Source organism: Caretta caretta, chromosome 13 (assembly GCF_965140235.1).
Source record: "Caretta caretta isolate rCarCar2 chromosome 13, rCarCar1.hap1, whole genome shotgun sequence".
NCBI lineage: Eukaryota > Metazoa > Chordata > Testudines > Cheloniidae > Caretta > Caretta caretta.
Genome location: NC_134218.1, coordinates 19,785,895 through 20,071,836, shown reverse-complemented (window position 1 = coordinate 20,071,836; position 285,942 = coordinate 19,785,895). Strand labels below are relative to the sequence as shown.

Genomic DNA, 285,942 nt, shown 5'->3' with positions numbered 1-285,942 from the left:
TAAACCCTGGATTTGTGCTGGAAATGGCCCACCTTGATTATCACACACATTGTAAGGAGAGTGATCACTTTAGATAAGCTATTACCAGCAGGAGAGTGGGGTGGGGGGGAGAAAACCTTTTGAAGTGATAAACACCCATTTTTTCATGGTCTGTGTGTATAAAAACATCCTCACTGCATTTTCCACTTTTATGCATCCGATGAAATGAGCTGTAGCTCACGAAAGCTTACGCTCAAATAAATTGGTTAGTCTCTAAGGCGCCACAAGTACTCCTTTTCTTTTTGCGAATACAGACTAACACGGCTGCTACTCTGAAAAGAATCCCAAGTGAGCTTTGAGTCATAGAAAGATCACTTGCGTGTGCCGGGGGTTGCCAAGTAATGGAGTGACTGTTGATTCTCCCTGTGTTTCTGACATCCAGGGTTTCTCCTAATCACAGGTTCGCAAACATTGCAGGGGATGGCTCAGTATAAACATTGGTTTCTATTGACATTTGTTCTAAACCAATGAAAATATTTCTGTTAGACTGGGTTTGAGGCCTGAACTGTTTGGATTCCTTCCTGTCTGTTTTGCCTTTGCCATCAGTCTCTTAGTGTCTTTACTGATGACTCTGCCTTCCTGTTCCCCTGTGGATACCCAGGGGAAGACGTCTTGTGCTCAGATTTCCACCTGGTGCTGAATCATTTGAATTCTGCTGCAGCCTGCTGTGGCCTATTGCCTGAGCAGAGCATGTCAGGTATGCTGTACCTTGCGAAATATGCTGTTAGATTCCCCGTCACGGTTCTTGCCTCAGTGTCCTAGACCATCCACCTCCCAGAAATTGGAGTAAATAAGCTACTGTGATTGTGTAGTTCCTGTCATTAAAAGTGAACAAGTCTATGGTCCCCTTTTCCCAGGACAAGATGGGATTTCATGAGGCTGTAGAGTCTCCTGTTGTTGATCACTCTACTGTTTGTACACCTCGCACTGTTCCACGTATGTTCCCATCTGGGCATTCAGGCCTGGCCAATAGCGACACTCCTTCTGGGTCACTGATTCCAATCCCCTGCTTCCACAGGCAACCCCATCAGAGAATCCTGTTCAGAAATGTATCAAGCAACATTTTAAAACTACTTAGATTAGCAGAAGCCAAGACTTACCTGACAGGGAATTGAACCCTGTATTCCATGTAACAGCTAGGGATACACCCCACCATACTAACAAGCACCTCTAATGTGGAAATTTAGTGTTTGTCACTGGGACTATGCATGAGAATAAAAGGCAAGAAGGACTTGGCTCCAAAAAGCCACTGTTGTTTCATTTTTTAAAAAATCTGCAGTGTGTTTCTCTTCCATTCAGATGAGGAGCTGGGAAATAAACAGCGTACACCCCTTTTGGCCTTTCCTATTTGCTTGATAGTTTACCCCCTTGTAACTGGAACAAGACTGAAAGGCATATTGGAGTTCTCCACAACTTCAGCCTATGTGGCTCCTTATTGCACCAGGGTGGGTGTGCTGCACTGCCTGCATAAGGGTCGACACTGATCTGCACTCTGGGAAGCATGCATTAGTGACAGTGCTGTTTGAGAGCCAGCAAGCGGAGCTCCCAACGCTGATTTCAGGTATGCTAACTCTAGGGACAGCCTCCACACTGCTGCAGAGCTGATGCAAACGGTTTGCTACTAGTCAGCATATGCTGAGGACATAGCATTTTACTTCTTTTCTTTGGCATCTGCCTTTGTACTTATTTTGGTTATTTGCCCTCATTGGGATAAAGTTTAGATTTATTTGTTAAAGAGTCCAGAGGATTTTCTCAGTATTGAGTCCCAAGCACTTAAAAATCATTATCCAGACCTCAAAATATCATGAGATTGCCTTAAAATTCATGAGATTTTTAAAAGTAATATATTTGGGTTTCTTTTTATATGCCTTGCAGTTTCTGAGCCTTTAGTGGGCACTCGCTTCACCTTTTCAAGCTTTTCTCCCCAACCACTAGGGCTATTTTTAAAATGAAAGTTGGATTTCTCATGCAATCCAGTCATTCCAGCAGCTGGGGCTTTAGGAAAAATATTAGCTGTTGTGAGGCTCACGAAAAAAATCAAGGAGAGTTGGCAATGCTGCTTTCTGTGTGACTAAAATGTAATAAAATATGCAGAGCCTGCCTCTCAGTTCTGCTCCTTTATACCACTCTGGGACTTGACCCCTTTACATTCCCAGAGCATCTTAGCGTAACTGAGAATTCAGGCTATATTTGTGATTTAATCCCAAATTAGTGTATTTCAAGCCATTTAAAAGGGGTGCTGACAGGTAGGGTAGGTTTCATTTACTCCCCTCCCCGCTACATTGATGCTGACAATTGTCAGAGACAGGTTGCTAGGCTAAGTGGACCATTGGTCTGGCTCAGTCTGGCAATTCCTCTGTTCCACAAATTGTTAGATCAACACAAATATTTTCAAGTTTTGTTTTGTTTTTTAAATTCAGTTTTAAAAGTTTTATTTTTGGTTTAAAGACTCCTCTGTAAGGCTTGGCATTTTTTTCTCAGTGAATAGTAAATTTGCTAAAAAATGCGTTTTTCAGGGCCCTGAAACTGTTCACAAATTTGAGTTGAATTTGGCAAATAGTTTTGGCTGAAGAAAAATTTCATTTTTTTTTTCAAACTAAACTAAGTAAAAAAAAAACCTCCAAAATTTATTTTGATTCTTTTTTTTTTTTTTCCATTTCAGGTTGTAGATTTTTATCCAGAATTATTTTTGTTGTTTGTTTGGTTGGTTTGTTTTGTTTCAGCAAGGGGAAAAAACAAATTCAGCTTTAATTCAAAACAAATGGAAATTTTGTGTTGGATTTTTCAGTTAGGTCGCCAAACGAAAACCTCAAACCCAAAACCTTATTCTTTGGGCTCTCCTCCTCTGTCATGTCAGGAACCCAACAAGGCATGTGAGAAGGACCAAAACATAGTATTGACTAGTCCATATGAGCTGTCCAAGGTTGGGGAAATGGCCAAAAGTAAACCAAACAGCATCATGGGTGAAAAACAAACAAGGGTCACGATTTCACATGGGATCTGCACGACTGGAGCCTTTGGGTATGCTTAGACCCAGTGACAGTGTGGGAGGTCTGCCCATGTGGGTCCGATTGCAGGATCAGGGCTGTGGTATTTATAATCTCCTTCTGATTTAATATTCAGAGGTGGCACAGATCAGGAAGTTTGGTACAGTTTTCACCTGATGGTGTGCCACTGTCTGACAAGCCACCAAGGCTCCGAACTGCCACTGAAGTCACCTGGCCCTAAATCCTCCTCAGACACCTGTATTGGAAATCACCCCATGATGATTAAGGCAGCCACCTGGTCACAAAATCCATCATTCTGAAATTAAGTTTTCCGGGGTGGAGGGAGGGGAAATGATTGTGGACAATCAAATACAAAAGATTTCATTTCTCAGCCACTTTGGTTTCTTTGGCTCCTGCTCCCTGCCCCACAGCTGTGGGAGCAAACATGTCCTGCATCCCCTTCTTGCCCCCAACAGCCCAGGGTTGTGCCATCGCTTCAAGTTAGGAAAGGGTGACTATATTGCCACTAGCGGTACAATAAGTGGCACAATATCTGGCACAAATATTAGTTTGTTTCTTTTTAGCACCATCAGAAAACTCCACCTCTCTCCCTCGAGGCCTCCAGTGTTCAGTAGAGGATGTCCCAGATGTCCCTGTGAATCAGGGCAGAATTTGGCCTCAGTGGCTTTCCGGCTTTGTTAGCAGGAGAATAGCAGCATAGTAGACGGTCTCGCTGTGATTAGCTGAGCCTAGAGAATCCATTTGTTCCTGTCCGGGCCGTAAAGGATATTCAAACTATCTGGGGGAGGTGTGGTCTGAGCGCAGGCCTAGGACTTAGGAACTCCTCCATTCTGACACTGAGGCCTTGTCTATATTGGTGATTTTAGCTTTGTGGGTAGCTGCACCCATACAGCCTCGGTAGCTTAGTGGGGAGGGACACGGTGCACTAGGCGGAACTGAGGAAGCTGCACCAGTATAAGTTGTAGCTTATGCTAGCACATGCTGTCTTTTGTAAGGGTTTGCCGCAGCGTAGCTACATCAATGTGCTGGTGGCTAAAACCCCAGTGCAGACAAGGTACTATCCCTCTCTGGCTTTGGTTGAGTCACTCAACTTCTCTGCCTCAGTTTCCCTATCCATAAAATGGAGATAATGATTCATCGCCTCTCCGGTTGGATTGGCTATTAATGAGTTGGAAGCGTGCTGGTAAGGATGACAGAAGTGCTGCTGTATGTTGCAGTTATATAACAGACAATATCATTAATTGCTGATGTACTCTCATTTTTTGTTAATACAAAGGAACATCCACAAAGAAAGAAAATCCAATAATTAACCCTCCATACAACCACCCTGTAGCTGAGGTCCTGTTGGGAATCAGTCACTCCATATTATCTGGACCCTGACACAGCTAAGAGTAAAAAAAATCCACCTGGCTGACTTAACTGGTATCTTTGTCCTTATCCTGAGTGTTCCTGCTCTGAAGCCAGCTAGGCCCCCACCCTACAGACATCTCTTTGCTGATATGAATGGTCCCTGTGCTGGTAACAGCACCTTCCCACAATGCACAAAAACACGATAGCCTCGTGTAACTATGGGTGAGGAGGGAGTTGGGTTTAAAAAACATGGGGCACCTTCAGCTGGGGAGACTTGATACTTCCCTCCTCCCTTATCAACTTGACAGCTGCAGGCTGCAGCAGGTTGATAGACTGTTGACCCTGTGGCCTGAGAAGAGGCTTTCCACCTTGTGGTAGTGAGGCATCCATTGTTCATGGTTCCCACTGATGCAAACAGACTCCAACGAGAGACAGCTGAATTGGAATTAATTTGCAAACTAGATACAATTAAGTTAGGCTTGAATAGAGACTGGGAGTGGATGGGTCATTACACAAAGTAAAACTATTTCCCCATGTTTATTCCCCCCCCTCCACCCACCACTGTTCCTCAGACATTCTTTTCAACTGCTGGAAATGGCCCACCTTGATTAACACTACAAAAGGTCCTCTCCCCCGCCCCGCTGGTAATAGCTCACCTTAAGTGACAGGTTTCAGAGTAACAGCTGTGTTAGTCTGTATTCGCAAAAAGAAAAGGAGTACTTGTGGCACCTTAGAGACTAATCAATTTATTTGAGCATAAGCTTTCGTGAGCTACAGCTCACTTCATCGGATGCATACTGTGGAAAGTGTAGAAGATCTTTTTATATACACACAAAGCATGAAAAAATACCTCCTCCCACCCCACTCTCCTGCTGCTAATAGCTTATCTAAAGTGATCACTCTCCTTACAATGTGTATGATAATCAAGTTGGGCCATTTCCAGCACAAATCCAGGTTTTCTCACCCCACCCCACACACACAAACCCACTCTCCTGCTGGTAATAGCTTATCTAAAGTGACCACTCTCCTTACAGTGTGTATGATAATCAAGGTGGGCCATTTCCAGCACAAATCCAGGGTTTAACAAGAACGTCTGGGGGGGGGGGTAGGAAAAAACAAGGGGAAATAGGTTACCTTGCATAATGACTTAGCCATTCCCAGTCTCTATTCAAGCCTAAGTTAATTGTATCAAATTTGCAAATGAATTCCAATTCAACAGTTTCTCGCTGGAGTCTGGATTTGAAGTTTTTTTGTTGTAATATCACAACTTTCATGTCTGTAATCGCGTGACCAGAGAGATTGAAGTGTTCTCCGACTGGTTTATGAATGTTATAATTCTTGACATCTGATTTGTGTCCATTTATTCTTTTACGTAGAGACTGTCCAGTTTGACCAATGTACATGGGAGAGGGGCATTGCTGGCACATGATGGCATATATCACATTGGTGGATGTGCAGGTGAGCGAGCCTCTGATAGTGTGGCTGATGTTATTAGGCCCTGTGATGGTGTCCCCTGAATAGATATGTGGGCACAGTTGGCAACGGGCTTTGTTGCAAGGATAGGTTCCTGAGTTAGTGGTTCTGTTGTGTGGTTGCTGGTGAGTATTTGCTTCAGGTTGGGGGGCTGTCTGTAGGCAAGGACTGGCCTGTCTCCCAAGATATGTGAGAGTGCTGGGTCATCCTTCGGGATAGGTTGTAGATCCTTAATAATGCGTTGGAGGGGACACTTTGCTTCTCTACAAAAGAAAAAGGACACTAAACTTTCTAAACTACTCCATGCCACAAGGGGCCACAGCAATGGTTCCCTCAACCCACCCAGCAATATTGTTAACCTATCCAACTATACTCTCGGCCCAGCAGAAGCAGCTGTCCTATCTCGGGGCCTCTTCGTCTGCCCCTCCACCCCCACAAACATGATACAGTTCTGTGGTGACCTAGAATCCTATTTTCGACGTCTCCGACTCCAGGAATATTTCCAACATACCTCTGAACAACATACTAATCCACAAAGACCTCCCTACCAACACTACAAAAAGAAGGATTCTAGGTGGACTCCTCCTGAAGGTTGAGACAGCAGACTGGACTTCTACATAGAGTGCTTCCACCGACGTGCACGGGCTGAAATTGTGGAAAAGCAGCATCACTTGCCCCATAACCTCAGCCGTGCAGAACACAATGCCATCCACAACCTCAGAAACAACTCTGACATCATAATCAAAAAGGCTGACAAAGGAGGTGCTGTTGTCATCATGAATAGGTCGGAATATGAACAAGAGGCTGCTCGGCAGCTCTCCAACACCACTTTCTACAAGCCATTTCCCTCTGATCCCACTGAGAGTTACCAAAAGAAACTACAGCATTTGCTCAAGAAAGTCCCTGAAAAAGCACAAGATCAAATCCGCACAGACACACCCCTGGAACCCCGACCTGGGATATTCTGTCTACTACCCAAGATCCATAAACCTGGAAATCCTGGGCGCCTCATCATCTCAGGCATTGGCACCCTGACACCAGGATTGTCTGGCTATGTAGACTCCCTCCTCAGGCCCTATGCTACCAGCACTCCCAGCTACCTTCGAGACACCACTGACTTCCTGAGGAAACTACAATCCATCGGTGATCTTCCTGATAACACCATCCTGGCCACTATGGATGTAGAAGCCCTCTACACCAACATTCCACACAAAGATGGACTACAAGCCGTCAAGAACACTATCCCCGATAATGTCACGGCTAACCTGGTGGCTGAACTTTGTGACTTTGTCCTTACCCATAACTATTTTACATTTGGAGACAATGTATACCTTCAGATCAGCGGTACTGCTATGGTTACCCGCATGGCCCCACAGTATGCCAACATTTTTATGGCTGACTTAGAACAACGCTTCCTGAGCTCTCGTCCCCTAACGCCCCTACTCTACTTGCGCTATATTGATGACATCTTCATCATCTGGACCCATGGAAAAGAAGCCCTTGAGGAATTCCACCATGATTTCAACAATTTCCATCCCACCATCAACCTCAGCCTGGTCCAGTCCACACAAGAGATCCACTTCCTGGACACTACAGTGCTAATAAACGATGGTCACATAAACACCACCCTATACCGGAAACCTACTGACTGCTATTCCTACCTACATGCCTCCAGCTTTCACCCTGACCACACCACACTATCCATCGTCTACAGCCAAGCTCTGCGATACAACCGCATTTGCTCCAACCCCTCAGACAGAGACAAACACCTACAAGATCTCTATCAAGCATTCTTACAACTACAATACCCACCTGCAGAAGTGAAGAAACAGATTGATAGAGCCAGAAGAGTACCCAGAAGTCTCCTACTACAGGACAGGCCTAACAAAGAAAATAACAGAACGCCACTAGCCGTCACCTTCAGCCCCCAACTAAAACTCCTCCAATGCATTATTAAGGATCTACAACCTATCCTGAAGGATGACCCAACACTCTCACAGATCTTGGGAGACAGGCCAGTCCTTGCCGACAGACAGCCCCCCAACCTGAAGCAAATACTCACCAACAACCACATACCACACAACAGAACCACTAACCCAGGAACCTATCCTTGCAACAAAGCACGTTGCCAACTGTGCCCACATATCTATTCAGGGGACACCATCACAGGGCCTAATAACATCAGCCACACTATCAGAGGCTCGTTCACCTGCACATCCACCAATATGATATATGCCATCATGTGCCAGCAATGCCCTTCTGCCATGTACATTGGTCAAACTGGACAGTCTCTACATAAAAGAATAAATGGACGCAAATCAGATGTCAAGAATTATAACATTCATAAACCAGTCGGAGAACACTTCAATCTCTCTGGTCACGCGATTACAGACATGAAAGTTGTGATATTACAACAAAAAAACTTCAAATCCAGACTCCAGCGAGAAACTGTTGAATTGGAATTCATTTGCAAATTTGATACAATTAACTTAGGCTTGAATAGAGACTGGGAGTGGCTAAGTCATTATGCAAGGTAACCTATTTCCCCTTGTTTTTTCCTACCCCCCCCCCCCCCCAGACGTTCTTGTTAAACCCTGGATTTGTGCTGGAAATGGCCCACCTTGATTATCATACACACTGTAAGGAGAGTGGTCACTTTAGATAAGCTATTACCAGCAGGAGAGTGGGTTTGTGTGTGTGGGGTGGGGTGAGAAAACCTGGATTTGTGCTGGAAATGGCCCAACTTGATTATCATACATATTGTAAGGAGAGTGATCACTTTAGATAAGCTATTAGCAGCAGGAGAGTGGGGTGGGAGGAGGTATTTTTTCATGCTTTGTGTGTATATAAAAAGATCTTCTACACTTTCCACAGTATGCATCCGATGAAGTGAGCTGTAGCTCACTAAAGCTTATGCTCAAATAAATTGGTTAGTCTTTAAGGTGCCACAAGTACTCCTTCACCTTAAGTGATCACTCTTGTCACAGTATGTATGGTAACACCCATTGTTTCATGTTCTCTATGTATATAAATCTCCCCACTGTATTTTCCACTGAATGCATCCTATGAAGTGAGCTGTAGCTCATAAAAGCTTATGCTCAAATAAATTTGTTAGTCTCTAAGGTGCCACAAGTACTCCTTTAGTTTACTTTTGGCTCTGTCTCTCGTGCTGTAATCTGCAGCAGGACGATAGGAGGCATGTTTTGCCTAAAGGAAGGAGCAGGTGCTTTCTCACACTTATACATAAGACAACTCAAGGAGTATTGTCAGGGCAGAGGGTCTACAGTAAGGAGCCACTCAGGTCTGCTAGCAAAGGACTATCTGCACGGAGGTGCTGGGCTTGGTGCCAGCAGCCATATGATACAGTGGGACACACCACATCTGTTCTCAATAGCTTGCCCTTTATGCCTAGTCTGAATTTTGCTATAACATTGTTTCTTACTATTAATCTCTATTCTGTGTATTTAAGATTTAAAAATGCCAAGGGGGCGGTGGGGAGAGAGATTCACAATAAATTACTTCTTCAAAAACTGTCCCTGGGATGTGCTGGGATTTTACCAAACAATCCAACGAATGGCTAAATACATTCTGTCGAGAACAAATACAAATTGCAAAGCTGGGCGTGGGCAGGGCTGAGAGCAAATGACTCCAGCTCTTCTCAGCTGTTCCTCATCCTTTGACCTCACAGTGCTGGGATATGGTCACATTATGTGGCCTCACATTAACCACAAGCTTCATGACACAAAGAGGATGTCATGCAGCTGGAAAGTCAGTCAGTCAGAGTCCAGTTATCTGGCAGGTCACTCAGCCGCAGGAGTTTCTATATCAGCTGTCTGCATCTCTGCTTGATGCCCATCTCTTTCTGTCATGCTGAGTTAGCAGATAGGAAGTTAGCTGAGAACTGATGACATAAGAGTCAGAGCTTTGCATTTCAAGGGGGAAAATTGCAGAAACAACTGATGATTGTGGCTGAGGATTTTCACTCAGCAAAGTTTAAAGTAACACTGCAAGTGGCATCAACACTTATAAATATTTTAGTAATGGGTGTCACAGGGGATATTGGGCCCTTAAAGAGGTCCAGCCCACCTGTGCCTCATTTACTGCCTCTCAGTGAGGTCTGATAGAGGACAGCTGGTCTCTATTTAAGAGCCAGAGGGGAAACAGAAATAGGGAGACAAAACTGGGGCAGAAGCTGTAGAGAACAGTAGGATCCTGCAGGAGATCTTTGACCCTGGAGGGCCACTTGGAATATGTCTACATTTTGGAGCCTATGGGAGTCAGCCTCCAAGCCCAGATGGATGGACTCAGGTTAGTGGGGCTCATGCTGTGTAGACAGCACTTTGAAGTTTCAGTCTGGGTTGGATCTCAGGCTGTGTCGCCCACCCCCAAGCACTTGGCTTCAGAACCTGAGCTCCGGCCCAAGCCTCTACTTCAAAGCACTGCCCACGCAGCAATTTTTTATAGCGCCCGCGCAAGCCCTGCTAGCCCAACTCTGTTGACCTGGGCTGACAGTCTCCAAAATACTGTGTAGACACACCCTGGGATTGTAGGCTGTGAGCCTGTGGAAGACGCCAGGTAAAAAGACCTGGCAGTGGCTGCTTAGAGCAGAGAGTGGGTTGAGGGGAGAGATTTGAGCAGAGCCCAGGAAGGGCTGAAAAGCTGCTCCACCTGGAGGTGATGTGCAGGGGGGCATGCAGGGTCATGTGCCCCTCAGAGTTGCTGCTTGGCTTGTACTGAGCATGTTTGCGTAGACTGAGCATGCTCAGTAACATCTGCTGAAGCCGCTTCCCTCATTGTGCCCCCATTATCGGCAGATATGGGTTGTCTTTGACTCACTCCGTGACCAGAGGTGGAATTAGCAATCCTTAACCTTGCTCACTTGCAGATACCCCCCGAATCCTAGTCCCTATGAGTCTGTGTTGTCCTCCCACTTACACAGATGTAAATTAGGAGCAACTCTGCTGAAGTCAGTGGCATGGCATGAATGTAAAACTGTGTGGGGAAGGTCAAACCAAAGGCCTGTACCGCCATGCTTTTCCTTAGCGCGACTCTGATCTGTGTGTAATATACCTGATGTTGTTTAGATCAGATGGATTTCCAGCTCCTCAGCATCCCACAGATTTAGTCAGGGCCAAAATAAAATGCTTATTATTTGCTTTCGGTTTTTTGTTAACAGTGAAGTCTCATGTAGCATTTCTTATCCTAGAAGGGAAGGGGGCAGGCAGTTCTCTCACCAAGTATCACCGTTAGCATGAGAATACTTACAAATACCTATTCCCCTAAGCTCTACCAGGCCCTGAAATCTCTCTCTTTGGAAACAGTAAAAATATGCATAAGTACAGATGAATTCCCTCATGATTTACAGAGTCAAAAGCTTTAGCTAAGTTGATGAACACCATATGAAGACCATGGTTTTGTTCCCAGCATTTTTCCTGAAGCTGACGAGATGTGAAGATCATGTCTACCATGCCCCATGCAGACTGAAATCTACCCTGAGACTTGGAGAAAATGGTTTCCACAAGATAGGCATTAATTCTATTCAGTCTGGAAACTATTCAGCTATGGAAATTTTGTTCATCCTTGGATGTCCTGAAAAGTTTATTTCTGTCCTTTCATGATGGGATGATGGCCAGAATGGTAGAAAATGGCAAGAGGTCAGACCCCCTTCCAGTCACCAATGGCACCAAACAAGGTTGTGTGCTGTTTCCTACACTCTTTTCCATCCTTCTTTGAGTTATGCTTGTGGATGCATTTCATGACACTGACAGAGAAGTAGTTATCCAGTTCTGCACTTATGGGAAGTTGCTCACAGGAAAGAGGCAGATTTACTCATTAAGGACCTTTTACTCAGTTGATGACATACAATTTATAACTGATCACTTCCCTTGTGCAGTTATCAGAGTGGTAGCCATGTTAGTCTGTATCAGCAAAAACAACGAAGAGTCCTTGTGGCACCTTAGAGACTAACACATTTATTTGGGCATAAGCTTTCGTGGCTAAAACCCACTTCATCAGATGCATGGAGTGGAACATACAGTAGGGAGATATAAATACACAACATATGAAAAGATGGGAGTTGCCTTACCAAGTCGGGAGGGGGTCAGCGCTAACAATCCAATTCAATTAAGGTGGAAGTGGGCTATTCTCAACAGTTGACAAGAAGGGGTGGAAATCACTTTTGTAGTGCTAATGAGGCCAATGTAAACAAGGTGGCCCATTTCAAACAGTTGACAAGAAGGTGTGAGTATCAGCTGGGGGAAACTAGTTTTTGTAGTGAGTTTTTTGCAGTTAGTCGCTTTGGTTATACAATCAGCCTAAAGAAAACTGAAGCATTGTACTGGGAGATGCATGTGTCTACACAGTGATTAAGATCAATAACACTCCTCTCAGGTCCATAGAGAAGTTTTGCCCTGTAGGGCGTGTGCTGTCACAGAACGCCACAACTGATTATGAAATTATCCTTCTCATGGCCAAAGCCAGCTCTGTATTTGGAATGCTGTTTCAGCACCTATGGAATGACAAGGGCATCAAATTAAGCACTAACCTAAATGTCTATTGGGCAATCATGCTCACAACATTTCTATATGGTTGTGGGACATTGACATCATATCACCATCATATTAGGAAAGAGAAAAGAAGTACTCGTTTTCTTTTTGCAAATACAGACTAACGCGGCTGTTATTCTGAAACCCATCATATTAGGAAATCTGATCAGCTCCATAAGCACTGAAGTCAAAGTTGAAAGCATGTCTGGTTGACCCCAGCAACTGGGAAGTAAGAAGGCACAACAGGGCAAGATGGGGGAAGATTTGTCATGTCGCTGTTAACTGTTTTGAAGCCAGGGGCTTTAATACCTTATGTGAAAAACGTGAACAGCACAAAGGATATAACAGCCTGCAATGGCCAGGGACATTCTTGTATGCCCCACATGTAACTGTGTTTGTGGTTCTCGCATAGTTCTGACCTCACATATACATGTTCACCAAGAGTGTTTGCTGAATCCTCTCTCATCAGCACCCTGAGATTCCATTATCACAGATGAATTAGGACATAAATACCCTGCTTAGTTACTGGTGTGTAGTCCCTTTGACCAATGTGGCTATCCAGTCTGATGACCAGAAAAGTGTGGGGGAGACATACAGTACTGGAACCTGTTACACATAAAAACTCCTTGTGAGACCAATGTTTATATATGACTGGTGACTGGGCAAGAATTACTATTTGCCTGAGTGTTCCCCCATATTAGCTATGGAAATTAAGTGAGATAGGTACATTGATTGCTTTGAGATACCTGGAAGATAGGGCTGTGTAAGTAGAAAGTATTATTGTTGTTTCTAGTTCATGTATTAATTGTCTTTAAGTCAAAGAGCAAAATTATGACTGCTCATTCCGACCCTCTGTGCATCCACTCACATATATAGTACCTGCTCTGCGGAGGAAGAGCCAGGTTTACACTGTTGTAGCATTAGGGTGCAAACTATCAATTTGTGCCAGATTATGCTAGTTAACTCAGACTCTTCTGCCTTTTGAGCCTTTCCTGCTGCTAAGAGATGCCAGCACTGAGCTTTGAATATAGCAGTAGGATTTCAGTGAGAAAACTCTGATTTAATATAAATAGCTCAGCAGTCATAGCAACCACCTGATTAAGTCAAGATGGTAAAGATAGATAGGCAGGATCAAGGTCAGACCAATTAAAATCCACTTGATTTCCAGAGCGTTGCTCCAGCGAGTTGTGTGCTGTAAACAATGGCACCAATGTTTACATTCTCCTGCAAATGGCTGAATATGCAGCACATGCTTTATTTGCTCAGCAGAAAAAAATAAATTTAATCTTTGCAGCCATGGTGCCTGAGTCTAAATGTGTAATTCGGCCCACTTTGCATTGCTTTCCTCTGCATTCAGGATTTTCCTCTTGGCAGAAAGGTAACTCGATGCTATTTTTATACTTAGTTTATGATGATTTTTTTTAACCCATGAAGTTAAATTTACAGGGGTGCCTATTGAAATCTCAAATAGAAGATTACTGACAGCGACATTCCTTCCATTATCAAGTGGCATCTCTTACAGGCATAGATGTCTATACAAGGCCACTGTGTTGTAAGAGCTCTCGAGAGAATATTGTTTTCAGTAGAGATATTAGAGAATAAAGAAAAATAAATCTCAAAATGGCAACCAAATTGGGAGACTCACTATATATGCAAACAGAACTATATTTCTGAAGGGCCTTTAAAAATATCTATGTATAATTTGGAAGTGTAACTGTTTGCATATGCCAAAACCCAGCTGGTCACACAGATTGGGGAATTTTATACCCAGCTGCCCATTAGCACATTCAGATGTCCAATTTTTGCACAAGTTTGCATGCACAAATGTGGTATTTTCCATGTGTGAATGGAGGACCCGGAAAATCTTTTGGAGTTCTTTGCAAAATGTGGCCTCAAAAGTTTGGATGGTTCAGAGAATCACGGAAACTAGAGCTGGAAAAACCCATTACATCGTCCCATGCATCTCCCATTGGCCAATGCAACATATTTCCTACTGTTTTGTCCACTCTGTTTCTAAAAGCCCCATGCAAGTGGCTTTCACTACTTCCGTTGAGAAACTGTCCCACAGTCTAATATATCTCATTCTGTTCTTTGCAGGTTCTCAACTAAATTACACTGTGTCCGAAATGATTTTATAAAGGTTATTGCTGTTCATTGGTTAAATGTCAATAATGCGCTCAGTGCTGTGCAAGATACAAAATCAAAGATCTCAACAAATCCTTGCCATGAGGTGTGGGGAAGGGAGTAGTTAATGAGAACATTTTGGTGAGACTTTTCCCCCCTCCCCCACCAACTACTGCATCCAAGAATTGCTTCAGAGGTTTGAATGTGAGTTTAAAACCCTATCTTTTCCTCATCTGACACTTTCTTCTTTTGATGTTTATGGTTACTATTTATTATTTGTATTATAAACCCCAATCAGGGATCAGGGCCCCACTATGCTAGGCACTATCGATGGGATTTCCAAAAGAGCCTAAGTAATTTAGGAGCACAAGTCTCATTGACTTTCAATGGGACTTGTGCACCTAACTCACTCAGGCACTTTTGAAAATCTCAACCTATACAAACAACTCCTTAAAAAGCTATGGGAAACTTCTATGCGGACACTCTTCAATCAGTGCAAATCTGGCTTATATCGATTTTAGCTAAAGTCTATTCCATACTGAAATAAGCTAAATTGATATAAATCAGGTTTAAACTGAGTTAAGAGTGCCTTCACAAGGGTCTGCACCAGATTAGTTAAATCAGTTTAAAACACACCCCTTTAGTTAAACTGCTGCAACTTTGTTTTTACACAACACCTGAGTCTCAGATGTGAAATACCTGCAACCCCAGATTCAAATCTCAGCAGAGCACTCAACAGTTTCTGCTTCTAAGGTATTACATTATAGGTGGGGCTGGCAGCACTGCTAAGGCTGCTCAACACTTCTCATTAGAAGATCCTTTTTTCAATTGTTTTTAAATTTATGAAACTTTAACCATTTGGGCTGAAATTTTGCATACCAGATGCCTGCCTTAGGCTGAATTTTTCTGGAAATTGTCAGCCAAAACATTTCAGCCATGGAAAAAACACTACATGATCATGTAATTAAAGACTATCAATGCATACGCACAAGGGCGCCAAATTAAGGTTGCACTGGCAATCTTAATATTTGCATTTCTTAACTTTTGAATGTTTGACTTTGCAAACTTAATAAAGTTTTTTAACATAGGTTTTTGTGCATAATATACATGCAGTTTCCTGTGTAGGGGTCTTTTGAATAAGATGTATAGATATTGTAGGTCCCCTGGTAATGGATGCCTTAGTTTGTAAAGAGCTTTAGGATACATAGGAAAGAAAGGTGCTATATACATGTAAATATTATTCCTTGCTATGGTATGTAAGCAAAGAAAGAGGTTAACAGTGTACACATGTATGCTACCACAAATGTTTGGAAAAATAAAGCTTCCTTAAGTTAAACTATTCTCCCTGTCCTAGCTGGGTTTACAATGCATGTATAAACAGGCACAAATATGGTTTAAAAAAGCTTTTGGCATCTCTGTTGTAATTTCCAGCTCAGGGAGTCGTACTTGTGCCAGCTCTGATCAAGCTTGTGCACTAAAAATAGAAGTGTGGCCAAGGCAGGATGGGCTACCAACTGTGATCCCTTCTGAAACCTTAGGTAGATACTCGGCAAAGCTAGCCTCTCCAGCTGCTTGTGCAGCCTCAGCGATGCTGCTGTTTTTAGCACATTAGCTCTATCAGAGTTAGCGCGGATCTGTTTCCTCAAGATGTACCAAGAAAACCTTCCAGCTGAAGTAGATGTACCCACTGAAGGATTTCAATGTGTTAGGCCTGACACATGCTGTGGGTTTACTGTCCATTGTGAGGAAGCTCGCAGTACTGTTGCCATGTTATATCTGGCTTGCAGATAAACAGACTACTTCAGTATCCAGGGCTTTCAATCCAGCATCTTTCACAAGGGCTAAAATCTACAAATGTATTATATTCATTTAAAATTTGTCACGTAAAGAAAGATAGTAAGAAATGAAACTCTTTCCTGTGATTGACTTGGGCCAAAGCAATAGTACTGTTTCTGTGCCTGCGGTGTCTAAAAACTGTAATGCACGAATAAGAATTAGAGGCTTGTGAAAGGATTAATAAAGAGAAAGAAAGGAAAAGGGTCTGAGAACCTGTGTGTACTTACCTGTCACATATGTGGGCAGGTCAGTGTCTGTGTGTTTGGATATGCAGACTTATTAAATTAATAAAGCAGAATCAGAAGAAAATTCCTTGGTGTTTCTTCAATGCCAGTTTAAATGGTGTCCCAATATTGACAAAGAGAAACTCAGTCCTGCCCTCTAAATGGCTCCATTCAGTCTAATACCTGATCCTGTCACATGTGTGGGCAGGTCAATATCTGCTTTCTGAGGGGGGGAACCACATACCTGGGTGTTAGGTTTGTATAATTTTTGGTGGTGCCCAGAACGGGTCCAAGCAGAGCCATCCCATCCATAGGACTGACTGGGGCAACCCCCCCGGGTCCTGTGGTTTGGGGGGCTCCACACTTCAGGGGGATGGAGGTCCAGGGCAGCCTGGGGGGTTAGCAGGGTACCTGGCGCCAGCAGCAGCAAGCAACCCAGCCCCAGCCCAATCCGCCCCACCAGCTCCTGGCGTCTCTCAGGGGAGGGGGGTGGAAGCAGGAAAGAGGCAGGACAGGAGCAGGTGCTTGGGGGAAGGGGTGGAATGGGCCAGAGCAGGGGCGGAAAGAGGCAGGGTGAGGGTTTGGGGGAAGGGTTGGAGTGGGGGCGGGGCAGAGGGGGGCGGGGCAGAGGGGGGCGGGCTGGGGTGCTTGCTGGTGCTAGGCCCCCTGTTAACCCCCCAGGCTGCCGTGGACCCTGCGTCCCCCTGAAGCATAGGGCCCCCCAAAGCGCAGGGCCCGGGGCGGTTGCCCTGGTCCGTCCTATGGACAGGACAACTCTGATTAAATATAAGCCCAAACATTGGTGGAGCCAGGCCCACGTTCCTGAATATTGGTGGAGCATGGGCACCATGGGCCCCTATAACTTGCTGCCTATGAGAGCACCTTTCAAAGCCTCACCATAGAAAACAGAGTGATATGGTGACAAAGGTAGGCTGCCATGTTCCTGACCAGGTGCTGGGCTTCCTGGTGACTGTAAGGAGAGGGTTTGGGGAAAAATTATCCCTCCCCAGAGTTAGGAAAAAAGATAGCAAAAAGGAAGAGGGGACGTCTGAGCTATAATAATATTTGATGTTGCTGGTACAGTATTGGAGAGGGAAGGCCGAGGGTTAGCCATAAAGAGAAAACAGAGCTGAGACTAAAGGGTTCATTTTGAAGGGAGATGCAGAGTTTGATTATAGTTTGGATAACTTTAAGGGTTAGTGTTGTTATGAAGTGCCAGATCTTGAAAAATAGTTAGGCACCCATTCGGATTTTCAGAATTGCCTAGATCAGGGGTTCTCAAACTTAATTGCATCACGACCCCCTTCTGAGAACAGAAATTACTACATGACCCCAGGAGAGTGAAGCCAAAGCCTGAGCCTCCTCTCCCCCATGCCTCACCACCCTGAGGTGTGGGAGCCAAAACTCGAGCCCCACCACCCTGGGTGGAGAGAGGAGGGCCAAAGCTGAAGCTCAACGGCTTCAGCCCCAAACAGGGTGCCTGTAACCTGAGTCCTGCTACCCAGAGCTGGAGCCCTCGGGCTTCAGCCCTGGGCGGTGGGGCTCTGGCTTTGGCTCCAGGCCCCAGCAAGTCTAAGCCAGCTCTCGTGACCCCATTAAAACAGGGTTGTGATCCACTTTGGGGTCCTGACCCACAGTTTGAGAACCACTGGCCTAGATACCTAATACCCATTGATTCCAAATCCTCCTGGGTGCTTATTTTAGGTGCCTAAATATCTTTAAAAATCTGGCCTGAAGAGTCTAGAGTTATGTTTATTTAGCAGTAAAGCATGGCTGGCAGGGAACAAGATGCCAGGCCAATAGAGACCTCACCATTTTCCACTAAGAGACACACAGCAACTCCAGGACTGAAAAAACCCCTGTTCAGGCTGCATCCTCATTATAACTATTAATAGTAAGTGCCTGACAGGGTCCCTGACTTTGATGTTATGGGCTAAAAGGCAAAAACACAGGAGGGGCAACCAGTTCGAGGTTTTCTGGAGCAACTGGAAAAACATCAATACCAGTTGACGATAACTGAGCCAGGCCACTCTATCGACTGAGGGACAAGGAACTTCAATTTTAAACATCGTCTCTGTAACTCAGAGTTAAATGAATGGTCACATGGCAGCAGATGGAGCTTCACCTTCAGCCCAAGTGGTAGATACCTTTGTTTTTAGAGCTGGATCCCATTAAGCAGATAGGAAAGACAAAGGGAGGGGAAAGGAGTTTAATACACAAACAGAGCAAATAATGTGTTGGCAGCAAATGTCACAACGCTCCCCCTCTCTTGTAACTGCAATGGTGCTGGTTCCTTCTGCACAGTGGTTTGGCACCTGCACGCAGGTCTCCCAGGACCGGCTACCCTCCCCGGGCTGCTGTTGGAGGCTGGGCTGCAATGGACCCCTGGTTTTCTCTCTCTTCCCTGCTTTGTGCCAGGGTGCGACGGGTCTGACAGGGTTGGCGATGGTGGCACCGTGGCCCCTGGCTGCAGGCGTCATCTCCTCTCCTTCAACCCAGCAGCAGCCCCCAGCCTCACTCACTGCAGCCCACCTCAGGGCTTCTCCGGACAGCGGGCACCTCCGCAAAGCCTCCAGTAGGGGGGGGGGTTGCAAGGGAGTTGTAGGGGATCTGAGGGGCCCGGGTGTTTGGGGGAGAGAGGAGGAAGCTGCTTGCCAGGGAGATTCGTGCGCGAGCCCCGGGCTGCGGAGGGGAGCGGGGTCTGGGGCAGGGCCAGGCTGCAGAGAGCAGCCAGGGGGCGGCGGATCCCAAGCAGCTGGGAGCACCGAGGGCCGCGAGCTCTGTCCCGCGGAAAGGGCGCGGGCGGCTGTCCGCAAGGCGGGGCCGGCCCGAGCGCTGGGCGGGGCCGGGCTCCAAGCTCCCGGCAGCCCAGCTGTCCCGCCAGAGCGGGCTGGAGGGGAGCCGCGGCTGCAGCATGGAGCGCGGCGCGGGGCACGGGGCGCCCGTCTTCGACCTGCCTAAGGTGAGCGAGCGGGTCAGCACGGCCGGGCCGGGCAGCGAGCTGCGGCTCTGAGCCGGGCGCCGGCTGCCTCCCCCGTGCTGGGTGCTCCTGGGTCCGAGCCGGGGGCTGCGTCCCTTCCGTGGGCGGGCGGCTCCGCGGTGGGGCAGCCCCCCGCACCCCGGCACGTGCCTGCCCCCCGGGGCAGTGGGGGGCCCTGCCTAGAGCCAGATTCGTGGCCACCACGCGAGCCGGGCCAGCCCCGAACCCCTGGGGCTGGTGGGCGGCGCGAGCCCACCTAGGTCTCCCGGGGACACGCGGGGGGACCCAGCTGTTCCTCTCCCGTCAGAGGCGCCTGCACCGCACGGGAAGGGCCATTGCCCGGAGCCGGGCTTGTATTTATCTTGAGTGGCTTTGCCAACCAGAATCTGTCGCCACCCATTTTGCTGGTAAGCGTTTGTGTTCTGCTGCTTCCACTCTCTGTTGCTCATCCTGCTGACTTATTATTTGTACTGCGGTTAGCAGCACCCACATTGGGCTAGGCGCTGTCTATGCACGCGGGAAGATGCTGTCCGGTTCTCGCCCTTAAGGGACTGTAGTAGGAAGCCTGGTCTGACAGCAGAACTGCAATACCTGTTGCTGCTGAGAGAGTCGCTGGCACAGCACTGACATCGTGTAACGGCAAGTGTTTGTAGTTTCCAACTACAGCTGCACCAGCTGTTGCTGCCTTTTGATAGCAGTGAGCAGGGGCGGCAGGTTTGTATAATTTTTGGTGGTGCCCAGAACAGGTCCAAGTCCGGCCCCTTGGCCTTGTAAGCCAATATACTGTATATTTTTAAAAATAATGTAAAAATGTGAGGGCTCTGGGGTGAGGCTGGTGATGAGGGCTTTGGGGTGTGAGAGGGGGCTCAGGGCTCTGGCCAGGGGTGCGGGCTCTGAGGTGGGACAGGGCTCAGGATGAGGAGTTTGGGGTGCAGACAGGCTGCCCCGGGGCAGGGGCTTGCGAGGAGGATTCCCCCAAGCCCTCTCCCTGCAGGCAGCAGCGAGCTCCAGGGGAGGGGCCCCCACTTCCCCCCTGCACCACACTCACCTCGCACCACTGTCACTGCACATGCTCCTAGGGCCCCTCTCAGGTACACGAAGCCCCTTCGCCTCCCCTGTGGTGGGTGCCCAGGGGGCTGCCATCCCATGTGCGCCTCCTCCCCTGCTGCTGCCCCTCACTGTAGCCTCACTGGGGGTGGGACTTCCCCTTGTCCAGCATGGGGCAGCAGCGGTGACTGCGGACCGGAGGCCCCCTGTGCTGGTGAAGGGTCCTGCTGGAAAATGAAAGGGTCTGAGCGGGAAGGGCAGGCTCAGGGTCAGCCTGCCCTGGCAGTAGTGCATGGGGGTCACTAGGACCCTGCGGCGGCTGTTGATGCCAGGAGGCAGCATGGAGCTGCAGGGGAGAGACTCTGCTCCAGGGCCCTGGGGAGGTGCACAGGGGTATTAAGTAGGGACCGGGGGACATTCGGGGGAGGCGCGTGGGGACGTCAAACGGGGCCGGGGGAGAGATCTGGCCCTGAACATTGGTGGAGCTGGGCCCCTGGGCCCTGAATATTGCTGGAGCCCGGGCATCACGGGCCCATACAACTCACCACCCCGAGTGATGATTGTGGGTAGCCAATGTTTAGGAAAATAAGCAACATATAAAAAGATTGTTAATGCAAAAATAATTTAAACTAAGCACCAAGCATTAAATGAGCTAGAGATTGATGGAATCCTTTCACAACAGTCACCAGCAAATATATCCCAGCAGGACTGTCAGTATATAGAGTTGATAACAGTACAAGTAGTGAAGTGAAAAGTATCTAGCAGCACAAGAAAGCCTATAAAGAAAATGGTGTAAGGGATAAGATGTTGAAGTTTAGCTCATGGTCTGTTATATCCATGCATCCTGTCGTCTCCCCACCATCCAAGACTGGAGGGCAAAGGATGTTTTTTCAAAAAGAAAAGGAGTACTTGTGGCACCTTAGAGACTAATCAGTTTATTTGAGCATGAGCTTTCGTGAGCTACAGCTCACTTCATCGGATGCATACCGTGGAAACTGCAGTAGACATTATATACACACAGAGACCATGAAACAATACCCCATCCCACCCCACTGTCCTGCTGGTAATAGCTTATCTAAAGTGATCATCAAGTTGGGCCATTTCCAGCACAAATCCAGGTTTTCTCACCCTCCGCCCCCCCCCCCCCCCCAAACTCACTCTCCTGCTGGTAATAGCCCATCCAAAGTGACCACTCTCTTCACAATGTTTTTTCAGACTCACTCCAGACAACTAAAAATCACAAAATATTGATTGTAAATTTTGCTATTTTAGAACTAATTTCCATATTGAAAAAAGGTCTAACACTGAGATTTAAACTTTCTGTTAATGTGAGCAAGCAGGAAAAGCAGGCAAGAGAGATGACCTTCTAGGAATGACCTGGAAGATTCTTTGTTGACTACCCAAGCTTACGATATACCCATTAAGCCTCCTAGTGAAATCAGTGCTGGAAAAAGGGGTCAAATTTATGGTCATGGAGTGTAAGGGACTGCGGAAGACTCTGTGATGGCCTAGCTAGGGAAGAACGCTTTCTCGTGCAGATGGTTACTATCGGTCAGTGTTGGACATGAGGAACCGGTCGAAACCGGTCCACAACCGGCCCCTTGCCAGTAAAGGAGCACAACCCTGTAGTAATTATACATGAGCTGATAATGTTAAGTGTATATTAATTCCTGCTACCCGCCCCTTCATTGGACTCCGTCCCAGGCATTGCTCTAGACCAGACCTAGACCTAGACCAGAACATGGAGTATGAAGTCCTGTTTATTGGCAGACCAGGGGCACAGCATGGGAAGCAGCAGTGAAAGATTCCTCCAAGCTATCCTGCTATTGTAGCTCAATGCTGACCTGGAATTCCCCCATTAGGATCAGAGGAGAGTTCAGTCTACATGATGCATGTGGTCCTTTGCCTCCTGGTTGCTACTGCCAACAAAGGGGGAAACTAGTGGTAGTATTTTTGGGTGGATACCTGTCTGCTTTGATCTGGATGGAGGCCACAAAATTACTGTTAGATGATCCCTTTCAGTCACTATCAGTATGAGTTCCATCAGAGCCATTGATCTGTAGGTGAAATGCTGTGTATATTCTCAATTCCCTGAGTCATCCAGCCTCCCATCACCTTTATAACCACCATTTAAAACAAAGGATATTTGAGAATGTTCTGCTTGCAGCACATTGAAAGAATAATTTACACTCTGTGTTAGATGAACATAGACCAAAAAGTTTTCTTGGTCTTATTGAATTTAGATAAATACATCCTTTGTGTAATGTGCAGTATGTTTGACATTAAATTGTTCAGAAATAAGCATAGGGTCTAAGCTGGTCTCAGTGTGTCTCATTTAATGAAAAATAAAGGTCACGACACATACCATTTTCCTTAATAGCTTATTATTTAAAACTTAGGCTTTCTGGAGAACCTCTAGTGGCTAAGTAGTCCATTGTTAGAAAAAATCAAACTCGGAGCTTACATTTTTTACATATATATATATATATATATATATATATATAAAGCTTCAGTGACTGTGTGCTGATAATCACATGTTGATAGGATTCTGGCATATGTACTAAGGATGCTCTGGCTTTGGGTTATAGAGTGATTTTTGTTCTCTTAGAACCTTCATTGTTGTAACAGGCTTTCTCTTTCAGATTTTTTTTTATTTTTGGGGGTATGTTTTGTTCAGTTCTTTGCTGGTGACAATTTCTGTCTGCCCAAAGACATCACACAGATCACAGCTGTAAAATGTACTCTGATATTTCACTTAGCCATTTGCAGTACAAATACATCTGAAGCAAGGTCATAGGTTACACTTTATGTACACAAATCATGGTGTTCATTGTGTTTATACTTGGACAGAAAACATAAAGAAGGAGAGAGGGAAGAATAGAAAATAGATGCTTAGTTTCATATCCTTGGTCTCTTGCAGAGAACATCACCAAAGAAGCCACCTCTTGGCTAGCTTCTGATCTCAGTTACTGTGGTACAAAATCTGGCATAAATGATATCAGAATCTGGCTCTCTTTTTGAATCTTTGACTCGCTTCAATCTTTGGTTTACTTTGGTTGCTGCTGGTAGGACAGAATTCAGCTTTCAATAGGCACTTCATCCAAATGGGTGGCAGCTAATTCTCAATCTGTGGTTAGTTATCCTCAACTGAAAGGGGGAAGAAAGAGAGTGGATGTGAGACATCACATTGTTGAGCCATCTTCCTGGTTTTTCTGCAGGGTGAGAGGTTAAGTAAAAGATAAACATCTGCACAGCTCATTAAAATTTCAAACATCTGAAAATGCCTCTATTCTTTCAGTTCCTCAGAAGTCAGAAATCACAGAAATGTAGGACTGGAAGGGAGCTCAAGAGGTCTAGTCCAGTCCCTTACCCTGAGGCAGGACCGAGTATACGCACCCATTGCAGAGGTTTATCAACATGTTCTTAAAAACCACCAGTAATGGCGATTCAACAACCTCCCTTGGAAGCCTATTCCAGTATTTAATTATCCGTATAGTTAGAAAGCTTTTCCTAATATCTACCCTAAATCTCCCTTGGTTCAGGTTAAACTGATTACTTCTTGTCCTACTTTCAGAGGACATGGAGGACAATGGATCACTGATCTCTTTATAACGGCCCTTAACAGGTTTGAAGACTTATCAGGTGTGTCTCCCCCCCCCCCCCCTTCTTCTTTTCTCAAGACTAAACATGCCCAGTTTTTTTAACCTTTCCTCATAAGTCAGGCTTTCTAAATCTTTTGTCATTTTTGTTGCTCTCCTGTCGACGCTCTCCGATTTGTCCATGTCTTTCTTAAAATTGGTGTCCAAAACTGGACACGCTACTCAACTGAGGCCTCACCAGTGCCGAATAGAGCGGGCCAATTATCTCCGATATTTTACATGCGACACTCCTGGTAATACACCCCAGAATTCTATTAGCCGTTTTTGCAACTGCATCACATATCTCCTATTCAATTTGCGATCCATTATAATCTCCAGATCCTTTTCAGCACTTGGTCAGTTGTTATTCTCCATTTGATTTTTTCCTCCCTAAGTGTGGTGCTTTGCGCTTGCCTTTATCGAATTTCATCTTTTTGATTTCAGATCAGTTCTCCAATTTTTCAAGGTCATTTTGAATTCGAAACCTGCCTTCCAGTTTCCTAGCAACCCCTGCCATCTTGGTGTCATCTGCAAATTTTATAAGGCTACTCTTCACTCTGTTATCCAAGTCATTAATAAAAGTGTTGAATAGTACCAGACTTAATACAGACCCCTGCAGGAACTACTTTTTGAGTACTGTTTTTCAATCAGTTGTGCACCCATATTATAGTAATTTCATCTAGACCACATTTCCCTAGTTTGTTGATGAGAGTAACATGTGGAACTATATCAAAAGCCTCACTAAAATCAAGATCTATCACATCTGCTGCTTCCTCCCATCCACTAGGCCTGTAATCCTGTGAAAGAAGGTGTCAAGGTTCCTTCCCCACTCTGAACTCGAGTACAGATGTGGGGACCTGCATGAAAGACCCCCTAAGCTTATTCTTACCAGCTTAGGTTAAACGCTGCCACCACCAAAGTGTTACACAAAGAACAGGGGAAGTGCCCACTTGGAAACATCTCCCCCCCCAAAAAAAAATACCCCCCCAAGCATTACACCCCCTTTCCTGGGGAAGGTTTGATAAAAATCCTCACCAATTTGCATAGGTGAACACAGACCCAAACCCTTGGATCTTAAGAACAATGAGAAGCAATCAGATTCTTAAAAGAAGAATTTTAATTAAAGAAAAAGTAAAAGAAACACCTCTGTAAAATCAGGATGGAAAATACCTTACAGGGTAATCAGATTCAAAACATAGAGAATCCCTCTAGGCAAAACCTTAAGTTACAAAAAGGTACAAAAACAGGAATATACATTCCATTCAGCACAACTTATTTTATCAGCCATTTAAACAAAACAGAATCTAATGCATATCTAGCTAGATTACTTACTGACTTTTTACAGGAGTTCTGACCTGCATTCCTGCTCTGGTCCCGGCAAAAGCATCACACAGACAGAGAGAACCCTTTGTCTGCCCCACCCCACCCCCTCCAGCTTTGAAAGTATCTTGTCTCCTCATTGGTCATTTTGGTCAGGTGCCAGCGAGGTTATCTTAGCTTCTTAATCCTTTACAAGTGAAAGGAGTTTTCCTCTGGCCAGGAGGGATTTAAAGGTGTTTACCCTTCCCTTTATATTTATGACAGAAGGAAATTAGTTTGGTCTGGCATGATTTGTTTTTGATGGTGGTCATTATTTATCATCCCATTATGCTCTAGATGCTTGTAAGGTTCATGTTCTTTCATTCTGAGTTTTTTCTCCTCTGAGCTTGAGCTGACATCAGAAAAATACAGCTACTTAGAAAAGTCTGTACACAGGTATTCTTACGCATGTTTTATTCCAGTAATGTGTGTGCCATCTCCGGTGGGAGATGCCTCTTTACAGTTATGCCATCAAACCCCAGCCATCCTTAGACGTTAGACACCAAATCCTACTTGGAGTTACAATGATGGAACTCCAGAGAATCAGTACATTTCGTCAGTGCCATTAAGAGCAGAAATTGACCCACAGTGATTACTTTAATTTTTTGCCATCTGAAGCATAAATGACTGCTTCTCTCATTTATGCATCTCACTGACTGTTAAAATAGTGGAGTAGCAGGAGCCAGTAAAGACAAGATATGATCCAGGGGAAAAAAATGCTGTGTAATTTGGAATCTGATAGGTAGCCAAGTCATGCTTTGCATAACTTTTCCAGATCCTGAATCCGTTAGTGAACCCAGATTGCCTCTTCTCAGTTGTAGCACCGTTTGGTGCCAAGAACTATCATCTTATTTCATAGAGACATTCACTGATCGCTTGACTGGCTTCATGGGCCACCAAGAACAAGCTAAGCACAGGTCAGGACCAGAAACGTAATGCCCTTTTTCCAGGAATTCAGCCTGTTCACGTAAGACATCATAAGAAGCATAGAAAGCACCTGTGACTCTGACCCCTTCTCTTTCTGGATTCTAAAAGAGTACAGAACATCTGAGACTCCTCTGAGCAGATATGGTCAACCCCTGTTTTGACAAGAAGGATCTGTCACTCGCTCTGAAACATGCAATAGACAATACCGAAGAAACTATCTTTTGACATTGCGACTGTACTAACAACTGCTTGGATGTCTAACCTGTTTTTCCTAAGCAAGCTAATTGAGAAGCTAGAAAAAAGCAGTCTGTAAAACTAGTAGTCTTCTGGATTCCTCTGTCAGGCTACAGTCTAGAATGTGGTATGGATACAGCCCTTGTTGCTTTAGTGGATGACTTTCTCCTGTTACTCAGAGTCCTTGGGAGGGGACAGATACTACCTATAGTAGAAAATTAGAATTTCTGGCCCAGTGTCTTAGTAGAAACATGTCGTCCCTTGCTGTCAACCTTATGAGCAGCATAAGTACTCTGACAAGGACCTCATTTCATGAGTTGTCTCTAATTAGCGTCAAGGTGCCTGCTTTTCATCATAGCTCTTATAACTTCCCTGAGACATAAGGCGTGACTAGTTCCTAATTGACAGCATGCATCTGAACCAGCCGAGCAAGGTGCTTCTGAGAGCAGGAATCTCTGCACTTTCAGTACTTTGTCCATTCAAAAGAACAGCGGTAGCAGACAGAACAGTGGGATGAGAACACAGGCCGGCGTGCGACATGCATATGCTGTCCAACAGACTGTGTAGCATTGCTGTTGAGTTATCAAACCCTAATAAATCCCAGGAACTTCTAATGTCGGGCAGGTGTTACTCCGAACCCTCCAAGGTTCAATGTGTGTGATGGGCCTTTTTTTAATGGTGACAAACGCCCAACATGAAGTAACAGAGGAGAGATGAGAAAGCAATATGTGGCATCTGTCTAATCAACAGCATTTTCTGTAACCTTGCTGTAAAGATCTCACATTTCTAATACCGATGATTTACATTAAAAGCCCCTAACAGGAAGCTTTCTTCTAGAGACTACATCTAGATGCCATTTCCACAACCATTTCACCACTGTCTTAGTATTAGGGAGTTTTGGATGAGCTTCCATTTATAAATAGTAGTATCCAAACAAGATGACTGTTTTCTCCCTGTATGTGTGTGTGATATGCTAAAGAGTGGAATTGCTTTTTGGGAATGGAATTGACAGTTTAATGCTAGATATTGCACATGCTCAGTCACTGCCCAGGAAGCAACAGGCTGCAAGCTGGATGGGTATTTTCTATGACAGATTTTTGTGACTTCCCAGAATTTTCTCATTTGCTGAAAGCCTTTTGACATAGGGACAAAGTACAGTTTACTGGGAAAAAAACAAGAATGGGTGGATGATGCTATCATGCAGTGTCAAAGTTTGATTTCGCTTTTCAGATCACTACCTTGGCTTCAGACAGTGGATATTCACGTGTACAGGTCATCCTTCCTCCTACCACATGCTGAGTTTTGACCTTTCTTAATTTTTTCTACTTGAAGTTTTCAAAGTTATTCAATAACTGAATGAGTCAATGGATACAGCATGCAATGACTGTAGTGTCCAGTTATTGTTCATGTTAATATATGGTGGTTTAGAAAATGCTGATGATGTGCTGATACATACACCTGAGCAAAGTGACTGATGATTAAAGGCCTTTTTAATTATTAAACAGTCATTGACTGGGTTATCCATTAATACCCGCTTCAATTGATCAGCATAATGGGTAGAGTTGTGTGCTCATTAATATAAATTATTTGGATCCTTAGGTTTTGATCAAATCAACCACTGATTGAATTTAGGAAACCCTGAAAGTCAAATTGTTAGGGGAAAGGTTGACAGTGCCTCATTCCCATTTCATTTACACAGTTAGTAAAAATCAGTATTAGAGTAATAGATCTTAAGGCTAGAAGGGACCACTAGATCATTTACTCCAGCCTCCTTCATAGATATCACAGGCCACCAACACCACCCAGCACCTGCACACCAAACCCAACAACCAACGTTAGATCAAAGCATTGTAGCCCGGAAGAGAGACTACTATTATGTGCCACAGGCATGGGTGGCAGGTGAACCCCACTTTGGGGAGGCTAGCCTGCCAGCCCTGCCCCTTCCACCCAAGGCCTTGCACACTGGAGCCCCAAAACCCCCATCCCACCCCATAAAAGGAGAAGCCCTGACTCTGAGGGGGCCCCCATGACTGGAGGAGCCACGGCCGACCTGCCTGACCCAGCCACATTGGGCTAAGCTGCCACCCCCCCCCGCCATCTCCCCTCCAGCCACCGGGCACCCCCTGCCAGAGTCAGGCCTGCCCTAGCTCCAGGCCAAGCTGCTGGTCTCCCTGAGCACTGGGCTGAGCTGCTGGCCCCCAAGTGCCTGCCGGGCTGAGCTGCTCCCACGTGCCCCCCAGAGTTGGGCCAAGGCCAAGTTGCTGGCCCCTTAATGCCAGCTCCTTGGGTCCCTGAAGTGCACCCCAGCCAAGCTGCTGACCCCAGCACCTGGCTGAGCCTCCTCAGTCTGCCAGCTCTTCACATCCCTCCTCGCTCCCCTGTCTGGAGGACGAGGGACATGGTGAGCGGTGGGGACCTGTGTGGGGGTGGGGTGTAGAGTGGAGGAGGCGGTGGGGGTCTTGAGGAAGGGCCGCGGCCACCGCAGCCCAGGTGTCCAGCGGCGGCTCGGCGGCAGCCTTGCCTTCCCTGTTATACCTGCCACCCATGGCCACAGGCAGACAAGAGGAGGGGCTGAGGCCTCTGCAGTGGCAGGGAAATTAAGTGAGATATACCAAGATAATCCTGACAAGTGACCTGCACCCATATGATACAGAGGAAGGCAAAGCCCCGCACCACAGTCAGTGCCTGTTGGACGTGGGGGGGAAACTCCTTCCAGACTACACGTGGTGATCAGTTAAACCCTGAGCGTGTGAGCAAGATCCAAGCAGCTAAGCATCTCTGAGAGAGACTGCTTGGTGCCACCTCAAAGCCCTGGCCCACTCTGTCCAATGTCCCATTCCAGTTGTGGCCATCCTTGACGCTTCTAAGGAAGGAGATTTGAACCCCACCCACTACCCCAGAATACACTTGGAATCCTTTCCTGACCCCTGCAGCTGGCCAGCTGAAACCCTGGAGCATGAGCATTTAGCGATATAAACTGGAAGTGAGCCCCAGGGCTGTTAAGCCCTGCTTCCTACCATCACAAGCAATCCCGTCATACAGTCACACTCATAAATTTGTCCAGCTCTCTCTCAAAACTAATTAAGTTGTTTGCCCCCACCATTCCTATTGGGACATTGTTCCAGAACCTCATCCCTCTGATTAGAAACCATCCTCTACTTTCCAGCCTGACTTTGTTCATGGCCAGTTCTTATCCATTTGTTCTTGTGCCGACGCTATTCTTTAGCTTAAATAGCTCTTCACCCTCCCAGGTATTTACCCCCCTACATATTAACTTCCATGGACCTTTCCCTAACTTTGGTGTAAGTGAAAAGGAAAATCAGGCCTTAAAACAGAATGAGTAAACAGTAAACACTCTATATGTCACCTGGCTCAAAGGCTACTTTTCTGGGTCACCATATCTGATGGCCTTTTTTTAAAAGCCATCTGTGAATTTACTGATTATGTAAGTGAAGGGCAAACGGCCCTGTTGAGAGCCAGGTATGCTGGGTACCTGCACTTTCTGTGCACGCTTACCCCTCTTGACCTTCAGTATTGCCTCAGCTAGTCCAGTCTTGGATCTCTCTTCTCAACAAGGCTTGAATATTGTGACAGTTTGCAAAGTGGATTTTTGACATGGACCAACCAGCTGATCATCAACAAGCTCACTCTCTGTTAGGGCACAAATAGGATTTGAAGCCAGATCTCCAGAAGGGAAGCAAGTGCACATCATGTCCCATCTACCCAGCCATCTTTAAAGATGGCTTGAAGAACATGTTGCTGGTTGCAATACTGATGAAGACCCATGGACTGAGCAATAGGTCATCATTTGTCAAGCAGCCCTGAAAGAGTTAACACTCAAAGGAATTCAAGAGACGGCTTTATCTGATTTGGCCCACTGTGGAGTTAGTTTTATAAACCAACAAGCACAGTCATCCCTTCCATTGTCCTCTGCCAGTGCAGATGTAGCCTGCTTCTAGCCAAGGGAGGCTTAGCCTGTTTGGCAGTACTATGTGAGGGCACCAGCTGGAGGGGATCTTTCAGGGGGAACATTGCGCAACAGGCAAAACCCTGACCGAGAATTAGTTGATCTGCAGCACATTTATAACTTAGTCCAAACTGCAAGGCCTTACTAGTACTAAATCATTTTGTATATACTATAGCTGTTTCCTCTGTCCTGTCATGCAGGGCAATGTATTTGAGAGCATAGCCTCTTCCATCTCTCTCTGTTCTGGCCCCTCTAAGGGTATAATATAAATGTTCCTTAGTTCTCTGCTTGCTTTAGCTTATTTGCACTTCTCTGTGTAGAGATGTGGTTCAGTGAAAGCTGATTTATCTAAGTCCTAAGTTGTTGGAGAACTCATTGATCTAAAATAAGGTCATGTCCCTTGCATACGTTGATGATTTTCCCAAACATACCTAGTCTACTGAGGACCAGTGTGCCAGCCAGAATGACCATGGTTGATCGTGTCACACCAGGCATCGTGTAGCAAAGTTCTCAGATCTGGCTCAATCCTGTGAATCCACCAATCTCTGGAGTGGCCCTGCAGGTGGTGCCAGGTGGGGTCAGTGTGCACCCCTTTGCCCTTCAATGGAAAGTTTGAAGTAGTACCTGATAAGGGCCCCGCTCAGAGTAATGAGCGAGAGCCAACGATGGACCAATGGATGCGGGCCAAGTTCCCCAGCAGTGGTGAAGCTGGATGAGGCATCACTGGATGTTTGGACTGCATAGGGTAGAAGAAGAGCTAGATCTTTGTAACGGTCATCCCCGTCCTCAAGAACCAATAGCACCTGGCAGAAGAGTTTCTGGGAAAGGGAATGGTGTTCCCCAGTCCCAAGGAGGCAGAGTGAAACAAAGAGTCGATCAGCCATGATAAACAACGCAAAAAGTTCTGTGCTTATCCAGTTCCCTACTTGTCCATTTCATTTGGATAGACAAGGCTTTTGTCAGATTTTGCTAGTTCCTTGTAGCCCAGGGAATCTGAGGATGCTGGGCATTTTCCTTGCAAGCTGCACGCTACTTTGCTCAGATGCCCCTCACCCAACTTTATTATCCCTGTTTTATTGCAAGCTATTTGAGGGGGAGAGAACCCTCTCCCGGAGACATGGAGTGGAACCTTGTTACTTTCCTGCTGCAGTTTACCAGTGTCTTGTTTACAATAGCAACAGAGGGTAGAGGCAGGTGGCCCACAATTTAAAGGAAGCTACTTAATGTTGCTGTCACTTGTGGGTCGCTTTTGCAGGAAATGTTTGAGATGAGCTAGGAACTTGTAGATGCACGTTGCTAGGATTTTGTACATGGCACAATGTGGAATAAAGATGCATAGTGAGCCTCAAGCCTGTAATTCCATCAAAGGGTTGTGTGGCCACCAAAACCCCCAAGGAGTGACACCTCTGTGAAGACTCAATAATTGAATGGAATTGGAGCCCAATAATTCAAAACTTGCCAGGTTTTTACATTTCAGCCTTGCAGGGGGTGCCTGGGCTCAGGGCTTCAGCCCTGCAGCTCTGTTCCCGGCTTCTGCCCCGCAGGGGGTGCCAGGGCTCCCCATGGCTCTGTTCCCCATTTCAGCAGGGCAGCGGGCCCTGGGGTTTTTACATTTCTGAGGAGGATGGATCACTGCCCCCCAAAATGGACCCGGCTGAGGGGTCCTGTTCTCTGTACCTACAAGCTCTGTTTTAGACCATGTTCGTGTCATCTAATAAACCTCTGTTTTCCTGGCTGGCTAAGAGTCACGTCTGACTGCGAAGTTGGGGTGCAGGACCCTCTGGCTTCCCCAGGACCCCGCCTGGGCGAACTCGCTGTGGGAAGCGCACGGAGGGGCAGAGGATGCTGAATCCTCGAAGGTCAGACCCAGGAAGGTGGAAGCTGTGTGAGCTTTTTGCCCTGCAGACAGTCTGCTCACAGATAGGAGACTTCACCAGAGTCTTGCCTGGCTTCGTAGGGAGCAGTCCCAAAGCATCGCCCGGGGGACTCCGTGACAGGGGGTACATCAACTCATCTAGATATTTGCTTAGTTTTTCACAGGCTACATAAAAAGCACTGGCAAAGTCAGTACAAAATAAAATTTCATACAGAGAATGACTTGTTTATACCACTCTCTATACACTGTACACTGAAATGTAAGTACAATATTTATATTCCATTTGATTTATTTTGTAATTATGTGGTAAAAATGAGAGTCAGCAATTTTTCAGTATTAGTGTGCTGTGACACTTATATTTTTATATCTGATTTTGTAAGCAAGTAGTTTTTTAAGTGAGGTGAAACTTGAGGGTACACAAGACCAATCCAACTCCTGAAAGGGGTACAGTGGTCTGGAACGGATGAGGGCTACTGGTTTAAGAGATTATGAATATCAAGATGGAGCAGGATAGAAGCAAATGTCGCTCCCCCGCCCCTACTTATTGGGGGACCAAATATGAGTAGGACAACTTCCTGAGCAGTGTAAACATTCCTGGAAACAGAGTTTGCTTGTAAAGGAATGTTAAAAATGTGACCTCCAGGAAGAACAGTGAATCCAATTCTGTCAATTTTCAGACATTCAATAAATAACTTACACTTATCAAGTATCTTTTCTATATTCTGTAGCTTTCTATGTTCTCTCTCTTAGCTCCCATCTTGTGACTCCACCACACTGGTTGTATTTGTAGCGTCTTCTGATCCAGAGATTACTTTCACAGTTATATGAATGTGTCATTGTTCTTTGTCTTTTTTTATTTATTTATTTATTTATTTATTTATTTAATTTACTCATTTTTATTACAGGTAGAACTTCATGTCCACCTGGATGGAGCCATAAAGCCAGAAACAATATTATACTTTGGCAAGTGAGTTGTTTAAAAATAACAATTTGCTTCAGTGTGTTTAGCTGGGTGCTTTGATTTTTAAAGATTTCCTGAACAGAGACGCCTCCATGTAAAAAGGAAAGCTCCTAGAATTTGGCCCTGTCCTTGCTGATTAGGCCCGTGTTAGCTAGAATTATGTTTCTTAGAGACTAACCAATTTATTTGAGCATGAGCTTTCTTGAGCTACAGCTCACTTCATCAGATGAAAGCTCATGCTCAAATAAATTGGTTAGTCTCTAAGGTGCCACAAGTACTCCTTTTCTTTTTGCGAATACAGACTAACACGGCTGTTCCTCTGAAACCTAGAATTATGTTTATACATCCTTTCCATTAGCAAGATTCTAGCTGACAAAGACAAGGATTTTTTGTTTACTAAGCCCTGCCAACAGTCTATCCTATAGATCACTGTATATCCCCACCCCTGATTCTGACATCCCAATTCTCAGACAAAAAGTTCTCTGTCCATGCCCGTCAGGGAAACTCTGCTTGAAATGTGCAAACAACAAATGGCTGTCACTAGCATGTCCTAGTCGCAGTGTAGACCAGTGCTGTGACTGAGTGCACGATGCACAGAGCTGACCACTTTCTAATAGTGTGGTAGGGAACCTGGACTGAATTGGTGTCAGATATGTAACCAAACAGTGACCTAGTGCCCCTCTCCTTATGCTCACAAGCCACAGAGCTATAGACAACAACATGAGCAGGTTAGATGAGGAAACAGATTTTGTGGTCAGGCTTCCAAACAAATTTAGAAAGAATGAGTTATTAGCCCATTTCTAAATATATCCGTTAAACAGCACAGTGTTCTGTCACATTAATAACTGTAAGAGTTCTGCAAAGTGCAAACAACCTTAGTGCACCAGCATTGCCACTGCCAGTTCCGGGTCTGCAGAAAGCAATTGGCTGGGTCAGTTGTACTTGCCACACTATTAATGCTAGTATTTGTGTTTTCAACAGAGGTTTTCTCTCTCAGCACTCAGTGTAAATTTTCTGTTTAATCCTGCCTTGCCATCTCAAAACCAGGCAGATGGTATAATTCAGGCTGTGTGGATAACCAGATATTTGGTTCAGGGGCACGTCTGGAAAAAAAATTGTTTTTTTGGTTGACCTGAAATGAAAATGTGCTGAAATTTTTGCCAACCTGAAATGTTGGAAAAAATGGTTTGTCATGTCAACCATAATATTTGGTTTTGATTTTGAAATTTTTAAACTTCTTAAAATCGAGGGACATTCCAAAATGAAGAAAAGTTGAAACTTTTATTCCCAGCATGCCAAATTCAAACCAAATCTATGGGGTTGGAGTTTTTTTTGGCTTTTTGGAGGAGGGAAAAATTGGTTTTGCAGAAAAACAATTGTCTCATTCTAGTTGTAACACATTGCCAGGGAAAGTCTTCAGTGCTATGGCTTCATTGCTGGCTTAAGCAAGAAGGAGCAGATGTGCTGTCGGGGAGGCAAACTCTGGTTAATTGACGTATACACTTGATGAGTGGCTAGATAAATAATTAACAACTTCAGGACCTGGCTCTATAATTTTAAACAAGATAAACATGAATCTTCTTCCAGGAGTGAACGTTTATTTAAATGTAAAGGACATTGGCAAACAATGCCAGATTTCTTAAGTATGGCAGAAACCCCTCTGATCAAGAACGTCATGATTAGGTTGAATCTAACAACCAGCCTTTGCAGGTTCTTTCCCATGTCCCAACAAATAACACTTCAACATAGTTGAGGAGGCTTTAGCCATGAAAGCAATTTCTGGTAAAAATGGAATAGAAGTGGCATGATCTAAGATGGATGGATTTGAGGATTTGATAAAATATTTTTGTATGGGAAAAAAATTACTTCTCAGTAATTGGTTAAGGTGCCTTCAGAACATACAATAGTTTCTGCGATGCAGCCAAGATAAATATTCAGAAGGTGCATCAAGAAAATCCTTCTCATTAATTGCTGGATGCCCCTTTGGTATGTTGTGTAAGAAATTCCCCTTGATTTCACCCATTTATACATATTGTAGGATCAAAGGAGTGGGTTAAAGATTTCAGTGTATGGATAGGTATCCTGTGCATGTGAGGGATTCATTGACACATCTGACTCTCTGGAGCTCTTCTACTTCCTTATAGCAATGTGGGTGATTGGGATTTATGGTTAGCTGGGGGATTCTCTTGACTCCTGTAGATTGGAGTGTCCATACTTCAACCACCAGAGGGAACTGTGCTGGCAACTTGGCAGGAGCTCAGGGCTGCCCCATGCTTGAATAAAACGGAGGTGACTGGAGCTATTTTCATGTCTACTATGAAGTTGGCACCTCCCAGCAGATAGTGCTCAGTTCAGGGTAGAGCAAAAATGCATGCTGGTTTTTGTGCAGGGACAGCATTTTGTGGGGGCAGTCTAGGAGTCTGCTTTGAAAATCTGGCCCCAAGCATAGAATGCTGCTTGTGATCATGACACGAAAACTGCTTGGTACAGCTCAAACAGCAAATAAATAAAGTTGCTGGGTGGTGATTGACTCAATTTGACTACATCCAAATAATGCAACGTTGTAGTGACACATGAGAGAGACTCTGCATTGGTGCTCTAAGTCTTGTGTTTGCAATCCCTGCGTAGACTCCCTGAAAGCACAGGTTTGAATTCTGTCAGGCTTGACTGCACTCATCCACCTTTTATGGTGCATATGTTGACTTCCACATCGTCTAGTGTGTCTAAGCCTTATACCTTTATATGTGTAGACGATCCCAAATTACCCTGCATCCAGCCCACTGTAATTAAGTGTACCATAGACAGAGAAAGGCCTGCAGGAAGGATTTGAATGAGGATAGGATAAGGGCCTGTTCACAGGCTCAGGAAGGCAGTGTTCAATGTAGGGCATGGCTTGGAGGTGTCAGTCATTTAAACTGGACAAATGATGTGTCATCAGAGTGGAAAGGGCAATGTGGAAAGAGTAATCCTTAACAGTAATGAATGATGTATGCTGAGTGCCAGGGTCTTAATCTGTGGTAACTGCCTTTGCCTTTGAACTCTGAATGTAGTGTAGATTTCCTACACCACAGAGCAATAAAACATGTGTGTACATTGAGCAGATGAGCAATATCAGTCATGCTATTTTCCTGCAGATAGGTTGTGTAGTTGGCTGTTGGAACTGGAGAAGGCCAAGGCCTTGGTATTGAGATCTGGAGCCTTTCCCCTCCAGCTCACAAGCTCAGAGACATCCCACTTTTGGTAGCAATGGAAGGACTTTCCTATCTGGATGCTCTTTGGTGGCTTCTCTGTGAAGGGGCTTGTGGGTGTCAGCTTTGGTTCACAGTGTAAAGATTTCCACGTCAGAGAAACGACATCACAATTGTTCGCAGCCTCAGCAGAAAGGTCAAGGATTCACTGGCTCTTGGAGACTAGTAATAGGCAACCCTGAGAAGGTTCCGTGGCTCAGTTCAGATAAAAGCAATCCAATGTTTGGCAGCTCTTGAGCCTATATAAATGGGGCTGGAAATTTCTTTCTTGAAATAATTTGTCATTTATGCTTCCAGGACTAGGAAGTACCAAGGCATCAGGAAAAGAGAGGTTCTGTTTGGCTCAGTTTCTTTGGATAGTTCTGGGTCTGTTGTTGTTGGTGATAGAGATCAGAGTCCTCTCTTATCTGGGTGGGGCTCCAGAGGCACATATGTGAGGTACCGTTTTTCTGTGCTGTATCTGTTCTGTGGAGAAATAGAAAAGTGAAATGTTTATCGATTTCCAGGAAAAGAGGAATTCCGCTCCCTGGTGACACTGTTGAAGACCTCTTGCAGCATGTCAGTTACACGGAGCCACTCACTCTCACCCAGTTTCTAGAAAAGTTTGCTCTCTACATGCCTGCCATTGCGTAAGTAACTTATTGCCTGGTAACCGCTGCAAGTTTCTTATCGGTCTCAGGCATCTGCAAGCTAGAATTGCCGATTTGGGGCTTGAATGGTCCTGAGAATGCTTGCTTGGGAGACTCTAAGCTACAAAATGTATTCATTTCCCTTTACTATGATAATGATGATTGATAACATCATGGTATTTTATTTGCTTATCTGAAAAAATCACTGGTTCCTGGGAAGTGGGGGAGTAGGCTTTTGCCCAGCTGGTTTAGAGATGATGCAGTCAGTCCTGGCACCATGCAGGGAGAGAAGCGAAATGACTCACTAGATAGGTCACTTCCAAGCCAAAGGACTCTTGCATTCTAATTTCTCTAAGTGTGTGATGAATTTTCATGTGCTGGTGAGACGGGAATGCCTCTTGGGAAGCATTCAGACCCTCAGCAGGTCCACTCTCCCCTATCTTGTTGATCAGCAGCCCATAAGTTGCTGAGAACTCATAAATCAGACTAATCCTGTTCTTTTCCTTACAGGGGGGACCGCGATGCTGTGAGAAGAATAGCCTATGAGTTTGTAGAAATGAAAGCAAAAGAAGGTGTCATCTATGTTGAGGTCAGGTACAGCCCTCACCTCCTAGCCAACTGCAAAGTTCATCCTGTTCCATGGGGCCAAGAAGAGTAAGTGAATCCATAAAGCGTAAGACTGTGCCAACAGAGCACGCTGAGATCTGCGCGAAAGCCACTGACCAGCAAATGGAGAACAGAGTTTTGCTCCCGGCAGACAATAAGGAGGATCTATAACTTGAGAGCCAGATTTTCATGGTTTTATATGCATAATTTTGTGCCTAATTTACATTTGCAATTACAGTAATTGTATAGGTATATAACTAATTGGACACACTTGCTGGTAATTACCCAGTGAGCAAGCACAATTTTGATAATTGTGCATAGAAATTAGTGTGTGCAGTTCTGCTCCTAAACAAAATGTAGAGGTGAATCCATACAGGTGCATTGGAAAGCACAGTTTAGGTTACATTAATATGCCTTAACAAAGATATACACTAGTAGCTGTTTCATCTGTGCTTTGGTAATTGCTCCTTCTCCTGTCTTCCCACTTCCTCAAAGGCTTAATAGCAGAGTGCTGTAGTGACGTCTCGATTATCTTTTTCCAGAACATGCTTCTGCATGCTAACTGTTGAGGGTTACAAGCAAAACTAAACTGCTGTTGTTGAAGTAGATGAACCAAGTAAATTTTGAGATGCCGTGTGTGTGTGTGTGTATATATATATATTTTTTTTTAATTGTTCTTTCACCACTTGGTGATCACTGAGTTCACTGGTTTCAGAGTAACAGCCGTGTTAGTCTGTATTCGCAAAAAGAAAAGGAGTACTTGTGGCACCTTAGAGACTAACCAATTTATTTGAGCATAAGCTTTCGTGAGCTACAGCTCACTTCATCGGCTGCATACTGTGGAAAGTATAGAAGATCTTTTTATACACACAAAGCATGAAAAAGTGGGTATTTACCACTACAAAAGGTTTTCTCTTCCCCCACCCCACTCTCCTGCTGCTAATAGCTTATCTAAAGTGATCACTCTCCTTACAATGTGTATATTAATCAAGGTGGGCCATTTCCAGCACAAATCCAGGGTTTAACAAGAACGTCGGGGGAGGGGGGGTAGGAAAAAACAAGGGGAAATAGGTTACCTTGCATAATGACTTAGCCACTCCCAGTCTCTATTCAAGCCTAAGTTAATTGTATCCAATTTGCAAATGAATTCCAATTCAGCAGTCTCTCCCTGGACTCTGGTTTTGAAGTTTTTCTGTTGTAATATCACAACTTTCATGTCTGTAATCGTGTGACCAGAGAGATTGAAGTGTTCTCCGACTGGTTTATGAATGTTATAATTCTTGACATCTGATTTGTGTCCATTTATTCTTTTACGTAGAGACTGTCCAGTTTGACCAATGTACATGGCAGAGGGGCATTGCTGGCACATGATGGCATATATCACATTGGTGGATGTGCAGGTGAACGAGCCTCTGATAGTGTGGCTGATGTTATTAGGCCCTGTGATGGTGTCCCCTGAATAGATATGCGGGCACAGTTGGCAACGGGCTTTGTTGCAAGGATAGGTTCCTGGGTTAGTGGTTCTGTTGTGTGGTATGTGGTTGCTGGTGAGTATTTGCTTCAGGTTGGGGGGCTGCCTGTAGGCAAGGACTGGCCTGTCTCCCAAGATTTGTGAGAGTGTTGGGTCATGCAAGGTAACATATTTCCCCTTGTTTTTTCCTACCCTCCCCCCCCAGATGTTCTTGTTAAACCCTGGATTTGTGCTGGAAATGGCCCACCTTGATTATCATACACATTGTAAGGAGAGTGATCACTTTAGATAAGCTTTTACCAGCAGGAGAGTAGGGTGGGCGGAGAGAAAACCTTTTGTAGTGGTAAACACCCATTTTTTCATGCTTTGTGTATATAAAAAGATCTTCTGTACTTTCCACAGTATGCATCCGATGAAGTGAGCTGTAGCTCACGAAAGCTTATGCTCAAATAAATGGGTTAGTCTCTAAGGTGCCACAAGTACTCCTTTTCTTACTGAGTTCACTGAAATTTGCAATGAATCTCCCCATCCGTACAAATCAGTGAGGTCCCATTGTTGTTTTCAGCTCAGGCAAGGAGAAGCCTAGCACGGACCTCAGTTAGTTAATGTATAATCCAATCCCTGTTTATATAGGACCAGAGGGGGGCAGCACACCTTTTATTTCTATCTGGAATGCAGTAATAGTCATGTATACGCTTTTCCTTCCCCCGCTCCCCCCCCCCCTCTAAAAATGTTGTTCTTTTGGTAACCGCTCCATCTGCTGCCCTCTCCTGAGGACAGCTTGCCCCAGGGGCATTGTCTTGTCTTTGTGTGGGGAAATAGCTATTAGATTTTTGGCTTAAGCTGCTCCCCCTTAAAGAAGTCACTAGAGTTCAGATACACATCCCCACCCCAACCCCCCATCCAAAATGTAACATTTTCTGCCAGCAAAGTTAGTGGGCTGAGCCTTTGGGAGCAGCCCTTGTAGCTCTCAGTTTGTCTTTCTATGTCATCTGTGCTCTTTAGAACAGCGTGTCACTAAGTAAACCAGCACTGAACTTTGCAAGGAGACTTCTGGGATTTCTCACAAAACATGGTTTGAGGCTTCTGCTGCTTTTTGTGTCACACCACTCACTGCTGCCAGGATAGTGCAAAGCTCTGCATCTTAATCAGACTTTCTGGCCAAAAAAAAGAAAAGGGAAAAAAAGCTCCTTTTCCCCAGCTAGCAAACTGGTTCATTTACTCAAAGAAATACGGTGCTCTGGCGCGGGGTTTTTGAAAGTGCATCTCTCAGACCAACATGTATCCCACGCAACCCTGCCGTGCCACCTCCCTCATCCTCCAAACAGATGTGGGTCACTGAGGACCTCAGTTACAAAGGAGGCTAGTGCTGCATATAGGTGCAAAGGGAGATTCACAGATGCACCTAAGGGAGTCAAAGGCCTAACCTGCTTAGATACTTTTGTAAATGCTACTAAGGACCTAAATACCTTTGTAAATCTGGCCCTGAAACTACAGTTCCTGGCAGACCGTGCTTCCTCTTGCTCTGAGGGGGTGCAGTGTACTCCTTTTTTTATATATAAATGTGGCCCTTAGCTTTCTGGCATTATGCCAGTGTGGTCACATTGGTTGGGCAGTGTTTGGATTCTCCTGTATTTTACAGCATACAGCAATAATACAGCCAGCTCAGTGATGTTACATTAGGGAAGCAGTTTCTCTTCCTCTGGGATTGCTGGGGTGTCGAACCTCACGAGCTTGCTAGCTAACTTCTAAGTTTTCTTCCCACAGGGGCGACCTCACTCCGGATGAAGTGGTTCACCTTGTTAATCAGGGATTACAGGATGGAGAAAGGCATTTCAACATCAAAGCCAGGTCTATTCTATGCTGCATGCGCCATATGCCAAGTAATGTATTACAGCTCACCTGCTGCTCTGCTCCCTCCTTTCCTGACCCTTTGAGGGGTGTGTGAAATGCCTTGAATTGCAATCCTTTGGGGGAAATGTTAGGGAAGCATCAGTTGCTCAGTTCTGGTTTGAATGTTGTCTCAGTGCCGTGGGAAAGTGATGGCTATTTCCCATGTAGGTGCTGGTGGAAGAGAGAGACGGAGGGAGGAGAAGACACTCTTCATACCCACTCAGTGATTTCCAGGTCTTTTCTCTCTGGGGGGGGCTAAATCTGACATCTCCCCAGTCTCAAGATTGAAAGGTACCAGCTCAGTTTTCCCTATTTCTGCAGAAAGCAGTTTCTAACCAGCTTAGAGTTGTGCTCAGGTTAGTCTAAGCTGCTTTATGGGGTAGGGTACATGCTCTGGCATATCAGATGAATAGCAACATCTCTTAGAGGTGCAAAATAGAGGTTAAGTGGAGTGTGTGTCATTCTTTTCCATTTCCTGCAGCTAGCTTTAAAATAAAAACCAAGATCTAGGTAGACTGACACAGGACAGCTCCAGCTGGGGTTCGAGGAGAAGTGGTCTGGTTCAGAGATTGTTCTTTATAACTGGGATTCAGGGCAGACAGGTTTCTTGTGAAGAGACTATTAGTTATGAATTGAAAGACCATGTATAATGTGTCTTCTTCTAATTCTGGTATTAAACAAACCAAACCCTCGAAATACAGTGCTTCAGTCCATACTAGAACCTCATTCAGTATTATTCCCTTCCATGATAAAGATGGGGAAACTTGAACTCCTAGTTGAGAATGAAACTAATTTCTGGACTCCGTTGGAGGGTGGCGTTGGAAATGTTTATCCTCTATTGCTGTTCCCAGCATCCCAAAGCACAGTGTAGAACAAAAATGATCAGCAGTTAAAAGCAGTAACAAAGGTACCTGCCAATAATTCAGGTAAAGCTGCAGAGTAGATGCTCAAATTGGAAACATTCCATGGGCAAGTAGAACAATTATATAATGACTGCACTTCCATTGTCTGGTCATGATGAGGGCTAACTAAATAATCTGTTGTTTCCATACTCTATGCAGGACCAGGTCCAAAAAACAGGTGAAATACACTAAGCCACGTTCACTAAAGGGCAAAATTTTAAATGTATGTAGGTGCCTGAAAATGCAGCCTGGCACCTAGTGGGATTTCGAAAGGTGCCTGAACATTTTTGAAAATCCCACTAGGTGCCTATCTGCATTTTATACTCCTGGGGGCATTCTGCACTAAAAAATTAAATTCTGTGCACAATATTTTAAAATTCTGCAAATTTTATTTATCAAAATAACACTACATAATCACACCAGTTTCAATTATTTTGGTAACTTATTTCAAAATACCTGTCAGCAAGTATGTCTGTAACAATACAGACAAACACAAAAATTCCCCCAGGATTAGAGTGTTAAAGAAAACCCTATGACACCCAGTTCCAGTTTCTCTGCTCCCTTCCCCCCGCCCCCAAAGCCCAATCAAGAGTACCAGACACCTACAATCCCTCCCACCATCCAGAGCCCAGCCATGCCCCCACCCCCCAGCCCGAACCCCCTCCTCCCCCAGCGCAGCTGTGGCCCCCTCTTGATTCCTGTTACTAGAAAAGCCCCTTCTGCTTTCAGCTCTGCACAAAGCATTGCCCTGCGAAGCGAAGCATTCTATGGGTACTGTGATAATGAGAAAGCAGGGGCTTGGAGCTGGGAGTTCTTCCCTTACCATGTAGTCAGGCACATACATTCTAAAGTGCAAAGTCACAACGTAATACAATCTACTGGGGCTGACTCATGGAGTTTTGCTCTTGTCAAGGGCTGTAATGGTAATGATGAAGGGCTCCCCCTTGGAAGGCCTAATAACCAGGGCTAAAACCTGTCATGCCTACCAACTTTACAGGCAGTGAGCTCACTTCTTAGTGGGGCTGTGACTCTGGTCTGTAAATCTGGCTCTAGGGTTTTGTTGCTTTTATAGGGCTTCAAACTCAGGGAAGAATCCCAGAAGGCAAATGAACTAAAGTTTTGTATTCATGTGAACAACCACATCTGTTCAGACAAGAGCTCAGGGATGTTTTTCTTAAATCCTGCTGCTCTTCTTTCCAGGCTGGTCATTGGAGGTGGTGGAGTTGTGTAAGAAATACCGGAACAATACGGTGGTTGCCATAGACCTGGCTGGGGATGAGTTGGTGTCTGAGACCTTCCCAGAGCATAGGAAGGCTTATGAGGTTTGTTCAATGAGCTTCTCGAAAAATCTTGTATCAATTTCTTTCTGGTTAGTGCAGAAACCGCACAGTACAAAGGGGATCTGGCAAGTAGTTCAGATCCAAAGTGGCCTGTAAGACTTATACATGTCTTAAAATTACTAGAAGTGTTTTATTGGCATAGTAGAAATATTACTTTTAATTTGGTTTTTAAATTACTAATAGAGCATATCCATAATTTAAGTATAAAGAGATGTTTTTATTTAAATGTGTCCCAGCTGCGTTCACAGCCTTGGTTCTGCAGCACTGAGCTAGTGCACAGAGCCACAAAGTGAAATGGATGGTAAAATGATCCTGCATTCAGATCTGCCTGGGCGCTCCAGTGAATCTGCATAGGGCTGCCTGCTTATGTTGTTTTACAGGATCAGAACTCCATACCAGACATGAAACTGGCTAGTCCCTCTTCACTGTCTCCAGCTGAGTAAAATGCAAAAACTAAATCAATCAGATAAACAGTGTAAACATATGTTCAAATTTTTTTTCCATTGTAATAAACTAAGATGATGGTATTGGAGAAGATTTCTTTCCTGAAATGTATTCTTTTTAACTAGACAGTGTTACTTTACTGTAGCTTAAAAAGGAAGCCCCATGCAAATATCTCCCATCTGTATATAAGGATTTTAGGACTCTAGGGGTGTTTGTATTTTTAGAAGTTACGTGATTGGCATAGGTCAGTGGGAGCTGAGGGTGCTCAGGAACCCAGCCTGAGAGGACACTGGATTTAAAAATCGTGCTGGGTGTCAGGTGATTGGTTGAGGTAGAATCAGGGATATCTCAGGCGTTTACTGTTGTAGTTAACAGTCCGACTGCCATCTGTGGTTGTCATGGGAATCATTACAAATGTCCTAATGTGCAAGCAAAAACTTGAGGGTGAGGGGAAGAGTATGGAAGAAATATACTTTGTTTTGCATGGCCCTTCTGTACTTTCATTATCGGTGTCTCCTTGCATAAATGCCCAGTGCCATTTTTGAAATCCATGCAGTTTCTCACTTGCTATCATCTTTCCATTAAGCACTTATTGATAAGATATTACTTGCGTAGCAGTTTCTTATCCTTTCTAACATGCTGAAGTTCCTTGTCATGAGCACTAATCAAGCAGCTGTACCTTCATCTTGTGCAACTGTTATACTTGCATTATACAAGACGAATCAATTAGTTGCTTATCACGTTACATCCAGGTAGTTTAAAGGCAAATAAAACAAGATGGAAAGTCAGTTAATATCTAGCTTGCCTATGCGTGAGGTCTCAAAGTCCAAATTTCTCAACCCAAAGGATTTGAATTGTTCTTGTCTGAAAGCCAGCGTCTCATTCAGACTCAGAGAAACACGGAAGGAACAAAAGCTCCAATTTGTCAGGCTTTCTCAGCCGGCATGAAAGTAGAATGCTCTCTTTCTAAATTGCCCTCACACTGGAGCTTCACGCGTCAACAGTAACATGGATAATATGACTTATGAAATGAGAGGCTTATGATGAAGGGATCCGATGTCTGCCTTTGCACTGGCGTTCCCAGTTTTCAGTTGTGTTGCCATTTAAACTCTGGCTGGGAGAAGTCAATGACTCTCACTACAATTGGGGATAGTTGGGAGAGTTCTGTTTGTGACTTGCCTGCAGTAGGTTGTGGGGAGATCATGGGAAGCCATGTAAAGATCTTGAAGCTGTGACTCTAGATAATTAGCTCATGCTAAAGTCCTAGGTAAGTGATGTTATAAACCAAAGAAGCATGCAGAGAGGAATGGATTGTCTCCTTGGTTGGGAAGTTCTGGGTTATTTAGAGTCAGAGGAGGCTGTTTGGAGGGGACGTCTATATAGCAATCAAGGGGTGTGATTGCAGTTCATGTAGACATACCTGAGCTAAGCTTTAATCCAAATCCAGCTATCTCAGATCAAGGAGCAGTGAAGGTGTGAGAGCACGTGCTTCTGTGCAGACCTGTCTGTAACCCTGTGTAATTCTTGGGCAGCTACCCCACACTGAAGCATGCACTGCTGCAGCTTCACTGCTCTGGAACCTGAGCTAGCTAGATTAAATCTACTCCCGTATGTCTGCCCGAGCTCCAGTCGTGCCTGTGATTGTGGTGTAGACATACCCTGAGAATGGAGGTGTGGGAGAGATTTCTGGCTTCCCCAGTGCACACCCCCACACCCACAGAAATTCCTGCCCATCTCGCTGTTTTCTAATCTGTATAGTGCACCAAAGAGGGATACATAAATGAACAATAAAAGCGAGCAGACACATCTGCTCTTTCATTAAGAGCTAGTAAGTGGAACTGATGGAATGGAAGGTGCCATGTGGGGTTGGAGGTAGAATCTTGGAAAGCAGCAGAACCAGTTGTCTCTGCTATTGTCTCTGTGCAGTATGCCACCCCTGACCCCCAGACCGTGCCACTCTTTGATCACAGACGTTAGAGGAGATAAACATAGTTGTTTTCTCTGAAAAATCCTCCTGCAAGCTGCAGATCAAGTTAATTTGCTTCATGCACGTGACCTTGGTAAAGCGAGCTGGCAAAATAATGGGAATTGGGCAGGCAGAGAGACTTGCTCTGGGTGTGAGTGCCCCAAGAGCTGGCCTGTGCATTTAACACACGTTGGAAACGAAATAGTGTTTAAATCAAATCTTTGTTTATCTTTAAGACCTCTGGCTTCAGAGCCACCTGCTGCAGTTCTGACACAGTCAGAGCTCCCATAGACTTCAGCAGGAGTTTTGCCAGAGCTTGGAATCTTCTGTCTTTTAAATTTGGTTTCAGAGGAACAGCCGTGTTAGTCTGTATTCGCAAAAAGAAAAGGAGTACTTGTGGCACCTTAGAGACTAACCAATTTATTTGAGCATGAGCTTTCGTGAGCTACAGCTCACTTCATCAGATGTTTACCGTGGAAACTGCAGCAGACTTTATATACACACAGAGAATATGAAACAATACCTCCTCCCACCCCACTGTCCTGCTGGTAATAGCTTATCTAAAGTGATCAACAGGTGGGCCATTTCCAGCACAAATCCAGGTTTTCTCACCCTCCACCCCCCACACAAATTCACTCTCCTGCTGGTGCTGGCCCATCCAAAGTGACAACTCTTTACATAATCAAGTAGGGCTATTTCCTGCATAGATCAAGGTTTTCTCACATCCCCCCCACCCCCATACACACACAAACTCACTCTCCTGCTGGTAATAGCTCATCTAAACTGACCACTCTCCAAGTTTAAATCCAAGTTAAACCAGAACATCTGGGGGGGGGGGGGAGGGGGGGTAGGAAAAAACAAGAAGAAACAGGCTACCTTGCATAATGACTGGGAGTGGCTAAGTCATTATGCAAGGTAGCCTGTTTCTTCTTGTTTTTTCCTACCCCCCCTCCCCCCCCCCCCCAGATGTTCTGGTTTAACTTGGATTTAAACTTGGAGAGTGGTCAGTTTAGATGAGCTATTACCAGCAGGAGAGTGAGTTTGTGTGTGTATGGGGGTGGGGGGGATGTGAGAAAACCTTGATCTATGCAGGAAATAGCCCTACTTGATTATGTAAAGAGTTGTCACTTTGGATGGGCCAGCACCAGCAGGAGAGTGAATTTGTGTGGGGGGTGGAGGGTGAGAAAACCTGGATTTGTGCTGGAAATGGCCCACCTGTTGATCACTTTAGATAAGCTATTACCAGCAGGACAGTGGGGTGGGAGGAGGTATTGTTTCATATTCTCTGTGTGTATATAAAGTCTGCTGCAGTTTCCACGGTAAACATCTGATGAAGTGAGCTGTAGCTCACGAAAGCTCATGCTCAAATAAATTGGTTAGTCTCTAAGGTGCCACAAGTACTCCTTTTCTTTTTGTCTTTTAAATTGTTGACTCTGGGTTCTGTCAAACTCGTTGCTCGGAGCCCTAACCTGAAGGCCTTGTCATGCTTCATTGAAGTCAATGGCAAAACTCTCATTAACTCTTACTTAATCAGTCTTCGGGATCAGTAGGAGAAGCGTTGCACTCTGATAGTTCAAAGCCCAATCCAAAGCCCTCTGGATCATTCCATAGATATTGGGGGGAGGAGGGAGGGTTGGATTAATCTGTTCATCCTCGGAACTCCCCAAATTAGCAGTTTCTGACACAAATGAAAGGCCAGTGTGAAGGGAAAGACTAGTAAGCTTTAGCCCTGACTGAATGGTCAGCCTTCGGGGTAACTGTCTGAGTCCCTATTCTATGCAGGACATGTGACAAGTGTGTGTTAAAACAAAGCTATCAGTGCAGACACAGGGAGTCTCGATTTAGTTTCAAGTAGACTCATCTAGGGCTTTTCGTATTAACATGCCAAGCGGAGCCGTGTCTTACCCAGTAGTTCAGAGCAGAGCCTGGATATGCAGTGGCTGCAAACCAAGTGGAAAATTCACAAAGCACCTGAAAAATTCAGTAATACAAAACAGGAACCTCCTGAAGGGGGGGTGTGCACGTGCATGCTGCCTCTGGTAAGATCCCTATAACATCTGCTCAGTGCCCATTCACATGCCCAGGACATTGGGGTTTGGGATTTCCCAGATCCATAGAATCCTGTTCTGTCACTGATGAAAGGTGCCAGGCTAAGAGCCCCCCTAGACAGCAGGCCCTGAACAGGTATGGCACAGGTCACAGCAGTGGGAACTCCCCCCCGCCATGTCACCTCAGACAGCGTGCCTCGCGGGGAGGACCATCTCCATGGCTCAGTTAGTCCTTGGCCTGTCTGCTGAGACTGCCAGCAAGAGAGACAGTTGTACGGTAGTTGTTGGGGTGTTTGTGTGATGTGGACATCAGGGACTGGACTGAGACTCACCGAACTCGCTGCATGTGGGCTGTGAATAACTGGCAGCTGGCCTGCTAGCCCAGCCTTAATTCCTACATCATTGCCTTCTCAGAGTCAATGATCTGTTTTAAAAAAAAAAAAAAAAAAAGTTATTTGAGAACATCATTCATAGCTACACATAGCCAGCAGTAGGGAATGAATTTGCTTTCATTCCCTAGTGCTGGCTGGGCTTCCCAGACACTCACCTACCAAGCTCCTTCGCTGTGTGAGATTGGTAATTGATTTTCTTCTTATTTTGATTGTGTTGCTCCACAGTCGTTACCCCTGGGGTTGGAGCTCTCAGCCTAATGGTCTGTTGAAAGCATTCGCTCTGTCTTGAAGGCAGAGAGTAGTCGGTGGTGGGGTTGCTGTCCTGATAGTTTGTTCACATCCCTTCCCCCACCTGCCCCGCCTCTGTGCCTCCCCAAACCCACAGCAGCGTTTTCACTCTTTGCTTCATGTGGGCTTTTCCAGGAAGCTGAAAGATGTGGCATTCATCGCACTGTCCACGCTGGGGAGGTTGGGGCACCGTCTGTCATCAAGGAGGTAAGAAACCCCAGCGCAGGGCAGTGGAATAAGTTACAGCAGAGCTGCAGAATACTCTGTATTGTAATGCAGGGGACAAAGGTAGCTAGGGCCAAATCCTGGCCCATCACTCAATAGCCCCTTGGAACCAAATCCCCCCATTGCTCTAAGGGAGCAGAGCCTGTGCATCATACAAAGAGGGAGCCAGAGATTGAGCCTCATATAGCACTTGGAAGGAGCAGGCTCTCCTAGGAACTGGGCCCCCATGTCCTGCATGCAGGAGTGGATTGGAGTCCTGGTTTGGGGCTTGGAGGGCTCAGGAGCTCCTGTGAGCTTGCCTGATCCTCTGGGGAGCAGGAGTCAGGCCCTTGCACAGAGCTTAGAGAGACTTTACATGTTTTCTATTCTCTACAGGCAATCAATGTTCTGAAGACCGAGCGGATTGGCCACGGCTACCATGTCCTGGAAGATCCAGCCCTTTATAGGGAGCTGTTGGGTAGGAAGATGCATTTTGAGGTAATGACTAATTCTGCAGGGGTGGCAGTTGTGTAACGATCATCTTGTTCCGTCTGAGAGTGAGAGATCAGCTCTTGGGTTGCATGACAAGTCAGCACTTTGAACAATGAACATGGACGTAAATGCCTTTACTATAGGGGTGAAATTGCTGCCACCTGGAGTCCAAGTGCTAACAGCGTTTAGAGTGAAATCCGCTCTCCACGCCACAGTTTGAATTTAGCTGAGGTGCTTCGTGGAAACCAGACATACAAGGCTCCAGCATGTTGCTAACTGGGCTGTTGAGCAGAAATGCGATGTCACCAAGGGGCTACAAGTCTGGATCCTTCTCTATGCTGAGTGCCAGAGGTCACGTCATGCTCAGCCTTGGGGAAAGGGAGCCTGTATTATCTAGTCCATCTTCAGTGGATGCTTGGAACAGCACCAGCTCTCTGAGTAGACCGATGCCTTTACCCCTTCCCAGGCAGAGGATGAGTGGCCATGGTGTTAGGCTCACAGGAGTCACAGGCTGGAGAGTGGTGGCAGGTGAGATGTTGAAGAACCTGGTGGTTCTAAAAGGTCCCAGCTTTGGGAGCATGTCTTCCTCAGATGTGCATAAGAACAAAACCCAGTCTGGACCCTTTGTGTATACTAACTAGTACAGTAGAACCTCAAAGATACAAACAGCAGAGTTACGGGCTCACTGGCCAACCGGACACCCTTTGGAACTGGAAGTAATCAGGCGGCAGCAGAGACACGCATGCACAAAAAGCAAATACTTTACTGACTCACTTTAGCCCTAGGACTCGGGGCTTCAGCCCGGGGGCGGATGGTTAGGGCTGCAGCCGCAGGGTGAGGGGAGGTCAGGGCTCCAGGCAGGGGGTGGGTATCAGGGCTTCTGACTCTTGGGAGCACCAGGGCTCAGGGCTTCAGCCCCATGGCTCCTTTCCTGGCTTCAGCCCCAGCACTCCCCCTGGAGCTAGAGCCCCAGCACCCGCCGCCCTGCTGAAATGGGGAACAGAGCCATGGGGAGCCCTGGCACCCCCTGCGGGGCAGAAGCCGGGAACAGAGCTGCAGGGCTGAAGCCCTGAGCCCAGGCACCCCCTGCAAGGCTGAAACCGGGAGCGGAGCCAGGGAACTGGAGCCCCAGCGTTCTCCCCAAATCTAAAGTTCTGAGCCCTGGTGCTCCCAAGGGTCAGAAGCCCTGACCCTTCAAACCACCCCCCCACACACACACACACAGAGCCTTAAAACCCCCTTCCCTGGGGCTGCAGCTCCAACCCCACCAGTGGTTGAAGTCCCTAAGGTCTTGTTTAGAGTGATGGACATTTCAGAGTTACAGGTAATCTCCATTCCTGAGGTGTCTGTAACTACGAGGGTCTGCTGTAAAAGCGTCCTGAGCAGATGGCTGTGGTTGCTCTCCTAGCCAGGCTTTTCTTTATATATGGCAGTCATAGGTCACTGCTCCCTCTGATGCGGGCTGTTCTAGAAGAATGGCTGGGGTGGGGTGGGAGGGAGAGGTGGGATGGGAATGATGGGGTCTTCTGTGCTCGGGCAGAAACACATAGCCGGAAAATAAGAGCTCAAAAATGTTTATATCCAGCAGGCATGGGGGTAAATGCTTGTTGCGGAGGCTGAGATTTAATGGTCATTATTGTTTTCACAGAGCTGTAACTGTAAATGGTGCTTTTCAGGCCCAGCCCCTTCCTGGAGAGCTTTGGAATCTGTGTGCAGCAGTATTATGGAAGAGACTGACTCTGCCTTTTTTTTCCGTACACATATAGGCCTGTCCTTGGTCCAGTATCCTCACCGGAGCATGTGATCCAGATTTTGGGAAACACCCAGTAATTCAGTAAGACGTTTAAATGTATTATTTTCAAGTAACTAACTCAGACTTCACTTATGTATAGCTGCTTTATTACTTCACGTGAGAAGCAAGTTCTAACCACTTGTCAGAGTATTGTGCATCAGCTAAGGGACCAGTTCAGAGGCACTGTAACAAATATGCTGATAGATTTTTATCCTTAGAGAGAGCTTTCTGCCCGCCTCAGCCCCTTGTCAGCTCAAAGCAGGGGCCTAAGCCCTGGATTGCAGTGCAGAGCTGTCTGGCTCTGGAGTGGGAAGTGGGGTCAGACACTTCGAACATCCGTCCAACAAATGATTTGTTGTTGCATTTAAAAAGTAGGGTGGGAATAGCAATGTGAAGTTTTGCAATGCAAACTACAGCTTTGATAGGAATTTGTTTATTTAGCTGGATACAAATAGCCAAATTGGGTTGCAAGCTGTGGGGTTTTTTTAGTGTATTTTATACTTGGAAAAACACAAACTATGCAAACTCTAATATTTGTCCCATTTTAAATTCTGTTTTCCCAGGTTTATGAATGATAAAGCCAATTACTCCCTGAACTCTGATGACCCGCTCATTTTTCATTCTGCAATTGAGACTGATTACAAAATAGCTAAGCAGTTCCTGGACTTCACTGAAGAGGAGTTGAAGAGAGTGGTAAGTTGTCTTGGGATGTTCTGTGTAAAGCCACGTGTTGGAGCCTAACATGATCCATTTTTTTCTGAGATAAATCTCATTTTTAAACATGAAACCGGAAGAGAGTTCAGCGGAATTAAAACTGTGGGGAGAAAAAGCTGAATTATGTGGGGGCACAACAGCAGTGTGAAGATAAGGTTTTTTCTGAGTCCGCTTCAGCTGGTGGGGGTGAAGGGGCGCTGGCCAGCACTGAGTCATCATGACGCATACAAATGGCCATCTAGAATGAATGCCGAAAACAGAGTATAAGTTCTATGGGTGTTTAGACCAGGATGATCTGCAAAGATGCAGCACACTTGACTAGCTTGCTGCATGGAACTTTACTAAGGATGAGTCAAGATGAAAATTGTTCCCTGAATAGTTCCTCAGACTGGAATTGAGCAACAGAAGGTGGGGATGTTGGTCGCAGGTCGCTCGCTGCCCTTCCCTGTGTATTTGACTGTGATCACATGTGCAAAAATGTGTACATGTGTGTGTGTTCAATGGGAGCCTGCAGTTAGCCCAATGTAACTGCTATACAGCAAACCATTTGGTTACAAAGTGGCCATTTGCTTTTGCCATTACTTATAGGGTCACATGGTGTCTGTCATATTTGCATGCAGATTGGCATGAGCAGTGTCCTGAAAACCTAATAATTCTGTTTTTCATCTGCTTTGTACCTAAGATAAAGGGACAGAAAAATAGTCTGATAGAACAAAAACAATGAGGGGTCCTTGTGGCACCTTAGAGACTAAGGACTCCTTATTGTTTTTACTGATACAGACTAACACGGCTACCACTCTGAAACTAGTCTGATAGAGTGTCACTTGTTTGTGGGTAACCTCTGATGCTTTCCTGTTTCACCGTTAGAGGTGCACTGGGTTGAAAGGAGATATGTACTGTCCAGGCATTCATGCATCCTACCATATGTTGGAGACCAGTTGATTTCCTTTCTGTGTGTTGAAGATGAATTTGCAGAATGCAGCTGTGCAGGAGAAAGCACTGGGCCTGTATCAGGGGACTCATTTAAGGAGCAAGAGTCTGTCTTCCTGGAGAGTAGACTTATGTGTGTGTTCTTCCTTCCAGCTGTAGAAAGCTCTGATCTTTATACCGTTAAATCCATGGGCAGTTTTGCTGCAGGCTCCTGCAGAAGACGAGCTGTTCCTTTCTGTTTAATGAAAGGAAGCTTATAAATTAAGGGGAGAGAGACATTTTTGTAAATTGTTAAGGGAAGCCAGTAGTGAACTTTGTTACAACAGCAGCATATCAGGCAGGGCCTGATCCAAAACTCATTGAAGTCAATGAGAGTCTTTCCCTTGACTTTAATAGGCTTTGGATCAGGCCCCTGAACTGCACATCCTGGAACCCGATAAAGGAATTTAAGACACATTGTTTATCTCCTGCTTTTTTTTAAGCCCATTACAGATCCTGAGTAGGAGCAGGTTCCTCTGAAAACTGAGGCTGCTGAAAAGAGCTCAAGAGTAGCAGTGCTAACAAAAGTGTCATTTGACTTACACCAACTCACTCACTAGCTCACACTCACTGATGCACAAAGATTTGTGCACGTACAACCCCACACTCACTTGTGGGTATTACCCAGCTATCTCAGTCTTTTTTCTTCTTTTCCTCCCAGAACATCAACGCAGCTAAGTCCAGCTTCCTGCCTGAGAAAGAAAAGAACGAGCTTCTCAGTAAGCTGTATGAAGCCTACGGGATGGTCCCAGACAACCCATCCTAATCCTGCTTCTACCAGCCGGCAGGTTGCATTCACCTCTCCCCATGTGTGCTCGACTCCTCTTTGTTTTAGTGGGAGCATTTGGGGAGGAGGTGCCATGGTATTACTTTGCTGACCTTTACAGTCCGAGGCATACACTATAAAGCAGTATTTCCATGGTTCCTACCGTATATACCTACATACAGCACCCACATACTAAATAGATATCTGATTTCCTAGATTTCTGACTCACAAATGTACAGGTGGAATTTTCTGGCATAATTCCATTGTGGCTTATGCCAGTTTTACATCCTGGTGTAAGTGAGAGCAAAATAAGGCCCTCTTTCTTTGTGGTGGTGGTGGTAACATTTTGATGTGACTTTTTGGTGCTCTAGTTCCCTTGCTGATCTACCTTAGTCCCCCTTTGCACTACAGAAGTAATCATGTTGAGCTGCGGCTGTGGTCTAACCATGGTAGAAGACAGTTTTTTCCCCACCTTGCTCATGTGCTTCAAACTGGGTGAAATTGTTTCAGCAAATAATTTATTTGCCAAAAAATGCAGCTTTAGTCACCCCAGAGCCATTCGCGAATTTCTCTTGCATTTGCTGAGTACAAACTGAAAATGTCAGTGACCTAACTCAAAATGTTTTGAATTTGGCCATTTGTCTAGTGTGCAGAGGCCAGGGAGGACCTCCCTTTTACAGGCTTTAGCCCATTGGTTAGGGTACTGTCCTGGGGAGAGCTGCTCAGGCCTACTGATAAGACCTGACTGGACCAGAACCCAAGCTGAGCACAGCTGACCTGAAAGTGTCAAGTCTTTTTCAGAACGGACCTCCTGAACCAATCCCCACCTGCATCATCACCACCACCACCTTGTTCTTAGGGCTCGGCCTGGTAGGAGTTTCCCACTCCCGACTCCTCCTCTCTGGCCACCTCGTGCCCATGCTGGTGCCTGCATGTCCCTCTCTGCCAGCTGCCCCCATCTCGTTGCTCTGAGTGTGCTGCAAAGTGGGAGGTATTGCAACTTGTCAGCATGCTCAACCCAGAGGGTCAGGTTTTTTCAGATCTGACCCTGACACACCTACTCTTCTGGGATATGGGAGACCCCAGTTCAGTTCCGCTCTCTGCCTGATGAGGAAGAAAGAATTGAACATGGGTCTCACACATTGCAGGAGGTGGCCCTACCCACTGGGCTATGGGATATTCTGGTGTGGGGCTTTCTCTGTCTTGCCTGTGAAAGCTGTTCTGTATATAAATAATTAAATAGTTGTTAGAGCTGGTACTTCAACTTGGGTCAACACACTAGGTGAGCGCACTAACAACCAGACTATCAAGTCATTTTCACTTTATTCCTAGTCCAGTGACTCTTCATTGACATTCAAAGTGGCAGTTCATAGTCATTCATAAAGACATTGAACGTAAGTGAGAATGACTCTATATCCGGATGGGTAGGGCACTTCGCTGCAGTGCAGGGAGACCTATTCAAATTCCTTTTCCACATTTGACAGAGGGGGAACTGAACTCAGGTCTCCCACCACTGGGCTAAAGGTAAGGGAGGTGGTCATCCTCCCCTCAATCTCCACCCGGCATTTCATGATTTCTTCTTTGCTTTTGACAGATGCCCCAAATTCAAAAATGTCATGTTGGAATTAAACCTTTTGCTTCAACTCGACTTTTCAACTTTTTGATTCACCAAATTTTTTTTTAAAATACTTGTGTTCAATTCAACCCAAAATGAATTTTTTTTGAATTTTCTCAGAATGGCCAGTGAACTGAAAAAATCCATTATTCACCTAGTTGTAGTGTGCATGTTATAATCCTATGAGAGAACCTGCTTCTGACACTGGTAGATACCTAAATAACTAGTTTATTCTTGTGTGTATGGCTAGAAAAGACAGCGTTAAAACACAGTTTGGCCATAACTGTATGTAAACAAAATTTATTTTGTATTGTAAATGGGGACTAATAACAAGATGGAAAATGCAGCAGTGGTTGCACTTAGGCTTTCTGGTTGCAGAAATACAGGAACTTTTTTTTTTTAATTTAACAATTATTTTGTACTTTTTTTCATTTATTTAAAAAACAAAAACAAAAAAACCTGTGTCACAAAACCTTAAATCCTCAAAATGTCATTGCAGATGAGAGCATATAGCTTGGCTTCAGGACACCTGGGGGTCTGTTTGGGGAGCCCAGAGGCCTCCAGAGGTTTGCTGCATGTACATATAAAGTTAGTGCACATCTTTACAATTTCAGGACAAAATTCTCCTCTCAGATTCTCCCCTCCAGCATTCTGCACTTTGCATGTGAGTCAAACTCCCAGGGGCTGAATTTTGTTCTTACTCTAGTCTATTTTTTTTTTAAAGATTCTTTAAAATGTGGTTAACTTCTATGTTCAGTCTTTCCGACCTAAGGTAACCTTCAGGCACTATTAGTAGAACTAAGAGAATAAACTAATGAGCTAAGGTCCAATATATTGTTAAATGTCCCGGGTGCCACAAGTGTTTCAGAAGGTACTTAGCAGAATTCTTGCTGGAAGTCCTGTCTTTAGTATGTTTGAGAATTTACAAAGAAAATATTAACATAATTCCAATGCCATTTTGGTGCATTATGACACTGTTCTCCTTTTTATGCAAAGAAATGATTACATATTTGGTTGACAGTAGGTTTCAGATACTTTTACCTAAGAGTTTGTAAACAGAGCTGAGGAAACTGGGGGGCAGGGAGTAGGGAGAACTCCAGTAACACAAGTGGCTGCAGAGACCTGGACCCCAAAGTTACCAACACCAAAAAGTTGCCTTTGATAAAGGGCTACATTCACCATTCTCCTAGACATTGGAAGACGGCTGGGATTTCCTGCTCTGATTTCAGACATCAGCAAGCCAGTGATGGGCTTGATTTTTTTTTATAAATGAATACAAAATGCTCTTCTCTTAAATACTTTGTGTGTGTATACACAAATATATAAATGAATTATTTTATTTTTTTAAATCTAATGATAAGTTGTCAGTTTTAAGAATGGTTCTAACATTGTCATCCACAATCTTTTTTTGTTTGGAAATCTTTCTTCAGAAATAGATTGTGAGGAACAGCTGTTTGCATTCTGGAGACTCTAAGTGAAATGTTGTTCTGGTTTAATAAAATAACTTTATATTCAAAAAAATAATTGTATTTCTAATTTCTGCTTAAAGAGCTAAAGGGAAAATGTCAAATTCTGCACCATAATTCTAGCCAAATGTGACCCACATTGTTAGAACCTGGGGGATAATGGGCTCTGCATTTTTTTTATATAAGTATCTAATAGCATGTTGCCAAAATATTAAAGATAAAACATCTACCTTCTGTCCACCATCCCGAGCTGCTATTTTGACAGGACCTACAAAAAAGTAACATGTTGTGAATTCTTCCTTACTGTAGTTCTATGGGTAACTTTTGAAATTTCCTCTCACCTCCATATCCCTAGGGCCTCTACAGTCAATCACAACCACTGGTGGAATCTGAGTGCCACAAGCTGGGCTCTGGTTGCTTGAAGGGAAAAATTGGAGATGGGATGGATGGAAGCAGAGGCCAGGTTGGATCTGTTCTCCCATTTAGCAGGCATGTAAATTGGGAATAGCATCCCTGAAATCACAGGAGTTACACCATTATAGAATGGATGCATCTTGGATCAGAATCAGGCCCTGGGTGTACACATGGCAAATGTTGTTGTTCAGTAACTTTGGGGCCTGACTCCCCCCCCCCCCCATAATGCTACAAATCAGGAGTAACTCTCTCAAAGTCAGTGGAGTTACACTGATGTGGGAGGAGACTCCTGTTTGAAGTGCAAACTCGTCTCTTGTTCAGACATTGGAGGCTCACAACTTCCTCAGAGCTGTCGATATCAGCTGTTCCAATTTCACACATCATTTACCCCATTATGCTCAAAGAAAGAGACCTGTCACTGCCAGACATGACAGTGTTATTACTGGGCATTGGGCTGTGATTTTTCTGCCGTGTAGTCCAAAAACAATGTTTTGATTGGTGTGTTTTCCCTTCTGAGCTGTGCAGAATTAATCAGAGCTGTGAGGCAATGCTGAACTTGGAACTGTTCCCTCTGCAGTCAGTTAGATCCTAGTGTCAGCTCACTTTTGGAGGCCCACTTTTGCAAGGGTCTTCTACCACTATGTGTCCGTGATCAGAGTTTCACTTCCACTTCATTGAAGTCAGTGGGAGCTCTGTGGGCCTAGCATCTCTGAAAGCCAGGAGGTTACTGAATAATATGATGCGCTTGTTCTTTCTTTCAGCACAATTGGTGATGGCAGCTGACATGTCAGGTGACCATATTTCCCAATGCTGAATATGGGACATCTGGTAAAATTACTCGTACTCCAGTGAGTTCAACGGCAATCAATCAGAACTATGCAGTACAAACGTTCAGATTAACATCAAGTTGACTGAGCCCCTGTTAAAAAGAAATACTGCATAGTTGGATTCTTTAACTTCTTATCTTTAAGGCTTTAGGGTTCACACTAGGGATGTAAATACCATTTTAAAAGTTAACCGTTTAAACTATTAAAATTTGTCATTTAAAGGATTAACTGATTAAGCGGTTGGGGCAGACTCCACTGGCGGGGCGGGGGCTGATCCCGCCGGCTTGGCTGTGGCCCCTCCAGCTGGGGATGGATCTGCTCCTGCCGACGCAGGGCTGCTGGGGTTGGCACAGGGTTAATGTTTAAGGTTGGTTAACCAGTAAGACTGTTGCTTTCCGGTTAACTGGTAAGCAATATTTTACATCCCTAATTCACATGAGGAGGGAAGATACATACACCCCTACCCCCCCCACACGCATACAGGGGGAGAGGTCACACACACACCCGTCTGGTGCCTACCCCACCTGCACTCACCAGCCACCGCAGCTTGCAGCCCACAGCCAGTGTCGGCTGGAAATGGGATGGGGCCCTGCTGATCGACAGCTGGCACACAACGGGGGCTGCGCTGACAGACCAGTGGGGGAGCACCTATGGGGGCTGCGCTGACAGACCAGTGTGGGAGCACCTGGCCCTGCGGGCTGCATCATCACCCCGCCATTAGCCTTGCACACCCATCTCCATAGTTGGCCACGGGACGCTCCCACTCACCGCTCGTGGATGGGTGGCTGGCGAGCAAGGATCCGGCCAGCAGCAGGAGTGGACCCACCACTACTGATGGGGGTGGGAGGAGACAGAAAATATGGGACAATTTGCCCATTTTAAAGAAAAAGTTGGGACACTTGCAGGAGGGCTTAAATACGGGACTGTCCCTTTAAAAATGGGACATCTGGTCACCCTACTGACGTGGGTCTTATTCTCATAGGGGAAACCTGATGCCCCCTGTCCTTCCTGTCCAATTGTAGTTTGCAAACAGCTGATTTTGGCTAAAAATAAAACTTGAATGCACACTCCTGTGAGCTGAGAGACCTAAGATTTGACTGACCCTGGCAGAGCTTGAGTTTATAGATGTGTATTATTCTGTCCCCTGCTCTGCCTGGCTGCTCCATTCTTGTGAGCATGTGGGAGGCTAAATGAGAGATGGATTATACTCAGCCGGAGCTTCAGAGAACAGGAGACTTGGAGATTTAAAGCCCAACTCTGCTCTTACTGGAGTCACTGAGAAGGTGGCCAGTTTGCTGCGGACTTCAATGGGAACAAGAGTGGCCTCTTACATGCCATGTCGGAGCAAAGTTGGCAGCATGATCCAGTAGAAGCTGATTGAGCTAAGTTGGTTGTTGGATTGTAAAAACAAAGAAACAACAGGTGCAGCTTCTGCCTAGCTGCCAAATGCTTGTTTTCTAGGTGCTTCAGAGCCATAAATATCTCTCTCCTGGCTCCGCAGTCATCTCATTTCTTTCAGAGTAGCAGCCGTGTTAGTCTGTATCCGTAAAAAAAAAAAAGGAGTACTTGAGCCACAAGTACTCGAGCCACAAGTACTCCTTTTCTCATTTCTTGGGCTCCTTGCTCCAGCACTTGGGAGCATATGAAGCTGGACAGCACTGGTGTCATCTGAAATAGCTCCTTTCCCTCTGTTCCCAACATAGATGTAATCTAGTGTGATGAGCTTGCAATTCCACGTTTCAGGAGATAGAAGTGGGGGGAACAGACAGTTGCAGAAAAACCCCACTCAACTTTATTATCTGAGAATTGTGTGTTCTTTATTACAACAAGCGTATAGTTTATCAAACAATTTTTAACACAAACGTGTCTCTGAAGAGAGAGTGTGTGAAACTTTTCCAGAAATAAATACCTTGGAGCTAGATGGATTCTGGAAGAGATTAGTCTGAATTTTATCAACTGTCACAACACACAAAAAAGCCTCTTCTGCCCTTCTTCTAACAGTATCTGAAAACCCTACAATGCCAAATGGTGTCCATGTGTGGTGCTGCTGAGCCTGCAGCTGGAGTTTGTCCATGCACCTGTGAGCTTTGGTCCTTTTATGATTCCCAAAAAGTAGCAGCACAGGTTAATAGTGTTCAATATTAATGCAGCAGGAACTCCCGTCACCCCTCCCCAGCTGATCCCCATGACTCCAGGTGTCTGTATAGGCAGCGCTAAATATCCATTCACCTCTAAGCTGGATACAGAAGGAAGGTGAAGTAAGGGGAGTACTGAAATCTCTAATCTGTGGGAACATGAAATAAATAAATAGTCTAAATGTACAGAGTAGAAGATGTACCTTATACAGTAAAGGCTGAAGTGTAGATTTTAAATGTCCTGTAGCGGAAAATTGCTACTGAGGCACTTTGAGAGTGGGTCATGAGACTACCACCCGTGCAGTGTTGTTCTAAGCTGTTCTAGATGGGAGTAGAGTTCCATGGATGTACCACTCACTGATGAGCTTCCTACAGAACAGAATGTTCAGGTATCTGAACAGAATGGTCGCAGCAGAGGCATTTAAGGGGAGAATTCATTGTTCTGGTTTGGCTCTCAGTTGTCAGCAGATTTGATGGAATGGTCCCATTTTTAGTGTCTATAGCAGGGCTGTCAAGCAATTAAAAAAAATTAATTGTGATTACTCGCACAGTTAAGAATAGAATACCATTTATTTAAATATTTTAGCTGTTTCCTAAATTGTCAAATATATTGATTTCAGTTACAACACAGAACACAAAGTGTACAGTGCACACTTTATATTTATTTTTATTACAAATATTTGTGCTATAAAAACAAATGAAATAGTATTTTTCACTTCACCTCATATCAGTACTATAATGCAATCTCTTTATCATGAAAGTTGAACTTACAAATGTAGAATTATGTACAAAAAGACTGCATTCAAAAATACAAAAAAAAAATAGGTAAAACTTTAGAGCCTACAAGTTCACTCAGTCCTACTTCTTGTTCAGCCAGTCACTTAGACAAACAAGTTTGTTTACATTTGCAGGAGATAAGGCTGCCCACTTCTTGTTTACAATGTCACCTGAAAGTGAGAACAGGCGTTCGCATGGCACTGTTGTAGTCGGCGTTGCAAGATATTTATGTGCCAGATGCACTAAAGATTCATGTGTCCCTTCACGTTTCAACCACCATTCCAGGGGACATGTGTCCGTGCTGATGAAGGGTTCTGCTTGATAACAATCCAAAGCAGTGCAGACCGACACATGTTCACTTTCATCATCTGAGTCAGATGCCACCAGCAGAAGGTTGATTTTCTTTTTTGGTGCTTCGGGTTCTGTAGTTTCCGCATTGGAGTGTTGCTCTTTTAAGACTTTTGAAAGCATGCTCCACACCTCGGATTTTGAAAGGCACTTCAGATTCTTTAACCTTGGGTCGAGTGCTGTAGCTATCTTTAGAAATCTCACATTGGTGCCTTTCTTTGTGTTTTGTCAAATCTGCAGTGAAAGTGTTCTTAAAATGAACAGCATGTGCTGGGTCATCATCTGAGACTGCTATAACATAAAAATATATGTCAGAATGTGGGTAAAACAGAGCAGAAGACATATTATTCTCCCCCAAGGAGTTCAGTCGCAAATCTAATTAACGTATTATTTTTTTAACAAGCGTCATCAGCATGGAAGCATGTCCTCTGGAATGGTGGCCAAACAATAAAGGGGCATATGAAAGTTTAGCATCTCTGGCACATAAATACCTTGTGCTGCCAACTACAAAAATGCCATGTGAATGCCTGTTCTCACATTCAGGTGATATTATAAATAAGAAGCTGGCAGCATTATCTCCCGTAAATGTAAACATACTTGTTTGTCTTAGTGATTGATTGACCAAGAAGTAGGACTGAGTGGACTTGTGGGCCCTAAAGTTTTACATTGTTTTGTTTTTGAGTGCAGTTACATAACAAAAAAAATCTACATTTGTAAGTTGCACTTTCACAAAAAAGAGATTGCATTACGGTACTTGTATGAGGTGAATTGAAAAATACTATTTCTTTTGTTTATCATTTTTACAGTGCAAATATTTGTAATAAAAATAAGATAAAGTGAGCACTGTACACTTTGTATTCTGTGTTGTAATTGAAATCAATATATTTGAAAATGTAGAAAAACATCCAAAAAATTTAATAAATTTAAATTGGTATTCTGTTGTTTAACAATGCAATTAAAACTGCGATTAATCGTGATTAATTTTTTTATCACGATTAATTTTTTTGAGTTAGTTGCTGCGATTAATCGACAGCCTTATTTGTAATAAACAGAGCAGGGCCTGCTGCCATAATGGACAGATCTGCTCTGAAGGAGCCGCAGAGGGCCAAATTCCCCACTGAAGTAAATGGAGCCCTCCTATGTACTCTAGGACTGGGTTTAGCTCTGCCAAGCTCATTCCAAGGGCCCACAGCAGTAACATTCTCAGGCTGTGGAAATGCAAGGCCTATTTCTTCAGTATGGTACGGCCCCTTTGTGCTGCTCCACTGACAAACAAGCCTTAAACTCAGCAGCCCAGGCCAGTTGACATGGGGAGTGGCCAGTGAAAAGGATTGGCTGGAGAATCTCTCTGCTCTGACTATTTCCAAGTGCTAGAAGAGTCGCTTGGGGCCATAGTGTAAGTTAGGAGAGCTCTAAGGCTGCTGTAAGTGATTCCAGGGGCTGAACAAAGAATTGCAGAGCTACCAAGAGAGGATAAAAGCCAACTTTTCCTTTCTCTTTGGGTCCTGCCCTGAATACAGGCCAGTCATACACCTGAGAAATCAAAATCATTATCATGTGACCTCAGGAGGCTAAGGCGATGGTTGGTGGGGAGGGTTGGGTAGAGAGATGGAGAAGAAACTGAGGATAAAGGTTAAATACTCCATCCTGAGTTTTAATCAGATGGCTCAGCCCCAACAGCCTCAGGGGAAACATTTATAAAACTGGTATGTTTTAGCTGCTGATGTGACTCTGAGTGTTAATGTCATTTTAGTTAGTGCTGGGGATGGCTCAGTGGCTGGATGTTGGATTTGCAGAACTGGAAAAATCTAATGACATAGGTGACAGATGAGCACAAGAGAATGGTGAGAGTGCAAGAAAACAGTGGGCTCTCTTGTGGGCAGTCTCCCAACAGAGAAGCCCAGAACTGAAAGGGCCATGAGACAAAGCAGAGGATAAGTCTACCCTGGAGCTGGAAGATGTAATTTCCAGCTCAGGGAGACATACTTGTGCCAGCTCTGGTCAAGCTTGAGCACTAAAAATAGAAGTGTAGCCAAGGAGGGCTGGCTAGCCAGCCCGAATATGATCCCTTCCCTAACCTTAGGTAGATACTCGGGAAAGCTAGCCTCTCCGGCTGGCTCGTGCAGCCTCCGCGACACTGCTATTTTTAGAACATTAGCTCTGCGTGGATCTGTCTCCTCAAGATGGAAATTAAACCTTCCAGCTGGAGCAGATGTTTCCACTGAAAGATTTCGATGTGCTAGGTCTAACACATGCTGTGGGCTTACTGTCAATTGTGAGGAAGCTCGCAGTACTATTGCCATGCTATATCCGGCTTGCAGTTAAACAGATGACTTCAGTATCCCGGGCTTTCAATCCAGCACCTTTCACCAGGGCTGAAATCTATAAATCTATTGTATTAATTTAAAATTTGACATGTAAAGAAAGACAGTAAGAAGTGAAACTCTTTCCTGTGACTCACTCAGGCCCAAGCAACGTTTCTGTGCCTGTAGTGTCTAAAAAGTGTAACGCATGGATAAGGATTAAAGGCCTGTGAAAAGATTAATAAAGAGAAAGAAAGGAAAAAGGTTTGAGAACCTGTGTGTACTTACCTCTCATATGTATGGGCAGGTCAGTGTCTGTGTGTTTGGATATACAGACTTATTAAATTAATAAAGCAGATTCAGAAGCTAATTCCTTGGTGTTTCTTCAATGCCAGTTTAAATGGTGTCCCATCACTGACAAAGAGAAACTGGGTCCTGCCCTCTAAGTGGCTCCATTCAGTCTCACATTTGATCCTGCCTCTCCCATGCCTCATAGTGTACTTGAGTACTCAGCTATGAGCTATTCTCCCATTAGCAGTTTTAGTATTTTTTTAATTGGCATCACAAACAGGATCAGGAGCCCAAAGTAGGATGTGTAGTGCCCCAAGAGGGGCACTCCACACCTGGTGGCTGCTGTTCTGCTTTCTGAGGGATGAGCTTCATAAGTGATAAGAGCACCTTTCAAAGCCTCACCATAGAAAACAGAGTGATCTGGTGACAAAGGGAGACTGCCATATTCCTGACCAGGTGCTGCGCTTCCTGGTGACTGCAGGGAGAGGGATTGGGGAAAAATTATCCCCGCCCTGAGTTAGGAGAAAAGATAGCAAAAAGGAAGAAGGGACGTCTGAGCTATAATAAAAATATTTGATGTTCCTGGTACAGTATTAGAGAGGGAAAAGGGGAGGGTTAGGAATAAAGAGAAAACAGAGCTGAGACTGGAGGGTTCATTTTGAGGGGAGATGCAGAGTCTGATTTTAATGTGGATTTAAGGGTAGTTATGAAGTTCCAGATCGTTAAAGATAGTTAGGTACCTAAAGATGTATATAGGCACCCATTGGGATTTTCAGAATTTCCTAGATCCCTAATACCCATTGATTCCAAATCCGCCTGGGTGCTTATTTTAGGTGCCTAAATATCTTTAAAAATCTGGCCTGAAGAGTCTAGAGTTATGTTTATTTAGCAGTAAAGCATGGCTGGCAGGGAACAATAAGATGCCAGCCCAAAAGAGACGTCACCATCTTCCACTAAGAGACACACAGCAACTCCAGGACTGAAAAAACCCCTGTTCAGGCTGCATCCTCATTATTATCATTAATAGTAAGTGCTTGACAAGGTCCCTGCCCTTGATGTTATGGGCTAAAAGGCAAACACAAATATGGGGCAACCACTCTTGAGGTTTTTGTAGCAACTGGAAACACATCAATACCAGTTGATGATAACTGAGCCAGGCCACTCTATCGACTGAGGGACAAGGAACTTCAATTTTAAACATCTTCTCTGTAACTCAGAGTTAAATGAATGGTCACATGGCAGCAGATGGAGCTTCACCTTCAGCCCAAGTGGTAGATACCTTTGTTTTTAGAGCTGGATCCCATTAATAATTCCAAGGTGCCTGGCTGCAGTTTTGCTGCTAACCAAAGGCCCAAATCTTTAACACTTGCAGTAAATAGCACTTACATGAGTAATAAAATCCTTACTCTTCCAGGTAGGGACTGCCTCTTACTATATATTTGTATAATAACTAGAATAATAGGGTTCTGATCTTGGTTGGAGCAGATACCTAATAATACATATGGAAGGGAACATATATTTCCATTAAACACTGTAGAAAGCAGGCTGCTAAGCTTGTAGATTTGCCAGCATGATGAGCCCCTACTAAGGCCTGTCCTGCCACCTGATTCACATGGGCAGCCCTCTGCATCTGTAGGAGAACCCCACTGACCCATGGAAATCTGTGCCAGCACAGAGGTCCACCCACATGGATCAGTTTGTAGCATGGGACTGCTGGTCTTGTGCACTAGAGATTTCAGAACATTTGGTGTGTTATTTATTAAGAACATAAAAACGGCCATACTGGGTCAGACCAATGGTCCATCTAACTCAGTATCCTATCTTCCGGCAGCGACCAGTGCCAGATGCTTCCAAGGGAATGGACAGAAAAGGACAATCATCAAGTGATCCATCCCGTCATCCACTCCAGCATCTGACAGTCAGAAACATCCAGAGCATGGCGGTTGCATCACTGACCATCTTGGCTAATAGCCACTGATAGACCTATCCGCCATGAACTTAACTAATTCTTGTTTGAATCCAGTTATACTTCTGGCCTTCACAATAGCCCTGGTAACAAGTTCCACAGGTTGACGGTGCATTGTGTGAAGAAGTACTTTCTTATGTTTGTTTTAAACCTGCTGCCTATTAATTTCATTGGGTGACCCCTGGATAAATAACAGTTCCTTGTTCACTTTCTCCACACTATGCATGATTTTACAGACCTCAATCATATCCCTCCTTAGGCATCTCTTTTCCAAGCTGAGTAGTCCCAGTTTTTTAATCTCTCCTCATATACAAGCTGTTCCATATCCTTTGCCAGTTTTGTTGCCCTTCTCTGTACTGTTTCCATTGCTAATACATATTTTTTAGATGGGATGACCAGCGCTGCATGCAGTATTCAAGGGTTGGGTGTACCACTGATTTCTATAGTGGCATTATATTTACTGTCTTATTGCCTATCCTTTTCCTAATGGTTCCTAACATTCTGATGGAGAACATGCATAAATTATTCATATTTATTACAGTAGAGCCTAGGGCCCAACAAAATTGTGTCCCCCATTGTGCTAGGCACTGTACAGAGCAGTAGCCAGGCCCTGTGCCCAAGAGCTTACACTATAAACTGGTAGGAAAGACAAAGGGAGGGGAAAGGAGTTTAATACACAAACAGAGCAAATAATGTGTTGGCAGCAAATGTCACAACGCTCCCGCTCTCTTGTAACTGCAATAGTGCTGGTTCCTTCTGCACAGTGGTTTGGCACCTGCACACAGGTCTCCCAGGACCGGCTACCCTCCCCGGGCTGCTGTTGGAGGCTGGGCTGCAATGGACCCCTGGTTTTCTCTCTCTTCCCTGCTTTGTGCCAGGGTGCGACGGGTCTGACAGGGTTGGCGATGGTGGCACCGTGGCCCCTGGCTGCAGGCGTCATCTCCTCTCCTTCAACCCAGCAGCAGCCCCCAGCCTCACTCACTGCAGCCCACCTCAGGGCTTCTCCGGACAGCGGGCACCTCCGCAAAGCCTCCAGTAGGGAGCGGGGAGGCGGGCGGGGGAGTTGTAGGGGATCTGAGGGGCCCGGGTGTTTGGGGGAGAGAGGAGGAAGCTGCTTGCAAGGGAGCTGCGTGGGGGAGCCCCGGGCTGCAGAGGGGAGCGGGGTCTGGGGGCCGGCCCAGGCTGCAGCGATTCCCCGCCCAGCGGAGCACGCAGGGGGCGGTGGGCCTCAGGAACGGGCGCGGGCGGCTGTCCGCGAGGCGGGGCCGGGCTCCAAGCGCCCGGCAGCCCCGCTGTCCCGCCAGAGCGGGCTGGAGGGGAGCCGCGGCTGCAGCATGGAGCGCGGCGCGGGGCAGGGGGCGCCCGTCTTCGACCTGCCTAAGGTGAGCGAGCGGGTCAGCACGGCCGGGCCGGGCAGCGAGCTGCGGCTCTGAGCCGGGCGCCGGCTGCCTCCCCCGTGCTGGGTGCTCCTGGGTCCGAGCCGGGGGCTGCGTCCCTTCCGTGGGCGGGCGGCTCCGCGGTGGGGCAGCCCCCCGCACCCCGGCACGTGCCTGCCCCCCCGGAGACAGTGGGGGGCTCTCTCTCTCCCCCTGCCCCTCGCACCTCTGCCTAGAGCCAGATTCGTGGCCGCCGCCGCCACCACCAGGGCCGGCCTTAGGGGAAATGGCACCCTGGGCGAACTTGCATTTTGGTGCCTCTGGCCCCCGTGGGCGTGGCGCCCCCCCCCCCATTGCCCCGCGCCCCCATGGGCTCCCCAGTCTCACCACTCTCCCTTCACCCCTAACCCTGCACTGTGCCTCTAATGCCTGCCCCCCTCCTGCGCACCAGTCCCTGCACCCCAACCCCTGCCCCCTCCTGTGCCCTAACCCCTACACTGTGCCCCCTAATCTCGCCACTCCCTTCCTGTGCCCCCAATCCCTACACCCCCTTTGGCCTAACTCCTGTGCCCCTAACCCCTGCACTGTACCCCCTTCATCCCAACCCCTGTCCTCCCCTTCTGCGCCCCTAGCCCCTGCACTGTGACCCCTTCGCCTCTAACCCCTTCATCCTCCTCCTACACCCACGTGGGGAAACTGACCTGGATGCACAGAGCAGCTGGCATTGTTGCTTGCTCCCCCTGGAACTGCTGCTCCTCTGCCCCGCACACCCCTAAGAGGCTGTGTGGGGGGAGAGCGAGGAATGACATCAGGGCTCCCTGCATCCAGGTCACTTTCCCTACCTGGGCTGCATAAGGAGAAGGCAAGAGAGTAGTAGCTCCTGTTCCTCACCTCACAGCCCAGCCCAGGTGGGGAAAATGACCTAGATGCAGGGAGCGCTGGTTTTGTGTGTGTTGGGGGGACTGTGTGAGGGACACTGTGTGTGAGAGAGAGAGAGAGTGTGTGTGTGTTGGGGCAGAGAGCGTGTGTGAGTGAGTGCATGTGTGTGAAAGATTGTGTGTAAGTGAAAGACAGCGTGCATGTTGGTTCTTGGGGTAGTGTGTGAGAGACAATGTGTGTGGGGAGTGTGAGAGAGAGTGCATGTGTGTGAGAGGGAGTGTGTGTATGTGTATGTTGAGGGGAGTGTGTCACAGAGTGTGTGAGAAACACAAAGTAATGCATAATCCCAACTATACATATAAACTGATGGGGTCTAAATTAGCTCAAGAGGGAGATCTTGGAGTCATTGTGGGTAGTTTTCTGAAAACATCCACCCAATATGCTATGGCAGTCAAAAAAGCAAACAGAATGATGGAAATCATTAAGAAAGGGTATGGGCCTAAGTGAGTATATGAGCAAGCTTCAGATTAGCAGCTGTGTTAGTCTGTATTCGCAAAAAGAAAAGGAGTACTTGTGGCACCTGAGAGATTAACACATTTATTTGAGCATAAGCTTTCGTGAGCTACAGCTCACTTCAGGTGAATCCGATGAAGTGAGCTGTAGCTCACGAAAGCTTATGCTCAAATAAATTTGTTAGTCTCTTTAAGGTGCCACAAGTACTCCTTTTCTTTTTATGAGCAAGCTGTCTCTTTACGACAGCATTCAGGATCAGGAGTCTGAAGGCTTGTTCAGACACTAGCAGCTGCTGGCAATTCTGGACCCAAAGAGGCAGCAGCACAGATTCCCCTCTGACCTGTCATCCTGGCTCAGTGGAGACCAGGTACTTGGGCAGGGGGAGGGGACACCTGACATCAGCTCCCCTCCCACCCCCTGCACAGCAGACAGGGCGCTCGCAGTCCCAAGCAGCGTGGCCAGGGGTGGATCCAGGGGAGGAATGTGAGGAGGGAACAGGAGTACAGATGCTGTCCAATAGACATGTAGCATTGCAGCTGAGTTATCATTCCATAATACATCCCAGGCACTTCTAATGTAGGGCGGGCGTTACTCCGAACCCTCCAAAGTTCAACGTGTGAGACAGGGACCTTTTTTAAATGGTGACAGACACCCAACACGAAGTAACAGAGGAGAGATGAGACAGCAGTATGTGGCTTCTGTCTCAGCAACAGCATTTTCTGTACACTTGCTGTTAAGATCTGACATGTCTAATACTGACGATTTATATTAACATAAACTTCTTCCAGTCTACACATGTGGTGATCAGTTAGACCCTGAGCATGTGAGCAAGAACCAAGCAGTCAAGCACCTCAGAGAGAGAATGCTTGGTGCCACCTCAAAGCCCCAGCCCACTCTGTCCAATGTCCCATTCCAGTTGTGGCCATCTCTGATGCTTCCAAGGAAGAAGATTTAACCCCCCCTCCACCTCAGAATACAATTGGAATCCCTTCCTGACCGCTTCAGGTAGCCAGCTGAAACCCTGAAGCATGACCATTTAGTGACATAAACTGGAGAGAGCTCCAGGGCTGTTGAGCCCTGCCTCCTACCATCACAAGCAACCCCGTCATACAGTCACACTCATAAATTTGTCCAGCTCTCTCTCAAAACTAATTAAGTTGTTTGCCTCCACCACTCCTATTGGGACAATCCACTGTTCCAGAAATGTTCCTGATGGTTAGAAAGGTCATGTCCCCTATATACATTGGGAAAATCATCAAACACACATAGTCTACTGAGGACCACTGTGCCAACCAGAGTGTCATGGTTCATGATGTTGCACCAGGCATCGTGTAGCAAAGTTCCCAGATGTGGCTCAATGCTGTAAATTCACACATTTTTGGGGTGGCCCTGCAGGTGGTGCCAGATGGGGTCAGTGTGTGCACCCCTTTGCCTATCAATGGAGACTTTGAAGTAGTACCTGATAAGGGTCCCTGCTCAGGGTAATGAGTGAGAGCCAACAATGGACCCAGTGGATGAGGGCCAGGTTCCCCAGCAGTGGTGAAGGTGGATGAGGCATCACTGGATGTCTGGACTGCATAGGGTGGAAGAAGAGCTAGATCTTTGTAACAGTCATCCACTTCCTCAAGAACCAACAGCATCTGGCAGAAGAGTTTCTGGGAAAGGGAATGGTATCCCGCAAAATAAAACCCCTGTACATTTCCCCAGTCCCAAGGAGGCAAAGTGAAACAAAGAAGTAACCTGCCATTATAAACAATAAGAAAAGTCCTGCACTTATCCAGTTCCCCACTTGTCCATTTCATTTGGAGAGACAAGGCTCCAGTTAGCTTTGGGTAGTTCTTACAGCCCTGGGAACCTGATGGTGCTGGGCTTTTTTCTTCCAAGTTGCACTCTACTTTGGGTGGAGTTGCTCAGATGCTCCTCGCCCAATTTCTTTAACCCTGTTTTATTGCAAGGTATTTGAGGGGGAGAGAACCCTCTCCCGGAGACATGGAGTGGAACCTTGTTACTTTCCTGCTGCAGTTTACAAGTGTCTTGTTTACAATAGCAACAGAGGGTAGAGGCAGAGAGCCCACAATTTAAAGGAAGTTACTTAATGTTGCTGTCACTTCCATGAAAGTACTGCACTTGTGGGTCGCTTTTGCAGGAAATGTTTGAGATGAGCTAGGAACATGTAGATGCATGTTGCTAGGATTTTGTACATAGCACAATATGGAATAAATATGGATCATGAGCCTCAAGCCTATAATTTCATCAAAGGGTTGTGCGGCCACCAAAACGCTCAAGGAGTGATGCCTCTGTGAAGCCTCAGTCATTGAATGGAATTGGAGCCCAATAATTCAAAACTTGCCAGGTTTTTACATTTTGAGGAGGACGGATCCAGGATCTGTATCACTTTGTGCTCTGCATGATCTACAGCTCCCTCCTGCTGCTGCACTTTCTTCCATTCACATCCTTCACTCCTGTCCCTCTTGCTAGCTTCTTCCAACTTGACTCCCATCCCTCCTTCCCTACTGCCACCTCTCTCCTTCTATTGTTGCCCCTGTCCTCTGCTCCCCATCTTGCCCCCCACAGCTCATTCTATTCTGGTCCTTGTCCTAATTATTAGAACCATATAATTGTGTATGGGTAGAAATCTCATGCCTGTGAATGACCAGGTTTTGACCTTGTCTATCTGGGTTCTTGTATTGCATCCATCTCCCTAGAAACTGAATGCCTCCCTAGAATAAAAAACAATAAAGCCTGCTGGCAGAGGTTGTCTGTATGTGTTATTAAAAGTAAATGAACGAAACATGAGTGCCAGAATACGAGAGACCTATTGCTGGAAAGCTCAGTCGAAAAAAAGAATTTGTACTGTATTTAGACCTGAATGTTGTGAAGCTAGTGGGGTGAGCTGGTGGGGTGAATATTCAACTGTCTGCTGTGACCATTTGTTTGACCATGTGCTTGTTTGTTTGAACAGTGTGACAGTTTGACCCTGTGGGTGTTTGACTGAAAAGTGTGAATTCGGAGTGCTTTGTTCCAGGTGGGCCTTGAGTGGTTGATTGGAGGGAAGGCTTTGAGCCGGGCCACCTGCTTCGAGCCAGCAGCCTTATAAAAAGGCAGCCAGTTGCGAACCAAGTGAGCAGTGAACCGAGGACAGGCAAACAGAGGGAGTTTGCCTGTGGGGAGTTCGCACAGAGTGTTTCTGCCTTTCAGGCTCCTGAGAGAGTACATACAACATATGAGGAACCTCTTCGAAGGAAGACACAGATAGTGAGTGATCAGTTGTTGTGACCTGCTCAGAATGTGCCATGTTTGTCTTTCTCCCAGAGGACAGACGTGACTTCGTCTGTACGAAGTGCAAGCTGGTCTGCATATTGGAAAAGAAGGTTAGAAGACTTGAGAACCAGGTATCAACCCTGCATTGCATCAGAGAAAATGAAGATTTTCTGGCTAAAAGTCAGTGTTTGGTTCTGGAAGCAAAACATGCTGAAGAATCAGCGAGTGCAGTGCAGAGCGAGGAAGAATATTGGCAGCATGTGACCGCCAGAGGAAGAAAGAGGAGAACCTATGTACCTCCAATGCAGCTAGAGGTGTGAAACCGTTTTCAGACTCTCTGTACAGGTACTACTGCGGAGAAGGATTTGGAAGAGCCCTCTGAGGGAAGATATCAGAAGGAGACCCCCATCGGCCAGAAGGCATGGGATGCATTGTCCTAGGGGTGGAGGTTCCATGACCACCACTCCCAAGGGTGATGATGGTCGTGGACTCCTTTCTAAGGGGGACGGAGTCATCCATTTTCTGATCAGACTGGGAGACTCGAGAAGTGTGCTGCTTGCCTGGAGCTAGAATCCAGGATGTGACGGAGTGTTTGCCGAGACTGATCAAGACCTCAGACCACTACCCATAAGAACATAAGAATGGCCATACTGGGTCAGATCAAAGATCCATCCAGCCCAGTATTCTGTCTACTGACGATGGCCAATGCCAGATGCCCCAGAGGGAGTGAACCTAACAGGTAATGATCAAGTGATCTCTCTCCTGCCATCCATCTCCACCATCTGACAAACAGAGGCTAGGGACACCATTCCTTACCCATCCTGGCTAATAGCCATTAATGGACTTAACTTCCATGAATTTATCCAGTTCTCTTTTAAACCCTGTTATGTCCTAGCCTTCACAACCTCCTCAGGTAAGGAGTTCCACAGGTTGACTGTGTGCTGAGTGAAGAAGAACTTCCTTTTATTTGTTTTAAACCTGCTGCCCATTAATTTCATTTGGTGGCCCCTAGTTCTTATATTATGGGAACAAGTAAATAACTTTTCCTTATTCACTTTCTCCACACCACTCATGATTTATATACCTTTATCATATCCCCCTTTAGTCTCCTCTTTTCCAAGCTGAAAAGTCCTAGCCTCTTTAATCTCTCCTCATATGGGACCCGTTCCAAACCCCGAATCATTTTAGTTGCCCTTCCTACTTCTCCACGTGGGCACCAATGATACTGCCAAGAATGACCTTGAGCGGATCACCGCAGACTACGTGGCTCTGGGAAGAAGGATAAAGGACTTTGAGGTGAAAGTCATGTTCTCGTCCATCCTCTCTGTTAAAAGAAAAGGCCCAGGTAGGGACCGTCCAATTGTGGAGGTGAATGCGTGGTTACCCAGGTGGTGTCTGAGAGAGGGCTTTGGATTCTTCGACCATGGGATGCTGTTCCGGGAAGAAGGATTGCTAGGAAGAGATGGGATCCACCTAATGAAGAGAGGGAAAAGCATCTTCGCAGGCAGGCTTGCTAACCTAGTGAGGAGGGCTTTAAATTAGGTTAACCGGGGGATAGTGACCTAAGCCCAGAAGTAAGTGGGGAAGTGGGATACCGGGAGGAAACACAAGGAGGAGGGTACAAGATGGGAAGTCTCCTGATTCATACTGAGAAAGTAGGGCAATTGGCTAGTTATCTTAGGTGCATGTACATGAACGCAAGAAGCCTGGGAAACAAGCAGGAAGAATTGGAAGTCCTGGTACAATCAAGGAACTATGACGTGACTGGAATAACAGAAACTTGGTGGGGCAGTTCACATGACTGGAGCACTGTCATGGATGAGTATAAACTGTTCAGGAAGGACAGGTACGGGAGGAAAGGTGGAGGAGTTGCATTGTATGTAAGAGAGCGGTATGATTGCTCAGAGCTCCAGTTTGAAACTGGAGAAAAGCCTGTTGAGTCTTTGGGTTAAGCTTAGAGGTGAGAGCAACAAGGGTGATGTCGTTGTGGGCGTGTGCTATAGACCACCGGATCAGAAGGATGAGGTAGACAAGGCTTTCTTCGGACAACTAACTGAAGTTTCCAGATCACAGGCCCTGGTTCTAATGGAGGACTTCAATCATCCTGACATCTGCTGGGAGAGCAATACAGCAATGCACAGACAATCCAGGAAGTTTTTGGAGAGTGTTGGGTACAACTGCCTGGTACAAGTGCTGGAGGAACCAACTAGGAGCCGTGCTCCTCTTGACCTGCTACTTACAAACAGGGAAGAATTGGTAGGGGAAGTAGAAGTGGGTGGCAGCCTAGGCAGCAGTGACCATGAGATGGTTGAGTTCAGGATCCTGACAAAAGGAAGAAAGGCGAGTAGCAAAATATGGACCCTCGACTTCAGAAAAGCAGACTTTGACTCCCTTAGGGAACTGATGGGCAGGATCCCCTGGGAAGCTAATATGAGGGGACAAGGAGTCCAGGAGAGCTGGCTGTATTTTAAAAAAGCCTTATTGAGGGCGCAGGAACAAACCATCCCAATGTGCGGAAAGAATAGCAAATATGGCAGGCGACCAGCTTGGCTTAACAGTGAAATCTTTGGTGATCTTAAACTCAAAAAGGAAGCTTACAAGAAGTGGAAATTTGGACAGATGACTAGTGAGGAGTATAAAAATATTGCTAGAGCATGCAGGGGTGTAATCAGGAAGGCCAAGGCACAATTGGAGTTGCAGCTAGCAAGGGATATGAAGGGTAACAAGAAGGGTTTCTACAGGTATGTTAGCAACAAGAAGATCAGGGAAAGTGTGGGACCCTTACTGATTAGGGGAGGCAACATAGTGACAGATGACGTGGAAAAAGCTGAAGTACTCAATGCTTTTTTTGCCTCGGTCTTCACAGACAAGGTCAGCTCCCAGACTGCTGCAGTGGGCAACACAGTATGGGGAGGAGGTGAGCAGCCCTCAGTGGTGAAAGAATAGGTTAAGGACTATTTAGAAAAGCTGGACATGCATAAGTCCATAGGTCCAGATCCAATGCATCCGAGGGTGCTGAGGGAGTTGGCTGATATGATTGCAGAGCCATTGGCCATTATCTTTGAAAATTCATGTCGGGGGAGGTCCCGGATGATTGGAAAAAGGCAAATACAGTGTCCATATTTAAAAAAGGGAAGAAAGAGAACCTGGAGAACTAAAGACCAGTCAGCCTCACTTCAGTCCCTGGCAAAATCCTGGAGCAGGTCCTCAAGGAATCCATTTTGAAGCACTTGGATGAGAGGAAGGTGATCAGGAACAGTCAACATGGATTCACCAAGGGCAAGTCATGCCTGACCAACTTGATTGCCTTCTATGATGAGATAACTGGCTCTGTGGATATGGGGAAAGCGGTGGATGTGATATATCTTGACTTTAGCAAAGGTTTTGATAACGTCTCCCACAGTATTCTTGCCAGTAAGTTAAAAAAGTATGGATTCGATGAATGGACTGTAAGGTGGATAGAAAGCTTGCTAGATTGTTGGGCTCAATGGGTAGTGATCAACGGCTCGATGTCTAGTTGGCAGCTGGTATCAAGTGGAGAGCCCCGGGGGTTGGTCCTGGGGCCGGTTTTGTTCAACTTCCTTATTAATGATCTGGATGATGGGATTAATTGCACCCTCACAAGTTCGCAGATGACACTAAGATGCGGGGAGAGGTAGATACGCTGGAGGGTAGGGTTAAGGTCCAGAGTGACCTAGACAAATTGGAGGTTTGGGCCAAAAGAAATCTGATGAGGTTCAACAAGGACAAGTGCAAATAATCTGCAACATCCACCACGTGTTGAAAAGGTACCAGTCTTTTATCTTCCAAGAGGTCTTGCTCCTAGCAGAAATTATTTATCTCTGAAAGTGTGTGGCAAGCAGAGGTTTAGAATTAAAGGTGATTTGGGCTATTGTCTCAAGTGTAATGGGTCTAAACTAAAGCACCATTTTGAAACATAATCAAAGCAAGGGTAGCTTTTGGTTGAGAAACTGAGGTGCTTATGGAATGGCATTCTCAGCAAGCAGAAATCAGGATTAGTCAGCATTTAAGACAGTGGTTCTCAAGTCAGTGTACACGTACCCCTGGGGGTGCGCAGAGGTCTTCCAGGGGGTACATCAACTCATCTAGATATTTGCCTAGTTTTACAACAGGTTACATAAAAAGCACTAGCGAAGTCAGTACAAACTAAAATTTCATACAATGACTTGTTTATACTGCTCTATATACCGTACACTGAAATGTAAGTACAATATTTATATTCCAATTGATTTATTTTATAATTATATGGTAAAAATGAGAAAGTCAGCAATTTTTCAGTAATAGTCTGCTGTGACACTTTTTTGTATTTTTATATCTGATTTTGTAAGTAAGTAGTTTTTAAGTGAGGAGAAACTTGAGGGTATATAAGACAAATCATACTCCTGAAAGAGTACAGTAATTTGGAAAGGCTGAGAGCCACTAGTTTAAGAGGTTATGAATATCAAGCTGGAGCAAGTTAGAAACAAAGTCTCCCCTCTCCACCCCAACTCATTATGGGACCAAATGTGAGTAGGACAATTTCCTGAGCAGTGTTAAGGTTCCTGTAAATAGTTTGCTTGTGAGGGAATGTTAAAAATGTGACCTCCGGGAAGAACAATGAATCCAATTCTGTCAATTTTCAGACATTTAAAAACAAAACCAACAAACCCCCCCCCCCCCATACACTTATTATGTTTCTTTTCTATATTGAGTAGCTTTCTATGTTCTCTCTTTTAGCTCCCATCTTGTGACTCCACCATACTGGCTATATTTATAGCATATTCTGATCCAGAGATTACTTTCACAGTTTTATGAATGTGTCATTGTTCTTTGTTTTTTTTTATTATTATTATTACAGGTAGAACTTCATGTCCACCTGGATGGAGCCATTAAGCCAGAAACAATCTTATACTTTGGCAAGTAAGATGTTTAAAAATAACAGTTTGCTTCAGTGTGTTTAGCTGGTGCTTTGATTTGTAAAGATTTCCTGGACAGAGGCACCTCTGTTTAAAAAAGAAAATTCCTAGAATTTGGCCCTGTCCTTGCTGATTAGTCCTGTGTTAGTTACAATTATAATACTTTCCATTAGCATGATTTTACCTGACAAAGACAAGGATTTTTTTTTACTGAGCCCTGCCAGCCAAACTGTCCTATAGAGCACTGTATGTCTCCACCCAGTTCTCAAAAGTTCACTGTCCATGTCCGTCCAGGAAACTCTGCTTGAAATGTGCAAACAACAAATGGCTGTCACCAGCATGTCCTAGTCAGAGTGTAAACCAGCACTGTGACTGAGTGCATGATGCACAGAGCTGACCACTTTCTAGTAGTGTAGTAGGGAAACTGGATTGAATTGGTGTCAAATATGTAACCAAACAGTGACCTAGTGCCCATCTCCTTATGCTCATAAGCCACAAACCAAACAGAGCTATAAACAACAACACGAACAGGTTAGATGGGGAAACAGATTTTGTGGTCAGGCTTTCAAACAAATTTAGAAAGAATGAGTTATGAGTCCATTTCTAAATATATACGTAAAACAGCGCAGTGTTCTGTCTCATTAATAGAGTTTTGCAACGTGCAAACAACGCTAGCTCACCAGCATTGCCACCAGCTGTCCCTTTTAGTTGACTGCCAGTCCCTGGTCTGCAGAAAGCAATTGGCTGGGTCAGTTGTACTTGCCACACTACTAATGCTAGTGTTTGTGTTTTCAGCAGGGGTTTTTTCTCTTAGCACTCAGTGTAAATTTTCTGTTTGATCCTGCATTGCCATCTCAAAACCTGATGGTATAATTAGGGCTGTGTAAATAATTGGATATTCAGTTCAGGAGCAGACTTGAAAAAAAAATAGTTTTGGGTTGACCTGAAAAGAAAATGTTTTGAAATTTTTGCCAAACTGAAATGTTGGAAAAAACGGTTTGTGTCATGTCAGCCATAACATTTGGTTTTGATTTTGAAAATTTTAAAATCTGTTTAAAATTGAGGGAAATTCCAAAATGAAGAAAAGTTGAAACTTTTTTCTCCAGAACACCAAATTTGACCTGACTCTGTGGGGTTGTTTTTTGTTTTTGTTTTGGAGTGGAAAAAAAGGGTTCTGTGCAAAAAAAAATTGCCTCACTCTAGATGTAACCCATTGCCAAGAAAAATCTTCAGTGCTATGGCTTCATTGCTGGCTTAAGCAAGAAGGAGCAGATGGGCTCTGTAGGGGAGGCAAACTCTGGTTAATTGACACACACACTTGATGAGTGGCAAGGTAAATAATTAACAACTTGAGGACCTAGCTCTATAATTTTAAACAAGATAAACATAAACTTTCACACCTGGAAGAAGTTTCATTTAAAGATAAAGGACATTGGCAAACAATGCCAGATTTCTAAAGTGTGGTGGAAATCCCTGTTATCAAGAACGTCATGATTAGGTTGAATCTAACAACCAGCCTTTGCAGGTTCTTGCCCATGTCCCAACAAATAACACTTCAACATAGTTGTGGGGGCTTTAGCCATTAAAGCAATTTCCAGTAAAAATGGAACAGATGTGGCATCATCTAAAATGGATGGATTGGAGGATTTGATAAAATATTTTTGTGTGGGGAAAAAAAATTACTTCTCAGGCCAGGACTAAGGTGCCTTCAGAACTTGCAATAGTTTCTGCGATGCAGCCAAGATAAATATTCAGAAGGTGCATCAAGAAAATCCTTCTCATTAATTGCTGGATGCCCCTTTGGTATGTTGTGTAAGAATTCCCCTTGATTTCACCCATCTATACATATTGTAGGATCAAAGGAGTGGGTTAAAGATTTCAGTGTATGGATAGGTATCCTGTGCGTGTGAGGGATTCATTGACACATCTGACTCTCTGGAGCTCTTCTACTTCCTTATGGCAATGTGGGTGATTGGGTTGTATGGTTACCTGGGGGATTCTCTTGACTCTTGTAAATGGGAGTGTCCATACTTCAACCACCAGAGGGAACTGTGCTTGCAACTTGGCAGGAGTCCAGGGTTGCCCCATGCTTGTATAAATGGAGGTGACTGGAGCTATTTTTATATCTACTGTAAAGCTGGAGCCTACAAAAACTACCACTCCCAACATATAGTGCTCAGTTCAGGGTAGAGCAAAAATGCATGCTGGTTTTTGTGCAGGGACAGCATTTTGTGGGGGCAGTCTAGGAGTCTGCTTTGAAAATCTGGCCCCAAGCATAGATACAACCGCATTAACCGCATAATGCCACAAGTACTCCTTTTCTTTTTGCGAATACAGACTAACACGGCTGTTCCTCTGAAACCTGTCAATGTGAAAAGAGTAATCCTTAACAGTAATGAATGATGTATGCTGAGTGCCCGGGTTTTAATCTGTGGTAACTGCCTTTGCCATTGAACTCTGAACATAGCATAGATTTCCTACACCACAGAGCAATAAAACATGTGTGTACATTGAGCAGAGGAGCAATATCAGTCACGCTATTTTCCTGCAGATAGGTTGTGTAGTTGGCTGTTGGAACTGGAGAAGGCCAAGTCCTCGGTAATGAGATCTGGAGTTTTTCCCTTCTAGCTCACAAGCTCGGAGACAGCCCACTTTTGGTAGCAATGGAAGGGCTTTCCTATCTGGATGCTCTTTGGTGGCTTCTCTGAGAAGGGGCTTGGGTGTCAGCTTTGGTTCACAGTGTAAAGATTTCCGCATCTGAGAAACCACATCACAATTGTTGTCTATTGTTGGCAGCCTCAGCAGAAAGGTTAAGGATTGACCAGCTTTTGGAAACTAGCGACTGGCAATCCTGAGAAGGTTCCGTGGCTCAGTTTAGACATGCAATCCGAAGTTTGTTGGCAGCTCTTGACTATGTATAATTGTGGTGGAAAATTACTTTCGTGAAATAATTAGGCATTTATGCTTCCGGGACCAGGAAGTACCGAGGCACCAGGAAAAGAGAGGTTCTGTTTTGGTTCTATTTCTTTGGATAGTTCTGGATCTGTTGTTGCTGCATTGTTGATAGAGATCAGTCTCCTCTCTTATCCGGGTGGGGCTAAGATAGGTTGTGTAGTTGGCTGTTGGAACTGGAGAAGGCCAAGGCCTTGGTATTGAGATCTGGAGCCTTTCCCCTCCAGCTCACAAGCTCAGAGACAGCCCACTTTTGGTAGCAATGGAAGGGCTTTCCTATCTGGATGCTCTTTGGTGGCTTCTCTGTGAAGGGGCTTGTGGGTGTCAGCTTTGGTTCACAGTGTAAAGATTTCCACGTCAGAGAAACGACATCACAATTGTTCGCAGCCTCAGCAGAAAGGTCAAGGTTGACTGGCTCTTGGAGACTAGTAACAGGCAAACCTGAGAAGGTTCCGTGGCTCAGTTCAGATAAAAGCAATCCGATGTTTGGCAGCTCTTGAGCCTATATAAATGGGGCTGGAAATTTCTTTCTTGAAATAATTTGTCATTTATGCTTCCAGGACTAGGAAGTACCAAGGCATCAGGAAAAGAGAGGTTCTGTTTGGCTCAGTTTCTTTGGATAGTTCTGGGTCTGTTGTTGTTGAGGATAGAGATCAGAGTTCTCTCTTATCTGGGTGGGGCTCCAGAGGCACATATGTGAGGTACCTTTTTTCTGTGCTGTATCTGTTCTGTGGAGAAGTAGAAAAGTGAAATGTTTATCGATTTCCAGGAAAAGAGGAATTCCGCTCCCTGGTGACACTGTTGAAGACCTCTTGCAGCATGTCAGTTACACGGAGCCACTCACTCTCACCCAGTTTCTAGAAAAGTTTGCTCTCTACCTGCCTGCCATTGCGTAAGTAACTTATTGCCTGGTAACTGCTGCAAGTTTCTTATCGGTCTCAGGCATCTGCAAGCTAGAATTGCCGATTTGGGGCTTGCTTGAATGGTCCTGAGAATGCTTGCTTGGGAGACTCTAAGCTACAAAATGTATTCATTTCCCTTTACTATGATAATGATGATTGATAACATCATGGTATTTTATTTGCTTATCTGAAAAAAATCACTGGTTCCTGGGAAGTGGGGGAGTAGGCTTTTGCCCAGCTGGTTTAGAGATGATGCAGTCAGTCCTGGCACCATGCAGGGAGAGAAGCTAAATGACTCACTAGATAGGTCGCTTCCAAGCCAAAGGACTCTTGCATTCTAATTTCTCTAAGTGTGTGATGAATTTTCATGTGCTGGTGAGACGGGGATGCCTCTTGGGAAGCATTCAGACCCTCAGCAGGTCCACTCTCCCCTATCTTGTTGATCAGCAGCCCATAAGTTGCTGAGAACTCATAAATCAGACTAATCCTGTTCTTTTCCTTACAGGGGGGACCGCGATGCTGTGAGAAGAATAGCCTATGAGTTTGTAGAAATGAAAGCAAAAGAAGGTGTCATCTATGTTGAGGTCAGGTACAGCCCTCACCTCCTAGCCAACTGCAAAGTTCATCCTGTTCCATGGGGCCAAGAAGAGTAAGTGAATCCATAAAGCGTAAGACTGTGCCAACACAGCACGCTGAGATCTGCGCGAAAGCCACTGACCAGCAAATGGAGAACAGAGTTTTGCTCTCAGGACCGGAGGGAGGCAGCACACCTTTTATTTCTATCTGGAATTCAGTAATAGTCATGTATACGCTTTTCCTTCCCCCCTAAAAATGTTCTTCCTCTGGTAACTGCTCCATCTGCTGCCCTCTTCTGAGGACAATTGCCCCAGGGGCATTGTCTTGCCTGTGGGAAACAGCTGTTAGATTTTTGGCTTAAGCTGCACCCCCTTCAAGAAGTCACCACAGTTCAGATACACATCCCCACCCCAACCACAATGTAACCTTTTCTATCAGCAAAGTTAGTGGGCTGAGCCTTTGGGAGCAGCCCTTGTAGCTCTCAGTCTATCTTTCTATGTCATCTGTGCTCTTTAGAACAGCGTGTCGCTAAGTAAACCAGCACTGAGCTTTGTAAGAAGAGCTCTGGGATTTCTCACAAAACATGGTTTGAGGCTTCTGTGGCTTTTTGTGTCACACTGCTCACTGCTGCCAGGATAGTGCAAAGCTCTGCATGTTAAGACTTTTTGGGCAAAAGAAAAAAAGTTCCTCTTCCCCAGCTGGCAAACTGGTTCATTTATTTAAAGAAATGCGGTGATCGAGCGCGGGGTTTGTGAAAGTGCATCTCTCAGGCCAACTTGCATCCCACGCAGCTCTGCAGTGCTGCCTCCCTCATCCTCCAAACAGATGTGGGTCACTGAGGACCTCAGTTACAAAGGAAGCTAGTGCTGCACAGGCGCAAAGGGAGATCACAGATGCACCTAAGGGAGTCAGAGGCCTAACCTGCTTAGACACTTTTGTAAGTGCTATTAGGTGCCTTTGTAAATCTGGCCCTGAAACTACAGTTCCTGGCAGACCATGCTCCCTCTTGCTCTGAGGGGGCTGGTCCAGTGTTCAACATGAGGGTGGCTGCAGTGTACTCCTTTTTTTTATATAAATGTGGCCCTTAGCTTTCTGGCATTTTGCCAGCGTGGTCACATTGGTTGGGCAGTGTTTGGATTCTCCTGTATTTTACAGCATACAGCAATAATACAGCCAGCTCAGTGATGTTACATTAGGGAAGCAGTTTCTCTTCCTCTGGGATTGCTGGGGTATCGAACCTCACGAGCTTGCTAGCTAACTTCTAAGTTTTCTTCCCACAGGGGCGACCTCACTCCGGATGAAGTGGTTCACCTTGTTAATCAGGGATTACAGGATGGAGAAAGGCATTTCAACATCAAAGCCAGGTCTATTCTATGCTGCATGCGCCATATGCCAAGTAATGTATTACAGTTCACCTGCTGCTCTGCTCCCTCCTTTCCTGACCCTTTGAGGGGTGTGTGAAATGCCTTGAATTGCGATCCTCTGGGGAAATGTTAGGGAAGCATCAGTTGCTCAGTTCTGGTTTGAATGTTGTCTCAGTGCCGTGGGAAGGTGATGACTATTTCCCATGTATGTGCTGGTGGAAGAGAGAGACGGAGGGAAGAGAAGACACTCTTCATACCCACTCAGTGATTTCCAGGTCTTTTCTCTCTGGGGGGCGGGTAAATCTGACATCTCCCCAGTCTCAGGATTGAAGGATGCCAGCTCAGTTTTTCCTATTTCTGCAAAAAGCAGTTTCTGACAAGCTTAGAGTTGTGCCCAGGTTAGTCAAAGGCACTTTGTGGGGTAGGGTACATGCTCTGGCGTATCAGTTGGAAGCAGCAGCTCTTAGAGCAGCAAAGACTGCTTTGTGGCATTTCTGTCTCTTTAGAAATATACACAATCCACGTCAGGTGTTTGAACCCAAGAGAGCAATGTATTCTAGTTCTATGGCCCCACTCCTCCCATCGGGAAGCTTTGAATGTCACTCTTTTGTTAGTGTGTTGTTGAGAGGGCCCCTCAGGAGGGAAGCAGTGTCTACGGTGGGCCCCATGTGCAGGTGGTGGCTGTGTGGACTTGGAAAATGTTCCATGGGGGCCTTTCAGGATCACTGCATGGCTGCCTCTGGCTCTGTTCTCTCCTGGTGTTTAGTACCCCTTAGGACAAGATACAAGGTGAAAAAGGAAGAAACATTGGGCCTGCCTTGTAGAGATGAATTTGTGGATGCGAAATAGAGGTTAAGTGGAGTGGATGTCATTCATTTCCATTTCCTGCAGCTAGCTTTAAAATAAAAACCAAGAGCTGGGTAGAGTGATGCAGGACAGCTCCAGCTGGGTTTAGAGGAGATGTAGCCTGGTTAAGGGATTACTTGTTATAACTGGGATTCAGGGCAGACAGGTTGCTTGTGAAGAGACTATTAGTTATGTATTGAAATACCATGTATAATATGCCTTCTTCTAATTCTGGTATTAAACAAACCAAACCCTTGAAATACACTGCTTCAGTCCATACTGGAACCTCGTTCAGTATTATGCCATTCCATGAGAAAGATGGGGAAACCTGAGCTCCTAGCTGAGAATGAAACAAATTTCTGGACTCCTTTGGGAGGTGGGGTTGGAAATGTTTATCAGATAGTGCTGTTCCCACCATCCCAAAGCACAGTGTAGAACAAAAATGATCAGTACTTAAAAGCAGTAACAAAGATACCTGGCAGTACTTCAGGTAAAGCTGCAGAGTAGATGCTCAAGTTGGAAATATTCCATGGGCAAGGAGAACAATTATATAATGACTGCACTTCCATTGTCTGGTTATGATGAGGGCTAACTAAATAACCTGTTGTTTCCATACTCTATGCAGGACCAGGTCCAAAAAACAGGTGAAATACACTAAGCCACGTTCACTAAAGGCCAAAATTTTAAATGTATGTAGGTGCCTGAAAATGCAGCCTGGTGCCTAGTGGGATTTCGAAAGGTGCCTAAACATTTTTGAAAATCCTACCAGGTGCCTATCTGCATTTTAATGCATCTAAATATCTTTTAAAATCTGGCCTTAAACTCATTGACTTCTATAAATAAAATACTTATCCACAGCTGATACAGTTATCTAAAACAGGGGTTATACATTTATATATAAAAAAAGGAGTACACTGCACCCCCTCAGAGCAAGAGGAAGCACGGTCTGCCAGAAACTGTAGTTTCAGGGCCAGATTTACAAAGGTATTTAGGTCCTTAGTAGCATTTACAAAAGTGTTAGATTAAGCAGGTTAAGGCCTCTGACCTGCTGCATTCTAGAAATAGCACAATCAGGAAGACTAGGAAACAATTTTGCAGTAACTTAACCTTTCATAAACAAAGGCATGTACTGACATTTTGAAATCCTTGCTGAACAGTTGCCTCGGGATACTTAGTAGATGGGTGGTGAAAAGGCATACTAGTAATGTCTGGCAGGTCTATATCTAAAAAGGTGGGAAATGATCCTATATGAAGTGATCCGATGAAGTGAGCTGTAGCTCATGAAAGCTTATGCTCAAATAAATTTGTTAGTCTCTAAGGTGCCACAAGTATTCCTTTTCTTTTTGCAGATCCAAACTAGCGGCAGGTATTTCTGTAGTGAGTGGTCACTTCCATAATTTCCTCTGGCCATCATCATAGACCTCATGCTCAGTGTGGTAGTGTGTAGACTCTTCTCTGAGCAGTTAAAGCGTGGATTGCTGTTATTTGGCAGATGCAGTCGTTCTCTGTTTTTCCCTCCTGTAACTGTGATCAGCCCATCACTTCCAAGCCACGAAGCACATATAGTTACAGAAAAACCTTTCAGGTGCCATTCCAGGCTGTGTTTTTAAAGGGCCAATGAATGTGCGCCCACTAGGTTTGCCAGCTCATCTGTTTGCCCACATGCAAACTCTATAGTGTCTATGCCACAGAGCCCTTGTCCCTGAAAGCCAGGCAGTACTGCAGGTGCATTGTTAGGGGCCTTCAGCAAGTGTGTCCCCTGCTGTCTTAACTCTGAAGGTCCTTCAGAAAGACTAAATGAGATGACAGACACATCTAGAAAAGCCTCATGTTTCCTAGTCAGTTACTGCTTTTACTTCTCTCTTTTTTCATAACTTCTGCCCTCCTGTTGCTGCCACCCTCTGTGTTTCTGAGCTGTGTTGAATTTAATCTTGGAGTCGACCACACCTTTGTGTCTGGCCTCCTCCCTGTTTTAGTTTAATATTTTTAGAAGTTTTCTCTGATTTCTCCCTTCCCCCAAGAAAAATTAAACAAACCCAAAGGGCAGTGAGTAAGGGCTTTAAGGGAAGTGCTGTGCTCCTCATGCTGTTGGCAGCACTCCGAAATTAAATCTGCCAGTGGAGCCTGGAGCACCTGAATTCTTCACCTCTGGACTTTTCATCTTTTCCTTCATTATCTCCTAAGAGAGAGTGGCATTTTCTTCCATCTCCAAAGCAGAACTGCCTGTTTCCATCCATTGGCATCATTGAAACTTGCTTATCTTCACAGCAGGCTGTCCATGGGCTTACACTTTCACTCAGGGAATCTGGATGGTTGTGTAGTCCTCAGAAAGTGGTTTAGATGAATCTTTTTTTAATTGCTTCCTATAAATCTAGACTTGGAGAGGAATATTTACAAAGGGGTAAGCAGGGATCTCATCTGGCACCTCCAGATGCACTGCTGTGGAAGAAAAGGCCTTCCTCACCTCCCTCCACAGTCAAATGTGGCCTTGGGAATAGAATCCTGTCCCTTGATGCTCTTTTTCTTATGCTGCTTCTTTGTATGGAAAATATCATTTTCTCTACACATGTTAAAAGACACAATGCCCCTGCTGCTCTGAGCAATGATTGCCCTGTGCCCAGCTAAATGCTGTTTTGTTTTTTATGTAGGTCTTGGTCTTCCCAGCTGCATGTAGGAGGGATGGTTTAGTTGGGTTGATTTTTTTTTTTTGTTCACGTTGCTGCCAGGTTAATGCCCTCAGTGAGTTGAAAACTAGTGTGCAATGTATGGATCGTTCTTCTAAGGGTTTGCAAATGGTGCCTAGAGCTTGGGATGGGTGCTTGTTTGCGTCATTAGTACAAACCTCAGTACATAAATAACTAGCACACCCAACGGGGGACCAGGAGAGCTGGGTTCTAATCCTGGCTTTTGTCCTGACCTACTCTGTGACCTTGGACAAATCACTTCACTCCTCTATGCCTTGGTCTTCTCCTCGATAAAACAGGGATAATACTTTTACCTTCTTTAGACTTAGCGCTGTCGGATCTATGGATGAAAAGAGTGCAATAGCAGTTAACTCTTAGGATTATTATGTTTCTGCCATTGCACTTAATGCCCAGAGTGTAACTCCAGATGATGGTAGTATGGGTGTAGATCCATCTAGTGCATGACCCTTCCATTTTAAACAGGATCTCTCTGCCCACCCCATCCCCACCCCTTTTGTCTGACCTGTGATAATGAGAAAGCAGGGGTTTGCAGCTGGGAGTTCTTCCCATACTATATAGTCAGGCACATACATTCTAAAGTGCAAAGTCACAACATAATACAACCTACTGGGGCTGACTCATGGAGTTTTGCTCTTGTCAAGGGCTGTAATGATAACGAAGGGCTCCCCCTTGGAAGGCCTAATAACCAGGGCTAAAACCTATCATGTCTACCATCTTTACAGGCAGTGAGCTTGCTTGTTGGTGGGGCTCTTCCTCTCTGGCTCTGGTCTGTAAATCTGGCTCTAGGGTTTTGTTGCTTTTTATAGGGCTTCAAACTTGGGGGAAATCCTGGAAATGAACTTAATTTTTCTATTCATAAAAACATAAGAACGGCCATACTGAGTCAGACCAGTGGTCCATCCAGCCCAAAATCATGTCTTCCAATAGTGTCCAGTGCCCGGTGAACAACCACATCGGTTTGGACAAGAGCTCAGGGGTGACCCTGGTGGAATGTTTTTCCTGAATCCTGCTGCTCTTCGTTCCAGGCTGGTCATTGGAGGTGGTGGAGCTGTGTAAGAAATACCGGAACAATATGGTGGTAGCCATAGACCTGGCTGGGGATGAGTTGTTGGTGGCTGAGACCTTCCCAGAGCATAGGAAGGCTTATGAGGTTTGTTCAATTAGCTTCTCGAAAAATCTTGTGTCAATTTCTTTCTGGCAAGTAGTTCGGACCAAAAGTGGCCCGTAGGACTTAAAAATCATGTCTTAAAATTACTAGAAGTGTTTTATTGGCATAGTAGAAATATTACTTTTAATTTGGTTTTTAAATTAATTATAGAGTATATACATGATTTAAGTATAAAGAGATGTATTTATTTAAATGTGTTCCAGCTGCATTTACAACTTTGGTTCTTCAGCATTGAGCTGGTGCACAGAACCACAAAGTGAAATGGAAGATAAAATGAGCCTGCATTCAGATCCGCCTGGGCGCTCCAGTGAATCTGCATAGGGCTGCCTGCTTACGTTGATTTGCAGGATCAGAACTCCATACCAAATATGAAATTGGCTAGTGCATCTTCACTGCCTCCAGCTGAGTAAAATGCAGAGACTAAATCAATTAGATAAACAGTGTAAAAATATGTTCAAAGTTTTTTCCATTGTAATAAACTAAGATGATGGTATTGGAGGAGATTTCTTTCCTCAAATGTATTCTTTTTAACTAGATGTTGCTGTAGCTTAAAAAGGAAGCCCCATACAAATATCTCCCATCTGTATTTCAGGATTTTAGGACTCTAGGGGTGATTGTATTTTAAGAAGTTACGTGATTGGCATAGGTCAGTGGGAGCTGAGGGTGCTCAGGAACCCAGCCTGAGAGGACACTGGCTTTAAAAATAGTGTGGGTGTCAGGTGATTGGTTGAAGTAGAATCAGGGATATCTCAGGCATTTACTGTTGTAGTTAACAGTCCGACTGCCATCTGTGGTTGTCATGGGAATCATTACAAATGTCCTAATGTGCAAGCAAAAACTTGAGGGTGAGGGGAAGAGTATGGAAGAAATATACTTTGTTTTGCATGGTCTTGAGCACCTGCACTTTCACAATCGGTGTCTCCTTGCATAAATGCCCAGTGCCATTTTTGAAATCCATGCAGTTTCTCACTTGCTATCATCTTTCCATTAAGCACTTATTGATAAGATATTACTTGCGTAGCAGTTTCTTATCCTTTCTAACATGCTGAAGTTCCTTGTCATGAACACTAATCAAGCACTGTACCTTCATCTTGTGCAATTGTTTTACCTGCTTTATACAAGATGAATCAATTAGTTGCTTATCATGCTACATCCACGTAGTTTAAAGGCTGATAAAACAGGACGGAAAGTAACAGTTTATCAATTGATATCTAGCTTGCCTATGCGTGGGGTCTCAAAGTCCAAATGTCTCAACCTGAAGGATTTGACGTGTTCTTGTCTGAAAGCCAGCATCTCATTCAGACTCAGAGAAATACGGAAGGAACAAAAGTTCCAATTTGTCAGGCTTTCTCAGCCGGCATGAAAGTAGAATGCTCCCTGTGATACAGCATGGCCAGACGGCAGCAGGAGAGTGATATAGGAGAGATATGTAAGTCCCAGGATGAGGAGAAGCCTTATTCCCTGTAGAGGGAAGAAAGGTTTCTATAGATTAATTAAAAGCACCTGAAGCCAATTAGAGCACCCGAAGCTAGTCATCTGATTAAAAACTCCCTGCTTCAATCAGCCAGGGGAAGGAGTTGGAGAAGAGTGGTTTGGAGTTGGCGCAGAGAGCAGTTTGAAGGAATTGGAGCAGAGTGCAGTTTGGAGGAGTTGAAATAGAGGAGAGTTTGAAGAAGTGCCGTGGCTGGCTAGAAGACCAAGACCCTAGGTAAAGAGACACCCGCCTTGTGCAGAGAGAGAGGGCAGGAAGCCCCACAAGCTGAAGAGCAGGAGAGGGAAGTAGCCCAGAGGAAGGAAGCACTAGTTCAAGTGGTTTATCACTATCCCTAGGGTCCCTGGGCTGGGACCCAGAGTAGAGGGAGGGCCCCGGGTGGTATTGCGACCATAGCATTAGTAGATTCCGGGAGTGCTGCCACACTACCCTTCTCTGGGTTACTAGTGGGACAGTAGATACCCAAGTTCAGGGGCAGGAAACTGCGCCCTGAAGCCCCCCCAAGAAGAGGAAGCATGGGACCCATCATAATCGTACCGGCAATTTGCCACATGTGTTGTTAAGAGTGGGATCTCCACGATGGGGACTTAAACCAGGGTTAACCAAAACCATTCCGTCCCCAAGATGGACAACATGGTCAAGGCTCTAATACAAGCCACTGCGGCCCAGCAGGAGGCTACCCGAATCCAAGCAACCGCCCAACAGGAGGCGACTTGGGTACAGCAGGAGACTAATTGGCTGTTGATGAATCAGGCTGCCCAGGACCCAGCTCTGCTATAGGACCTGGCAAACCAGATGAAGGCCCTTATGGAGCGGAACCACAATGGCGACGGAACCCGGACTATATGAGCCAGCCACTACCTACAGAAAATGACACAGGAGGATGATGTAGAGGCATACCTCCTGGCATTTGAGAGAACAGCCCTGTGGGAGGCCTGGCCCCGAGATCAGTGGTCTGGTATCCTCGCCCTGTTCCTGTGTGGAGAGGCCCAGAAGGTCTACTACGATATGGCTGCAGAGACTGCGGAGGATTACCCCCAGCTGAAGGCAGAGATCCTGTCCAGATCCGGCGTAACCACGGTGTTGCGAGCCCAGAGGTTTCATGAATGGCAGTATACAGAGGACAAGACACCACGTTCGCAATTGTTTGACCTGATCCACCTGACCCGGAAATGGCTGCGCCCTGAGGCCCTCAGCTCTGAAAAAATGATGGTGCTCCTGGTACTGGACCAGTATATGAGGGGGCTACCACCAGGCCTCCGTGCTTGGGTTGGCCAGAATGACCCCTCTACCTACAGTGAGTTGGTCTCCCTTTTGGAAAGACAGCTGGCAGCCCGTGAACTGTTCCAGACCCCAGGGGGTGAGAGACAGCAAACCAGGAAGACAGCCCCAAACCCAAGGCCCCGGATTGTTGAGAACTACAGAAGAACCATAACTGGGAGGAAAGATACTGAGGAATGGCCCAAGGCCAAGAAGGGACCTGGGGTTTGGGAAGAGAGGGCTGGGGGGGCTGACCAAATAGCCCCAGGCAGAGGGCGGTAACCGAGATAAGGGGTCAGTGTTACGAGTGTATATATAGCAGCCCAATGCCCCAACAGGGAAGAGCCTATGCAGTGCAATCTGGGGGATCTGGGGGAACAATGTGGCCTAATCGGCCTGGTCAGGGTCGCAATGACCTCACATGGGTATACAAGGTCAGTAAAGATGAATGGTATTGCAACCATAGCATTAGTAGATTCCGGGAGTGCTGTCACACTGGTCTGGGGGAAGTTCGTGGGGCAAGACCAACTAACTCGGGCCAAAACCACAGCGGTAACGTGCGTTCATGGCACAATAAATTTCTACCCCCCAGTACAGATTGAGATCCAGGGAAACACTACCAGGGTAACTGCAGGGGTGGTCCCTAGGCTCCCCTACCCGGTCTTAATTGGTAGGGACTTCCCTGGGTTTGAGAACTTACTTCACCCAGTAGAGTCAGGGGAGGGTAGCAACGCCCGGGCTGAGACGGAGGCACCTACAGATAGCCTCACCACAATTTTTGCCGAATTTGCCCCAGAGCTATTTTCATCCCATGGGAAAGCCCGAAAGTCTAGGCAGGAAAAGAGGGCAGATAAAAGGCTAGGGACCAGGATTTTAGCAGAGAACCAGAAAGCCTCCCTTGTTGGTAAGCGAACCTGTTCAGGAGGTCAGGAGACAATTCAGGCCAGTGAGGACTCGGAGGCGGTTCCTAGCCCAACTAGGGCCAACCCAAGGGGCGGAGAAGAAATAGGTCCCATGGAGTTAGGTCAGATCGGTACCGCACATGAGAATTTTGGGCAGGACCAAGCCAATGACCCGCTATAGGTGAATGTGAGAGAGGAGGTAGTGGAAGTAAGTGGCGTACCCGTGAAAGGAAAGACCAAAGGCCCAAGGCCGTATTATGTGATCAAACATGATCTGTTGTACTGAATAGTGCAAATTCGAGGGGAAGAAGTAGAGCAGCTCTTAGTCCCACGGAAACACACAAGGGCAGGACTAGAGTTAGCTCACAGTCATTTACTTGGGGGACACCTAGGAGTAGACAAGACACTTGATAGAGTCCTAAGAAGATTTTATTGGCCAGGAATACGCGTGGAGGTCCAACACTATTGTACCTCCTGCCAGGAATGCCAGTTGAATAGCCCCCGACCTCACTTGCGGGCCCCATTAGTACCTTTGCCTGTTATTGAAGTCCCTTTTGAAAGGATAGCCATGGACCTAGTGGGCCCGCTGGAAAGATCAGCACGGGGCCACCGAAACGTATTAGTCATCCTTGACTATGCCACACGGTATCCAGAAGCCATTCCTTTAAGAAACCCCACATCCAAGGCAATAGCAAAAGAACTACTTCAGATTTTTGCCAGAGTGGACATCCCTAAGGAGATCCTGACTGGCCAAGGAACCCCTTTCATATCGAAATTAATGAAGGACTTATGTACGCTGCTCCACATCCATGCCATACAGACCTCAGTCCACCATCCACAAACAGATGGACTGGTTGAGCGGTTTAACCGCACCCTTAAAGGTATGATCCAGAAGGTGGTAGTACAGGACGGAAAAGACTGGGATACCCTTCTACCATACCTAATTTTTGCAATACGGGAAGTCTCCCAAGTGTCCACCAGTTTCTCTCCCTTTGAGCTACTATATGGACACCACCCATGCGGAATATTAGATATCGCCAAGGAGGACTGGGAAGAACAACCCAACCCAGGAAATGATGTCACTGAGCATGTGACACAGATGAGAGAGCGAATAGCTCGAGCAACCCCTGTAGTACGAGAACATTTGGAAAAAGCACAAGAGACCCAGTGGACATATTACAACCGCTGGGCGAAAGTACGGAAATTTCAGCCGGGAGAACAGGTGATGGTGCTAGTGCTGACAGCCGAAAGCGAACTCCTGGCCAGCTGGCATGGGCCACGTGAGATAGTGGAAGCCATTGGGGAAGTGGACTATAAGGTCAGACAACCAAACACCGAAGACCAGAGCAGATCTACCACGTAAACTTATTGAAGCCCTGGTGTGACCGAGAGAGGTGCCTGGTCATTCGGAGAGCTCCACTTCAGACGGATGACCCACAAGGGCAGGTGAGGATATCCCCCGAGTTAGCCCCAGAACAACGAACAGAGGTCATTGATATGATCCAACGGAACCAAGATGTGTTCTATACACAGCCGGGCCGTACGACACTGGTCCAACATCATATCTTCACCAGGCCCAGAATAAGGGTGACGATAAGACCGTACTGGATACTGGAAGCTAAAAGAGAGGAAATTAGGACAGAAGTGAAGATGATTTTGGAACTTGGGGTTATTGAAGAATCCCACAGCCAATGGTCCAGCCCTATCGTCCTAGTATCCAAGCCTGATGGCACCCTGAGGCTTTGCAACGACTTCCGGAAGTTGAATGAAGTATCCCAATTCGATGCCTGTCAGATACTACGTGTTGACAAGCTAGTTGATCAGTTAGGCAAGGTCCGATACCTAACCACTCTGGACCTGACCAAAGGACATTGGCAAATTCCCCTGGCCAAGAACGCCAAGGAGAAGACTGCTTTCTCTACACCTGATGGCCTGTTCCAATACACTGTCCTCCCTTTCGGACTCCATGGGGCCCCTGCAACATTCCAACGACTTATGGATAAATTGCTGCGACCCCACACCAGGTATGCTGCTGCCTATTTAGACAATATAGTCATCCATAGCCCTGACTGGGAAACACACCCAGGGAAAGTAGAAGTGGTACTAGACGCCCTGCAGAAGGCTGGCCTCACTGCCAACCCTCTCAAGTGAGTGATAGGACTAGCTGAGGCCAGATACCTCGGGTATGTAGTAGGGAGAGGCTTGGTAAAACCCCAATGGAACAAAGTGGAGGAAATACAAGATTGTCCTTGGCCAGTCCGTAAAAAGCAGGTCAGAGCTTTTCTTGGGTTAGTAGGGTACTATCGGAGATTCATCCCTTATTTCTCTACAAGAGCAGGGCCATTGACGGACCTGATAAAGGCTCAGGGCCCCGAGATAGTAAAATGGTCTGTTGCAGCAGAAGGAGCATTCGCAGATTTAAGGACAGCCCTTTGCTGAAATCCAGTACTCATAGCCCCAGACTTCAAGAAAGAATTTGTCCTACAAACAGATGCCTCAGAAGTAGGGGTAGGAGCCGTCCTTTCGCAGATGGTAGGGGAGGAGGAACACCCGATCCTGTACCTCAGCCGGAAGCTCCTCCCCAAGGAACAAAAGTACGCTGTTGTTGAAAAGGAATGTCTGGCGATAAAATGGGCCATGGAAACACTCTTATACTACCTACTGGGGCGGCGATTTACCCTGGTGACAGACCACGCCCCGCTCCAGTGGATGCACAGAAACAAGGAGAAGAATGCAAGAGTGACTAGATGGTTCCTATCTCTGCAACCCTTTCATTTCCGAGGACAGCATAGGGCCGGAAGCCAACACTACAACGCAGATGGCTTGTCACAAAAGCATTGCCTCTTGTCCCAAGTAGCCCAACCCCATGGTGTTGAGCAGGGGGGTAGGATATGCGATACAGCAAGGCCAGAAGGCAGGAGAGTGATATAGGAGAGAGATGTAAGTCTCAGGATGAGGAGAAGCCTTATTCCCTGTAGAGGGAAGAAAGGTTTCTATAGATTAATTAAAAGCACCTGAAGCCAATTACAGCACCTGAAGCTAGTCACCTGATAAAACCCCCCTGCTTCAATCAGCCAGGGGAAGGAGTTGGAGTAGAGTGGTTTGGAGTTGGAGCAGAGAGCAGTTTGGAGAAGTGCCATGGCTGGCTAGAAGACCAAGACCCTAGGTAAAGATACACCCGGCTTGTGCAGAGAGAGAGGGCAGGAAGCCCCACAAGCTGAAGAGCAGGAGAGGGAAGTAGTCCAGAGGAAGGAAGCACTAGTTCAAGTGGTTTACCGCTATCCCTAGAGCCCCTGAGCTGGGACCCAGAGTAGAGGGTGGGCCCGGGTCCCTCCCTCTCCACTACCCTTCTCTGGGTTACTAGTGGGACAGTAGATACCCTAGTTCAGGGGCAGAAAACTGTGCCCTGAACCCCCCCAAGAAGAGGAAGTGTGGGACCCATCATAATCGTGCCGGCAATTTGCCATATCCTTTTCTAAATTGCCCTCACATTGGAGCTTCACGCATCAACAGTAGCATGGATAATATGACTTATGAAATGAGAGGCTTATGATGAAGGGATCCGATGTCTGCCTTTGGACCCATGTTCCCAGTTTTCAGTTGTGTTGCCATTTAAACTCTGGCTGGGAGGAGTCAATGACTGTCACTACAGTTGGGGATAGTAGGGGGAGTTCTGTTTGTGACTTGCCTGCAGTAGGTTGTGGGGAGATCATGGAGGGAAGCCATGTAAAGATCTTGAAGCTGTGACTTTAGATAATTAGCTTGTGCTAAAGTCCTAGGTAAGTGATGTTATAAATCAAAGAAGCATGCAGAGAGGAATGGACAGTCTCCTTGGTTGGGAAGTTCTGGGTTATTTAGAGTCAGAGGAGGCTGTTTGGAGGGGACGTCTTTATAGCAATCAAGGGGTGTGATTGCAGTTCATGTAGACATACCTGAGCTAAGCTTTAATCCAGCTATCTCAGATCGTGGAGCAGTGAAGGTGTGAGAGCACGTGCTTCGGTGTGGACTGTACAGACCTATCTGTAGCCCTGTGTCATTCTTGGGCAGCTACCCCACACTGAAGCGTGCGCTACTGCAGCTTCACTGCTCTGGAACCTGAGCTAGCTAGATTAAATCTACTTCCGTATGTCTGCCCGAGCTCCAGTCGTGCCAGTGATTGCGGTGTAGACGTACTCTAAGAGTGGAGGTGGGAGAGAGATTCCTGGCTTCCCTCCTCCCCAGTGCACAACCCCACAGAAATTCCTGCCCATCTCGCTGTTTTCTAATCCGCGGAGCGCACCAAAGGGGGATAGGTAAATAAACAATAAAAGTGAGCAGACACATTGGTTCTTAATGAAAGAGCAGGTAACTGGAACTGATGGAATGGAAGGAGTTTTGCCTGAGCACAGAATCTTTGTCTTAAATTGTTGCCTCTGAGTTCTCTGAAACACATTGCTCAGAGCCCTGAAGGCCGTGTCATGCTTCATTGAAGTCAATGGCAAAACTCTCGTTCACTCTTACTTAATCAATCATAGGGATCAGTAGGAGAAGCATTTCGCTCTGATAGTTCAGAGGCCAATCCAAAACATGCTGGAGTCATTCCATAGATTTCAGCGGGGGTTGGATTAATCTGTTCATCCTCAGAACTCCCCAAATTAGCATTTTCCCACATGAGTGAAAGGCCAGTGTGAAGGGAAAGACTGGTAAGCTTAGCCCTGACTGAATGGTCAGCCTTCGGGGTAACTGTCTGAGTCCCTGTTCTGTGCAGGACATATGACAAGAGTCTGTTAAAACAAAGCTATCACTGCAGACACAGGGAGTCTCGGTTTAATTTCAAGTGGACGCATCTAGGGCTTTTCTTATTAACATACCAAGTGGAGCCGTGTCTTACCCAGTAATTTAGAGCGGAGCCTGGATATGCAGTGGCTGCAAACCAAGTGGAAAATTCACAAAGCACCTGAAAAATTCAGTAATACCAAACAGCTACAGCAACCTGTGTGTGTGTGTGTGTGACTGATGAAAGGTGCCAAGCTAAGAGCTCCTGAGACAGCAGGCCCTCCTCTCTAGAACAGGTACGGCAGAGGCCACAGCAGTGGGAGCTTCCCCCTTGCCCCATCACCTCAGCCAGCGTGCCTCAAGGGGAGGAGAGGACAGGTCGGCCTCCATGGCTCAGTTAGTCCTTGGTCTGTCTGCTGAGACTGCCAGCAACAGAGACAGTTGTACTGTAGTTGTGGGGGTGTTTGTGTGATGTGGACACCAGGGACTGGACTGAGACTCACCGAACTTGCAGCATGTGGGCTATGAATAACTGCCAGCTGGTGACTGCTTTCATCCCCTAGTGCTGGCTGGGCTTCCCAGACACTCACCTACCCAGCTCCTACGCTGTGTGAGATTGGTAATTGATTTTCTTCTTGTTTTGATTGTGTTGCTCCACAGTTGTTACTCCTGGGGTTGGAGCTCTCAGCCTAATGGTCTGTTGAAAGCATTCGTTCTGTCTTAAAGGCAGAGAGAAGTCAGTGGTGGGGCTGCTGTCCTGATAGTTTGTTCACATCCCTTCTCCCCCCCTACCCCCGGCCTCTGTGCCTCCCCAAACCCACAGCAGTGTTTTCACTCTTTGCTTCATGTGGGCTTTTCCAGGAAGCTGAAAGATGTGGCATTCATCGCACTGTCCACGCTGGGGAGGTTGGGGCACCGTCTGTCATCAAGGAGGTAAGAAACCCCAGCGCAGGGCAGTGGAATAAGTTACAGCAGAGCTGCAAAATACTCTGTATTGTAATGCAGGGGACAAAGGTAGCTAGGGCCAAATCCTGGCCCATCACTCAGTAGCCCCTTGGAGCCAAATCCCCCCATTGCTCTAAGGGAGCAGAGTCTGTGCATCATACAAAGAGGGATCCGGAGATCAAGCCTCATATAGCGCTTGGAAGGAGCAGGCTCTCCTAGGAACTGGGCCCCCATGTCATGCATGCAGGCGTGGATTGGAGTCCTGGTTTGGGGCTTGGAGGGCTCAGGAGCTCCTGTGGGCCTGTCTAATCCTCTGGGGATTAGCAGGAGTCAGGCCCTTGCACAGAGCTAAGAGAGACTTTACATGTTTTCTATTCTCTACAGGCAATCAATGTCCTGAAGACCGAGCGGATTGGCCATGGCTACCATGTCCTGGAAGATCCAGCCCTTTATAGGGAGCTGTTGGGTAGGAAGATGCATTTTGAGGTAATCACTAATTTTGCAGGGGTGGGGATCGTTCTGTCTGAGAGTGAGAGATCAGCCCTCATTTGCATTGTATGGCAAGTCAGCACTTTAGATAATGAACATGGACGTAAATGCCTTTACTATAGGGGTGAAATTGCTGCTACCTGGAGTCCAAGTGCTAACAGCATTTAGAGTGAAATCCGCTCGCCACGCCACAGTTTGAATTTAGCTGAGACTCTTGGTGGAAACCAGACATACAAGGCTCCAGCGTTTAACTGACTAGGCTGGTGAGGGGATACAAGTTTGGATCCCTCTCTGTGCTGAGTGCTAGAGGTCGAGTCATGCTCAGCCTTGGGGAAGGGGAGCCTGTATTATCTAGTCCATCTTCAGCTGGTGCTTGGAACAGCACCAGCTCTCTGAGTAGACCGATGCCTTTACCCCTTCCCAGCCAGAGAGTGGTGGTCATGGTGTTAGGCTCACAGGAGTCACCAGGGCTGGATTAACTCTCCTGTGGGCCTAGGGCTATTAGATTTTGTGGGGTACCTGTATACAAGTATTTTTCCTAATTTGAAACAAAATGATCACAATTATGGCATCGAGGCTATTAACCCTATACTAAACTTGCCTTTTAATTAACATAAAGCCATTCTGTGGTTACATTTCAGTCTTAAAACATGTAGAATATAGTTAAGATAATTCAAAATAGCCTGCTGCTTCTTACCCTAGAACAGCTGTTATATTAGTTTCTGTCTGGGAGGGAGTTTGGGTGCAGGAGGGGGCTCCAGGCCGGGGCAGAGTGTTGGGCACGGGTGAAAGTAACTTAATGGACTTACCGGTACAAAGGGTGGCTGGGGTCCTGGGCAAGGTCGGGCGGGGACGGCTCTGGGCCCCCAGAAGGGACAGGGCCTCGGGCGGAAGAGGGTTGGGGCCAGACTCCCCCAGCCAGCCCTTCAGTGCTGCCTGGTCCGCGCCACCCAGGCTTCAGCGGCAATTTAAAGGGCCCGGGGCTTTGGCTATATTTGTCAAAATAACACTATATAATCATGCCAGTTTCAATTACTTTAGTAATTTATTTCAAAATACCTGTCAGCATGTATGTCTGTAACAATACAGACACACACAAAAATTCCCCGAGGAGTAGAGAATTAAAGAAACCCATATGACAACCCAGTTCCTGTTTCTTTGCCCCTTCACCCCCAGAGCCCAGTCATGGGGCATCCCCCCAGAGTCCAGCTGCAAGGCCCCCCTAGTGGAGTCACCTGCACCCCTCCGTCCCCATGGCCCAGCCCACATCCCCTACTAGGGTGACCAGATGTCCCGATTTTATAGGAACAGTCCTGATTTTTGGGTCTTTTTCTCACATAGGCACCTATTACCCCCCACCTCCTGTCCTGATTTTTTGACACTTGCTATCTGGTCAGCCTATCCCCTACACCTCAGAGCCCAAGGATCCAGAGGGAGAAACCACCTGATGCTGTACACTGCCTCCTTCCTTCCGGTCCTGCTGAGAACTGCAGCTGTGGGGAACCTCCAGCTCCCTTCCCTCCCCACAGCAGTGTCTTCTATTTGTGAGCTGGGCTCTGCTGAGTCTAGCAGACCCTACTGGTGGCCAGCAGCTCTGCAGCCCATTTCTGTCATGAGGGAGGGGAAAGGAAATTCTGCATGCACAACATTAATTTCTGTGTAAATTTTGCATTGCACAATGGTGCAGAATTCCCCCAGGAGTATTTAGTGTAAACTAACTAACAAAACCATCCTGAGCAGATGGCTGTGATCACTTTCCTAGCCAAGGTTTCATTTACACACGGCAATATCATAGGTCACTGCTCACTCCGATGAGGGCTATTTTACCAGAACGGCTGGGCTAAGGTGGGAGAGAGAGATGGGGTGGGAATGACAAGGGGCTTCTATGCATGGGCAGAAACAAGTAGCTAAAAAACAAGTGTTCAAAAATGTTTATATCCAGCAGGCATGGGGGTAAATGCTCATTGCAGAAGCTGGGAGTTGATGATCATTATTGTTTTCACAGAGCTGTAAATCTATATGGTGCTTTTCAGGTCCAGCCCCTGCCTGTAGAGCTTCAGAACTTGTCTCTGTGTGCAGCATTATGGAAGAGACTGACTCTGCCTTTTTCCCCCCCCCTACACATATAGACGTGTCTTTTGTGCAGTGTTCTCACTGGAGCATGTGATCCAGACTTTAGGAAACACCCAGTAATTCAGTAAGACGTTTAAATATATTATTTTCAAGTAATTAATTCAGACTTCACTTTTGTATAGCTACCTTATTATTTCACATGAGAAGCAAGTTCTAACCATTTGTCAGAGTATTGTGTATAGGCTAAGGGATCAGTTCAGAGCCTCTGTAACAAATATACTGTTAGATTTTTTTTATGAGAGAGCTTTCTGCCAGCCTCAGGCCCCTGCCCTGAGCAAACAGGAGGCTAAGCTCCTGATTTCAGTGCATTGCTGTCTGGCTCGGGAGTGGATAGTGGGGCCGAGCACTTTGAACATATATCCAACAAATGGTTTGTTGTTGCAAAAATAGGATGGTGAATAGCAACATGACCTTTTGGAATGCAAACTATAACTTTCATAGGAATTTGTTTATCTAGCTGGATACAAAGTAGCCAAACTGGGTTGCAAGTTGTGGGGTTTTTTTAGTGTATTTTACACTTGGAAAAACACAAACTATGCAAACTCTAATATTTGTCCCACTTTAAATTCCGTTTTCCCAGGTTTATGAATGATAAAGCCAATTACTCCCTGAACTCTGATAGCCCACTCATTTTGAACTCTACAATTGAGACTGATTACAAAATAGCTAAGCAGTTCCTGGGCTTCACTGAAGAGGAGTTGAAGAGAGTGGTAAGTTGTCTTGGGATGTTCTGTGCAAAGCCGCGTGTTGGAGCTGAACGTGATCCATCATTTCTGAGATAAATCTCATTTTTAAACATGAAACTGGAAGAGAGTTCAGCGGAGTTAAAACTGTGGGGAGAAAAAGCTGAATTATGTGGGGGCACAACAGCAGTTTTCAACACGAGCATGCAGTTAGCCCAGTGTAACTGATATGCAAACCAATTGGCTACAAAGTGGCCATTTGCTTTTGCCATTACTTATAGGGTCACATGGTGTCCGTCATTGCATTTTTGCATGCAGATTGGCATGTGCAGTGTCCTGAAAAATCTAATAATTCTGTTTTTCATCTGCCTTGTACCTAAGATAAAGGGACAGAAAACTAGTCTGATAGAGTGTCACTTGTTTGTGGGTAACCTCTGATGCTTTCCTGTTTCACCGTTAGAGGTGCACTGGGTTGAAAGGAGATATGTACTGTCCAGGCATTCATGCATCCTACCATATGTTGGAGACCAGTTGATTTCCTTTCTGTGTGTTGAAGATGAATTTGCAGAATGCAGCTGTGCAGGAGAAAGCACTGGGCCTGTATCAGGGGACTCATTTAAGGAGCAAGAGTCTGTCTTCCTGGAGAGTAGACTTATGTGTGTGTTCTTCCTTCCAGCTGTAGAAAGCTCTGATCTTTATACCGTTAAATCCATGGGCAGTTTTGCTGCAGGCTCCTGCAGAAGACGAGCTGTTCCTTTCTGTTTAATGAAAGGAAGCTTATAAATTAAGGGGAGAGAGACATTTTTGTAAATTGTTAAGGGAAGCCAGTAGTGAACTTTGTTACAACAGCAGCATATCAGGCAGGGCCTGATCCAAAACTCATTGAAGTCAATGAGAGTCTTTCCCTTGACTTTAATAGGCTTTGGATCAGGCCCCTGAACTGCACATCCTGGAACCCGATAAAGGAATTTAAGACACATTGTTTATCTCCTGCTTTTTTTTAAGCCCATTACAGATCCTGAGTAGGAGCAGGTTCCTCTGAAAACTGAGGCTGCTGAAAAGAGCTCAAGAGTAGCAGTGCTAACAAAGGTGTCATTTGACTTACACCAACTCACTCACTAGCTCACACTCACTGATGCACAAAGATTTGTGCACGTACAACCCCACACTCACTTGTGGGTATTACCCAGCTATCTCAGTCTTTTTTCTTCTTTTCCTCCCAGAACATCAACGCAGCTAAGTCCAGCTTCCTGCCTGAGAAAGAAAAGAACGAGCTTCTCAGTAAGCTGTATGAAGCCTACGGGATGGTCCCAGACAACCCATCCTAATCCTGCTTCTACCAGCCGGCAGGTTGCATTCACCTCTCCCCATGTGTGCTCGACTCCTCTTTGTTTTAGTGGGAGCATTTGGGGAGGAGGTGCCATGGTATTACTTTGCTGACCTTTACAGTCCGAGGCATACACTATAAAGCAGTATTTCCATGGTTCCTACCGTATATACCTACATACAGCACCCACATACTAAATAGATATCTGATTTCCTAGATTTCTGACTCACAAATGTACAGGTGGAATTTTCTGGCATAATTCCATTGTGGCTTATGCCAGTTTTACATCCTGGTGTAAGTGAGAGCAAAATAAGGCCCTCTTTCTTTGTGGTGGTGGTGGTAACATTTTGATGTGACTTTTTGGTGCTCTAGTTCCCTTGCTGATCTACCTTAGTCCCCCTTTGCACTACAGAAGTAATCATGTTGAGCTGCGGCTGTGGTCTAACCATGGTAGAAGACAGTTTTTTCCCCACCTTGCTCATGTGCTTCAAACTGGGTGAAATTGTTTCAGCAAATAATTTATTTGCCAAAAAATGCAGCTTTAGTCACCCCAGAGCCATTCGCGAATTTCTCTTGCATTTGCTGAGTACAAACTGAAAATGTCAGTGACCTAACTCAAAATGTTTTGAATTTGGCCATTTGTCTAGTGTGCAGAGGCCAGGGAGGACCTCCCTTTTACAGGCTTTAGCCAGATGGTTCTCAACCTATTTACCATTGTAGCATCCAATACTACCAGTATGGCTCTGAGGATGTCACATGGGCACAGCTCTGGGCTGATTGGGACACAGGTTGAGAACCACGGGCCCAAAGCCACTTAAAAACAAGCCCAAAAGTAGCCCAATCTATTTATTGAAAAAAAGGGTCTGGAAATGGCCAGCAGTGGGTGGGCAGGCAGTTGCTGTCTGCTGCAGCCTGTAGCATGCACATCCTTCCAAAAGGTGACATGTAGCTGGGGTTTGGGGGGGAGAGAGGGCACCCCCCCACCCCCATTTCTGCAGAAGCGAGTAGGCAGTGCTCCCTCTGGTGGCAGCACTCTGTCACCCCATCTATTCCCCCGTCCATCCCCTCCCTCTTCCTCTCCCCACTCCATCCCTTTTCTTCTCCACACTGTCCCCCTGCCCCATTTCCCCATCCCCTTCTCTTCCCCCTACCCGATATCATCCCTATTCCCCCCCACCCCCTGCCCTGCCCCTCCACAGGGACTCACCAGTTGTACAGGAACAGGACCCAGCACACACACAAGATGGCAACGATGGGCACTAGGATACAGGGGGCAGCGTCCTGCCAAGCTGCCTCTCTCGCCCACAGGCTGAGCAGAGTAAGCCCTGCTCCAGGCAGGAGAAATCGGAGGTGGGAGGACTGGGGGGGGCACCTGTTTGCATTCTGGAGACCCTGAATGAAATGTTGTTCTGGTTTAATTTTATTTCTAATTTCTGCTTAAAGAGCTAAAAGGAAACTGTCAAATTCTGCACCATAGTTCTAGCCAAATGTGACCCACATTGTTAGAACCTGGGGGATAATTGACTCTGGCATTTTATATATATCTAACATATATCTAGTATCTAATAGCATGTTGCCAACATAATAAAAAGGATAAAACATCTACCTACCGACCACCATCACTAGCTGCTGTTTTGACAGGACCTACAAAAAAGTAATGTGAATTTTTCCATACTGTAGTTCTATGGGTAACCTTTGAAATTTCCTCTCACCTCCATATCCCTAGGGCCTCTACAGTCAATCACAACCACTGGTGGAATCTGTGCAGTTACCCTGAGTGCCACAAGCTGGGCTCTGGTTGCTTGAAGGGAAAAATTGGAGATGGGATGGATGGAAGCAGAGGCCAGGTTGGATCTGTTCTCCCATTTAGCAGACATGTAAATTGGGAATAGCATCCCTGAAATCACAGGAGTTACACCATTATAGAATGGATGCATCTTGGATCAGAATCAGGCCCTGGGTGTACACATGGCAAATGTTGTTATTCAGTAACTTTGGGGCCTGACTCCCCCCCTCCCCCCCCCCCAATGGTACAAATCAGGAGTAACTCTCTCAAAGTCAGTGGAGTTACACTGGTGTGGGAGGAGACTCCTGTTTGAAGTGCAATCGCGTCTCTTGTTCAGACATTGGAGGCTCACAACTTCCTCAGAGCTGTCGATATAAGCTGTTCCAATTTCACACATCATTTATCCTATTATGCTCAAAGAAAGAGACCTGTCACTGCCAGAAGTGACAGTGTTATTACTGGGCATTGGGCTGTGATTTTTCTGCCATGTAGTCCAAAAATAATGTTTTGTTTGGTGTGTTTTCCCTTCTGAGCTGTGCAGAATTAATCAGAGCTGTGAGGCAATGCTGAACTTGGAACTGTTCCCTCTGCAGTCAGTTAGATCCTAGTGTCAGCTCACTTTTGGAGGCCCACTTTTGCAAGGGTCTTCTACCACTATGTCCGTGATCAGAGTTTCACTTCCACTTCCCATTGAAGTCAGTGGGAGCTCTGTGGGCCTAGCATCTCTGAAAGCCAGGATGTTACTAAATAATATGATGTGCTTGTTCTTTCAGCACAATTGGGGACAGCAGCTGACACGGGTCTTTTACTCACAGGGGAAATCTGATGCCCCCATCTTTCCTATCCAGTTGTAGTTTGCAAACAGGTGATTTGGGCTAAAAATAACCCTTGAATGCACACTCTTGTGAGCTGAGAGACCTAAGATTTGCCCATCCCTTGTAGTGCTTGAGTTTATAGTGTATTATTCTGTTCTCTGCTCTGCCTGGCTGCTCCATTCTTATGAGCATGTGGGAGGCTGGATGAGACATGGATTCTACTCAGCCAGAGCTTTAGAGAACAGGAGACTTGGACATTTAAAGCCCAACTGTGCTCTTACTGGAGTCACTGAGAATGTGGCCAGTTTGCCGCGGACTTCAACGGGAACAAGAGCAGGCTCTTACATACCATGTCAGAGCAAAGTTGGCAGCATGATCCAGAGAAGCTGATTGACCTGGGGTTGGTTGTCAAAGAAAAAAAAAAAGGCAGAAGCAGCACCTGCTAGCTGCTAAATCCTTGTTTTCTAGGTGCTTCAGAGCCATAAAAGTCTCTATCCTGGCTCCGCAGTCATCTCATTTCTTAGGCTCCTTGGAGGTGTCTGGTCTGTCTGGCAGCACATTCCGACCTCGTTTATGGCCTTGTTTAGTTTGATAAAATTTGAACTCGTAACATTGTTCCCCTCTAATTTTCCTCTTGCCAAGAAGGAGATTTTGGTGTTGGGTCACCATGTGAGAATGTTTCTCTCTCCTTTTCTGCCTCAGCCTCATCGCACTCTTTACAGCTGCTTTAGTGCTAGTGCCCAGGTCCACCGAGTGGTAGAAAGGCCATTGTGGATTAGTGTGGCCCAGTGATTACAGCTCCTGTTTTGTGGGAAGGGAAGGTTGGGGTGGCGTGGGGGTACAACGTGCTCGTTCCTTTCTTGGAGGTGGCATGGGGTCCATTCATTAATCTTTCGGAGACATGAGAGGAAAACACAGCATTGGATTCCAGCTGGGCTCTTGTCCTTTTCTGGAGCCCTTACTGGATCACTCTTTCTTTCATAGTGCACATGGAATTCTGGTCATGCACTTGCTGTGTGTTGGGGGGAAGCTCAGTGCTTCTGAGTGGAAAGGACACCTTACGTCACCAGCAGCATTTCCTCTAGCACCTTGGTCTCAGCCAAGTCCTGAGCCAGCCCAGTCGTGCTTCGCGTATAATGTTGGACCCTGAAGGAGCTGTGCTCTAAAGTTCAAATGAAAATCCTAGAGACATCAAATAACCACTGCCAGGGGAGTTGGTCTCTAGCAAATAGGAGGACATTGGTGTCAAACTAGTGGATTAATTTGCATTTATTGAGCCCGGCTTCCAGTCCACTCTCAGCTGGAAGTTGCTCCAGCACTTGGGAGCATATGAAGCTGGACAGCACTGGTGTCATTTGAAATAGCTCCTTTCCCTCTGTTCCCAACATAGATGTGATCTAGTGTGATGAGCTTGTGATTCCACGTTTCAGGAGATAGAAGTGTGGGGAACAGATAATTGCAGAAAAACCCCACTCAACTGTATTATCTGAGAGTTGTGTGTTCTTTATTACAACAAGCGTATAGTTTATCAAACAATTTTTAACACAAACGTGTCTCTGAAGAGAGAGTGTGTGAAACTTTTCCAGAAATAAATACCTTAGAGCTAGATGGATTCTGGAAGAGATTAGTCTGAATTTTATCAACTGTCACAACACACAAAAAAGCCTCTTCTGCCCTTCTTCTAACAGTATCTGAAAACCCTACAATGCCAAATGGTGTCCATGTGTGGTGCTGCTGAGCCTGCAGCTGGAGTTTGTCCATGCACCTGTGAGCTTTGGTCCTTTTATGATTCCCAAAAAGTAGCAGCACAGGTTAATAGTGTTCAATATTAATGCAGCAGGAACTCCCGTCACCCCTCCCCAGCTGATCCCCATGACTCCAGGTGTCTGTATAGGCAGCGCTAAATATCCATTCACCTCTAAGCTGGATACAGAAGGAAGGTGAAGTAAGGGAAGCACCGAAATCTCTAATCTATGGGAACAGGAAATAAATAAATAGTCTAAATGTACAGAGTAGAAAATGTACCTTATACAGTAAAGGCTGAAGTGTAGATTTTAAATGTCCTGTAGAGGAAAATTGCTACTGAGGCACTTTGAGAGTGGGTCATGTGACTACCACCCGTGCAGTGTTGTTCTAAGCTGTTCTAGATGGGAGTAGAGTTCCATGGATGTACCACTCACTGATGAGCTTCCTACAGTTATCTGAACAGAATGGTTGCAGCATAAGCATTTAAAGGGAGAATTCATTGTTCTGGTTTGGCTCTCAGTTGTCAAGAAATTTGATGGAACGTTCCCATTTAGTGTTTACAGTTCTTTCCTCCTCCCACCCTTCCTTCCCCACCCCCCACTCTTGCGATGCTCATGATGGGGGGGTGCCATCTTGCCCCTTGAGTCTCACTTCAGGTTCCTTCTCAGAAGCAGAAGCAGCAGCTTGGTTTCCTGTAAACCGAAAGGAAGCAAGGGGGATTAAATTTGTGACTAAGAGAACAAAAGGTTACTCGCTCCATCTGTGCCGCCACTGCTCTTGGAGTACATCTGCACTGCAGAACAAAACCCGCAGCAGCAAGCCTCAGAGTCTGCATCAACTGACTTGGTGTGAGGGGCTCACCCTTCTGAGTTAAAAATAGCAGTGTAGACATTCCCACCCAGGCTGGAGCTCAGGCACTGAGACCTCCATTCCCCCCGCCCCCCGGTTGGGTTTAGTGGCCCAAGCTCATGCCAGAGCAGGTCCTGGAGAAGTAGACGGAATTTGCAAGCCTCTGGGTTATTTTCAAGGAGAGACTTGGACCAGCAATTTTGAACCACTGCAGGGCTGGCTCTTGCTCTCTGGCTGTTGATAGAGTAGAAGAGGCTGCAGGCTGTATGCTCTGATCCCACTGTACTTGCCTCCTGCAGAGCTTGGGAACTTCACTAGAGGGAATGAGAGTGGTTTTCTATCATTGTTTTCTATCTATTTCAGTTAAGCATGTTGTTTTCAGAAGCCATTTTGGGAGGAGGGGATGGAATGCCTCAAAATGTTAGCCTCCCTCTTTCATGATCCAAAATAGCATGTTGTATATCTAGCCCCTCTACAGGAGACTGTGGCCCTTATTCTTTCTAACGAATGAAAAGGAGCATTGATAAGACTTCCACTAAAAGAGAAGCCACCAGTCAGGTTGAAGCTTGTACCCCTTCCCTCACACTCCCAACCGTCACCAGCAAACTACTTCTGCTGTGCTTGTATAGCCAGCTGTGTTTTATGTACACACAACCATGTACCCAAATTCAAAGAAGTGACCAATAATGACTAAATCTTGATCACACTGAAGTCAGTGGCAAAGCCACCATTGACTTCACTGGGGCCAGATATTGGGCCTAAAACAGGGGTTCTCAAGCTAGGGGTCGGGATCCCTCAGAGGGTTGCGAGGTTATTACATGAGTGTTGTGAGCTGTCAGCCTCCACCCCAAACCTCACTTTGCCTCCAGCATTTATAATGGTGTTAAATATATAAAAAAGTGTTTTTAATTTATAAGGGGGGTTATACTCAGAGGTTTGCTATCTGAAAGGCTTCACCAGTACAAAGGTTTGAGAACCACTGGCCTAAAAGCAGCAGGCTGTATGCTGCTGAATGCAACCTGTAACGTGCACCAAACTTCAAAAGGCTATTCTAGAACGAGGGAGGCTGGGTGCGAAAGTGGGTTTTAGGGGGTTGAGATGACATACTGGGATGCTTAGGTAGGGCAGTGCTAGAGCAACAATTGCTTTCTAAGCGGGGGACATTGCAGTTACAGAGTCACACAAGGAAGCAATGTGAGTTCTTTCGGATGTCTTCTGAAACTCCTGGTAGCCTGCTGCCAATATATTTGCTCTATGGCTGCTGGATCACATTAGAATCCACTAGTAACATGCTTAAAGGGGTATTATCAGGGTAAAAAAGGGATAAAAATGTGTTTTCAAACCTGTTACAAATCAAAGCTCAGAAGACAAAAATGGAAGGAATGTTAAAAACAAAAACTTTACTGTCCCCATTTGTGCTTTTTACACAACAGGCAGGTAGACCGATCAGTGTCACTTTGCTTTGAAAAAAGAAAAGGAGTACGTGTGGCACCTTAGAGACTAACAAATTTATTAGAGCATAAGCTTTTGTGAGCTACAGCTCACTTCATCGGATGCATGTAGTGGATCCGATGAAGTGAGCTGTAGCTCACGAAAGCTTATGCTCTAACAAATTCGTTAGTCTCTAAGGTGCCGCAAGTCCTCCTTTTCTTTTTACAGATACAGACTAACATGGCTGCTGAAACTGCTTTGAGTTGGTTTCACTTTTAGGCTCCCTGGCCTTAGTGCTCCCTGCTGGTCAGCATGTGTGACAGCAGCAGCAGAATGCCTGCAGGGGAAAGATTACATAAAAAAATTCTATTGTTATTAAAAATCATAGAAACATAACTATTGTTTAGGTTTTCAAAGAGCCTATTATTCTAAAGCCTTTGGCACATAGGGGGTCAGTTTGCCCTGCCGGTGCCCTTTGCCATTACGTTCCCTGCAGTAGAAACATCAGCGCTTGAACTGGTTTACACAAAGAGCTTTGACAGGAGCATGTTAGTGTTTTACCCGTTACGAATTAAAACCTGAATCACCCTCAGACTCACTGTAAGGAGCTCACTAGGACGAGTTCAGACTAATGTACCCATTAAATAAGAAGGCAGTGACACTAGGAAAGAATGGACCATTCCTCTTCAATGTGCTTGGGTTTTCCAGCTGTGAGCTTTTCAGGTCACACCTGACTCCCTGAATTTGCATGAAGTTGAATATCTTGGCCTTTCAGGCTAGGCCTAGGGAGCCCATGTCAGTTTCCTCACCTTGCACACTTACCTGCTCCTTCAATGGAGAGCTTGCCTATGTCGCCTGCCAGCTTCCGCATGCTGATGGTGGTTGAGTCTCCTTGGATGTCGTGGATAGCGTTCCTCCGCCCAGTGCGATCACAGGAAATAAAGTCAGTGTACGAGGGCTCAATCTCCATTACTTCGCTTGCATTTCCAAATTCATAGGAATCCCTGTGGGGAAGAGACAGTCCTGAGGTGAGGGGTCCTCAGAGAAATCTTGCTACATCCTCTTCCGAGCTCTACTCAGGTTAAATGATCACGTGGAGTTTAACTGCAGCATGAAAAAAACAGTTCTGGTTAATTTTGCTTTGGGCCGTCTAATAGTGCCACTTGATTTGCAGGAGAACAACCTTTGTCGTGTGACAGGGCATTGCTTGTAACACTGACCTGTGTCTGGTGAGCGGGGCCAGACAATAAAGATCTGTCTCTTATCAGCACCCCTGAATGTCTGACCATTATTACACCCTCTGCAGTTGGAAGCAAAGAAGATGAGGCACTTGACTGTCCCTTTTTAGCCTTCTCCTTTAGGAGTTAACATGAGAAATGGCTGTGCCCTTTCTGCAGAAATAACTTTATCCTTGCTGTTTCCTGTTATGTTCTTATGAGGATAGTCAGTGGAGGCTGGGGGGAAGGGAGGACCTTCTGCAATGGGTTGTGCACAGAGATGTCCCTTGGATGAAATTCACTACAGTGCCGCTGCCCTGCTATCTTCCACACCAGTCTATTTGGAACAGGTCTGGAGTCCCCACTTCCACCACCTGTCTGCTTCACCCATGCACCACTTATAGGGCTGAAGTGGTGCAACAGTCATCTCGCTGGGGAGTGAATTTCACCTGAACAACCTGCCTGTGTGCACCACACAACAGAAGACCTCCAACTCGGCTGTGTTTGCTCTGATGGGCATGGAACAGATAGCAGCAAAGAGAAAGCCCTGATAGGATTTGATCTAATGTCAGAACAAGGCATGTGAGAATAGCAGGGTTCATCCTGCGTCTGCAGAGAGAATGGAAACTGGTTTGGTTTTAATTACTTGAGCTCCAATGTTACCGAACCCTGTCCCTAACTTTCCTCTGTTCCTAAAAAACATCATGGGATCTTTGATCATGGGCCAGATTCAGCTCTTGCACTCAGTGGAGTTATGCCTCTGTATGCCATGGCTGAATTTGGACCCACAAATTGTCAGGGTATCTGCTTTCTATCTCCTCTGAAAGGCCCTTGGAGCAGGCAGTGCTAGGTTGTTGAGTCCATACTGATCTCAGCTGGCGTTTGTCAGTTTCATTTTGAAATGTATATAATGAAGTGTTCATTTAAACTGCTTGGCAATGAGGAATTAAAGGTGTGAAATTCAAACCTTCTGTGATCTTTCTGGGCCATTTGACGCTGAGGCTTATTTCTGTGCTCAACTTCTGAGAACTGTTTGAATGGCCAGATCCTCTCAGCCATGTCAATAACTCCCTGAGCCAGCTCCTTTGCTGGTGTGGTTTGTATTTAAGTTGCTCCTTTTCATTTAAGTTGACTGTAACTTGTCAGCATTTGTACAGCACACCCTGTTCAGAGATTTTGTCAGGCTTTGAGACCATGGAAAAGACACACTGTCTTTAAGCATGGAGCTCGCTGTGAAATTCACTTGGAATTCTGCCTTTGCTCTGGAAATCTGGCACTCTTGATTCCTGTTCATGCTTACTAGGCATGTGTTTAGTTTATCCGCATGCAAGTAAGAGACTATCAATTATTTCTCTCTCTGATTCTGAGCCACTGAAAGCAGTAGCTTTCACCTAGATGATGCTGGAAATGCTCTGAGGAGGGTCCTGATTACCAGTGCCTTGCTGACGTAAGCTAAAATTCAACTCCTCAGCACCCACCTGTTTCTGCGACTTGTGGTTAAATGCCCCTAGGGTGAAGCTCCGCGTGAGTTGGAGACTGATTTAGTTCCCTCACAGACTGTGCTCAGCATTGAGCTGCCAAAGATGCCACGTTCAGATGGACCCATGCCAGGAAATGACATCCAGGAAAAGGAACTGCCTCCTGATGCAACTGCTCATTGCTCCTAACTCACTTTTTGGCAGTAGCCGTATACTGAAATCCATTCATGTCTTGTTTATTCTGCATTTGGCTCAGAAGAGAGCCCGGGAGTGCCATCTCTCAGGGACTGAGCTGACCTCTCCCTATGCAGTGGATTGTGCCCAGCCTGCTCGGCAGGGTATCAAGTTCTAAAGCAAATGAGCTGCTCGAGGAGGCTTTGGCAGCAGCAGCAGCGTGCTTACTCCTGTCCCTCCTCAGCTCTTACCAGCCACAGAAAGGAATGAAACAGAATTTCCTGGGCATGTGACCCAAAAAGCAGCTGCAACACTCATGACTGATGAGTTTAAGGGGACACAGTCAGGGCTAAAAACTGACTGCCCCAAAAAGGACTTTCACCTTCAGCAGTACAGATATATTCTTCTCTCCAACCCATGTATCTTGCCAGCAGAAAAATACCCATCAGCTATTGAGCTCCCCATTGCTTGTAATAAACAAAGCAGGGCCTACTGCCACAATGGACAGACCTGCTCTGAAGGAGCCCCTGAGGGCCAAATTCCCCACTGAAGTAAATGGAGCCCTCCTATGTACTCTAGGGCTGGGTTTAACTCTGCCAAGCTCATTCCAAGGGCCCACAGCGGTGACTTTCTCAGGCTGTGGAAATGCAAGGCCTATTTCTTCAGTATGGTACGGCCCCTTTGTGCTGCTCCACTGACAAACAAGCCTTAAACTCAGCAGCCCTGGCCAGCTGATAAGGGGAGTGGCCAGTGAAAAGGATTGGCGGGAGAGTCTCTCTTTTCTGACTATTTCCAGGTGCTAGAACAGTTGCTTGGGGCCATAGGTGACCCAACCTAAGTTAGGAGAGCTCTAAGCTGCTCTAAATGACTCCAGGGGCTGAACAAAGAATTGCAGAGCTACCAAGAGAGCATAAAAGCCAACTTTTCCTTTCTCTTTGGGTCCTGCCCTGAACACAGGCCAGCCGCACCTGAGTCAGACCCACAGAGAAATAAAAATCATTATCATGTGACCTCAGGAGGCTAAGGCGATGGTTGGTGGGGAGAGTTGGGTAGAGAGATGGAGAAGAAATTGAGGATTAAGGTTAAATACTCCTTCATCCTGAGTTTTAACCGGATGGCTCAGCCTCAAGGGAAACGTTTATAAAACTGGTACGTTTCAGCTGCTGATGTGACTCCGAGTGTTAATGTCGTTTTAGGAAGTGCTGGGGTTGGCTCAGTTGCTGGATGTTGGATTTGAAGAAGGGCCTTTGCACACTTTACAGTGTAATCTGCTTCTCAAAATCCTAGACTCTGCAAATATTCCAAACAGGAAATGCAAGCTACTGCCCTCCGAGCAGCTCAGGAGTTTGGGGAGGGCCTGACCCTGGTCACCTGATCAGGCGAAACTCCCACTGGCTTGCATGGAGTCAGGCGTGCAGCACTGATACCTCGAGGAAGGAGAGAGTGAGTGAAGGGAATGAAACGAGTCAGTCCTTTCCCTGTGCATTTCACAGAAATCGCTGCTAATGGAAGTCTCACTTCAGTTATCAGCTCCAGAAGGCAGAGGGACTGGCTGGGAGGGGGATTGTCATATTGCCCCACTCTTTCCCTTGGCAATTGTCCTGTGTCAGGTTAGGTTGTAAGCTCCTCAGGGCAAGAATCTTGTCTCTAAAGCATATGTGCTCTTCTGCTACTCCTTAAATAACAACCACTGCCCCTGCCCTGGAAGATGGCTTATAACGGGAGGTGCAGTGGCTAATCTCATAACCCCAATATGCCTTAGACAAGGAAAACTCCTCTGAGGGAAGATGGCAAGCAGTATGTTTATGGTGGCTTTTATGCTGAAGACTGAAATTCTTCTCCCTTTGCTCCAGCACTGGTGCTAGCCATGGAGGGGACGCTTGTGTAGACTGGACTTGTGTGTTTTTACTTTCCTGTCATCCAGCCCCGCTCACAGCAGCACCAGCAACTGGTCTGCACCACTGGAACTACATCGACGGAGAGATCCTGTAGTTGAGGCCAAAAGGGCGGCCTCCCCCCACCTCCAGGGAGAGAAGAAAATAGGATTTTCTGTAACTTCACCTCACTTTTCTTAACCTCCCCACCATTACCTTCCTCCAGCCGACATAGCCTCTGCAACCACTGTGTTCATGCTTCTGGTTATTCTCTACCTCTTGCCTGGTTTCCCCAGCGCCAGCAGCACTGCTTTCCCTGCAGTCAGTATTTGGGGAAGGAAGTTCCTCCTCTGGATAGAATAAGTCCTGGCCTTTTCCCTAGCATGCTGCCATGATGTTATCCCATAAGTATCAGTTTGCAGGCCTCACCATGAGAATGACACCTCCCCAGAAGCCAGTGACTTGCTCATTAGTGCACAGTGCAAAGCCCTGCTGTCCTGTGCAGCATTGCACAGGATCGTTGGCAGAGCTCCCAGTGCATTAGTAACAGGGTTTGACGGGGAGCTGGAGGGCGGCACCGGAAAGAAACCACATGATTCAAGAGCTATTCACAAAACCAATTATCAATTCCTGTCAGGATTCCTCACTTCCTTGCCATTCAGGATTTCCCTGGCTATCAGCGTTCCAAGGATTCTAACACAGTGCTCCAGGCAGGGAGAGGAAAGTTAGCAGTCTGCATTCCTGCTCCCCCGGAAAGAGATCATAGCTGCCGCTTTTCTCATCTTTCTTTTCCTTTCTCCTTCCACCACTTCAGCCTCCAGCAGTTAGAATTGCTGGGAAAGCACGATCAGCTATTGCCCTCGCCCATAGTCAGAATTGGCTTTACATTGTAAAGGCACCGAGTCCAAATGCATTAGACCAGTGGTTCTCGGAGAGCACAGAATGGCTTCTCTTGCGATGGGGAAGTATCTGTCATTGTTCACGCAGTGATTGCAGCCCAGGCAAGGATTCTTGAAGGGTTTCCAAGGGCTGTTTTGCCCCCCTCTGCAGCAGCTTCACTTCTTTCCTTGGTAGGCACATTTCTTTTGGCATAAATTCAACCCTGAGCTATATCTGCAGATGAAACCAAAATTGAAGGGGGGAGGGGACGCAAACACATAGGCATCCTGGGCTAACTTGCAAAGTGTCGGGGCCAGGGGGGAGGGGATATAAGAGCAGTGGGAGAGCACGCAGGCAGATAAATACATGGAAAGTCCAAAATGTAGGGACAGGATGCAAACAGCCCAGGTACAGAATGGGGGGGGGGGGGGAGAACGGGAACGACCTAATGCAGCACCCTCACACTGTATTCAAACATTTGCATTTCCATTTGTTTCTTAGCTCTTTTCCAATAGAACTTCTCCATGTGTACATGCCCTATGCAGTAGTTCCTGGAAGGAGATGCAGGGTTGGCCCTGTGGGTGGGATGGGAGATCTTCCCAGAAGGATCTTGATCTCAACAAATTGCCCATGACGTGAGACTAAAGACAAATCTGATCTAAGCATGGAACCTCACGCATCTGCACTGACGGCTGCATGGCACGTTGTGAATGGCTGCATTCCACAAATGGAGGAGCTGGTGAGAAAAAAGGCCGAGAGAATGTAGCATTAGTTGGTTGATGCACCTGACAGAATAGTTCTGATTATTTGGGGCAATGCTTCATAATGTACGCTGGAATGTCCTGCCGATTTGGAAAAGTCATGGGTCAGCGTGTGGAGACTTTGCTCTTGGAGCATTTCTGGAAAAGGGGAAGACACTGTGCAAATCATGGGCAGCATCGGCTTGGGTTGATGAGGCTCTCCTGAACTAAGAAAAGGAGTACTTGTGGCACCTTAGAGACTAACAAATTTACTAGAGCATAAAGCTTTTGTGAGCTACAGCTCACTTCATCGGATGCAAAATTTGTTAGTCTCTAAGGTGCCACAAATCCTCCTTTTCTTTTTACGGATACAGACTAACACAGCTGCTACTCTGAAACCTGTCTCCTGAACTAGAATCCTTGGCCATGCCCCGTCTTGACCAGCAGGTGGCTCACTTGGCTCATTTTCTATTGCATGGCAGGGCTTGCTTCTTGGGATCCGACTGGGAATGGACTATTAGGGAAAGCTTCCAGCAGATCTGATAAGGCTGTGCGATTCCTCTGGAAACTTTTTATGGTTTCTAGCCCTTTAAAAGCCTCAGGCTGAGCCCCTCTTCTCATTGGGAAGCTGTTTCTGTACAGAGAACCAGGGGGAGCCATGAGACATCACCCTAATTTTGTTCTTAGGGGCTGATTTTCAAAAGGCAGCATAGTAACTGTGCATGTTGTATCTCCGGGCTGGTGCAGATGAGTCTCTAACTTAGTGTATTGGTAAATTTCAGTCACTGAAAATGTCTCTTAACGTCTGTCGGTCGCAAGAAGGAACGGTCTTCCCTGCCCTGCCTAGCAGAGAAAGAACACCACCGTGGAAAACAACAACACGCTAGAGATATCTAGAGAACACTGGGATCTAGTCTCATATCATAACCTGACCTTTTACTGTCTGTTTTTAATATTCATTTCAGGTCGAGGGGGAGGAGGGAATTTGTAAACGAGGCAGACTCTTGCCAAGAACTCCATGAGGAAGTGCGCATGCAGTGTAGCAGTTTATTAATCCACATCAGTGCACAGAAATCCCTGGGCTTTTGAGAGAGAGAGAGATGTCTCTGACTACCCCAGGAGGGTCACTGCCTGCATCTCTTTTCCCATTTGTCATTTACAGTAACATATAAACAGCTGCTGCACCAGTATGTTACAGGGAAGTGTGTGCAGAAGACTTTCCAGTGGAAACGGAGCTTTGGGGTAATTTAAGACCAGAGGCCCGCTCAAAGTGGTCTGGATGATTCTCAGACTAAGCATTCAACACCTCTCACAAACCTCTCTACCTTCCCAGAACAGAGGAGTCCTTCAGTTCAGCTCTGGGGGGATGATGATGTTATCCAGCAGGGGACATGGGCACCAGTGAGTGAGTCCCTTGCCTGAAGAGCTGAGACATCATTTCCTGCCCTGTGAATCTGGCTTCATTGCTGACAGCAGAAGCTTTGCAATGGCAGAGGGTTGAGGGGAAGACCTCCACCTTTTCCACATAGCTGCTCTGTGGAGATCATCTTGATTTGACAAACACACTCTCTGGCATGCGCTTATTATTCCTTGCTCATGAAACAACAGAGCTGGAGTAATAATTAATTCCCTGTCTTTACTGACTTGGCCTCTGCATTTTGAGCAGTTTCATTGCTCTGCCTCAGTCAGTGTCACTCCTAAATTCAACAGCAGCCTAAGAAGCTGCAGTTCCTTACCCCAAACTCACCTGTTCTTTTGGGCATCCCACTTCTCTGGCTGAAATGGGGCAATTTCTGCTAGGTAGATCCACCCTGACCCTCTCTCCTTCTCTGAGTCAGAGTAGCAACTCAGCAGTTAATTCCCTTTTCCCCCTTACCTTTGTCCGGGGTTGCGGATGGATGACAATCCCATGGAGAACAGGGGGACTAAGCGGGGGAGAGTAATAGAACAAACAGTGAATTTTATTAAGATGTAACAGAACGTGTGGGAGATGGCTAAACTCAGCATAAAGTCTGGGAGTCCGCACAGTAAATGTAAAACCAGCTAACACTCAGAGATGGACCTGAACTGGGACACCGGGTCTAACTCGCCTTCCTGATCCAAGCGATAGAGCTATGCTCAGCGATGGACCTGGTCCTATCAGGCAGCAGATCTTGTCTGCCCTAGCCTGGAGCCACTTTCAGCCCAAGACAAGAGCAGCTAACATCCGTGGATGGGTGCTACCTAGGGCTACATATCAGTCCTCATTGAGGGCTTTCAGACATTCTCCCCATAGTGGTCCAGCATTGTTGCAGCCTCACTGATGCTAGCACTGGTGGAAGTGCTTTCTGTGTGCTATTCACCCTTGTACAGAGGGCCAAAGTGCAACTGGATGTCTAGGACTGGTGCTGGCTCTTTGCAAAGAGCAAATTTCACCCTTGGGAAGTGTAGAGCAGACCTTGGAGAATAACTCATCTGCTCCTGGCAGGCACCAGGATGAGCTGTTCAGGAAATCCACCAATGATGTGGGCTAACCCTTCCAGGATGAGCTCCCTCCCCATGAGACTGGACAAGCTGCCTTTTAATTGCTGGGTTTGCACTACCCTCCCCTGGATCCTGAGGAGAACTGGCTAAGCAGGAACTTTTACATAGCAATTACCATTCAAACAACCCTGCAGCACTTAGCCTTCACCCGTGACAGGATGCTTGGCTAGGAGAGGAATCCAGCTGGTAGTTCTGCAGGTTGGACAGAGTCTTGGAAATTGGGTGAAACCTCACTGAAGCTGGTGGACTTAACGGCTGCCCTTCAATCAGGATAAACTAAGAAGCAGCTAAACTCCTTTTTCAAGTAAGGCAGCTGAAACCATAGGGGTCGCCAACAAAAACGCAGATCATATGCAAAGCTAGGCAGAAACCGAGCTCTGTGGGCAGAGAGGTTTCCCTGTGTATTATTTGATGGAGGTAGATGTGTCTCTGAGCAGAAGCAGACAGAGAAGGCAGCAGGAAAGTCAAGCAGACAGGAAGAGAAGCAGTGGTATTATGGCCCTGAGAAAAAGCCAAGAGGGACAGCTTTTTGGGTAGAGTGCTAGCTGGAAAGAGACTTAGAACTGTGAACCTCCTGTCTGATTCCTGCTGTGTTCAGGGAAATAGGACCCTGAGGGAATCATAGAATCATAGGACTGGAAGGGACCTCGAGAGGTCATCTAGTCCAATCCCCTGCACTCATGGCAAGACTAAATATTATCTAGACCATTCCTGACAGGTGTTTGTCTAACCTGCTCTTAAAAATCTCCAATGATGGAGATTCCACAACCTCTGTAGGCAATTTATTCCAGTGCTTAACCACCCTGAAAGGAAGTTTTTCCTAATGTTCAACCTAAGCCTCCCTTGCTGCAATTTAATCCAGTTTATTTACAAAGAGCGTATATAAAGAAATACCTGACTGTCCCTGATTTCTTCTCCTAACGGAGACAACCTGCAAGAGCCTGAATGCTGTCTAACTGCTCAGGCCAAAAGAGATGACAGCACAGAGTAATGTGCAGATTCCTCCAGCAAAATCTGGTTTGTACCAATATACACCTTTAAAGTAAAACAGAGGTGTCCACTCTCAGCAAGCCCTTCCCCACATCCACGTAGACTGCGTTTCATCTCCTTCAGTCTGGTCAGAAGCAAGACTCCACCTTTGGATTTGGACACACATCCCCCTCAAGGCTCTTCACAACTCCAGCCCTGACTGCCTCCCTGCTTTCATTTGCCGAAGCAGCGTGGTCTAGTGGATTAAGCACAGCCCTAGGAGACAGGAACTCCCAGTATGGATGTGGTTTGCTGTGTGACCTCAGGCAAGTCACTTCCCTTGTGCCTGAGCTTCCCCCTCTGTAAATGGGGACATTGCGTAGCAGGGGCGTGGGAGGATAAATTAGTTCATGTTGATCCAGTGCTCTGACAATCTGCATTATTATTTCATCCTTCACCCCATCTCGCACCTCTGCAGTCCTTCCTCAGCCAGCTGCTCCCTTTGCCAAATCCCTCTTTCTGCTTTGCCCTTGCCTCCAGGCTGCCCGCCAGTAGCTAAACACACTCCCATTTCCATGAGCCAGCCTTCACCTCCCTCTTCAAATCTCCCTGCTTTCACAAAGCCTCTGTGTTCCAAATCTTTTGGCCATTGCCTCTGTCCCTGGCCTATGGCTGGGGATACTGTTTTTGCAGGAGTTGGACTGGAAGCTCTTTGGGGCAGGGAACAGCCGCGTACATGTTTAGTAACATCAATGTTACTGATACAAACACAGCCCTAGGTGCCACTGCCAGATGGCAGTGGATAAAATGGCTACACTGCACTCAAGCGTTCTTCCCCCTTGTTAAGCTTGCTTCCTTACCTCTTGCCTTTCTGATTCTTTTGGTCCTCTCCTGCCTTGGCATTGCAGCGAGGACATAGGCCCTGCATACTGAAGGAGGCTCTGCCCAGCTCTACCTGGCACTTCAGGCATTTTTTGAGAGGGTTCCCTTTTCTATCCTCAGGCTTAGACATTCCACCCAGATCAAGTGGCCACTCCTCGGCTGACTGGAAGGAGGGAAGTTCAAAAGTTAAACACAACGCTAGATTTCTCCACAGAGGTAGGCAGAAAAACCCCACCTTCCTTTACAAAGGGAGATACTTTGAACCTGGCTGCTCTGTTCTTGTGCTTGGGGCAGGGATGGAGGGTGGATGATGGGGGAAGGTGGCATTAAACCACCTTTGTGCTTCCTGTATTCTGGGGCTATGTAGGAGCCTGCCTGGCCCTGGGTGTAAGTTAGAGCAGCCTCTGGACTGCTATAGCTTATACTCTGCTTCCCATGGGCCCTGGGAACCAGAGAATAGCCACAGGGCAGTGCACACCCTTGACGCACACACTCAGTATGCAAGAGGCTGAAAGCAAGGCTTATGTCAGCTCTGCAGCAGGAAGGGAGGCCCTCTGCAAAAAGGTGTTCCTGGGGGAGGAAGGGAGCATTCCCACCTATATTTAGGCTCCTCTCCATTGGCAGAGTTGTGTGCCACTGAGAACTGGGCCCTTTGGCACTACAATGAAGCTACAGGGGCTAGGTCGGGAATGGGAGCTGAAGCAAACACAGCCATCTCCTTTCACCTGGGGAAACATTTTGGGGAGCTACAGCTACCCCCCCCCCCACGCCCTTTAAAATACTTGGCAGTTGGGAGTTAACTCCCCAACCAGGCCTGTCTCACCCCTGAACTGCTGCCAGCTCTGAAAGTTCTCACTGGAATTCTCACCTGCCTGCTGGGGTGGATGGCACAGCCCAACCAGTTGCACTGGCCAATGGAGACCATGCTGGATATGAGTTATCTGACTTCTCTCAAGATGGGAAAATCCTATCGCCTCCCCTTACATGCTTTTGCCCAGTATCTGTGGTTTGAGTTCAGTGTCCTTGGGACAGCTAGAATAGCCAAGATGAAAGGCCATTCTGAGTCCCCATGCATGCTGCTGTTGCCTGGGGCAGTGATGCTAGGCGCTCTGGGGAAAGAACTGGCAAGCTCTGGGGTGGCGATATGCTGTATGGGTGGCAGAGGGGTTTTAAAAGGGGATCACTTTGTGGCTTGGGAATTGGAAGCTCAGTGCCTTGTGGCAGCTCCTCCTTGGTCCCCCCCTTTGATGCTTGGCTGCCTTCCTTGCGCTCAGGAGCACAGTACCCAGTGACTGATGGTGCATCAGCTGAATGGGAGGCTTTGATCTGTACTGTCCCCATGGATGAGTTTTGCGCTCTTTAGGCCCTGATTCAGCAAAGCACTTATGCACGTGCAAAAGGGCTTTGTTGAATCGGAGCCTCAGTCTGCATGTGCAGACACGAGGCCTCAGCGTCACTGCAGGTGAACTTCCCCCAGCCCACCAGGCTTAATAGTGCTTTGTCCCCTGCCTCCACCTCCTTGAGAAGCCATGCATCACTCGGGTAATAACTCTATGTTGTGTCTCTCTAGCACCTTTCCCCCAGGGCGCCCAGAGCATTGCTGCACAATCCAGTTAATGAAGAGTCCATCTGGACTACAACTTTAGCTGTCTTGGGGGATGGGAGTGGGGACGAGTTCCACCAAAGTTGTCCCCAGCCCCAGTTACCCTTTTTGCAACGGGGATGGGATGTTGACCATGATGGCTGCCTACTCCTGTCAGAAAGGAGGAGAGAAGAAGTCAGAGCTCCATGAGGAAACGTGGGGTTTCCAGGCTGGGCAGATAGGAAAATGCAACCCAGAAGGCTGTGTCTGGCCAACTTTTCATCAGGCCAAGTGTGATCAGGACGAAGGACGCATGGACAGCAAGGCAGAAGGGATAGGTGCATCCTCATTATTGAGCTCAATAATTGGCTGAGATTCTATGGCCTGTGTTACATGGGAGATAAGATAATCTAATGGTCCCCTCTGGCCTGAAATTCTACGAAGTCTTGAAGCTTTGAATCCGAAGGAACCGGTGATGCCGATCTGTCTGAATAAAAGGTGCATCTTTCTTAAAAGCACAGCACTGTGGGTTTGTAGGGGAAAAGGGGCCTGTGATCAGCTGCTGTCAGCAGGCATTACATCCTGCTTCATTTCCCCTTTAATACCCTGCGGGAACATGAGTGAATTTGTATAATCTCTTGTATAGACAAACAGCTTTCTTCTAAGAATCAGCCCCTTGCCCTCTCATTCCACAGTACAGGATCTATTATTAGAACTCCCCTCTTGGGGCAAGATCCATAACAACAGCAAAGCACACACACACCAGCCCCGCTGAGCTCTTAAAATATTTATAGGGTGAGGTGCTTTCTTTCTGAGGGGCTTGCTAGAGCACAGAAAAGGGAGAGACAGGATTTCTGTGCTTCCTTCAGGTCTGCAGGGAAAACTCTTGCGGCACAGCCTCAGCCAGAGGGGGAACAAGTCTTTGCCCACAAGGATGAACCAGCACGAAGGGTCAAGGGGTTTTCACCAGGACTCTGGCAACAGCCAGCTGGAATTTTAGCAGCCGTTCCAATGACATTGTGCCTGTGAACGAGCAGAAGGAATTTCAACCCAAAGAGCGAGGGGGTTTTGAGTGGGGTATAAGCCCCTGAAAACAAGGTCGGAGCAAGAAACTGTCTCCTCACCCCTAATATAACTCTCTCAAACTTGTCATTCTTCTTGCTTATTATTTGTATTGCCGTAACATGTAGGAGCCCCCGTCATGGCACTCCATGGCACTGGACAAACACAGAGCAAAGACAGTCCCTGCCCCAAAAAGCTCACAGTCTTAATGTGCTTTGCTGGTACGCTTGGCTCCTGCAAAGTGCTGAGTGTTCCCAGCGCTTATTAACACTTAAAATCATAGAATATCAGGGTTGGAAGGGACATCAGGAGGCCATCTAGTCCAACCCCCTGCTCAAAGCAGGACTAATCCCCAGTTTTCCCCTAGATCCCTAAATGACCCCCTCAAGGATTGAACTCACAACCCTGGGTTTAGCAAACCACTGAGCTATCCCTCCCCCCATTATGTTGTGGGAGGCAGGGAGCACAGCATCTTAAAGGCTCCACATTCCTTGGCTGGCAAAGGAAAAAAGTAATCACTCCACGTTCCTTGGCTGGCAAAGGAAAAAAGTAATCAGAGGGAGGGTCTCTAGTCTTGGATCCGTCCATGCTCGTAACTCCTATTAACTAGAACCTAATGGGAAAGACTTGCCAGGAACCTCCACTAGCTTTTCCGGGATCTCCCAGCAGCAGCCCAGACAAATGAGATGTCAGGCTGGACTGTGGTATATAGCTCACTGCTGTTCTGGGAAGGAAGTCACTGTAAATAACACTGCACCCTCTGGCTCTCATGATAAGTTCAGTAAGCTCAGCCACCCCAAGTTAAACATGGCCACCTCCTTCAGCTTCCTGGTTATTGCAAGAGGAGGAGAGATTTAAGCGTTCTTTAAGATTTGCCAAAAAGACAGGGCATAAAGGAATAACATATGAAGGAGATCTAAGGGTCTAACCCTCTGTGTTCATCAACAGATTAATGCTTTTATATTTTATTTGTTTTAAAATATAAATGCATTCCGTGCTCATGGAATTAAAGAACTATCTGAAGTGGCCTGAGCTAACCCGACTGTGCATAGCATCAAAACATCTCAGTCCTCACCTGCTCTCTTGGACTCCCTGCTCTTTCAAGCTTGGGCCCTGCACACTGCTCTGCCAATGCACCTCAGCCCACCTGCTGCCCTCGTGCATGTCCTGCTGCTCCAGTTCTGAGGACTCCACGTAGCTTTGCCAGTGTACCTCCGCACTGACCTGGGTAGTATCCCTCACTGCTCCACTCATGGGTTCCTCCTACATTGCTCTGCCCATGTATTTCAATCCTGACTTGAGCTGTTGCATCTCCTGTTATCCCCGTTCTGGGGCACCCATACAGCTTTCCCAATGCACCTCAAGCCTAGCTTGCAGCATCCCCTTCTGCTCCAGCTCTGTGCGCCTCAGAAACTCTGTCAGTGCATCTCAGTTCTGGCCTGCAGCACCTTCAACTATCCAGTCCCCCAAGCTCCTCACACGTCTGCCAACAGACCTCATTCCTGAGCCACCGCATCTCCTGCCACTCCAGCTACTCAAGATACTATACGTTCCTCTGGTATTGTACCGGCAGAGATCCCAACAGACATAACTTATTCAGGGAAGATGGCAAAGTAACAAACAAGGACCCAGACAGTTGAATAGAACAACTGCGTTTGTGGCTGTGCCTCCTCATTGCCTTTGAAAGAGGGAATTGTGGCGAGGCTTTCAGGAGTGTATTGTTCTGCTTTTGTCAGTGGTAACAGCCTTAATAGCATTTGCATTAGCCAGCCTTAACCTCTCCGCCCCAGCAGCAGCTCTGATCCTGCGCCACCTGTTACTGGCAGCACCAGAGTGTCACTTTATGGTGGTGATAAAAGGCTACATCTAATCCCATGTAATGGCAATAAATAGTAGCATGCAGCAAAAAGCATGTCTGAGTAATCGAGTGATGAAAAGGAGCTAGCGTAAGTTACTTACTGTTCTCCCTTGTCTGCAGCCTCAAGGGGCACAAACCAGCATCACACAGCCTGTGAAGGGAGACTGGACTATGAGACAGTTGGTGTCTACACACCAATGGGAGATGTGATTGTAACATGTGTAGACATACCTGAGCTAGCTTTAAGTCAGACAGTGTGCTTCTGCTCCCCAGTGTGATATGGGACACTGCTCGCAATACTGGGTGTTTTTCTTACAGCCCCAGCTCTAGAGTCAGGGATTAAGTGAGAATCGCAGCTTTCATTGCCCCTGTGTGAGCAGGGAAAAGTCTGAAAACCTGACCCAAGTGCCCCCTAAAGGCTCAGAAACCAGAAGGCAAAGAAAATAACTCCAGATTTATTTATTTGTAAAAATCTCATGAGTCTTGGGGGCCTGGATCATTAGTTTGACTGTTTGGGATTGGCAATACAGGTAATGTGACACCTTATTCCACTAAACTGTTCCCTCTGAGTAACCGGAGTCAGAGCTGCTGACTCAAGGGATTGAAACCAAGCTATGGTAGGGGGAGCTGTGAGCTGGAGTCTATTCTGACTCAAAACACCAACAACCTTTGTTACTCAGTTCCATATTCCGCCCTGTGCAACACCTCGGAAGACAGTGAATCTTTATTACTGGTGATGAGGATGCCTTACCCAGAACGAACCCAGCTTGACTTTCAAGACCCAGGCTGAGTTTGGGACATGAGCAGCTAGGGGGAAAAGCTCTCTTGGCTTGAAAAGGGAGCATTTTGGACCTGAGTCAGAGACATAATTAACATAGAGGCCATGGTGACATTTGTACACAGTTATCCCATTCTGAACAGAACTGCCCCTCCAAGTTACTGTCATGGTTCCTGTCTGAACTAATGGAGATTGAGGGAGAGAGAAGAAAAAGGCCAACTGAACATAACAGTCCTCTTCTCTCCTCATTTTCTCTCTGTCCTCAATATCACCTGTCTGTCTGGATAAGCATTTATTCTGCCTATCCTCACTGTGGTATGAATACTTCTCTGAAGGTCAGTTTCAGACCAAGCTAAGCTTCCCTTTCAGCTGGGAGGCCAGCTCCTCAGTTGGTGTGAGTCACTGCAGCTCTGTCCAATGGAGTTAAGCCAACTGACACCCGCTGAGGATTTGGCCCTTGCTTGGGGATGGAAGAGACACTATACCAGTCTGTCTACCTGCATGAGGGCAGGGTTAATTTCATTCTGCCTTAGGAACACAGGTCTAGTGTCTGTCCTAAAAATCCCCCGTGACAGTGATTCACAGTCTCCCTTGGCAACAGAGCTTTTATAAAGTTTTTTCTGAGATCTAGCCTGATTTTTCAAAGTTGCATTTTAAACCTTCTCAGCATGTTGATTAATGGAAATAATTGGTTCCTTCACTCAGCCATAAGCCAGTTGCCATGACAGTGTTTGTATTTTTGCTTTGTTCCCATGTTGAATTTGTTTTACGCATCCCATAGTTTCTAAGTGCTAATAAATCAGGGGTCTTTCTTTCTACATCCTCTAGGGAAGGAGCACATTACTGAAGAGCTGGGCTCCACTTGCAAAGCAGGGGTCAGTGCAGACACAGTACTGCAGGGTACCAATCTCTACATATGAGCCCTCTCTAGGAAAGGGAAGATCTGGCACGTTAAAGTTAACTATCTAGCTTAAAAAGAACAAGAGCTGAACCCACAGAACTGGGATGATCCAGCACCCACATGAGTACATTAGTGATAAAGATAAAAATACTTCTGCTGGAGGGAAGCCACAAGGCCCTATGGGGGAGACCCCAGTGGTAGGGCACCTTTCTGCCAGGTATGGACACAGGTAACATATCAGGGAGGTGTCAGGGATTTACAGGGTAGGGTCAGAACATGCCTATCCCCTGGCTATTCTGTAGAGCTGCAATGGCCCTGGAAGGCTATTGTAGCAGTCGCAATGTAAAGCAGCCTTCAGGCCTGATCTGCCCTGCACCTTGGACCTAGCCGACTTCCAAGAGCCTCAGACTAGGGCAGGCACATTGCGTCTGCTCTCCATCCTGCAACAGGTTTTGTACCAGGGCAGAGAAGTATCCAGGGCACTATACTTGCTACCCACCAAACAGATGTAACACATGGAGCCTTGTATTTCTGGGGTGAGCTGTTCCATGGCGGTTAGCCCCTACTTGCTGATTCTAACCTATGTCTGTGTGCCCTTCATAGAGCGCTGGAAGGGGGGAATATCACTGAGCAGCAGGGAATATTATGGTGGCATATTTTTATTTTTCCCTGGGTTTTTTTAGTTGTTTGTATGGAAGATATTAATAAAACAATGAGCATGGAAAAGACTGAAAGAAGGGTCTACAGAAAACAGACTCTGATCACTGGTGTATGTCCACTCAAAGGGTGAAAACTACCCCATACTCCCACAGCGCATTAGGACAATGAGATTCTCCCCAGGCTGCTGAATTCCGAGTGACCTGTCAGGATACGGACTGCCTCAGTTCCCTTCTTCTAATTCCACTGGTTTAGGGCATTCCATTCAAGGCTGTGCTTCCATGTCCCCTGGCAGGGCTGTAGGGGTGTGGAACCAGGCATGGAAGGGTTAAATGGCTGGGGAGCAGATACAGCTGGGGCTCATTTTCAACAAGGGCCAGTGGCTGTTGCCATGTATAAAAGGAAGCAGGAAGACACAAGGCGTGGGTAATGGGAGTGGGAAGTAAGCAGTAATTCAGGAAGACTGAGGGCCCTGCTGTTTGGGGAAGTGCTTTGTACCCGGAGAGAAAGGAAATGAATTTGATGTGACCTCTGTTTATATCCTGAGAAGGGGAGAAACTAGAGTTGTCTTGTTTTGTGAGAATGCTGGTTTTCTCACGAAGAAGGGAGAGCCCAGACACCTGTCTTGCAGGCTAGGGTATACAATTCTCAGCCTAAAAGAGTTCAGGTAGCACAACATGCACAGAACCCAGGGCACCTCTATCGTTCTCCTCGTATCCAAACCTCCACTAGCCTAGGAGAGTCACATTCAGCTTTCCAAAGAAATATTTCTTTTTGAATAGGAATGATCTGAAGGTTCTGGCCCTGGGGAGTAGGCAGCAAGCTGACTCATGGGTCACGTCCCCAGCAGCTCTCGGTAACAGCACAAAAATAAAGCAGATAACGCTAGAGAACGTTACTAAGGAAAAAGCCTGTCTGATTAGCAACACTGGCTCCAGTCTGCTCCCAAAGTAGCATCTTATATATTCTTCCCTCCCATTAAAAGAAAACATCTTATATGATCCATAATAGGGCAGTTGTAATGTTTGCCTTGAATGATGATGGAAAATCCCTACCTTTGGGGTTATAAGAAAAACCGAGACTGTGGAATTAGTCTCCCAGGGGCAGTTGCAAAGTTGTCATCAGTGGTTTTCAGGCAAGACTAGACTAGACATGCATGTATTAGAGACAATTTAGGCATTAGAATCAGTCCTGCTGTGGAGCAAGGGGACTCACAAGCCCAGTCCAAATGCTTTTGTTATCTGCCTAGAATTGTCATCTTCACCTGCTATGCTGACTCACTGAAACTCCTTAAAACTTCCCACCCAAAGTGAGATGGCCAGGCTGGGCTGAAACAACTCTTCTTCTGTGTGCTTTGGAAAAGAAAGGTGGAGAATTCCTTCGCAGACATGCATTAAGCAACAGCAGCTTCTCTCTACAGACTGGTTAAATCCTGCTCTGTGTAAGCTGCAGAACTAGAGCCAGATACACATGCAGATACTACAGAGTTGGGGCAGCAGTCTTCCCCCACGTGGACTTGACTAATTTAATCAGCAAAACAGAGAAAGCGCCCAAGCACGTAGAAGAGTCATATTTTATGCCTCCACTGGGATTCCACCTCCGCCCCCGATCTCCCACTATGCTGGGATGGCTGTACATACACTGTCTCAAACACCTGAGGGGCAGAGTGCTGTGCACAGCAGGTGCATGGCAAACCATTGAGAGGATTTGCAGGAAAAATGAGGCTGGATGCACCAGAGAATCCTTTTGGATTATGGTCCTTTATCACCAAAGCTACAAACAGTGCAACTGTGATGGCAGAGAGGTCCACATTACCAGCCAATAGTACCAAAACCCAGCATAGCTGATGCCTACATGGCTTGCCCATAGAGCGGGGGATTGAATCTGGGTAGCCTAGAGGGCATAGCCAGTGGAACTCTGATTGCATGGATTTATCCGTTAACACCTATCCTCCACAATGGGGAAGCAGTGACTACAGAGCCAGGACTCTGTCCACTGGATCTCTTAACCCCTGTGTGCATTATTCAGGCTTTGCAAAAGGGTGAGGATTTGGGGCTCACCAGGGATTTTTAGATATAATCTAAACACAGAGTTAGGGTCTCTGACATGCATTTGTATAGGCAAGAAATGTTTAATGAATGTGTAAGTGCAACGTGTAACAAAGGGCAGGGTGTGTGTATCTCAATGTTTTCAAAATATACCCCAAATGCTGCACAAAATACATCAACGACTCATAGACTTTAAGGTCAGAAGGGACCATTATGATCATCTAGTCTGACCTCCTGCGCAACGTAGGCCACAAAATCTCACCCACCCACTCTTGTAACAAACCCCTGACCTATGTCTGAGCTATTGAAGTCCTCAACTCGTGGTTTAAAGACTTCAAGGTGCAGAGAATTCTCCAGCAAGTGACCCATGCCATGCAAACTGAGAGACAGCAGACCATGGTTTGCATTAGCATGTGCCCTGGCAGCCAGCATTTCACCATGGTTTGGTAAAGTACCGTACCATGGCATATGTTGTAAGTATAGGCCTACTGTAAGAAAGTCATGTACAATGGTACAGTAGATGTTAACCATAAAGGTGGGTGCAATATCTACACATCCAGCAATGAGTCCTGTCTGGAGTCTAGGAGGGATAACACAAACTTTAAGGTTCAGACTTTCAGGGGCAAAACCCTTGCTAATAACACATGAGTTGGGGTTGTGTACAGACACCACGATCACATACAAACAAATGGGGAATTTGCAACAATTCCCCTTAATTCCATGGCCCAGCTATGCCACTCCACAAAGGTTTTCTGCATATTATTCAGAATGAGTTCCTAAGGCTTATATGTTATCTCCTTTCACTGGTCAGCTCCCAGACTGCTGTACCTTCAACCCATTGCTTGAGTCTCACTATCTAATTAACCCTTTATAGAAGTTAGAGGAGACCTATGTCAGATGCCAACACAGTCCAGTCAGTAGGATGTATGGGTGTGTCCTAAAGCTTCTTTTTAGCTTTCATTCAGCTACCTTCTAGCAGTTATTCTCAACGTAGCAAGCAGTCATGTATCTTTTTACAAAATGGAGGGGGGAAAAATCCTTCCAGTTTGTGTGAATTTAAGTCACCCTCTAAATGAAAAAATCAAGTCACCTCAGCTGCCTTTCCAGATAACCAATTAGAATGTAAAATCTTACCTTATTTAATTGACCTTCCTATTATCCATATCTTCAGATGTTCAGCTGCGTACACATCAGGACAAATGTTTCTGAGGAACAGGAGAAAGGAAAAATAACTATCATGAAAATTGGCTATGCTTTAATTAGTAACTTCACTGTGCGAACCACTCTTTAAATCTACCTGTGACCACAGCTGCCAAGGAAATGCACGTGCTGAAAGGGCCTTACCCGGCAGACTGGGGACCTGGCTTTCCAGGGCCTGGCTTGATGGACACGAAGGCAGGGAACTCATCTACACTGGGATTTAACCGCTCGTGTGAACCATGATGTCTACATCAGGGGTTTGCACCAGTGCAGCAACCCCATTGGCTATAGCCCCAATGCAGACAAACCCTAGGAAGAGGCCCTGCTTCCAAAAGTGGTTTCTCTCTCTCTCTCTCTCTCTCTCTTTCTCTCTCTCTTTTTTAAACTGATTTGCATATGCTGTGGAGAAGTGCAACAACCCCACTTCTGACAGCTTGAACCCAGCAGGGTCAGAGGATTCACGGGCTCTCTCAAGAATGTAAATACATTTCAGTTTCCAGCCAAATCTGAGTTTAAATCAGTGAAACTACCCTATTAGATGCTTTAAGACCAGAGGGGAAATTTGGTACTCTTCTTTTAGATGATTTGTTTAGTTTATCTTGTTTAGGTTTACTCACCATTGCCTGCAGCTGAATGTTATCCCTATGTCCCTGAACCTCAGTCAAATAAATTTCCTCTGTAGTCCTAACAACTGCTGGACCTGCAAAATTCAGCCAAGGCACTTATTTATTTTAGCAGCTGTTTGAGCTTTCAGACCAACTGGAACATCATGGACTATGTTTTTTCCTTTTGTCCCAGGGGCAAATATTAGCAGAATGGAAAGCAAGAACTAGCTGGTGCAGCAACTTTAACTGGTTTAATTGATTAGCCCAATGTACTGCTACGACAGGCATAATCCTTCCCCAGCTGCAACCATCGTGCAGATCTGGGCCCTTTCTTTTTTTTCTTTGGTTTTCCACTGAATTATTGAGTGATTGGAGCAGGAGGCAAGACTCATGAGGTCCATCGCTGGCTCTGCCACTGACCTTGGGCAAATCACTTTGCTTCTTTGTACCTCAGTTTCCTCATCAGTAGAATGGCACTATTATTAATTCTTGCTTTTCTCACAGAGGGAGTTGGGAGACTTGCTTATTTAATGTTTGGGAAGCACTTTGAGATGGTCAGATGACAGGGGCTATATAAATGCAAAATACTAAGCATTATTATTAGAGCCCAGATAAAGAAGGGAAAATTTGACCACACACATTTACTGCATTGTTTCCTCCTTTGACAATCAGGAGCTCCACTGGCATGACAGGCTGGAAACGAAGCAGCATTCCCACATGTCTGGCAAATACATTGCCCCCAGTAGGGTACCACCCGGGCACATGAATCTAGGAAGGAAAGACGCCCACCTAGAAAGTCCATGCTCTTCCATTTTGCTTCTTTGCCCTCCTGCTCTTCTGTGTCTCACTGGCTGTGCAACCCAAAGAGCCAGAGCCCAGTGCTTCAGATTTGCTGCAAATACAGATGTGGCTCTGCCCCAGGAGGAGCTTAAAACAAAAGATCCATAAGGGCATGCTCGCCTGAACTATCAAGCAAAGAGGTAGGATTGTGCAGGCCTGCTCTTCTGGGGTGGAATTTGCCTTTGCCCCCCAAAGTAATCAACTTTGAGAGGGCAACTCATTGGTTGGCTGGAGGGTGGAATTCAACTTTCCAACCCACAGTCATCCAGAGCCTTGATTCCAGCCTGTGGACTGGAACAGTGAGCACTGTCCCACCCCAATCCCCTACATGAGGATTCTGGGCCATTGGAGGTGCATACGTGAGGTTTGGCAAGGGCCAGTCCCCAAGGGCTCACTGAGCCATATAGACCTGGCATGTAGACCCCTCTGGACCATGTGGGAGTACAGATGCCTCCTGTTGGGATTGTGCGGCTCATGCATCCTCCCAGCCAGGGCTATTGCTGGATTAGAAGAAGAAAAGAGTGACAAAAGTTATTAAAGATCTAAAAAACATGACCTATGAGAGAAGATTGAAAAAATTGGGTTTGTTTAGTCTGCAAAAGAGAAGACTGAGAGGGAACATGATAACAGTTTTCAAATAAATAAAAGGTTGTTACAAGGAGGAGGGAGAAAAATTGTTCTTCTTACCCTCTGATGACAGTACTAGAAGCAATAGGCGAAAGTTCCAGCAAGGGAGGTTTAGGTTGAAACTAAAAACTAAAAACTTCCTAATGGTCAGAGTGGTTAAGCACTGGAATAAATTGCCTAAGGAGGTTGTGGAATCTCGATCATTGGAGATTTTAAAGAGCAAGTTAGACAAATATCTGGCAGGAATGGTCTAGATAATTAGTCCTGCCATGAGTACAAGGGAATGGACTAGATGACTTCTTGAGGTCCCTTCCAGTTCTATGATTAATGTGATGCAAAGGCCTTCCAGGCAGGGATGACTTTCACACAGTAGGTTTCCCTTGTAACCATAGGAGTCTCATTCTGGGCTTTGCGTGAGGCGCTGGAGTAACTGATCCAGGAATACTGACATTTCAGATCTTTATCCAGTACCTTTATCTAGTGACTTTAATGGGCAACTATTTCAGCACACCTGAAGGACCATCCCCAGTGTATCTGATTGTCTGAACCTGATTGTGAATGAATCACACTAGCATTGCCTTCAGCCAAATACACATCTTTCTTGTGCTCCATTCTCTGACGTTACTGGGTGGTAGCTGAACACGTGGAATTAATGCAGAGATCCCAGCACAGTTTCAAAATGAACAGATGTTCCAAAAGTCCTGGAACTATTCTGGCATAATTCAGCATTATTCTGCACAACAGATGCTTTGGTATCACTTCTGATCCAGAGTGGAAATCCCTTTTGGTTAAGTCCAGGTGACAGCAGCTTGGAAAAGGTCAGCCTCACACTTCTTGATTCATGGGCAAACAATGGACTGAATTCAGCCTGAGGCACATAGTAATTGCCTTATCAGCTCAGACCAGTGACCCAGATAGTCCTATATCCTGCCTCCAACAATAGTCAGCACCAGCTGCTTTAGATAAAAGTGCAAGAAATCCTGCAATGGACAGTTGTAGAATATCCCCCCCCCACCTCAGTTAGTAGTTGTCCTGAAGCAAAAAGTATATGCTATTCATTATAACTGTGAATATTCATCTCCATATATATGCCTGATCTATTTTTGAAATCTACTAAATTCTTAGTCTCAGTGATATCTTGTGGCAATGAGTTCCACAGGTTAGTTATGCTCTGTGTAAAAAGCAACTTTGCCAAAGTCAATGGAGTTACACCAGGGATAAGTTGTGCCTGCACTGCCATCACCAACAAATCCAAGTATTACAGAGCTCTTATGGGAATGCCCCCATGCAGTGACTTGTGATTTGTAACCTTTCTAGTGGAGAGTGGGCTCAGAGAAGCCACACAAAGGTCTCAAAGCCTCATCCCAATGTAAATGCTGGGTTCCAATATAAAGAATTTAGCAAATCATAGCATAAGCCATGTGAACCGTATGGGGGAGAAGTGGACAAATACACACCCCCAGGGTGAGACACAGTGAAATGTTTGCAGCCAAGGAATAAATAGTTTAAGGCGGTGGAGGAAAGTTTCCCTACACTTAAATCACTGGCCCTAGACTGGTTGATTTCTGGAATGATGTTACTACCAAGGTATAGAAATGATCCTGAGTAGCTGGGAATGATGTATACACAATTGTTAAGCATTCCTAGGATGTGGTGTACCTCACTGGCATGCTATGGAACCAACATGCTTCTGATAACTGCTACCTTGTTAGGACCTGGGACTAGTCCAGTCACGAAAATGACACAGACAAAATATTCTCCTGGGGATTTGTGGAATTCCCACTTAGCCCAATTGAGAGTGAGGTTCCTCTCTTGGAGTCTTTCAAATACCCAGACTGCTTTGACTGATTTGCCATGAGTCCCATGAATCAGATCTGATTGCTGAATTTTTTGGACCTAAGGCAGTCTTGTAGAAACTGCTGGATTGGGGGTTTGAGTCTTGTGAACCGCTGAAGACTAAGAGGTGCTGAGAGTGTATCAGATCAGGGTGAAAAAGGTGGGGGGCACAGCTCCACAGAAATTGGAAGGATGGTCCAGTGGTTAGGAAAGGTCTGGGATTCAGGCTCCATTTTCTCTTTCTTCCACAGATTTCCTGCATGACTTGGGCAAGTCACGTAGTCCCTCTGTGCCTCAGTTCCCCACCTGCAAAATGGGGATATCTCTTCCCTAACTCACAAGAGAGTTTTGAGGATAAATACATTAAAGACAGTTAGGTGCTCAGACTGGTTCCAGGGCTATATGAATACTGTAGATACACAGGAATTTCAGCAAATTTGAAAGCATTTTTCATTTTATGTTTTACGATGGTCCAGTTTTAATGTTCTACAGAATTATAATCAAAATTTTTCTGATTTGAAATACACACATTTTGAAAATGGAACATTCCAACTCGCCATGTGACTAAAATGACCAATCAAAAACTTTCAGTATGGAACATGTCAATGTGGAAACAGAAAAGAAATAATTTTTTCAGAATAAACAAAAGCTTAATGTTTTTGTTCAAAATTTCTGTTGAAATTTTTTTTGAAAAATGTCCAAAACCATAAAAAATTAAAACCAGAAAGTCTTTGTGTAAAAGTCTGCTTTTTAAAAAAAAAGCCAGATTTCACTTAATCTGAAAGACTCTAAGCAGTTCCCGTGATGAGAGAGCTCAACTCCAGTGTAAATTCAAGCTGATGACATCTAGCACTGACAATGATGAGGAGAAAGTTGTGGTTTCCTCAAAATCACCAATGGTGGCATCAACGTTGGGTGAGTCATGCCACTTCCAGAAGAGCACAGTTTTAGGGAGATGCATATCCATGCATATTCTGATTTGATCTGGGTTATTGGGTTTTGGTGCCTTCATTATCAGAGATATCCATGGTTGTAGTCCATCTACCTTACCCATGATACCCATTTCTGTAAGGTACTTGAGCTTTCACTCTACTCTTTCATATGTGAAATGGGATTTCTCAATGAATATTAGGAACTAGGTGTAGCTTTGCCTGGGAGACTTGGCATTTCCTGTTGTGGTTGAGATGGCTGGGTATCACTGAGACAGATGACTGGTGTCTCTAGAGAACTTCAGTGAAACTGCATTTGCGGTGTAATGAAACCAGGTGTTGAGCCTCAACCCATCCATATGTCCTTGCCACCAACGTAGTGTCCCTCACTAGAGAGAAGAGGCTTGAAGTGTCTTCAGGATGCTTTAGATAAGCTATTACCAGCAGGACAGTGGGGTGGGAGGAGGTATTGTTTCATATTCTCTGTGTATATATAAAGTCTGCTGCAGTTTCCACAGTATGCATCCGATGAAGTGAGCTGTAGCTCACGAAAGCTCATGCTCAAATAAATTGGTTAGTCTCTAAGGTGCCACAAGTACTCCTTTTCTTTTTGCGAATACAGACTAACACGGCTGTTCCTCTGAAACCTTTCAGGATGCTGGTTACTCATAATTCTGTAGCTCTCTCTAGCTCGCAGATTGGAAAATGCAGATTGTGCTTCACAGTTACCACACAGGGTCTGTCTTGGCCTGGATTTAGCAGTCGTGGAATGGACTGCTTACTGCATTACATGCTGCATCTCCTTGTTAAACAGGAGGGTTCTGGCAATTCTTAGTGCAGAACTCAAAGGGCTGCATCTGGCTTGCAGGCTGAGCTTGGAGTTTTCCCCTCTCTAAAGGACTCACCTTAGTGCTATTTCATTGGTGCAACATACTGTCTAGGTCTACCTCTTATTTGATGTACTCTTTAATAGACTCAACTATCCATCCATCCATCCCAGGAGAATCTAGGCACCAGTGAGACTGCTCCTGTGAGTAAGGCAAGCTGGATTTGGTTCACATTTTGTGGACCTAGTACCACCTCCTGAGCAAATGGAAACATTTCCCTTCCTCCATCCCATTTCACCTGTTGTGAGGTTCATATGATCTGCACCCCCATAAGCCATATCAGTTGTTCAGGGGGACAAAGCCCTGATCCACACGGGAGGATTTTTCAATCCAGTTTCTAAAGTGTTTTGCTGATCCCTCCCCACTGTGGCTTTATTTAAGGCTCTTCATTTTAAAACAGTGAGTTTTTTGCATTTGCTTATAAGGCTGGACCCTACAGCATCTCTGATTCTGCTTCCATTGAAGCTAGTGACAAAACTCCCATTCACATCAATGGTGCAGACTGAACCGTTAGTACACATGCCATTCCTCGCAGTACTTAATGATATTTCATGTTATAACATGACCACCCTGATCGCAGCACAACGTGCCTGGTACATTATATGCTCCATACACAGAGTCCCTCAGGACAGCTTGTGGATTTGTATTATTTTTTCATTCGTAAACCAAAGGCTAAAGCAATGCTGTAGGATATTCTGTGCCAGTGCCTGGTCACTTTCTGGAAATAAACAGACAGACTACAGAAATCAGGCTAGATGTTCCCATTGGTGTCACAGAGACACATTGCGTTTTGATTGCTAAATAATGAATACACTCTCTCCACTTGCCCTATGGAGCAAGCACTGAATGGCATTCCTTTCAAGTAGAATGGTAGCCACATCCCTACCAACCAACCTACAAACACTATGTAGAAAAATGGGATTCCATCTAGTCTGCGGTTTGTGGGCAGCTTGATTCTGTCATTCCCAGTAGTTTAGGCAAAAGCTTAATATATCTTTAGACAAATAATCTATCAGAGTCACAGTTCTGGCTCCCACACAACAATGCTGAGAGCTTTGGACCAGATCAGCACGTCCTTGTAATCGCATACATATCACTGTGTAAAAATAATGACTCCTATATCTGATGCACCGTAAATTGCTAACATTTGTATTCTCTGCAGCTCATTCTCTCTTAGCAGCATGTAAAACTGTACTTACGGAACACAGGTCCAGCTGCTCTCCAAGTTAAGAAATCAAGCCGTTAATGAACAAATCCAGGCTCAATTACTCCCCCCCCCCCCCCGACACAGCATACCTGCCTGGTATGGCAAGCAGCCAAGCTGGCCAGCTTATCACAGTCAGTTTCAGACTTACAGTTTCTTTGTACTAATAGCTGCTAAATGAAGTTGCACTTTAAGGGTTTGGGGGGCGTGTCCTGCCTCTCTTTCCAAGTCCTTGTTTGTTGTAATCCAATGCTCAGCTTGATGATGTCAAGCAGCTACTTGCTCAGTTTCAACCTCCCTGCATGCAGGAGGATCTATTTCCTTTTAGCAAAACCTTTGTTTAGATTTGCATTGAAACCTCATCTCCCAGCAGCTGCGTGTGGCTTAACATCCTTCCTTCAATTTTGAACACTGTTGCCTTTGTCACAGAGGTCTCCTACTTACTGTAACAACCACTAAAGACATCCCACCTGTTTAGTGCCTTGTGTGGACAGCTGTTCGAGGTTCCCTTTGTATATTGTTCAGATTCACTTCTCAGCTGCACCTTGGTGTTTTTCCTTTTCCCTAAGTGTTCTGATGTAAAAGCAAAAGGAAAAACCCAATAGAGTAACAACCATACATTTTATAGAGCACTTTTTGCTCCAAAAGATCCCAAAGTGTATACAATACTTTAAAAAATGATCTGAAGTCCATGCACACTTTACTTCAACCACCACTGAAATGTAATCAACTCTGGGGTGAAAAGCAGCAACTATTAACAGCACTATACAACAGTTAAGGACAGACGGCACAGAGACAGCATTGTGACAAGCAGCGTGAAAATCCAGATATGATAGATAGATAGATAAATACTATTATTTATTTGTATTACATTAGGGCAATCAGGATCAGGGCCCCATTGTGCTAGGCTCTGTACAGACAAATTAGGAAGCCACAGTCCCTCCCCAAAGAGTTTACAGTCTAGTTTAAGATAAAATATAATCAGTGGGTGTGGCATAAATGGAAAATATGCTACATACTCACAGAATCTGATCAATTCTAGAGACAATGAGAGCTTTCCCACTGACTTTAATAGATTTGGATTGGGTCCAAGGTGAGCAATTTGGCGAGAATAACAAGAAAGGAGTGAACTTGGTTTCTCCAGCTTCAATTTTGCGATACACATGATAGAAACCAAATCAGACTAGTAGCTGGGAGATGTTCCCACCCTGTGCTTCCTGCATAAGATACCAGATGGACATTGGTGTCATCTGGCCTCAACCTCACTAGCTGCCTGCACACCAGCTGGGAAAATCCCCTCATACCAAAAAAAGGCAGCTTAGCTGGGTCTGCTGTGAATCTGTCTTACTCTGTCTCTTCCAGGGAGACTCTCTTTTTATGTTCATTAGAAAAGAACAAACCATTCAATCTGATATAGACCCTCATTAGCCCCTGCCACACATGCCGGAAGAGAGAACAGTACCCAGAAGAAAAAGTAGACAGCAAAAGAATTGCTCTGGTGATTCCAGTAAGTCATAGAAGAAGGAGAAAAGCCAGTCAGCAAAGCCAGGTGCTCCCTCTCTCTTTATGATCTCTGAGCCCAAACCAACCTGGAGAGCCTAGAATCCCTGAGCATCTTGACTCAATTCTCTTCTGTTCTGAGGCCAACTTCAGGAAGTGAGTCTGATTTCCAAAGACATATCAGTTGACATCAACCAATCTCTCTATGGTACTTTTGAGTCACGCACGATTACTTACCCGAAAATAACTAAAAGGAATTCACCACTGAATACAAAGCGATGCCTGTATTAGAGACACATAATTGGCAGAGGGAGGCTCTGCAGCGTGACTGCTGAGAGACACATTATCCAGAAACAGCACCAACAGATTGCTCTGCTGATCCAGCAAGGGCTGAAGTTCCTGCACTTGCTCCAACTCGGATGTTAAATAAACCCACAAAACTAGGGGGCCTCACACAAATGCTTAGATTGTAAGGCCTTTGGGGCAGAGACTGGCTTTTAGGTTCCTTGTCTGGGACCCCTACGAGCTACCATCACAGTGCCAATATTAAATAATAATAATAAAGCATGATAGAGATGCAGGAGCATGGGCACACTACATTTGCTCTTTAAATAAAATGACTCCTTCGGGATCTCCAATCCTGCCTCCTATCTGCTCCCTTTGTCTCCTTCTCCCATTCTCTGCTTTGGTTCTTCTTTCTCCCTGCCTCCAATGTTTAGAACAGCCCTCCCTACCCCACGTGCCTAAACCTCTTCCTTTCCTCCCACTAACCCATGTGTTCCCTGAGGACACCTAGGCCATCTTTTCACCGATGCTGCCTCCACCAGGGCTGGTCAAAAATTCTCCACCAAAGCTCTTTTTCAATGGGTTTTCAATTCAACAAAATGGTGACTTTTCATCGAAAACTGGAAACCCAAATCTTTGTGGCCAAAAACTGAAAACTTTGGGGGTTTGGCCAAAAAATGGTAGTTTTTGATATTTTGATGAAAGTAAAAAAAATGTCTAAGGAAACTTCCCCCGCCCCCCTGCCCCCACCATTTTCTTAATAGTTCTCATCTCCACCTCCCCTTGTACTGCCTTTTTCTATTCCAGTGGTTTTCAACCTTTTTTCATTTGCAGACCCCTAAAAAATTTCAAATGGAGGCACGGACTCCTTTGGAAATCTTAGACACGGGTCCACAGACCCCAGGTTGAAAACCATGGTTTTATGGTAATGGCAACCTTTTGTGGACCCCTTAGACATAGTCTGCGGACCCCCAGGGATTCAGGGACCACAGGTTGAAAACCACTGTTCTATTGGATTTGAGTGTAAGATCTTTGGGGCAGAGACTTTCTGGTTCACAGACTTTCTGAAGTAGTGGGTTAAAAAATAAAAAAACCTTCCAGGCCAAAATGATGAACATGTATCAATATGTCTAGAGAGACAGGAAGAAATTGATAGACCAGATTAATACAAAGTTGGGCAAACTGGTTCAGCAAAAGATACAGCTAGCCTTAAGGCCCATTGCATGTCACTTTTACACCAGTTCACAACTGCGTCTTTCTAAAGTGTTTGTTTTTCTGTTTCTTGCCTTCTTGATCTGTGTGGCCCAGGCCAGGTGGGAAGTGACATGACCATTTTGGACAAGAGGAATGTTGGTTTTGCTGTATCATGCTGCTGATGTCTGTTGTTTCCTATGGAGCCACCAGAGCTAGCCTGCAAGGAATTGCAATATTTTTTTCTTGAGACTCACGTATTATGCGGCAGGGAACAGTCTTCAGAGCCGCCCTGCAAGGAATTAGCTGAACTCTCATGCTTTGCAGCTGGGACTGTGATTTTGAAGCCATGGACTTCACTGGACTCTGGTGCAGCAAAGGATAACAAAGCGTGTGACAGTGAGGAGCCCCGAGGTGTCCTGGGGCCGATTGTTGGTCTTTAGCATGTGATCAAAGGGAACTGGGACAGTGGCATTCTCAGGGGGCTGCGTGAACCCATCCTCAAAGCTGATAACACTGAGACACAATCGCCATAGCAGCTGTGTGCTGCTTAACTGCGCACCCACTAAATGTTCCAGTAAGGAAAACAAACAGCAGAAAGGACTGTTAGGAATTCCTGCGCATCAAAGAAATAGACTCTCCTTTCCGAAAGACCTGACCTGCTTCTGACCTGACTTAAGTGCCATCTGAATCTAGTTCTCCACAGAAGGTAGCTCCGACATTTTTACAGCAGGCTTGCAATGAACATGGGATTATCTATGTTTCTTGCATAAATTATGTTTTCTACTACATTTCCCAAGCATTGAGCTGTATGTAAGGGCTCCATTAATGTTACTTCATGAGGCCAACATGGCAAAGAAATACGGAGTTGCACAATATAGGCCTGGAAAAAATGTGGCAAGCTCTGATTTTTGCCAGACTTCCTACCGCCACACACACACACACACACACACACACACACACTCTTTAAACAAACTAGGTTATAAAATGCAGAGCTCATTTCAACAAGCTGCTGGGATCATTAAAGAAAGTGGGGAAGTCTGCAACCTTCCAATAAAACATTGAAAGCTGGCAGTGTTGAGATGAGAAAAAGACTATTGGCTGAAAGCAGTTTTAGTGACAAATTACCCTCTTTCTCTCTGCCCCAAATCTAAAAGAGTGGACCCTGTTTCTCAGTATCCTAAGATAATGAAGGAGCGTCAACATGTCCCCATACAAATCATCCCGGAGCTCCCAGGCCAATTTCAAAGCCGTTATAAAACCAGATATATTCAGCCCCAGGCTGTGAAATATACAGAAATTGAGGAATCTGTAAAGAGCCTAACCCACTAACAAGCCACATCGGGATTGTCTGTATTAATGGTTGGGGTCTGATGGCCGTTTGTGAGGGGAGAGGCATTAGCAGTTTTGTGTCACTGGGAATGTGTGGCCATGCACAGAGAGAGAGAGACTTGGGAAGCTGCTGCTGAGCTGCTCAGCCTGAGGATCTCATGCCAGCAGGGCAGAGTACTCTCAAAAAATGTTTACTTTGAGCAGAAACTATTTATAGTGCCAGTAATCTGCATGGAGACAGGAAAGTGTTTGTTGCAAAGTGAGTGGTGGTGCACTGCTTCTGGACAATTTCACTCCACAAGGTTATACTGTTCCCCGGCCCTGCCACTGGTCCCAGGGCATCTTGTCTCCTCTGCTGTTTAACCAAACACTTCTTTGATAGATTGATAGAGCCAGAAGAGTTCCCAGAAGTTACCTACTACAGGACAGGCCTAACAAAGAAAATAACAGAACGCCACTAGCCGTCACCTTCAGCCCCCAACTAAAACCCCTCCAACGCATTATTAAGGATCTACAACCTATCCTAAAGGATGACCCAACACTCTCACAAGTCTTGGGAGACAGGCCAGTCCTTGCCTACAGACAGCCCCGCAACCTGAAGCAAATACTCACCAACAACCACATACCACACAACAGAACCACTAACCCAGGAACTTATCCTTGCAACAAAGCCCGTTGCCAATTGTGCCCACATATCTATTCAGGGGACACCATCACAGGGCCTAATAACATCAGCCACACTATCAGAGGCTCGTTCACCTGCACATCCACCAATGTGATATATGCCATCATGTGCCAGCAATGCCCCTCTGCCATGTACATTGGTCAAACTGGACAGTCTCTACGTAAAAGAATAAATGGACACAAATCAGATGTCAAGAATTATAACATTCATAAACCAGTCGGAGAACACTTCAATCTCTCTGGTCACGCAATCACAGACATGAAGGTCGCTATCTTAAAACAAAAAAACTTCAAATCCAGACTCCAGCGAGAAACTGCTGAATTGGAATTCATTTGCAAATTGGATACTATTAATTTAGGCTTAAATAGAGACTGGGAGTGGCTAAGTCATTATGCAAGGTAGCCTGTTTCCTCTTGTTTTTTCCTACCCCCCCCCCCCAGATGTTCTGGTTTAACTTGGATTTAAACCTGGAGAATGGTCAGTTTAGATGAGCTATTACCAGCAGGAGAGTGAGTTTGTGTGTGTATGGGGGTGGGGGGGATGTGAGAAAACCTGGATCTATGCAGGAAATAGCCCGACTTGATTATGTAAAGAGTTGTCACTTTGGATGGGCTAGCACCAGCAGGAGAGTGAATTTGTGTGGGGGGGTGGAGGGTGAGAAAACCTGGATTTGTGCTGGAAATGGCCCACCTGTTGATCACTTTAGATAAGCTATTACCAGCAGGACAGTGGGGTGGGAGGAGGTATTGTTTCATGATTTCTGTGTGTATATAAAGTCTGCTGCAGTTTCCACGGTAAACATCTGATGAAGTGAGCTGTAGCTCACGAAAGCTCATGCTCAAATAAATTGGTTAGTCTCTAAGGTGCCACAAGTACTCCTTTTCTTTTTGCGAATACAGACTAACACGGCTGTTCCTCTGAAACTTCTTTAAATGTTTGTCCCAGCTATTTAGTTGCTTGAGTCTGATCGCAACCTCTTTCCAGAGAATATGCATTTTTCTAAGAAATAAAAAAGGCTTTTCTTTTCGAATGCACCCGATGAAGTGAGCTGTAGCTCATGAAAGCTTATGCTCAAATAAATTTGTTAGTCTCTAAGGTGCCACAAGTACTCCTTTTCTTTATGTATGTAGAGAGAGGCAGCATATGTGAGCAGATCTCAGATTTAGATCTAATAGTGAGCTATGCTACCACTTGATGATGATGATTCATACAGTTTAAGGGCAGAAGGATCCATTAGATCAGGGGTTCTCAACCATTTTCTTTCTGAGGCCCCCCCAACATGCTATAAAAGCTCCATGGCCCACCTGTGCCACAACCACTGATTTTATGCCTATAAAGCCCAGGGCCGGCGTTAGGGGGTAGCAAGCAGGGCAGTTGCTCGGGGCCCCACACCACAGGGCCCCGCCATGAAGCTAAGTTGCTCAGGCTTTGGCTGCAACCCCAAGTGGCAGGGCTCAGGGACCTGGGCTTCAGCCCTGCGTGGTGGGGCTTCAGCTTTCTGCCCTGGTCCCCAGCGAGTCTAATGCTGGCCCTGCTTGGCGCCCCCCCAAAACCTGCTCGCAGCCCCTCGGGGGGCCCCAAACCCCTGGTTGAGAACCACTGCATTAGATCATCTAGCCTGTCCTCCTGTGTAACATAGGCCATTACATTTCACACAGTTACCCCTGTATTGAGCCCAGTAACTTGTCACACCCAGAAAGGCATCCACTCTTGATCTGAAGTCTTCAAAAGATAGGATTTTGTTTCAGAGGTTAGTCACCCTCACTGTTAAAAAATTGTTCCTTATTTCCAATTTGACTTTGTCTGGCTTCAGCTTCCAGTTACTGGGTCTTATTATGCCTTTCTTTCTCTGCTAGACGAAAGAGGACTTTAGTGCCCTATTTTCTCCCCACGATGGTACTTATACACTGTTATCATCCAACATCTCAGTCTTCTTTTGGGTAAGCTAAACAGATTGTGCTCTTTAAGTCTCTCACTATACAGCATTTTCTCCAGCCCTTGAATCATTTTTGGGGTGTTTTTTCCTCCAGTTTTTCAATATCCTTTTTAAAATGCAGACACCAGAACTAGATTCGGTTTCCCAGTATTGGTCTCACCAATGCTCTTGTACAGAGGTAAAATCACCCCCTGCTGTACTTACTACTCCCCTGTTTATACATCCAAGCATCACATTCGTCCTTCCTGCCCTAGCATTGCACTGGGAGTTCATGTTAAGTTGCTTGTCCACAATGACCCCTACATCCTTTTGTAGTCACCGCTTTCTGGGATACAGTTCCCCATTCTGTAGGTATGGCCTGCATTCCTTGTTCCTAGATGGAGAACTTTGCATTTGGCTGCATTATAACACATTTTTTTGAATGGGCCTAGTTTACCAGGTGATCCGGATCGCTTTGTATGACTGCCCTGTCCTCATCATTATTTACCACTCCACCAATCTTTTTGTCATCCAGAAATTTTATCAGCAGTGACTCTTCCAGATCATGATTAAAATATTGAATAGCATCAGGCCTAGTACTGACCCCCATGGAACCCTCCTAGAAAACCCGCATTCAATGATGATTCCCTACTGACAACTACTTTTTCAAATCTGTCAGTTACCCAATTCTAAATCCATTTAATGTGTGCTGTATTGATAGTGTATAGTGCTATTTTTTAAATCAGAATGTCATTCAGTACAAAGTCAAATGCCATATGAAAAGCTAAGTATATCACATCTATTCAGTGACTTTTATCAACCAAACTTGTAATCTCATCAAAGAATGAAGTCAGGTTTATTTGAAATGACTTATTTTCCATAAGCCCACGGTGACTAGCATTAATTTTATTCTTAGCCTTTAATCTTGGATTAATTTGAATCCTGATATACATCTATATGGCACCTTTCATCAGACGGATCCCAAAGCACGTTACAAACTAACTTACATACTATCTATGATATAGGAATCACTTTACCCTTTGGGATGAAATGCAGCAACCATTTAACAGCGCAAAGCAGAGAGAACAAGCATAAATCCTGCTTGTTTGTTTGTTTGTCCAAAGGGATCCAGAGGTTTCTTCAGTGTAAGCCCACAAAGGTCATGCACCCAGCTACCTATTCATCAAAAAAAATCCTACTTTCAAAAGCTGTCTTGTTTGAGTGACACAGACATGAGTATCAGCATCTGCTATGGGTAGCTCTCAGCATAATTCAGAATGGGGAAAAAAATATATGGTGCATTTATGAAATGTTAGGTTGGATTAGCTATTGGAGGCTTCTGTTTACCAGCCGGGGCCAAGCACACACCAGGAGCAGAAAATGAGAGCCTGCATAATGTAGTATCAGGGAAGATCTGGTAAGTGAGTTGCTCTGAGTTGTTTACAACAGAGAGACTTTCAGGTGCTATACTCTGATTTTCCCTTTCCTTCCTAAAAGCCAGCTGAGCTAGTTACAGGAAAGTAGATAGCAGGATAGATTGTCACTTGAGCTTCTCGCATTTGGAGAGTGGAATGAAGCACTAATAAAACAGAAGTAAATGAGGTCCTTCACTCTCCGTGTAGCAGGTGCTAAAGGCTACAGGCTGTGATCCCTCCCCCTTCCCTATTAATGGCTAAAATAATGAGTCTCACTGCAGATCTGAAGAAACCCTGTAGAGATTTAGGTCCTGATTTCTGCTCCCCGTTAGACAGGTTTCACAACAATGTAACGCCGCAGACTTTAAAGGCAATATTCCTGATGTATACTGATGCAAGATCGGAATCAGGCTTTAGCATCCAACTCATGTTTCCTAAAATGTCATTGAGTCACAGAACTTTAATCCTCATGCTTCAGGGTATACCCTGAGTCAATAATCTTCCCCTGTTCAGCTTCATGTTAAAAGTGTCAGGTGCCTTGCACAAAATGGCAACCAAATTTCACCACCTGCTGACAGGTAACTGAGCACAGATTACATGGCCAGCTACCATTCGTGACAAGGAGGTTTCATATTTTGCTCACCATTTTTTTTTTTAGTTGAGTTGAGAATCCTAGAGATCCCTGCTAAATCCAACAAGATTTTGATTTTAAAAACGTTGTGAGTACATGGGTGTACAACGAGAGGAAGTGTCTATTTGATACCATTGCATCTAGCCAAGGATCCTGTATTTTTGCAAAGTCTTAGTATTTCTCAGCCTATAAACCAGTTCTTCATTAGTGGCACAACGGGAAACTTCTGAAATCCATGCACGTACCATCAGGCCCTATTCTGACTTCCAATGGTATGTGATACATACAATTACACTAGAAATGAGAGAACCCAGAAAAGTGTGTTTGTAAGAAATAGCGTCATCTTTGGAGAGGAATACCCACTAGAAGCATTTATGGTGCCAAATTGTTCATCCACTACAGCCTGATCCAAAGCCCAGGGAAGTGACCTAAAAGCAGTAGCAAATATAGTTAGATCAGGGGCAAATTTTGGTCACTTTTAATTAAAAATGTAAACTCTTCCCTGAAATCTGAAAAACAAAGTGTGACTGTATTTCACAAGAACAGAAAACTGATAATAGAGCTATTTATACGAGTGAAAAAATACTTAACTTCAGATACTGAAATGTTAATGGAGGCAAAATCTGGCAGAGTGTGCTGCTTTTGTGTTCAGTGAGCTCTTTCAACTCTGCAAAAATGTGACTGCAAAAAAGTCATTCTTTAAGTCTTAACATATGAATTTCCTGGACTGGCCCAGTGGTCTCAGGCATGATCTGCAGCAGCTATTCTTTATAGCTGCCTGTAACAACACCCCCACTTTCCCACTCCTGAGACATTGCAAACTGTGGTCAGTTTCTGCATAAAGTCTGTACTGATTTTCTGAGCACTAAACATCTGCGTTTAACTTGCCCAACATTACCCAGGGGAGAACAGTTGATTCAGCATCTCCCGAGCAGTGATGCCACTGAAGGTGATGATGAGGCCTGGAGCTGGATATCTTGTTATTAGACTCCCAGGGGCACTAAAAATAAAAAAAAAAAAAAAAGTCTAGGATGGAAAAAACACTCACACATGCTGGAATGCAGTGACACACCCTGAGCGACAAGACTTGGAAGAGAAAGACCAAATTATTAATAGTAATTTATGAAGCATCCTGTATCCTTAAGTGCCTCATCTCAATACTGTGTGTGAGTTTTCTGTGCTAAAAAGAATCCAACTGTAGTTTTGAAATGAGAAACAGAAAAGCAGTTTCCTAAATCCTCATCACACGAAGAAGAATGTCCCAAAGGCCAAACCCTCTTCACTTGGGGTCAAACCTCCCAGTAAATAGAAAGGAAAACTGTAAACATTGCAATCCTGTTCTCTGTCAAAGACTCTGAAATGTATGTGTATACCAAGAATACTGTGGTTATGTTAATTAGTGGGTTGCACACAATACAATTACAAGGACACTTTGCAAGACTGGTTGTAAAACACTCCTAGAAGTTTAAAGCTAGACCAGCTAATTTGAATATATATATATATATGGTTTGGTTTGGTGGTTTGTGGGAGAGAGGGGTTGTTTTCTTTTGTTTTGTATTTTGTATTTGTGCCTCTGCTAGCATAATTGAGGGAGGTAGATATAGTGATTGACTATTTAAGTCAGTAGAAGGTGCCAGCTCCTCAGCACATATAGTTACTTAGATGCCTGAATATGAATTTAGGAGCCTAATTTTGGCACCCATTTATTAAGATCTTGGCCATAGCACCTTTAATAATTACTGTGCACCAGGATCAACTGAGCCTTGGATAATCTCAAACTTCTACAAACCCTGATAAATGGCATTTTTGAGTTTAAATACAGATGTGAATCTTTTTGAAACCTCTTTGGAGGTTGCTGCCCACTTTTGTTATCTTGAAAATATTTCTGGAACCTACAGCCTGGGTGTCCAGCCAGCTTTGAATAAACAAACAAACTGCAGGGAGAAATGTTTGTGTTGGTAATGTGGTCAAAAAAGTAAATCTTTTTAAGAAGTTGAAGGAATTCATTTTTCGCTTTCTTCCCTTAAAGTTTCTGAACAGAAGGAGAAACATGTTTGGAAAAGTCAAGCCAGGCAACAGTTCTAGCTATCAGATTTGGGCACAATAATAATTCAACTTAAATATAAAATGTGGGCAGGGATTTATCTCAGGCATCTGTGTGATCATGTGTTTTTCCTTTAGGAATGTATTCAGTCTCCTAACTGGAAACACAAGGCGACTGTTTTCCCCTCCTTTTTTAAACCACTGCAAAAACAACATGAGCAACTGTAACATGTTAAACACTTCCTGGCAGTGCGACAAAAATCTAGCATCTAAAATGTCAGTGATGAGGCCAGGAGGATTTACATGATTAACACGACTTATGAGAAGTATTAACTCCTTCACTGCCTTCAGAGCATCCTCTTGAAAAGCGGAAGTCTGTGACTAGAGCACAATGGAAAGAAAGAGAGAGGACGTCAAGAACAAAGAGAAATGGCCATGCTCTGTATTTTTCTGTATTGTTATATATGCTATCACTGAAGATATCTGAGCCAGGGCCCCAGCTAGTGTAAATCAGCAGCGCTCTCATAGCTTTACCAGTTGATACCAGCTGAGGTATTTTTATGTTTTACATAAAGACCTATGATCCCGCCCCCCCCCCCCGACTTGCTGCTACTTCTTCCAAATCCTGGAGCAAAGTCATTTATAACTGTGAGTATATAACAGCAGAATCAATTAATAAATACAAGAGTAAACACTTGCATAGTAATCTATATCTTCCAAACTGTATGCAAAGAGGAGTTAATTAAGGTTACCAACACCCCTTTGGGCTGCATTAATTTTATTATTCCATTTTATAAATGACAGAGCAGTTAACTGGTTAAGGGACTGACCCAGGGAGTTCCTGTCTCCCAGTCCCGACATTACTCCACTAGGGTCATGCTGCCTCTCCTATTGCTGTAGGAATAATTGATGTTATAGATTTAACAGCATGACTTCAGTGCAGGCTCCAATGGGAGGGCATTGGCTGAGAGGCAGCAAAACCTCATTTGAACCAAAATAGAGGTCCAGAAAAAAAGATGAAAAACATTTGAAACAGTGACTGGAGTTATGTTCATGGGTGGGGGTGTACACTGCTCCGTTTGAAAGCTTACCTGGTCTGTTTTAATTCTAAAGGGATATCAGAACACAAAGAAGCACAAACTAAAGACCCCAAATTCCATTGGCAACCCCATGGAAGTGGTCACTTTAAATTAAGGGCGGTCAGTCCTCACATAGATGCTTTACAATGCTCTGGCAGCACAAAGGGATCATAAAGCAGCTCTAATTAGTACCACCGGGCGGGAGAGCTGGCTTTATGCTACTTTCTAATAGCATAGTACCTCTATGCATCCGATGAAGTGAGCTGTAGCTCACGAAAGCTCATGCTCAAATAAATTGGTTAGTCTCTAAGGTGCCACAAGTACTCCTTTTCTTTTTCCAAAGACAGACTAACACTGCTGTTACTCTGAAATAGTACCTCTGGCATTGGTATGCATTGGGAATGTGCTGGGATGTGAAGAGGGCTGGCTTGTGTGCCCTGGGTTCCAATAACCCCAGGCTAAAATAACAGTCCTTGTGGGCTGTTACTACCAGTGCAAGTTAGAACAGCCCTGAGGCTCTAACAGGCACCAGCAGCCCTAGGGGTTGGGAGAGACATGCTGGCCCTTCCTTCTCAGGTCCTATACCCAGTGCAGCTCAGCTGGACCCAAAAGTCAGAGTTTAAGATCTTTTTGATTTCCAGTGAAATGTTCACATTTTAATTAAAGACCTGCCTCTGCTTGGCAACCTAGTTTTGCTGGTCCCTGTGGAGGTTGATTCACAGATGTCACTGCAGTTCTGTACAATATTCATACCAGCATGTCTGTCTTTAAAGTTTTTTCAAAAGTTTCTTTTTTCTTTTATTTTTGGTACTCTTCAATATGTTTGCATTTTACTATTGCATCTGTAAACAATGAGAAGAAATAGCTCAATAATAGAATTCCTGAATGTTAGATAGATACTAATATGTCTCTCCAACTGTTTTACCAATCACCTTCAGGAAACAATGGGCCTGATCCAAAGTCCATGGAAGTCGGTGGAAAGGTTCCCATTTCTAGGGGTTTAGATGAGACCCTAAATTAACAAATTCTGAAAGAACCAACTGGTCAAACAAAACTAGAAAGATAGAGATTATAACCCCTTTATCAAAATAACAGTGACTCTTGTGTGCACACTCATTTAGGGGATGGGAATGAAACAGTGACTCAACCTGTTAAAGATTTAGACAGAGAAAAAATATATTAAAAAACTTTTAGCAGCATTAGTAACAGCCACAGAGCGCAAAATACTCCCCTGACTAGCTGCCAATCAGCTCAGCAGATCACAAATAGAATGACTCATTTATCCACATGACATGACAGAAGAGTGGAGAGTCTCAGAAGGGCAAGGATGCTAACAATGCAGTAATGGTACATACAGTAAGAAAATATGGAAATTATTAAATAGTGAGCAAGTGCTTCAGACAAGGAGAAATAAAAAGAAAAGAAAGATCTTGTCATTGTGGGACCAATGCAAGCACGTAAGAATATGGACCTTGTAGATTTCCACTCCCCACCAAACACTGCTTTCTTGAGGTACTAGAAAAAGACAGTAAGCAGGGAAGACTGAAAAGACTGACTGGTGCTTCACTGGGGAATTATGGATAAACCATATGTGTTAACACCCAGACATTAACAGTGAAAGAATACCGTATTTACTGGATGCCAGTAGAGCATGTTCCAGTGAAACTAATTTGGGAACTCGGTAGCAGTTAGGGTGTTTGTATTTGGAGAGTTTCCCAGCCTTGACAAAACATCTAGATTTTGTGGAAACTATTTGAGTGTCCAATTAAAGAATAGCTGAAGTCAACAGTAGTGACAGCCATGTATGAGTAACTGAAGGCAGAACTTGGCCCAATACTTAATTATTAATGTTCCTTAGGGATGAATGACTTCAAGTGATGTTTTCAAAGCAGGTTGTAAGGATTGGATAACTGAATACAGTTCAGCCTAAAAGAAAATACCTACAGGAACTGAACTACACTCCTGGGAAAACAATTCTCCTAAATGAAAACTCCACTATTAATTGTGCCCAGTAGATCCAACTGAAGTGGCAATCATTAATAATGGGGAAGACTAAACATTTTACAAAAGAGAAGTCCAGTGATTATTATTAGCAGGCAGAGAAGTGATTAATTGGGTTTATAAAAGAGCAAACTACAGCATCTTAGTGTTTCTAAAACACATACGATCCACAAGACAGGCCACTGCCCAGCCATGTACACAGGTTAGAGCAACAGTGATCAAAGGAACACATATGTTACCTGTAATTGTAAAATTATAAGCTTGAATTGTCAACAATCCAGACCTTCCTGTTCTGAAATTCCAATATGTTAAATAATCTGGTTAAAAAGTAAAAAATTCTAAATTCTTCAATTCTACTAAGGATCTATCTGTCACTTGTGAAAAAACAGAAACAAGCAGAATGAATCATCATCTACTACACTGAACACAGAGGAAAGTTCCACATCTTCACTATCATGTAAGGAGACCCTTGCGATTAATATGGACAGCACTAATCCACAATCCTGATAGCTTCTTGCCAGTAGTGTTGCACAAAGAACTGCAGTGAATTGTCTCCAAAAAGGCTTGGCCAGATATGCTACACTTTGCTTTAGAAACTGCCCAAGCAAGATTACATTTAAAGGACTTAATTCTTGCCCCTTCATTCAACTAACACATAGATACATATGGGATGCACCATTTGCTCAGTCTGGCCCAACCAATTCACATACCACAGCAGTTTATTTTTGTAAATGATTAGGATAACCTCATGGCATATTCTGCTTCTTTTCCCACAGTTGATAGCACTAGGACAACTTCATCCTTATCTCTTGTTAGACACGTGTGGTTTGAAATGATGTTATGCAGAACCAGATGCATGCTCAGAAATAGAACAAGCATTTGGAAATCACTTGTGACGCATAAAGTTGAAGGGAAAAGCTTTCTATGTTAATAATGATCCTTTGCCTTTCCTGAGCACATGCCATCTGAGTGAGGAGCCTAAAGCACTCTGCAAACATTAATTAAGCCTCACATGGCCTGTGAAGACATCTTTATCCCCCCAGTTATAGCAAAAACTTTTTTATAGCATCCATCACAATGGTATCTAACTGCTTAGTGACTTACTTGCTCACACAGTGAGCGAGTGATACACTGGGAAGAGAATGCAGAATTCCTGATGTTGCACACACAATGAAGCAGCTGAGATTCAGCTGTGAACTTTCCTGCCTAGAGATTTTTTTGGTGCATGTGAAAAGGAGAAGAAAGTTAGGCTTCTAATAGGGTAAAGGTCTCGGTATTTCCTGCCAGAGACCATATTAGTGACTTACTAGGAGAGTCATGTCTCAGGGAGCGCATTTAATTTTCACAGATGACCTGATGACACAGTGTGGCCCATGGAGATGACAGGTCCCAGCGTGCAATTTCCCATATTCAGCTGGAGGAAGGGCCCAGAGATGATGGGTCTCAGGATTAGGGTGACCAGATGTCCCGATTTTATAGGGACAGTCCCGATTTTTGGTCTTTTCCTTATATAGGTTCCTATTACCCCTCACCCAGTCCTGATTTTTCACACTTGCTGTCTGGTCACCCTACTCAGGATGCAAAGCCCAATCTAATGTGTTGAGTGTGCTCTGGTTACATGCGTGGTCAAAATGCATAGGTTTTCAGCTTGCTTTGTTGATTTCCCCCTGCTTTGTGTTACACTATGCCTTTAAATTATAAAGTTGTTTAGAAGGTCTAAGTATTAAAGTTGCATGCTGAAAATGGCTTCTTTATTGCACGTCTGGTTATCTTGTAGCCAGTTTTTAGATGAGAAGTACAACCAAGGCTCTGACCATTTGTATCCATTAAAATTCCAAGTTTCCTTTCCTCAAAATTGGCATATAAACTCTGGTGCCCTAGCTAATTTACCAATGATATTAATTAGTCTGCCTCACTACAGCCCCCTCCTCCATTCCCTTTCAGTTTCATTTGCTCACATACTACGGGATGACTTTGATATGGGAATCTAGGTAGCCAGACATGGGCTTCTCCTTTGCTGTCTTTGCTAAATTCTGTATTTTTGCTGTGTGTTGTTAACCAGATGCAATATACTAGAGACAGGGTATGAACTGGGCTGGAACACTGTGTTATAGCAGATCAGCACCTCTCTTAAGTTTGCTTCTTATTTTCCAGTCTCAGCTTTCATTTTAAAGGAGTAAGTCTCTTCCTGTTTCAGCTGTGAAGTCAACCTTGGAAATGTGAACTGATGCCTGGTCTACACTACAAAGTTAAGTTGATATCCGTCACCTTGCATCAACCTATTTGTGCATGTGACTACACTGAGTTTTGTCTCCAGCCAATGTAAGAACCCATTATGGTAACACAGTAAAACCACCTCCCTTGAAGGGCATAGAGCTATGGTCAACCTACTTTACTTAAGATCCTACAGTGCAATTGTGGACTCTGCATGACCTCTGTCAACCCTAACAGTTTTCCAACAGCTGTCCAACAATGGTCTGGTCACAATTTTAAACTCCAGTGTCCAGGAGTCTCAGAGGCCAGAAACCTCTGCTCCTGTCTCCCCTTCCCTCCACCTTTAAAAGCCTTGTGTGTTTTTGAAATGCCTTTCCTGATTGCCCACCTTGGTAAGCACACCTAGCAACTGATCCTTGTTGCGTGTAACAGCCCAAACAACCATGCTGGCTCCACACACACAAGGTAGTAAATGCGTTCCTGCCCACAGTAGACGGGAAGTGTTGGATCTCCTGGGCCTGTGGGGAGAAAAGGTGGTGCAAGCACAGCTGTGGAACAGTCATAAAAAACTTGGACATCTATGAGAAGATTGCACAGGGGATGCAGGAAAAGGGATACAGCAGGGATGAGCAGCAGTTCCAAGTGAATGCAAAGGAACTTTGCCAGGGATACCACATATCTGGAGAAGGCAACAGTGGATCTGGTGCTGCCCTGCAGACCTGCCGCTTTTACAAGCTGCAGGCCATATTTGGCAGAGATCCCACCAGCACCCTGCAGACCCCTGTGGAGGTGGAGCCTGAGACAGTGACCCCTGCTGTGAATAGAAAGGAGGAGGAGAGGGGAGATACAGCAGGGGACACCAACCATGCAGAGCCAGGACCTATCTGAAACCCAGCAGGAGTCTAGCCAGTCCTGCTAGGCAAGCATGGAGAAGCTTGCTGCTGAAGGGGAAGAGAGCTCACAGAAGCACATGCGTGCATTTTTTCCTTACCGTGTTTAAATTTAAAGATAGCACGCAGTTCATCCCCAAGTTAATGAGAGGTATTGACTTTTTCATTGTTTTACTCATATGAGAAGAGACAGAGGTACAACAAACAGAGGTAGAGTCAGTATTTGTTTTTCATTCCCCTATCAAGTTAGGTGGAGTATAGAGAGTATTTATGGGAATAAGGGAAGGGAGCTTTGAAATTGATTTTGCCCTTTCCTTTGTGACTGTAAAAGTGTAACTGATGCATCAATGTCTTGAGTTTGAAGAAAGCCGGAAACAATAGCTCCCAGACATGTGAACTGCCCCACTCTAATGGCGGTTAACTCAAATGCCAGTAGTGATACTATAATAAAGGTCAACATTGTTAATTTTCATTGCTCATCAAAGCATGTTTGAAAGGAGAGAGAATCATCATATAATCTGCTCAGTAACAGTTCATTTCAGTGCCGTGAGTGGGTGGGTGTGAGAAAGCATCGTCATTTATTCCCCCCACCCCTCATGAAGAAGCCAAGTCCAAGGAGTCCACCAAAGACCAGACAGTATGCATGATCATATTTGAACATCTTCACAATCTACTGATAGCTGCATCTAATTTTGGCAGCTCAAGTGGGTGAAGTTTAGAAAAGTTCCACAATCTTTGATTTTCCAATTCAGATTTACCAGATTCTGTCCAGCGATGACTCTGTTTCAGTGATGACTGTATGTTGTTTGTAAAGCTCTGGGGGAACTTTTACAATGAAAGACAATCCAACAATGGCCTATCTACATGATCACATGCCCTGTTGGGTGATGTGATGTAATCCCAACTGTGTTATAACAGAGTTTGGTTTTACCTATGCTGATGGGACTAAAATATGTTACAACCATATTCAAAAATCATTTTACATTATTACCATGGTAAAACAGAGTGTGAACAGACAGACACATATTTTAGAAGGCTACCTGGGTTTTTGTGGGGTCGTTTTCTTCTCTCTCCCCATCAGAACAGGCAAGAAAAAGTGGCCACAACATGACGCCAGACGTGGTTCATCTGGTTGCACAGACCGGTGTTTATTATTTGGTTTTGATTTATGGGTATTTCCAGCCATGCACAGTAAGTCCCAGGCAGCACCCCCTCACAGGACACCTTAGAGACTAACCAATTTATTTGAGCATAAGCTTTCATAGAATATCAGGGTTGGAAGGGACCTCAAGAGATCATCTAGTCCAACCCTTCATGAGCTTGCCCACTGGGGCCCCACCTCCCTATGGCAGAACATGACATTATGTCCACTTGCGACACGTCGACAAAACAGGATGCAAGGAGGGGACATCATGGCTCACGGCAACACCTGGTGCCGGCACGTTGACATCATGGTGGGACCGTGCCCCTGTGCCGTCGTGGTGCTGTGACATCACGCTGGCATGACTCCCCTCTTAGGGTTACCACCTGGCAGGTATTCGACAGGCCTGGATGGGTTTTTTTTATGAATTTGCCAGTTGGGATTTGCATTATTATCACAATACGCTGGGAGAGCGAATGTTCAAAGAGTCTGTGGCCAGCAAAAGATGCTGCTGTGGCCCCACTTCTGCCGTTTAAGAAAATGACCTTATCGGTCTTGTCTCTGGTCTCTCTCCAGATACTCGCCGCGGCTGCTGGGGTTGGGTACAGTCGCCTTGTGGTGGGGCTGGCCGGCTTGCCTTGAGGGAGGCTGAGGCCTGGTGCCCCGCGAGGCGGTTGGCGGTTGCCATGGCAGTTGATGGGAGGGGGAGAGGAGCCGCCAATGGCCCCGCCCACGGGGTGGAAGATATAGGAGACCTTGAACGGCCCCGGGCCTTTCCTGTCACCTTCCACCCAGCTGACTAAGTACCCCCATAGGCTGTCTCGAACACGGGTACCACCCACTTGGTCTCTTCAGCCAATGACTGCCTCGCTGCGCAAAACGTCACCGATCACCGCTTTGGAGGCTGCCACCTCAGCCCGCCCTCCAAGGGGCTTTCTGTCTTCTCATTGGCTGATCTGCCGCCTCCCCTCCCCTCTCCTAACAGATCGTTCCATGCGTGCAAACTTCGGGACGTGCCCAATGAGCGCTAGGCTGCGGGGCGGGTGAACCGTGATGACGCAAGTGGCGTCGCTGCAGGGGAGGAAGAAGAAGAAATCGGAAGCGGCAAGGGAGCTCGAAGCAGCCGCTGCGTTACCATGGGGGCGGTGCTGGGGGTCTGTTCGCTGGCCAGCTGGGTGAGTGGCGGGGTGGCCTCCCCTGAAGGGCGCTGACGGTGGGGGTGCGAATTCCGCCCATCGCGGGAGCCCCGGGTGATCCGCGCAGAGGCAATGCTGCTCCTCCCTCCGCCCCACCACTGGGGGGGTGGGTGTTGTTACTGCCGTTAACGCTCGTCTCCAGGCCCGGAGACACCCCCCCCCCCGGCCGCCCCGAGCTCTGGGTCCTAGTGTCGCTGGCTGCCAGCGGGGCTCTGCTGTGTCTGGCGCTGAGCCCTGTATCGCGGCTGTTCGGGGGGTGCCTTCAGGCAGTGGCCGAGTTTAGAGATCTTGTGCACGGCGCTGTACGGTCACATAGCGAGAGGCAGGCCCAGCCCCCAGGAGCTGCTAGGCTCGAGCTGGATAGGCAGGCGGTGGGGGGAAGGGTTGACATTGATAAGTGGTACTTGGTAAATGTCCCGAGGGACCCAGGGGTTTTCTTGCTGTAGCTCAGGGGTTTCCTGCCTCATTTTGAATACTATAGACATTCGCTTTGTTTATTTGTGGGAAGTCCCTCCTCGTGTTTGTAACTTCGGAAGGCGTAACACAGGAAGTAATCATTGCGTCATCAACAACACACAAATTGCTCTGAGAACATAGCACAGGCTCATTGGGTTATTGTAGGGCAAAGTCCACAAACCCGGGGGGGGGGGGGGCGAAGCTTTTAAAAAATGTTGGTTACTTAGTCTGTTATAACAAAGAATCTTAAACGTCTAGTGACACCACTTATGTTGTCTTTTGTTGTTACTACTTGTATTTCATTAACTTTTAAACAATGAAAATGTATTTGCTACCTTCACTTTCTAGTTCTCTTTGCAAATACTGCAATGGTATGTCTAAGTTTAAACGAACTGTTTTCCTATAAATTATTTAATTCAGTTTTTTATGTTGTTTGTGGGTGTAAATTACTGACAATGACTTTTGAAACACTTTTAAGATGTAGCTAAATAGTTGTAAAACTGTTAGTACTGTATGTTCTATGTACTGCCATAAAACACTGGAACCAATTAGGCTGGGTTTTTTTCTAAGCTTGATGCTCTTGAAATCACTTTCTAAATAAGAAATTGAGAAACTTGTTTTAAATACTTGTTTCCATAATTGATAAATGCTGATAGCAGTAGAAAGAAATGAACACATTCAACCTTTCATAAATAACATCTCCTAAAGCTTCTCTGTAATCAAGAACTTCAAATTTGAGCGTGCACAATTCATGAGGAATAGAATTCCTGACAACAGCAAATCATTCATTGCTGCCCCACTATAACTTTATGCACATTATGAATTATAGACATTTTTTTTTCTAAAAAGGGGAGTGGTGTTGCTTGTGAAATCTGCCCCCTGTGTTTTTTCCCTCCTATTAGTGGGTCCCTACAGCCTGGTAGCCATTTGTATTAAGTAGAAAGCAAAATAAGTCTTGCATGTTCATGCTGAGAAGTGCAGAACTACTTGTTCTAATGTAATTACAGGGCTTGTGACTGTTAAGTGAGAATAATTAAACATGAAGCAGTTATGCCAACCGAACCAAAGTCAGGCCAGTAAAGGTTGCTGGGAAAGTCCCTGAACCAGATAAGTAGAATGAAAGAATACTTGTTTAAGTTGTCGGGAGTGAGATAAGGGGAGACCTGCATTTTTGTACCAGATGTTCTGAGAACGGTTTGTTGGTTTGTTTAGATAAGGAGACGCACTGTCTCCACTCCATGTTTCTGTTCTATGTCTGTTCTTAACTCCTCGTCTCCTGTTTGACAACCATACTGATAAAGTTTGGTGAGGTGTTATGACTTGCTAAAAGCTATATACAAGAGGGGTATAGGTATGCATGCATAATAGAGAAAGAGAACTTTAACTAAGGGGGGGGGTGGGCTGCTTAATGAATAATCTGTGATGCACAGAACTGTCTAAGGTGCCACAAGTACTCCTTTTCTTTTTGCGAATACAGACTAACATGGCTGCTACTCTGGAACTGTCTATAAAAACCTACTAGTTTTACCTAAGAGGCAGCTGGTTCCCCTTGGAGACGGGCCGCTCTCTGTTGTTGTGTGCATTCCTCAATAAAGAGCTTGTGTTTGGACCTTGCTGGTGTTGCCTGTCTCTCTGCGGTCAGACAACGAACTATGCTGTCTGGGGTTCGAGTCCTTAACATGACCATACCAGATTTCTTTAATCTTCTGATTTGAAAACTAAACTGTATTGTATGTGCATAATTTTATGCCTTGGAGTACTGTTATAAAACTAAAAATATAATCACATGTGTAAAAGGGAGTGCCATCACTTGAGACACTTTTTAAATTAAGACGATAGATCAATAAAGAATTTATTGTGGGGAAAAATGCCATCAAGGTGAATTTTGATGTCTAAATTGATCACTTTGGTCTCTAATTTTTGTGATAACTTCTGCAGGAAGTGAGTGACTGGGGCTATTAATTTGCAGGGAAGCTGTATTTGGCTGAGTAAGGGACTGTGGTTAATGATAATGTTTAGCCCTTTTGAAAGTGAGGTCTGTATAGAGAAATACCCTTACTGTTCCCATGTTGGTTCTCTAGATTCCATGTCTGTGCAGTGGTGCCTCATGTTTGCTGTGCCGATGTTGTCCAAACAGCAAGAATTCCACAGTGACACGTCTTATCTATGCCTTCCTCCTTCTTCTCAGTACGCTTGTTGCCTGTATCATGCTAGCACCGGGAATGGAAGAGCAGCTGAAAAAGGTGTGTATATATAAGACATTTGTGATCTTTTTGTAACAAAGCCATGACCTATGCTAGTAGCCCCAAGTTCTTATTATTCGCCGTGGACTACCTCACACACACGTGCCCAAATAAATTGGAGATGTTGAAAGGGGGGAAATTTTCAGAATAGAAGAAAAATAAACTGTGTTGTAAATCTTTGGATTGCTAGAGTGTCGCCCATGTGCATAATTGAAATGTAAACTAAGTAAATTATGTTTTTTCTTTTACATTCACATTGTCTTCAGCACAGCACTGCTTAGAGTGCCTGTCACTGTCCTGCAAATTCTCTCTGTAGAGCAGTTCATTCAGGTTTTACATTGCTGGGGAAGAGATTTATGTTACACCACTAATTCAGATGCGCCTGCTGTGTTGATTTAAATCATCCTTGAATAGGAAGAACACCGGTCCCAACTGGAGATAGGATCCTGTTAGGGTGGTGGTTGGAGAAGAGGATTCCAAGACCCGGGGTTACAAAAATATTAACTGACCAGTGTGGCCTGAGTTCTGCCAAAAAGTCAGTTCACTGTTCAGAAGTGAGGTGCCACTGAGGCTGCCAGGCGGGAGTGGGCAAAGGAATATAATGGAAACTTGCCACAGTATATATATGGAATGGTTTTCTGTTTGGCTCCTAGTTTGAAATATTGATTTCACTTTTGTGACACTTGGACATCTCAAGCCTAGAGAATGAGGATACCAAATTCACATCCTTGCTCTAAGCCTTACACCCTGATACTTTCCTTTTGGGTAAATTAGTTACTCTCTCTGTCTTGGTTATGCAGTGATATGGGAAGGAAAAGGTGACACTAGGAACAAATCTGATCTCTGCCTGTGGACCAGATGCAAAGCCTTTTCTCACAACGGCTACCAGAGGGAAGCTAGCTGAGACCCTTGTTTTATTTGTGTATTCCACATGTTTGTGACTGCGGTCTTAGAACTGCAAGTTACAAGTCTCTCTTTATCCAGGTGCCTGGATTTTGTGATGAGGGGCTTCATACCAGGCTACCACACATGAATGGCTTTGTCAACTGTGATGTGCTGGTTGGATACAGGGCAGTCTATCGAATCAGCTTTGCCATGGCAGTGTTCTTCTTCATTTTCTCTCTTCTTATGATACAAGTGAAAACAAGTAACGATCCGAGAGCCGCAGTGCACAATGGGTATGTAGGCATGGTATTGACTTGCCTGTTAACTTGTTTAGTCTGTCTCTTACCAATTTCTTTCCCAGATAGTGACAGATTCCTTAGATGTATGTGGATGAACAGCCTGGACTGAGTCCTTTAGTTCCTTTGCTGATTGCTAGAGAGCACTGCTTCTGAAAGTGTGTGGGTAACCAAGATCCCTAGGAAGCCTCCTACTTGCACTGCATTTCTGAAGTACTGATAATCAGACGTTGAAACATTATGCCTTGAAATCAGAGAACTCACCTCTTCTGTCATTTTCCCAAACACTTATCATTCTCTGGAGTTTGGAGTTCATTTAAAACTGCCATCTTCTTTTTAAAAAAGGGAGATAAAGATGGAGTGGAAAGGGAGACTCTTGACAAATATATTTTTAGGATACTTTAATTAAAAGAAACCTTTTAAAATAACAGCCTTTGTTAAATGTCTTATTTAACATTCTCTCTCCAGGCTAAAGCACTGAACAGTGTTTCAACACTATTCAGTTGTGAAATGTTATAGGTATTATTTCATCACCAAGAACCCATTTGGGTGTATAAGTACCTTGTCTGAGCATGTGCAGGTTTCAAAAGACTACTCTTATTTGGCAGTCTCCTATGTAAAAAGACCATCTCAGAGCATCCCCAAATAGACTGTATACAATTCTGTTCTGTCATTATTAGACAATCATGCTTGTTAATCAGCCATATTTTGATCACTTAAAACGGGGTTCGTTGTACAGATAGAGGACCAACACTGTCAAACATGTTTGTCTTTTTATTTTAAAAAGGTTCTGGTTCTTCAAAATAGCTGCCATAGTTGGTATCATGGTTGGAGCCTTTTACATTCCTGAAGGGCCTTTCACAAGAGGTAAAGTTAATATATAGTCATTGAATCACTTTTGAAAATACAAACTTTTTCACAAATTACCAGAGGTTATAGTTGGTGCATTCCAAGTTATGGTTATTGTAGAATACATACAGTGCAACCCTATTTCCCTGGAATGTTCTGGTAATTAGGGAAGTAACAAGGTAAGCAGTACATGTCCTGGGGCATAGCTGCAGTGTTTCAGATAAACAGGGCCAAGCTCCGTATTTATAGTTAAATACCTTAATTATTTTAAGTGTTCGTATGACTGACAAAATCTTAGTTTCTCTTCTGTCACTGTTCATATTAGCAGATGTCGGGAAAGACTTTGTTTGCTAAGGCATTTTAGGGATCTTCTGCAAAGACCTTTGAAGAGAACAGAACTTCTTAGTCAGCTATGCTAAGGAAGTGTTTACCTATTACTGTACTGTTTGCATCCATTTTGTAGGATTGTTGGGGAGTTAAATCACCTTTCATAAACTTCGATGGTCACTTACGTACATGAAAATAGTGTCTTACGTTAAATCTTGAATTCTTCTCTCTGAAAACACTTTGGGCCCAATCTTGCAAATACTTAGCACGTGCTTAATTTGAGTCATATTGAAGTAAGTGAAACTACTTGCATGCTCTAGAGCATGCAAGTAATGTGTAAGTATTTGCAGGATCGATGCCATAGAGTATTAGGGGACTGAATTTCCAGGCTATATTTTCACTATTCCTCTTAAAAGCTGATAAGCCAGTTTATAGGTTAATCTGAGGCTAGTTTTTCTACCTAGTAAAATACAAATGATGAGAAAAAACTCTAACTTAAATCCCTTTAATGTCTTTTCTAGCATGGTTTATTATTGGCATTCTTGGAGCCTTTTGCTTTATCCTCATCCAGCTGGTGCTGCTTGTGGACTTTGCTCACTCCTGGAATGAGTCCTGGGTTGAACGAATGGAGGAAGGAAATTCTAGGTGTTGGTATGTGGGTAGGTATCTAAATCGGAGAATGCAAAACCTAACTAGAAGAAACAAACAATGCGTACATAGTGTAAGTACAAAAACAAGCTGTAACCTCTTACAGCCCTGTCACTGTCTACATGCTGTACTCTGATCTGCATCCTACAGCTGAATCTCCATAGGTATCTGAGGAGGTAGAAGCTGCAGCGTTGCTCCACTATAGCTCTATGTACACGCTGGTTCTAGTCACATTAATTAAAATGAGAAGTAGACCTGTCAGTCACTGTCCAGTTTGATGGTCATAAGAAATAAAATTTAAATGTTGTGCCCAGCTACGTAGAGAGGTATGGTCTGAATACAGGGCTACAGCCATTGACTCCCTTAATGTTCTCAGGCAAGTCAGCTCAGCTCTTTTTAGTCACCCTGTCTGTATAATGGTGATAATGTGGCTTGCACCTCATGCTTGTAGGCTGTTGATGTGATTTTTTTTTTTTTTTAAATGGCTCCAGCAACAAAACCATAACAATTAGCAATTTAACTTAACTCTTTTAGCTGAGAACACTAACCTCTGTGGCTCCTTAGATTATAAATAACTTGAAAGAAGGGCACTATAAAGGCACCCAGTCTGTGTGGGGTAGAGAGAAAATCTTGCCTCTAAAATTCAGGGCTGGTAAGTGTTCCAATGGGGAGCCCGCAGAAGTATTTGTTTCCACCCTGTGTTGAGTTAACTTGTCTTTCTTTTTCAGCTTTATTTTCTTGTACGAGCTTGACCTACATCTTGTCAATAATTTCTGTTGTGCTCTTCTATGTATTCTACACTAAACCTGATGGTTGTACCGAGAACAAGTTCTTCATCAGCTTTAATATGATCTTGTGCATTGTTGTTTCCATCATTTCTATCCTTCCAAAAGTTCAGGTACTACATTTTCTATTTTTGCTTAAATCCTTTTGTACACAGATAGCAATATCTTTAAATCTCCTTTGAAGTATACATTTGCTGTTTTTATAATACACATTCAGAAAAAATTGTCACAGGATGAGAGCGTGCTAATGATTGTGTGGGATAACTAGAAATAAGCAGAAAACTGAACCTAATGCAATAGTTCCTGAACTGTGGACATTTAGAACATTTTACTGACCATCTGCAGAAAGCTGGCATGTCACATGATGCTGATTTCTAGCTGTCATTGTATTAGACACATCTGAAATACAATGCACCAAATTATTTCTTGGTGCACTTAGTGAAAGCAGTTGCTGTGGTTGCCTCAGAGATACTACAGCTATCATGGATCAGAGGGGAGGCATCCAAGAGTTGCTGGGTAAAACTTTCAGCATACCTAAATGACATCAATTGGATTTAGGTTCTTAAGTCATTAAGATGCTTCTGAAAACTTTCATGAGATATGGTGTGCTATGAAAATTTCTAAGAACCCCTGGCTTAGTTAACAAACAATAAATGATGATAGATTAGTCTTCCTTTGCTCTGATTGTTTGTGTTGCTGTTGTAAGAAACCAAGTTGCCCTTTAGGATAACTCTGCAACCCTTCTTATTTAATGCGGTTTCCACATGGGTAAATTGAGGGTTGACTTTGGATGGTTGTATTTTGGGTGACTGTAACAGGGAGATACTTTGATGACCTGTTTAGATGTCTGTTAAACACAAAATAGTTTTGCATCAGGTAGAATACACGTGCTTCACCTGGTTAAACACCCTTTGAAGAATACTGGGCATATCTGTTAAAGATAGGTCTTGGGTTCTAAAGCTGCTCCTCCCCTCTCTCTCTCCAGCGCGCCCCCCCCCCCAATCTCTTTTGAGTCACCACCTCTGCTAATATGCCACAGAGGATTACTAGATGTTGTTCAGAAGTTATATGCTAGACTTGTATTTTGCAAACCTGCTACAGTCAGTCTTGTCACGGTTAAGTCAAGCAAGAGCTTCTGATCAAAGATGGTGTGCGCAGTGCATGTATTTGGGTCAAGAGGGATGAACGTGTGTCTCTGGCTTCCCACAGCCGCTGTTGGCCTGGCACGGCGAACTTCGGCCAGTGGGAGCTGTGATCAGCTGAACCTTGCAGGTAAACTGGCCTGGCCCGCCAGCGGATTTCCCTGGTGGCCCACATGCCAAAGGTTGCCGATCCCTGTACTAGATGTTAGGCAAATCTGCAGCAATTAGGATTAAATGCAGCTGTATCTGAAATGCCATTTTTGACTCTGGAGAGCATTTTGTCTTTAAACAGGAACATCAACCTCACTCTGGCCTCCTCCAGTCCTCTGTTATTAGTCTCTACACAATGTATCTCACTTGGTCAGCTATGTCTAATGAGCCTGGTAAGCATCTATCTGCCTTGGTAGAAAGGTATTCCATTTTTAAAACAAAAACATGTCAGTGGAGCTTACTGTTATCAGAAGCCATTGTGCTGGGATTGCTGATCAAATGATGCATTTGAGAATCCCTACAACATGTGCTTACTCGGGTACAGAATTGCTACATAGTCAGGTGGTCCTATTCAGCTTCTCAGTGGCTTTCTTTTGTGTGGTGCATATTGCAGCAACCTATTCTGGAGGTCCCAAAGACCTGGTTGATAAGGTCTGGACTGAAGTTAATTCTCTAGTCCAGGCTTATCTGTTGCATTCTGTGAAATCCTTCCTAGTGAAACACAGAACTAAATATTTTGAGAATCAAGCAGTGTGGGGATGGGCATGTGGGAAGGATGGTATCTGTGCAAAGATCTAAGAAAGGGCTTGATTGGAGTACACTAATCTAGTCAAGTGAATGTGGGAAGACTTCTTGCCACTGATGCTACTAGGGAATCCAAGAGCAATTGGAAGTCCAGCAGGAACTCTAGACTACAAACCTGGCTGACAGAAGATGACAGGGATGAGTTTTACTAAACTTTTTTTTTTTTTGTAAACCTCTTTCAGATAGAAGCTGCAACCCAAGTTTGTTGAACATCATCACACAGATAACTGCACCCACAATAACTCCAGCTAATGCAACTGTCATACCTGCTACTCAGGCTCCACCAAAGTCCTTGCAGTGGTGGGATGCACAGAGTATTGTTGGACTTGGTATCTTTGTTCTTTGTCTCCTGTATTCTAGGTAAGATCTGAGTCACTCAAAGCAGAAACAGCACTTGCCTTCCTTTTGTGAAAACTGTGTGCGTTTATGAATGAAATCTACCTGCCTTGCACACAAGGCTCTGTCTAGCTTGATGTGGGCAAATAAAAATATGGAAGACTAGTAAAACTGTGAGGAGGGTAGAGGCTTCACCAGCCCTGTTCTTAATTAGTTGAAGTCTTAAGCTAAAATAGGCCATAATAGCATGAAGTGGGGAGGGGGATGTTACTTAAGTCAGAGGTAAATAGTAGGAGAGTTGTTTCTGAACTGACCTCCAATCACAATAAACACATTGGGGTAAGGTGTTTGCTTGGACTGGAAGTTCAGAAGTAGCACACTGCTTCCACTGACAGCAACTGGAATCATTTAGTCTTGAGTTTCCAGCTCTAGCAGAGGCTAGGAGTCAACTTGCTGGTGTGATGCTGCCACCTGCAGTGATATCCAGAGCAGCGTCAGGTGCCTCTGGAGAGAGATATGTTCCTATTCCAGAGATTTGGGTCTCCGATATGTAACATGAATGGAAATGGATCTCCTAAGGAGCGTTCCTTGTTTACCCTTTTGGAAAAATGTCAGTCAATTGCAACACATTTTGGGGGATGTAAAAGATTTGACTAGTTATAGTCACTAGTGAAACCTACCCCTGTGTTCTCTAGGGTGGATTTTTAACTTTTGTTTTTTGGGTCACTTTGCAGCATCCGCTCTTCCAGTAATAGCCAGGTGAACAAGCTGACTTTGTCTGGGAGTGACAGTGCCATGCTGGATGACCCTGTGGGAATGGATGGTGGATCTGTGGAAGATGGAGAAGTTCGTCGGGTCATGGACAATGAGAAAGGGGCAGTTCAGTACAGCTACGCTTTCTTTCACTTCATGTTGCTCCTTGCCTCTCTCTACATCATGATGACACTCACTAACTGGTACAGGTAGAAACAAAATGGGTTTAACTTTTTAAACATAAAATATATTTACGAAGGTACGTGAAAGGTGCACCTGCTACCTCAACTCTGGGTGGCTGATCTGACTATCTGTGCAGCTTTAATTCCTGCTGGGAGAAGAATTCTTAAGCCCCATTCCCCTTGATATCCAGTGAGTTCACTGGTAGCTTAGGGATTGGAAGTCTGAAGGCTACTCCTAAATCTGGGATATCTGTGGTTTCAGATCTTTCCTTCATGATAGTTGCATCAAAGTTGTGGTGATTAGCTTTTTTTTTTATTGAGGCATTGACAGAAAGGGACAGGGCAGCCTGCATAAAGGATTGTCCAAATTTGCAAGGGCAAAAGATACCAGACTGAGTAGATTTTTCTTCAGATTCCTGTGGTTGTGTATCTTTCCTCCTGTTGGCATAATGAGTTAGTCAGGGACTCTGTCCTTTGAAAAGTTTGGTTTTGCCCAGCTTGAGATTGAGAAGACAAACGGGAGAAGGAATGTTGGCAGCTACAGACATGGAAGCCACTTATGTGCTGAGGGTTGCCCCAGAGCTATTGAGACTATCCATCTTGAGGCTGTGCTCCCACCACCTACTTACTGCCTTTTTCTTGTGATTGGCTGACCTACTACATGGGGTGGTCTTGCATTTTCTCATTTAGTGCTGCTGTGAGTGCTGTCTTAAACAAGGAAAGAGTATATGGAGGAACAGCTGCCTGTAATAAAGAACTGAAGTTGGTTCATAACTGGCTGTGGGGTCAATTGTAAGAATGGTGATGCATAAACATACATAGGCTGGGATGTACTTAGACTGGCAGGTGGCAGGACACCTCTAAAGTTCTGAAAGGAGGGATTTTGCAGTGTAGGGTCTTCACTTATAAGACAAGGAGCCTTTTTGGAAATGATGGTGGAATGTTCCAAACATGCTGCACCTTCGGTTCAGTAAAAGTGCAGAGACGGTGGCAAGTGGAGGCTTGTCGTTAACAACTCTTTCCCATTGTTACAGTCCTGCTGCAGACTTCAAAACCATGACAAGCAAGTGGCCAGCTGTGTGGGTGAAGATCTCCTCAAGCTGGGTCTGCCTCCTTCTCTATGTCTGGACCCTAGTGGCTCCTCTTGTCATTACCAGTCGGGACTTCACTTAAATGATTGTGCTTGTCTGAGATTATGAAAATGCCTGAAGTTCCTCTGCTGAAAGCCAAAACGTCATGTATTGCTTCAGTTATTTCTTGAAACTAAGGCAAATGCATCTTTTCATGTTCCATGCAGGTGGATAGAAACTGCTGGATTGTGTAATGCTTGATGCCGTATCTCAACTACATTAATTTTGATACTATTTTATTTTGACCTATACGTGAGGTTAGCTGTTTGTGCATTTTTGAAATCTATCACCACAACTGTAGTACAGCACAGAAGAAAAACACCTGTAGTATCCATTAGTTCCAACACAATATTGAAGAGAACAATTAGACACAAAGTAATATAAAAGAAGAAGCTGCGTTTTTAGGATAATGCACTAAATGGTCAGTATGTGGAAGTGTAAGCCATGCTGCGTAAGTTTCTACATTCCATTGCAAAAGGTTGTCTAAAAGAGCACCCTCCTGTTTGTGGGCAGAAACTTATACATTCCCTCCAAGACCAATATCTTGAAGATGTGTAGCTGTTAACTGTAATTCCTGTTCCCAGAATAATACCTTTAGGTTTTATGGAAACTATGCTTTGATTTAGTATATTTGCCAAATATTTTAACTTTGATTTAACTCTAAACTCAGATACTTCTGTTTCGAATCTAAAATTATGCTGGAAATTTTTTTTATTAATTCTCAATTTGTGCTTGTCTGAGTTAATACACATTGTCAATATTTGCACTATAAATGCATTTGATTAAAATATAGATTAACTGTTCAAAGCATCTTTCAAACTCTCTCTGTTCCAGGTAGGTGCAGGGACTGGTGCAGCAAATTCATAATATCCCATGATATTTTGAATTAACTTCAGCAGCTGTATTAGCCTACGACATGACTTAAAGGAAAGTTTTATGTGGCTCAAGTGGTGTCATACGACTTAATCTATGCTCTGATTAAACATGGTGATTACACCTTCATTCCAGTCCTCTGATGCTGAATCATATGTTGGATGGTGAGTCTGTGATGAGCACACTTACAAAACACATAGCAAAGTGGACTTATCTTTTGACTGAGGACTATTACAATTAGACCACTAACACTAGTTATTTTACTAGAAGGAGGTAGGTATCCAAGCTTATGTCTTCAATTTTTAGCTTTGTATGTGCACTAGGATGCAGTAAAATGTTAGGTTTCAGAGTAGCAGCCATGTTAGTCTGTATTTGCAAATACAGACTAACATGGCTGCTACTCTGAAACCTGTCGTTATGCAAGGCACTGAAGGCTTATGCTCAAATTTTAGTCTCTAAGGTTCCACAAGTACTCATTTTTCTTTTTAGTAAAATGTTGCTGACAATTCACGCCTAAGACCATGTTTAAGTTTCTCAGCCATAGCAGGAAGTGGACATGCTAAGGAGTTGTAATTTGGCCAGTAAGTGTGTTTATAACAAAGGACACAATACACAACTGTATGCTGGTAAGGAAGGAGAGTGGAAAGATGGAAAAGCTAGACAAGAGGCAAAGCCTACCCACTATCTTCTATCCTACAGCCACCCCTAAAGTACAATTAGCAGTCAGATAACCTTATAATTTATAGATATTAGGACTCCCTTTTTATTTATTGTAGTTGTAGATACTAGGCAACAGATGTTCATTTCATATTCTATCCTGGATGCTGACTGCATGGTGTATAGCACACTAGCCTACTTGAGTTTTTACCAGTTACCAAATGCCATCTACTGTTAGTTAAAGTACCCGTAATAGGAGATAAACCTATGTTTAGTTAATTAGTTGGAATAGACATGTCTTCTTGCATCTCAGCAGACTCAGGTCACATCTTACTTTCACCTAATGAAGATTCTCAGACTGTTTGTTTAAAATGGCCAAATGGCATTTCAGTTGAGCTAACTAAGCCAACTTTAACATTCAAGTTGATTGAACAAAAACAAAAAGTGTTAACTTCAACCATCTTGCTGGAAGCATTGGCCTCATGTCTCTATATTTAATGAATCAAGAGTTCAGTTTGCCTGAGTAGGAGTGAAGCAGCTCATGCTCAGTTTAGTACAACTTAAATACAAATGCAAGAGGGGAAATAAGTTTAAAGTTGCATCTTTAGGAGTGATTCCATGACATTTAATCTAACTTGAAAAAGATTATTGTACATGTACACTTAAAATGAACTAGATTGTTATGACAATTGTTTAATACCCAGTCATGCATAATAAAAGTACATACATTGACCACTCCATTTTATAAAATGCAATATAAAAATAAACATTTTATCAAAATAACAGATGTATATTAAACCTAACAACTTTAGGTCCACTTAAACAAAAAAGCAAAATCATTTGAACAATCATGTATATTACTAAACTTGTGCCAAAACACCCTCATTCCCTGAAAAAGACCTCTGAATATATAACACCTATTTGCCCTCATATAAATTCAAGTATTTTATTTACAGTATGCAATTAACCTTTGTCCTACTTCCCATGAGACAGTCAAGGTTGCCCAAGGCAGTTTGAGTATCTTTCTCTCAGTTAATGCCTAGCCAGAATTGTTACTTCTAACATTGTCCTCACTCAGCTAGCTTCACATGGAACTGATTTTTAGAAAAGTTTAGTTGAAACAGCCAGATAATTCTAATACTGAAAGGGATTTGAGTTAACTCCATTGCTCTTCCTTCCCTTCTACTTTAAAGATAAGAAGTCACTAGAAGTGTGGGCCTGTTGTCAACTACACTACCTATTTAGCTTCATAATTCCATCAACCTCTGAGACACAAGGGCTGCCTGTCATTAAAGGGCTTGACAGCTCAACTTTTCTACAATTTTTTTTTTTAAATAGTGCTTTGGGTACCAATATTAACAGCATCTAGATGTTAAGCTTAGTTCCTTTTGTGAGAGTCCACACTTTCTCTGGGAAGACAAGCAAAGCATCTGCCCCCATGAGGGAATTAGGAAAAGTTACAGCTGATAGTAATGGATAATGTACTGGCTTTGTTTACATATGCTGTATTACTGATGACAGAGCTATCATGAATTTAAAAGCTAGATTCCAAAGAGTCTAACTCCTCCAAAACAAAAGTTCTGAGAGGAAAACTTAAGTCTCCATCTACAAGTAAGAAGACCAAAACTATTTTGTTTAAGGATAAAGTACTACAAACTGTCAATTTGTCTTCTAAAGAAGACCTTGGTTTGAGGCTACAAATGAAATCTAGTTTGGTTGCCATAGTTTAAGGCATGCCAGAGTGAAAAAGCATTGAAAAAAATCAGGTCTTGCCCTGGTTGCTGGAGACTTTCCCCCCTACAAATCCTTTTTAAGGAGGAAGTTAAGTTTTCTAACATGGAGCTTTCCCTCTTCACTAGTTGAGAGCAGCTCCTCTTAGGCTATGTCTACACTGCACCCTGGTGGCATGCAGGGCAGAGGCAGCATCCACACTGGTATGTAGCTACACATGCCAAGGAAAGGCTCTGGGGCAGGAGAGGCTCTGGTGGCTCCTCAGTGCCAGAACCTTTCACTGCTTTGGGGAAAGACTCTAGCAGCAGGACACTATGCTGCTAAAAATAGCAGTGAGTAGGGAGGCACTATGTGGGCAAGTAGGATACATATGCACCAGCTTTAGGCATGTCTTTCCTCTACTCACCTAAGGAGTACTTTATCATCTGTGCTGTTTTTTATACTAGTGCTAGGGAGAAATGCAGTGTGTGTATGCTACATGCCACCAAAAGGGGCATGCAGTGTAGATTTAGTCTTAGAGGGGAAACCACCCAACCATGAAAGAGGAAGAATAAAGCCTGCCATGCACCCACTTCAAAGACAAATGCTGCATCCTGGAGTGGTTTTTTTTTTAATTTTTCATGGTGGACAGAGGGAAATTAATAGTATTCACTCAAACCATCCAAGACACCCCAACACATTTTTGGCAGTTAATTTAGTTAGATTGCTTAAAACCATAATTGTCAACCTAAGATATGCCACATTCTGCTTATTTTGCTAGGTGGAAGAAGAGCTGGATTTATCTCCACAATAACGGCAAGCAACGTGAAGGTTAAGCACTGCACAGTAGATCTGAGAGGAAAGTTTTGCTCAAATGAAGGGACGCTAGTCAGCCCTGCATTTCTGCCAGGTCTGCACAAAAGTTGGGGGCTGACTGATTGTTAATGACGGGAATGATATTTCTCACCTGAAATGCTTTCCCCCATGAAAATTAAGACTAGTATAGAAAGGGGCAGGGGCTGTCATGCATTGATGTTAGAGGCAGGCTCCTATTATCTTTCATACCTAAAAAGGGGAAGGAAAGAAGAAAGCTATATTCTCTCAATAGACTCTTGCCAGCATCCTACACAACAGTAAAAGTGTTCTGTTAAAGTCTTTCTGTTCAAGTGACAGGATATGAACTTCTTGTCCCCATTGGAGCTATGAACTGCTAATTGGAAAAAACTTTATACTTTTTAGTCCTTTCAAAACCCAATCCCACGCGTCTATTGCTTGAATAAAAGAGCTAGCATTTTACCAAGTCAGGGAGCTGTGATTTCCCTAATCTATTCCTTCCCAAACTCTTTTTGGCAACAAAGTTATGCTATGGTGTAATCTAGGAAGAGACATTCAAACAAGCACAGTTTGGCACTCAGAGAAAAGGATGGTCCAACTCCTTGAGACCATACCTTTCATATTTACAGTAAGATAACCGGTCCCTGTTTCCCACTCGGCACTCAGTAAAAAGATTTACCTTCCCTATCCCCCCAAAGAAATTCCAGCCATTTAAAAAGTGCTATAAAGATGAGGTGTTTGGTTATAATCAGTGTTCTTGTCCACTGACAAACCCTTTTAAATAACGCGGTGTGCTTTCCTGGCTGTAATGAGGTTTCACCTTTGCACTATTTATATAGTGCATGACGTGCAAAGATAATGTGCTCAGAGTTCATTTAAAATTCAATACCATGACACAGAATGAACTTCGGGAATAGCCTACACAGATGCAGAACGTGTTAACCTCATTTGACATTAGAACTAAGGATCTAAAGTACTGGAACACATAACCTAAGCTTAAGCCCTACAGAACTGACCAAAGTCTACACTTTACAAAAGAAGCTGCCATCCAAAGACAAGGGGATGACAAATAGCAACAGTGTTACTTAAATCAGGACAAACATGAACAGAGAACAACTGCAATACAACAAATCTGAACATTCTTTAAAAATATCTGTCTGCATTTGGTTTACGAAGACTCAGATTCAAAAATTCTATCCAAAGTAATGTAGCTCAAGAACTACCGTGCTTTCTCTTACTTAATATTGCCTTCTATAGATGCTACCTGCTACAAAATCTTTCCACATAGATTCTATTTAAGTTACTTAGGGAAGTTGAAAAGTAAGGCAGGAAAGAGCAACTGATTATATCTGAGTGAATGACCTCACTTCTCAGGTTGTCTATATTGTTGTAAATATTCAAAGTTGCATCTTATTGGAAAAAAGCTACGCAATACATGATCTGAAAGGCTCTATTTTCTGGAAGTGGAATTTGTGTCTGATTACACTATGCTTTGAAATAACTAGTCACAATGTTTACAAAATTACGGTAACTTTCTCCTTTCAAATCCAAAGGGCAAATCTGTTAGGAATTCTACACACACAGAGTGTGCAAAATATCAGGGAGAAGCTCCAGTACACATTCTGATACTCCTGGAACATGCTAGTACACAGACAGGACCAGGTAATTAGGTCCAGGACTGTGACTTGGACATTTCTGACAATCTCCACTGACAGAGCTTCACTTTGCAGGGTGCAGTGATGATGCTATTTTCTGATGATTGCCAAACTAGCAAGTCTTTTCTGCCTTTTACCCTGAGACACACACACTTATGAGATTCATTCTAATGAGATATTTTTTCTCTCACTACTATTAAGAGGAATTTGCTAGACTGCATCTTTCACACTGAGATTAACAATCCTTAACACTTGAGGTGGCTTGGGAATTGTGTGACCTGCCTAGATTCCAAAGAGAACTCTGCCTTGCCCCCCCATCTCACCCACTTTAACTTGCTTTGGTTCCACAGCGTAAAATGCCTCTACTCACAAACTGGAGGTTTGGGGTAAGGAAGAGTTCATAACCCCACTGTGTTCTTACTCCTTTCAGAACAGGACAGGGCATCTAGACTGACTGTGCAAGGAAAAACTTCCTTTAACTGACTTGTTAATAACAGTAGTAGAGTTGAGGTTTCATGCCTCGCAGAGGCTCTTCACTCTGCTTCTCCTCAGCATCCCCACTCATTACAGCTTCAGATGGTGAGCTGTCACCTGGAAGAACCAGCTGAGAGAAGTCATGCAAAAAATCCTCTTCCGAGGCGAGCAGCAACTCATTCCAGGCAGCGACATCCAGCTTCCCTGACGTGCCACCATATTCTTCAGGAAGGATCCTTTGTGGAAGGTTTTGATGAAGAGAATTCAAATCAGAGCCATGAAGAAAAAACTAAGGAAGAAAATCCCAAAATATATTTTATTAAAGTATCAGACACCTTTTCAGCTTGTAATTAAGCATTTTAAAACTCCAGCGAGACCAGCACATGACAAGTAGGGAGAGTCTATTTTGCTCTTTAAATAATTCTAAGGGGGCATATTTCAACTGGCTCTGCACGCACAATTGCAAGCAACATCATTTTCTTTTTGCAAAGGACAGTGCACAACATTGTGCATGCAAGAGCAGAAGCCAGTTCGATACCTGTTTGAAAGTCTCGCCTTATAGGCGATCCAGCTAGTAAATCTTAATCACAATAACTACGTTTCCAGTTCAGTTTGAGTCTAAACTCATTCACAAGGACTGGGAGTGCAGAGAAGGCAGCACTCAGCCTTGTTGAGAGAGGCATCCTCTTCTGCATGTGAAAGAGAAGAATCAACGAACTGCAGGGGGAACTGCATCCAACCTGTTTAGCTGATGAGAAAGTTACAACAACACAGGACCTTTGAGAAAGGAAGGGAAAGAATAAAGAGGAGTGAGAGAAAGGACAACTCAGAAGATTTCCTCCAACAAACATAACATTAATGCATAGGATGCTGTTGGCTCAATAATCCCAACTCCAGAAGAAAGTTACTATACTGATTACATAATATAGGTCCTAAAAATGTGCATTTAACCAGGTAAAATGCCAAGATGTATTTATCAAAGAAAGCCAATCACTTCTGTCATTCTTCTGAGAAATCCTACTGACCAGTCTCCCAAACCCTCGGGCATGTTCAAAGTGATACAGTTATGACAGAGCCAGACAAAAGCCAGGAAGCAAAGGATGATATAGTCACAGGCAGATTGAGTAAAGGACACTGCCATTTCCAACTTTTATCTGTTTCAATATTCATTACATTTCATGTCCAGCAAAGAGCCTGTCATTAAGTCCAATATTAAAAGGCACAATCACTTACCCGGTTTGCTATCTTTTCCTTCAGAAAAGGCTTGATGATGGCAAAAATTCCTTTGAATATGCGAGGCTCATTTATAATATTGACAGCTTTGATTCGAATGGGAAAACCATCCTGGGGAAGGAGGAGATTTTTATAGTGGTTTAGAAACACTGGACAGCTTTTTCTATTTAACCTTCCTGGCACTGACTGCCCACACAACCCAATTGCTCCCAAGATTCTATTTGCAGTTCAAATGTAAATTGATGCAGTGAAGTAAAGTATATGGGTGCAAGAATCGGACAAAAACCAGAGTGTCTGGCACTCACATAGAGCCTGACAGCACTCTTGGATCAGGAGATGTACCAACAATAGTACATTTCATTTACTACGTCTCTACTTTTGCCCCAGTCTTCTTTTGAAAAAATATGTTTTTAATTAAGGCAGGAGCAGCTCCTATATAAAAATTACACAAAATGAATGACCCTGGATTCTGAGGGTCAGATTCCCTGTACTACTGGGGAATCAAAAGCACTGACTGGCCAGAAAGAAGCCCATGTTTTAAACAAAGCATTTTAAATGATTAAAGGTCAGAGCCCATGTTATTTGGGAAAACTTTCATGTATTTGCACAGAAGGAGAAAACCTATTGCTACTATTCAACTGGAAATCTGAACAGTTGGTCAAATTGACTGCAAAAGATAAAGGGGGCCTACGCTGGTGGACACCACATCAGCACATGGAGCAGAGGGAGGTTAGAAGGCTGTCTCAGCTGCCAGTGGAACACAGGGCTCTGCAGTATAAATTGCAATTAAAAAATAAGGTTAGTCATGGTGCTTTCACTGGGAGGCTTTCAGTAGGAAGAATCACTAAAGGGAAAAGGTGTTTTTAAGGATCATGGTCTCATCATTGAGTTACTGATGCTTCCCTCTTCCAATAACCAACTCTGGCCGTACAGAGAACGCATTCATTGCTTGGACTGAAGAGTGGACACTTGCACTGCACAAATGTTTTCCCTCTGTAAAATGTTTAATGAAGCTGGGGGCTCTTGGCAGCGAGAGATTGATAACTCTTGCAAAAGCAAGGTAGTGTGGTCAGAATCTGGGCAAGCTTCTTTGCATGCGTCAGCCAAGTTACCCCAAATCTAGCTAGCAAAAACTCTGATTATTCTAGCCCTGGGGTCATCTCCTCTCACCACAGGCTTTCAAGTGTGCCAAATAGCATCTGCTATAAAATAAGAACTAGTACACTCATCTCACATGTGACTTACACCATATTTCAACTGGGGTCTTCAATGGCAAGTTAAATAAGTATTAGTCCCTCACCCAAACTTCTGTGTAATTATTTTATTATATCTGTATTTATCAATTGAAATTTATCACCCATTTTACTTGTGTAAGTTAATTGTGGATTCAGACAGAACTTTGCAAAACAATCATGTTCAGATTGTGGAACTTCTGTAAGAACGGTGAGAAGTATTAGCCAGTGTGCAATTAAGTGTCTATTCTTGTCTCCACGGAACTCTCCCCATTCTCCCTGCAGGGATCCAGCAAAAAAGCATGCACAGCTCAGACTAGACTAAAGCTCACAGGAAGAAGAAAGTCATTCAAGAGGAGCTTGCCCACAGTTACATTACCATGCTCCCCTCTAGACCAGAGGTGGGCAAACTACGGCCCATGGGCCACATCCGGCCTGCGGGACCGTCCTGCCTGGCCTGGGAGGCTAGCCCCCTCCCTTGCAGCCTCAGCTCGCCAGGCTGCCGGCGCAATGCTCTAGGCGGCGGGGCTGTGAGATCTTGCTAGGCACCGCAGCTGCAGAGCCGCAGCCTGACCTGGTGCTCTGTGCTGCACGGTGGCATGGATGGCTCCAGCCGGGCAGCATGGCTGCCTGTCCTAGTGCTCTGGGCCGTGCGGCTGTAACACTGCGAGCCACCAGTGCTCCAGGCAGCGTGGTAAGGGTGTGTGTGTGTGTGTGTGTGTGTGTGTGTGTGTTGGATAGAAGGCAGGGGAGTTCGGAGCGGGGATCAGGTGGCGGGGTGTGGATAGGGGTTGGGGCGGTCAGAGAGCAGGGAACAGGGGGGTTGAATGGGGGCAGGGGTCCTGGGAGGGGGGCAGTCAGGAAGGAGGGAGGGGTTGGATGAGGCGGCAGGGGTTCCAGGGGCCGTCAGGGAGAAGGAGTGGTTGGATGCGGCAGGGGTCCTAACTGGCCCTCCATACAATTTCGGAAACCCGATGTGGCCCTCAGGCCAAAAAGTTTGTCCGCCCCTGCTCTAGACTACAGAAAATGCTACAACTAAAATTATGTTCCTCTCCTGCCACTCAGACAAAGTAACCTATGTCTGCTTTGCACTTCCTTCTATGCTGCCCCCCTAGGCTTGAAGCAGCCTCTCTCTTCTCAACCTCTTTCCTCTTAGAAATCTTTCCTCAAAACACAACTTTCAGGGAAGACTTTCAAAAGTCAACTCTGCAAAATTCCTGCAGCACCACTTGAAATCTGCGCAATCACCCAAGGCTCAGTGTGTGAATGGTTCTATGTCCCATCTAGATTGGAAGCTCCTTTAGCAAAGACCATTTGTACAGCAGAGCATATTATCAACACTCAAAGATCAGCAAGGGGGTCTCTTCTTCCTAGTCTTACTTCATGTATCCTCCCCCTACCAGATGGCAAGTGGGCTCAACAACTCAAACTTCAAGTTCCGAAAGTAGCAGCAGACTTGGGAGGCTCGGAGTATAAAGTCAGACCCATTAGCAGCCAGCATCAACCAGTTAAGAGCTGGCAGAAGGCAGAAACGCATTTTTAAAAGCATTCAGGTAAAAGCCAACATATGAATATTTTTGTTAGCATTAGCAGAACTCTAGACATAGAAGCAGTAGTTTACAGTGCACAAGGCAGGTCTTACCTGAAGAATTCCAATCACTTTTTTGGCTACAAAAGGACCAAAATGAGATGCCTTAGATAAACTGACTCCATTGTAGTCTGCAAGGATTACAATTCCATTCACTTGGGTCTCTTCAGACTGAATGAGTTTTTCTAATGTTAAGTATATGGCACGAATGTTCTCAGTAATTGGATAATTACTTGGTGTCCATCTGTCTAAGGTTACAAAACGTATGGTTATTTGGAAAGTAAATATAAAATGACTATATATATATATGCCAAAAAATGATGATCTATTTCCCAGAACTCCAAAGTTATTCTTTAACACCCACACTCCTAGTTCACAGTAACATTTCTCAAGCAAGATGCCATACTTACTTCAAGGAACAAAGACCGTGATCTTACGAACCCCCTACTTTCCCCAGCACAGATTACTAGAAGAGAAATCATTTCATCTCAGAAAGAAAGCAGGTAGACGGGAAAGCAAAGTATGAAAACAGTTTACAGCAAACCTGGCAGCACTGAAAGCAGATTTGGGATGTCAGAGGCTCTTTGCCCCACCTTGAACCCCCAGCTTGTTGTCAAAGAGGCTTATTATAAATGTGCATCTAGAAGACAGCAGACTTATTGCTATCTCAGGCTGATTGCACATTCATATTTTTCTCAAATCATCAGGCAACCACATTAACCCACTTTGTATTTTTGGGTTTAGTCAACTGCAGCTATTGCTAAAATAGGAAAAAAGTGATCTAAATTGGGCAAACAACAGACATTAATCCTTTCACAAGTAACTTTTCAGATTTCAAAAGGAAGCAATACCATGTAATCTGCAAGAGTCACCAGTGTCTGCAAGGGAGCAAGAAACAGACTTTGGCACAGTCAGAGATACCTCAAAGACACAAAGAATCTTGTTCCAACCAGGGAATTCAGGCATTACAATACCTGGACGAATGCAGACAACGTGGCGTCCCTCAGTGTCCAAGTGAGGCAGCACAGTGACAAAGCCAGATGCTAGGACAGCCTTGATTGCAGATGGTTTCAAGTTATTGAAGACCTCAGGCCAGCTCCTCCTGCAGCTGTGATAGTTCACCAGAAGCTGTAGCGCTCGGTCATAATCAAATTTCCTGGCTCTAAGGAACCTTAGCAAGAAAGCATCGTCCAGACACGTGCCCAGAGTAGGGTAATCCTTACACACCATGTCTCGGAGGGCTTGCACATCACGAAGCCTCCATTCAGGTTTCTCCTGCAGCTCTTCACGAGCCTTGGCAATAAGTTCAGGAGACAGTGAGCACACATACCTTGGCCGATCTGGCAGGAATTCATTATCCGATGGAGACCCCACGGATGGGCTTGTTCGGGTACAACCACTGTCTCCTGACATTAGTTAGCAGGAAGTCTGTCCAAAACAACACACACAACAAATAATCCCCATACTATCAGTCATAATGCTTAGTATTTACATGATATGTATTATCCCTAATACACAGGTGGGAAAATTATGGCACAGAGAGGCTAAGTGGCTCAATCACAAGCACAATGGGAATTGGTATTAGAGCCAGAATTAGCGTTCAGGAGTTCCTGTGTCCCTCTCCTAGAATCAGATTACTAGACCATGTCATTGTTTTATGCCCCAAAACGGTATAAAATAATATTAGAAGAAGCTTTTGCACATAAGTCAGTTGATGATGACAGAGCTATGGAGCTGTGCCACCAATAAACTGCGAACAATAAATCAAAGAGAAATAAGTTTGTATTAGCATTTCATTTATTTTCAGTTTTTATTTGGATATAAATTGTCCTGATTGGGATTTTTAGGGTCTCTTACACCAACAGATCTGTATCAATACAGCTGACTGAAGTTTTCTAAGTCTCTGCATAAGGCATTGGTCAAGTCACAATCACTACCCTAAGAAACTCTTCTGACTATCGGCTTGCAGCAGGAAGTTTTCATTGAGATCCCCTACAAAGTGGTGTGTAACTGCCAATGAGCATTTATGACATTTATATCATTTTGGCAATTAGATACTTTATAGTCAGATGTGTAGCATTCCAGAAGTACCTGTCTTAATTATACTGGAAAGTACTGCAGTGCACAGACTGGAGAAGTGTAGTGGATACAGAAACAAATTCTTATTGCAACAGTTCCTCAAATATATACCAGATTAAACAGCAGATACCTTCAAACTGGAAATATGAATTATGTTGCAGAGTCCTTTATTGCCTAAACACAAGAATGGCCATACTGGGTCAGACCAAAGGTCCATCTAGCCCAGTATCCTGTCTTCCAACAGTGGCCAATGACAGGTGCCCCAGAGGGAATGAACAGAACAGGTCATCATCAAGCGATCCATTCCCTGTTGCTCATTCCCAGCTTCTGGCAAACAGGGGTTAGGGACATCTGGTGAGTGGACAAGGGAGAGGGGAAGAGAATAAAGGATGAAATACTATATTTGAGTTATTTCTTGGAGCTTGATTTGGGACTGGCACTAGGAAAAAATAGGATTAAATTTGTGGCTACTGTGATTCCCATTCACCTGCACAGAGCCCTTCTGAAAGAGGTGGTGGGCGACGGGAAGGCTGTGCCTTCCCCTAGAGTACTGAGTAGGGATCATCTGTATAAACATCGGACAGGATCAACTCCCTGATGCAACGGCATAAATTGATCCTTTCATCTTCTACAGCAGAACCTAGGGCCTCGGTGCGAGGGAGCAGGATGGGCGTTTGGGTTATTTCCTGGGACGTGTCTCCTCTCGTCACACCCCAGGGAGGCTAGGTAGTAGTCTGGATACCAGCAGCAAGGGCTAAGCATCACCCCCATCTGTTCGCAGCCGGGGCTGTCAGCCCTTTAGGCATCACAGCTGGCGCCCATGCGCGATTGGGAGGGGGCCGATTTCCCTAAACACCTGCCCCCAGGCAGGGGACCCTGCTCAGTCGGGCACAGGGGCCAGGTCCCGGCCACTGCGCTAGGGGCAAGACTGGCAGCCTCCCAGGCCCTGTATCAATGTCACAGACCCTCCCCCCCCCGCGACAGCACCGAGCCCCCCAATCCGGGGGGGGCGCCCCCGGCCCCTCCACGCGCTCGGTCCCACGGCAAGAGAGGCCACCCCTCCCCCACTGTCTCTCTCCTCACGCCGGCCCGCCACGCCCCATCGCCCGGGCCTTCCCCAGGCAAATTACCGGAGCGCCGGCTCCGAGCGGGAGGAACCGTTCCGGGGGATCGGACACCGTGACCCCGGAACCAGAGCGCCCACAGCCCGCCGGAAGTGACGCAAAGGCGGCGGCAGAGCTCACGCGCTGAACGCCAGGGCTCCGGCGTGGGGGAGGGGGCGCATTAATTCCCCCGCTCCCCGGTACCTTCCGTGGGGGGGTCAGGGTGTCCCCCCCCGCCGTTGTGGTACCTTCCGGGGGGGGGGGGGAGGATCTGCTCCCCCACGTGTTGTAGGGCCTTCTGGGGGTGCGGGGTGGCCGGATGGGCCGTTACCCCTCAACGCGTTGTGGTACCTTCCAGGGGAGTGAGGCTGTCCCCCCACCCCCATACACATTGCTATACTTTCTGGGGTGTGAGGCTGCCCCCCACTGTTATACCTGAATGGGGAGGGGGTCAAGATGTGCCATGTCTCCCCACCCCACATGTTATGGTACCTTCGGGGGGGGGGTGAGGATGTGTCCCCCCCCCACACACACGTTGTGGTACCTTCCAGGTGTGTGTGTTCTTGTGCACTCCACACCTTGGTACCTTCACCCTCCTGGGGCTGGGGAAGCAGCTCCAGGTCCTGCCAGCAGAGCAGGGTCTGCATATCACAGTGCAACCCCCTGCAGAGACCACAGTCCCCAGCCCAGCACTGGGGCTGCCTGCAGGATCACTGGTCCCAGCGGGGCCCTGCTTCTTGGTACAACAAACCCATCCGTGTCAGAGCATCCATAGTCAATGATTATTTCGCTACTGACAACTATTTTTTGAGATCTGCTTGTTAGCTAGGTTTCGAGTAGCAGCCGTGTTAGTCTGTATTCGCAAAAAGAAAAGGGGTACTTGTGGCACCTTAGAGACTAACATTTATTTGAGCATAAGCTTTCGTGAGCTACGTCCAATACATCTGATGAAGTGAGCTGTAGCTCATCAAAGCTTGTGCTCAAATAAATGTGTTAGTCTCTAAGGTGCCACAAGTACTCCTTTTCTTTTTGCTTGTTAGCTAGTTTGCAATACATATAGTGTGTGCTTTATGGATATTGCATAGTGCCTTTTTTAAATCAAAAAGTTGTGTGGTACTGAGTCAAACACCATATAAAAGTCTAAGGACATTATATCTACATGGTTACCCTTATCAAACAAATTTATAATCTCAAAGAATGAAATTGGATTTATTGATAAGACCTATTTTCTATAATACCATGTTGACTGGCATTAATTATATTCCTATCCTTTAATTCTTTATCAGTTGAATTCCATATCAGCTTGTCATTAGTTTGATGTCAGTCAAACTGGCACATAGGTACCTGCGTCATCCCACTTGTCCTTCTTTGACTATTGCCCAATATTAGCACCCCTCTGGAATTTTCCTAGTATTCCAAGGTTTATTAAAAATTAACATCAGTGGACCAGAGATCTCCTCAATCAACTCTTTTATGACTCTTGGGTGCAAGTTATCTTGCACTGCTGATTTAAAAATGTTCATCACTCGATGCAGATGTCTAACATCCTTTTCAGTTATTAGTGGAATGGACAGCACTTTGTCATTCTCCTACAATATGCGTACTTCATTCTACTTTTTCCATATAGAGAAAAGAACTATTTATTGAACACTTCTACCTTTTCTGTATCATTATTAATAATTTTACCATATTCATCTAACCTATACCATTGCTAGAATTTCTTTTGTTCCTAGTATATTTGAAAAAACTTCTTAACCTTATCCCTGGCAGCTATGGGGGTTTTTCAGGTGTCTTTAGCTTCCCTCATCAATTTTCTGCACTTAATAAATTCTAATATATGCAGATTGCTATCTAGTCCTTATTAATTTGTTATAGGTATATTAAATATTTATTTATTTTTACTTGCTGCCTTCATTTCGCTGCTGAACCAGGATGGGCTTTTAGTCAAAGCTGTTCTGTTTTTTTGCTAGTAGAATGATGGCTTTTTAGCCATATAATAAACTATTCTTAAAGAATTCTCAATTTTTATTCACATTTTTCTGTCTAAATTTGTCTTCCCAATCAATTTTGCTCACAGTTTTCCTCAGATTTGGGAAATTAGCCCTTTTGAAGATATTACTAGTTATGACTGTCCTGTTGTTTTCCAATATTGAATGTAGTCAGGTCATGATCACTAGTCCCTAGGCAACCACCAACTTCCAGTCCAGTATTTAATTCATCTTTATCTATCATAATGAGATTCAGAATAAATTTACATTGAGTTAGGGGCAATAACTTTTGCGTTAAAGCAAATCACACTTAAACAAGGATATTCAGGAAACACACACCTGAAAGAGCCAAGAAAAAAATAATTTAGGCAGCTCAGTGACAGGGAGAAACCTAAGAAGCAGAAATGCTGAAAGAGACCTAGTTGAGAGAGGCATTGTTTTATTTGATTTGATTTATTATGCATATAGCACCCTCTTGGTGCTGTTCACTTTGCAAGCAAGTATGAAGACAAAGTTCCTGAAGTTTACAATCATTTAGTGGACACAGCTGACAACAAATTAAATGCATTTGCAGTGTGAAATGGCCACAGAAAAGGCCTGTGGAATTTTGAGGCTACACTTCTAAGGTGTCCTGGAGCAGAGAGATTATTATCGCTCTCTATATGGGTCAGATGTGGCTGTGCCTGGAATATTTTGTTCAGTTTTGGAAACCTTAGTTCCAGAAGGGTATTGATACAAATTGGAGTGAGTTGGGTGAAGAGCAACAAAATTGATCAGGGTGCTTGAGAGTCTGGCAGCATCTGAAGGGTGTGAACCCTAAGAAGGGAAAGGAATTATTAGTGGGTGTATATGAAAGTGGGGGCTCCACTGGGAGAAATAGGATGGCATTACAAAAATGTTAGCTCAGTATCAGGAAAATCTAGATGGAGAGGTATCAGGGTATGGGATAGTCTCTAAGGAAAGCAGTGGAAGCCCTCATGCTTGGGGTTTTTAAAACTCGTTGGCCAAAACACTAGTAAATATATAATAAATTACAACCCTTCTCTGGGTGACATCCAGGAAAACTAATAGGTCTGTCTAATCTCTAGTATCTCTGATTCAGCAGCCACTTAAGGGAATTTGAAATATTAAATCCCATTGTCCTAGGGATGAATGTTTCTTACCCTATTTTGTAGTTATATTCCTCAAAGGTGTTTCCTCCAGCTGCGCATTAAAGTTGCTAGACACATCATATTTTTAGCTAGAAACTGATCTGCAATTGATCTTCAGGGACTTGTAGAGTATCAGATACCAGAAGTGGGGTGTAAGAGCATAGGCTGTCCTCACATGCCCCCCTGTGGCTTAGCATGGCACAGCAGGTGTGACCTACCTTAATTTCTCTCTATTGGATGAAAGTTCAGCTTTAACAGATCTGGGCAAGGAGAAGTGAGCCACACATACTCACAGAATAGCATGTGCCCTTTAATGGAGTTTCAGGAAAGGAACAATTACAATAATCAGTTCATAAGGTCCTCACTCAGGAGGCTGACCAGAGCTCCCAAACTTAAAGTCTCTGAGTTAGAACAAGCTAATCACCTGAGAGAGAAACCACCATCAGCTGCAGCCTGAACAGTTTCTACTCCCCACTTTATAAAGCACAGGTGCCTTACCGTAAGCCCAGTGGGGCCGCAGGTAATCAGTCACAGGTGCACTGGAGCCTGCTGACCCTTAAAGGGGCTGGTCACATTATGACCTGGGGTGGAGGGAATACTTTGTTTTAGTCAGATCATGTTTTAGGAGGGGTGCACCTCATAGAACTAGTGTGACTCAGATCTGACACCTTCCAGAGCAAGCATGGGTATCTAAATAGGCCAGGCCATGTCACATCTTTGGGTCATGAACTCAGATGAAAAAATATCAACAGGCATCTGGAGTGCCAAACTAGGAAACTGGGGTCACAGCTCCACTGCAGGGCCTGAGAGACACTGGCTCTCTCATAAAAGAACTAACCTTAAAGTGCACTGAAGCTGGGAGCTGCACCTCAATCATCCAGTCAAAGGCAAAGGATGCCCCAGAGCAACAAAATTATTCCTCTAGGGATTACTGCATGCTCTAGGGAAGCCTATCTAGCCTTTGCTGGCAAGATGTAGAATCCAAGAGACTTAGTTAGCTTGTCCTTTTCTATTGACTGTCTTCATGTGAGGAACTTCAGGTGCTTAACTAATCCTCCACTGAGGTGGGAAAGGGACAGCCCATTTGTAGAGATCATTTAATCCACTACTGTAATGTAGCTACCTGTGAGGTGGAGCATGGTAGCTGTTTAACAACATGCAGCACAGCTACACAGCAGTTCAAGAGAGGGAGTGAGGATCTGTGGTTCTAGGTTCATTGTTAGGACAAAAAGAAAAGGAGGACTTGTGGCACCTTAGAGACTAACCAATTTATTTGAGCATGAGCTTTCGTGAGCTACAGCTCACTTCATCGGATGCATCCCGTGGAAACTGCAGCAGACTTTATATACACACAGAGAATATGAAACAATACCTCCTCCCACCCCACTGTCCTGCTGGTAATAGCTTATCTAAAGTGAGCATCAGGTTGGGCCATTTCCAGCACAAATCCAGGTTTTCTCACCCTCCACCCCCCCCCCCCCCCCCACAAATTCACTCTCCTGCTGGTGATAGCCCATCCAAAGTGACAACTCTTTACACAATGTGCATGATAATCAAGTTGGGCCATTTCCTGCACAGGATACTTGATTATCATGAGCCCTAGCTCTCATGAGCTCGTAGCCATGGTAGCACAGGCAGCAGCGAGTGGCGGCACTAGCTAGCTGCCTTGAGTACAAACCCGCCTGGGCCCCGGGGGTACGTCCTCTGGACGGCTTGCCGCCGGTGCTGCTGCAGCCAGGACGCTACCTTTAGCGCACTAGCTCAGCGAGAGCTAGCCCAAGTATACCAACACAAGCTGGGAATCGCACCCCGCGCTCACACAGGAGGTGTAGGCTCAAAGAGAAGAGCACCCTCTCCTGAGCCACCATTGGCAATTTCTGCAGCATTTAGGTGTGGTCGCCCATCGAGGAGTGACTCATCCAGAGAATTACAGACACTTCAGGGATTATGACTGACACCATGTGAGTCACAGATAGTGGCTAAAACTGAACACAGGCTCCAGTTACAATGAAACAAGCACAGGTGCTTAATAAGCAACAGTCAGCTACTTCCTTATAATACAGACTCGTTTAGGGTTTAACCTGTAAATATGATTTTATGATCTTTTATTTGGAGGGAGGAAATGCAGTTTTTTTCCCTGAGGGAAGAGAGCCTGTGTCCTTTCCTTATATAAAGAGGCTACAGTATTTTTCAGCAAGAGTCCTACACCTCGGAGCCCCCAACAGTGCCATGACATGAGGTGGGGCATTTGGGTAGGTTAGTTTATTCCTGAGGATTATTTTGGATCAATCAGGAGCTGTCACCTTTAAGATCATCTGATTTCTTCTTGCTCATGAAGAAAAGGAGTACTTGTAGCACCTTAGAGACTAACCAATTTATTTGAGCATGAGCTTTCGTGAGCTACAGCTCACTTCATCAGATGTATACCGTGGAAACTGCAGCAGACTTTATATACACACATTAGTAAAATCCAGCCACGAGGAAGTTTGTGTGGAAGGTTGGTTTTTTATGAGAGTATCCATTTTTGAGAGCTCATTCTTAATCTTTCCCTGTTTGCTGTAGAGGATCTTGATCAGGTGATTCCGCAGTCTGCTGCAGTTTCCACGGTATACATCTAATGAAGTGAGCTGTAGCTCACGAAAGCTCATGCTCAAATAAATTGGTTAGTCTCTAAGGTGCTACAAGTACTCCTTTTCTTTTTGCGAATACAGACTAACACGGCTGTTACTCTGAAACCTGTCATTCTTGCTCATGGTTCATCTTAGTGTCTGAACATTCCTTTCAGAGGAACAGCCGTGTTAGTCTGTATTCGCAAAAAGAAAAGGAGTACTTGTGGCACCTTAGAGACTAACCAATTTATTTGAGCATGAGCTTTCGTGAGCTACAGCTCACTTCATCAGATCTGATGAAGTGAGCTGTAGCTCACGAAAGCTCATGCTCAAATAAATTGGTTAGTCTCTAAGGTGCCACAAGTACTCCTTTTCTTTTTGAACATTCCTTGTTACCTAGACTGTGACCTCTTTGGGGCAGGGACTGTTTTTTGTTTTGCGTTTGTCCAGCACCTAGAACAGTTGGGTCCTGGTCCATGATTGGGGCTCTGAGGTGCTACAGGAACACAAATAATAAATAATAATAAGTAACATATGTTCAGTCTCCAGACCTGCCAGAGTTCGAAAGCTACAGATAGGAGCTTGGGGGAGGAGACATGCCTTTCTGTTGCATTGCAATACAGGGGACAAGGAGAAGTCTCCAAAGGGACAAAGCACAAAAGCATTGAATACTTATCTAAAATACCAGGGATGTCCCTGCTACTGCCAATCAAGATAGCTGGCACATAAATAAATTAGGGTCATTTCTGCTGGGCTTTGCTGTACTCCTTCAGGGCATTACACACCTGCAGCCAGCAGAGGGAGTCAAAGGCTGTTTGACAAATACTGTAGCAGGAAGCCTTCTACGGAGGAAAGGGTTAGTTTCCCTTAGAATCAGTTTCTCTGGTTCAATTTAATTTTATTTCAGTTCAAGATTTTATCATTCCAAAATACTGTTTACTATTCCACTGAATGACACACTAGGGTTGCCAATTTTGGTTGAACGTATTCCTGGAGGTTTCATCACACAATATAATCTTTAATTAAAAATTAATCTTTAATCCTGGGGACTCCAGGGCAATCCTGGAGAGTTGGCAGCCCAATGACACACTGCCCTGCAAATCACATGCCTGCAAAATGATGCACACATGGTAGGCTGGCTGCAACTTTCAAGTCCCCCAGAAGTTTACCAGCAAAGAGAAGCTCCAAAGCCTGTGTGGTCAGAGCAGCTAATCCAATAGTTCACTAAGCAGAGAGTCTGTTTCTCCAGACGGACAGTCTCTCTGTTTGCCAAGGGTCTTTGTGCTGTGGACTTTTCTGAAGGGTTTGTGTTGTGTGTAGAGCTGAGCAACAATTTTCAGCTGAAACGTCTTTGGAGAAGGATGTAGCTTCTGTGGCTTTTTGAAAATTGATGTCAATTTTGCCAAAATGTTTGTCCCCTCCCTCCCCTGCAAAAGCTAAAAGATTTCAGAAAAAGTCGAAATCTTTCATTCTAACATTTTCAAAACAAAGTCTTTTGATATTTTTTGGTTCAAAATAACTTTTCTTTTTGAAATGTCCTTTAATTTATTTTAATAACATCAAAACCCCTTTAAAATGGTCAAAACTGAAACAAAATATATCATTGGACCCAAAACAATTTTTTGTCAATATTCAATTCACCCAAGATTCCAAACCATTTTTTTCCGGGTCAACACAAACCAATTTTTTAAAATTGCCAGTGAACCAAAAAATTGGTTATTCACACAGTTCTAATTTTGTGTGGATTTCCATCGTATTTCCCTCCCCTCCAGCTGCTACATTGGCTCTTTGCAGCCTTTCCCTATCATGCATCCTTATTTGCAAACTCTCAAGGTCTCCCTGATATAAGGCTCTTTGGTTGTTAGGGCCTAAATCAACTCCTGTCAATGGAAAGACTCCTCTTCAGTGAGAGCTGGATCAGTCCCTTATGCAGGGCTTTGGAGTGGAGCCTGAGGAGCAGCTCCAGAGCAGTGGAGCTGCAGGTTTTTGCCTGGAGCTAGAGCGGAGCCGGAGCACAGCTCCAAAGCCCTGCCCTTATGTCAATCATATTAACAGCCGATTAAAACTTAGCTTTAATGGGAATTGGGAAATTTTCCCAAGACACATTTCTCCATATATCTGGCACTTACTGCATGGGGGGAAGCAAACCTCTCAGACATTTCTTACCTCAGTGAGTGCAATTGGCCTGAGTAGTCAGCCTAGATTTCAGAACGCTCCATTGGCCTATAAAACTAATATCCCTTGTTTATCCAAGAGCAAAAATAGTCACCAGCCGGCTGACTTGTGGAAATAAGAAAGATATGTCTGGCTTGTGGAGGACTAGCTGGCTTAGTGGGTATGGAAACACTAATCTATAGGCCATTAAGGTCTGACTCTGATGTAGGAACTGAAAGTCCTCCCCACCATGATTAGCAATCTTGATGGCACTCTCAGCCTAGAGGACAAGGATGGGTCATGGAGACTGAGCTCCTATCTCAGTTCCTCCAGGCCAGGGTTTTATGTATATTGGCGGCTCAGCTGTGGGGGTGTTTGCACTGCTGCTGCCCATGCTGTGTTTGTTCTTGGGCTAAATAATAGAGCACTTCAGTCTACAGGCATGTCAATTCCAGGGTGAAGCAGAGGGGACAAGCAGAGCTTGCTAAACTGACTACACCATAAAAGAACTATACTGCTCACTGCTGTTTCTTAATGGGGGGGGGGGCTGCTCCTGAAAGCAAGAATGCTGTTATGTTCACCTTTCCCCTCCTTCTTCTCTTGGGTGCATGGCTTGGCTTGGCTTGCATCTGCACAGGAGGACCGAAGGTTTAAAGAGGCTCAAGCCAGCCTCCAATTTTGTACTGAGGATTTTATGTGATTAATGGCATCCAGAAGTGGTAGCTTCCCACTCAGCTAAATACACCCAAAATTGCTCACCGGAAAAACTGGGGCCAATGTTAAGCCTGGAGTCAAGTTTGGCTTTTTGGATCCATTTTTATATACTTTTAACCACACAGTTACCCCCATTATAATCCTTGTGCACTTTTGGCACTCTTCCTGTGCAGCACCCTGGCTCTAAGTTATGCCCCCCTAAATCTCTTTGGAATTGGATTATGATCATTTCCCAAGTGTTGGGTCTGGGAGGTGGTGTGGCAAAGAGGGTGGATTGTGAGTTCTGGAAGGGCTTCACTGCAGTCCCTTAGCCACATGTATGAACAACATTGGGACCAGTTAGCAGAATATGGGATGCTGGTGTTCTGGGGATGGGGATCCTCTGTGCCTGTTCTCCTGATGTTTCCGGGGAGAAATGTACATGACGGTGTTTTTCCAGTCACATATTGTTTTGCTAACCTCCTGAGTCAGAGGCCCGACCCAGTCTGGGGTGACACAAGGTGTCCTTGCACTACTATGACACTGCCCTGGAAACCAGACAGGATTCCAAATCCTTCCAAAGCATGACAGCAGCACACTGCAGTTCAGACTCATTGACCGCCCACAAGGTTAATCAAAAACAGCAAAGATCCAGGATCTGATCTGATAGCAACCCCCCAAAATAGGCCTGAACTGCCTTTTGTTGGTGGTGGTTTTTTTTTTTTTACACTTGTACAGTCGATGTAATTATTAAGACTTTCTCTCAGATCGAAAGAAAATTGTCCCTTGCTCCCTTTCAGAAAGCACAGGTTAGGAACAAAGTCAGCTTTTAAAAAGGACCTCAGAGGCTTTTGTAAACACATTCAAGCTCTTCACTTTTTGCACAGCTCTGTGACCACATGCTGTACTCCAGCAATAAAAAACGATAAAAAAAAATATTGCAAGCCAGCAACAAAGAATCCATGGTGCTGAAAACATTACTGAAAATGCTTTTAAAAGAAGAAGAATTTGAATGTCAGCTCCTTCTCCTCTCCTCGGCCAAGCCCTGAGTTCATGATTCGGTGTCTTCCCAGCAGGGAGTGGTGACACCTTAAGGAATGCAGGGCGGCTACCATGGAGCTATGCTGATTTATGGAAGCTGAGGATCTGGCCCTACTTATCAGCTGGAAGGCAGAGATCTGAATTCAGGACATGGCACGTGTGCGGGAAGCTTGCACTGCTACTACCTCTGCTGTAGCTGCTCTGGATTTCAGTCTCCAGCGCTGTCAAGCCAGCAGCTTTCACCAGCACTGTTCTTGCTGACGATTCTTTTGAAAAGCAACTTTAAAATAATAAAAAGAAAAGGAGGACTTGTGGCACCTTAGAGACTAACCAATTTATTTGAGCATCAGCTTTCGTGAGCTACAGCTCACTTCATCGGATGCATAAAGTGGAAAATAAAGTGAGGAGATTTATATACACACAGACCATGAAAAAATGGGTGTTTATCATACAATAAATAAGGAATAAGATACAATTAACTTAGACTTGAAAAGAGACTGGGAGTGGTTGAGTCATTATACAAAGTAAAACTATTTCCCCTCTCCCCCCCCCCCTCCCCGTTCCTCAGACGTTCTTGTTAACTCCTGGAAATGTGCTGGAAATGGCCCACCTTGATTATCACTTCAAAAGATTTTCTCTCCCCCCACCCCACTCTCCTGCTGGTAATAGCTCATCTTAAGTGATCACTCTCCTTACAATGTGTATGATAAACACCCATTTTTTCATGGTCTGTGTGTATATAAATCTCCTCACTGTATTTTCCACTTTATGCATCCGATGAAGTGAGCTGTAGCTCACGAAAGCTGATGCTCAAATAAATTGGTTAGTCTCTAAGGTGCCACAAGTACTCCTTTTCTTTTTGCGAATACAGACTAACATGGCTGCTACTCTGAAACCTTTAAAATAATAGAATCTGTAGTTAGAGTCATAGAGTTCAAGGTCAGAAGGAGCCAGCAGATCATCTACTCTGACCTCCTGCACATCACGGTCTGCTAATTACCACCTACTTACCCCACTGTTGATTCCAATATATTACAGCCTTCTTGAGACTAAACTGTTGTGTACCACTGGCAGAGAATAGGAGGGACCAACGTGCACCAATGGCAGAGGCACCTGCAAATGGCAGGGAATTGATTTGGTAAAAGATACTGAGATGCTCCTAGCAAGTGACCTGCACCCCATGCTACAGAGGAAGGTGAAAAGTTAAGGTCTGATCATGAAAAAAGGTAGGTGCACAGCTGGTGAGGCTGGGCACACAAAGTGGGGGATCACATCGTCTAAGACATTGGATCCATTTGAGGGATCTACAGTAAATCTCATTACAAGTCATCTGGATCTCTGGATACTTTTCCGTTCTACCCTTATAGACCCCACTCAGGAAAGCACAGTTTCCGGGCTTAAATGCTTTCCTGAATAGAGATGCTATCCTGGATCAAAGCCCATGGAAGTGCTCGTTCCAATGAACAGTTTCAAGATTATTTGGTTTGTGAAAAAAGATCTGCAGCCTCTGCAACATCCTTTATGTAAAACCAAATATTTGGGGCCAGGAGCCATTTGCTGAAATTTGCTGAAAGTCTAATTTAAGCTGAGATTGGCTTCTGGAAAATCACATCACATTGAAACCACGTTATTATTGCAGACAGAATGCACAGGATACCTTTGTAGGTTGCTACCTATGAAAATAACAACTACTTTAACAGCTGTCATACTAGGAAATCTTACAAACAAATAAAATACAATTCTAGGAATCCCGGCACAAGGACACACACATTTCAGCAACAGAATGGAGGGATGTGCTGCCATTTGGAGACGTGCAGAGTTAATGCAATTGCAAGACATTACTGTAAAGCAAGAAAGGGAAGACTCAATTCGCTGACCTCCCAGATTTTCTTATGAGGCACTGGGGTGCTAACAGAGATTGTCTGCACTGTCTGTTCTGGGTTGTTTCAGTGAATGGGCCTCTTTTTATACCAAGCATAACAGGCCCTAAAATATCAAATAAATAAATGGATATGGATATTTCCTCCCAAATAGTTTGTGGATTAGGCTTGTTTAATGCAGCTGGCAAAAATAATTTGTTTTAAAGAGATGGACCAAAGCTGGTTCCTTGAATCCAAAACATTTTGAATGCCGTGGGAGGAGTGTTTCAAATCTCTTGATCTGAACACACTCTTGTGACTGGTTCTAGGTCGCCTCTCAGCCTGGAAAGAGAGTGTACTCTCCACCTCTAGTTCAGATAGGGCTGAAAGCTGTCAAGGACAGCCTCGAGGGCTGAAATACCACAAGGGCTGCATGAGATTTACACCAAGATGGCAGACAGCTGACAAGAGCAGCTCATGAGATTTGGGGGCTGTTGCATAAGAACCCAAATTCTAGCCCTGGTTTTGCCTTTCTCTGGATTCCCAAACCCCAGGCTAAGGCTCACCTGGATCTGAATGCTGTTCTCCAGTTCAGCTCAGAATTTCCCCCCCTAATTTGGATACATACCGGTAGCACTTAATTTTATTCTTCTGTGTCTGTGTCAAAACATCTAACCTTGGGGCTAGCAGTGACTGCTCACTGTTTGCCGTCACAGATTGTGGATAGTGAGGCAGTATATTTGCAAATTAGGGTTTGAAAAGCAGTTTTGCTAGTCCCAGGCATTCAACAATCATGAGGTGAGGCCTGCACAATCATGAAATTGGCTTTAAAATCATGAAATTTAAAAAAGAGGAAGAAGAAGAACCCAACATTTCGTTGCTTTCTGAGCCTTATAGAAGCATTCGGGTCACCTTTCCAAGCATTTCTCTGCAACAGCGAGGCCTAGACTGTGACATTTTATTTTTTCTTTGAAATGAAAGTGGCGTGACTCACACAGAAACAGATGAAATGTCACGAGACAGGATAATACTGTGAGAGGTGGCAACGCTGAGAAAGGGCCAGCTCGGATGGTCTCTGCATTTCATACACCACTCCCCCAAATGTTTCATGATGTAGGAAAATGTTTGGGAAATTTCAAAATATTAATTGCCCTGCACCTCAGCACTGCCTGGTTTCTCGTTGTTATTTATTCTTTATGTTGCAGTAGCACCGAGAGAGATCTTAAGCAGGTCGAAGCCCCATTGTGCTAGGAAGCCCCAGGATGCCAAAATTTCTGCTCCCATGCTATTTCCAGTTTGAATTTAAATAGTAAGTAGCAGAAATCTCCCAAGGAGATCTGTTTTCCTGAGCTTTCCAGACTGATTTCTAAACCTACGAGGCACAGATGAGCCTAGACTCAGAGGACTAGATTCATGCCAGCTGGGAGATGCAAACTTCATTCTAATTGTTCCTATTCCCATCCTCCCTCTGGGTTTGTGCCAAGAAAGGGCAGCTTTCTACCCTCGCCCTCTCCCCCACTGAGGTCTCCAGGGGAGCCCCATCTGAAGAAGCTGCTGAAGGGATGGACACCCACTTTTCCAACTACGCTGCCCCCTGCAGGTCCCTAAGGAGAGAGAGGTAGCTACTGCATTCTGTGGCCACTTTCTCCTTGCAGAATATCCACTGCCAGGTGCCCTGTGCCCAGACGGACAGTGGCATAAGCCACACAGCCCCCAAGTGAAGCTCACCTAGAGTCATGTGAGACAGGGCTACCCAAGCTTCATGATACCATCTGAGAAACACCTTTTGCAACTTGCCTGGAGCTTAAGGACTGTGACTAATTTGCATATAGAATTTGCATGATTGTTTCTCTTGAATATAAGTGTGCCCAATCAGGATTGTCTCCCTGTGCAGACAGACGAGAACTGCCTGCTCTCCTAGCTCCCAAGCAAATAAATCCTGTCGCTAAAGGGCTTTGTCCCCCCCTTGTGCTTCTGGGGGTGTGTGAGAGAGAGTGCTCAGGGCTGCATTTTATGACTCCGGAGGCCACACATTGTGTCTGCTTGTGTATCTGACCCATCTCATGGTCCTCTGCTATGACTGTACCTTACAGTTCATGCTTTTCTCAGTTCTGCAGCCCCTGGCTTCTCCCCAGCCCTAGGATATTTGTTGTCATTGTGTTGTAACTGAATGGCTGTTGGGGCTGGTTTATATTTAATGGGTTCATGTAATGAGCTTCACAAATTGACTTATCCAAGCAATCTGAATGCCCAGCCTGGGAAAGTTATCTTGGCTTCTTTAAGTTTGCCACCATTAGCAATAAACATTTTACAGTCCTGGTGGGATGGGTGATTTGTATGAAGCCAAAAATAGATCACAACTTCAAACAGCAGAGCTAGAGGAGAAAGCTTTAAACTGATGTTTAATCACTAAACTGAGCAAACATAACAGTCCGGTAATAAAGATAACCTATGTGCAGTGCCTAGCACATGAGAGCCTGGCAAAGGTTCCCAGGGTATGTAGGCTGAGCCTTGGGGGCCTACAAATGATACAAGCACCATGAATTTGCTCAGTATTTGAGTAGGGAGTTGCCCATCCTGAAATTCTTGGCTTTGCCTGTCAACCTGCAAAGCCAGGTCGCAAGAAGCAGAGCCCAGAATGTAGTTTGGGTAGGAAACCCCTGTGTGCAACATGGGCCTGATTCTCAGGTATTCCTGGCCACATTTACACCACTTTGGCAATGTAAAGAGTCCTTAAAGTAGGTGGAAACAGATCCTGATCATTCCCACAGTGCAGAGGGCCTCCTCTTGGTGTAAACCTGGCTCTGCTCAGAGCCCATGGCATAGGGGATGGATAAGGGCATGGCTGCAGTGCATCCCACTGCGTCTGTTCTCTGCTTACCAGGGTTCATAGGGGGCCCTGGAAAGCGGAGCATAAATCAGTAAGGGCAAGGAAGACCCATGCACTGCCCCAGAATACAGGAAGCACAGAGGGAACTTAGTCATCTTTTCCCCCTAGCCCTTACATCCATGACCCCATATATAGTTTTGGCCTGTAGGATACTTTTATAAATGTAAGGGGACTGTTGTCCCCTTACTAAGACTCAGTGGGGGTGTTTTGGTTGGCTAGCTCCCAATACCAAAACAACTGGGAAGGGTCGATGGGAAATCAGGACACTGAGACTGATAGACCCCAGGAACAATGGGGAGACGCCAATGCTCCAGATCAGCCTGATTGACAGGGCGGGCAGGCTAATCAGGGAGTCAGGAGGCCAGAGTGGGTCCAGTCCTCCTTGTGAGCTGGAATTGCCTGGGTCAGACAGAGTGGGGCTGAGCTAAGGAGAAAGCAGGGGCGCGAGCTGAGCTGGGGAGCAGAGCCGTGCCAGCCAGCAGGGCCAGAAAAGCAACGCAGAGAGAGCAGATCCTATGCTGGGAGCAGGGCTGCAGCCACAGAGCCAGAGGGGCCAGAGAAGCAGCCCAGGGGGCTGGAGGCAAAGTAGCAGCATCAGTGCTGAGGCAGAGTGGAGCTGGGGCTGGGGCTGGAGCTGGAGCCAGGTGTGGTGAGCAACGGGGGCCAGCCAAGGGGGGACCCTGGGCAAAGGGTCCAGCGCGGAAAGACACCCTCAGCCAAGGGTCCTTGCAGGCCAGACTGGGAGGGGGATCTTAACCCGATGGGGGGCTGATGCTGGGAAGAAGGGTCCCACCACCCAAAGCCCGAAGGCATGTGGCCACCACCAGAGCAAGTGTCCAACCCGCAGCACCCCTGCAGCTCAGCCAGGGTCTGAGAAGGAGGCCTGGGACCTACAAGGAGCAGACTGACGTTCCGGAGAACTGTTTGTGATATTCCCTGCCACAGGGCGGGGTGATGTGTTTTCCTTTAACCTTTCCCATTTTTCCTTATTATTTTTTTAATTAATTGTTGATTAAATAACTTGCATTTGCTTTAAATTGTATGAAATGATCAATGGATCAGGGAAGTGCCCAGTGCAGAGAGAGTACCCCGGAGCAGGGACACCCTAGCCCCTGTCCTTGGTGACTGCAGCAAGATTGGGGGTTGAGCCCCCCAGGAATCCTGGGCCCAGCCTTGTTGGGGTTACGAGGACTCTGCCAGACAGGAGAGTGGAAGGGGAGTCCTCAAGGGCAGGGAGGCCTTTGGATAAAGGAAGTGGGAGCGAGGACACAGATCCTTTCGCTAGCCCACCTCACTGGGGTAGTGCAGAAGCCAGGAAAGTTCCCCACAATAGTGGGACCATTCCCCCGCTTACATAAAGATGACAACTTTAACTCTGAGAAGGCATGTAAACATTCTGCTCACAAACATATAAACCTATGCAAATACGTAGTTCAGTTCACGAACGTGTAAACATGCAAACGGTTACAGTCAGCAACTACACACAGTACAGTGCAAATTCAACACCAACAGCCATTCATTTACAGCACAATGGCAACAAATATACCAACACATACAAATATACAAACCTACGCAAACACACACAAACACACAAATCTGCTAACTTACACAAGGAGGCAATTGTATGCACACATACACAAACCTGCCCAAACACACCCACTCGTGCCAACATGCAAACAGGAAACTGTAAACAAGCACACAGTCAAGTATGTAAGCATACACGAATACAACGTAAGCAAACGTGATACACAACTGCACAATGCAACACAGCCCTGCAAACGTATGCAAAGGGTAGTGTATTACATGAAAAGAATCATCATCCCTCCTTTTCCCCCAGCGTCTAGGTCTGCAACAATGCCAGCATTTTGCAAGAATTAGGTTGAGAATAGATTGTAAGTGGAGTGGGGGTGGGAGAATCCAAAACACCTTAAATATTACAGGATTCCGGTAGTCTAATTTACTCTTCTTTAAGACTTAGTCTTTCCCAACACTCCAGCACCCTGGAATGAAAGCAAAGCTAGCTGCATGGTTTTGTGGATCCTTTGGAAGATTAGTCATCTTGGGGGCAGTGACTAGGCTGTTCAGGAATCTGTGCCTCTTGCCAGTACCTTGATGGCAGCCTCAGCAAAGAGGCCCAGGATATTATAGAAACAGAGTTTGCTCTGTTTTGACTCTTAGAGGAGAGCGTTCCAGTAAGAGGGGCAGAGTAGGGGGAAGCTTGCCCTGCTGATGCCCATACAGTAGCCGCTGGTTTGAAAAAGAGAGGCTTGAGGCTGTCAATCTGGCAGCTTTCACCAGCCCAAATTTCACTGGAAAGGAAAGAAGCAGCAGAGCCCTGCGAGAAACTTGCTGGGCTCTTTGTCATCTCAGCTAATTAATATCCCGGCCTGTTGCCTCTGCTCGGCAAACGGTCCGTGTTTCTCAGCGCCAAGAGAGAAGCCAACACTGGAATGAAGATCTCCCCTCTCACATGGCCTCAGGATTGCGGAATGCTCTGCCTGTGGGCTCCGCAGTACTGAGAGCTTTGGGGCAAAGAGCTGCATTTCATACAGGAAATAATCACACTCGAATGCAAACCTGTAACCAGGTGCCCGGCCCTCCTCCAGGCCTGGAGCCTCTGGGAGTGCAGTGGACTACAACCCCAAGGGACTAAGAGTATCAGACTCACATACATCTGACTCCAGGGGTAATTCCTAAGTGACAGCTGAGGGTGATTTTTGTGGAGTGATGAGAACAGTATGGAACTGAGGGGCTCAAATAGGATGACCAGTTGTCCCAATTTTATAGGGACAGTCCTGATATTTGGGGCTTCTTCTTATATAGGCACCTATTACCCCCCAGCCCCATGCCCCGATTTTTCACACTTGCTCTCTGGTCACCCTAGGCTCAAATGCCCCTATTTATGTCTTGACACTCTCCAGAGAGAGAACATTATCTAATGGTTTAGAGCAGGGCGTGGTGTCCTGACTCTGCTGCCAACTTGCAGCAGTACCCTTAGGGCACAGCCTCAGATCGTGCATCTGTGATGGCAGCCATTTTAGACAACACCCCAGGGAGTGAACCCAGGAGCTCCAGAAGGAAAAGCAGGAGCTGCTGCAGCTTGAGCTAAAGAGTAACAGAGTGGGCAGGCAAACCCTGGAAGTTCAGTTCCCAACTTGCCTTCATTTCCAAGGGAAGCTCAGAAGAGGCTTCTTTCAGAGCCAGATCCTCAGTTGGTGTAAAGTGACTTCAATGGGCCTGTAGTGCTTTACCCCAGCTGAGGAGCTGGCCTTGCTGAGTTAAAGGAAGTGAATGTGAAGCCTGACAGCACGGTGCTCGTCTGTTTATTCTGTACCTGCCAAGGCTGACAGAGTAGTGGTGTTTTATTGGTGATTTGCAGCTCTCTCACTGTGTTTACTACTGACAGGGTCCCACCTTTGCAGGCAGTTTATCATTAGGAACTGGGAGGCGGATTTGGAATGTCCGCGCACTAGCCTCCGGCCACAAGTGCCATCTCTTTGAATGGAAAGGGTCTTCGTGATGCAGAACAGAGGAGCTCGAAATCGAGCTGCAATTCTTGCCATCAGCCTTGAAGGGACTGTACAGCCTGGCACAAGGAAATGCCTGTCTCAGCAGTGCCACGTTGTCCCTGCAGGCTCCTGCTTTTATGGCTACCAGTGCTGTGTGTGTACTTGAGGGTTTAATAGCAGCAATAGTTACTTTTGTCAGGTGTGATCTATGGGCTGTAAAACTCAAGTTACCATTCCTATGTTCCACTGAGAGATGAAAGCATTTGGAAAAGGGAAAAGTTCCGAGGCCCATTAGCTATTTCGGAGCCGGCTGACATAAGGAATGAATGAGATCCCATTTTACAGCACAACTAAAAATCCCACTTTCTCACAACGTGGCTTGGCTGTCAGGGTAAACCCTCACTGCTGGAGATAATGCTGCTACTGTCCAGAAAATGCTTAAAATCCAAGGGCCAGTAAAGGGGAACAAAGCACACTCCTGGTCAGAGATAGTGTAAGAAAATGATCTTAGAGAGAACAAAATGAACCATGGCCATGGGAGCCATTTAGTGGCAAGAGCCTTAGAAAGGGTAAAACATTGTTCTGCTGGGCCTGGGACAGCCTGAAGCTTCCCTGGTTGTGTCTTGTCAGGGGTGAAAGAGGAGGGAGTGTTGTAACAGTGGAGTTGACTTGAGGCCAGAGTTGTTTCTGAGAGAGGTTGTGGTTTTTTCCAGCACAAACTGAAGGTAGCAAGGTAGGGACTACGCTGATTTAAAATAGATTAACTAGGCAAAGGGTAACCTCAGTGGAGCAATTTGTGGGCAGCAGTCCAGGAGAATTTATTGCTTCACAGATTTGATGTTGTCTATGGATTTACTGAACACATACCAAGGTAAAACAACGGCACCATTACACATTTGCTGGGCCAGATTGAGCGAGGCCTGGGCTTAGCTGCACATTATTAGAGGCAAGAAGCTGACCCCATTTGCTTGGACCAAAGCAGGCTAACCGCACAGGTGCCTGACTGGGAGATGGGAACTTGCCCTGCTACTTCCTTTGCTGAACCTGTTCTGTAACTGAACAGTGGAGTTCAGGTTCCAGGACTGTCTATTTTCCAGCTAAAGAAAAGCTTTGAAGATGTGACATGAATAACCCTAAAGTATGGGGAAGCTAGCTCTGAATTTGAATTCCTGCTGTCAACTTTCCACCTAAAACAGAGTCAGGTTTCCAGGTGGCCTTACAACAGAAGCAGCTCCAGAGGTGAGGTGAGTGCCTGTCCCCATTGGGAAATAGACTGAGAACCTCCTAACTCATTTCACATAGGCCATTGAGCAGCCCTTTGTTGGGAATGGCTTGTGGTGACTATCTGAGGAAGCCTACAACTGAAAGCCTCAGTCACCCCTCACCAATGCATGATTGTCTTTCCTTTGGCAAAGTCTCAGTTATTACAGAAATCTAGGCCTCAATCTCTCAACCTCTATTATCTTGCCAAACCTCCCAACAGGGGCTTGTCAGACCTCCTGGATTTGGCCTCAATCTCCTGGTTGCTATTGAAAGCAATCTGGGAGATTTTAATAGGCCAAAAGTCTGGTTGAAGAGGGCAGTGCAGCGGGCCTAAGGCAGGCTCCCTACCTGCCCTGGCTCCTCACAGCTCCTGGAAGTGGCAGCATGTCCCTGCGGCTCCTAGGTGCAGGCAGGAACGGCCACCTCTGTGCGCTACCTCCACCCTGAGCGCCGACACTGCAGCTCCCATTGGCTGGGAACTGTGGGGGCGTTGCCTTCTGCACCCTAACCCCCTGTCCTAGCCCTGAGCCCCCTCCTGTAGCCAAACTCCCTCACAGAGCCCGCACCCCCATCTCCACTCCAAATCCCTGCCCCAGACTGGTGAAAGTGAGGGAGGGAGGGGGATGGAGTGAGTGGGGGCACGGCCTCAGAGAAGGGGCAGGGCCTTGGGGCAGGGCAAGGGTGTTTGGGTTTGTGCAATTAGACAGATGGCAACCCTAGCCCTGGGTTTCAAAGGACTGCTCCACTTTGCTCCCCCAAACCGCCTGGTCTGGTTGAGTGGCTCCTGTTCTGTGGGGCTGGTTGGGCTCAGCTCCCCATGTCAGGCATTGTGAGCTGGCCCCAGGAGCATGGGGTTGCAGTACCACGCAGGTTTGGCTCAGCCCCTCTGATGTTGCGACTTGGGGCATGCGGTTGCAGTGCCACTCACTCAAATTTGGCCCAGTCACACCCCATCAGAGGGGCCAGGCCAACCTGAGCATTGCTGCAACCCCATGAGTCTGGGCCCAAGTCACAATGCTCGAACCAGGGAGCTGAGCCCAGCCTGCTCCATGGGACTGGAGCTGCAGGAGCTGCTGTTGCAGGGTGAGTGCAGAGGGGGCTCACTCTACAACTTCCCCCACCTCCAAGGGGCAGCATCTGATCCCCCCCAACCCCACGAACTGGGAGCAGGACTCATCCTACTTTAGCCATCGGAAATGTTGGGATGTATGTCTTACGGTGCACACTATAGCTTAGATTAAACTCATCTGATCAGAAGGGCAGGTCATTAACGGCCTTCCCTAATTGTCAGTGTATTTCTTCACCTTCACAACCATAGAATCATAGAATCGTAGGATTGGAAGGGACCTCGAGAGGTCATCTAGTCCAGTCCCCTGCATGCATGACAGGACTAAGTATTATCTAGACCATCCCTGACAGGTGTTTGTCCAACCTCCAATGATGGAGATTCCACAACCTCCCTAGGCAGTTTATTGCAGTGCTCAACCACCCTGACAGTTAGGAAGTTTTTCATTATGTCCAGCCTAAACCTCCCTTGCTGCAATTTAAGTCCATTGCTTCTTGTCCTATCCTCAGTGGTTAAGAAGAACAGTTTTTCTCCCCCATCCTTGTAACAGCCTTTTATGTACTTGAAAACTGTGATCATGTCCCCTCTCAGTCTTCTCTTCTCCAGACTAAACAAATCCAATTTTTTCAATCTTCCTTCATAGGTCATGTTTTCTAAACATGTGGCAGATTAATTCACTTTGTCGTCCTTTGGGGCATTGTAGGCCCAATTCTGCCTTCATTTACACCCCCCTGGAACTAGTGGGCGTGGGGTGTAGAACTAAAGCAGCAGTTCTGTTGCCTCCTCGAAACAGTCAAAAATCATGAGTCAACCCCCCCAAGAATCATGTGATTTCCTTTAAAAAATCCTGGGATTTAAGAGAAATAGATTTAGGTTTCTTTTCCTGTACTCTCTGGTTTCTGAGCCTTCACTGCGTAATTTTTAACTTACATGTGTTCAAGCTTTTCTCTACAACCACGATGTCTAGAAAGTTACTTTTTCAAATGAAATTCTCATGCAATCGTATGCTTCCAGCACCTGGGGCTTTAAGAAAAATACCAAATATTGAGAGACTTGTGATAAAATGAGAGTTGGCAACATTGTTGAAGACCCATTTGGTTTATGGGTCAAATTCAGCCCTGGTGTAATTGGGAAAACAAAGGTATGCACGCTCCCTTTTGCCAGAGTTAACTAGGGCCTGGGGGTTTAGAACTATGCTCCCAGAAGAAGAAAAAAATCCATCTGTCCAGGAAAAGTTAGAAAATATTTTTGCATTTATTTCTTTTCTTATTAATACAAACTCTAGTGAAGAAATATTCCTCTATTTCCATTGGAAGGCAGTAACCAGCAAAAAATTTGTGTACTGTACTGGGGATGTCTGATGCGAATGAAATGTGCACTGAGACATATTCCCCACACACTATCTCTACATACAGTTGGAAAAAGATGGTCTTGTTATTAAGTTGTTTGCATTTAATTTCCTGATCATAAATAATCAATGTGATTTACAAAATAATGTATAGAAAATGATTAGATTCATCATTGCAATAAATTACTCAGCAAAATGCTATCGGGTCTGACAGACAATACAATACTTTGATACCCGCAAAGAGGGGCGGGGTGTTGGTTTTTGCATTTGAAATCCAGGGGCCATATCCGCAGCAGGCGTAAATCAGAGGAGCTTTCATTTACACTAGCTGGGGATTTGTCCCAAGAGCTTCTGGCAGTTGTGACTCCACCACTTCTTGATGTTCCCACAAGGCCAAGACCTCGCAGAAATACAGTGTGTGATAAGGAAAAGCTAGTATTTCCCCAGGAGGTGATTTCAGTTCTTAGGGAGAGAGAAATCGCTAGCTTCATGGCCTTCTTTCCCTGTGGTGGGGGGAGCTGCAGGGAATAGCACCAATAGGCTTCAGTGAGCAAAAAAAAAAACACAAGCAAAGTAAAACCCAGGAGCTTCTATGGCGAGGGTACAGGCCATGGGCTAGATGGGACATAATAAAACGTCTCTCCCTGACCCCTTGAGAACTTCACAGCAGAGTTTGAGGTTCCCTGGTTTTCTAATCGTCTTCATGCTTTGACAGTCTGTATCTTTTGGACTGTCACGACTAATCTCTGTCATGATATAAAACCCTATAAATCTGTGATCAACCAGTTGTACTGTTCTGTAGGAGAAGTCCACATGGCACCAGCCCTGGCTCTAATTCATCATTTGGGATTAAAGATGGGCCTGGACCAAGCCGCTGGGTCCAGCTACTCCCAAGCCTTGAGGAACATGAGGTTCTGGTCTAACCTTTGTGTCTTGGGTCCATCTCTCATCTGTCTACCTCTGAATCCTCCCCACTCCCCTTCATGCCTCCTCCCACAATAATCTCCCATGAACAGGCTGCAGATAAGCTTTTGCTTATAGTTAACCTGTGTGAGTACCACTAGGAGGCACAGACATGCACAGGATCCCAGCAATCATCCTAGTGAGATCTGTGCAGTATTTCAGGGTGCTGAGTGAATATCGTCCCGCCCCTCCCCCCATCTCTGTACTTCCCAAGCCCATTAGCTGAATCCCACAACTCCAACATCATTCCATTGCAATTAGCAAAGATGCCGTGGTAGCGTAGTAGAAGAATTTGCTGTCTTTGCCTCCTTCAGTTTCTGCCATGGGGAGGGAATAATGGTGCTGGGATAAGGAACCCCAGCAGCACCCCAACATACGGAAAGTCTGAAATGGCAGGGAATCCAGAAGCACCAGTGATTTCCCAGCCCAACTCACTCACCATGTGGACCAGACTTTGGCTAAATATTATCACAAGGGGTTATGATACCCCCACCCCCGGAATGATGCTTTCCAGAGAATTTAACATCGGCTGAAACTTGGGACTATTCTGAGAAGCGTTAAAGACAGCAGCAGACATCTCCGCCCTTCCTTCAAATTCAACGTCTGTATTAGACAAGTCCTTTCTTTTCAGTAGTGTCTGGTTTGCTTTGAACCCACTCCGAGGCAGTAAAGAAATGGCCAGGCGCAACCTCACAGCCAGTCAATGCAAATCTCAAAAGAGTCACCAGCCGGCATGAGTTTCGGTTCTGGCCCTTCATATTAGGACTAATGATTTCACTATGTTTAACTCCCAGATATGTAACTCTCAGCTGGACCATGGCATGTGCTCTCCCTAGCTGCACAAAGACAGCCTTTGGTTTTATTCCAATAAACAAGCCGATGCGTTTGTGCCTGTGAATCCACCGATAGCGTCTGTCTTCACTGGGACAGTCAGTCTGTTTTCCTCTATACAGTCTTTCTAAAACAGGCTGGTTTCCTTCTGGGAGATGCTAGATGACTTCTTGTTTTGTGATGGTGGGTTGTGGGATTGAGGCTGGCTGTTTTGCTACAGTAGCGATGGCCCCAGGGAGTAGTTTGTATTGCTCAGATCCTGAGCCTGCAGGGGGGGAAGGCTGAGGTGTTTCCGGAGTGGCTGCAGAAAGAAACACTATGTTACAAAGGCAGAAGGAGCAGATGCTACCGTGCTATGAGGATTCAAGATGCAACATTCGGATCTGGATCCCAATTCCATATACCCCAGAGTTTGGGGGAGGGCTAAGGATCTGGGTATGGTTGGATCCTTCTAGTCCTGGCACAAGGGTTACAGATGCAAAAGAGAGGCCAACTGCTCTTAAATGAAAACATGGTTTCCAGTGTGCTATACACATGCTGCTGTTTAGGCTGCACTACAGTCTCCAGTGCAGACAGCCGCAAGAAGCACAGGATCAGGGGTTCTGTGCCTGCCTTTTATTCTGTACTGAAGATTCACCTGGTAGGTAGGGTTGCTAACCCTCCTGGTTTCACTGGGAGTCTCCCGGAATAACGCTCTATCTCCTGGAGTCTACTGCAGCCAAACCGGGAGATTTTAGCTGTTAAAGGTCCAGCGCGGCAGTGGGGCTAAGGCAGGTTCCCTGCCTACTGTGGCCCTGGCCCTGTGCCACTCCCGGAAGTGGTTGGCACTGTCCCTGTGGCTCCTGGGGGAGGCAGGTGGGGCTCCGCACGCTGCCCCCGCCCTGAGCAGTGATTCCACAGCTCCCATTGGCTGGGAACTGCGGCCAATGGGAGCTGTGGGGGCGGTGCCTGTGGGCTGGGGCAGCGTGCGGGGACCCCCTGCCCACCCCCCACCTAGAAGCCGCTGTTGGAAGGATGTGCCAGTCGCTTTCGGGAGTCGCCCGAGGTAAGCGCCGCGCCCCTGACCACCTTCTGCACCCCAACCCTCTGCCTCAGCCCAGAGTCCGCACCCAAACTGCCTCCTAGAGCCCGACCCCTCACCCTCTCCTGCACCCAAGCGCCCTCCCAGAGCCCACACCCCCTCCTGCACCCAAACTCTCTTCCAGAGCCCCTGCACCCCAACCTCCTGCCCCAGGCTCAGTCCAGAGTCCCCTCCCGCACCCAAACTCCCTCCCAGAGCCCGCACCCCCTCCTGCACCCCAACCCCCTGCCTGAGGCTCAGCCTGTAGCCACCTCCTACACTCTTAACCCCTTGGCCCCACCCTCCCAGCCCAGAGGCTGCACCCCCTCCCGCATCTCAACCCCCTGCCCCACCCCGGTGAAAGTGAGTGAGGGTGAGGGAGGGATGGGGGATGGAGTGAGTGGGGGCGGGCCTCGGAGAAGGGGCAGGGCAGGGGTGGGGCCTTGGGGAAGGGGTGGGGAATAGGGCAGGGCAAGGATGTTTGGGTTTGTGCCATTCGACAGCTGGCAACCTGACTGGTAGGTTGCGTTTGAATGTCATCTCCGAGATCTAGCTTTGTGCTGTGGCCAAGCGTGATACCCTAGTGATCAACCCCCTCATGCTGGGTTCTTTGGACAGAAAGACAATGGGGAGGCCAAGACAGGGAAAACATTAACAGAAGTTTTACTGGTTTTCCCCCAGACATACCAGGCTAGTCTTTCAGGGCCTGATCTAATCAGCACTCAGGAGTCATGCATTGGATTGGAGCATTTGTCCCCAAATTAGAGCTACTGTAAAAACTACAATCTGCTAGGGAGTGTTCAGTTGAATCAAGCATTCAATCTAATCTCCTCTAACGTCCCCGCCCCCCTGTGTGTCTTTCTGCAGAGGAGTTTCTAGCACCATAATACCCATCTTGCATCACTGTGGCTTTGCAGTATAGAATATGCTGGGGTGGCCCTTGAGGCTCAGGGATGTCACTGGAATGCCAGCCTGATTCTTACACTTCTTACTCATTTCATTTAGCTTTATTCCAAACAGACAAGGTCTGTTTTGGCAGCTGTCAGTCCTGCTAGGGATACTTACACATCTGCCCATTGTGCATCTGAGCGGGCATCGTGTTCGCTACTATGACGTTCGTCCCCAGATTCTCCTGGATCAGATGCGGGTGCAGAGGGTGGTGAGCATGAGGCGTTTCACTTGACGAGCCTAGAACCATTTCAGTGTCAGTCATCATGAGCAGGACGGAAGGGGAAAGCACTCGACAGTCCAAAAGAGCATAGCCCGGGAGGGCCAAATGTTCACAGCCAGGCCAGGAGTTCCAGGTGCACTATTGTGCAAATGATCAGGACACGCTCCCTCCCTGTCTTCCACTGAGACCACACCTCTGCCACAGCAACACCGGCTGCAGTGTCACTCTCCTCTCCTCTTGGGCTTCAGGGGAAGAGCTAAGTGCAGGAGCAGCACAGGGGCAACTGCTGCTCCACTGCATACATCACAGGAGGTTATCTGAGCTTTCAGCAGCTAGTGGTAAAGCTGGGCCATGCTTTACCAAACCTTTCCATTGCCCTTTAGTGCACGTATTGCTCTCATGACTCTCTTAGGGGGAAACAGGACATGGGTAAGTAGCTGACTCTGTCTTTTGGGAGATGCATCCTCTCAATGTGCATGGGGGTGATGTAAGGACAGAAGGGCAGCTTGTCATCCCTATAGCAGCTGCTTCTGTTGGGAAGCAGCACCTTTGCACCATGTAGCAACCTGCATGGAACCTGGGAGGAGCACAGGTTGCAGGAGGAAAGGGTTTGGAGGAGGCACAAGGAAGTCAGTCTGTGTGCTCATGGCTAGGAATACTAACCTGAAGCTCTGTAAATAGCTGCATAAACCAGAGGCGTCAACTTCCTGGTTTCCCCGGGAATGCTTGATCCTCACTCCGCCCCAGGCCCCGCCCCCACTCCACCCTTTCCCCCAAGGCTCCACCCCATCCTGCCTCTTCCCACCCTATTCTGCCCCCTCCCCTGAGCGTGCCCCACCCTTGCTCTGCCTCTTCCTGCCCCCCTGCTCCTCCTGCACGTCGCTAAACAGCTGATCACTGGTGGGCGGGAGGCACTGGGGCGAGGGAGAAGAGCTGGTCAGTGGGGCCGCCGGGGGGTGCTGAGCACCCACTACTTTTTTCCCATGGATTCTCCAGCCCTGGAGTACCCACGGAATCGGCGCCTACAGCAGAAACAGCCAGTTTTGTGTAATAAGAGCACAGTGCTCTCCTGTTATTACCCAGCACATGGTACACGAAACACAATGCAAGCTGCAGGGGGAGGGAATTAATTACATCTCTCACAAGCTGTAGCTTCTGAATGAAGATAGATGATCTCCTTGGGTTGATGTGCTCAGCTCCCTGCATCAGGAGGTCTGAGCACAGGACTGGGAATCAAGGACACTCCCCATTCTGATCCCAGCTCTTTCCCTCCCAGTGACGAGAGGGTGATGAGGTTGTGCTGAGGATTAGGGTTACAGAGGCTGAGCACAGATACTCACCCCCTAGCAGCATCTCCTGCAGCAGGTTGTCAATCTTGGCCATGCCAAAGAGTTTGACAAACTGAATCTGCTCAATCATCTGCCAGGTGATGCTCTGCAGGGTGGGCAGCAGGAGCAGCAGCTCGCCAAAGCGGCCCCGTGAGTCATACTGCCGGTCGTTGATGTAATCCTCCAGGCTGACCTGCACCTGGTACCGCATCCGCTTGATCTTGGTGGGGTCGCTCAGCCCTTTGGCATCTGAAACAAACCATGGAACAAAAAATGGAGGGCTGTTTCCCCAAGGGAGAGCCCCCTCCAGTGCCACTAGTCGTGGGCTCAGCCTGGCCTGGGTTGTCTTTCTGGCTCCCTGCAATCTGGTTTTATAGACATTCGTGGTTCTTTTTCTAGGGCTGAGTTCTCCCCTGCATCCAAACTTGGCTTGCCACAGAGGCGGGAGCCATCCATAAGCCAGTTATGCCTCTGTTGTTCTGCACCAACCTTGCCCCAGCATCCATAGGCGCTGCCTAAGGACTGTGCTAACTAACACCACCAGTGTAAGGTCCCTAATGCACGTATCACCAACAGAGGTTCAGTGTAGCACAACTCTACTCTGTCACCTCCAGGCCTGCCTTGACATGTCCCCTTCCTTACCTGGCAGGCCCCTGCCATGAATGAGGAGGGGGTGAGCTGGCATAGGAGCCCCATTCTCCAGGTTTAGATGAGAAGAGAGGTCCCTTCCACAAGGGGAATTCTCTGCTGACTATTTAAGGCCTGGATCTAGTCTCTTTGTGCCACCTGAGGAGCACAAAGTGACAATACCATCCTGGAGAATCATAGAATCATAGGCCTGGAAGGGACCTCCAGAGGTCATCTAGTCCAGTCCTCTGCATTCATGGCAGGACTAAGTATTATCTAGACCAGGGGTCTCAAACACAAAGCACACGGGCTGCATAGGCACCAACTCCACCATCAGCCAGGAATTAGCTTCACCAGTATATGTTGCATTTTGCACCAAGAAGCCCTGTATAGTAAAAGTCTACAAATGAAGGAAGCTAGGGATGTAGTCTGGCCATTGACCCCACAGGAACACTGTGGAACCAGCACCTTCCCAGAGCTCCAAGCTCTGCTAGTAACAATCCCATTGTCTTGACCGCCAGGGCCGCTGCCTTTTTAACTGTATTCAGGGGGTCAAATTCCTCTGTCATAATAGGCCCAGCACTATCTCACTGTATCCAAATGCCAGCACCCTGCAAGGAAACACAGGGTCCCAGAAGGGATTTGGGGATCTGTAGGGGCTCTGAAATCGCTGAGGAAACCACCTTGAGAAACCAGGTCCATCCCACCAACACTGTACCAAATTGCTGGGGCACTGGCTAATGTGAGAGCAGGGCGAAGCTCTTGTGTGGTTGCTACTCTGGGTTTTGTAAGAAGAGATCTTTTCCGGTGATTAATTGTTGAAGGTTTGGGCCTACCTGGGTCAAAAAAGATGATGGCTTTCAAGCAGGCATATTCATTGTCATCAATCTGCAGCTCCTGGAATGGCAGGACCAGCTCATCGAGGATTCGGACGGCCACACGGATCACCTCCACCAGCTCAGGGCAGTTCCGGGGGATTATGTGGTCATTTCCTTTAGGAACACAATAGAACTATATCACCAGCTGCTCATGATCAAACCAGGAACAAAGAGGCACCTGAGCGCCTCAGACTTTACTACATCCACCAAGACTTACAATGCTGACCAGGGGTTCACACATTCACTCCTCACCTCACATGACCAAGACTGGAATTAAGTGTGGTATGTGGGTGTGAGTGTAAGTGGAGACACATGACTCTGGCCTCCTGAATCAACAAGCACGCAGGATCGTTTGTAGACTTCAAGGACATCACAAAGCTGCTCCCCATGGGTAGGCCATGCATGGGACAGGTATCATTACTTTGGGACAGGATGCTGCAACATGCTAGTGGTTTCCTAATGAGCACAACAGGCCTGGGCTTTAGCAACTGGGCTTTTTTCTATCTCAGAACAGGAGTAAACCTACCTGGGACAAGTGAAGTTTCCTCTTCCACTCATCCCCAAGCAGCAAATGGGCCTGACTCTATATACATCCACTGCCTTCCTCTCCTGTAGCAGAAGGGATGTGCTGGCCATAAATGCTGACCTATGTTATTCAAGCAGCCTCTTCTCACTCTATTACTGGGCAAAGGAAGATCATTGCAACAAGGAAAAGCTGAATGAAGATGGAGGCTTTGCTTCTCACTTACGCTAAGGCCTCTTTTCACCTCTCTGGCAGCGTGATGGGATCTTAATGGGGGGGGGTCAATGACCTGTAGACCCCTCTACCCTGCTGGATTACTGTAATGGAGCTTTATGGTGGAAATGTGAACCGAGCCCTTAGATCTGACACACCAACCAAACCCCAGGGCAATGCTGGGTTCCCTGGATACATGAGAATTCCGACCCAACGCGCCATTCAGCAAAAATGACACAGGACAAAACAAAATGCCCATCCCCTTCCAATCCACAAATAGGATGCTCCTGTGTGAGTGTATCTGCTTTACTAGAGGAAGCAGCAGCATCCTGGCATAGAGGAGAAGTGGTTTACCTAATAGCAAGATGTCTTTGAACACCATGGACCTCTTAGCAGCTCCCAGGAGCAGGTGTTCTCCTGCATGTGCCCTCAGCAGTGCCACCTGCAAGGACAGAGACGTATTATCCGGGTGACTGGGAAAAGGGGGGCAAGTGCTTTGATTCCACATAAGTAGAATGTAGAGGAAGTGCCCACTCCTGCATTGCGCACATCAGGGCAGAGGAGTGGGGTCCTCACTCCTGTTATATGTGAGGGTTCAAACACAATGTACTCCTCCATCTCACTGCTCCTCAGGTGCAGCACCTCCAACCCCTTGGCCAGGGAGCCAACAATCTAAACCAAAAGATGCTCAAGATACTAGCCCAGCACCTGAAACACCCAATTACGAGCCACTGGGAAGAACAAATCAAAGCGAGCAGCAAGCTGGACTGGTCCAGATCCCTGCACAGAATTCTCACCCACCTCACTGTGCAGCACTAAGGCCGACTCTCACAACTGCTGATCACACACAAGAGGTGGAAATCGGGAGGCACAAAGCCCAGTCTGAGAAGCAACTGTGCACCCAGAATGGCAGCAGAGACTGAGAGAGACACACACACTTCCTGCTCCAGTGTCCCAAGTATAAGGAAGGGCAAGAAGTGATTAGGAGAAACTGTGACTGACCCTGGGAGAAAAGAGAGAGATGGCATCATCCCACAGAGCAGCCAGCCACTGGCTCAGGAACGGCTAGTCGAGAAAAGCAGGGATCAAACCCCAAAGAGTCTGTGACCCAGCCTGGTGGGGGGCTTCCTGCCTCTGACAGACACCTGAGATGTCTGTCTTTTTCTCACAGAACCCGTCACACCAATAATATCACATTGACTGGAAAAGAATTGGACACTCACACCAGAGAGGCAGAGTGACTCCTGCATGATACGTGCCATGCTAGAGAGCTGGGGGAGCAGGGGTCACTCCTGCATAATGCATTCATGCCAGGGGAAAGGGCGGTCTCCGTTTCACATTCTACCTCATGACACTGAGTAGGATCATTTCCATGTCCCCGTTTGTCCCACCACTGAGAGGGGTCACAATCTCACACGCTACATCCCACCAGGAGTGGGGTCACCATCTCATGCCTTACATCCCACCAAGAGGGCGGTCACCGTGTCACGCACTACATCCCACCAGGGGTGGGGTCACCATGCCATGTGCTATGTCCCACCAGTGGGTGGGGTCATCTTCTGGTCATTTGCTCCCCCAGTGGCAATGGACCGTTTAGACCAATGAAGGCACAGAGATGTTTTTCTGCCCTGATGTTAATAATTGACGTTCTTCATGTTACACCCCTCAGTGGTTCCTGAGAATGTCCCGGATCTTTCGCCCCACTTCTGTTAACAATTTCAAAGCTTTGGTAGAAATAAAGGTTAACTATTGGACAATGTGGCCAAGCTGCTTCTTAATAGCCAGCCAGGGATGTTGGCCGAAGAAAACAACTATTAAACATTAATGGAGAGACTTGGAAAAGTGTGTCCTAATGAGGATGGTCCAGCCTATGTTCTATGTGTTTAACAAACAGAGGGAGAAAAGGAGAATGAAGCAACGGAGCAGGAACATATCAGTTTTCCAGGATGTTATCTTTCAGTACCAGATGAAGCCAGGGAAAACCTCACTCTACCATAAGTGTCAAGAGAATGCAAATGGGCTAGAACAAAGCTCTGATTAGAAAAGATGCTGACACTTGAGGGGACAAAGGTATTATGCAAATAAATAGAACAGGGACTTCTTCAAAAAGGGTGAATGCTTCAAGGTGTTGTGAAATCCCCATTTGTGCAACACAATGTGAAGTGCATGTGCAGATGGCCAGATGTGTGCAGTCGCCCAGTTTGTTGTGTAACTACAGCTATCTGTGTGTACTGGAGCTGGTCAAAACTGGATCCTGTCATTCCTCAGGGAATTCTGAACTTAAAAAATAAATAGTTCTGAATCAGAACGAAAAGCTGAAGTTTCACAATTTCCTGTGAAATGAAAATGCCAAAATGTTTTGATTCACAACTATCGAAACATTTTGTTTCAATAACTTTGAATTATGTTGTTAATGTTGAAATGTTTTGTTTTGATATTGTTGATTCATTGTGACTTTATATTTGATTAAAATATTATATATAACATATACCAATGTAATATTAAGATTAATATTTTAATTGAATATAAAAGTCTAAACAAAATGAATCAAAAATGAGAAAGCTGAAATGAAGTATTTTATCTTATCAGAACAAAGTGTTTCAACATTCATTTGTTTTGACATCTTTCTGTGGCAAGTTTCACTGAAACTGACGTTTTCACAATACATTTTGATTTCCACAAAACTGCATTTTCTGATGGAAAACTTCTCTATTGTCTCCCATGCAGCCGGCTCAGGGACTCACACACATTTTTGCTGCCATGTTTTTGTAGTTGTGGCTCCCACACTGTCATGTGGTTCATCTTCCTTTGAAAATGTGGGTCTAGTTATGGGTTTGTTTTTTAATCTGCATTTCAGAAAAAAAAATCTAATGTTTTCCTCCTGGATTCTTCCCTGACATATTGGGCCAGACTGTGAGCCCCTTACTCACACTGATGAGCAATTACTCAGACCAGGAGTCACACTGGGGCAGGGGGCATGTGCAAAACCTCTCTTCAGTGTGGCAGGCAATCTGCTCCTTGGTTATTTCCTTTCTAAAAAATTCCCGTGACTGAGCCAAAGACACTTGGTGAGGACGGTCCATGTGCAAACTGCTGTAGATCCTACAAAGCATTAACTGGGTTTTACAACATCCATTGCAAGTGGCAGTGAAAGACTTCATAGAACAATAGCTGCATCTAGTCCTCTATATGCTGCAGCCTGTTTGCTAGGTAAATATAATTTGCCGTTGGACACCATTTTTTTTTTTGTGATTTCTAAGTGTATTTGCTTTAGGAATTTAGCATGCTGTTTATCACTGTAAATAATTCAAAGCTAGCACCCAAATGGACAGAGATGGGAGCATTCCTAAAGGCTGTAAAATATGCAGACTTCCCAGTGATCTGCATTGTGAGATGACTGTGGATTTTCTTGACTAGCTGGGCACTCTCACTTTCTAAATATCCTAATCTTCTTATTCGGTAAAAACTACCTCCCGATCTGGAGGTCATTGGACTGGTCCCTGATCCTGAATGAAAATGACCCTTTTTAATTTTGTGAACAAAAAACAATTAACTTGGAAACATCCTCCTGCCCCATCACAGGCACTGTGAGCCCTCCTCAGAAATGGACTCTCACTAGTTTTCCCTGCATACCCCCACTTTCATGTGTGTGAATTTTGAGGAAGAGTACCTATACATAGGTATTTGTGCATTTTCACCACTTCAGCAGTTGCACGCAACTTTGAAATGTAGCCCTTAACACTGAGCATTTCCTTGTGCCACTGTGGCTGCTTTAGGGCATGTCTAAAGTATGATTGCAGCTTGTGTAGACATGCCAAAGATAGCTTCAATCTAGCTAGTGGGGGGACTAATAGCAGTATGCAAGCCTTCTTGGAACCCTGCGTTCTTACTTGAGTGGCCGGCCTGTGCTGAAGCCCGGGCTGCCACGGATCTGAGCTAGCTAGATTAAAGCTAGCGAGGGTATGTCTGAAATCATACTCTGCCGGCAGGGTAGACATACCCTTAGATCTTATGGTTCAGTTCTTACAAAGGGAATGCAGAGCCCTCTATCCTGGTCTTGGTAAGTAAGCTACTTTAATATCTTGCTTTAAATACAAATATATTTGCAACTTTTCAGTCTGCAGAGATGCTGCTGTTGGTTTGGGAGCTTAGACGCATTTTTATTATAATTTATAAATCACTATCAATAACAGTTACCACTGACACCATGAAACCACAGGCCCGGTGAATGAATTAAAGATAGATTTTTTTAATTTTAGGCAACAGAAAGGCCTTCAAAAGTTAGGCCAATATACAGTACCTAATCAGTCTAATTATCCTGAGCATTTGTATAGTGCTTTAGGTTTTCAAAGTGCTGCAGTAGCATTAACCAATGATTCACCAACCATCTGCCCATGCAAAATTTTGTTTGCAAAATGTGTGCATGATTATTTGTCTAGCTGAGCACATTGTTACAGCCATTGTGCAAACAGTCTGCTTAACTGCACATGCAAATGGCCAGTGCTAGTATTGTATGCGTGCAGTTATCTGAGCTGCTTGTGCAGTCATGATAATTGCATAAACAATGTACAACTTCTTTGCAGATCAGGCCATTCCTCTTGGCCACAGATTAATTTCCACTGGAAAGAGCCAGGGGAAGTCAAATGGCAGCACTAACCTGATCATCTAAGGGAAGCTCACAGAAGGCCGGGATGTACTTGGCCCACTCCACCAGCACCAGCAACTGCTGCTTCATGGATTCACACACATCTGTTATGTTCGCAATCTTCTTCCCTCGGATGTCTCCGTTGATCACAGAAATTGGGGATGATATCTGCAAGGATGAGAAGGGACCCATGTAGGATCTTCCTATTTCAGAGCTGCAAGAGCCAGAGATATGAAAGTCCCAGAAGCTGGGAAGACCCATGAAAGGTGGGGGCAGCATCTTTTCTGCCTTCTCTGACACTCCATGTAGGTTTGTGGCTCTACAGAGATTAATCAAAGAACAGATCAAAAGGCAGGCAGATATCAATGGAGTCAGGAGCTTTTTCCTCTTATGTATAGCTGAGACGTCAGGAATGATGCTCCGTACTAGCAACTGATCTATCTCTAAGATAGGCCTGAACGGGGAGCTTGGATCAGTACATATGCCCCCCTGAAACTTAGGAGTTGGATCGAGATTCGCTTTCTTTCTTTATCGCAGGAGGAAGGGAATGACAAACAGAGGCAAAGCCCAGATACCCCCATTATCAAAATGTCGTTCCCTGACCAGACTTGAGTGGTCTGTAAAGCATGTGAGAAACACGTCCAGTGTCAAGAGTTCTTCCTCCCATTGAGTAAGTCAGGTTTTGATGGATTTACAGCAGAGCCCAATGTGGCCTATACACGAAGCTGTCATTCCTTCTTTCTCTGGCATGGTCACTGATATAAACCCAGTTTCCCTTCAGCAGAGGCTCATCAAGGCTAGTGCTGGTGCTAGAGAAAAAACTTCTCCTCACGAGCGAGGGTTCAGAGAACTACCCTACCTGCCATGCCAGCCATACCCTGCTCCCAACCAAACAGAGCCATCACTGCCTTTGCTGAGGTTTTTTCATTAATGTATTGAACATAGCACCTGATTCTCCTCTTACTCATGCTGAAATAAATCAGGAGTCTCTCCACTGAGGTCAGTTACCCAGCGGTAAAGCTGGCTTAAGTGAGATCAGAACATTTAAATTTAAAATCCCCATTTGAAATGCTGAAGCCCCAGTTTAAAGTCAGAAACATTTTGCCAAACTGTACATGTGCAAATATGCCCACGAAAATACACTGTGTGTCCAATTTGCATGCAGAATTACTGTTAATGCAAAGGCAAATGGTGCCATTTCACTTGCAAATGTCTGATCTGGCACTTCTTCATGTGCAGGGACCCTATTTGCATGCAAAAGTGCAGCAAACTTCCATGCCAATCAGATGCGCAAGTGCGTGCACATGTTGCATGCACAGTTGCATACTCAGCTTGTTTCAAAATCTGGCTTTAATCACCAGTTTTCCCTTATGACTTTGTGAGTGATTAACCAGACCCACCACTCTCTTCCTTCTGCCCTCTGGAATCCCGGACAGCATCAGCGCTTCCTGTCCTGTGCATTCCAGCACTTTCACCTCAGACCTGGTTCCCTCTTTCACGGCCTCACTGGTTTGAAAGGCACCAGCATTTTCCCCAGGTTGCATTTCTTGGAACCTCTCCAGCTCTAGAGCTGTTATTGAATAAATAAGATTGTAAAAATCTCACCAAGTATTACCCTAATCAGGGAGCTGGGAAGGCTTAGCAAATAAACACAGACCTCTGGGTGAGTGACCTGAGATCCCAGAGAAAGCGGCTCCTCAGCAGTATCTTGTTCTAATTAGCCAGGCATATATAAGTTACCGATTAGCATGCTAGGGTCCCCAGTGTTTAATGAGTCTGCGTGTGCTCTGCTGGAATGGAATAGCCTCGATGAGTTTCTTCAGGGCTGCTGGCTTTATCGGCAGACCTGACTCAACAGAGGATCATGCTGCTTCAGAACATCCAGTCTCATTGTAAAATGCTCTTCCCTTGCAAGCCTCGTGGCAAGAGGACCCTTATCTCACCTTGCAGCACAGTGCGATGTTATCTTTACAGGGCCCATAAATGTGCTAGGAGCCTCGCAGAATGAGCTAAGACATGAGCCAAGATTTTCAGAAATGACTCATGATTTGGAGAGTGTTGGTTTTATGCTGAGAAAAATCAATTGGGCACCCGACTCTGAAAATCGGCTCCTGTTGGGCACCCGGAAGCTGAGACAGAGACACCCCAAATCACTAGTGGCTTTAGAAAATCTTGGCCAGACATTCTACCCAATGCACCGCTGAGAGTAGCACCAGAAAGGAGGTGGTGGAAGGGGAAAGGAAGGACAAGGGGGACAATTAAAAAGATCACATGGTTACCCACTAGGCCTCGATCCTGTAGGCTACTGAGCACTCCTTTGGGATCCTGAATGCCCTCAACTCCCTTTGAAGACAGGAATGCTCAGCACTTCCCAGGATCAAGCCCTAGAGCTTGGACATGGAGCTGTGTAAATTAATGTGATTTTTCCGGTTTGCTGGCCGTTCCGAAAAGCAAAACAAAACACTGTTTCAAACTGTCCTGAAACAAAAAGTTTTCAAAATTTATGGTAACCCAAAAAGTAAGGAAAAAAATAGTTTCAGGTCAAATTAAACATTTTGTTCATTTTAAAGCTTTTACAAAGTTTTTATATGTGTTTTAAATGAAATTGAAATACATTTCAAAACAAAAAGTCATTTCAAATTTTAAAAATTGAAATAAAATTTCAATTTTTTCAGAATTTTTTTTTTTTTGGCAGGATTGGTTTTGTTTGTTGGTTTGACTGAAACCATATGGCAAATTTGACACAAATGTATGAAATATTTCAATACCCCAAATCTGCATTTATCAGCAAAAAAAGCTTTGGACAAAAATTGTCACCCTGCTGTGCTTGGAAATGCCTTAATGCTTCTGTTAACTTCCCTCTTTCTCCTTTCTTACCTATCCTCCCTCCGGTCCTTCTTAGGAGAGATTTGAATGAGGTGAGGGAGGTGGTTTGGCTTGGAGATTTGGGAAGATCATTTCAAGTATAAGCAGCAACATGGCACAAGACGTGGTGATGCCTATCAAAGGAGATAAAGACCCTGGATGGATTGAGGTTGGCATCATTGGCAGAGCAGAGAGGGCAGGAAGTGTGCTTAAGGCAAACGGGTCTGAGATGGGCTGGGTGATGCATGGTCTTGCAAGATGACCTTTCTTGCATTGTAGTGGTCATGGTTTGAATGACTTTTTTGCATTATGTCACTGGATTTAAGGCTGCACAGCTGGATATTGCCAGTGCTTTAGATTCAGGTTGTCTGATGGCGAGGAGATTGTTTGAAATGCTTTCTGACCTGGAGGCCTGATAAGAACATCCCTAGTGTTTGCCTTTCTTGGAATTCTGGGGCTCAGTTCTTCCCAGACAAAGTCAATTTTTTTAAGCCTGTGGCTATTCATTCAAATTCTTAAACAAATTTGCTTCCTCTTCCTGGGCCCCTTTCTGTGAATATTCTAGCAAATGAGTGTCCTGGCAGGAATGTTTACAGAAACAGAGAATTTTAAGCAAACATTGGCAAAAATATTTGCATAAAGCAAACCTTGAATTCATAAATCACAACTATTTGCACCGGAAGCCTGATTCCAAGATTTATTCTTGTCTAAACAGGGAATAGAAACATACCATATGACCTACAGGCCAGATGGTGTAAGAATATACGAATGGCCATACTGGGTCAGACCATCTAACCCAGTAGTCTGTGTCTGACAGTGGCCAGATACTTCAGAGGGCATGAACAGAATAGGGCAGTTTTGAATGATCCTTCCCCTTTGGTCCAGGCCTAGCTTCTCGCAGTTGGAGGTATGGACAGTTGAGCATGGGGTTGCGTCCCTGACAATCTTGACTAATAGCCACTGATGGAGCTATCTTCCATGAACTTCTCTAATTGTTTTTTGAACTCAGTTATATTTTTGGCTTGCACAACATCCCCTGGCAACGAGTTCCACAGGTTGACAGTGCCTTGTGTGAAGTGCTTCCTTCTATTTATTTTAAATCTGCTGCCTATTAATCTGATTGAGTGTAAGTCAGCATGGTTCCATTGACTTCAGTGACGCTACACCAGCTCACATCAGCTGAAGATGTGGCCTTTTGTGTCCGGTCAAAATTGCTGAAATGTCAAGTAGGTGCAGCAGCCTGTTCACAAATCAGCTTCAGACCAACCATTATACCGCGAATGGTTTCAAATAACAACCACATCTGAGAACAATGGTGTTCAGTCTGCAGTTAAGTGACAACCTCCCACCCCGCCCCCGGTGGTAACCCTAGAAAGAGTGATGGGTTATTCACCTGGCGCTGCTGAACGTTTGGCACTGATGCTTTTGCAGTAGGCTAACAGGAAGTAAGGGGTACCTGTTGTGCAAGGACTTCTGCCTGCAGTAAGACGTTGATGGAAGGCAAGCTGCTGTCTTCATAACTGGATCGCCGGGTGCTGATTCGATCACGTTCGTTTTGTACAGCTGCAAGGAAGTATTTTTGCTCAGCCAAAGCTCAGTCAGGAATGTGTTTACCAAACGCCCTCACTCTCTGTTGGTGTTACCTTTACACACTAAATCCTCAGCTTTCTTTAGCCAAGGTTTCACAGCTATTCAGTGTGGGAGGCAGGTCAGTATGAGGCTGAATCAAGTTTTAAACACAGGGAGCCTGATTTTCACACATTGGTGACCAAAATGTAGTGCAAAATTCAACATTTGGGCTCTCCTTGGTGCCTAAAACATCTTGGTATTGAGCTATATCAGAGTGCAAGGGCTTGCTTGAACCAGTGCTCATTGAGGTCAATGGAAAGCCCCCCCATGACCTCAGTGGGTAGTGGACCTGCTCCCCAGTGCAGAAATGGGTGTCTTCACTTGGCCCCATGCTACAGTGCCAGTTTTTTAAAGGAACCTCTTAAGCCATGCATGAAAAATGTCCATGTACCTCGTTAACACTCACAGCCCCCGCTCCCAGTGACTTGTGACAACAGGCTGTCATACACACAGCTATTCACTCTGTACACACAAAAGCTGGTGCAAATAGATTTTGTGGACATAATTTTGGAAGCCCTGAAAAATGTGGCCAGTATGGCTTTGCCTTGATGCAGCATAGAGATGTACAATAGTGCTGTGGGGAACCACCTGTATGCGTGAATGATAAAGGAAACAATGACGGTGTTACTGCAAATAGTTACTGTGCAGCTGAGCAGTGTATCTAAGCTCTCGGTTAGGTATGACACAGAATATCTGAGACTAAAGAGAGTCACAGTGACAGGAATGTTTCTCTGTCCTATATCATCCCCCCCCCCCCCTTTGGTTTGTTCCTCTGAAGGGCTTAGGCTGTGAGTCTAAGGGGTGTCGGCAGGCTGCTGTTGGAGCAATAATGCTGAAGGGGTTAATTCCCGTATCTGTTGAAAGGCACTCATGCCGATTGTGACCCATGGTAGGCAAACTACGCTGGAAGAGATACAGTCATCCGAGCAATATGCTGGAAGAGGCTATCGATCTACTGTATCATGAAAATCTCTGCACAATGCTTGTGGCTCCCTGGATTTATATTTTCCGAATGTATAATTCAGCCTGATAAAAAGCAATAACTAGGCTCGGCTGAAATAAAAGCCCTGCAGTCAGCAGCTGTAAATAGGAGCTCTCAAGGTTACGCTGCTCATTATCAGCAGCCGGGCCCTGGGTTCAGTCACACCAAGATGTTTTCTAAATGTTTGCTCAGTATTAGCTGGTCATGGACCTAATGTAACTTCTATTGAATATTAACAGACACAAGCAGAGCTTTGAGCACAAGATGAGTAGGCTCTGAAAAGAGAGGATTCCTCTGTCCTTCAGGCAAACTTAAGGCAAGCTCTTAGCAATGCCTAGTCCCTATTAGTGCTGAGGAAGTGTTCCTCATGGAAGGCAGGGTTAGGGTGTTCTCAAAGGGCCCATGTTTTGGCTGCAGGAGCTTGAAGAGTCTGTTATCCTGGAAGGTCGCTTTATTCTACGGGCTGAGGGCAGAGAGGACACAAGCTGGAATCAGGAGAACTCTGGGTTTTAAGTTGTGCATTTGCAGAACCAAATTCATCTCTGATATTACGCCACTGACCGGCCCATCTTGTCTGTGTTACAGATGCAGGAAACACTGCAGAGGTCCCAAAGATAGCTGTGCAGGGAGTGTGTGGAGCGAATTAAGGCCGTGGTGAGTAGCCACACCTGACAGTGGATATTTTGATGACCATTCACACATTTTACTGACGGTGAATTATAGGCACTTTCCACCAGGGTCTTTCTTGAAGGTGGAAATGCACCATTTTGAAGTGGACATTTTGCCATTGCCTGTGTATAGGGCAACACTGATCTCTGTGCAGAAGGCCAGCATGAGGTCTATGCACCACTTGGGATTAAGTGCGAGTTAAGTGGTACATGGGCCTTTTGCTGGGTCCCTCAGAATGCCCCACACTGTGGATAATTCTCTGGATACTAATGAAAATTTTGAGCAAAAATGAATAAAGTTTTGCTTTTTGGTAAACTTGTGAAAAGGCATTTCTTTGTGTGTGTAAAATATCCCTGGTTATTTGTTCCTTATATAAAAGCCACGAGCACTTCCTCAGGATAAAAAAATATAGCAGGCAATTCATTCAAAAATGCTCTTTATTGAAAATAGCCCTTTGCACCAATCCTTATACAGGGAAGGAGGATCAAGAATTTTCTAACTTTGCCACGATATACAAATTGTTGGCCAGTGTTTTGAAACACAAAAATGTTCCCTCATCAGCAGAAAAGTTCAATGCCACAGAGCAAGGCCTAGTGACTCATCCCAGAAAGAAGCAGATACAAAACACTACTGAGGTCTTGTCTACACGGGAAAGTTTTACTGATTATACAGCTACACAAATATAACTCCCTTTGTGGATACTTTTATTCCACTACAGACGTACCCTTTTTCAGTTTAGCTTCCCAAGTGACATAAGCTAAACCAAAGACGACCCCTTTACACTGGAATAAGAGTGTCCACACAGGGATTTAGAGTAGTATAACTATATTGATTTATTTCAGGTTTCAGAGTAACAGCCGTATTAGTCTGTATTCGCAAAAAGAAAAGGAGTACTTGTGGCACCTTAGAGACTAACCAATTTATTTGAGCATAAGCTTTCGTGAGCTACAGCTCACTTCAAGTCACACCTTAGGTTTGGTTTAAACTTAAAACTTATATTGGCATAACTGTCAGTCAGGGGTGTGAAAAAACCACACCCCCAAGCAACAAAACTCCTTCTGTTGGTGTACACTGTGTCTACACTAGGTGGTTATGCTGGTATAGGCTCTGTAGTGTTCTACTGAAACAATTCTCCATTGCAGAGAAGGCCTTAAGTAGTTGGAAATCAACTAGGTAACCTATCCTCTAGTTTAGGGCACAGGCCAAATGAGGAAAGGCCAAAAGTCTGCTGGGCCCTGTGGGACACACTGGTGGCTACTCAATTCCCAGTGACTAATCACCGGACTCCAGAATGATCAGATACTCCAGGGGGAGAGAACTTGCAGCCAACCCCAACCCCCTCAAAAATAATTAATATAAAGTGAGAGACACCTCATTTCACACTGAACAGACCTGATGTGCTTCATGCACTCAGGGTCTTAATTATGTGACGATCTTCTTGGTATCCAAAGTAACTGGGGCTCTGAAGCTTGGCGCTTTTGCCAACATTATGAAGCTTTAAATGGTTCAGCGATATTGGTCCTATACATGTATATACAGCTACACTGGGTGTGCAAGTGCAAGGTATGTGTGTGTGTCAGAGGGAGGGAGGGAGGGAGTGCCTGCCTGTAAATATTTTGTATGTCTGTGAGTGTAAGTAGATGTTGGTGCGCAGGTGGGAGTCTGTAGCATCTTGGCGTATCTCTGGAAGTGTACATAATTGGGCTGGTATGTATTTGTGTGAAGTTGTATGTAGGTGTATGTAGGTGTCTGGTTGGCAGGGTAGAGGCAACCAAACCAGCTGTGTAATTGGTGTCACACCCAACCAGTGGCTGGCATTAGAACAGACAGAGCACGTGGTGACCTACCTTCTTTCTTCATCCCTGCTCGAAAGCACTTCTTTAGCCTGCAGTATCGACACTGGTTTCTTTTGTCCTTATCTACAACACACTGCCTGTTAAACCTGGGGAGGAGAAAGGGGGATGAGCAGCTGCAACAGCCTAGAGCCTAAGGAGAGATCCTTGTGGTCTGAGACACAAAACCAGAGCAGAGTCCCCGATCCTGAGGAAAGAACACTGACACTTGGCCTTTCCAGGGCTGCTTTAATATGAGGCTCTCAATTAACCAAAAGTTCCCCCAGGAATGGAGGAAGAATTATCGCAGGTAAGGCAGTGCAGGGAAATTCAGGAATTCGGACACACAACTCCCATTCATTTCTGTGGGAGCCAAGAAACCTGCCTAAGGTTGCAGAGCAAGGTAATGGCAGAGGTTGGAATACGAGCCAGGAGTCCTGACTTCTAGCCCTTTGCTCTAACCACTAGACAAAGGTTGATCAAGATGGGGGTCACAACCTCCAGCAGGGTCACACACAGGTGAGTCAGAACCAACCTGCCCCCCTGTACTGCTAAATGAGTGGGAGGTCCCCAGCAGAACACAGCTAGATAGGAGAGAGATCCTGGAGGATGGGTGCTCTGGTATGGAATATGTTGAGAATCACTGCACTACACCACAGTCCCTCCCAGAGCTGGGCTTAGAATCCAGGCATCCTGACCCCCAGGTTCCTGCTCTTTGTCACCACACAACACTGCACTAAAGCCTGAACAGACCCATCTCCCAGTAAAACAACAAGGAGTCCGGTGGCACCTTAAAGACTAACAGACTTATTTGGGCATAAGCTTTTGTGGGTAAAAATCCACTTCTTCAGATGCCTGGAGTGAAAATTACAGATGCAGGCATTATATACTGAAGCAGCTTTGCCTCTCCTGGAATTGACACCTCCTCATCAATTATTGGGAGTGGACTACATCCACCCTGATCGAATTGGCCCTGTCAGCACTGGTTCTCCACTTGTGAAGTAAATCCCCTCTCTTCGTGTGTCAATATATAATGCCTGCATCTGTAATTTTCACTCCATGCATCTGAAGAAGTGGTGTTTTACCCACAAAAGCTTATGCCCAAAGAAATCTGTTAGTCTGTATCCACAAAAACGAGTTCAGTGGCACCTTAAAGACTAACACGGCTACCCCCTGATACTTGACATCATCTCCCAGTATAACCCCCAAAATTTACTGATCAGAACCAAAGCAACTTCTTCCTTCCCCACTGCTATATCCAAATCCATGACACTCCCTTGTTTATGGCTCTAGTGTGTAGCACAATGTCAACAGCCGTTTGCAGTACAGATTTTATTGTCACGTCTCATGCTCGCTATATAGTTTTCAGCTGGCTGATCACGTCAGGTTACTAAACCTGTGAATATGGCATGTAGGGACAAAGGGCCCCCGCCATGTCAATTGTTTAGCTTTTGAGAGTGCAGGTTTCGTTGTGTCTATTAAAGCCCATAGCCAATATTTTCCAGGATAGGTGCCTAGCAGTAGCCTTCTAAGTCCATGTTTAGGCACCCAAATAAGTGGCTTTGTTTTCCAAATTACTGAGAGAGTCACTGTGACCACTGGAGTCAGTCACAGCTGCTGGATGCTCATCCCTTTGGAAAATCAGGCCACTTATTCAGGCGTCTAAGTATGGATGCAGGAGTCTAATATTAGGCACCCAGTTTTGAAAAGCTTAGCCCTAGGCTCCAAGCTACACTTCAGATTACATCTCTGTCACACATCTGGGGTTCCTCTCTGGTCCTCGGGTACTGCATTCACACCGCCATGCACATTCCCCAGCCAGCTTCCCCGTGGTCTAGGGTACCATTTTCAAAAGGGACTTTGAGGCCTCACTGTCTTTCAGTGAAACTTAGGCACCCAACGGCCAGATTTGTAAAAGGATTTAGGTGCTTCCAGTCGCCATGGGGGCACCGCTGACATTTTCAAAGCTGCCGGTCAGGTGGTGCCTAAACCCCCACGGTGTCTACGTTTCTCCTTGTCGGCATTTTCAAGGTAGCCTAGTGCTGCTGCTGCCCCACAGCTAACAAGCTGCTCAGAGCCCCAGCTCAAACGGAAACCCCAGAGGCCCCAAAGCAGGATTCTCAAACTCAGTGCCCCATCCCATAGACATGCTCTGAGCATGCCTAAGACCTGATGCCTGCTACCCCCTAAAGCAGGAGGGCTGGCTGCAGATGGTGAGGGAAGCTCAGCACCTGCTCACGAGACAGCCAGGGTCACAGATATATGCTGGGCGAGAGTGAGTGAGGTATTGAACGTGAACAGGAGCCAGAGCGAGGTGGTTCTGGCTGCTAGGCCATAGGCTATCTAGGCTTAGGTGCATAACTCCAGGAGAGGGTTCACAGCTGGGATTCCCAGGCGGAAGGAGGTGTTTATCTCTGGCCCATCAGCCAGGTGCACCAGCTCAGCCACTTAGGCCCCTAAGTCCTGCTCCTCTCTCCAGCATTTCATTTCTGGCTTGGTTAGGCAGCTCCCTGCTCAGCAGGCCAACTTCTGCTTTCTTAGCTGCTCGACTATCCCCACGCACTCCATAGGGAGCCTAGGTGGCATGGAGCTACCTCACTCCAGGCTGAAAATTCCACCAGGAAGAGGGCTGCCGAGAGTTTAAGCGTAGCTCTGCTCAGCTGACGTCCCTTTAAAAATCTGGACTCCCCCCTCCCCAAGTGCCTAAGTCACTTTTGAAAATAGGCTTTAGGCTTCTAAAATTATTTCAGTACTTTTAGAAATTTTACCCCAGACCAGACTGCTGGGATCGATGCAGGAGTAATATCCCAATGGCCTGTTGCACTGCCCCGCACGGAGGGATGGGAGTTCAGCACCACGCCTGCCCCTCAGACTAGGAGTTTGGTGGAGGCAAGGTGCTCAGCCCCCGGCAGTAGGAACCATCCTATCTTGCTTTGCTGTCATTCCCTATTATTCTCAAGTGACCCCTGGCTTGAGGCTGGTGAGGAGCTCTGCTGGGAGATGTGTCCAGCCCTCCTCAGCTGGAGGGACAGGCCAGTACAGTGAGATTTGGGGTAAAGGGAGACAACAGGGAATAGTGACCCCAAATTCTGGGGGATTCTCAGTGCAGTTCCTGGTAGACTCGTTCCCCCTCTTGTCTATGGCACACGCCCTGCTGCAGCTGGAGCCTCGCACAGCACGATGCCCTGGTGCCCTCAGTTCATACCTGCAAGAGTACATGTGGTTCTTCCTGACGCTCCTCCTGAAGAAGCCTTTGCAGCCATCACAGCTGGAGGCCCCATAGTGCTTCCCCGTGGCACGGTCCCCGCAGATGGAGCACAGCGCGCTCACCCCAATGCTATTGGTGGCGTTGAGATTTGTCGCGTCTGATGGAGACGTGTCTACATCGGGAAGAACAAAGAGAAGGAGACAATGAAGAGTCAGAGAAGCCGCTCTTTACCCAAGGAGGCAGGAGGTAACCAGGGGGACCCTGTTGCATGCACGTACACACATGCAGGGATGCTGGAACAGTTTGTATCGTGTGGGTGCTGAGAGCCATTGAACCAAACTGTAAACCCTGTATATGATGGAAACCTCTTCCAGCCAGGGGATGCAGCAGCACCCCTACTTCCAGTACCTATGCACGCACACACATGCATGTACTTCAATATCTTGCTATGGATGTACCTAGCTGGGGGTGCTTGGCTCCTTGGAAAATCTGGCCCCGGTGTCAAAATGTTCCAGCTTGGATTCCTAAAGTTAGGCACCCAAATAAGTAGCCTGAGTTTCTGAGGAGCAGGACACTTACAGCTCCCGTGGACTTCAGTTAGGGGGTTGGGTGCTCAGTACCCCTTAAAATCAGGCCACCCAATGGCTCAGTTTAAGGGGGATAGTAACTACTTCATGTTTGCAAAGTGTATCGAGACCCTCTGGTGAGAGTCACTGTACACACACCGGGTGATTAGCATCCGAACAGTCTGGAATCCAGACACAGCCTCAAACTTTGTGGCAGCACGGCTCACAGCTAGCACTGCACAGAGCCGTTATTCATTGGGGATTTTCACATTTCAGTTTCTGTTTTGCAGTGCTGAGCACAACGCCTTGAATGCCCCTGGAAGCAGACAGCTAGTCAGGGCAGTGCTTGGAGCATAGGTGTCACGTGCTCAGTGTAGGCCACCCAATTTAATAGGGAAGCAGCTGCATTCTGCACTAGTTGTAGCCTTCAAAGAGCCCAGACTAGCCCTAAGTAGAATGTATTAGAGGAGTGTGGTGACCAACACAGGGATAGTTATTGTGAGGTTTGCATGACAGTCTTTTGGCCAACTGCTGATGGAAAAATACCTTATGGGTCACTGTTTCCAACCGGCAATCCAGGAGCAGCAATTAATCCAAAAGGTCTCTGAGGGCATCAGCCATCTTGGTGGAAAGTGTGGACAAACTCCCTCAAATGCAGCCTGAGCCCACTGCTCTAAATGCTTCTTCCTGTCAACAGGCACCACACCTGGGTTGTCAGGATAGGCCGCAGACAGTTCATTTTCATGACGATCCTTAGCACAGTCAGATACAGATTGGGCTGTCCTTACTGAGGTGAGGGAGCCCTTTCCCACATGATGAGCCCCATTGACTTGTGTGAGTCAGTGCTCTGAGCAAGGGTTGTGCAATCCAGCCCAGAAAGAGAGGGGTGAGACCGTAGAACTTGGGAGACATAGATCTGGGCATCCTCGAGTCTCTGAGAACATTACACTCCAAGCCACCATCTGGGAATAAGGACAACCCAGGGAATTACAGACCAGTCACCTTAGCTTCTGTACCCAGAAAGATAACGGAGCAAATAATCAAACAATCAATTTGTAAGCACCTAGAAGATAATAAGGTGATAAGTAACAGTCAACATGGGTTTGTCAAACCAACCTGATATCCTTCTTTGACAGGGTAACAAGCCCTGTGCACAGGGGGGAAGCAGTAGATGTGATATATCTCGACTTTCGATACTATCTTACTTGACCTTCTCATAAACAAACTAGGAAGATATAACCTAGACAAACCTACTATAAAGTCAGTGCTTAACTGGTTGGAAAACCGTACTCAGAGTATCTATCACTGGTTCATAGACAAGCTGGAACGGCATATTGAGTGGGGTTCTGCTGGGAACTGTCCTGGATCTGGTTCTATTCAATATCATCCTAAATGGTTTGGATGGTAATATAGAGAGTACACTTAAAAAGTTTGCAGATGATACCAAGATGGGAGGGTTTGCAAGTGCTTTGGAGGACAGGATTAAAATTCAAAATGATCTTGACAAATTGGGGAAATTGTCTGAAATAAGCAGAATGAAATACGATAAGGACAAATGCAAAGTACTCCACTTAGGAAGGAACAATCAATTGCACACATACAAAATAGGAAACGACTGCGTAGGAAAAGGTATTGCAGAAAAGGATCTGGGGCATTATAATGGACACTATATGTGTCAACATTATAATGCCCCAGATCCATACATTATAATGGATACTAAATATGTGTCAACAATGTAACACTGTTGCAAAAAAATCAAACATTATTCTAGGATGTATTAGCAAGAGTGTTGTAAGCAAGACAAAAGAAGTAATTCTTCCACTCTGTTCAGCACTGATAAGACATGAACTGGAGCACTGTGTCCATGTGTACATGGCACATGAAAGCGTCAGTCATAGTTACAGAGTTAGCAGCATTCGATGCCATCAGCCTTAAGGTTTGGTTGGCTCCCATCCTTCCCAGTCAATGTTTATGCAAAGCCCCCGGGGGAGATGATATCATAGAAATGTCGGACTGGAAGGGACCTTGATAGGTCATCTAGTCCAGTCCCTTGCATTGAGGCAGGACTCAGTATTCTCTAGACCAGCCCTGACTAACCTGTTCACAAAAACTTCCAGTGAAGGAGATTCCACAACTAGAGCCCTGCGTGGATAAAAGTTATATCTGTTATCTGCGGATATAAATGGGTATCCATGGAACTGCAGGGCTCTCCCGGGAACCTCAGCAGCGAAAGGTGCAGAATGTGGGGCCACCGCTCCCAGAAGCCAGCGCTGACAGCTCCTCCCGTGTGGCCGTACTGCCCCCATCCCCGCCCCATCCCTGCTATGCAGCTGTCTGCGTGACTGCATCTCTTGTCTGTGGTCCATACAGTCACGCCGCAGGACAGAGCTGGGGGTGGGGTTGGGGGCAGTACAGCCGTGCTGCACAGACACCTTCGCCTTTCCCAATGGAAATTCCAGATTAAAATTATTTACTGATTCCGGATGGCCATAGAAACAGAGAAATGAGCCTGCTGGTCTTCTGATTTCTGCTGGTACCATCACTGTCCTGCAGCTGACACTGATAGAGGCCAGTAGGAATTAGGAGAGACCATGAGAAAACCCTAGAAAGCTACCTGAAGGATACTAATGGAGACTGCTGGAATTTCTATCGCAGCTCTAGAAGGCCATCATCAACCATCCATGGTGATGCAGTCTCTGTTCCCTACCCAGGTGTGAAACTCAAAGCAAAAACTCAGGGAGCATAAACTAAAATTGAACTGGAATCCTAAAAAAGGTTTGAATGAACCTCTGCCTTGCACACTGCAGACACTGGATCTCATGGGACTTGGGGGGTCAAACCCATCCTTGGGGTAACTCCACTGGCTTCCTTGGGCTTACACTGTGAATGACTCTCTGCCCTAATCCCCAAAAAGAATCTGTCTGCTCTGAGAGGAAGAAATCCATTATTCTACCCACCATCGAGGTCTACCCATGATTTCCTTTCCTGTTGTGAAGGGATGTATAGACCTCCCACAGGCTCTGGCAGGAAGAGGGTTAAGACGCTCTCAGGACAGGCCACAGCTGCCTTAGTGCAGAGATCCATGGGGAAGCAAGGCTGGGCAAATTAGGCCTTTCACCAGTACATGATAAGAGGGCTGTGCACGGAAGGGCTGGGGCTGGCAGCAGGAGTCAAAACCCTGGGGCGGAGAGAAGGGTACGACAATGCTGCTGGCAAGGCTTTGTTGCTGCAGAGTTCATTTAGAGGCCAGGCTGAAGGAGCCTCGTGAGCCCTTTGTCTAAAGCCCTGCTTATGGGAAGTTTCTTTTGTTTGCCTGTTTGTTTAACCAGGCTCCTGGGAGGCTAGAGAACTGGACTGCTACAGCCGAGGAAACTGTTCCCCTGCCCCACTGCATAGAGATATATGGCACCAAAACTCCCAGCAAAACATCTCCTTGCTTACCTCTGAGTAAGGGCTTGTCTGTGTGGGGAAGTTATATACTGGTATAAGCTGGGGTGTGAATTTAAAGCACTGGAGTTCTACTTCCCAGATGGCCACCCTTATTCTGCTACCAGAGGGCCTTTTTCTGGTTTGCCTTATGTCACTCAAACTCAGCGGAAGTCTATTTCAGAATAAAAGTGTCTGAATGGGGGAGTTATACTGGTATAACCAGAGTGGTTTAGTTATATCACTAATAATTATACTGATAATTGGGCAAATCTCCCATGCAGACAAGCCCTAGGCTTTGGGTCTGCTCGATCCATCCCCTGCAGCAACAGCAGCTGAGGCTGAAATGTTGTCCAGTCCAGCAGGCTGTCTTTGCATCTTGCCAGGAATGAGAGGACCATACTGAATTTACACGGAACATAATAAATTGCAGCCCCCCTCATCTCTAGTAGGGAAAGGTGATCATACGGAGCATGCAATGTCCCCTGCCCCCTGGATCAAGGTATATGCGGGGGGCTGTAGTATCAGCCTGCACTGCCATGTTAAATTTGGAGCTGGTATGATCTCTCCTGTGGTGGGCTAAGGAGGGTTATTTTTTACACTCCCTTCTTGTCCTTCCCTGCAGCCTTTGTCCCCTTTACAGGCTTCCATCTCTGATTCTAATTCCAGATCACCCTCTGGATTTTCGATATCATCCATGAACTTGCTCCTTCTCTGAGCTCATATCTACCTGTCCCCATGCATTCTACCCTTCTGAGGTTTGTTCCCTCTCATTGGTACTCTGGATTTTAGGGCTTGCTTTCACAGTTGTGCTGCCCCATCTGGCACTTTCCCCCTGAGCGAGTGAGTCCCGTCTCGTTAGCTTTCGGCTAGTAGCCTATATGATGCTTTGCAGCAAGGCTGCAGCCTATAAACATGCCTCCTCTTGGTGTGACAGTTCACAGGGTCTCAGACAGTCAGAGAGAAAATCATGTCAGAAAAATTAGTATATGTCAATTTCCTCCAAACACATATGACATAAAACAAAGACATGGCAACAGAGAAGAAAAACATCAGAAAGTGCTGCACACAATCACCTCATTATTTATTACATGAATGACAGTAATCCCCAAAGACCCCAATCAGGGATCAGGGCCCCTTTGTGCTGGGCCTGTACCCACACATAACAAAAAGAAAAGGAGGACTTGTGGCACCTTAGAGACTAAAATTTATTTGAGCATAAGCTTTCGTGAGCTACAGCTCACTTCATCGGATGCATTCAGTGGAAAATACAGTGCGGAGATTTATGTACATAGAGAACATGAAACAATGGGTGTTACCATACATACTGTAACCAGAGTGATCACTTAAGGTGAGCTATTACCAGCAGGAGAGCGAGGGGGGGGACACACAACCTTTTGTAGTGATAATCAAGGTGGGCCATTTCCAGCAGTTGACAAGAAAGTCTGAGGAACGGGCGGGGGGTCGGGGGGTGGAATAGTTTTACTTTGTGTAATGACCCATCCACTCCCAGTCTCTATTCAAACCTAAGTTAATTGTATCCAGTTTGCAAATTAATTCCAATTCAGCAGTCTCTGGTTGGAGTCCGTTTTTGAAGTTGGAGAACACTTCAATCTCTCTGGTCACTGGATTACAGACCTAAAAGTGGCAATTCTTCAAAAAAAAAAACTTCAAAAACAGACTCCAACGAGAGACTGCTGAATTGGAATTAATTTGCAAACTGGATGCAATTAACTTAGGCTTGAATAGAGACCGGGAGTGGATGGGTCATTACACAAAGTAAAACTATCTCCCCATGTTTACCCCCCCACACACACACACTGTGCCTCAGACGCTCTTGTCAACTGCTAGAAATGGCCCACCTTGATTGTCACTTTAAAAAAGCCCTCCCATCCGCTCTCCTGCTGGTAATAGCTCACCTTAAGTGATCACTCTGGTTACAGTGTGTATGGTAACACCCATTGTTTCATGTTCTCTATGTACATAAATCTCCCCACTGTATTTTCCACTGAATGCATCCGATGAAGTGAGCTGTAGCTCACGAAAGCTTATGCTCAAATAAATTTGTTAGTCTCTAAGGTGCCACAAGTCCTCCTTTTCTTTTTGCGAATACAGACTAACACAGCTGCTACTCTGAAACATAACAAAAAGACAGTCTCTACCCCAAAAAGCTTACAGTCTACCGGTCTCCTATTCTTATTGGCTGGAAACGGAAACAGAATTATTTGCTAATGGATAATTTTCAAACTATTATTATTTGTATAGTGTCAGAAACTTAAATGACTGTCCTCTATCCCTGGCTGTCCCAACAATGCCTGTTTAATGGGAATTAGTCCGAAGTTAGGAAAAACAAGATGAAAAAGCTAATTCCCTTTTAAAGCCAGGGAACTAATCAAACTGAAAGTAATCTAACACTTATGTAGCAATTTTTATCCTGACCAATCCCAAAGCATTTTCCAAAACTAGAAGCATCAAAACTATAAAAGGAGGTATGAACTGCATCCACCATTGAAATGCAGCCACCTCTGGAATAGAACATAATGTCTGTTTAACAGTACACAGCAGCACTTCACAGAGACCCAGTTGTGGTTGCCTGAGTGGGAATTTTGTCAGAATGTGGAGTTAACCCTCATGTCCCCATCCTTTCTAAAGATGTAGACCAGTGGTTCTCAACCAGGGGTACAGGTACTCCTGGGGGTCCACAGAGGTCTGCCAAGAGTACATCAACTCATCTAGATATTTGCCTAGTTTTACAGCAGGCTAGTGAAGTCGGCACTAATGAAGTCAGTGCAAACTAAAATTTCATACAATGACTTATTTATACTGCTCTATAAACTATACACTGAAATGTAAGTACAGTATTTATATTCCAGGTGATTTATTTAATAATTATATGGTAAAAATGAGAAAGTCAGCAATTTTTCAGTAATAGTGTGCTGTATTTTGTATTTTTATGTCTGATTTCATAAGCAAGTAGTTTTTAAATGAGGTGAAATTTGGGGGTACACAACATAACTCAGACTCCTGAAAGGGGTACAGTAGTCTGGAAAAAAAGCCACTGATGTAGACTTTTACTAAAATCTTCTCCACTATAGCTCAAAGACCCCGAAGTATCACATATCAAGCAGAGGGAAGCTGTTCAGATGAATTGGCTGGGTTACTAGCAGACTGTTTCTAGGGCATTTTTCCTACTCGGCCTGAACACACAAACTTCTTGGAAGAGAAAAGTTGTAGGAAATGAAGCTGATACCCTCTTCCTCTCCCCACAGGGTCTGTGGCATGGTGATCACCTTTGCTACAGCTTATAAAATCAGGGCTATCCCTGTAGAATTTGTCAGCCATTTCTACTAAAATGTATTTAAGCAAACTCGGTACAGATAGTGTCTGCTCTGGCCCTACAAAGCTTCAACAGGCTTTCTAGGCCTTAGAGGTTGTGATGACTCCCCACAGATGAGAAGGTTCAATACATTAGATAGATGGTACAAGGGCCACATGGGGGGCCTAAGCTTAGTAGTAAAGCTTAGGCCCAGCTGTAAGAATAAATACTGGCATCTCTGCAAGTCAACTGGTTCCATGCAATTCAAGGTGATAGAGTGTGAAGGCAGCTGCCTCTCTGTGCATCCCGCCACCTTGTATCCCCTGAACTCTCCAAGGCAAATCGCTCAGCCTGCCAAGGTGCTAATGTGGGACCAAGACCCAAAACAAGGGCTGGAGGAGTTACAGCAGATGAGGGATGTTTCAGGGCTGTGGAATTAGTTCCCATAGCATAACCCATTATGTTCTCTCTCTCACCCATTCTGCCCCTAACTAGCCCGTTGGCAGAGGCTGGAGATTTAATAAGTCTTTCCCACCTCTAGCTGTCAGATTTTCTGACAGCATTCTTAGCCAAGCTGCATGAGACAGCACTGGAGAGGGGAACTCTGCCTGCTGGGGCTTGATGCACTGAACAGCCTTGATGCAGTTAATGGGAGTTACAGTTCATGCCCCACTTCAGCCAGATTATACCCACCGCTCAGGTCTGCTCCCTCTGGATTCCCATGCTCTGGAGATGCTGACCCCATGGAGTACTGAGCAGAGGAACAATATACAGGGGGAGCCCAACGCTGTATAGATGGTTTATGGCAGGAGAAGTTCTCTCTTGCAGCCACAGTGAGACGAGAGCAGTGACAGGATTCGGTAAGTAAAAGCTGTTTGTGTCTTCAGAGCAGGCTCGTGTTCAGGGAGCTGACCAGGGAGCGGGACCTCATTCTGGTAGCCCTGAGAGCGAGTTAGTTGCTTTCTGCAGCACACTTAGCTTAGCGATTAACCCAGTATTTAGAGAGGACTTGGGGGGGACTGAGAGAGGAATTTTCATTGACTGTGTCTCTGAGTGTCTAATAAAAAGAAATCCTCACAAGTCCCAAAATATAATCAGTGGGACAATGTTGCAAATCCTGTGATTCCCTCCAGGGTGTGTGGGTGAAAGTGCCCCTTTATCACCACTATAAGATACGCTGATACTATTTCCAGTTAAAGGACTGAACCTGCTCCTCAGAGCCCCACATGTTTCAATTCATACCAATTATGCCATGCAACGGGGTTCAAGCTAGCTGCGGTCAGGCTGTTGTAAAGAGAAACGTCATACCACCTGTGCACATGAGCAGCTTGTCTCTGTGTAGAGGTATTACAATCTGTATGGTGCGATGCACTTTGAAACCTTCTGGGGCTTTCATTCTACTTCACTGCTAGAGGGGCTGCTCTCTGTCCAGGTTCACTATCCCAACTTTGGGCTTCACAGTACCTCTGTCAAGCCATGGCAAGCTCCTTACTCAGAAGCCCTGCCTAGCAGGGAGGTAAAGAATAATAACACACTTCACTCTGCAGTCTCCTTTCCTTTGGGTTAGGGACTTGTGAGAGACAGTCGCTGTCAGCTCGGGCTCGCAGTCCCTCTGCTGTGTCTGCCGGGGCCAGATGTTGAGCAGGAAAATTCTGTTCTATTCAGGTTCTTGTACTACACCCATTGCCTTGGTATCTGAGTTAATGTCATTCGGTCAGTTCACGTGGCGTGTTAGTTAAACAGAAATACTTCTTTACAGGAGCAGGAAAAGTCCCCCTCTGACTTGGTGCTTCAGCTCCCCCGTGCCCTCTGCACCAGCTACATGCCTGTTGCCAGATGACCTGTGCTCCCGAAGGCACTGGCTGGCTCTACCACCGATCCCACCTTTGACTGGCGAAAGCAAACCCGGAGGCAGACTTACCGTTGCCCATGGCCAGCACCTGCATGTTCTCAAACTCCAGAGTGGTGTAAGCTGGGTCCAAAGCTGCGCTATAATCTGCCATCTCCATGTCTATCAGGGCTTTGGAGAGACGCATTATCATCAGCAAACACGGGCCAGATTGCAGCAATTCCCTCGTTGGAGGTTATTGGCCCTTCAGCCTCCCGCTGCCTTCACTGCGTCCCCTATCTGTTGTCTTTTATTTCAAATATTTCTCTGAAAGGATTTGCTGAGCTTCAAGGCCTATACTCCCCAGAGGGGTGGAGGCAAGAGGCGGGGGGGTTAATCTTTAATCATCTCACCCACTGGTGAACGCTAAGCTGGATGGTTGGTTTTTTTTTTTTTTGGTGGGGCAGCAGTGATTTTGTTGACTGTTTATTATTGAATCTACATGCACTTTGCTGATTTCAGCTTCTGGGCACATGCCGGGGTGGCAGCACTTAGAAAGAGGAGCATTCTCCATGAGTGAAGTACATTTGTTGGGCTATTGATCTTGATGCTTAATTGTTATCATGGGTCTTAATTTTAGCTGAAGTGTAAGAACTTGGAAAAACCCTTCCTGGAGAAAGAAGTTCTTGCCCTGTTCCCTCCCCTTCAATATTCTCCGGCTTTCTCTCTCTCTCGTCCCACACACCCTTTTCTCTCTCTCGCTTTCCTTTCACAGAAGGTCACTTTAACCGGAATTGCCATTTACACATGGTAACAATGGGGGACTTTCATTTTACTTCCCTATAAACTGAGTTTTACAGGGCCAGAGCTCACTATAAACACTTCTCACTCCACAGCCATTCCCAACAACTTTCAGGGACAGATTTTCAGAAGAGCCTGGCATGCAAAGGTACGTGTCAAACGTGAGCACGAGTGTGACTCTGTGTGCATTTTGAGCGCACGGTGGATTAGACATAAAATTGCACTGACATTTTTTTTGTGTGTCTAACATTTTTGAAAAATCTCACCCCGGAAGAGCAACTCATTTTCCTGTAATTGATTTTCAAGGGCCAGTCTGAAAAATCTGCCCTGTGTGTTTGTATTTTAAAAATTCCACCAGGCATTTTATAATCCAACAGAACTTTATTCTGCAGGGTGTCTTTCTTATATACTATAGCACGCAACACATGCTGTAGAGTTAAGTCCTGATCCAAAGCCCATTGAAATCAATGGGAGACTTTCTATTAACTTCCATGGGCTTTGGATCAGACCTTCGAATAATACAGGACAGTAAGAATGTATGTTACAAATGTCAGAAAACAGAGGTGCTCTTTTTCTGAGCTCCTGGCTTCATCTGGGGGTTTTATGGGATGCCAGTTTATCCAGTGTGTGGCAGTGGTTTGCATTGGGAAGGTTTTGTACAATCCACTGTAATTTCCATTGCACAACAACACAAGATCAACAAGTGAAAATCAATTTATCACTTAACAGCATCAGCTGAAATTGCATAGAAGGGCCAGTAATTAACGATTAGTGTCAGCTCTCTGTGTAATCAAAACATCCCAGTTTATTTCTCAATCAATGCAGGGCGATTTAATCTACACACTGCGAGTTAATGGCCCTGAACTAGTTTTAATCACTCTTCACAGGCGCACAGGACAGGCTGGGCCACGTTGAGTCAAAAAGACTTGACTGATAGGAATGGCTTCCCTATGACAGCTCAACACTGAAATCCGGGGCCCTCGGATTCCGAAATGGTACATGCCACTGGGCTGTGACATTCGACACATGAACGGAAAATCATGGTGATGTCCTCCGCATGGTGTTTTGCAAAGTCTGTGCCCCAAGACACTGACAGTCTATATCTGAAGGCACAGACACCATCCATACCCTGAGGCTACTGCAGTATGCTCCATAGGGTACCTTGCTTCAGCTTGGTTGCTGGAGGTATGGGAAAGCCCCACATTCCTTTCTTGGGATTGATGTCTAGTGTTTTTCCCTGGGGTGGTTGCAGAAGGATCATTAAAGATACAAAGGACCCCCACTCTGAACTCACATGGCTGGTATATCACTTCCCCTTCAGCAAGGAGGATTCTGAGCCAGGAATTCATTTGTTTGAAACAATGTGTGTGAGGTGAGGGTGGTAGAATACAGCCCCTTAACAGCCTCATTCCTGGGACCTCAGTCCCAATCCAGGCTTGGCCAGAGTGATCCCTTTGATTAGATAAATGGTTCAGACACTAAGTCAAATATGTGCAGGATTTGCCATAGTGTCTAGTAAAATATCATAAAAGCATGGCCCATTTTGCTTAGTTCAGCAAAACAAGTCTTTGTTCAGCTAGGCTGCTGACTAAATAAGACTGAAATACTTGCTCGCTCCCATTAGGTCTGGAGGACATATGGCAGGGAGGGTTCAGAATGCTAGGAATAGAAAACGAAGAGATGTATGCGAAACGGGAACGGGGGAGCTTGAGGAAAATTAGATGGCACAGGAGGCTGGGAACTGTCAACAGGACATAGGAGCCTTTCACCTCTAGGTTGATGGTGACTGCAATTCACCATTACTGGTGTTTTCAGTTCAGTTCCTAGTGTACAAGACCCAGATCTTCAAAGATACCTAACTCCCATATCACAAAACCCTTATTTCAGCAGAGAGGTCAAAGACTGACTGGGACAAGGAGACTACACACTTCCTGCATCCTTGAGGATGGTCACACCAAAGCAGGGATGGGGTACACGACTGGCAATGCTTGATTTTGCTCCCATCAACAATAGACCATCCTACTCATTAGTCAAGTTACCCAAGCTCCAGTCTAGTATGAGAGGATTCCCCTCTCCCTGAGAGACTGACAACTTCTCTATTGAGAGTTTAGGAGAGACTCCCTTGATGAATCAGTGGTAAATTGGTCCCTGCATGATGGCATCTTTGAATGACACACCGACCCATCCTGGGCTAAGCACATAGACCAGGACCGGCGAATGGGTGGCCTGAGAGGGGACCCCTTAAAACATTATTTAATGGACAAATCTTCTCTTCCTTTTTAGGCTGATTTGAATTTTTCTGCCCCACTTAGCAGATGTTTCCCTTTTAGTACAGTCAGAGGGAGGGACAAATTCTGATTTTACTAGTAACAATCCAGAGCAAATCCACTGACTTCAGAGGAGTAAACCCACACTGGGGCTTTGAAAAATGGCCTTTGAAGTCACAGGAAATATTCTCATCAACTTCAGTGGGTCCAAGATCAGGCTCATTGACACCAGTGCAGCTGAGAGGAGAATTTGGCCCAGTTTCAGCAAGTAGCAGCAGCTGGAGGAAAGAAGGCAGAAGCTATGGAGGGTTTAAGGGTGGAATCTGGGCTGGACGATGGATCTCTCCATGTTCTGTCCTGGCGATGAGAGTCCCGGTGGATGGCAGCTCCACATGCGCCGAGCAGAGCCCCAGACAGAATCCAGTTGGTTTGGGAAACTTCCTCCTACCACCCCACCAATCTTTCTCCCCACCTGCCTTCCCAGGACTTCATACTACATGAGACAGCTGTAATAGGAAACTGTTAGAATTCCAGGAACCAGAGTACCCGGCATATGGGGCAATCGTTCAGTTTTATCAGAGAGCAGTAAATTCTCCTGTGTTTTTCCTCATACAAGGCTGATATGAGACTAATCCTGGCCCATATACAGACTGACAGGCTTGGCAATTTCACTAAGAGGAAAGGGGATTCCCAGCAAATAAAATACGCGCCTCATTAAACGAGCAGGATACAGGGCAATTAATAAACAGGCATGGGAAGGATGTCATCATCCACCACTCCTGTGTGCATAGAGACAGAGAGAGACGCACTCAGAGAGACACAGGGCCTGTCAGTACTACCTGCACAGAGCCACTGAAGTTATAACATGCCTCTCTGCTGATCCAGTTACAGTTTATACTGTGAACACGACAAGATTCCAACACAGATGGTGCCTGTCCACGCTGCTGATTGGAACTGGGTCTCTTGGCCTGCTTATATGTGTGGTGTGGCTGAGCCCAAAATCTATAACAGGCATATACTGATAATTTTAGATTGTTAATTCTATTACAAATAAATGTAACAACCCCCTTCTAAATAGCAAGGAAGAATAAATTTGGAAGAAGGGAAAGGGATGCACAACTAGCTTCACAGTCGGTGGAAGTGGCAACCCATTGAATTCGACGGAGCTATACCAGCAGAGAACATGACCCCGGCCGCATAACCCCCACTGCCCTATGACTAAAGTGGGACCCCTTTCTATGTGCAGATATTTAGGGACGTGACCTTTGGCAGCACTTCCATACCTTGTCCTGTCAATGGAGTTATTGAAAGTGGATTGAAAAATCATTGTTGTTCTTTAGGGAGAAAGGAAAACCCCAGTGACTTCTTAAAACACAATCTGTCATGATTCAGAAGCCACAGCAAGATGGGAGGCATGAGAAGCAGTGTTCCTAGTGGTGAGAGCAGCAGACTGGGCGTTAGGATTCCCGTTCTGCTGGCTTACTCTGTGACTTTGAGCAAGTCACTTCGCCTCTGTGCTTTGATTTATCATCTGTAAAACAGACAAAGGCTGAAGTAATTAATGTTTGTAAAGTCCTTGAGACCATTGGCTGATTGAAGGTATTAGCTGATAGACACTCAAGGCATTTTATTATCCAGTAAGTGCTATCTGTGACAGCGAAGGAAGCAGGGGAAGCAATTCTTCAGGCCTCTCCTTCCATTCAGCATGGAGATGGCCTTCCTCACATCCAGGAAGCCTGAGGCCTGTAGTAAGCAGAAGCCATTGGAAGCAGAAAATGATATGGCAGAATAATTTTGTGAGGAGTATTGCCTCAAAAGCACTGCATTGAGGCTCCATAATCTGTTGAAAATAGGATTCCAAAGGTGAGCTTTGATTCCCCCAGAACCAAAGACAGATGCTCTGTCCTGCACTCCCTACAGACCCCAATGGCCATCCCAAGGCCCCCTGTTCACTTGCAAGGTTTCCATGCAGAGTCAGATTAGCAGACCAGAAAAAGTGAAGTTTTGCGCTGCTGCAGGAGAGCTAGCTGAAGAGGCATCAGAAAAGGACTAAGGCAAGAGTTACGGCTCTGGGCTGCTGGAAGGAGTGGGAGATGGCATGATGAGTAGTGAGTGTTTGCATCCCCAGTCCCACAACTGGAGAGGGAGATGGGTGAGCCATGAAAATCAGAATAGGACCAGGGAGCCCTCAGAAAAGTGTGTCCTCAAGTGGTCAGTTGCATTGTTGTCCCTAAAGCAGACCCTGGATCAGAAAGACCTAGAATAAACATTCTTAAGGTCCCTGGTGAACTTTTGCCAAAGCAGCAGGTAGGGCTGCAGCCACATGGTTTGGAGTGAGTAGTACCTGGAGTATGGAATCTCAAACACATACAAGTTTACAGTAACCATCCAGGCTTCACCTTCAAGATCTGTTTTTCAGCTGGGCGTCCCCCTAGCCTCTAGTTTTTCATGCACAATGTTGTACCCACAACAAATTTCAAGCCCAAATGGCAATAACTGGATATCTAAGATCCTGCATTACACCTTCAGGCCTAGAGCTAGATGTCCAGTTGCTACAATTCGCAGGAATAATTCACAGCTGGTGCAAATGTAGAGGCCATTTCTAAACATTTCGGCCTACATTCTCCAGGCCTCCACTGTGACCAAAGTGGCTTTGCCATGAGTGTATGTAAACCAGAGCTGGGTTCAAACCCAAAATACTAGGTCTGAACCCACCCCAAATTTTGGAAAAGTTTTGTCCTGGATTCCCGGCTTCACAGCTGGGACGTGTGTTTATTGCCACATTGAATGTCATCAACAAACATCTCTCTCTCTCTGTCTGATCTTTCAGTCTCTCATTCACCAAATAAGCTGAGGGAGAAGCGCAAACCGCCTGAGTTACAAGCTAAAGAACAAAAGTCCTGGGGAAATGACATCAGCATAGTCATCTCCACACCCGGAAAGGTCTCTTCTGCTTTTCTCCCTTTGAAATTTCAAATTCCAGTTTGTGGACAAAGTCCTGTCTATCTGAGAATATAGATCTCCGACCACTGACCAAACTCCATTCCAAGCAACTACCTAGTTATGCTTTTTCCCTGCCTCGCAGTCTCTTCTGTTCACTCGCTGGATCTGCTGGGATCATACTGAAACTCTCACCAGAACGGTCGCGCACATACAAAGTGGATTTCCACATTTTCGTCTTAATCTAACAGCTTCCTTTCGAATTTGGGAATGGGGAAGAAGATGCTGATCATCTGTAATAACCCAGGTAGGACCCTTACCACCTGCAATTCCTGTGCACAGCCATTATAAACAGAAAAAGAGAAGAGAAAACAAGGGTTCCCATTGTGCTTATACTAGCCATTTTAGGTCATTACTTTAATTTTAAAAAAGGCAATTTAAAAGGGTACAGAAAGCAACAGGCAGAATTAGCTCTTGGAAGCAGAGGCACTTCATGTGGTTAACTGATAACTCCAGCTAGCCTCCTCACTCTCTCATTTCCCCAATTCGGCTGAACTTGCTTGCATGCTAATCATTTCTTGGCCTGTTTATTTTGCATTAAAAAATTAACAGAGAATAGTTTACTGCATGACTTGCTCACACACAAACCCTGCAAGCTAGCAGGCAGGCTTTAAACCCTTATGCAAGACTTTGGGGTCCAGCACTGCATCTGGGCATCTAGAGAGATTATTTTTTTAAAGAACAGTTTTTCTAAAGTCAATATCAATTTCCCCCCCTTCTGTGCCCTGAGTATATTTGCTCTGTGGCTGTTTCCAAATGGGAAAGATAAAGCCAAGGGCTTGTATTTTGTCATACTTTTTGTAAACAGGGATATTTTGGCCACATTGTCAAATCCCATTTGCCTTTTGCCGGAATTTGTCCCATAAACAATTACAGAGCAGAGTTTTCTGTGTGTTAATAAGCAGCTCTGAGGAATTTGACTGGAGTCAGTCTGGGGCGCAGAGAGCTATGGTTCTCTAGCCAATTGAAACAAGCATCAGGTAAAGAGCTGGTGTCGATCAGCTGACATACACCAGCTGAAGCTCTGGCCCAGTAACACTTCCTGGAAATATTCTTGACAGGTGGGAGAAGCCTCCAGGGAGCTGTAAGGTTCAGCAGAATTAATTAGGGGTCTATTTTCCCCTTGATCTGCACATATAACTCTCACTAGGACATATATATGGCATGGCGAGGGGGATGAACTGACCCCTAAGGCATAATCCGAAAGCGACATAGTCTGTGAAGTGGTGAAAGTGACGAGTAAGAAGCACAACAGACTCAGACTCCTAGGGTAGACCCAGTATTTAAATTCCTAGGAATTATCTGTAGATCTGGTCTTGGCACCTGGGCCAGTTGTTTCTGGGGGCTGGTGTTTACAGGAGATGATGATGCCATGCCTGCATCGCCTGGGGCTGGCATATGGCACGTTAAGGCAGCCAAGTCAGACTGGTTGCTGGGCCCAGGGGGGCCCACACATTGTGACAGATATGCCATTACTTGCACATTTTGTAACATGTTGCCTGCTAACAGGAATTGGGGCTTGATCAGAGCACAACAAACTAAACACACTGCAAGGTGCTTAAATTAACCTCAGGCTAGTTCACCACTGCAGACAAGAGGAGTTCTCTGAAAATGTCCAAGCCCAGGAAAAATCAGTCACTTGTCCATAAAATGTGCTCTGCTGCCAAGGATCCACTGGGAATGGTTTAGGGTATCGAGTATTCCAAAGCACTTGGAACATGTGGAATAAGGCATGCTTGGGAGTAGGGAAAAGATTCCACTAAATCTCCATCCACGTATTTGAACTGGAAGCTGCAAAGGACATTCTCAGAGAGCCTGAGCTAATTAAAGGAACGATAATAAACAGCTGCCATGCAAAAGGGATAGGGAAAGAGAACTGTCAACACTTAGACACTCAGACCGTTTAAACATATCCCATGGTAAGATTAGCCCACACAGCACCTTTCATCCCAGGATCTCAGAGGGCTTTATTAATGCTGACAAAGCCTCTAAACACCCCCAGGAAGTAATTATTGTTACTGCCATTTTTTTGTTTGGTTGGTTGGTTTGGATTTTTTAATAAGACAGTTAACCCAGAGAGCTAAGGCCCAGGTTTTCAGAATTGCATACAACTGCACTCACAGATATGCCAGTGCAATTGCACATCTAATCTGTATGCACAGTCACTGAGTCTGCACTATAGTCATGGTAACTGCATGTGCAAATGGTCAGTTATATGTGTTGGTGCACACAATTCCATGTGTGCTGCTTTGAATATCTGGGCTGAAATGACTCAGTCAAGATCATGCAGTGAGTCACTGGCACAGCTGGGAAGAGAACTGAAAAGTTCCATGTAGTTACTTTTATACAGCGCCCCCCCAGCTTGGCTAAAAACTGCAGACTCCATTTCTTGTTTTATTTTAATATTGCAAATGGACCTATTTTTGCCCCCAAATGCACCACAGATTTGTGAATAGTTCATTACAAACTTGATTCCAGTGAAAATTAGCCTATTCTGGAGCAAAGCAAGAGCCAATCTTGAGGGGAAAGGTGGTTTCAAAGGGAAATGTTCAAAATACAGTGTATACATTTTGGCAGATTTTCAGTTTCAAAATGACCATTTAGTGGAAAGGAAAATTCGAGGAGAACAAAAGGGCCAGAATGAAGTGATGCAAGTCTGGAGCCTGTGGGAGATAAATGCCACCCATTCTGACTCAGGAATGCAGGGATCCCTGCTCAGCATACAGCTCAGCAGACACAGCGAGCGCCTTGCCACTAGTCCCTGCAGGCCATTTGCAGTTCATTTAGGTTTCATTTGCTTCTACTTCATGTTCATTATACAGACATGAAAAAGCTCCTGGATAATTCCAGCCAGTGGAGCGATACCCAGAATCGCTGTTGTCAGAGGAGGAGAATTGCCAAAATCAACAAAGGTTACAAAGCAATTTTTTTTTTTTTTTTGCAAAACAATTCCTTGGAACGACCTGCCTGCTGGAAAGGGCCCTGATTCACTGTTTGTACCATTTGCATCATCCACTGCCAGGACTGGGAAATGGACAAATGGGGCTAATTGCAAGGGACCATAAGAGATGGTACACTGCTCCGAAGCCCAAATGGATTAGGAGCTGGGGCTGTGTAGGAAAGTAGGGGATCCACTGACCACTATGTCCTGCTGAGAATCTCAGTCCTAGCATAGATAAGGAAAGAGGAGATAAAGTCACTGCTTAGATAGGAGATTTCCCAAAGGACAAAAAGCATCTTCCTGTAACAAAAGCCTTCCTGATGGATGTCCTGCACAGGATAGCATGGCAGACTTCTTCTGGGCATTGGGCTGTTCACTCTAGACCTGTCAAATGGAGTTAATCAATTAGTGGAGTCCCTCATCTGGGGCCCAGAAATGCTCTGGATGCATCCTACATGTTCACACACTGAGACTAAAAAATGAGACCTCCATGGTTCATAGGCAGCGGCCGCAGTAGCAGCTCGCCCAGTTGAACTAAACATTAGCCTCTCTCTGTCTGAGCCAATAAGGAGCTGTAATGAATGAAGAGTTGGAAGAGCCTCTTTGCTCATGCGAGAGTAAGGTTGGTCTTATGGTGGTGGTGGTGGGAGTTCTGGACAGGGATTCAGGAGAGCTAGGTTCAATTCCTGGCACTGCATGGCTTCCCGGTGTAACTATGGGAAAGTCACTTCATCTCTCTGTGCCTCAGTTACCCATCTGTAAGACTTCATTTAAAATGCGTGGGGTACTCAGGTACTGCAGGGGTGGGGCCACTCAGAAGGACAGATCGATCTGACACATTCCACCACATGACTCCATGGGGACACAACCACAAACATCTTTCTTAAACTACAGTTTCTGCCTTGTACTATAATTTACCCTGGTAGTGTAATGCCATGCCCTGGTGGTTGTTGGCAATGTGGATCAAACCTGTGACTGCTGGGTCATAAGTATGAACTTCTTTACCTGAGCTAAAAGACCCAGCTCTAGTCCACTGAAGGCCTCCCAGTAGTGGGTAACATCTGCCACGTGTTTGTTTTCACGTTGCTACTTGTTTATGTGAGAGAAGACAAGGTCAAAGAAATGTGCCTTGCGCTTGGAATGGAAGGTAGGGAGGTGTGGGATGGTCCTTAGTTCCTGTGGGAGTTCATTCCACAGTCTGGGACCAGCTCTGAGAAGTTCTGTCTCCCACATAGACGAATTTTCCACTTTCTGAAGAAAGTTCCATTGTGCCAGAGGAGCAAAGTTGTTGACCATGGGTGTCCATCCCACCGTTTTAGACAATCTTTTAGATATACTGGGCCCAGGCCATGGAGCGCCTTGAAGATAGGCACCAAGACCTGGAACTTGATGTGGTATTCTGTGGGAAGCCAGTGTAAGGAGGAGAGGACAGGGAGGTTTTATATGCTGTGGTAGCCTGTGTCTATGATAAGATGTGTATGGCGTTCTGTACTGCTCTTTCTATTATCCAAGATGGTAGCAGGCTCGTCAAACTCTGGCGGTGGCCCAGCCACCTCTAGAGGGGAACAGAGCCCCACACTGAGCGAGCCTACGTTACACTAGCACCATGATACTGAACAATATTTCATCTCTTGACACCGCATCCATCTTCTCCAACCATTCCCAGCAGAAATGACATTGTGCTATTTGCTGTTCAAAGCCTCTTTGTATTAGGTTGACACCAAAAACACCTGAAGATTTCATGTGCAGTTTGGGGCATCCCAATACAAAAAACAGGGATGGGGAAATTGTAAAGGATCCAGAAAAGAGCAAGAAAGGGTCTGATGGGAACTGAGAACTGTTCAGAGATATTTCAAGGGTATCAGTATCAAGGAGGGAGCAGAACTGTGTAGGTGGAGGAATGGATCAACAGAACTAGAGCAAAAGGAAATATCAAGCTGGACATTAAAAAAAAAGTCTCAAAAGTGAGATTCTGGGATAATCCTGGTTTCTGGAGTTGGTCAAAAATAGGCAACGCCCCAGGCACTCATCCAGACAGGCAAATACACTGGATGATCTCATATTCCTGCCCCTAATATTTCTGATTCTCTCATTGAAGAAAGATGTCATCTATGTAATGTTAGGGCACAAGAATCACCAGTAACTCCGGAGCAGGAGAGGTTTATAATCCAAACAGTCACATTAACAACACAGACATGGATGCTGTAGCGCCATCTGGCTAACTTCCAAGATAACGCACGTCACTGCAAATCATTAGTTCCCCTTTAAGCTGAACCCGGAACTCAAAGGCAGAATAACATTATTATTTATCACAATTGGTTCCCCCAGCACCCTGGGCTAATGGCCTCTTCTGTCATAAAAGCTTTAAAATATATTATGACCATAAACTGCATACATTGAGTCAACTAAATGTTTCAAACACCGAAGTCATGAACTTTTCTAAATCAATCATCAACTGATAAAGAATACAATGATTAACTGGGTATAACTCCCAGTACAAGTGCCCCCAAAGCAGGTTTAATCAAAACGTGCTGGCAGAGGATGACTTTATCTAGAGAGATGTTCTGACAGGGCATGGACCGGGCTGCTTCTCGGAAGCAACAGCATGTGTCAGAAGCAGAAACAAGATGGGAACGTTTTACAAAAACACATCCCTCCATAATTTCTTTCTCTCTTGTTTGATTCAAATGGATTTTAGTGCCAATGAAAAGGGAGAAACTGCTAGCTCTGCAGACGGGAACCCTTTAGCCAAAGGACAGGCGCAAAACTGAACACGAGAGTCTGCTTCTATGGAGAGTGGGGAGTTCAATCTCCATGCCCCATTCAGTCCTTGGCCTCTCTCCTGCGGGGGGCCAACAAACCAGGAATTGCACTGCAGACTACCAACCCATCTCACAAAAGGTATCAGCAAATTGTTCAATGGCAGTGACTACAGAACCAATATCTTTATCAGGTGTTGTGGAGGTCGATCTGTCTATCCTAATCTCAGAACATATACCATGTGCGTTGGCAAAGTGTCAGTCTTGGGTTCATGTGCCTTGCGGTCTACAAAATGTCAGAATTAAGTTCAGGGATGTTGCTAGGAAGTGTTGTAGGCAGGAGGAGGGCAGAGCCCCAGTCTGGGATTTCCCTAGCACTGTCTGGGGAAATCTAATTTTTCCCTAGTGAGCTATGCGAGAAAACACAGGGAGTCCCAGGTTAGTTAGTTCAGACTTGGCTAGCTAGGAATTTGCATATGTGGCACTCACCAGGCTTCCTGACTGTAGAACTGTCCCTGTGAAGCTTGCATAGGGGGTAAGGGCTAGTAAAAAATAATCCCATCATCATCTACTTTGTCTCTGACTTTCAGAAGGGATTTGGCCAGTTTCAGCCTACGAAGTTTGCATCTGGAGAGTCTGATATTCCCTAGACTAGGAGCGCCCTATTCAGTTCCTAAAAAGTCTGTCTCCGCTCCATATGGACAGAGCTAGAGGGGATTTTAGTGCATGTGGTTGTACTGGCAGGGCTCAGCAGAGCAGAGAGACCCTGAGAATGTAGCAGCAATTCATACTGATGTCAGAGTATAGAGAGAGTTAGACACCACCCAGTGACTTGCGGGCGAAGGGTTGAAGCTTTGTCTCTCAGGACATGATGCCAGGCTTCATTAAAGGTACATCAGCCAGGAGCACAGGGCTGGGCTCTGCTGAGGGAGTTTCTCAGTAGCTTCAGTGGGAGTTTGTTTGGGCCCTAAATGTGGACTGAGCCCTAGAGCTCTCCTCTGTCTCGGCTGGAACTGGGTGACAGCTGCTTTCCATCCTGGGCCTATAGGGGTAGGTCTACGCTGCAGCTCAGAGTGAGCCTCCCAGCCCAGGTAGACAGACTCATGCTAGCGAGGCTCGAGGCATCATGCTAAACTTAGCAGCGTGGATGTTGCAGCTCAGGCTGCAGCTTGGGCTCTCAACCTCCCCAGCTTCCTAGGCTTGGGGGCCCACGTTCCTGCCCAAGCCACAACAGCCACACAGCTATTTTTAGTGAGCTAGCTCAAGCCCTGCTAGCGCACGTTTATCCATCCAGTGCACGTATCATGGGAGACGGGCTAGAGGTAACCCCTTTGACTGCATTTATTTGACCCTCCCCCATAGTCCTGTGGGTTGTTTGCCTTCCTCTGCCCACCAGCTTCTGGGCCTGGCATTCTGCGTAGGGTGTAGCGCAGAGTGAGTGCGGGACCCTGAACGGCAAGGTTCCTGACCCCGAGTCGTCGGCAGACAGGAAGAATGCTCTGGTGACAAGAGGAGGTGCGTAGGTAAGGAGAGCTGAGCAAATGACCGGGAGGATTGCCGAGTCTCAGTTCAAAAGTGAGTTTTAAACACATTCCCGTCCTCTTCCCTTTCAGCGAACATCCCAGCCCATGGGTGTTATAGAGGGAGTGTAATGGAGTCTCTCAGGCCTTCTGCGCCCCCTGATAGAGATGTTCACACCCTAACAACACTCTGCTCAAGGCAAACCCACTGTCTCAGGCTGGGCTACCAATAAGACTTAGTCGTTTCGTGGCCTAGAAGGGCCAGGAGGAGATGCTGACCAATCAGGAGCCAGCAGGCCAGTTAAGAAGGCTTGCCTGCTGCCTCTCAGGACAAGCGTGGGGTGAGACTGGGACAGAGGAGGAGCACCCAGTGCTAACCCAAAATGCCAGGGCCAGGTCAGATCCTTGCTTTCAAGCGCTGCAACCAAGCATATGCCTTTGATGTTTGATTGTTGAATATACAGGCAGCCAAATTCTGTGTTTGTAACTGCACAGAGCCTGACGCTGAAATTACAGCCCAGGCTGCCCTGCTCTGAGCAGGCAGCCATAACTTGTGGGGTAAGGCAGGGAGAGTCTGCAGTACCAGGCCTGGCCCAATGACGCATGCTATGGAGTAGCCCCACTGTGACAAGGAGCTAGTCCCAGCTCGCAGGTACATTTTCCACTCAGTGAGCTGGGGTTGAATTCTGCAGCCTTGGGGTGGTTGAAGAGTGAGCAGCTTCCAGTTTACACTGTGTTCCTGCGACTTCTGTGCCCCTCGGGTTGGTCTGAGGCTGTTTTCCCATGCACCCAGGGGAGAAGAGGCCCCTTGTTACTCAAACACATTCTCCTAACAAAGCCCCACCTTATGTGAGGAGATGCTGTGACTATACGCATCACGGTATGTCACCTTGAAATGATACATGTTCATCTGAAATGGGAGACCCACTTGGCAGGACTTGTGATGTCCAAGCAGAGTCCCTGATTTCCGCTATGCAGAAATGGAATCCTAAGTCCCTTTTGGCTGACCAGAGTGCCTAGTGGTTTGTATTGCTATTCGAGCAGTCCCATCGTTCCCGAGGAGCAGAGACATCACGGTCACCACAATTCAGGCCATGATCTCACTACACAGTTCACTCTCAAGAAGGCAAAATGCATCGCAGAGTAATCAGGGATTTCTTTGCCAACACTGCAGCTGCCAGTGAATCGCCAAACCTGGCCAGACAGACTCGCACTAGTGGGGTTTGAGATAGCAGGCTAAAAATAGCTGTGTGTGCAGAGACTTGGGCTAGAGACCAGAGCTCAAGCCTAGGGGGTCAGGTGGCTGGTCCGAATCACTGCCAGAGTGGTTACAGCCACACAGCTATTCTTAGCATGCTAGCTCGAACCCTGCTAGCATGAGTCTGTCTACGTGGGCTGGCAGGTTCGCGCCCAGCTGCAGTGTAGACATACCCTTGCAGGGCTGAGATAGGATCAGTAACATGGGGGTGAATCCTCTGAGGGTCCTAAACCTATTTTTCAATCACTGTAAATAAGGGAGAATGCATTAGTCCCAGGTACTCCAGACTAGTAGGAAATGCAGACTACTTCTGGCCAGTGGCAGGGGGACCTCCAGGGGACAGACAATTCAATGCAGGTTCCAGGCAGTAGCCTAGTGACTGGGATAACAGGACTGTGGCACTAGATTCAGGCCCTGCCCCAGAGACTTCAGGGTAACAGAGAATTCAGTGCTGGCTGCAGAAATTCTGGTCACCCATAAACAGCTGGCAAAATATAAGGGGCAGATGGGGGCTGAGGAGAAATGTTGGTTTGGGATATTCTTAAACCAGACGAGTGCCATGGTGGTTACACACGAGGTACCTCAGAGGCAGGCAGAACCCCCCCTGCCTAGCCCTGAAGGATCCCTTAATGCACTGACCCCGAGGGATGTTTTCCCAAAGCCACTGCCCAGGAGCTTTCTCAGTGCTCTCCTGTTCTCTCCGGTGGGGGTTTCAGAGCAGTCCGGCATGTGGACAGCAGATGTGGGGGAGGGTCATTAGCACAGCTCTGCTGAATTCATCTGGATGAACTTTCACAACGCTTGCTATGAAAATACCATTCTTTCCCCACTAGGCTGACTGTAAAGTTATAGACCTACTACCAGTACCTGGCATCTCCTGGAGCAAGTTATAGCTGCTGCCATTCATTTTCCAGAGGATCCGTTGGGCCCCAGGAAGAAGCTAGAGCAGTGTCACCCCCAGACAGGGATTTCTACCCAGCAAGTACCACAAGGGCTGTGAACAAGGAGCCATGTTCAGCGCAAGTAACCGGGAAGCCAGCTGGAGTAAGGGCTGCAGGGATAAGCTAATCTCTTAATGCTGGTCACAATGAGATTTGATTGGAAGCCGGAGTTTATACAATGGAGTTACGGCTTTTAAAGAGTTCTGACAAATGCTTGAACATGAATTATAAGGTGGCCCGAGCTCTGCACCCTGCGACCATGCCCCTAGGGGTGTCCTGTGCCTTCTGGGCCACCTTTTCAAAGGGTCCTAACCCTGGCCTCTGATCTGGCATCCACATATCTGCACACACACACAGCTGCAGCTTTTGGGGGTTCACAACTGCGTGTGCAAATGCAGGGGCTGCTTTTGAAAACATGCCATGCTGAGTTTAGCAAAACGACTTGGTGTGAGTCCGTCTCTGCAAGGTAAGGGGGAAGCAAAAGTCCTTTATTTGAAAATGTTTCTGTACAAACATCCATAATAAAATACCTTGGTACAACAGCCTGCGCTTGAGTCTCCTGTGCTACACAGAGGGGCACATGTTCCACTGTCCCCATTACGAAAGGATAGGGAGTGATGTAATAATCGAATGCACTGGGCTGCCCTATATATATGGGCAGTGTTACTAGTACTATTACTGTCAGTGCATTAGAGCACGCTTGATATGTAGCTTTCCATCTTTGGATGTACCCCTGGGAATAAGCTCACCTTTGGGACCTCCTGTGGGCTATACAGTCCTGGTCTCGTTATCGCGGCAGTGCGCTCTATATGGGGCTATTACTGAAAGCTACACAAGCTGCAGCTCAGTGCTGCTAGCCAGATGGGGAATGTTTCGCTGAACGGGTTTCCTCTTGTTCACTCCCAAGTGTCATACGAGGCGCTGATATTGACCTACAAAGCCATACGTGGCTGTGGCTACCTGCACTATTGTAACAGGTGAAATCAGCAGGGGCACCTCGGCTAAGAATCCCTGCATCCAAACATCTTGGGGAGGGGGGGTGTCAGGGAGCTCTTGAGGGGGGTCGCCTTTTGTTCTGGAATTAGCCCTTTGTTCCAGCAGAACCTGCCAGGTGCGCAGAATAAGGCTCCTTTATTTACCCAGGCTGCTGGCTGACGGGGTGTATTTATTGTGGGCTAGGACTCTTATCAGGTTGACATTTGTCAGCAAGTTCCGTGCATTGGTTTAACCGCCAGTCCCTTCCCTAGTGAATCTATCAGAGGTGATGGTAGAGCTGAAATCCAGGTCCTTCAACATGCAACAAATCAAGAGCTTTCAGCTGGAGTGATCTCAGGCTGTTCCTGCCTCGGGGTGCCCTTTGTGGTGTGGCGTGCAGGAGGGACAGGCATGGTCAGGCCTGGTAGCAAATAAAGGGATTTTTTGGCTGGCAAAGTAGAACGAGACCTTGAGAGAGCCATTGCCAGCCTTATCCCAGGAACTGGGATGCTATGGCCTCTATTGATCTTTCTATTCCTGTTTGGCGGCAGTGCTGCTATGACCTTTCCATGCTGGCGGCCTGGCGCAGCAGTACAGGGCAGAAAATGCTGCAATCTGACACTTCACCGCCTAAGCTGTTTGTGTGGTGGGGGGATCCTGACCCACTCCTGGAGGAAGGAGAGATGATGCAAGAGAGGCAGGCAACAGGGCAGCTCTTCAGTGAAGTCACCCAGACCCCTGGCGGGCGGGCGAAGGTGTTTCAGGGCAATGGATTTAATGCTCATACCCAAAAGCTGTTGTAATGTCCCTGTATTCAGCATGATCCTGGGGCTGGGGCTGCTGGAAATCTCCCACTCCGGGACAAGCCTAGACCATGCTTCCTTCTCAGGAGGTCTCCAGGGATGCTCCCTTCTACACTTGCTGAACCTGCTAATCTCCTCCTAGTGGTCAGTCACTGAATCTGAGAAGTCACGTTCTTGTGCACGGGGATTTCAGAGCTCAGGTAAAGAGGCTTCCCTGTTACTAGAAACCACTGAAACTCAGTCTGCAGGCTCAGGAGCTCCAAACCTCTCTCTTCTCCACTAGGCCTCCACCCCACAGGAATCTCGCCTGCTCCCCTGGATTTCATCACAAACGCCAAACTAAGAGCAGCTTCCCTGAGAGGATCCCTGAGATTCACAGACCTGGGGCTGTTTGACAGTTCTGTGCCCTGATCAGACAGAATCCACAGTATCAGTGTGAAACCAGATCGATTTTGAGTTGGGCTCTGAGATCTGGAAGGTACAAGAAACACAGGGCAAGGAGGGGCCAACTGTACCCCTCGGGACAGAAGTCAAAGGAAACGCTCGTCGCACCAACCTCTGGGGAGTGACAGACCTACTCTGCTCCTGACACCTGTATTAGGACCAGAAGAGGACCCGGAGCGACCTCACCCCCATGACTCAGCCTAAAGCTGAGCAGAGACGTGCTGGCTTCCCATGGCTCTTGCATCACTGTTCCTGGAGGACAGCCCATTGCTGTGGCCTTCTGCAGCAATATAAGCTGGGCCTTCCTTTGCAAGTCTTTAAATGCCTCACAGGAGTGCCCCGCTCATTCCCACAGAGCGAATGCAATGGTCTTTGGCGGGGTTGATGTGTAAGAGACATGGGGGTCACTCTCCTAATGGAGGGCCCCATGGGGCTAGGCCTGGCCAGTCCCTGCCCCAAGGAGCTCCCTAGGTTCTGTGATAAATACAGATTTTGTGATCCAGAAAGAGAGGCAATATCAGGGGAATGGTATAGGGGCTAAGGTGCCTGGGGAGTTGGGGCTGAACAAAGTATTTCCTTCGTGTGCCTATGGAATGTGCTCCATCCTCATACTCAGCATAGTTGAGGGGGAAAACAGAGGTGGATCTTGGAGCCAGTCAGAACAGCAGTAAAGATTCTCTACTTTAAAGCAGCTGGAACAGTCCCCTTGGAGCCAGTCTGTCCCCCAGGATCCCTGGAGCAGTATGCACTCTTGCTTTACTCCCCTGCTCACCCCAGATCATGACCTGCGCAAAGGAGAGGAGAAGCAGCTGGCATAGAGCTGTCCTGGAGCACCCTTGGGTTTGTCTACCATCTCCCCTATCTCCTGCCTCTGCTTTGTGTTCCCTCATCTTGTCTCTCTGGTTGGACCAGAAGCTCTTTGAGGCAGGGTCCATGGCTTTGTCCAGCTCTGCAATGTCTAGCAGCACTTTGGGATAAATAACAAAGAGCCATGATAAATCTCAGCCCAGCCCTGTGGTCAGTCCCCAGAACTGTTCTCTCCCGCAGCCCCCTACCCCCACCTGAGCCTCTGAGCCCATCCTCTGTGCTGTGTACTCTGAGGGGGCATGGATATGCAGGAGCCCTGCTCGGCTCAGGCACTCATCATGCCACGCCCTACTCTGTTACACTCCCTTGTCCTGGTGGGGTGGATTCCTGTATGGCATGGAGGAGGGGCCCAGATGTGAACTCCACTTGACTTTGTGAAAGCGCCTTCCCCTTTGTGTTCTGCACTGAAATGTAGTGCTTTGCCACCTAGATCAACAGAGAGTTCTCCAGACAGGCTTGAATGCTGCACACCCACAGGCCGATCTCGAGCCAGTGGAACTGCTCCCAGGTGCACAGACAGCGCAGAGCAGGCAGCTGGGAATTATGGGGCTCCACCGAGAGCTTACAGTGACCTCAGAAACGATGAGAGTGGAGCCTGAGGCACCATCTGGAGATGAATTAGAGCCCCATGATTCGGGTATCTGTGCCCAGGGTTCATGCTGTCACTTCCTCTCCCAGCTTCATCTTCCACTCCTGCCCTGACACTGCCTCTGTCTCCAGCACCCACCGCTCCCCTCCTTGCTCTCACTATGCCACTGATCTTTTCAGGCTGCTCGCTGTTGTTCCTGGGGGGAGGGATAGCTCAGTGGTTTCAGCATTGGCCTGCTAAACCCAGGGTTGTGAGTTCAATCCTTGAGGGGGCCAGTTAGGGATCTGGGGTAAAAATTGGGGATTGGTCCTGCTTTGAGCAGGGGGTTGGACTAGATGACCTCCTGAGGTCCTTCCACCCCTGATATTCTATGATTCTACCCAACCATCACAGAAAGCTCCAGCTGAGGCCTCCTCCACAATCTCTTGCCTGCTGTGGACAGACTTGGATCATCCCCTTGGGGTGGCCTTTCTACTGCTCTGGTGGCTTCTTCTTTACAGCACACCCAGCTGCACAGAACCCCGAGATCCAGGGCCCCGCTGGTGGGTTTGCTCCTGTTCCCCATCAGCTCTGTGGGCCCAGCATCAAGCTGGGTGATTTTACTCTGGGCAGCTGCTTTTTCAGTGTCCACAGCCTATCTGAGTGGTGACTGTTGCCAGCAGCCGACCCAGAGCTCCAGTATTAACACTCCTTGCCCCCACTAGCTGAGTGTGGGTAAGTGAAGTTAACCTGAATGGAATCCACTTTCTGGGCTGGGGCATTTATTTCAGGAGTGGCTGGGATGCATCCCCAGGGATGTTACTGATTTGGGGGCAGAACTCACTCAGCGAGCCGGAAAGCAGGGCCATGACGCTTGCTGTTGGTAACAAGCATTGGCACACCCAATTTCACATGCTATGCTCTGACCACACCTCCCATGACTGGGGATGGGAGTGGGGGGTAGCACAGGCTGCTTATCAGTGTACTCAGGTTGCAGTGGAACAAACACCCTTTAAAAAAGATTTAAAGAGCATATGGTGGAGAGGCTGCAGGCTGGTGATTTGAGAGCCACAGTAAAGCAAGATGTAGAGGTAGGTACCTGAGCCCTACAAACTCCACTGAAGACTCCAGGCCTTGAGTCATAAACCTTGGGAAACCCCGGGTGGTGGATGTAGTTTATGTGTCGGCAAATACTCTTAGTGGGCCCAACTATTGATTCTGAACATATAAAAACAGTGTCGTGCCACTTGTTCAGGTTTGCACAGGTTTTACAGCTCTTGTTCTGAGAAGTGCCCGTGTGTTTGGTTTTTGCCTTCTTCCTCCAGGCCTTCTGTTGACACTGGCTCTGCTGAGCAGAGTGTCAATGCCATCCCAGGAAGCTGAATGTATGGCTCTCCCAACACCTCCCCCTTGCCTCGAGGCTATAAAATCTGTGACACGCCCATTTTCAGCCACAGGAGGTTTTCTGTGCAGAAGGCAGGTGAAAGGTACCTGTCACCTGCAAGCATGCAGTGTCAGAGAGTTAAAGCTAGAAGGGACCAGCAGATCTGTCTCGTCTAGTCTAGTCTCCGAATATTACAAGCCAGCACCAACTCCCAGCACCCTCACACTTACCCCAACAACGGAAATGAGACCAAAGCATTACAGCCCTCAGGAAATTCGACTGTTATGTGCCAGAGGCAGAGAATAGGTGGGGCTGAACGGTGCCCCAGTGTCCGAGGCCCCCACAACGGCAGGGAAATGAAAAGATCCACCCAGATAATCCTGGCAAGTGACCTCCACCCGCACACTGCAGAAGAAGGTGAAAACCCCTAAGGTCACTGCCCATCTGACCTGGGGGAAAATTCCTTTCCTTATACAGCGATCAGTTAGACCCTCAGCATGTGAGCACGAACCAGCCAGCCAAGCACTGCAGACAGGAAATGCTTGGTGCCACCTCAGAGTCCTGGCCCACCTGGCCAATGGTGCATCTCCAGCTGTGGCCATCCCTGATCAGAGGTGCTGGAACTAGGGGAACTGGGGGTGCTGCCACACCCCCTGGCTTAAAGTGGTTTCCATTATATACCGGGTCGCACCCCCTTGCTTAAAGTGGTTTCCATTATATACAGGGTCGTACCCCCTGGCTTAAAGTAGTTTCCATTATATACAGGGTCGTACCCCCTGGCTTAAAGTGGTTTCCATTGTATACAGGGTTTACAGTTTGGTTCAATGGCTTTCAGCACCCCCCTACTGTCAAAATTGTTCCAGGACCTCTGTCCTTGATGCTTCAGAGGAAGGAGATTTTTTTAAAAAAATCCTTCCCAGAATACACTTGGGGGGTGGGGAGGGGAATCCCTTCCTGACCCTTGTAGGTAGCCAGCTGAAACGCTGAAGCATGAGCTTTTAGGAACATAAGACATAAACTGGAAGTGAGCCCCAGGGCTGCTGAGCCCTGCCCTTTCCTTTCCTTTTCCCATCCCAAGCAACCTCGTCATGGAATCGCACTTGTAGATTTGTCCAGCTGTCTCTGAAATCTATTTAAGTTGTTTGCCCCCACAACTTTTGGCAAACCTCACCCTCTGATAGTTAGGGTATATCTACACTTCAACCGCTACAGGGGCACAGCTGCGCTGCTGTAGCTCTTCAGTGTAGACACTACCCAAACTGATGGGCTGGGTAGCTAGCCTTTGGGGTGAGGCTTTAGTGTAGCTGCTCAAGACGTCAGGGTATTTTTACAGACGTGCCAGGTGCGCCCCGGCACGTGCATGATTCTGAACATTTGGGCCTCACGGGCCTCTTGGTTATTTTCCTCCTCCCCCCCCCCACCAGAAGAGAGTCACCTCCTGCTCCTTTGCACTGCTGTTGACACTGTGTTAAAATCACTGGATTACCAAGTGCTATAAAGTGTAAGTCCTTCCTGTGCCATTTGTGTATGTATTTATGGATTAACCTGAAGCAGGTACTATGTAACATTATTTACAGCTGCCACAGGAAAACATCACTTACACAATGCTCAGGTGGGAGGGGAGAAGGACATTTCTAATCCCCATCCCTTTGTGATGTTGGGAGGAGATGCTGTTCATAACTGCCCCAAGAGCACAGTGGGTCCTTCTGGGAGGTCTGGCTGCTGTGGCTGTGGGGGCGTTGTGTGTCAGAATGGAGCCTCTCTCCTCCCTGTCTCTCTGGGATTGTTTTCTACTTCTAGATGTAACCTGACCCACCCTAGCACAGCATGGCTCTTTGTACCCCTCGAATGGCTACACCAATCATAGAGGTTTACTAATCCATCAGAGGCTCATGATTTTAGATACAGAGCTGCTGGGGCCATTCCCCGCAGATGGCCCTTTACATAGCAACTAGCACTAAAAGAAAAGGAGTATTTGTGGCACCTTAGAGACTAACAAATTTATTTGAGCATAAGCTTTCGTGAGCTACAGCTCACTTCATCGGATGCATACTGTGGAAAGTATAGAAGATCTTTTATACACACAAAGCATGAAAAAATGGGTGTTTACCACTACAAAAGGTTTTCTCTCCCCCCACTCCACTCTCCAGCTTGTCTAAAGTGATCACTCTCCTTACAATGTGTATGATAATCAAGGTGGGCCATTTCCAGCACAAATCCAGGGTTTAACAAGAACGTCTGGGGGAGGGGGGTAGGAAAAAACAAGGGGAAATAGGTTACTTTGCATAATGACTTAGCCACTCCCAGTCTCTATTCAAGCCTAAGTTAATTGTATCCAATTTGCAAATGAATTCCAATTCAACAGTCTCTCGCTGGAGTCTGGTTTTGAAGTTTTTTTGTTGTAATATCGCACCTTTCATGTCTGTAATCGTGTGACCAGAGAGATTGAAGTGTTCTCCGACTGGTTTATGAATGTTATAATTCTTGACATCTGATTTGTGTCCATTTATTCTTTTACGTAGAGACTGTCCAGTTTGACCAATGTACATGGCAGAGGGGCATTGCTGGCACATGATGGGGGGTGGGGGGAGAGAAAACCTTTTGTAGTGGTAAACACCCATTTTTTCATGCTTTGTGTGTATAAAAGATCTTCTATACTTTCCACAGTATGCATCCGATGAAGTGAGCTGTAACTCATGAAGGCTTATGCTCAAATAAATTGGTTAGTCTCTAAGGTGCCACAAGTACTCCTTTTCTTTTTGCAAATACACACTAACACGGCTGTTACTCTGAAACCTCTCAACTAGCACTAAGTCAATCATTTTGCATGGAGTCACTTCTCTTAATCTTTGCAAATTATCTAAAAGTAGATCACAGGTTTTTAAAATTTCTTTATTACTGAAGTGGTTTGCTGAATACTTTCTATGGCTAATTCTTGAGCTGAAGCTTGTGCATAAGCAGTTCCCTGAGAAGAGTTGATACTCAAAATTTCAGCTGGTTTGGTTGGACGTGTAGGTGACAGGGTATTGTTTCGAATCAAGTTTCTGGTGCAATCATAAACCTGAAATTTGCCTTCCATGAATATTCTGCAACATTCACTGTTTCCACAGACATTCCTGCCAGGAAACTTGTTTGCTAGAATATCTGAGGAAAGCAAACACAAAAGGAGCCTGAACAAAAATATTCACTATTTTTTCCCTAGTATTTGCCCAGTTCTGAGTGTGGCAGCAGTTGACAGAGACATACACTGAGAGGTGCCTATCGGGGTATTCACAGCACCAACACAAAGACAGCAGGGATGTGGCAGGGCACGAAGCAGCACATCCTGGTCCAGCTGGTGAGCTTTATTTACAGACCTGAGACCACAGCTGGGCTGCCAGTAATGCAGCCTGAAGTCCTCTGTCTAGCCACAAAATAAGCAGGGCTAAGCAGCAGCAATGTGAGCTTCCTTTGTGCCACCCTGAGAATGTGCCCCCTTCCAGGACCCACTGGGACCACCAGAGGAGAGTTTTGTCTCCCTGATCATTCAGTCCTTGGCCTTGCAGCAGACTAGCTGCCGGCTAGTGTGACAAGTAGGGCCACAAGTGCCGTCACTGGCATTGTTGTTTTTTTTCAGCCACATGCCCACTAGAGGCAGGACTTGAGCTCCAGGTGACAGCTGATCTCAAACATGCTACTGAACTGACTTTCAATCACTGTCAGCCTTGGCTGGATCAGGACTGATATTGCTGACATATGGGGGAGAGCTTTGTACCCAATTCCCAATATCCCGAACCACCCAAACTCCCTAATAACTTAGGGGTAACTTTTGCTTACAGAGTGTGATTCTGTTCCCCATTAGTGCCTGGACACATGGAGGCTGAAGGAACTTTCCTGCGTACTGGATACGAGTGCAGACTAGAGACCCATCATTTAAAGGCAGAGGGAAACAGGATAGATGGGTTCCATCCACCCACCCACCAGTGCCAGCAATGATGAGAGTCCCAGAATAGATGAGCTGCTGGCTACTGCCAGCATTTAGCACCATGTTGATAAGGCCTGCTCTGAACAGGGTTACATGAAACTGGCAACTGGGGATCCAGCTGCACTAGAGGTCCCAGCATTGCTAACATGAATGGTGCTAAGCCAGTGTCCCCAATGGTGGAGCATTTGCAGAGAAATTCCCTAGTGTAGACAGGGCCTTACAGTACAAGCAAGGCCTATCAGCGGGAGCCAGACAGTCACCAAGGGGATAGGGAAATGCTATTGTTAGGAGGCAAAAATATTTGCAATACAAATTTCTGCTCTGCTGTTGTGCCTTATGCTGTCTTGTGTCCCGGAGGTGGGCTGCATTTCTGTGTATAGATTGTAAAGTGCACCGAGGGACCACCATTCGGGAAGACGCTGAGTGCTATTAAGTTTATATTTAAAGAGCTATTTGACTAGGACTTCCATCAGCATGCCACGTTGTCCACCCACTTAGTGCTGTTGCTTCCAAATGAAACTCACTGAGACTTAGGGCTTGTCTACACTTACCGTGGATTGATGCTGCGGCGATCAATCTAACAAGGGTTGCTCTAGTGGGTCTAGTGAAGACCTGCTAAATTGACCGCAGATCACTCTCCCGTCAACTCCAGTACTCCACCGGAATGAGAAGCACAAGGGTAAGTCGATGGGAGAGTTTCTCCCATTGACCTAGCATGGTGTAGACACCGCAATAAGTCGACCTAAGCTACGTCAACTCCAGCAACATTATTCACATAGCTGGAGTTGTGTAACTTAGGTCGACTTAACCCTGTAGTGCAGCCCTGCCCTTAAAAACAGACACTGCTGGAGTAAAAGATATTTCTTCTGATTCAGGGTGAAATCCTCTTTTGTCTACACTACGTGGGAAAGTTGATCTAAGCGACGCAATTTGAGTTACGTTAGTAGCATAACTTAAGTCAACGTAGCTTAGATCTACTTACTGCGGAGTCAACACTACGTGATGTCAATGGGAGACGCTCTCCTGTCAACTCCCCTTACTCTTCTCCTTCTGGTGGAGTACCGGAGTCGACGGGAGAGTGATTTGCGGTTGATTTAGTGGGTCTTCACTCGACTTGCTAAATCGACCACTGCTGCATTGATCGCCGCAAGTCGAACCCCTGGTAAGTGTAGACAAGAAGACCGCAAAGTAGGCCTGAAATGGGACTTTAAATGCTGCACAGGCCTCAGGCTGGCCCTCAGCACAGGGGTAAATGTCACAGTCTATGACTCAGGATACTTTGCTCTCTCACCCCCTTATAAAAATGGCATGGAGTTGTGTAGAACTAGCTCAGAACATGGCAGTATCACTATTGTCAACTGCACACAACCCACCTTTCATCTCAAGGTCTCCACGCACCCTACAAATGCAGTTAATGAGTTCTCCTTGTGTCCCTGTACAGAGGCGCTGCATGTTCTCAGCTCCATCGCCCAGGCGTTTCCTTATACGGTGTGGATGTTTTCATGAATAAAGAGCCTCTGAGCTCCAAGGGACAGCACAGTAGCTATGTCCAGGGCAGCTAAAGTAAAGGACTACCCTTTGTTTAGTGTTTAAGTAGCTTTGCTTATTCCTTGACATAGCAAGACACCTTACTCAGCTGTTTTCTGGCAGGTAAATCCTGCCCCAGACAGTCACAGATGTAAACCCTGGAGTGTTCATTCCCAGTTTGACAGCTGACTCTTTGGAATGAAAAAAGAAATGGATCGTAAGCAATCTGGGGCAGGAAGCATATCCACCCCTATATTTGTATAGCACCTGATGGTCCACATCTTCATCATGACCTCAGGGCACTACCATAATGTCGCTCATGCACTCAACAATCAATCATAATCAGAGTAGCCATATTTTTTAAAATGTAGGTGTTCAAATTCACGTGCAATTGTTTGCCTAATCTTGTGCACAGTTATTGAGCCAGCACCTGCAAAAGGGGTAATTGCCAACATCATTAGCACTTTGTTCTTCCTCTCTCCCCCGTGATACAAGAAAAAGAAAACCCTTGACACAACTATCAAACCTAATAATACTTAGCAGTCTCTAGCACCTCTCACATAAGGGTCTCCCAGCCTTTCACTTAGCATTACACCCAGATTACAGATGGATGTGGCCAAGTTCAGCAGTGGCGATATCAGTAACAGACTCCAGGCCTCCTGACTTCTGTTGCAGATCCCTGCTCTAACCACTAGCCCACACTGACTCTCAGGACAGAGAGATGCTGTGATAATAGTTACTGCCCTGTGAGGAAAAATGCAAAGAAATGGCCTTGGCTGGACTAGTCTGGCTCCTCCCTCGTCTCCTAGCAATGGAGCACCGGTAAGGACCCCGGTAAGGACCCCGGCTCCTTTTCATTGTCCAGAGAATGATGGGCCTTCTGCCCTATCCCTGACCTATACGTTGTCTATCAGGGTAGCCAGCGCTCTTCTTAGTCTATCTCTCCATTGCTTACCCGCTCAACAGCCTCCAATTCCTCCTTGTTACCACAAACCTCCAGCAGCACCAGCAGGATGACACCATGCTGGAGAGGTATTTTCAACACATACCCCTTTCCCCTGAGTTACAGTTAGGAAGGTGCAGACAGGCCCATCGAGAGAAATATGGGGCCCTGGTACATCATGTTCCCTGGGGCCCAATCCCCTGCCATGTCTCTTTATTTACACAGACAATACAGATATTCTGGGGGGGCCCATTGAGCTCAGGTCCCTGGTACAATTGTTCTGCCCTCCCCTCTCTCATCAGCCCTGCTGGACAAATCCTTCCAACTCTGCATTACCCATTTCTGAGGAATGGCCTATAAAATGGAAGAGTTGGAATGTGGAAAACTAGTGTGCCCTACTCTGTGAAAAGTCAGGGGATGCCTTGCCAGCCCCCCACCAAACAGCCCCCAAATAGAGGTGCCAAGGCATCACTGGGGTCTTTTAAATACAGCTGGGCAGAAACTAGATTTTCCATTTTGTTTTTTGGGGAAATTTTGAATTTTGGGAAATTTTCTGATTTCGAATTTTTTGCCATTGCAAAATGGAAAGGAAACAAACAAAGAAACCTTCGAATTCTCCTACGAAATGAAATTCTGGGGGGAAAAATAATTTGGGGTTGATTGAAACATTTAGTTTACGTAAAACGAAAACATTTTGTTCCAGTTTTGGCCTTTTAAAACATTTTAAAAAAAGGTTTATATAAAAAACTGAATTTTGGTCTGACAAGTGGTTTTGAAATGAAAAATCAAAACGCTCCATTTCGAGAAGATTGAACCAGATGTTTTGATGTTATCGGAACACTTTGCTGTGGGATTTTTCCTCAATTCCACTGCAATTGACAAAAGAAAGGGAGCACAGGGACTGACATGGAGGCTGACCCCACCTCTCATCCTGCAGGACGTTGCTTCAAGACGTGGGGAGCAATTCGGCGCATATTGGTGCACGTGGCTGCTGTCGGTGCTGCCCCTGTTTGGGGGACAAACGGGATCAAGGCTGTGGGTGAGGCACCTTTCAACAGCCTGAAAATGTCACCCAAAAGATCTCCAGATCTCCACTGCATGCAAACTCCCCTAGGACAACACGGAGGGTGGGCTGCCGGAAAGCTGGCTGGAGCTCCCAGATCCTGCGCCACCCTGATAAGGAACAGCCGCAACTTACGCCACTGGCCAAGTTGCACCAGCACAGACTCAGTGCAGCGCACTCCATTCTGCTGCACCCCCTCCAACACGCCCATTTCCTCACCCAACCCCCAGTGCTGGGGACAAGAAGAGGTGGCTGTTCCAGGAGGCACCTATGCCACCTTCACCAGCTTTATAGTGGGAAGGAGTTCCCCTGCCCAGGGGCAATTCTTCAGTGGCTATTCAGGGTTCCAAAGAGGATGGCTCTAGACTGTTCTCAATGGTATCAGATGACAGAACGAGGAGTAATGGTCTCAAGTTACAGTGGGGGAGGTTTAGATTGGATATTAGGAAAAACTTTTTCACTATGAGGGTGGTGAAACACTGGAATGCGTTACCTAGGGAGGTGGTAGAATCTCCTTCCTTAGAGGTTTTTAAGGTCAGGCTTGACAAAGCCCTGGCTGGGATGATTTAACTGGGAATTGGTCCTGCTTTGAGCAGGGGGTTGGACTAGATGACCTTCTGGGGTCCCTTCCAACCCTTATATTCTATGATTATATTCTATGATTATATTCTATGATTATTTCTGGCCAGTTCCTGTGCACTTTGCACCACTTGAACATTATCTATCTAGCTATCGATCTATCTATGTATCATAAAGGCTAGCCTGAAGCTCCATTTGAAGTGTGTCCATGCAGGACTGAGATTCCAGCTTTCGTCTAAAGAATACTTGTCCCAAACTCCATTTCATGCCAGACACTCCCTGGGTTCCTGCTCTCAGCCAAACCTTCCTCTGCTTGTATTTGGATAACTTTTTAACCTAACGGTGTACGAGGGCTCCCCTTCTTCTGCCAGCATTCATTGGCTCCTCTTGCTGTGGTCTCGGAGGCTCCTTTTTTGTTGTTTTTTCAAAAGCCTCGGACTCAGCTAGACTTGGCAGGTCTTTCCCGTGACAGACTTTCAAACAGCGAGTGTCTGTTGTGAGATCTCCTTTGTTTATCCATGAAACAGATGGGGAGACCAACCCTGCAGGTGGGATGTGGAGCAATTCTTCCTAAGTCTAGCTGATATGGCAGCGTTCTCCTCCCACATGTGTCCTGCATGCAACCTGCCAGCTCTTCTCGGCCTCTCATTTGCTTTTGATCGGGGCTGGATTCTAGGAGAAAATTAGCTGCAGCAATATTTGACTCAGCTTGATTAAAAGTTTCCAGTAAATCTTCTATAAGTTGAGGCTGGCAAACTGCTGCCCATGTTAAAGCCAGATGCAAGGGGACACAGTGACTTTATCAATAAGTGATTTAACAGCTCATTCAGCCGTTTGCAATACTATCAGCCAAGCAGGGATGAAGGCAAAGACCTGCTCATTATGGGGTGGGAGAGAGCTCTGAGCCCCAAGTCAAATGTGTGTCATAAACATTTTGAGTGCAGGGAGACCCAAAAAGGGGGTGTCTTGCACCTCCAAGCTTCCTAGCCAGGGCCCAATGGGAGAATCACTCTAATCCTTCCTTTTCTGCAGCTAGAAACACACAGCTTGATCCCTGCTGGATAAAACAGATGGGGGGATTCATTCATGAGGAGCAGGTGGCGGGAGAAAATTGCCTGAATCATTGAAAACTAGCCTGGATAAAGCTGCATTGGCAGATGCACCAGGAGAATGATCATGCATTAGCTGGGGGGGGTGAGGGTGGGCAATGAGATGGCCATACGTTACGAATTGTTATTGTTGTTGCAGTAGGACCTAGAGGTGGGCGCATAGTAACAGACCTGCCCCTGCCCAAAGGGTTTAAAGAGACAAGACAGACCAAGGATCCGTTATCACCTTGTTTCCTTTGTGCCTTCCACCCTCAACTCCTAACTATTCCTTTTGCTTCCTTCAGCTGCTCTCATCTTTGCACCTTTCCCCCATGCTGCCCCTGTGCCTGGAACTCCCTGCTTCTCCCCGGGCACCTCTCTCTCCTGCCTCCTCAAACATACCGGCCATGTCAAGCCTTTCGATGATAACCCCTCTGAGATTCCAGCCCAGGCCCTGGCTTGTGCCATCCCTGTATGGGGCCAGCTCTTCTGCATGTGTCTGAGCCAGGATGGAAGCTCCTCGGGAGAAGGGGCCATGTCTCCGGAGGTGTTTGGAGGGCACTGAGTGTTCTGTATGCCCAGCAAGAATCATCATGAGCTCGGGCCTGATCCTGCAGGGTGCTCAGTGCCCTTTTCCCCTCTTGAGATCGATAGAATCCTTGCAGGATCAGCCCCTTTGTGCACATTGTTTCCGGAGGTGCCAAGCATTTGTTTGAGCTGCTCACAGAACAGACTGCGTCACTGAACATCCCACGATCCTATCTGCCTATGCAGCGGGACTGGGCATACAAAAGCATGGCTTACCAACAAAATACTGTTCATGCAAAACTGATCACCCAATTTAGAGCTCACTTTTACCCAAGAGATCCTTTCCGTCCTCTGACTTCTACGGCTCTGTGAAATCAGCTGGGCTTTTTACCGATTGAAAACTGCAGCCACACAGACCAAGGCCCAGACAGGATACTCACAGTCGGACAAGCAGACCAGACCCTCTAAACGTACTTTATGAGTTGTCTTCAGTTCTCCTGCTCCACCAATCTCACTGAGGGTATTTAACTTATCCTAGCAGCAGTGTAACAATAGGCCAGATCCTCAGCTGGCGTAAACTGCCATAGCTCCATGAAGCAAACGGAGTGACACGGATTTGCACCGACTCAGGACCGGGTCCAATAAGAAGGTCCTGGAGAGAGGTCTGTGCATGTCTAGAGAAAACCTATCTGAAGAATATTTAAGTGATCATCTTTGCATCCAGTTCCAGGCTGGTCAAAAGAGTGTGACAAAATCCCACCCTGATAAATAGCTTCCAGGTGTTTGTTGGCATATGGGCATCTTAAAACAACCCCATGCCAGCGTGCACTGGCTCTTTGTTCCTAATAGCGACTATAGGGCAGGCACAAGATGTCAGACTGAACAGCTCTGGAGGCTTCTGTTTTTCCACAGAACAGGGACAGACCGGAGAGTGACAGAGACAGTGTCCAGCCAGTGCCAGGCCAGAGACCAGCTATTAGTGCCGTGCTCCTTGTGTACGCATGCAACCACAAGGAATAAGCAGGATGGCTGGATGGGCAGGCTCAACTGGCAGTCAAACTGGTTGTTTCACCTTCCTTGGCCTGGGCAGCTTTGACAAAGAAACACTGGGTCCCTTAGGCCCTGCTGCAGAATGAATAATGTTAAACCTCGTGGAAGCTGGTGGGTGTAACAGCTGTCTTTTATTCAGGATAAATGTAAAAAGCAATTGACCTCCTTTGTAGAGAGCTGAGCTAATAGGATCCTCCACCCAAAACAAGGCTTGAGTAAAAGCTGAACCATGTGGCCCAAGGGGTTGCCTCAGAAAAGAAAATTTAGCAAACACAGGGTATTGATTGGTAGTGCTATGAGTGTCTCTATGTGTGAGAGAAGCAGCAAGAAAAACCAGGGAAGCTGAGAGAAGGTGCTGAAAGCCAAAACCACAGCCAATCAGCCACAGAAGCCCTGGGAGCGGGATCCTGAGAAACAGCTAAGAGAGAGAAGAGCTTTTGGGCAGAGTGCAGGCTTGGACCTGAGGCTTGGAACTGTGAGTAAAGAAACTGTCCTCTGTTGTTTGGCTCCTGCTGTGTTCAGGGTAACAGAATGTTGTACATTCTTTGTAAATAAACAGGTCTGCACTAAAGAAATACCTGACTCTGTCATCAATTTCTTCTCCTAATGGAAACAATCCACAGGACTCTGAATTTTAGCTACACCGCTTGGGTCAAAAAGGGGTAGTAATAATAATAATGATACCAACATCCAAAGGAGGAAAGTGACCATCATCCTCTATTTACAGTGAAGCTCCTGGCATTTAGCATCTGGCAAAGCAAAACAGTTTCCTGGTGCTAGGGATAGTGTGTAATTGCTCATTCCTAACTGTTTTGTGTGCACAAGTAGGCTCACACCCTCCTGGCCATGCAGGGACAGTATGGGGCCTTCTTGGCTCCTCCTATGGAACCCAGGTGTTCCTAACCAATAACACACCTCCTGGTGTATGCCTCGTTCATGCCATTTTCTCCTTGTGGGCTAAGCCCGCAGCCTATAATCCTCTCACTAGGCAATACTAACAAACCAGCCCCTCTCAATGGTCAGCCGTCTCTGCCTGTTATTGGGGAAACCAGGCCTTGTTGTGACGAAAGCCTGCATTGTTACTGACCTGCCGCACGCCACCCAAGCGCTGCCCAACGCACAGCAGGGCCCGGCTTTCATTTTGATTTGTTCTCCCACTGGTGCAATGAACATGTCACATCAATGGGGCTCGCAGACAGAAACCCAGGCCCTGTCCCGAGCACGCTGACGTTTTGTGAGGGAGGGGACACCTCCGGCTGGACTGCGCTGCTCCGAGCACTACAATAGCACAGATTCCTCCTGCCTCACGCAAAGCAGAGGGAAGAGACTTCCAGAAAGAACCCTGCTTCTCTTCTCCATGCCAGTTTCCAGGCTCGGAGACCTTCCCCCTACCCCCTAAATCCTTGTCCATAAAGGCCCAAATCCTGGGGGTCCTCACTCAGGCAAAACTCCTCTTTAAGTCAGTGGGAGTTTGCCTGAGCAGGGCCCTAAGGATTGGGCCCCAGAAGTGTAACTGCCACACACACTGCCAGCCCATAGCCTCCTACCTTCCCTGACATTTGTTCCCATGAGCAATGACTGCCTGGAGCCAAGAGTCGCAGCAAGGAAGATGATAACCCACATACTCACCGTACAAAGCCTCCATCTTAGCGCTTAGCTGGGCGATTACATTGACCATGTCTCGTCGACTAATTCTATAGGAACCACGGGCCAGAAAACAGAATGCGTAAAATAATAAATATATGTACAAGGAGCGAGGTGAAGGCAGGAGGGGTTGTGGAGAGGGAGGGCGAGGAAACCTGCCTCTCCTGTTATCTTATTGATTCACTTAATCAGGGCTAATGTGGGTGGAGATGTTAAATAGTAACCAAGCTCTTATGGAAACCAATCTGCAAGGTGCTGCTGTTGTAGCTATAGTAACTGCTGCCAAGCTAGAAACTCAAACATGGCTTTTATTGCTCACTTTTGGGGCTCCCACTCACGCCAGGCTGAGTCCAGGGCCAGGGGGTTCTCTCATTACTCTCCCCGGTAGTGGTGGAAAAGTGGGCTGATGGCAGAGCCCTGCTGGCTGGGAGCGCTGAAAGAGGAAGGGCGGGGAGAACCAACCCAGCCTCTGAGATACAGCCCTTTTTATTGCCATTGCCAAACAAAGAGAGAAAACAAAGGCTCTGTGTCTGTGTACGTGGGTGAGACTGGTGCATGCCACACGCATGTGTGCCCAGGGACACATCCCTAGGCATGTGTGTGTGGGGGCAGGGGGTGCATATGCAATGTGTGTGTAAATGTGTGTTTGCATTTGTGCCGGGGTGAATGTGCATATGCACATAAGTGCATTTATGGGAGGGGGTGCAAGACGTGTGTCCTATGTGTGTCCTGTGTATGAGGGTGTGTTTAAACATGGCTGTGTTTATAGGCAGGTGTGTGCAAATCAAATCACATCTACCACAGAACTATCCCATTAGCCGGTTACCTCAGGGCAGGGAAATGTACAACTCTAAGTCAGACTCTCCCCAAATACAGAATCAGTGACCACCAATTAGAGGTGGAAACTGAAGGTAAAAATCCCAGTTCAACCCCAGAGAGGAGAGACTGTGCGCTCAGTGTGACAGAGGGACACTCTCTACTGATCACCACCCCGGTATGGTATAAGATAAGGTAAGCCCTCCTTGTGGCTTTTACACAACTTTGGGGGTTGTGTAAAAGTTTGGGGGTTCCTCCATGGGCTCTGTGTTGGCGCCCGTGGGTATTCACCTCCGTCCCTTCCCCCCAGATGAGCCACCTTCCCTTTCCTTGCCTCCTGCTCCCAGCTTCAAGGCTCAGACTTTCTGCTGGGCGGGCAGTGGGTATATTCCTGCAGGGACCAGGAAGTTCACCCAGCTTGCAGCAGTTTGTAGTTCTCACTGCTGCTGCTGAAGCACACTGGACCTTGGGCTACACCTTGTAACCAGTTGCTGGGCACCTTGTGTCCAGTTGCTGGGCACCTTGTGTCACCTGGCTTGTGTGCAGTATCTGTGGGTTCCTAGCAGACTTGTTGGGATACATTCCACACAGGAGCGCCTCACTTTGCACCTCGGAAGGTGCAGTTGAGTGTTCTGCACCCAAGTTATCTTGCATGGATGCATCACCCTGGCAGGGCTGTGTTCGCTGCACAAATACACCCAGGCTTGGTGCTGCTGCATAGTAGATGCTGGTGGCAGTGGTGAGATGATGGGGAGATAGGGAGGTCAGGCTTGGGTTAAGAAAGCAATCAGCTTGCAAGTAAAGGGTTGAGTCCATAACCACCCAAGTCTCCAAGGGTCAAATGGCAGGCCAGAATAACAAGTGCTTGCCCCGCAGAAAACAACAGCATGATCTCTGATCTGTACCTACCGCCAGCATCTTTCTGCTCATCTGTGCGTCCCCTTCAGTCCAGTGTGCTACAGCCCCACAGCCGCCCCGTGCCAGGAGCCAGGCACCAAGAGTCACCATAGGATTCATTTCCTGCTCCTAGGCTATGGTAGCCACACCTCTGAGCTGGCCGATGGTGATGACCTGGAGAGTTCTGCAGGGGGCCACAAGACGAGGAGGGGCCAGAGAGGGGAAACTCAGGCTGTTCACTTTCTGAGCATAGTCACATCCAGTGCCAGCTCACTGGGAGGGGAATGACAGAAGGGGCCGAGCAGCCTAGGGCAAGGTGTGGGAGACGGGCAGACACCGCCAGTTTGGGGAATGGTGTGTCTGAGGTGGGGGCAGGATAGAGGGGCCTCTGAGTTTGAGGCAGGAGTGTCTGATACTGATGGGCCCTGTTTGGGGCAGGGATGTGTGTCATGTGGAGGCCGGTGCAGGCAGGGGTGGGTGATGTGAAGTGGCTCCATCTATTGGGAGAGAGGGTTCTACCCAGACCCTCTGGGCTGGGCTGGGATAGAGCATCTCCAGCAGCTTGGGGCTGAGCTGTGTGATGTGCAGGCCCCCACAATATGGGGTTAGGGGTGTGATATGGAGGATGTGGGGCTGCAGTTTAGGGGGACGGGGTCGATACAACGACTCCGAGTTCTTTTACCTTCTTTGCTTTGCATTATTGTCCCCCTTCCCTTTCTTCAGGATGGCAGCATGGGGAGGGGGACGGGAGTGGGGGCTGGTGGCCCAAAATGCTCCTGCTGGGCTTCCCCAGTCCAGTGGAGAGAGGGGAAAACCAGACGCTCTGCTCCTTTCTGGCTTGTCTGTCTTTCACCAGAGAGCTGAGATAAGAGGGTTTCCCCACAGCCTCCTGAATAAGCCAGACTGAATGCTGGGCTGAACCCTCCCATTGTCAGTGCAGATAAGAGAGGCACTGCCCTTTGTTTGCTGCTTAGCAGGGGGAATCAGCGTTATCTGCCCTTCAGTGGCCACTGCCCAGACACTTTTCCTTAGGCCTGAAGTAGTTGTGCAGCAACTCGAGGAGAGTCACTCACCACCAGCGGTGTGTCTTCGCAGAGGAGAGGTCTTGATCTGAGCTGGCTGAGACCCACCACACTCATGTCACCAAAAAGAAAAGGAGTACTTGTGGCACCTTAGAGACTAAATAAATTGGTTAGTCTCTAAGGTGCCACAAGTACTCCTTTTCTTTTTGCGAATACAGACTAACACGGCTGTTCCTCTGAAACCACTCATGTCACCGATGACCTAGGATTTGCCCTCACATTGCCAGGTGGATAAGCCAGGGAGTTCATGCAATGTGCCACTGGATTCCCTCCTATCATTGCCCTGCCGTGTCCTCCATGCTGCACAGCACACCTTCGTGTGTCCAGATCTCAGATGTTTGAGCCCATTCTTGCTCCCAGGTTAAGGGAGCTATTCCAGCTAACCTCACCCCCACCCATAGAATCACAGAAATGCAGGGCTGGAAGGGACCTTGAGAAATCAGCAAGTCCAGCCTCCTGTGCTGAGGCAGGACCAAGTAAACCTAGACCATCCCTGATAGGAGTTTGTCCACCCTGTTCTTAAAAACCTCCAGGGATGGGGATTCAACAACCTCCTTTGGAAGCCTGTTCCAGAGCTTAAATAACCTGACTAGTTAGAAAGTTTTTCCTAATACCTAACCTAAACCTCCCTTGCTGCAGATTACTTCTTGTCCTACCTTCAGCAGCCACAGAGAACAATTGATCACTGTCCTCTTTATAACAGCCCTTAACATATCTGAAGATTGTTATCAAGTCCCCACACAGTCTAAGTACGCCCTCAAGACTAAACATACCCAGTTTTTTTAACCTTTCCTCAAAGGTCAGGTTTTTTAAACCTTTTTATCACTTTCGTTGCTCTCCTATGGACTCTCTCCAATTTGTCCGTACCTTTCCTAAAGTGCGGCACTCAGAACTGGGCACAGCACTCCAGCTGAGATCTCACCACTGCCGAGTAGAGAGGGACAATTACCTCCCAGGTCTTACATACGGCACGCCTATTAATACACCCCCAGAATGGTATTCACCTTTTCAGCTACAGCAGCACAGAGTTGGCTCATATTCAGTATGTGATCCACTGTAACCCCCAGCTCCTTCTCAGCAGTGCTGCCACCTGGCCAGTTGTCCCCCAGTTTGTAGTTGTGCAGTTGATGTTTCCTTCCTAATTGCAGCACTTTGCACTTGTCTTTATTAAATTTCATCTTGTTGATTTCAGACCAATGCTCTGATTTGTCAAGGTCGTTTTGAATTCCAATCCTGTCCCCCAAAGTGCTTGCAGCTCCTCCCAGCACCCCCTGCTGCTGTGCTTGAGTCCCACCTGAAGACCAAGGATACCTCCCTAGGTGCCGACTTCCCCTCTTTCCCGTGGGTGCTTGACCCCCCCCTCTGCTCCCGCCCCCCACTCCACCCCTTCCATGAGGCTCCGCCCCTTCCCCACCTCTTTCCACCCCCACTCCAATTCCTTCCCCAAATCCGCGCCCCAGTCCCGCCTCTTCCCCGAGTGTGCCACGTTTCTGCTCCTCCTCCTCCCTCCCGGAGCATGCTAACGCTGCCAAACAGATGTTTGGTGGCGGCGAGGCGGGAAATGCTGGGAGGTAGGCGGAGGAGCAGGGGACATGGCGTGCTCAGGGGAGGGGGAGGAGGAGGAGGAGGAGGTGGGACAGGGGTAGAAGGAGCTTGGATGCCAGTGGGTGCAGAGCACCCACTAATTTTTTCCCCGTGGGTGCTCCAGCCCCGGAGAACCCACAGCGTTGGTGCCTATGCCTCCCTGACCCAACCAAATGGGCAAATTGGCCAATTTCACGCATTTGGGCCTTTGGGTCAGATAAATTCATGGGCAGGGCAGAGGGGGGTATGCCAGCCGGCAAGAAACTATGCCTACTCTGTGTGGACTTCCTGGGCTTTCTTCCCAGCAAAGCAGCCCCGTATCCTCTCCCCCATCTAGCTGTAGTAGCCCAATGAGAGACTTCAGGAAAGAATCTCACTTTTGACTCAGGGGTGATTTGACCTCACTGCAATACCCTCCTTCCCCCACAAGGTGGAGCAAATTACGCAAGCATTTCCACATGGGAGCTGCAGCAGCCACCTTTGGCAATAGAGCTGGTGGGGGTTAGCAAAAGGAAATGCCCCAGCTGCAGGTTTGTGGCTGGCTTCCCCGCATGTGTGTGGCTGGAGATACTCTGCCCCTGGCCCCCCCAGCCCTCCCCTCATGGAAGAACAGCTGTATCTCTGCCAGGGCTGCCAGCACCATCTGGGCTACGATAAATGGCATCTCGCTCCAAAGAGGACAACGAAGCCTAGGGGGTTTGCTCTGTGTTGCAAGGGCGCGTTTTCTGGTGACGGGCCAGCAGCAGAGACAGGCACAAACACCTTGGGCCCAAGACTTTTATTGTAAAGTTCTGACAAAGAGGCTTATTGTTGGCGGGGGGAATGAATGTGGAGCCACTGACAAGGGAGGCCGTGGGTGCGCAGCGTCCTCCCCACTGCTTGCTCAGCCCCGAGTCCCAGCTCTTCCCTGGACCCTCAGTGATGGGGGACGCTCAGAGGAAAGCCTGAGCATTATTTACATCAATCATCTGCCTTACTCGTGAGCTGGGGGGAGGGGGCGCCACAGAGCTGGGAAAAGGACAGACATCCCACTACGACTGCTACCCTGGGAACCTACCCGCACCTACTGCCCTCAGAGGAACACCACCCCACGCGCTCCCTCGGGAGCTGTGTAGCACAGAGACAAAGTGACAGCTCAGCCATTCCCTACACAGCATTAGGGGAATGGGCTACAGCTGGGATAGAATAGAATAACCATAGGGAAAGACACTGCCAGCTCTTCAGAGCCGTTACTGACTAAAGCTTCCTAAATGCAGCTGAGGGGTTCAGGGGAAGCAGCCTGGAATGTCACCGTTATAAATAATTCTCCTAGTTTACACAACATTGTACACGGCATTTCCCACGCTCTTCTGTCGTCAGCTGCGGCTCCGCTTCTCCAGCCGCCGGGAAGAGCTCGCGGAGCCTCAGAACCAGCTCACTTTGTTGGATTTGAGTCCTGTGAAGCACATGTTGTTGCTGCAGACGCCACCGTAACTGGGTGGGCAGGCCGAGCACGGTCTCCCCACCTTGTAAGGAGCTTCTCCTATCCAGTTGCCCCTGGAAAGGAAGGCATGGCATGGGAGCCGCAGCACTCTCTGGATTGTGCTTGTTTGTGCTCAGAGAACGTGTGTGTGTGTGTGTGTGTGCGCGCACATGTGTGCACACAGGCCACACTGCCCCCTACTGGATAAAGTCACATCTGTTCAACAGTGTCTGACCATGTTGCCCTCTAGTGCTGTAGACTATAGGTGCGATGAACTGTAATACCATTGCAGCCCAGGGAGATTCTTTACCTCAAAATGGGAGAGGTCTGTACTTTTGAAGCAGAAGAATCCTGGGCTCTGTATCCCCAGTGAGCAGCCAGGAAGTCTGTTCAGCTGGCGATGCATGTGATAAAACAAGTGACTGCAAATAGCACTTGTTATGATCGATAACTTCCCAGCTGGGGGCGCTACAGTCTGATCGAATGTTTGTCTGGAGGGTAACTCGATTTTCAGGGAGTGCTTGATGGGAGAGGACAATACACATGGAGGAAGGAATAAAGCCAGAATGTTGCACTGTCTTGGCTCTCTCTGTAAAGAGTCCTAAACAAGCATCACAATGCCCTGTGCACGTGCAATCTGGTCAGTGTGTCTCTGTGTCTGTTTGCACGTGCGTGCATGCAACAGTGTGAGTGTGCATCTGTTTACTGACATGGGGGGGTGAAGGAGTTTCAACTCTGGATCACTGGGCTAAGGTGAAGCTGGACACACACTGAGTCTAACTCAAGCTCAAATTACTAAGGTACCTCCACTGTCCCAGCAGCATACCAGTGTAGGATGGCTCATGTCCAGCCCCGCTGGTGCCCAGGGAGTCACAGCTGCATAGGGAAAAAGTTACCTGAGGCTGATTAGCAAGAATGTTTTGCATCATGGTCAGTGCTTGCAGCTCTGGCTTTCCCCAGGGGGACTCTGTATGCATGTATTTCCTAAGCGCCTTTGAGGCAAAAGAAAACACTCTCTAGGGCTAATCCAGGCACCAGAGGAGAGCCCAGACTGAGCAAAAGCTGAGAGCAATAAGAGTGTGGGTTACGCTATCTACTGGCTGGGCTGGGGCAACTCATTTGCTGCCGAGCCAGGATGTTCAACACATGGTGGGGCACTGTATTTGTGAGCACACCGGTAAGGCTGAGAGAATTCCCAGCTCCCATTTTGCCTCCCCTCCTGCAGGGGTCCCTCAGGCAAACCAAGAGCAGGTTGAGATGGAACCTGATCCACAGGGCAAGCTCGTTATGTGAACGGCAAAATCAGGCAGGTGTGTTGGGAGAGGGGAGGCAGCGCTCACTAACCCCCAGCTCCCATCCTCTCTCTGAAGTTGCCTGTGGTCAGGGAGAACCTTTCCTTAGCTCACTTACTTGATGGCATAGTTGCACACTAAATACACCGCCTGCCGCCACGTGGTGCCCCACACGTTCATGTTGGTGCAGGTGTTGATGGCACAGCCAATTTTGTTGGAGGAGGCCCACACCATCTGCATCAGAGACAGTCAAACAGAAGCTATCAGGATTGTGCGGCCTACACCAAAGCAGAAATATCAGAGGTGGAGAACCATGGAGCCTGCCAAGCAGAGGCAAATGGACCTCTGTTTATTCTACAGAGAATAAAAACACCCCCACTTGATTGTCTTGGTGGATGCCTACTGCTGCGTCTGCCTTGTGCTTTGCTGACCGATTGTTTTCCGGCCAAATGACTTCCTTTCTGTGGGCACAATTCATGCCTGCAATATTGATACCTGCCTTGTCACACTTTAGGTTGAAATGAGCTGCTCAAATCTGAGTATTTGCTTCCCTAATTACAGGTACACATCAAACAGAAGAGCAAGGACTTGGCAATGCCCGCACTGCAGGATTGTACCCACAAAAAAGGGGTACAGCCTCAGCCCTTTTGAATACATATCCCATTGGGAGAGCCTTGTGCATGGACGTCTTCACACACTGATCAGAACTAGGAAAACCATCCAACTTGCTCAGGTCATTGAATTGAACTTTTCATAAAAAGCAGTTGTTATTTTTCGAGTTCACTCCCAGATTCCCTAAAGCCACTATCCAGACGGTGCTTAAGTGTCAACAATAACAACAGCTGCACGGGGACTGAGCCATATTCAAGCTCTCAGACAAGTCAGGAGGAAAGGGGATGAAAAGTCTGTGTAAGTGGCAGACACCCATGGAAACACTGGCCTGGGGATTGCCAGGAGCGAAGCAGACTGAGAAGAGCAGTGAGCCATACGGCGCACTGTTAATTAAAGGGTAGAAATGCTTTGCCACAAACCATAGAAGTAAAGGAACATTTTCCACCTTGTGCTGGCGGCGCTCCTCCTGGATGTGCTCTGGGGGATGAGGGAGCCGTATTTCATGAGCAGCCAGACGTTTCTGCACACTAAATAGCCGCTCTGTTGTGAAGGAGCTGATTCATGATCAGCAAGGCAGGAAGGGGCTCCCCCCCCCGTTTTGGAGACTTCGAGGGGCTACTGGTGTAAAGAGGGGAAGCTGAGGCCAAATAAAAAAGGAGCATTCCAGCCCATTGGCCAAAATCTCCTGTCTGTGCTCCAGAACGTGGCGAGAAACCTCTCTGCAGATACAGCCACAGATCTTTGATGTAAACAAACTGATCCACCTCAAAGCAATGTGTGTGTTACAGGGCAGCAGCGCTGGGCGTACAACGCCGTGAATAGCTGCCTCTCATGCTGGCAAATGCTCTGCAAGGTATCCCAGGACAATACTGCTGAGGGCAGGCAGCCTGTCAGGAATGCTAACTCCTGCCTTCCTTTGGCCTTGTCTTTATGATTTAAACCAGACAGCCTCCCGGAGTTGGTCCTCCTCCTTCCATCCAGCTAGCTCAGCCGCGACAGACAACATCTCCCCGGCCGGCAGATGGAGCAGTGGAAAATGCAGGCACTGCTGCTAGGAAAAGAGCTGGTGTTTAGACGGTGTGTTTTTTAATGTGCTTGTTTGCAATGAATGTAGCGCTAGCAAAGGGGGCCAGACTGACAGCCCTGGCAAGGGACAGATCAAGGGACTCTGCTGGTTGCTTTAGGTGATATGGCTCATTGCTCTAAGAAGCTGCAGCAGCAGGATAATACCACTGATGCTCTCTGAGTCCCCATCCAGATGTGTTACAGAAGGCTCAGCAATGCCTGAACCTGCCTTCCTCAGGCCTCTCATCCTTTGCCACAAAACACAAACCTTGGTCAGTCAAAAGGACTGGCTTCCCAGGAAGTCTGCTGGGATTTTTTGCTAAATTGTAGCGGCTAGGAGTCCTCCTCATGGGCCAGGACCCCATTATGTCAGGCGCCGTACAAACACAGAGTTGCAGGGCATTCTATCCCGCCAACACAAAAGAGGATTGCCCAGACCTCCCACAGTGCAACAGAAAGCAATCTGATCCTGGTACATTACCATCTAGCTCCTCGTTTGGGCATGTCAGCATACTTACAGGTTTCAGAGGAACAGCCGTGTTAGTCTGTATTCGCAAAAAGAAAAGGAGTACTTGTGGCACCTTAGAGACTAACCAATTTATTTGAGCATGAGCTTTCGTGAGCTGATGAAGTGAGCTGTAGCTCACGAAAGCTCATGCTCAAATAAATTGGTTAGTCTCTAAGGTGCCACAAGTACTCCTTTTCTTTCAGCATACTTAGTAATACCACTACCCTGCCCCACATGACTCTGGCTTCATACCTGGGTGTAATGGCTGCAGACAGAACCACTGCATTTGGAGGGGCAGCTGGGGTTGCATTCACGAGGGTAGGGGAAGGAGTAATGCTGTTTCTCATAATACCAAGATTTCACAAGATCCACAACTGACCGGTACCTGTGGAAGATCACACATGTTATCCCCTGTTATTCCTCCACACTACCCAGACCAAGGAAGCAAACCCCAAGGAGACCTGCCAGGGCAGGCCTGTCAGAGACTTGCCCCCAGGTGCACTCATGTATGTTTGCTAGAGAGGTGCTTTGCCTTAGCTGTGTTGGAGCCATGCGAGCAGGTGCTCGCCTTGCTCCCTCAAGGACCAAGAATGGAACTGAGTTCCCAAGGGGCTGGGAGGTGACATCAGAGAGTGGAGGAGGAGGAGGCCCCTTTGTGCTCATAGTGAGTGAAATGGGGAACAGAGCAAGAGGGACAGGGGTTTGAAATGTGAGTGCAAGTTCCCCCGGGTCTCTCCAGGTGCTAAGGACTCTGGGGCAGCATAATTTTGCTCTCCTGCATTGTGAGCTGTGTTCGTGCATGCCAGGGGCATGTACAACAGTGACTCTAAAAATCTGGCCCCCTCTGGCTGCATTAAATCACTCCTTACTCCCATTAAACCCCCCTGCGTGTTGTCAGTGCAAAAAAAAAGGGGACTTTAACCAGCAAGGAGAAAACTTCTCAACTGATCCAACTCACACATCGACTCATTTATCTCTGGATGCTTTCATCTTTATTTCTTGCCACATTCACTAATTTACCCAAAGTATTTTGTTTTTGAACTAGAGTTTTTCTCCTTCATGGCCCATCCCCTGCTCCAGTTGCATCCTGCAAAGGCTCTAAATACAAATCTCTTCACTAACACCAACAGGAACATGGCTCTGGTCCAGTGGGTTTCTCTGAATATTAATGGACTCTTTCTGCTACCGACAGCTGAGTGGCTCAAGGTCTGCAGATCAAGCTGAGACGTGCCCTTCAGATTCCATTCTGTGGTAAGTCACACTCCTCCCCAAACAAAGGTGGAGCGTTTTCTCTAGGCTGTGACTCAGACTCACTGCCTGTGCGATGGATTCAGCTGCACCTCCTTAGAGCAACAGTGAACCTGGCCCAGACTCGTTTTGTCTGTCCTGGGCTTGTCCCTTGCTCCCTTGGAACTACACCTCACTCCCCCTGCTGCTTTCTTTCATTTAGCTCTCAGTGGAGCAAGGTGCTACTGAGTGTGAATTAGGGGTGACAACCGGGTCCTAAATAACAAAGCTGCTAATAATGATGTCCATAGAAATAGATCAAATTTTGTTTTAGGCAGGGTTCTAACGAAACTCCCCAGTTCCTCCTGTGTCTGCAGAGAATGAGGACTTTGACCTCATTTGATGCAACATGCATGATCAGAGCACGGCTGTGGATCACTTACCTGCCAGAGTGAATGGAGAGGTTCTGACCAATGTATCTCATCAGCTGTGGCGGCCCATGGTCCCATATGCACTGTACGGCCCAGGCTTCAGCAGACTTGGCTAGTCTCTTGTCCCACACCTAAGTGAGGGAAAAAAGAAATGGTGCAACAACATATGTCATTAGGCTACGGCCCAGAGCAGGAAAGAGTGACTCATTCCCTGAAAAAATGAAAGAGAACCATTTAACCATGACATGTGTACAGGGGAACCACCTTAGAATCCAAGAAAGCTGGCCTGGAAAGGACCCTTAGGTTACTGCATTATGCAGAGCACTTCCCTACATCATTCCTACTCGTGTTTGTACTCGTTCGGAGAGGAGCAGTGGGCTTGCAGCTAAAGCCCAGGACTAGGCATCAGGAGGCCTGTCCTCTGTCCTCTGCTCTGCCATTGACACACCGGGTGACAATGAGTGAGTCACTTCCTGCTCTGTGCCTCACTTGCTTTATCTGTTGAATGGGTCTGGAGTTACTGAGCAGGGCAACTGTGAGACTAAACTCCCTGGTGTTTGGAAGTTGCCTTGAGATCCTCAAATGGATGTCACTATAGAAAGGCAAAGTATTATCTTTATATTGTTATCATCACCATCTCTCCCGGCGTTGCTGCTTCAGCCACCTCCTTTATTGTCTCTCCTAAGGCCTAATCACCCTCACAGATTGAAAATGTTTCCTAGCATCCATCACAAAGTGTCAGGTACCCCGTCTTATCTGAGAGCATGAAATACAGCCTAAGCAGTGTCTGCATCAGGCCTGATGTGAAGGTCTGGTGACCCTTTAGCTCTGCTGGGCTCTGTGGCACATGGGTCAGGAGTCCAGGTCCCCTCCCCCGATTGAGCTTTGGGATTGAAGCCCCTGAATTTCACCTGTGTTTCTAAATAATGGGCCTGGTCTGTGGTACTTTTCAACAAACCCTGCCTGATGTTCAGCTTTGGGCAAAACCAAAGGATGGAGGTTTTCTAAAAACCAGCTGGTCAGAGAGTCATAGGGTGTGTCTACACTGCAGTGTAAGGCCACGGTTCAGACTCAGGCTCAAGCCCAACCCCCTTCTGTCTACACACAAATCTCACTAACCCAGGTCTCAGATTAGGGTCCTGGGACCCCCCACCCGTGGAGGGTCCGAGCATTAGTCAAGTCAGGACCTCGGGTTCAATTCCCATTGCTTTGTAGTGAAGACGCAGCCGCACTGGACTCATGCGCTGGAAGCCGGCCAATCATATTCCACAATCCCGCTGGCTGACTTTCTTTGTCCTCTGGACAGTCAAGTTTTCCCACATTACACCATGAGCAAAGGGCTAGAACGGCCTTATTTTGGGAAGCACTTGGAAGTCTGGGATATGGGTGGTTGGACTTGGGCCCAGGTTGGGACCCAGAATTCAACTGTTCCTAACCTGGAGTTACAAATGAGTGTAGATCAAGGGTCGGCAACCTATGGCAGGGTGCCAAAGACGGCACGCAAGCCGATTTTTAATGGCATGCTGCTGCCTGCCAGGTCCCAGCCGCTGGCCCAGCTCAGCCTGCTGCTGAACCCAGGCCGGCAGCGGGCTGAACGGGGCTGGCAGCCGGGACCTCGGCAGGGAACAGCGTGTCATTAAAAATCCTGCCTGCCCCAGCCCGCTCTTCTCTGCCCCCCCCCCAATGGGGGCAGGGTGAAGAAGCCTGGTTCTGCCGGCTGCTGCTGCAGGGCAGGCAAGTTCCCCCTCCCCTGCCTCTTCCCGCAGCATGCTGGGTTCCTGCCCCTCCTCCTCTCCCTCCCTACCACCCATCAGCTGATGGCCCTTGCGAGGGAGGGGGAGAAGCGGAGCCGCAGCGCGCTCACTGCTTCGGGGAGGAGGCGGAGAGGAGGTGGGGACAGGGCCTTGGGGAGTGGGGGTGGAATCAGGGCATATCCCCTCCAGTCCCCTGCTGTGAGCCGCTCTGTGAGCACCCCCACAACCCTAGCCCACCCCCCCCAGCCCTCTGCCCTGACCCCCGCACTCCCCTCACACACACCCAGCCCTCTGCCCTGATCCCTGCAGCCCCCACAACCGCAGCCCTGACTCCAGCATCCCCCACACATACCCAGCCCCCCCACACCCCATGCCCTGACTCCTGCACCCTCCTCACATGCCCCTAGCCCCCTGCCCTGACTCCTGCACCCCCCACACACCCACAGCCCCCACATACCCCATACCCTAACTCTTGCACCCCCACATTCCCACCCCCACCCTGAGCACCAAACGGGAGCTCCTACACCCCCACCCCACATTCCCACCTGCACCCCTCGCACCAAATGGGAGCAGCCCAGGTAATCACTCCACACCCAAACCTCCTGCCCCAACCCTGAGCCCCTTCCCTCATTCTAGCTCCTGGCCAGACCCTACACCCCACCCCCAGCCTGCTCCTTCACCCCCAGTCCTGTACTCAGTGCACTCCCACCCTCATCTCAGTGCAGAGAGAGAGGAAGAGAATGGGCTAGAACCAGGGAGACGGTAGGTACCCACTCTATGTGGGTAGGGCTGGGATCCCGAACTGGCAGCGGGCTGAGTGGGGCCGGCAGCTGGGACCTTGGCTGGCAGGAGCCGGTGGATGGAATCCCAGACCAGCAGCGAGCTGAGTGGCAGTGGGCTGAGCCGCTCAGCCCACTGCCTGTCTGGGGTCCCGGCTGACTGCCCCGCTCAGCCCACTGCTGGTCTGGGGTCCTGGCTGATGGCCCCGCTCAGCCCACTGCCTGTCTGGGGTCCCGGCTGACTGCCCCGCTCAGCCCACTGCTGGTCTGGGGTCCTGGCTGATGGCCCCGCTCAGCCCACTGCCGGTCTGGGGTCCCGGCTGCCAGGCCCTTGCCAGCCGGGGTCCCAGCCACAGGCCCCACTCAGCCCGCTGCCAGCCTAGGTGAATGGAACCCCAGGCCGGCAGTAGGCTGAGCAGGCTGGCTGTGTAAGATCAGCATTTTAATTTAGTTTTAAATGAAGCTTCTTAAACATTTTGAAAAACCTTGTTTACTTTACATACGACAATAGTTTAGTTATATAATATATAGACTTATAGAGAGAGACCTTCTAAAAAATGTTAAAATGTATTACTGGCATGCGAAACCTTAAATTAAAGTGAATAAATGAAGACTTGGCACACCACTTCTGAAAAGTTGCCGACCTCTGGTGTAGATGCTCAAGAACTTGGTTAACAAACCCAGGGTCTGTTACCTCAAGTTGTATTTACTCGGGGTTACACTGCAGTGTAGACATACCCAGAGACTCCAGCCAGCTGGTATATAGCTCATGCAGTCTTTCTCATGGGTTCTGCCCTATAGACCGTTTTCCAGTGCCTTGTCCAGCCAACTTTTAAGAGTACCAGGGAGATGTGCCACAGCCCAATACATCCCACACCTGTAATTTGGACCAGGGGAAATTCAGCTGGTTTCTGACACCATTACGAACATTTCACTAATTCAGAGGCAATAAGCCCATGAAAGCTCCCCTCCCCCATTGCAGTGACATGCATGGCCATTTGCTGGGTGGGCACTGAACGGAGACTCAGAGATTTTAACAGCTGAACCCCTGCTCTCCTCTCTGCTCTGCGATGCAGGCTGCAGCAGTGGTTCCAGCTTCATTTTCTGTCATTGCCTCCATAACACGTGTGGACAGCTGAAAATCCAGGACCCAGTGTAGGGGACTTACAAGTTAGGGCACATGGGTCCTCCTGCCTGGAAGCAGGAAGCCAACCCCAAAGGGAGAAAAGATGGGAGTGACAAGAAATACTGAACTTGTAGCTTGTGGTAGACAACAGAAGGAAGGCTCCTGTATCACCCATTGTCCTCAGACATCTCAGAATCACCATCAGGATCACAGGGCAGAGGCTACAGAGTGAGCCAATTTTGGCCACCACTGGGCAACAGATTCCCAATAGGCCAATTCTGGATTTCACTGGGTAGGGGATACCGTGAGTTGATTCTGGGTGTCACTAGGTGGGTGACACACAAAGGGTCAGCTCTCAGTGCCAGTGGGTAAAGGACATAAGTTGGCTCCAACAGAAAGGGGCATTATGGGTGGCCTCTAGATGTTGATACATAAGGGATACACGATAGTTCTGCTTGTGTGGTTCTCAGACTGGATCAAACTTGCCTGTGTGGGAGTCTGTGCTTCACACATGCTTGTCCTAAACTAGTAGCTTCCAAAATCAGACCAGTGCCTTTCCTTTTCTCTCCCAGGCATGACTGGGGCTTGTCTCCAAAGCAGTTCAAGGTGAGTGAGGACAAAGAAAACAGCTGCTCTAAGCCGTTAATAACAAAGGGACTGTGGTTGTGATACTGGTACTTAGCTGATGGATGCTGTTACACACCTACAGCAGGAAGCTCTAGCTCTGGAGCTGGGTGTGAGGTGCCTTTTATCTCTGTAACTCTGACTCCTATTGTACCTTCAGAAAATGGGCCCTAATTCTCAGAAGTGCTGATATCAATGGGAGCTGGAGGTGCTTCAGCACCTTTGCAAATTAGGCCTCTAGTTATCTCCAGGCATCACTTGCTGGGTCAGACCTGTGTGGATGGTGTGTGAATTAGACTGCAAGCCCCTGGAGGCTGAGGACAGGTCTTCTTCTGTGTATGTACAGCACCAATCATGCTGTCAGCACTTAACAAACATTAACAATAGCAAAGCCGAGCAGGAGTAGAAATGACCAACAATTGCTTTGCCAGGCCCCCGGGGAAAGGATGGTACATTTCCACATGGGGCAGATAACCCCAGCAGATAGCGTTGTTGTTTGGGCAGCACTGGTGGAAGTGGCCTGGGGCAGATCTCCCTAGGTGCACACAAACAGGGCTTCTCTTTCCATTTTAGGGGGTATGTCAGTTCCTGGTTTGCAGCAGACGACGTTTGGTTTTGCCAGGATTCTAGAGTGGAACCAAGCACAGGCCTGGTCATGGGAGGTGCTGACTCCCACTGACTTCAGAGGGTTAAAGATGCCAGCGCTCTGCAGAATCAGGCCCATAGGAGGTCTCTTTTCTGTCTGTTGTTGACGATTTTCCAGCAGATCCCCAGTGCCCATCTCCAGAGCATTGAATGGAACCTAGAGCTTGGTGCTTTCCCTACAGAGTATCTGTCAGCAGCTGGAGTTTCTCAAGCAAACACAGCTGCACTTTTCTCTTCAAGGGCCTAATCCAAAGCCCGCTGAAGTCAGTGGACAGACACCCACTGGACAGACTTCAATGGGCTTTGGATCAGAACCCTGGTTATTTTTTATTCATGCTTTTTAGTTACTGCAGGTTTCTACTCTGACCTTTTTTGGACACATGAGTAAGAAAAGAAAAGGCACAAAACCAACAGACTCAGCGGTTAGCATTAGCTACTGAGTTAGCAATCAGTGTGCCAGGAATTGCATAAGGAAAGCAAGCCAGGGCTTCCCGGAAGATGCTGTGAAATATCAGTTACCTTCATTGGACTCACCACCTCCCCGGCCCCAACCGCTGCACTCAGAGCTGCTAGCTGGGGAAATCAATGTGATGTGGCAGCCTTTCATCTTCTCACATCTTCTCTGCTGACAGCAAATAGCAGCTACTACAATTATCATGAACAAAGAGCTCACTGAGTTCAGAAAGGCTGTCTCCACGGGGCCCTGCAGGCTGCATGGTACCGGCTGATGCAGCGCTCAGCCACTCACATAAGGATCCCTCCCTTAGCTCTTCACTTTTTCCTTTGTGAAATAAGCTCTATACCAAGTGGGCCCCTCCCTGTCTGCAGGTCTAGCCCCCCCGCCCCCTTCCAGGTGCCCACAGTCTGCAGCGGGGTGGAAACAGCTGACTAATTAGGGCTTGTCTAACACAGAGGTTGCATTGGTTTAACTAAAAGGAGGATGCTGTCCTGGCATAACTCTGCGTGAACCTGGCCTGTGTTGGTTTGATTTGTACCTGTTACCTTACAGACATAAGCTGAACTGATATAAGCCAATGTCATAGTGTTTACACACAGAGCTGCATCGCTTTAGCATCACACCCTTAGTTAAATGGGTGCAACGTTGTGTGTAGACCAGAGGGAGAAATATACGAAGAGGTGGAGCTTCGATGAACAAACGGATCCAGAGGCCACTGCTAGTACTGGGGGCTAATGCTGGCATATACTGTACTGAACCGACGGGCACTGCCTGGCTGGGTGTAACATGTGACAGGCAAGCTCTGTACTCACTAAAGGGCTTTAGATCCCCCTTCCCCTTCCTCATTCAGGTCCCTCCTAGATACTCTGCTGTCTCACAAGAAGTAATCGTAGAAAACAAAAGAAGCCCAACTTAATAGCACCCAGGGTGGGTTTAACTTCCCTGCACCCTCTCCCCTCCCCACCCCAACTCTGATGACTCTTGCTTGTGTCAGGTTTGACTTTGGGTAGGAAGCGCATTGGAACCGGGGCTGTGACTCTGCACGCTGCTGTGCAGTGCCTAGCACACAGCTTGTTGCTGAGAAATAACAGATCACAACAATACATTGCCAGTGCCGGAGCATGGCATCCGCTCTGCTGGTGTAACGGGCTCCATTCTGCAGCTCTGCAGTTTTTGCTTTGTACCCACTTCCTCAGCAGATGGTGCTAAGGCATTAAACCTGCCCTTGACCCCACGATCATTCCTTCTCCCTTCAGGAAGCATGGCAAAAACTCACCATATACTCCATGTTGGCAGCTGATGGAGACACCTGTGCCCGCACTTGGTTGTGGTAGTCCAAAAGAGCGCTCATGTCCCGCGGAGAGATGTATCGCTTTCGGCGACTCCTTGGCACCCCGAGGCCAGACACCAAGCCAGCCTGTGTGTGGCTGGAGGGGTACAGGAGCTCGGTGGCATTGGGCAGCACAAAAGAGCTCGATTTTGGTATAATCCAGACGACCAAGCCAGTGAAATACAGGTGCATGTGCAATAAAGTCATTTTAGGTTGTTGTTTTGTTTATTTTTTTTTTGCAACTGTCTACTGTCAAATGAAACAAAACAAAAAGAAATGAAAAAATAAGGCAAATCTTCTTTCTGATTGTGTATCTAAAAAAGGAGACAATAGAGGCACCATTTACTTTTGCATTTCACATGAAAATTCCACCTCCCCAAAGATCATGGAAATAGTTTTTCCAGGTTGAAAAACAAAACAAAAATAAAACACTGACAGATGCTTTTCCACAAGCAAACTACATTTAAAAAGAAAGTCTCTTTAATAAGCTGGATTTCCTGCTCATAGAAAGAATGAATTCCCTGGGACCAGCTGTGAAATCTGCAGAAAGTTGTTTTTGTTTTTTTTTAATTTGAGTGAAAAAACTTCCCCAAATTTTTCGCTTTTCACAAACCCAGGCTAATGAATTACATGATGCTACGCTAGCTTAAGGTTCCAGCCCCTCTGATTTCACAGGCTTTTGGTACGTTGAGCAAATCCCTCAAAAAACCTGAAATCTTACTCAGACAAAGAAACAAACGGCAAGTTCTAAAAGGATCAGTGAGAGAGTCTAAATAATCTTTTTCTTTGGGGAAGCAAAATCAACCACTTCAAAACCAAGATTTAAAAAAATCTCTTTCTTTTTTTTAGTCAATGCACCTTCTACCATCAGTGAAAGACATTCCCCAAAGAAGCTGAGAGGACATTTCCCAGACTACATACCTTGAGGACTGAGCCAAGAACAGCTGAGAAATGTTCGCTGCTGCAGCAACAGACTGGGAGCTTGACCTTTGCAAACAACCTGCTCAGGCACATGTGGCAGAGAGATTTAACCTAGCCAAGTTCTAGGAGCCTTTGATAGCATCTGACGCAAAATCTACTTCTTAACTCTTCCTCCGGGGAATGTCCTACAGTTTGAAAAGTGCTCTGCTAGGCAATTTATGGACTTTTCCCTGTGTACACACAGCCCAGCTCTGCCGAGTTCTCTGCTTGTTGTGAGTGGTGTGTATTATGAACCCGGTAAGGCAGCAAACAGTATAAAATTAATATCCTGGGGCCTATTTTATCAGAGTCAAACATGGCTTCTCTTTAGCTGCAATATGCATGTGGGACCCTTGTACTGTGCTTGTGAGACATCTACAAATAGACATTTCCAGAGACCTCACCTCCCTCCAAAGGACTTTGGTAGTAAATTTGCCTTAATTTTGAAAGGGGTAGAGGGGCACATATTTTGCCCTGGTGAGTCGACCCTGTTGGCAGCTCTCTGGGAATCTGAGGGCTCCTCGTAACTGGTGTGAAATGGAGCAGAATGCAGCATTCTGTCCTCACTCCTGTGGAAGGGTGCCCAGAAGAGACCGTGAGTTCCAGCCTGCAGCACTCTATCTTGAATTGAGCAAATGGGCATCCCAATCTGCTACCTTGGCAAACCTTCTCTCCCTATGAGTGACAGGGCCATGTTGGAGAGCACTTTTCCTGGGCTGTTCTCTGGCCACCCTGGTGTTCAGAGCCA

General features: G+C 46.2%; 7 protein-coding genes and 2 long non-coding RNA genes across 13 annotated transcripts; 4 read left to right on the top strand and 5 right to left on the bottom strand.

The window, feature by feature from the left end:
- Positions 1-19,442: 19,442 nt before the first annotated feature.
- Positions 19,443-56,891, top strand: LOC142068276 (adenosine deaminase-like). Its single transcript, XM_048819702.2, has 11 exons — positions 19,443-19,561; positions 33,533-33,594; positions 37,343-37,465; positions 37,976-38,119; positions 41,310-41,425; positions 43,538-43,659; positions 48,951-49,022; positions 49,416-49,517; positions 51,278-51,345; positions 51,867-51,996; positions 53,648-56,891. The coding sequence occupies exons 1-11, from the start codon at positions 19,514-19,516 to the stop codon at positions 53,750-53,752; spliced, it is 1,092 nt and encodes a 363-aa protein (XP_048675659.1). The 5' UTR covers positions 19,443-19,513; the 3' UTR covers positions 53,753-56,891.
- A 10,238-nt stretch (positions 56,892-67,129) lies between these two features.
- Positions 67,130-102,943, top strand: LOC125622104 (adenosine deaminase). The gene is made up of 11 exons (XM_048819700.2): positions 67,130-67,276; positions 76,782-76,843; positions 80,561-80,683; positions 81,199-81,342; positions 82,550-82,665; positions 87,210-87,334; positions 96,623-96,694; positions 97,091-97,192; positions 99,325-99,392; positions 99,909-100,038; positions 101,235-102,943. Exons 1-11 carry the CDS (start codon positions 67,229-67,231, stop codon positions 101,337-101,339), a joined length of 1,095 nt encoding a protein of 364 aa, XP_048675657.1. The 5' UTR covers positions 67,130-67,228; the 3' UTR covers positions 101,340-102,943.
- LOC142068820 (uncharacterized) lies at positions 100,032-101,274 on the bottom strand. Its single transcript, XR_012664717.1, has 3 exons — positions 101,185-101,274; positions 100,526-100,769; positions 100,032-100,158 (listed from the first exon to the last, which is right to left on the bottom strand). It is a non-coding gene; the product is annotated as an uncharacterized LOC142068820 (long non-coding RNA).
- A 2,478-nt stretch (positions 102,944-105,421) lies between the features above and the next one.
- On the bottom strand, positions 105,422-135,801 carry PKIG (cAMP-dependent protein kinase inhibitor gamma). Its single transcript, XM_048819703.2, has 4 exons — positions 135,711-135,801; positions 128,722-128,792; positions 108,788-108,969; positions 105,422-106,377 (listed from the first exon to the last, which is right to left on the bottom strand). The coding sequence occupies exons 3-4, from the start codon at positions 108,933-108,935 to the stop codon at positions 106,298-106,300; spliced, it is 228 nt and encodes a 75-aa protein (XP_048675660.1). The 5' UTR covers positions 108,936-108,969; positions 128,722-128,792; positions 135,711-135,801; the 3' UTR covers positions 105,422-106,297.
- A 19,255-nt stretch (positions 135,802-155,056) lies between these two features.
- On the top strand, positions 155,057-167,067 carry SERINC3 (serine incorporator 3). Its single transcript, XM_048819704.2, has 10 exons — positions 155,057-155,212; positions 157,771-157,932; positions 158,917-159,110; positions 159,901-159,980; positions 160,811-160,948; positions 161,666-161,835; positions 163,157-163,247; positions 163,842-164,019; positions 164,730-164,957; positions 165,965-167,067. The coding sequence occupies exons 1-10, from the start codon at positions 155,174-155,176 to the stop codon at positions 166,101-166,103; spliced, it is 1,419 nt and encodes a 472-aa protein (XP_048675661.2). The 5' UTR covers positions 155,057-155,173; the 3' UTR covers positions 166,104-167,067.
- Positions 167,068-168,052: 985 nt separating this feature from the next.
- On the bottom strand, positions 168,053-179,613 carry TTPAL (alpha tocopherol transfer protein like). Of its 2 annotated transcripts, none has more exons than XM_048819706.2 (5): positions 179,526-179,613; positions 177,291-177,744; positions 176,371-176,564; positions 173,497-173,607; positions 168,053-172,552 (listed from the first exon to the last, which is right to left on the bottom strand). In XM_048819706.2, exons 2-5 carry the CDS (start codon positions 177,727-177,729, stop codon positions 172,277-172,279), a joined length of 1,020 nt encoding a protein of 339 aa, XP_048675663.1. In that variant the 5' UTR covers positions 177,730-177,744; positions 179,526-179,613; the 3' UTR covers positions 168,053-172,276. The 2 variants fall into 2 exon arrangements, with proteins under 2 accessions (XP_048675663.1, XP_048675664.1); XM_048819707.2 differs by lacking the exon at positions 168,053-172,552 and adding an exon at positions 172,554-173,040.
- A 21,338-nt stretch (positions 179,614-200,951) lies between these two features.
- HNF4A (hepatocyte nuclear factor 4 alpha) lies at positions 200,952-266,592 on the bottom strand. Of its 2 annotated transcripts, none has more exons than XM_075118790.1 (10): positions 266,529-266,592; positions 224,491-224,665; positions 221,301-221,395; positions 217,630-217,736; positions 213,321-213,476; positions 209,018-209,105; positions 207,886-208,041; positions 206,435-206,671; positions 204,989-205,111; positions 200,952-203,164 (listed from the first exon to the last, which is right to left on the bottom strand). In XM_075118790.1, exons 1-10 carry the CDS (start codon positions 266,575-266,577, stop codon positions 203,022-203,024), a joined length of 1,329 nt encoding a protein of 442 aa, XP_074974891.1. In that variant the 5' UTR covers positions 266,578-266,592; the 3' UTR covers positions 200,952-203,021. The 2 variants fall into 2 exon arrangements, with proteins under 2 accessions (XP_074974891.1, XP_048676410.1); XM_048820453.2 differs by lacking the exon at positions 266,529-266,592 and adding an exon at positions 233,723-233,969.
- LOC125622477 (uncharacterized) lies at positions 239,535-249,658 on the top strand. 2 transcript variants are annotated; one of them, XR_012664716.1, is made up of 3 exons: positions 239,566-239,944; positions 245,337-245,539; positions 249,009-249,658. It is a non-coding gene; the product is annotated as an uncharacterized LOC125622477 (long non-coding RNA). The 2 variants fall into 2 exon arrangements; XR_007352736.2 differs by lacking the exon at positions 245,337-245,539 and having other exon boundaries at positions 239,535-239,944.
- Positions 266,593-271,685: 5,093 nt separating the features above from the next.
- R3HDML (R3H domain containing like) lies at positions 271,686-285,524 on the bottom strand. 2 transcript variants are annotated; one of them, XM_048819961.2, is made up of 6 exons: positions 285,156-285,524; positions 284,181-284,483; positions 277,532-277,650; positions 276,114-276,246; positions 273,795-273,910; positions 271,686-272,458 (listed from the first exon to the last, which is right to left on the bottom strand). In XM_048819961.2, the coding sequence occupies exons 2-6, from the start codon at positions 284,439-284,441 to the stop codon at positions 272,326-272,328; spliced, it is 762 nt and encodes a 253-aa protein (XP_048675918.1). In that variant the 5' UTR covers positions 284,442-284,483; positions 285,156-285,524; the 3' UTR covers positions 271,686-272,325. The 2 variants fall into 2 exon arrangements, with proteins under 2 accessions (XP_048675918.1, XP_048675917.1); XM_048819960.2 differs by having other exon boundaries at positions 284,181-284,548; positions 285,156-285,523.
- Positions 285,525-285,942: the final 418 nt, after the last annotated feature.

What these genes read in the sequence shown, in the direction of transcription:
- HNF4A (XM_048820453.2), bottom strand. Translation starts at nt 233,843, where the DNA reads ATGATAATGCGTCTCTCCAAAGCCCTGATAGACATGGAGATGGCAGAT. An exon ending in GCAGGAGATGCTGCTAGGGG is followed by an intron (nt 205,112 to 206,434) that starts GTGAGTATCTGT and finishes AAATGGTTCTAG; the next exon opens with GCTCGTCAAGTGAAACGCCT. An exon ending in GATGCACAATGGGCAGATGT is followed by an intron (nt 203,165 to 204,988) that starts GTAAGTATCCCT and finishes TTCTTTCTGCAG; the next exon opens with CCACTCCGGAAACACCTCAG.
- LOC142068276 (XM_048819702.2), top strand. Translation starts at nt 19,514, where the DNA reads ATGGAGCGCGGCGCGGGGCACGGGGCGCCCGTCTTCGACCTGCCTAAG. An exon ending in CCGTCTTCGACCTGCCTAAG is followed by an intron (nt 19,562 to 33,532) that starts GTGAGCGAGCGG and finishes TTTTTATTACAG; the next exon opens with GTAGAACTTCATGTCCACCT. An exon ending in GTTCCATGGGGCCAAGAAGA is followed by an intron (nt 38,120 to 41,309) that starts GTAAGTGAATCC and finishes TTCTTCCCACAG; the next exon opens with GGGCGACCTCACTCCGGATG.
- R3HDML (XM_048819961.2), bottom strand. Translation starts at nt 284,441, where the DNA reads ATGACTTTATTGCACATGCACCTGTATTTCACTGGCTTGGTCGTCTGG. An exon ending in CTCTCCATTCACTCTGGCAG is followed by an intron (nt 276,247 to 277,531) that starts GTAAGTGATCCA and finishes GATCTTCCACAG; the next exon opens with GTACCGGTCAGTTGTGGATC. An exon ending in TCTGCAGCCATTACACCCAG is followed by an intron (nt 273,911 to 276,113) that starts GTATGAAGCCAG and finishes TCTCTGATGCAG; the next exon opens with ATGGTGTGGGCCTCCTCCAA.
- SERINC3 (XM_048819704.2), top strand. Translation starts at nt 155,174, where the DNA reads ATGGGGGCGGTGCTGGGGGTCTGTTCGCTGGCCAGCTGG. An exon ending in TCTGTTCGCTGGCCAGCTGG is followed by an intron (nt 155,213 to 157,770) that starts GTGAGTGGCGGG and finishes TTGGTTCTCTAG; the next exon opens with ATTCCATGTCTGTGCAGTGG. An exon ending in TGGAAGAGCAGCTGAAAAAG is followed by an intron (nt 157,933 to 158,916) that starts GTGTGTATATAT and finishes CTCTTTATCCAG; the next exon opens with GTGCCTGGATTTTGTGATGA.
- LOC125622104 (XM_048819700.2), top strand. Translation starts at nt 67,229, where the DNA reads ATGGAGCGCGGCGCGGGGCAGGGGGCGCCCGTCTTCGACCTGCCTAAG. An exon ending in ACAATCTTATACTTTGGCAA is followed by an intron (nt 76,844 to 80,560) that starts GTAAGATGTTTA and finishes ATCGATTTCCAG; the next exon opens with GAAAAGAGGAATTCCGCTCC. An exon ending in CTCTACCTGCCTGCCATTGC is followed by an intron (nt 80,684 to 81,198) that starts GTAAGTAACTTA and finishes TTTTCCTTACAG; the next exon opens with GGGGGACCGCGATGCTGTGA.
- TTPAL (XM_048819706.2), bottom strand. Translation starts at nt 177,729, where the DNA reads ATGTCAGGAGACAGTGGTTGTACCCGAACAAGCCCATCCGTGGGGTCT. An exon ending in AAGTGATTGGAATTCTTCAG is followed by an intron (nt 173,608 to 176,370) that starts GTAAGACCTGCC and finishes CTCCTTCCCCAG; the next exon opens with GATGGTTTTCCCATTCGAAT. An exon ending in AGGAAAAGATAGCAAACCGG is followed by an intron (nt 172,553 to 173,496) that starts GTAAGTGATTGT and finishes TTTCTTCCTTAG; the next exon opens with TTTTTTCTTCATGGCTCTGA.
- PKIG (XM_048819703.2), bottom strand. Translation starts at nt 108,935, where the DNA reads ATGGAGATTGAGCCCTCGTACACTGACTTTATTTCCTGTGATCGCACT. An exon ending in GCTCTCCATTGAAGGAGCAG is followed by an intron (nt 106,378 to 108,787) that starts GTAAGTGTGCAA and finishes TTCGGTTTACAG; the next exon opens with GAAACCAAGCTGCTGCTTCT.